The following is a 268,738-nucleotide window of genomic DNA, read 5'->3' as shown; positions in this document are numbered from 1 at the left end:
TCCACTCAACCCACCCACTAATTTGAGAAGTTGGATTGGATAAGTTGGGTTTTGGGTTAATTTTGGGTTGGGTAATAAAAACCCATATATATTTTGGGTGGTTTGGATATTTGTGTTGGGCACCCATTACCCAACTTAAGTTAAAAAAATAAATTAACAAATTAAAATCAAGAAACAAAAAAAAAATGACCAGCCTTGTTGAATCAAGCAAAACCCATATATGTACTGGTATGTATAATTATCATATATACTACTACTACACACTGAGAAGGATGATCAACGAGTAATGCTTAAAAAGAACAAAAATTGAGAAATGAACGGTGCAGCACAAATGTCAGTAGGATTTTTTTTGAAAAAAAAAAAGAAAAGAAAAAAGAAAATCCTTGTACTCTTCGCTCTTCACATCCATCCTTTTGCCGAGTTCCGGAAAAATGCATCCTACTGTTCTTCTATTTCTTTTTCTTTCTTTCATTCAAAATGAAAAAACAAGTCCCCCCCCCCCATTTATTGATCACTTCATCGATATCTCTTAGTTTTGTTCCACCCAAAATTGTTGCTTCGATCTCTTAGTTTGGACCAAAACTATACCCAATTTGAAAATCCTTACTTGTATAAAAAATAGTGAGTTCATCCAAGTAGTTTAAATAATTAGTATGTGTGTATATTTGTGAAAGTATATTAGTGTGTATTGTAATTTGTATGTGTAAAAATAACGTATTTCAAAAGAGTTTAAGAAGTGAGTGTGTGTGTCTACGAGTGTTTTAGTATATAAAAATATGTCTATCTACGTGAAAATGTGTTTATGTGCATGAAAATTTTTTTTTGTATGTGAAAATGTATTTGAGAGAGTTTATGTATCAAAATCTATTAATTAATATATTGGGTCATATTTGGGTCATGGGTTTGAAATGACCCAATATGACCCAACCCAAAATTAACCCAATCTAAAGTTGGGCGGATTGGGTGTCACCCATTTAAATGAAAACCCAATATCAATCCGCCCAAAAACCGCCCAACCCACTCAATTGCCAGGTATAGGATCAGCTAAAAGCCTAAAACTCGTCAATGTGGTTCTCTACTCGCAAAAGTTACCTTGAAAGGCAGCCAGAGATGGATCTTAAGGCACTAAGTTGGAGCAATCCCTAGGGGAAGGCCGAAGACCATAATTTCAAATTGGCTAAAGTTCTAATAAGATCATCCAATTCTTCTAACTTACAAGAAATCCCAAACAGAAATGAACAAGAAAAGGCAACAACCTGTTGTTCGCCAAGGTTCATCAATTTAGATTGCTAGAAAACCAGCTATAAGTCGATGCCTCTTTAGCTGAAGCAGAATATGGAACTGAATGTGATCCATCACCAAAAAGTGATCCAAATTAAACTCGGCATGAACATTTGGCATACAATTCTTGTATAATTATACGGATTGATTGCTTTATAGATAAAATAAAAGTTTGACAACACATCAAATATACAAAAACTACCTAAAAGTGACTGTCAAGTCTTATCTTTCAGCTGCTAAAGAGAACTTTTATAAAGTACAGAGCCATTTTGTACACGCACCAGTAACTGTGTTAAGTGAACCTGTAACTTGGGAATTTAATGATGTCCTCTTATTTCAACTTTAACCTTAACTAGTTTCAAGGAAACTTCACATCCCAATCTTTAACCCTCGTCTTTTGGGAAGAAAAAATGAAGGAAACTTCACCAGAGAGCATGAAGATTGGAGATAAAGAAGTATGTAGGGCCAGGAAGGAAAAGCAAAGGAGCACCTACTTCAAATCAATTTGCCCAAGGGAAAAAGGAGAGGCTTTAGGAATACTTGCACCCACAAAAAGGATCATTATTTACCACCTGTTGCAAGACAAAAACAAAAAGAAAAGAGATAAAGATATTGGTGAGTCCATTGCACATTTACCTATGTTGCATGGTGTAGCAATCCACAACCATGAAAAGAGAAAGCCCGGAAGACAAACCTTTCTTTTCAAATAGTTTATTCAAAGCAGACAAGAGCACGATGATCAGTGCCACACCAGCTATGAGTCCAACTATAATTGCAAGGGTCTTCTCCATATCATTGCTATTGTCTGCAATTTACAATTGACAAAAAATTTGTTAAGTGTTATTTCATCCTTTTTCAAGAATGTGAGCATAGTGGAACCACTTTTCCTGAAGGATCAACAATGATTTAAAACTTACAATAAGGTGTGCTACTTTTATGCAAAATCATCTAGAATGCTTTATAATGCAATGATGCGGTACAAAAGTTGCCTAATGTTTTGTGAATTAACAAACAGCATGCCATAAATATTTTGCAAAAGAATTGGATTCAGTACTATTCTACTGTTTGGAAACGCAAGAGCATTCATGAACAAGACCACCAAACGTGCAAAGACAGATTAAGTTCCCACTAATGGATTCACTAATTAAATTCTTGTTATCACTCTTTTTTATTCATGAGCTTCTTTATCTTTTCTTCCTTCATTATTACCATTTGCATGTTTATCATTTGTGATCTCTATAAAAAGGGTCTAGGTAAATCCTGTGATCATCATTTCCCTTTCTCCTATTCTTTTTGTTTGGCGGGGTTATAAGATGGTAAAAACACATTTTTATTTGGACATATCGAGATAAATTGTGGAAAAACTCCTATGTAATTGGACATGAATCAACATATAGCTAGATTAGAGTTCTTGTGCTAGTGAACCTTGAAATATAGACTTTTACTTTTAGGAGCTTAGCCAAGTCAATTTCAATCTTGGAGTTCATCACTCATGCTTGAGCCCTCTTTATGTTTATGTGTCTATTAATGACAACTGTGTTTAGCTCAAATAAGAGCCCTCTTCATGTTATGTGTCTATTGACTAGTACAATTTTGTTACCTACTACATGCCTATTTGGAAAGCTTCAATGAGGAATGTGTTCTGAAATATTCCAACTACCTTGGGTACGTGATAATTAAATACATTGTTAGCTATCCAACCAGAGCCTTAAGCATAATTAACCTGCTCGAATAACTTATTAGTTAGCATGCGCCCTTCACTTTCTTTTTTAATATTAGTTATGATACAAAATTGGATGATTTGAAAGAGAATCCAGGAAACTTTATACTTTATGAATGATTTGAGGCCTATCAATCAGAGACGTGTACATCAGTTGGTATCCGATAAAAAAAAATGTGTTTTTTTTCCTCGTTATAGATGAAGTAGGATCGAGATTAAGGTACTAACTTTTGTTTTAAAAAAATGTTTAGGTACTAACCAAATCTTAATCAAATATGTACTTAGCAAGATAAACCCCATACACATGATGAGCAACTTATACTGTAGGCTGCATTAAGATTTGCGAACTATTGAACTAATAAAAAGTGGTCCATTCCATTGCTACTCGTTGAAGTCTCAAGTCAACCATGAAAAGCGAGTAAATGGGATTTGGAGACTGTAAATCACCCCTACTACTACTACTACTTTTTTCTCTTTGCTTTGTTAAAAAAAAAAGACGCAAAAGAGGGTCAGAAGAGGAATTAAAGAACTACCCTTTTCATCCTCCCTCTTTTTTCCTCTCTTTATTCTCAGAACAAATTGAATACGATGCAAGACTTATTAAATCCTAGGTCTTATGTGCCTTTATATTAATATACTTTTGATTTCTAGTGGTCAAACAAATAAATATTCTCAATCAACCTTCATTTTCTTTTCTACATAATCTTAAAGCAGATTGTTTTGTTGATTTTAATCAGAGTAAAGTATAGCACTCAAAAATTACTTTAGCAATTCATAAAGTACATCACCGCAGCCTCCAAAATAAAGTCTATGTGCTGATTCCTGAAATCCCCCAAATAATTCCAAAATAAAGAATAATTATCCCAATCAAAAACACAAATATAAACACAAAATAAAATACACAAACACTATTTATATTTTATATTTATACATTCTACATTTCAAGAAAACCATGCAAGTAAATACTACGAGATTGCATTTACTTAATTACCAAGCTACTGATCAACCCAAAAAAAGGGCAACAATAAAGGTGCTACTTAGAAAAGTTAATTCATTTGCTTTAAATAATATTAGAAAAAGAAACGAAAAAGAAAGACATAACCAAAAACCATGAACCACCAAGCACGGTGGTGGAACAGCTTACCACTGCCCGAGTGATACCCACTCTCCGAGTACCGCGCGTAGCACTTGGCCAAAAACATATCACCCCAAGGTGACGTCCCACACTCGTTCTTCAACCGTCCGATCGCCTCCGAAACGCAATCCTGGCACTGACCCATACTCAGGTCCTGCACACACTGAACAATTCCCTGCACATTCCCGGACCCACCAACTCTAAAATACTGCCCACCAGCCGTCAGATATCCCAATACCGCATCGCGCCGAGTCAACGAATCAGAATTATACCCGATCGACGGTCCACATTTCTTCATCACGACCGTCTTATCTTCCACCCCCAGAAACGAAATATTATCGTACTTCACGAAACATCCGTCTAGCTGCAACGCGCCGCCAGATGTGTCGGCGCAGATGCCTCCGAGTTGACTCACTGCATGGACGATGCAGTCGTGGCAGTCATCGTTGCTGAGGTCGCCGCGACACTGGTAAAGGCCGTAAACGACGTCGCTTTGCGTCGAACCCGGGAGGGAGATTTTGAAGTTGTTGAAGTTTGCGGTGGCAGCCGAGTTGACTACGGAGGTGAGGACCGAGTCGACGTTCGACTCGTACGGTGTTCCAGGGGTGAACTTGAGCTGCGTGCATCCGCCGTAGACGAAGTTAGTGGTGGAGGAAGTTGATGGGTGTATAAGAAGTGAGGAAATTAGGAGGAAAGTGAAGGAAGAAGATTGAACGAAGGCTTCAATGGAGTTGTTCATTGTTCTTTAGTTCTTTTGGGAGGAAAAGGAGAGGGACAGGAGTGTATGCTTTGTGTGTGTGTGTGTGTGTGTGTGTGTGTGATATGGCTTTATGGGATGTGACTCAAATTTTGAGACGTTGGCCATAGTTTTATGTTATAGTAGTAGCAACTAGTAATAAGTACAATGATAGGAAATTATTTTTCCCAGTGATCATATTTCTAAGATAAATAATGCATCTTTTGTTATATTAATTTCGTTTCACTATTATTATCGTTTGGATCTTCAGAAATGGCATAGCATAGGATAATGAATTGGTGAAAGTATCATTTCTAACTTTATCTTTTTGATAAAAAGAAGAAAACTTTTTTATTATGGATTAAAGAAAAAAAAAAGAGAAATCGTAAAGAAAAAAAAAAGCAGATAAAGGGAATATAAGATGGCTACCATAGATGAGAGAACTTTCATTTTAAGATGCAATAAATAGCCCTAAACAGTGTACATCCGACTTGCATGTTCTGCATGCATTATTAGAGTGATTAGAACTCAAAAATAATCTACCACTGTGATACGTTGATAGTTGAGAAAATAAAGGATTATGGTTTAATTGTCTCTATTATGTATACAATCTTATTGTGCTAATTACATGATTAATTGAGTTTATATTCATCATACAAAGAAAGAAAATCTTGAAAGGTTACCACCCCTTAAAAGTTCAATCTGTCGGCAACTTTTGCAAATACAGTACGTTGGGAGGTGTGAAGTCAGTATGGGATGTCAAAAGGGGGAAGATGGCTATTAAAACTATTTGATTTACTACTAATCAACCTTTTGATTTCTGAGTTTAGAAACAGTCCTTTATAGCTTCAATTTTGTTTTCTTTTGGCGCATAGGCGCGGTTGTAGTTGAGATAAACCTTGGATGTGAATGAAACAAGTTAATTTTCCTTGGATGTGAAAATTATGACCAGGTCTAACTATGTTTAGACCCTTCCTGATTTTAGACAGTTGTCAAGCAAGATATTACCCCACGTATAAATATTTTGTCTGCAAACTTTTTACGTGTACATGACCAATTGTAGCTTCTGAGAATGGTGAATTATGTGACAGACTTTGTGTTTCTTGGCGTGGAATTTACGTGATGTGATCAATAATATCTAGCTATGGCAAATGCACCATCTATAGTCGAGCATCTGATAGAGTTTATATGTATATATGAGCATGGACCATGGTGAAATTGGAGCACAAAAACACAGAAGAAGCCTAGTGGTTTGGTGGGGTCTCTCTAAGTACATACGTCTGACTTTGTGGATGCTTGTTCAAGCAAGCTAGTAGAAGCAAAAGGACTCTATGCAACCAGTGATCCTCCTTTGGCTGTAGGTGTAGGTGGGGATCCGAACTCCATCAGCAGTAAAAAAAATATTTAAAGAAGGTATCAAAATAATGAAATATTCTTTGATTTAATTAGATTTATATATTTGTTAGTTTCTTACATAATTTCTTTAACTTCTCCCTCTCTATAGAATGTGATAAGTTAGGTTATAGGAATATTATCTTTACTGTTAAAAAAAAAAGGCAAAAGGACTATATACATTTTTTTATTGGGTATTAAAAATGAAAATTCTAACTAAACATGAAGTAATCTAGACAAATCAAAATCAATTTAGCAAGGAGTTAAGTGTTTACAATCTTCATTACCCAGTTAGAAAACTTTTCTAATTTGAGTAGAAATGGGATCCATTCTCATGATTAAAAGTGCATCTTGAGCGAGCATCAGAACCATCAAGAGAAATACACAAGGATGGCTTGAACTTTTAAGGATACAAGGCATCAAGTTGTGTGAGGATGAATTAAATTCTTCAGCCACATAAGATCAATGGTAATTGAGAATTTAGTTTCCTATACAGTAAGAATGATTGCAAGTCCGGCAAAAGTAGATGTGTTGCTTTTGTTCATTGTATTTGCATCCAAACTCTCGAAAATATCATGGATAAATCACATTTGATTGGCTTTCAACATTTAAGCTCTTGGCTGCTTTTTCTGCTTCAAGTGACTCAATCATCCAGAATGGTCCAAGATCATTAGCATCATAAGCGAAGTCTGATTATGCCTCCACCCCGGTACCTAGGAAACACCTTAGCCTACTTTATAATTTAGCTTGAACTCAATCATGCATGTCAACCATCTATTAGTAGAATAATTCACAAGTACAGAGTAGTTGAACAACTGAGATTGCTCGAAGAAAAGAATTCAAATGATGACTAAGTAGCAGGTAAGGACTCTATTGAAAAAAAAAAAAAAAAAAGGGGAAAGATGTCTATTAGGTTTAATAAGTAAAGGTTATTCACCAATATTAATTCGAGAGAAGAAGAAAGAGTGCTTAATATAAGTATGTGTCCAAAATTTACTAACTTAAACATTTGATTTAAAGTTAGATTTTTACTTATATTCAAAAAAAAAAGTTAGATTTTTACTTATATATTAAATTTCTTTGATAGGTTCTCTCAAATTGGTTAGAGGAGGATTTTTAGCGTCTTTTTCGATATCAGATTCAGGGTTCGAATGTTATCAGATTTAGAATTCAAAATTTTCACTTGACAAATCGGAGGTGAAAAGGGTACATTAAGAGGTGGAAGTTAGCATCAGCGTGCAATAAATACAAAACTAGAACATTAGGGGGACCTTCCACATTTTTCTTGACTACTTGACTTACTAGTGCACCATTCTAACCCTAACATTAAGAGGTGGAAGTTAGCATCAGCGTGCAATAAATACAAAACTAGAACATTAGGGGGACCTTCCACATTTTTCTTTACTACTTGACCTACCAGTGCATACCATTCTAACCCTAATGATTTTAGAGTAGACGAATAGCAAATTAAAGTGCTTTTGACTTGGCTGTAACTATCAGGGCGGCCACAAGAGTTGTATATAGGGATAATTTCACAAACCTCCCTGAGGTTTCTCACAATTACAAACTCCTCAAGTTTTAAAAATTACATATACCTCCCCTACTTAATTTTACTGTTTAGTAACAATGTAAGTCCAAGAACTTAGACTTTCTTTCAAAAATCCTAAATTGCCCTTTTATACAAAACTAAGAAAGAAAAATATAGTATACTCAATCATTTTCTTCCACACTTTGCACCAACAACCCAAATCCCTAATAACCATCCAAGTATAAATTCTAAAATCAAGTAACCATTCAAAAGATTCCAAATTGCATATACAATATCAATACTTGTCACGCTAAAAAAAACACACAAAACCCCATTGATAACCAATTTTATACCCCCAAATTAAATATCAATACTCAAATACCTTTTCAATATAAGCTAATTTGACGTAGAACCATCATTACAATTCTCATATGGCCTTAAAAATATTAATATCTCAAAGTTGAGAATAAATTCTTACCTCCACAATAAAATCATAATAAAAAATTTCTAATCCAATGAAAGAAATCATTATGTAATTAGTGGCATTTTATAAAAGTTTTTCTTAACAATAAATAAAATATGACAAATTCCACATCTTAGTTCTTCTTTCTATTTCAATCATCAATTTTATTATTCATTTCTCTATCACTGCGAGTCTCTTCATTTCCTTTTAATTTGACACAATAATCTACTCCCTTTATAGATTTTGTAATTTCAATTTGCTAGTATCCACAAAACTGAATATAATAAAAAGAGGTTAGATTAACTAGAAAATAGACAAGAAATAGAAAAATAGATTTTTTTCAGGTTTAAGTGGAGGGCATTATAGGTATTTTACTATGTTAAGGGAGGTAAGTATAATTTCTTAAACTTGAGGGAAGCCGAGTGCAATTGTCAGAAACCTCAAGGGAGGTTTCTGAAATTATCCCTTGTATATATCCATACAATCATCCACAACATATCATAGTCTAACTAGATGTGACTAATCGTCCCATTACATTTGGATTGATTTGGCTGTATTGAAAATTCAATGTGCATACTATATTCGAACAGGTAGCTAAAATATTTCAGTGTCTGGAAATGTTACAATACCGAGGAGACAACGGTCTGTCCTGGCTTCTTCGTTCAATCGATTTAACGTCCCGGTCGGGTTACAAATAGCATGAGTGTAAGATAATAGATTCTCTAACAAGGTTGAACCATTCAACTTTTCATGATAAGTTCATCAGTTTTGACAAATGATTTTGATCGACTTACAATATCTTGTGTCAGTTTGATCGACGTGAATAATCCCTTCTGGTTTGTGGGTTTTTAGGATGGCTTTAGAAATTTTTTACTGTTACTCTTCTTCTTTCTCAACTGGAATCTATCCCAGTGCTCTCTAACTATGAAACCTTAAAAATGATTAAAAAACGTGTTTAAAAATTTTCAAAAGCGTATCTATTAGAAACATGCCAAAGAAATTTTTCGATATGTTACTAAATGACTATGTAACAAAATAAATCACATGTCATTTTTAATTTTTGGTGTACAAACACAAATTAAATATTTTTTTTTGGTGGTATACAAACACTATATTGTTTGCTGGTATTTTAGATTCTTGGTTTAAGCCAAAAATTTAATACTACTATCTCAAAAAGTCAATCATAAGATTGCTACCGGATAAATTGTAGATTAACAGGTATGACCGGGACTGAGTGAAGACAGGTAAAGTGACTCGAAAATCTAATTCAATATTCTAGTATCATCTGGCAGCCGCTAAATTGGTCTCCACAAAATGTCAACGTTCTAATTATTAATCTTCTTGTCTGATTCACTAGTTCCTGACCATTAATGGAACAATTAAGCCTTAATCATTTCGTTTTGATCCTAAAACTGAAAGATTCAACCAAAACCCCTTATCAGCTACCACGTAACTCTATCGTGGGAAATTCTTAAGTGCCCATGTAAGAGATAATGCTGTCTTAGATTCTAAACTTTTGTCCTGGCTTATCCTGTTCGAGATTTTGAAACGATATACATTTGTCCATTGTCCTTATAGTTCATTTGAAGATGTACGTCAAGCATATCCCTAGATAATTTTCAGTAAAAACTATGCAACTTTTTTTTTAAATTTTTTGGGTAAAGTAGGTTTTAGCCCTCTATACTTCAGCATGCAGTCAAGTAAAATTTTCAGTAAAAAATCAACAAATCAACTCTTTTAGACCGAAAGAAAATGGCAACTAAACTCTTTACACAATACATTTTCATCTACCTTGAAACATTTTCTTCGAAGTCTTAATTATACAATTTCCATTTTCTTTTCTTCATTATCTTCTTGACCTGCCATCAATCTGAGGAACTACAGAATATCCTCCGATTCCTCTCATCCAAAAGAAATGTACAGAAGCGCTACATGGCAAGTTCCTACTCAAATTTACAGAGCTGTTTTGCTTTAAATCTTTAATCAAATTGATGCAAATTGATTCATTTACTTAATTAAAAACTCAAGCATTGTAGTGTCAAAAAGATAATGATTCATGCAAATACTGAAGGAACTATATTAGATGATTCATGCAAATCAATAATCATTTTCCTTGGTAAAAAGAAAGGGAGCTGAAGGAGGAATGAAGTTCCTATCTTATTATTAGTTGATCATTCTGCTGAACCAGCCAAAAGCATTACAAGACAAGTAACAGCAAAAGGTGCTCAAAAAGATTGATCTTACGCCCATTATACGGTGATCTCCTTCCACCTATGTCCGGTGGTTGTTGGTCCAAAGCTCCACTTAAATAGTTTTATGACATATTACTTACCTCCTGATTATGATTGCTACATTATTACACCACTAGGGCAAAAAAAAAACAATGTCATATTGATCAAGAACTCAATTCTAGTTCGACCCTAATCTATGACCAAACGATAAGCAGAACAATATCATACGTCCATTCAATTACTAAGCTTTGGGTCCTCTATTACACTTATTGGTCTTTCATTATGCTTTACAATGACCTTTATCCTCGTTGGCCCTATAAATTTAAATAAAGAAATAAGTACCACCCTAGCATATGGTATTATTTAGTGTAATGCAAAAAGATTAATAGAAAATCCAAAGCCGTTACGGGTTCCTAAGTTTCTTTGCCTGGTATAATTTTTTGCCTGGTTTCAAGAATTTGAATTGAACCTAGAAGTGGTTCTCGATCAATTGTAAATATGCTCGAAAGGACCGGAATGTCCCAATTCAATGGCTTCTGAAGTTTTTTTTTTTTTTTTTTATTATAAGTGGAATGTCTTAAATTTTGAATCTTTCACTTATATCCTCCATCATATCATCCAATCCATCTCTCATCCAATTGCTTCTGAAGTTAGTTGATAACAATTTCTTAACATTACAGTCATTGTCAATTTGCATTGGGTTGGAGATATTAGGTTGCACTTATAACTATTTTATAATGAATGTGCAACTTTTAGATTAGATAGATTGAATTATACGCACGTTAGTCTCGAGAACTGTATATTGTCTTGACCTCACATAAAAAAGGGAATCTCCTAAAAACATGTAACCTTTGCTTCTTTTGTCTTTGCTTGCATTTGTGGTTGGAGAGCATGGGAGAATGTTGTGGACAGCAAATTATCGATGTGAAATCATCAAAATCAGAATTTTAAAGGGACAAAGATTGAGGGAAAAGGGGAAAGTCGCATTCAACTAATCACCTTATTTTATGTTTTTAAGTAGTGCGAGTTTGTTTTCTTGTTTGATTGTGCCCACAATAGTTTGTTGATGACCCTCCGACCAAATAATTGTCATCTTTTCTCTTAGATAAGGTCTCTCACGAGCAACCCATGGCACATGTTTGATGTTTATGCAGCTCCTTACTAGTTTCCTGGAAGATTATTTTATTTGATTGGATGAAAGAAAGAAGAAGCTTCAAAAATCAGTTGTTATTACTATATTAAAAATGATGGATTTCAAAGTATGATAACTTTTTGAGGAATTGGTTTTAAACCCTTTTTTTTATGAACATTTTGAACCCAAACCTATTAGTACTAATGAATAATAACCCTTCAGAGTTTTTATTTTTTTCTGGTCATAAAAGACTCGGGTCAAGATTTAAAACAAAAATATCATAGTTAAAAGCCAAATGTGGCTACTAGCTGAACTATGTCTTGGCACTAATTAAAATGCTATCATATTAGCGTAGATCATATGGTCATAGATTCATAGAATATATGTTGCAATGAGTTTTTTAAGAATATTACCCTGATTATCCCCCCCAAAAAATGAACTTTTTGCCAAAAAACTTCGCAAACTTTTTCAAGTTATGGATTAGCATATATACCATTAATAATCTCACCTGGTGTAATATATGCTTATGCATGCGTTTTGTACGACTTGCTAAACTATTTGTCCATTGTTAGCCAAAATAGCAAGAGGAAAGAAAAAAGAATTCATACATTTTCATAGAAAATATGAAGGAATTTGAGTGCTTAATTTACAAACAGAAGAGCTTATAAAAATATGCATGTTCAGATGCAATTAACAAAAGAACATAGAGGACATCGCCGGTTGCCTCGACCAAGGTCTTGTTTCTGTAATATCAACAAATGATAGAACCCCGGATGATGCACCAGTTAGCATGTTAATTGATTCAGATATGAGAACATGGAAACATCAACTGATTGATGAGGTTTTTTTTTTGACAGAAGCATACAGATATGAACTTGCTAAAGCGTAAAGAATTTGGTAAATCTACTGTGGGCGTTAATAGAGTCTAGCGCAAGTTTTGGAAGCTAACCCGTAGCAATTTGACGTATCTGAGGTGAAAGAGTACTGATTGGAAAATATGTAGACAAAAAAATGTAAATTTTTTTTTTTTGAGAAAAATAGCAATCCAAATGTAAAAAGTTTGCTTATGGAGAATCTGCTGAAATGCTCTTCCTTCTAAGATAAATCGAGGAGTCCCAGTTGATGATCATTGTGTTTCTTGCTTCTCAGTTCATGAGGACCTTGCTCATATCCTTTTTCACATGTCCTGTAGCTCAAAAATGTTGGGAGTTAAGCTCTCTTTTGCCTTTTGGGCTCTCTTTTGGACATACTTGTGGCTTCAGGATATTTTATCAGATGTTCCAGGACCTGAATTTGAACGAAATAGTTAATTTCGCTTCGGATGCTTTGGAACAATTGAAACTCTACCTTCTTTGAAGGCGAGCAAACTTATCCAGCAGCCATCCTAGCTACCTCAAGAAATCGAGTCCTCAAACTGCAAATTCCACCCCCGTTGTGATGTTAACATCATCTTCTTGGAGTCAACCGCTTGCTAACTTCAAGAAGATTAATTTTGATGGGGAGATTTTCCATGACCTAAAGGCTGCTGGAATTGGAGGAGTTGTATGAAACCATGAGGGCAGATTTTTATGTGCCCTGGCCTTTCCAAATTGGTTATTGGCTTTACAGACCTGGATGAAACTTTGGCTTTGAAGGAAGCTACTGGCCTGACACAGTCTTTTTTTTTGGTCCCATTATAGATTATTAGATGGTGTGCAACAATATTTAAAGGACCTAGATGCGTATAGATTAGAATGAATTGGTAGGATTGGCGATTGTGTTGCTCATTCTCTTTTCGAAATATGCAAAATTTGCTAATTCTCAAATTGTATGGGAGCTTAATTTCCTCCAGCCCCATCTGGAGGCTGATTTATTGAGTTTTCCATTATTGGGGTATCTTAATTAATAAAATTACAAATATCCCATGATTATCTATTAATATTTTCGGTTACAAATTAATTCTATTCATTATTAATTATGTAACACATGTAACGACTGTAATAGTTAGATGGCCCTAATGGATATAACGGTTATATAAATTATGAATTGACCGTTATGTAGTTAATTTATATTATTATGTTTTGTAACCACATCTTAATTACCTACAGATAAAGGTTGAAACAATAATAAATTGTGTTTTGAGATCCTTTGTACTTCTAACCATAGTTATAAAACCCGGCCCGGTCCGGCGGTCGAACCGGTCAACCCGGTGTACCCGTCAGTAGACCGGGCCGGGTTCCTAATTAGATCGGTTAAGCACTAGAACCGTTGACTAGTCAACGATCCAGTGGTTCAACCGGATTAAACCGGAAACCCGGCCGGTTTTGTGAAGAAACCGGTTTTGAGGAAAAAATTTTACAAAGTTGATGGCTGGATTCGAACCTATGACCTTGAACAAGGTTTATGACAAGCTCCCTACCAGACTACTTCGTTGCATGTTAATTAATTATCATTCTTATGCTATATGAATGTTTTATCAATTTTATCTTTATTCTTTTTTATTTCTCCAAAACAAATTTATTTGGAATCATTTAATACAAACTTATGACCACCAAATTCTATAAATTATAAAATAGATTTCAAAAATAACATATTACATAATTTATTTTAAAGACAAATATTGTTTTTAATAATTTTTTGCACTTAAAATTTGTAAGTAACCTAGATAATTACACTAAACATAGATAAAATTTTACACTTAAAATTTGGTGGATCACTAATTAAATTTATGTTTTGATGATTCTTATATAAATTAATTATTCTATAGCAAATTAAATCAAATGAGCATTTGTTATGACATTATTTATTAAAATTTATATCATATATCCTATATAAAAAATTATAAGATATAATATTTAAATATATTTAGTGACCCACTGGTTCAACCACTCACCCACCGGTTGAACCAGTAACCCGTTGACCCACCTCCTTCGCCGGTCTCCTTTCCGGGCCGGGTTTAATAACTATGCTTCTAACACATTTTATATTTATCTCCATCCAACAAGCAATAAAATTAACCAGAAGAACGCATTTTGCTCGAATTGGGCTTGTTTCGGTCTGAGTTTTACCCTTTATCTATGAGAGTCCAACAATCCGCCCCGCGAGCCAGGGAAGGAAATTACCGAAGGGCAGAAACTTGGGCCTCTCCCACCAAGAGGCGAGAGCCTCTGGGAATTGGGATAAAAAACAACCACATAGACTTCTCCAGCACAACATGTCCAGCGGGCTTCATCATTTTTTTTTTATTCAGCGGGCTTCAAGTTGGTTATTACGCAACCCAACTACACAAAAATTTCTATATAATGTATATATAATGTATAATGTCTGAGCAATGAATGACAGTGTAAATACTTTATATCATTTTTTGAACTTTCAATTTCATTCTTATAAAAATTAACTTTTACCTTTATCATCTAATCACATTTTGCCAATATAACTATTTATAGTCATCCTAAATGTTGTAACTACCAAATTATTATAATCATATAAACCAAAGTTTTTTCATGAAAGTTTTATATAAATGTTTTTTATGTAATGAACAAAATTTATACAAAATTGGTTCAATTCAATTGTTCTCTAATTACACACACATTGGGTGTACCTTTAACACTAGTATTATATAACACGTAGATAGGATTTCAATCTTTTGGAGTTTGTGATATTCGTAGTAAGCATCTATTGAAGCTAAAGGGAGTTCCTTCAAAAAATAAAAAATAAAAAGGGAGTTAGAGCTAGTATTTGATGAATTATCCAACTCACTATTTCCTAAAAGTCTAGAGTCATGGGCAATATCGATCTTTGATAGGACTGATAGACGAATCAAGTTATTTTATATTCAAATTGTGTTTAGTTCAGTAGAAACGCTGTTGAATTTGATTCACTAACTAATCAAATAAAAAATGAACAATATTTTGTATTCAATAAACTTAAAATTTTAGCTTGAATTTGGTACGATGGGCATACAATTAAAATTTGCTTGTAAAAATTTCAAGTTATTCGAGCTCGATTCGATAAAAGTTTCTCTGAATTTGGCTCGTTAAATAATCAAACCAAATTTGGACACAAATTCAAGTTCATTAAATTAATGAAACAGACTTGAACATTAGAGTGTTCAACTTGATAATGTTCGTTTACACTCCATTATATCTTCATTCATAGAGCTGAACTTCCTAGGGGATTAGAGGGTCTAGCGTTTGGAGGATGATCTCTAAACTACGAGTTCTGAGGTCTTCAGTTTTTTTTTTTTTTTTTTAAATGAGCTCTTCATATGGTAATTCGTACATCTTTTTGTTTATTGATATCATGTAGCTCTCTTTATGGCAGTTCTTGTGATCACTTTATTTATTGTTTCTAATGGTTCATGTTCGTGGACTGATATCCCTCAAAAAGTAGTTTCAAGTTGATTATGAGCCAAAGTTTTGGAATGAACAAGTTACCTGTAAAAAAAAAAAAAAAAAAGACTCAATATTTTTTCGGCACAAAATAATATAAATAGATAGAATTATGCATTAAGTGTTAAATTTCCTACACCATTATTGCAAATATTTTTACACGCAAACCTTCCCTTAAAAAGTAGAAAAAGCACTGAGGAGATAACACAATCTCGTACATGAAGATGCACAACATCCATTGCACGCAATTAATAACAGGAAAAGCTAAAATAAAAAATATACACTAAACATATGATAGTGCAGATTTTATTACATCTTTTCTTTAAAAAAAAATCTATGGTTTTTTTTTCCGGCCTTCTCCTTTGCCATTCGATCAAATAAGGTTCCATCATAAACAGCTCTAACAGTATCTTTGTGCAACAAGCCTTGCTTATCCTTACAAAGAATGTACAAAATCTTCCATTCTGAGTAAGCTGCAATCCTGCCATTGACCCAAAACAAATATGTATAGATACGGATAAATGGAGATGGCAAAAGAAAAAAGAAATTTAAGTATCCTTTTATCTTTCGATTTTTAATCTTGACATACCATCCTTTATAGTCCTTCGGTTCCCTGTTTGCCTTTAGCAGATTCTTCAGTTCATCTGATGTTAAAGCATTTGCATTTGTCTTTGCATGCTTTCTAAAAAGCTCCTCAAACTTTGATGGGACAAACCTTCATATAGGAAAAGCATGCAAAAGTGTAAACATCTTGCAAAATAATGGAGTATGGAATGACAATCTTCCTAATTTTCACATTTCTCACACATTTGTTACTTGTTTTTTTATTCTGACGAAAATCATCATTTCATTTATGAGATTTCCACTGATAGAAATTTGTGATTTTTCTGAACAGGAGATTTTCAGGAAGGGAATTTTATTGCAAGTGCCCATTACAACTTAAATATACATATTCACATCTATTAATTACCCAATTTTCAGTTAAGGCATCCACCATTTTGGGGTTTGCCTTCATATTCTTATGTTTATGCCCATTGGGAAAAAAAAAAAAAAAAGACGATAAATGCATGAAAAGAGGAAAGTAAGGAAAAAGGAAATCTATTAATTACACAACATCACTAGCAAAGAACTTCCTATTTTGATGTTTAGAGTCTGAAAAAACAGCGATGAATCTTTGGCTGACAAAGGTAGAAAAATAAAATGTATAAAATTGAGAAAAAGCACCTCGTGAAGGGAGCAAAGACCAAGGAAAGCTATTAAATAAAAAAACATCACAAGCGAAGAACTTCCAATTCTCTTTTTTTAGTATCTGAAAAATGAATTCTCTAGAATTTTGAAAAAAAAAAACTTGTGGAAATGTGTTTTTGTTCTATTTAGTATGAAATTTCTAATCTGCTGATGCTGATGAATGAAAGTATTTTTTTTTTAAAAAAAAATTACTACTTTTTACCCAAAATACAAAACATAGGTTTTCACTTGTTAGAAATTGTAAAATTTTTTTCTTAAAAAGTCATCTTTAAAATCAAGAATACATTTGCCTCCATTAAGCAACGAGTTTCGTGCAAATGTTGACAAAACCAATTAAAATTTATGAGGTCATCCATGGTAAAAATTTTGCAAAAAATATAAACCCCAAAAAAAAATCAAATATATGACGAGCTAAACAAGAAAAGTTCGATATTTTTGCGTGATCATTAGAAGACGTACGTAGAAGGATTCAGCGTTCACTGATTCTTGAAGACGTGATCTAATGAGTCACGCATTCTTTAAACTAACTGAACAGAAAAGAAAACCACAAGATATTATTATACCCTCCTTCCGTGTCATAGACGCCACTGTCACTTCCATGCTTTGCTCTTTTGATGTTTTTTATCTCAATGGGGAACTTAGGAGAAAACCCTTTTCCCTGAAATAAACCAATATGGATCAGCAATTTCATTTTCTTGGAAATGCTTGCAAAACTTTACAACACCTTGGGTAGTTAAAAGATTATGGGAATTGAATCGAACCACATATCAATTAGACCAACTAAACAAAATTTGAACCATTCAATCATGCATTGGATCATAATGGTGATGGTGAAGATTATGGGAGATCTAACAAAGGAGAAGAACGTCTAGTAGTTGATAGACCATCTTATGTCTTACTTAACTTACAAGTTGAAAATTTTCTATTTCTGTTTGCCATTTTGTTATTAAGGAAAAATGACCAATTTAGTCCCTAAACTTTTTGTTACTGTCAATTTAGTCCCTACTTAATTTTTTTTGGCCAATTTAATCTCTGTACTTATTTATTGGTTCCAATTGAGGAACGTTGCCGCGGCGCCACCTTGTAATTTCGATCAACCTTCTAATTGAGCACTTAAACAAAGGTATTTCGGGTACTTCACTGATGGAGCCGTAAGATAAAAAGTAAAATCGAACGAAAAACACAAAACCAGTGAGAAAAGCTGGGCTAGGAAAAACACAAAAGTATGTGTATACCACATAATTGTGCTCCTATTTCATATATTGTAGTTATTTAGTAGCACAAATTACTGAAATTTTGCATTTTCATATCATAAACATGATCTTCAATGAAGCTCAAGAAGTTGAAGATTGCACCCCTGGTTATGGAAGCTATACACATTAACAAATCGTAAAGCTATGAAATATTACCTAGACACTAATCATTTCGAAAGCAATGTGAGCAAACATCATATGTACTAGCTTCTTCAACTGAAAGCTCATCAACCAATCACAAGCCATAACCCCTTTAAATAAAAACTTCTTTCTTTTCCTGTTTCCTTTTGTTTTTTTTTTTTGTTTTTTGGCTGTTTATCCCTGGTCTTAGATGGACAGTAACCATGTAAGATATCTTATCATCTTACTCTGCCTGTTTTGATAGGAGGGTCCTTGTCTTGAATTGTAAAGACGAAAGACATAGTCAATACAGGAGACAAGGGCCCTATGTCAGTGTGCACCTACGGAAAAAGAAAATCATCATCCAAACCAGTGGGAAGCCTGTGGCTATGGTTAATCTGCATGTTGCTCATAAAAAATATCCATGGTTATTTTGTTATTTGATTTTGCAAAATATTACAATGATCAAAGGCTGAAAGGCAAGCATGTGAATTGAATGCATTCGAGCATAGGAAATGAAGTCAAGCTAAAGTTTCACAGCATAAATACTAAAAACAGTAAACATGTAAAACATATAATGAAAAATAAACAAAAGATTCTCCCTGAATTAATGTGTGTATGTAAGAGAGAAAGAAGGAGAATTACAGGTCTAGTTTTTCTGCTTAAACCGACGTTGATAAAAACGGAAGCAAAAGTCGACAAGAGAATGCCGCATCCAATTGCTCGAAAACCTATATACCAATTATCTTCATTGAATTAGTGAAAAAAGCACCAGAAAGTGCAAGAACTTGTCTTGGAAAGAAGAAAAACTCCAATGGTATTTCAGGATAAAAAAAGATACCTTGAAAAGTTTCCCAAGGATAAACTACACCATCTTTGTTGGTATCAAAGAACATGACATGCTTCTGTAGAGCGCTTGGCTCATGTCCTTCTACTCCTGCATGCGAAAATATAGTGCCAAAAAAGAATTAGAAAGAAGTTGGAAAAGAAAATTTCACCAAAAAAAAAGAGGAAAACGGACTTCAAAAAGATGGATGAATTTGAGAAAGAAATAAAACAAATAATTATGTGCATGGTATAGGCATGCCCTCACCAGTTCCATTGGTGATTGAATGATCCTCATAATTTGCAGCCATGGATGTTTCTTGAACGACCAAAAAGGGAAGGAGAAAAAGAGGCTAGCTATAGAATCTAGAAGAAGGGTTGTAATGTTTTATACTGTGAAGCAATATAGGGATTGATGATGAAGGTTTTGGTTAGGAATAAATGAGGGGAAAGAATTTGGAAGAATGGAATGGAGGAAAGTTGAAAGCTTGATGATGATGCTCTCTTGTTTATGGGAATAGATTCGCAATGCTTCATGTCTATATATACGGTTTATGCTACGCTAAGAATCGAGGGAGGGTCCCTTTAATTTTAAATGTTGACATGGTACAAAATTAATTATACAATAAAAAGTCACGTTTTTGCAGGAATGTTTTATTATTCTTTTTCAGGCAATTTGTTGCTGAACTCGGTGTGCTAACTCGGTAAGCATCTTTTCTATTGGGAATCAGACAGAAACGGCTAGGCATATATTGTTTGTACACATTAACCTTCAATTAAGGCATGCTAACACACATTAACCTTCAATTAAGGCATGCTAACTATCTATTTTAGGAGAGAGGTAGGAACATTTGTAAGTGTAATCGCTTTTGAGGTTGGTTTTCACAATTCTATAAGATTAACTTCATTTAAGAATAAAAAATTTCGAAAGTCCCATCTTTTTGTCGAAGAAATTAGTTCAAACTCAGAATTTCTAGACCCTAAAAAGGACCTTATGGTAACAAGCTAACTATAAATTTAACAAAGACGACTACAAGATTAATGAAGAAGAAAGATAATAAATCGAAAATCAATAATATCTTTTGTAGTTTAAGATTCGTTAGTTTCCTATAAGGTGAACTACATAACTTCCTTCTTTTATATACCAATCTAATCTGCTAAAGATTTGATTAGGTATTAATTGAGGTTGATGCCGCTTATCATTAAGTATTTTCTTTTTCACGCTAGAGTTCAACAAATGCTTTCCTGTGTTTAAATCTTTTGCTATAGAAAAGAATTTATTCATCCCAATTATTATGAGCTAAAAACATAGGCCATTATGTTACGGTATACATGATCTATATACATTATGATTTTTTTTCCCTTTCTCCAACTATAATTTCAACAATCTCACAAAAAAGGAAGGAAAAAAAAAGTAAAGCCAAAAGAAAAGAAGGGAGAATTCTATCTCTTGACTTGATTTGAACTTTGGGGAGACAAAAACTGATGCCTGATTCCACATTAACACTTCAATGCACCAACAAACGCGGAAGCAACACGAATGTGAAAAAGCAAAGCCTTGCCGTAAAGCTTTGAGCAAGGAAAAAGGGACATAAACTGTCATCTTCGCACTCATTGGCCTAAAAATTGTTCGAATTTATACATTAACAAGTGCCCGTTACATATCCGTTAGACAGATTCATATATCTTTTCATAGATAAAATTGTAACTTGCACATTATGGTGAAATAAAAACTATTCTTGTAGGTCGCAATTTCATCATTTATTTTATAATTAATTCTTTCCTATTATCTTATCAATTGTGCATTAATGCGCGGATTCTACTCGCTTTTAAATATTTGTACTGATAACAGGGAGTTGGAGCAAAATGTAATAAAAAGGTATAAATTTCGCACTACAAATGCTGTTTGGCGTGAAAATTATTGCTGTACAAATGCAGTACAAAATTTTTGCTGTCCCATTTAAGATGTGAAGCCAATGATGGTAATTGCGGCCAGGGAAATGACTGAAAAGTGGGCACAACAACCCCCCTTGAAGCTATGGCTGCCCAATTATAATGCCATTTGTTCTTTTGCTTTACACAACAGAATTTGATGGAAAAAAAAAAAGCCCTCAAAGCTTGATTACTTGGGTGGAAATGTGTTTGGACAAGTGCACACTGCTTTTACGTCACTTTAATATGTGGTATGGATTCCAAAGCTTTATTCATTTCTGTTGCAACAATCCCTACTTTTCCCATTGGATTGCTCTTCTTCATTCCCTGTTCTTGATTTCTTTATATACACACATTCTGGACTTTGTAACATGCAAGTAATCTCACAAAGTTGAGATTTGATTTTCTTTATCTATCACATGTTCTTTTAGGATATGGATATGAGAATGGTTTAATTACTCTTCCATCTTTATTTCCCTTGAAATTAATTTTTAAAAAAAAAACCAAATAAAACCACACAACGCACAAAGGAGTAGACAAGATTCTTGATATTATTTTATCAAATCATCCGGCCCTTTGCTACAGCTCATCTGGACCATGTTAAACTAAACCAGTACAACCAAAATGTTATCAACTGGAGAAGATATAAGAAGTTTATCAACGTGTAATTTTTTCCTTCTTTCCTCTCCAATGCACTCGGCTTGGGAATTTATCTGAAAAGACTACCCCTCCTATCCCTTACTTTTGTTGTGAATTTGATTAGAGATCTCAAACTTGTCTTTGATTCTTTTGTACTCGAACTCGAACGATGATTAGTCGAGCTGAGCCCTAATCAGATTTCATAATTTTGTACCTGGATGAATCTGATTATTACACCAAGTTTTAGATTAGAAGCTATGAACATGTAATCTTGATGCTAATTAGATTCTGTGGGAGGCAAATAGGGTTGCAAATGAGCAACTTTGTTGAGTATGTGCAATTCACTCCTAAGCATTTTTCTTCTTTTATAAATGCAAATTCTTGTAGTAGGGGCAAAGCAAATGACAAAACTTGGCCATCAACAGAGGCCCTACGAAGTCAAGCAAAAAGCAGTGAATGCTTATGAAATTCCAAATACATTTCTTTGAAGTCACTGCAAGGCATAGTTATAATGCCACAGCTACTTTAGGGGAATAAATAAGAACAGGGATGGTGAAATATACTCAAAAGAAAGAATGGGGAGTAAGTGTACCAGCTAGAGAATCCCAATAATCTAGAATTCATAAGAGATCATCAACTGGACATTGAAATCTAATGACATCATAGGATAGGATTCATTAAAGAATTCAATTTTCAATCACCAATTTAATATGTCAAGAAGGAAGGACAAAATATTAATCCGTTAGATAAATGACAACTCATCTGATTGAGTTTATTCAGAAAATTAAGACATAAGGGATTAATCATAAAACTGCCACCATGTTCAAGATGGGATAGTTGATAGGATCATGCTTATAGAAGTACAAATATATAGATTGACATGCTTCATGTTGCAGTTGGATACCTAATTCTACTAATATATATACATCATTGTGCTCATTCTAATTAGAGAATACAACACCTCAGCACTAGCCCCTTTTGTTCCACTCTTCCTTCCTCATTGCCTGAAAAACGAACATTCTCTCAGTTAAAGTTAAGCCTATCAGAACACAAAAAAGAACACTATAATATAATCTTCTCGAGCAGCAAAAACGAGAGTGACTTCACTGCACGAAATTAGAGAATTTGTAACATAAAGTATGGCATGAGCATAATTACTCTAAGAGGCATTTGATGTTTTTGTAACAAGGCCTAAAATGATAGACTGAAGTTGATCGACCGACATAAAGAGATGAGAAATTAATGGGAGGAAAAACCTTCAGGAGGCTGAGCCAGTTTTCGATTCTGAGGGGACATCATTTCTTTCTTTAATTGAATTAGTATATCCTCCATTGTGTACTCCCTTTTCCAATCAGCAAGCATGGGAAACAGACTTGGTTCAACCTGATAATTACATCAACCATAAAGTCAATCCTGGCATGTGATTACAAAGCAAAGAACCAGACTTGACCTCAAGAATAAGACCTACCACCCCACTTTCCTGATTAACACAGTTCATGTTTATCCGGGTCTGGAACCTCACACTAGGTGGCTCATCTGGATACTCCTTCCCACAGAATAACTTCAACTGGTAGATACGCCCTTCATGTACAGACTGGCAACAGGCACATCATGTCAGTAAAAACACATTCTCTTCCCTTTCATATGCTAGAGGTCGTCATGCATCCTTTCTTAGAAAGGGACAGAGAGGATGTACAAAGTGCGAATGGAAGGAGAAAGAGCAACAGTATGGATTGAAAATCCCATGTTGGGAGGAAATAATAACTAGACCCAAAGTCCTTTTGCATGGAAAGACAAATTGCTGATTTCGTTCACTTTTCCAAAAAAAAAAAAAAAAAGCCACACTAATATGCTCACATTGATTGTGTTTAGAATTAATTATTTACATGAAATGGCTAAAGTAAACTCAAAAGCAGTACCATGTAGTTCATAGCCTTAGCACTACAAGCATCTCTATTTTTTCTCGTGTTTTTCTAGATACGTGCATGTGCAAATAAGAAAGAGAGAGTGACAAGAAGGAGAGAGCGAGAGGAACAGATTGGAAAGAAGGAAGAAAAACACAAGCCTAGACATAACTGACAAAAGTCCTAGTCCTACCAAGAACTAAACTTCTCATAATATACCCAACAAAGGGTCCTCTCCAGAAGGAAGGATTATCCTTTTCGCATACTTTATCTTGACATGTAACACTCCAGGCTCTAGGATGGGAGTTTCTATTAGTTTCTTGTCAGCAAAAAGAAACTTTTAAAGACCTAATCTGTTAATAATGTTCTAAAACACTGGAAAACAAAGAATTTCCTTCTTTACTAGGACAAACTGGATAACAAAATTTTGTAGAGTAATAAATTTTTGTTCAAATAACAAGCAACATCCTATTCCTACTTCTTTGTCAATTATGTCCTTGTTTTTATCAAAGAAACAAATCCAGCAACTAATGATTTATTTGTTGTGTGTGTGCGAGTGTTTGTATAGACACACACACACAGTTCAGTAGATTTTATTTATCAATAACCAAACAGGAAAGATCAAAATTAGAAACACGTGAGTTACAGGTTGAGATAATAGCTTCAACTCTTTTAGCATCAAGGAAATTGAGACACGAAAATCATCAAATGTAATTACATTAACTTTTATGCATAAACTTTTCATGCTTAAACTGACCCAAGCTCATATTTGTAGGAAAACATAAGCCTACGCTTTTTAGACAATTAATATCTTACCTCACACGAGATACCAGAGTTTCTTTTCAAACCAAGTAATTACATAATTATAGCTGAATTGCATGATGTAACATGTAAAAGATCCTCTGTGTTTCAAGTAAACAGTTCTGAGTGATTATGCTAAAAAGGCAAATATCGTATGGAATCCAACAGACAGACGAGCTGTTAAGACTATGCCAACAAGAAAAGTGACACAAAAGAATAAAGCTTGGTCATTTAGAATTATAGTCTACTGATTTACAAGAGCAGAATTAGGTCTACTATGGAGAAAAATCAGCAAGATGTACCCATATATGCTAGATTGAAGTAAAAAATATCTAAGATTCTTTAATCATTCACAACATAACATTTATGCAGTAGCATACTCTTTGAGTTCAAAATAAGATGTTCAATAACTTCATCTCATCAGGAAAACATGGTTATTTTGCTAGTAAGCCGATTATTTCCCAGCCTAAATATTTAATTCATCCGGCTTCTATATTTATCTCTTTAAATGAACACATTCTACATGAATTGTACCTTTTTCTCTTCCATTTCATTGTTGAGGCATAAGAATCTTCTTCTCAGTCTAAGGCTTAAATCTTCAAAGTTATTGAAGTTATACATGTAAAAGCTAACGCAATTCATGTATATCTTCTTGTTCTCATTTGCAATACAAGTTCAATTTCAATTTCACTAGTCAAAAGAAACTTAGTTCTATCATTTCACTGAAAAAAAGAGACTAAACATATATTTAGATCTCCAATTGTGATCCAGAAATGACTACTGCTATCGAAAAAGAAGCCAACAACAACAAAGCAATAATACAAGGAGATGAAATTCCAAGTAATTGACTTATTGTAAATGCATCCATAGTATATAAACATTTCAGAAAAATGCACAAAGTCAACCACATGAGAGGTAAAAGGAAAACCCACATTAGGAGGACCAATGATAGTTCCAGTCCATGACTGCATGTACACATCATCAGCGTCGTCCATTCCATAGCTGACAGTTCCATCTCCTATTCCCTTTTCACCTCTCTCTAGCTCTTCTAATAATCTAAAGTTTCTCGGGACTGGAAATTAAAGCAAATTCAGTTTAGATATCCATGAAAATTTTGAGCAATATATAGAAAACCAAACCCTGCATAAACTTGCTAAAATAAATTTCGCAAATAGTGAGAGCAATATGTTTCAGGTGAATTTTGATCTATATAAGCATATAGTAGCACAGAAATACAAGGAGACATCGGCCTTGTTCTCATTTGCTGTAGATTTTACAAAATCTGATTATGAAAAGTAATTATAGAGAATAATTAGAACTAGGAAAAGCTACTCTTTGGTTGAATATAGATTTTTGCTTTTTCGGTTATTAAAAAATCTATAATCTGAATACAAAAGCTAATGAGGACATCATAAAAACTGATTATCCAAAATCAAAGTCTATAATCAGCTAAAATAATCAACCAAGAACAAGCCCATCTTCATATGCAAAGAAGGCGCAAGCAAATCATTTTCACTGCAAAAGGCAGCTTCCATTTTTCCAGCATTTGTCAGAGAGCTGTTCAGACATTTTAACTTATTCTACATCAAAAGTCCAATAAAGAAAGGCACTGTCTCAATCCTTTTCCTGTTAGAGGAGAGAGAAAATTTTCTAGTCTAACGGTATACAAGTGATACTCAAAGCTTAACAGTTTTTTCTCTTAAATGGAAAAGAATTATGATCTTTCTAGTTTAACAGCTTATAAATGAACTTTGCAGGTTAACAGTCTCGTCTGTTAAAATGCAATTGAATCATGACATTATATGAACTACCCACCGAGAACAATAAAGTTTTAAGCGTGAGAATCAAGATAAGATTACTCAGTAATATACAAGTCCATTTAAATACAAATAATGGGAAACAAAATGTCAAAGTGTCAGATATCCATAAGTAAAAAAGGCATACTAAAGGTGATCCAACACTTGTGCTAAGAAGATACAAACACAGTTAAACAACTTTATCCTGACAACTTCACTTTTCTCACAACTTTTGATAGGAAGAGTTCCAATCCAAATATAAGAGTTTATTGTCACCTGCGTGTCATAATGTAAAGAAGTCAACAACACAAGGACATGCAAATTCAGAAGAAAGACCAGGTGGTTTGCAGGAAGTAAAAGGATGTAAACCAAGGTTGAAACCAAAACACAGGAAAAGAAGGAGGAGGATGAGGATTAGTATCTAACAAAATTACTATGATTACTTATCCAAAGTAGAACACTCCCATAAATCCCATTGTATCATCAAAATTAACACCTCTCACATTAATATTAACTGAATCTCTACAACCAACCTAACTATTACACTAAAACGTTAAAAGAGGATAGTGTGGTATCTCAGCTCTCCTACTTATATCCAAAGTATTATGCCATGGTTTTTTCCCATTAAATATCTGACATAAACATAGGTAATAAAATCCCAAAAGATAAGAATAACTTCAAGTCTATTCCACTTCAATTACACGAAAGCCTTTTTTTGAAGTTAACAACATCTGCCAACCTTGAAGCTGAGAGAAATTTCAAAATGTTTACTGGTTAAACAACATATACTCCATCAAAACGTACAACATACTTATTATCGCATCCTTCCATCATAACATTTCTTCCACTTTGACAATGCCAAGAAATTTGCACAATTAGTGATAATCTTATGGATACTAGAAAATAGTTAATCTGAAGTGCATAGGTTTTCCATACAATTCACACCTAAGTTCCAGGGTGGAACTATTTTCTCACTAGCACATACAATTGTATGAGAGCAAAATCGACTATCAGGTGGAGTTAGAGAAATAACTCTTCTCAAGCTGAGACCTATCTTAACTACAAGACATACAAGTTTAAGCAATTTCCAAGATTTTAAACAATCGAGAAGATAATTTTAAGAACACAGTTATAACATAGCACTTTCACTTGAAACAAATTGTATCACATTTGTTCTAGTACCTCCTGTCCATCCATAAATCACCAACCTAAGTGTAAGTACTTTCATAACACAATAACCTTCAAAAGCTATAGCTACCTAAATCCATTATGAGCTCTGACATGTCAATCTTGACCCCCAATCAAATGCGCCCCCAGGCCATAACCCAAAAACAAAAAAACAATAATTGAACAAAAAATGTGCTTAATTTAGCTTACCTCCCAGTCTAGTAGTAGTTATAGTTGAAATTATTGCAATGCAGAAAATAGGGAGACCAAAAGGTGGGACAAAATACGTGCCAACACAACCACAAAACTGATTTCATTTTGTCCAAGTTACCCTAACAAGGAAAAGATTGTCCTTTTTTGCTTTCACTCTTACCATTTCTCACCACATCTAGTTTGTATCCTCACTCTTTAATGCTAAAGTTCAAATAATTGTCAACCGTTTCTGTTCAATAGAAAGTCATTCATAACTTAGAAATCCAAAAATCTAGAGCATAGTTGAACTACTAACGATATAAATCAACCAATTCGAAAGTGATTGGAGAATCATTTTCCTGTCTTACATAAGCGACAAAATGAAACCTTGAACAAGGACTTCGATAGGTAAAGACTTCAACTTTAACACTAATTCCGGCATATCAAATGAATCAATTCCCCAAACTCAAAAAAATAGGCAAAACCACAAAAAAAAAAAGATCTTAACTCCAGGAACCCGAAGTGCAAGGACATTAACACAAAATGCAGAAGTTAGAATACAACATCAAAGTACCTCAAAAAAAAATACCAAGAATTACCAAAAATCTACACTTTTCCACAAGCCCAGAAGACAAATTTTAACTTTATCAAGAAATAAAGGAGTAAATTACAAAAACATTGAGGGTTTTAAAGCTCACCAACAACTTTTGATGATCCTTCTGGCCCCATTTCGTGCTGCATTGAGAAGGCAAAACCAGGTGGGTTCTTTAGTCCCAAAGCAAAATTTTCTAGATTTGACCAAAAATGCAGGGTTAACCCCTGCAGAGAAGGGAGGAATTTAATATTAGGTGGTGGGTTTGGAAAGTGGGGAAGGTTTGTACTTTGGAGAGAGAGATGAGGGAGGCTGGGCAAAGGAAGATATTTGGAAAGTGATAATGACTGAATTTAATGTTGCTGTTGTTGTTTGTTTAAAAGGGTTCATCACGAGAAGTCGTGAGGTACAGTGTGCGTTTTGCAACAGTTCAGCTCCTAATATTTTACTTTTCGCATTTTATCCCCCCGTCTGCTAGTCAAAGCAAATATGTAGCAATGGTTCTGATAGTTATCCTCAAAAGGACAATAATATCCCCAAAAACTAATGGACAAACATAAAACCATAAATATACAGAGGTTCAGGTTGAATATAGCACATAAACATTTGGCAACCTGCTGATAATTAATACCAAAAGGACAATGATATCCCTGAAAAAAATGAACAAATATAAATGCACCGATGTTCGGGCCGGATATAGCACTTTTCTCTCTACCTTTGCTTAAAGTTTTGAGTCTATTCATTTGAAATAATTACGTACATGATGATTCTAAATTAAAAAAAATTATATTTTAAATTATTTTTCTAAAAAGTATAAAAAATAATTAGTTTATCATAAAAGTCAAACCTTATAATTTGAATATCCAAGAAATCTATTTCCAAAGCTTTTCAATGTCTAAAATCTTTTCAATTGTGCTATTTTACCATATTCACAGGTTTCTTGGACTGGTTCTTCTATATGATGTGATGGACAACATCTAGAGCAAGAGCAAGGGAATGGGTTTGAAAAAGCTTGGGACATTTTTTTTTTGTTTTGGTTACAAATGTTGCAGATGAGGGAGAGAAAATTTTTTATGTGATGAATGTTGAAAACATATTAGAAAACTCATGGGGATCATTTCTTTATAGAACATGAAGAGTGCCATTTCCATCAAAAATTTTAACTACTAAAATGGGTGTTATTTTCGTCTACTTACTGAGGTGGATTGATGGATTGATGGAGGGGATAAAGTAAGAAAAATAATATGTTAGAGGTAAAATGCAAAATATACCAAACCTCAAGGGGACTTCTTATGATTAACCCTTTGTTTAAAAGTGAGCTAAGTCAAGTAATGGAAACATGAATGAGTCATAAAATGCTTAACTCTACATTGCCCCGTTTGATAAATAAGTTTTTTTTGATATTTGTTTAAAATTTTATTGTACTTATGGTAGAAGTTGTAGGAAAATTTTTAAGATGGAAAACTTTTTTTTTTTCTTTCTTTCTCTTTCTCTTTCTTTTTCTTTTTTCTTTTCTTTCCTCTCTTCTTCTTCTTCTCCCTTCCCCCTCCCCCGAGCTAGAAGTTGTAGCAGCAAAAACTTTTTTTTTTTTGCTTTCTTTTCTCTTTCTTTCTCTTCTCCCTCTCCCTCTCCTCCTTTCCCCTCCCCTCCCTTCTCCCCCGCCATTTCTCTTCCCCCCTCCCTCTTCCCCCGATCGAGCGGGGGGAGGGGAAAAGAGGTGGCAGAGTAAGGAAAAAGGGGGAAAAAAAGGTGGCGGGAAGGAGGAGAGGAGAGGGAAGAGGGAGATGCCGGCCAGTGGTTGCTGGCGGCGGAGGTGGTGATGGGTTGAAGTGGGGGAAAAAGAAGAAGAAAAGAATAAAGGAAAATGTTTTTGTGTGTTTTTTAGTATTTTAAAGTGTGTAGTTTAAAAATTTTAAAAATTTTTTAAAATTATCGTTGATAAAGTTGTTATAAAATTGGTAGGAAACAAATTTGGACAAAAACTCATTTGCCAAACAAGCCCAAATGTCGGCTTCAATTCTTCATAGAGTTTATCTTTGTATGTAACCATACGTAACCGAAAAAAGAGTTTATCTTTATCATGTCAAAAATTTTGGTCATATGCCACATGGAAATATATAGAGAAAATAATACACGTATCATTAATAAGTTTAGAATAGCTCATGTAAGCTTTTTTCACTTTATTTGGATAGTAATTTTTTTTCAAAAAATGTTTACATTTTTTGGGAACACATTTTTCAGTCACTATTTTTACTTTATGTATATTAAATCACTACAATATATTTTTCAATAAAAAAACTTCAGAAAATAGCAATTCAAACGGGCATAATAGTGAAACACATAGAGAAGATTTATTACACTAAAAAAATAGAGATATTTGCAGATTATCTTTTTCTTTACTTATTTGCACAGTTTGGGATGACGGGGAATAACACAAGAAAACAAATATCCCATTCGAATGCTTTTGCTTTGCTTCTTGGTTTTCCTTCCCATCCATCAATAGTATAGAAATTCAAGATTGTAGCATTTGATATGACATCTTAGCTTTTCATTGTGAGGTTATCTGTCAAATTCTTTCCTAATAGGCCAATAGTTCACGATTTGAATTAGAACAATAGTCATAGCAAAATTTGGCAGGTGTTGCATTTAGACCACAAGATGAATGTACCATTAGTAAAGTAGAGGTTCCTTGCTGAATGCTTGATATACAGCAAACTAACTACTGCTAAGGGGAAAAGGGATAAGGATATTGATGTTCAAACAAGAAGCATAAAGAAGACAAGTTTGTTACTATTCCATCCACTGTAATAAGATCAAGTTGGAACTTGGAAAGAGGGAAAAAAAAGGGCAGCAAGTTCAAATACTTCAAAGAATAAAAGTAATGCTATAAAGCCAATTGTGGAGTGTAGATGCAAGCAAGTTACATAAGATTAGACTAGCGAGTGTTAAATAAATCTCCTAAAGGATTTAAACTAGGAGTATAATCGAGTCAGAGTCGATCCTAATTAACGTATTGCTTAAACTCGACTCGAGATAAAGAAAAACTTTAGAATAGACTAGATTAGAACCACATATTGTTTATCTATTGCCAATATGAATCTTAGTGCTTGAAACCAAATTGTGGAGTGTAGATGCAAGCAACTTACATAAGATTGATTAGAAGTGTTGAACAAACCTCCTAAAAGCAAAGGACCTAAACAAGTGGCTTCTGTTTCTTGTTAGAGACAGAAAATACAAATGCCACACCTTTGCTGGCAATACAATTGTGATAAGAGACAAAAGAGTTGACTGACAGACAAGAATATTCTTAGAATTTTTTACCCAATTCAACTGCTCCACGCAATTCAACTGCTCCATTCCCTATATTTTTAAAATTTTCCGGTCCACCTTGTCTACAATGTTTCCTCTCTCTTACCATTTTCATTTTCCAAATTACACCTCCTCCAAGTCCCCACTCTAATTTCCATATCTAAAGCAAAGGGCCCTCAAACCCCTATCCATACCCGTATCCGAATCTAAACGGCTAAAAACCCGCCACCATCTCAAAGTCATGGCAACCACAACCGCCAACCCTCCACCGCCTCAACCCGACCCGACCACCCAAAGTACGCGTCTCCAAGAAATCAAGCAATTCGATGAATCCAAAATCGGAGTCAAAGGCCTGGTTGACCGCGGCCTACCCGCCATTCCCTCCTTCTTCATCCACCCCAAGCCAGCCGAACTAAACCCGAAAGACCCGAATAACAGACCCGGCACGAAGCCCACCATCCCCGTCATAGACTTCTCCTCTTCCAGGTCGACGATCGTTGACGAAATCCGGCGAGCATCTTCTACACTGGGGTTCTTCCAAATCATCAACCACTCCGTCCCAGTTGCCTCAATCAAGAAAATCTTGGGTTCAATTCAAGAGTTTTACGAGCTGCCGGAAGATGAAAAAATGGAGTATTATACCCGGGATATGTCACGTGGGGCGGCTTATTCCACAAATTTCGATCTCTACCAATCAAAGGCCGCCAGCTGGAGGGACACCTTCCAGATGGGCTTGGCCCCAAACCCGCCGAAATGGGAGAACGTGCCGTTCAGCTGCCGGGAGGCAGTGGCGGGATGGGACAAAGAGGTGGTGAAAATATCCGAGGAAGTTTTGGAAATCTTATCTGAAGGGTTGGGACTGGACAAGAAGGATAAATTGAAGGAATTGTCAGATGGGAGAGTTATGGCTGCCCATTACTACCCGTACTGCCCTCAGGCGGAATTGACGGCTGGGCTGACGTCACATACTGATCCGGGGCTGCTGACCGTGCTGGTGCAGAATGAAGTGCCCGGGTTGCAGGTCAAAGTGGGAGAAGATTGGGTGGACGTGGTGCCTGTAGATGGCGCAATTGTGTTTAACATTGGGGATAATCTTCAGGTATAAACTTTAAAGTTTAAGCTTGCATTTTTGTGCTTTTTCTTTCTTAATTTTTGTTCGTTTAGATAGCTTTTTTTTGAAGGGCGCTAAGAGATAAAAAAGTAGGTGAGAAATGTGTTCATAGAAAAATTAAAAATTTTTTGATAAGAAATGACAATATGAACAAGAGTATAGCATCTCACAAATATGTGCACATTATAAAGTAGCTTTATGTGTTGTTTGAGAATAAATTATTAAACAAATAAAATAGTTGAAGCATTATTATATTTGCTCCATGTTCAATTCAACCACTCTAGATTTTTTTTTTTTTTTTTTTTTTTGGGGCTCCTGTTCTGCCTGATTTCTTCGTCTACCTTATGTACAATGCTTCCCCTCCCCTACCATTTTTATTCTCCAGACCACCAAATACCTCTATTCTTCTCCTTCTGATCTCTGTGATAACACACTCAAACCCCTACCTGTACCCTTGCTTGAATGTAAAAGGAGAAAAATCCACTGCCCTGATTCCTAAACGCTCAAAACCCGAATGGAGACCACAGCTGCCAACCCTCCTCCTCAATCTGACATGACTAACCGAAACACCCGTCTTCAAGAAATCAAACACTTTGATGAGTCTAAAATCGGAGTCAAAGGCCTTGTTGATCGTGGCCTAGAAAGCATCCCTTCCTTCTTCATTCATCCCTACCCACCCAAACCAAACCAGAAACCTTCCCCAACCAGAAAGGCTGATCCAAATTGCACACCTGGCCTGATACCTACCATCCCCGTTATAGATTTCTTCTCACCCCGCTCAACCCTTGTTGACCAAGTCCGCCGAGCCTCTTCTTCACTAGGCTTCTTCCAAATCATCAACCACTCAGTCTCATTGTCATCAATCACCAAAATCTTGAGCTCAATGCAAGATTTTTTTGAGCTGCCAGAAAATGTAAAAAAGGGGTATTATTCGAGGGATATGTCACGTGGGGCAGCCTACTTGACAAACTTTGATCTCTATCGATCAGAAGCCGCCAGCTGGCGCGACACCTTCCAGATGAACTTATCTCCTAGACCACCAAAATGGGAAAATGTCCCAGTCATGTGCCGGGAGGTGGTGGTGGAGTGGGATAAAGAAGTGGTGAAAATATCTGAGGAAATTATGGGAATTTTGTTTGAAGGTTTGGGATTGGAAAAGAGTAATAATAAGTTGTGGGAGATTTCAGGTGGGAGGGTTATGGCTGCCCATTACTATCCATATTGCCCACAGCCGGAATTGACTGATGGGTTGACATCACATACTGACCTGAGGCTGCTGACTATGCTGGTGCAAAATGAGGTGCCGGGGTTGCAAGTCAAAATTGGGGAGGGGTGGGTTGATGTGGAGCCTGTGAAGGGTGCTATTTTGTTCAATATTGGGGATCTTTTCCAGGTATAAGTAGAAGTTAAGTTAGCTATATTGCCTGTCCAAAATTTTATGCATCAGCGAGATTCTTTTAGCCCAAGTACTGATTCACACTGCGAAATCTCAAACCTACATACTTTGGACTTTGAAACTTGAGTACCTCTATTATCAAAAGTTCATGTAATACAGCACAATTATACAATTTTATTATTAAGTGCGAGACTTTCGACCAAAAATCCCTGCTTATTGAAATCTTCGTTTGTGAAACAAAGTTCCTGGAAACGCTTCTAGGATGAAATATCTCTCTTACATGAGTTAGGGTTGTAATAAAATATTTGCACGAATTATTAGTAGCCGAGTGAAGAAAGTAGGATTGCAATTGATCAATGGAGCAAATATACTGCATGAGGCTTACTATTGCATAGTCTAAGAACGTGACATGTACACTGGATATTACGAATTAAGCAGATAGTTTGATGATATCCATGGTTGAGATACACCCAACAAATTTAACAAATTTTTACTTTTCCTATTTTGAGAAGTTATTACCACAACTGAAGCCTTAAATGTTCCTATTTGAATATTTGCATGAGATCTATAAGCAATTTAAAGGTGGAAATATCAGGCATCTTTTTGGAATGCTTGGTATGCTGAGGGAGGAAAAGCAGTGTTCGGTGGGGTATCTTGAACTCTCCATCACATATTTCACATATTTTTTGAATTGGGGCTGGCAATTTGACCTTTGGGAGCCTCAGTTCAAGATTGAAGTCAACAAAGAAACTAGATGTATGTTATGTTTTAGTCTCCTTTGCGCTCTATTTCTTTAGGTAATGCAATTTTGGCCATTTGTTCAGTTTTGATTTGTGATGTCCCTGCTAAGAAACTTCTTGAATTGATCTGGATCCTCATTTATGGCACTGATAATGCTTTTCTTTTCATGCCCGAACATGATCTGGAAATGATGCGTTTCGTGCTTAACCAGTGACTTGGGAAGGATTTGTTTCATTTTTAACTCAGGCCTCACGTTTAAGGGAACCACATTATGAAAGCCTCCACACGTTTTTCTGTTTGCGATACATGAAAATTCTGTTTTGCAGATAATGTCGAATGATCAATACATAAGCGTGGAGCACAGAGTGTTGGCAAACCCTCTCCGAGATGCTCGTGTATCTGTTGCTGTTTTTCTGAAGCCAAGCATTAGTGATCAGCTGTGTGGACCTTTTCCTGAACTTGTATCTGCTGAAAAACCAGCTGTTTACAGGCAGTTCACACTGTCTGATTACATGGGAAGATTTTTCTCCAAGGAGTTGGATGGCAAGACGCTGACAAACTACTACAGAATTTGAAACACAAGAATCAGCTGTACATTGAGAAAATAATCCATTTGTATACCACATATTCCGAGGAGCAAAATTAAGTAGATTAAGAAAATAATCCATCTGTCATACGATGGTGTAAATTTCTGTCTTACAAGGTATACATGAATAGAAAGATGTCCCAAGACTTGGATGAGATACAATTGTCTTTAACATTCTTGTTTAATTAATGTGATCTCCAATTACAACTACTTGGTGTATTGTCTTGTCACAGGCTATATCTTCAATGATCCCTTTTCCGGAATCAACTGTTAAATACTCCTCAAACACAGCCAATGAAATTTCAAGTTCAATTTACAGATCCAGGTGGTGATTCAAAATGGCTATTGCCACTTACTTTGTAGGTTCATCAAAGATAATTTCCTATGAAGATCTTGCAAAAACTATGTAACCATAAATATCATTCTAGAATTAAATCTGCAGACGTTGGCTAAGATAAGTTCATATGTAGAATATCCAGCTGAATCCAAGAAGACTTTAATTAGAATGACGAAATTAAAGTTATACATCACCTGATGAATCCATTGTCTTCTTCACCAGCTTATAAGAGTGAATATCGATTGACATTTCCATACCAAAACGAAACATTGGAACCTTCATGACCAGCAACAAGTCTCCGTTTGTGGCTTCCACCAGATACAACGAAACATTCCAAAAGTCTCTATAGAAATACTCGGTTTCCAGTTCAACTTTAAAAGTAGTAACAAATTCATCTTGATAGTATTTGTAGTTACTATAGTCAATAACAGTAATTAAGGAGGAAATTTTCACGCAGCAGATATAGCATCCCTTTGTGAAAAATTATGTCCTTAACATGACGTACAATAACTTCTTCAGTCCAATACATGGTTCTTCATTGAGGATTGCGGTTGCGTCGTGATCGCAGTTGTTTCACATCCATTGCGATATATCAGATGATATGCACATTATAGCATCTCTCACAGTTGCGTCGCAGTCGCAGTTATTCACATCCGTCGCGGTATATTGGTGAACATTGGATGATATGCCCATTATAGCATCCCTTTGTGAAAAATTATGTCCAACAGGACTTTTCGTTTGGTCTTGCAAAAGCAACTTTTTCATTGTAATCTGCAGCAACAACAAAATCAACCCCCTGACATGTTGAACAAGGATCACAAGACAAAATCAGTTTACGGACCCCACCTCCGAAGATGGGAGATTGCGAACTAATCCCAGGTAAATCTATAGTCTTTCTAGTAAAGAGATTCACGAGCGCGATTGACGAATCCTCACCTTCAATAGCTAGCCAGCCATAAGATGAACGTACGATGCGAGATTTAATAGGAATTTGGAAACCATAATTGTAAACTTTACGCTCGCAAGTACTGTATAGTATGAACGTCTTGTTGCGTTGGATAGGATATGTGTTGGAGGAATTTTCTGAATCGGAAATCAAGAGCAAAGGGTGCTGCTTATTGATACTGGCGACTCTTAGTTGTTTTTGATCAAGTGCAACGGAATTCCAGGACTTGCAAACAGCCCCAAAGCGGATGTAATCAGGGAGGTGGACTAAGTTATCCAATATCGCACCAAGGAGTTCCTTTGGAAGATTAGTACTCCAGTCTCCATCTTCTTCCATGAAAGCTATAAATCTAAGGGGAACCCTGATATTGAATATGCTCAGGAAGACCTCCAGAAGGTTGAATGAATGCAAAAGAGATGGACTACCTACAATATACAGAGGATCCAAGGATTGTAAAACCAGGCTAAAGAAGGAAGTCACCGCCTCAGCTGGCCATGTTTGAAGGTTGGCTTAAACGAGTTTCCTTCTACCAGCGGGATTTTTTTCCTCTTAAATAAACTTTGGAAACAACAACTAAATTTTACTGAATGTAACTAAAATTATACAAAAGCAATGAGGATTTGGTTTACGCCATCACCTGCTAAGTTTTTGAATGGGTACTTGATTCTTTTGTTTCTTTTGGGCAGATTTGATGCTTGACATGAGACTTGGGAGAGCTTACTGCAGAAATTGGCTGATGAGTTAGGAAAGCCCGAAGTGTTATATTCTCTACACAACCAGAGTACCACAGAAATTAGCTAATGAGTTCGGAAAGTCACTCCACTCGATAGAAATTGGTTAATTATGCCCAGTTATTTAACATGATATATTAGACTTAAGCCCTGTTTGATAATTCAATTTAGCACTTAATGGATTCAAATCTTAATATATTCGGACCATTTGATAATAAAAAATTGAACATTTGAATCAATTAAATAGCAATGAATTTTCTAGACAAAACTTACTCCCAAAATTAAATGATAAATTATTCAAATGTGATATACATTCTAATGTATTAGATTTAATACTTAATAATTAAGTAAGTTAATAGATTCAGATTTTAGATTTCAATTTAATCAAACGTACCCGTAGACTACAGATTATCACCAATCCACACATGATAGAGTCAATGGCCCCGGGGAGGGAGGGTAGTATGTGGTGGTGGTGGATGATGGGTAAACGAAGAAAGAGGGGGTAGAACTTTTTTTTTTTTTAATTAGGTATATTGAAAATTTTGGAGTGTTTTAGGAGTTATCTTTATTTGTATTTGTAAAAAACAGTCAAATCCAAATGGGGTCTTAGACTCCCTTTGAATTAGCTGTTTTTTAGGGTGTTTTTAAAAAATTTTGCTGTAGCAGAATTTTTAGATTATATTTTAGAATATTTTGGGATATTTAAGAGTAGAAGAGTTTCTAGAATATATTTTGAGATATTTGTTAAAATTTTAAAAAAATTTAAACTAATTTTTAGATTACCTTTTAGAGTACTTTTTAAAAATTTTTATTGTATTTGAAAAACTAGTTTTTGAAAAACACTCCCATCCAATATTATATACTAGCTAAACAAAGCTATATCAGCTATACCAACTAATAAAACTTGTATTTTAAGGTCAAAACCTTACTCGAAAGCATAGTTGTTAAATTCTAAATCCCGTCGTTACAATCCTACAATTCTACTATATAAATTTATAAATTCATTTCTGAATCCTATTAGGACCACTAGGGTTTGTGCAATTATGGTACATTTTGTGGATTGAAGTCCATAATATGGAAGCCACTTGCAAATTGTTGGTCATTACTCGCTAGGCAAGAAACTTGAGCATTTTAGATACTCTGGCAATTTTCATATTGCAAGCGACTACTCAGAACAATGCGATATAGCTATAAGACAAGTGAAAATTAGGGGTTCATTCAACCAAGTTGCTTGCAAGCTATTGGCTAATAACAAAAAGATTTACTTGCAATCTTTTATAATTAGTAGCTCCGTCAAATTCTCAAATTCTCAGCTCAGGTCGACATTGTCAGAGTCTAAGTTCAGCTCCAGCTGCACGATTAGCTGAGTATGACTCTTTACACTGTTCTTCTGCGATATACATTTCGAATTCAGCACCAAGTGTAAAACTGTAACTGCTGATCCAAGTTACTGAGATGGAAAAAAGTTAACAGGTATAATGTTCTTTTTCTTGTGCATGCTCACAGGTCGCTATGTTTCTTTTCTCAAGGCATTTATCAATGCCACATGAAGTTTCTTGCACTCCACATACATCCAATGAAGATTGATCCAACCCAATCATGTTAGATTGTCCCATTTTTGTGAGTAATGAGACATCAGCTAATAGAGTGCAAGGTAATAATACACCTCCAACCACCTCTACATAAAGGATCATGCATATAGGCATTTGTTGATTGCGTGCTCTAGATTCACTTTCTTATATAGACTAGATCACTCAAACCAACAGTAGGAAATGTCTAGGCCAAGTGTACGTTGTAGTTGTCAGTTATGTCTTTGGTTGATCCCTGTCCGCGCATATGATTTCAGACCGAAATCTCTTTCACTTTCCAGTACAAAGTCTTCATTGTTTTGCTCAGTTGTCTCTTCTGCGTCCAAACCACTCAGCCATCTCTTCATCGTCATCCAACTGAAGCAACTCTCTACTGTCCCGGGTGATGGAAGATTTGAAAACACCAGCATTTTCCTTTGCCTTTGCAGCACTTCTGCTCTGCTCAGCCATTTCCTTTCTCCATCTCTCTTGCTTCTGAACATTCTGGGACAAGTCACTCTTACCACACACCAAAGGAAAGTCAACAAATCCTGGAGCCTCATCTAGTGAGTTTGATCTATGTTGGCCTTCAGTTTCAACAAATTTTATTACATCACTTTTTTCATCTCCACATTGCTTCTCTTGCCCAAAATAAGGGCGTGTACGACGATATGGCATATGGTCACTGGCAGATGGAGATGGTAAGGATGAAGAATTCGAAGCTTTCGGTCTTTTATGATCGCATTTTAAGCATACCATATTTCTTCTAAAATTTATGTAGTTACACCTGGAAAGTAACGAAATCCAATTATAAGAACAACAGTAAATCAAAATTATAAAACTTCATTAAACTATCTGGAAATAAATAACTTACGATTCACATTCCCACTCCCCAGGAATGAGTTGTCGACCTGATGGCTTCTCTTTACATTGTAAACACCTTGTATTTTTTGCAAAATTCAAAAAATTGCACCTGTAAAAATATTGAGCCACATAAGAAGGAGAAAGTACAAAGAAAAGCATATGGTTAAACAAAGTATAAAGTACTTTGACCAGAAGCAGGCTTGTAAAATAGTTCCTTACTTCTCACATATCCAGTCTCCTTTCTTTAGTGGAAGATGATCTTCGTTCTCGCCAAGTTTCTGTAGTCTTTCTTGGAATAATCCCTCACAACGCAAGCACTTAACATTTCTAGAAAAGTTTAGGAAGTTGCATCTGAGAAGAGAAGAAGGGAATTTTGCGCATCATTTATCAAGTGCAGAAGATGCTGGACTATGTTTTTAATAAGATACTATTTGCTAGGGACTTACTTGGGGCATTTCCAATCGCCGGGTTTCATTATTACATTAACTTGATCTTGCCCCTGGTGAGCTGAGATTCCTTGAGTAGATGAAATCCATCCAGAGGTTGAAGCTGTAGACTGCTCAGTATCAGTTTCCTCAGAGCTGAACTCTGTGATTTCTTTCAGCAATTTTCTGACCGACTCCTTGACCTTCTTGTTTAGGCAAGGCTTATTCTCTACAGTACCAATTATAGCATCGAGTCCGTATGTCAACAAGAAGCGCATGACGTCGACAGTCCTGCCCCCTTCATCCTCACGTGCCTTTACAAAAGCCCTCTCACAATTTCCCCTCAAAACACAGGAGCTGCAAACCTACAAAGCTGTCCACATTAGACAGGTGAATGCATGCAACTTCATGCAGCAGGCTGATTTTATCATGGAAACGCAGGAGGCTGATTTTATTTTGAGTGCATACATTTCCTTCATCAGTTCCCGCATGTGCTCTTAGTCGCTTTCCTGAGTTCACAACTTTTCTGTCCAAGGTAGGACATCCAGATCCAGCAACAATCTGAATATCTTTCTGGGACAAAAACCTGGTACAAATTGCATAGTGATAAACATATGGAATGAAACTTGTTTTGTGGAACATAAAACATACCCTCATGTCCTTGCACAACGAAGTAAAAGCTTTTAGCTTTTATTTTGCATGCTGGTATGATCCTTTAATTAGTGCGCAGATGATGTAAGATCTTAAGCAGCCACTAACTTTAGATGAACTAACATGACTGCGTACAATTTTTCAAAGGGTTTACATAAAAAATGGTACTGGTTTCATACTAGAAGAGATTTTTGCAGACAATTCATTATATCATGCTAACCCATGTTTGAATTATCAATGGCATGATGACTCTAATTACATGAAGTCTTCAACTAATTCTAGCCCCACCCAGACCCTTGACCTTGCCTGTATAACTACCAATGAAATTTTGATGAGTTTGATGGCTAAGCTAAGTTTCTGCTTGCCATGACGAATGCCATAAGTTCAGCTCTAGTATGTTGAAAGGTCACAATCAGGTTAAAAAAGTAGCACTTTCCCTTAAGTGTGTTAAATCTTTATGTCCATCACAATAACAAAGTGTTTATTCTCTTTAAATAATACCAAACTTTCACCTTGAGAAAAACATTAAAGTGATCAGGAAAAATTTGAGGACAGCACTTAACAAGATTCAAAGAGCAAGAAATTCTGCTATTAAGATGATGCATACAAGTGATGCAAAAGTTGCATCAAATACAGGCCAAAGACTTTTAGTGGTTTTAAGAGATATGTCCAAGGATGAAATACTACTCTGTTTTTGCAGGCTTATAACCTGGATGTTGGTGTGAACTAAACTAACTAGTCTTAACCACCAGAATTCCATTTTAAATTGTTATGTATAAAAGAAAGAAAAAGTATTGCATGTTTTTGTACAAATCCACAGTATATTTAATCAACCTTCCTTCCATTAGAAGAAATTTAAGGCGATAAAATATTGCACATAATTTACGACATGATACGTAAGAATTAGACATTCGCAGAGCATAATAAGCATATAACTAGCCAAACCATTTAGGTTCCAAACAGATGATCCATATAGTTACAAAAACAAACAATCATCCCAAATAACCACAATAAAATTCACTGAACCATCAGTGCCAATAATTAGTGAACATCAGAAACGGCAAATAACACTTTCCAGAAAACAACACAAAGATTCAATTAAGCATTTCATCAAACACCAAAGCTACCTTATAAGATCAAACCGGTCGCGGGCATAATTCAAGCAAGCAGTCCTAATCTGATTAAAAAACTTCGAGCCCATTTCATTTCTATCAAAAGGGTGTCCAATTTGATCAAAATATCCACCTTTCAGCAACTTATCCATCAGCTCCACCCATTCAGGCCAGGGATGAGATATTTGAACCCTACTATTAAAAGGGGCCTTTTTTTCTTCATTTTCTACTAGAGTTTTTTGTGGGTTTGGAGGGTTTGGACAGGAGGGTTTTGAGGGTTTAATGTCTTGAGTTGCTTCATTTAGGATGAAATCAATTGCTGGGTTGGAAAGTGGGGTGTATTTTGAGGTGGTTTTGCTGTGAACATGGGAAATGGGAATGTAAAGTTTGGGATTTTGGAGATGGATTTTACTTCTCAAGAATTTCAACATTTATGCAACTAGTTGATTACTATTGATTAGTAAGTTATATTTACAGATTTCCCTGCATTTTGGCTCGAAAAGTAAAGAAAAGAAAAAGTGTTTGCGGTTGACAGGATGTTTTTTCCCATGTTTGATTGTTTTCAGCTCAAGTCACCCTAACAATTAGCTTTAGCGATTTTACACATATGCCCATAGAAAGAAAAAGAAAAAGAAAAAGTTTAGAACCTTTAACTTCCTCTCACCCCTTGTCATTCCTAGTTAAACCTTAACTATCTTTATATGTTCCATTGAAAAAATTTTCACAATAAAATATGTTTGTTTGGTTGGATAATTTTTTGCAATACAATATTTGAATGCTCAATCAAACATTAATAAGGTGATGATATCCCTTTTAACAATAAAATTTTCCAAATAGGTGATGAGTTACAAATAGAAGGGGATTAGTACTTGGACTTGTGCAAAGTATTGACCTACACAGGCAATCAATCAAACTATTAGATATGGTATGAAAGTAGTTATTCAGGCAAAAATATATAATTTGTACCATTGAGGTTTGTCGATTAAAGATTGTTATGTAGGAATGCAATTCCTTTCAATTGAAAGTTGCAAGAGGCTAAACCAATGTCAAGGTGTGTCAAGTGCCTGGTTTGTTGTGATTGTTTTTCTGTGCAAATGGATGGCGCATATAGATGGACTGACCCAAAAATTACGCTTTGGGAGGGTACTAATCATGGAAAAAAAGGGATCAAAATGAGATTTAGAATGCCAAGATTCAACGACAACCCTACAGAAAATCATAGGTAACCTTTCAAGATTTATAAACGATGCAGTCAAAATTTAACATCAATCAACATGCAATATCATAGAATTATTCATGGATGTTTGGGAAACTGAAACACCAATCAAATGATAGCTCTACCTTTGGCATTCTTGAGGGCCAATGAAACCTGTAACTAAAAGTCTAGAACAAACTATAGCTCTACCTTTAGCATTTTTTAAGGGCCAAGAAATTACGCTTTCAGTTCACGTACCAATACCGCAATTGATAACAATCTTTTTTAAAAGAAGGATCCAACTAAGAGGTGATGCTGCATGGAGAAGAAGAGAAGGGAATATGAAGCCACTGGATAAAAACTGAACAGAACATGTAGTATTGTTCAAGGGAAATAAAGAATGCAATGCCATTGGACTAACAATACGTAGGATACAATGAAAACCCTATTAGGACGCATCAATGGAGTTGACTTTCTGTTTCTTGTTCCTTTTAGCTCAAACTAGTACAAAATTCATTCTCAAATTTAAAGCAGTCTGCCAGAAAACTTTTATACTAAGTTACAGATATATGATAATTGTTGTGCCATATCCCATAAATAATATGTACAGAATAGCGATGAAAAGTCAATCATTTAACGTAGTAACAGACTTAGCCAGATATAACTTTCATGAACCGTGCGCTGGAGAACGAGAACAATGTCCACATATTCACGCTAGGAACAATTAATTACTTCAATTGCATGCAATTCGGCTGCAGTAGACGCCTATATATATATTGTTTCCCAATCTTGCAACTCAAAAACATTTCCGTTCTGATTTTGCATTTCCAAGAGGAGAGACTGCATGGAGAATAAGATGAAAGCCAGTGCTTTCTTGCTACTTCTGTGTGTAATTCTGGGAAGTTTTGGAATTTGCAAAGCTGGCGGCCAAATAAAGGAGGTCGTTGAAAAACTCTGTCAAAATCTTGGAATTGTTGGAAAACTTGGAATTGGCAATGAAGATCATGCCAAGGGCCTAAAGATGGATTACTATGAAGAAAGCTGCCCTCAAGTTGAAGGCATCGTGAGGAACATCACATGGAGCAAAGTTGCTAATAACTCCACCTTGGCTGCAAAGTTACTAAGAATTCACTACCATGATTGCTTCGTTAGGGTGTGAATTAAATGTCTACATTTTCTATTTTTCTACCTTCTTTTTTTTTTTTTAATTCATGACCTAACTTTGAACTTTTGATATCTCTTTCAAAAGTTATTAATTTTCTATTTTCACCGTTTTTTTGTTGTTTTATGACTTAACTTTCGTGTTTTGATCACTCCTTCAACTTACCTAGTCTTATCTTCGCAAGCCGAATTAATCCAAACTTTAGAAATTTCAATGTCAAGCATTTTTAAGCTCTAAATCTATATTGTGTCACTCAACTACTCAAGCATTTTTTGGAAAACATTCATCATGCAGCAGAGTTCTATTTGTAATTTTCGGAATTTTCCCGGTAGGTTTTCCCCCCTCCCTATTCCTTGGAGTTATTTCATGAATTCGGTAACTTTTTTTGTTCGAGAAAATCATATAAAGTTGGATGTATTTATTCAATTATCTTGATTATTGAAACCAAATATATCTCATGCAATATTAATTCCACTCGCAGGGCTGTGATGCATCACTTCTTCTTGATTCGACCAGTAATAATACAGCTGAAAAAGAGGCAAGCCCAAACCGGGCTCTAACTGGATACGAGGTTATTGACGAGATAAAATCTAAACTTGAAAAAGAATGCCCCAATACAGTATCATGTGCTGATATTGTTGCTTTGGTTGCTCGAGATGCAGTGTCATATCAAGTAAGATTACATTACTTACATCCTTCTAACCTCAATTAGCTAACACAATCATTCAAGATCAGATTCAATAGTCAGTACTATATCCTACTAACCTCAATTAGCTAAGGCAATTGTTTGAACTGTGACTTGAGATGCAAATCACTTTTCTTTACCTAAAGAGTAGGTTTTATTCACTAATTATGTGTTAAAAATCGACACATTCGTCATGCATTATGTGCGCAAGGCTATTTGCTACAAACCTGAAAATCGCTTTTTTACTTTACATGTAGTATATTGCTACAATATATTTTTCTGCAAAAATTCTAAGAACTTGCAATCCAAACGGGAAGGAAAGAGATTTACGGATGGACATTCAAAAATTTACAGTTTCAGCGGCCAATTTGGAAGGTTCCCACGGGAAGGAAAGATGGAAGGGTGTCACTTGCCTCTGAAGTATTGCCAAGCTTACCCTCACCATTTGCAGACTTCCCAACTCTGCTTCAAAATTTTGAAAATCATAGTTTAGGCATCAATGATCTTGTCACCCTATCAGGTATGTTTTTTTTTTTTCTCCTTTTTTGCAATGTAACCAATAATCAATGAGATCTTCCACTTTCCCGTGGGATATGTTCAATTTTTTTATTCTTGTATCAATTTATCATTGCATTATTCTTCCCAAAATATTTGGGTTGTGAATTTATATTAATATTAACCTTGTTTCCTTTAATTTTAAGATTGAAGAGTTGTAATTTGTAACACAAGCCGTTGACTGATTTCAATTTCAGGAGCACATACCCTTGGAAGAACTCACTGCACTTTGATTGCAAAAAGGCTCTACAACTTCACAGGGAAAGGTGACACAGATCCCTCTCTAGATTCAGATTATGCTGAAACTTTGAAGACCATCTGCCCGGTTCCAATTAATCCAGCAACTACCCTGGAGATGGATCCTGGAAGCTCATTGTCTTTTGACAGCCATTATTATATGGCTTTGAACCAAAACAAGACTCTTTTCTTATCAGATTCAGCCTTATTGACCAATCCTCAAGCAGCTGCTCTAGCAAAGGATCTCCAGAATTTTGATGACTTCCTTGAGCACTTTAAGGTATCTATCAATAAAATGGGTGCCATTGGAGTTCTTACAGATGGAAAGGGTGGTGAAATCAGGAGAACTGCAGAGTTATCAATCCTTAAATCTTCTTGGTTTTGAAGACTATATCAATTAATCTTGGTTATTATTTCTTATTCTATGAAATATCAATCACAATTTAATTGCTGCTTTTTTGGAAAAACCAAAACATGCTATGTATATCAATGTATGAACATATTTAAAGAATGGTTGTATCAATATTGTGTGGCCGCACTTGAAATTATTAATGCTAGTAGTGAGAAACGAAAGCCTGCTTGTAATTAACAAATAATTCATTTCTTATCCCTTTAAACCACTACTACCATTTATATATATATATATATATATATATATATATATATCAAACTCTAAATCTTTTACTTACATTCTCTCCCCGAACTTACCAACCCATCCCTCTCCCTTTTAAACCACTACTACGTTAAACTCTTCTTCCGTTCAAAAAAAAAAAGAAAAAGAAAGAAAATTTATCTTTGTGTTGTTTTAGTTAATCAAGTTAGAGAATTCCTGTCAAGCTTGGGACATTTTCCCAAAAAAAATAAAAAAAAAAAAACAAAGTTTGAGACTCTAAAGATGTGCTTCATAGTATGTATATGTGATATATGTTGAATTATTAGAGTCATATAAGTTGAAACTAAATATGTGGACTTAATTGACAAAACATTTTCAAACAAAGAGATACTACAGGATTCAAATAATGGGCCTGTCTGTCGGTCGAAACACTAATAAATGGGCCAGACATTAGAAACCATGCAAGCCCAGCTCTCAGCATCGGAGACCCTCCCAAAATATTGGAATAATGTCAGATTTGCAATAAATATTCGAGGGGCCCTATTTTGTGTCCCCACAGTCAAGTCAAGATAAAAGGGATTTGGGGCAGTCCCTGCACGGATCTTGGCCCTCAAAATTTTGTGCGATTGAGATTACATCATGTAACTCGATTTTCGCGCCAAGTGTGGGATCCATCACTATCTGTTGTGAAAATACATCATGTGAAAAAAAAGTTACACGATGTACAAAGAAAGTTACATGGTCTTGACAATGACCAAAATTGGCAGGGACGGTTGCACCTGCAACCGTCCGTGCCCCGCGTCCAAATAAAAGGGGTTTTCGTGTCACCTCCTTTTTCTTTCTTTTTTGTTTACGTTCCCTAAAAGTGAAATTTTCAATATACATTTCAGCTTGAGTGATAGTTTTAGATATGGATGCAAATGAGAGTTTGGAGACTGAAGGATGGAGCCCTCAAATGCTCAAATTTGATTTAATTTCTGCTATATTAAATTCTTTTCGTGATAAGAATAAGTATTTATCAAGTCAAAAGTACGAGTCAAACTTAAATAATTCGTGCTATATATTTTTCTTTTCGTTAAAATTTTAACACGATAATATCAAGCTAAATACGAAAAGTGATAAACCCTGTTGCCTTAAGTTGATTGTCGTAGTTGATAAACTAATGAGTAAATTCCATTTTACCTCCTTGTGGTTTAGCATTTTTTTCACATAACCCCTCAGTGGTTTCACAAGCTATACATAACCCCCTTATGGTTTGGATTAAAGTGTCAAAGTGACGGAAATGATCATTCGTAACGGCGTCACCTAAAATGTCAAAATTACCCTTATATAAAGTTGAAAATTATTTATTAACCAAAGGAGGTTATGTGTATATTTTGAAAATCATAAGGGGGTTATATGGTAAAGTACTAAACTATAAGGGGGTTATATAGTAAAATATAAAAATCATACGGGGTTAATGTGTCATGTATTTATAAGGGTAATTTCGATATTTTTAGAAGTTCCGTTACGAATGACTATTTTCGTCACTTTGACACTTTAATCCAAACCATGAGGGGGTTATGTATAGCTTTTGAAACCATATGAGGGTTATGTAAAAAAAGGATAAACCACAAGGGGGTAAAATGTAATTTGCCCTAAACTAATCTTATAGGAGCTCTTATTGAGCATCTTGTGGCATTATATTAAGCTCAAAAAATTTATCTATGCTCACTACTTCTTATATTCTAGACTAGAGACTAGAATCTAAATATTTGTTGGGTGTATCGGTCTGGTAACATACTGTATCTTGGTTGATAGTGTCTCAATATATCAAGTTTTTATGGAGTCAAGTTCGATTTAAAAATAAAAAAAAAGTTTAATTTGCTATGCTCATACTTCATATTATGACCTATTAAAAAAAATAAATTCTTGTTCAATTCTGATTGACATCATTTGTAACAATCAATTTCATATGCCTCATATCCAACCACGTTCAATTTCATTCTCAAGAAACCTTTTTTCATGTTTGAACCCTAATTGTAAGACTGGTTTACTAGTAAACAGAGAACTCAGAGAATGGTTTAGTAGATTTTTTTCTAGCAACTCTGCCAGGCACTATCATGGCCAAGTCTTCGTCTTTATTGAAGGAAAAAAAAATCCCACACTGGACTGCAGCCAAACTTTGTTTTAAGTTGTCCTTTCAACTTCTAGCTACTATAATACTACCAATAGTCATTCCTTACAGTTATATATGCATTTTCCTATACCAGTATATATATATGGGATAATTTCACTGACTATGAGATTTAAAAAATTACACATACCTCCCTTATCATTTAAAATGATAATTTTACCCTTAAATATTTTAATGAAATTCTCTTATTTGGTATGCTTATACTTAGAATGAGTTTCAAAATTATTTTTTCATTTTTTTCCTTCTTATTCCTTTTTTTTTTTTTAAATTTTTCACTAATAAAACTGTAGAACTACTACTATTGCCTCTAGGTTTCTATTATAACCAAATAGCGAACTAGTGATTTTTTTTGACGAGTTAATTTTATATATAATCAAATGTTTTTGCTGATCTTTTTTTTTTATTTTTTGGTATTAAAATTAACAATAAATAAAAAAAAATGGCCCAAAAGCACTACTAAATTATGATAATCCCATTAGTCCAAAAATTTATAAACTCTAAATGAATTATTTCAACATTTTCTTTTCTATCTTATAAATCTAAATCCATAATAAACTACCATAAAAAATATCATATCATAGCAAAAAAAATTATTATTATAGTTGTTTATCAAATAGATATGGACATGAAAAATTTGGTACCTTTTCCTCGTAATTATACTAAATAATCTTATAATTGTATAGGAAAATAAATTAAAACTCATTCCATAAGGGCATTTTGGGGTATTCATTTAAAAAATTGTCTAAGTCAATATTATTTTAAGGTTTTGCTCCTCAAACTATTAAATCAAGGGAGGTAAGTGTAATTTTTTAAATCTTATGGGGGCTCAATGAAATTGTCAGAAACCTTAGGGGAGATTTCTGAAATTATCCCTTTATATATGTTGTGTCACATTAACTTGGTTCAACAGAACAAGTCAAAAAGTATCTTTTCTCCCTCCTTTAGTCTTTCTCTACCTATTGATATAATCTCCTTGCTTTTAGCAAATAGGTCTAAGATTCTCATGCTCTGCTCCTCTTTGATCTAATATCAGCCTTAAGTATTGGTTCACCTCGAAGAAAAGCAATAGATGCTTCTCATCCGCACGGCTGATACATTACTACCTGTGTTATAGGGAAATCTCAACTAAAATATTACATTAGCAATGATGAGTGGTAATCTACTCTTTAATTTAACAAGAGTACTCATCATTAACATTAATACCTAATCCCTATTTAAATGTGAATTTGTCTAGAGTAAATAATATATATATTGACAGTATATACACTATCACAATTGGATACATGACATATATGCAAAATTTGGATTTCAAATTCAAATTTGGATTACGTGTCATGCATCCAATAATAAATGTGTATATTTTGTCAATGCATAGAAAATTAATCCATTTTTCTATCCTTGTTGTCACAACTAACAAAAATGAAGTTTCTTGAACGTTACCGTGTAAAAGAGGTCGATGCTAAGTCATTAATTACTACAAAATTATGTTAGACCACAACACAAAGTTGTATGCTTTTCAAGCTTTATATATACCCTTACTTTTCTTCAGATGAGGCCAGTGAATTTCCCAGAAGGATCCTTTGTCTATTTTAACAACCTTTCTCTGTATGACCTAACCTTTATAAATGCGCTTTCACCAAAGGTTTCATGTTTAAGGCATGAATCTTATCTCGTTGCACAGATCAACTTTCATGTCTCAGTCTTGTGTAGAATTTTGGATGTACAAGAACCAATTATTTGCATGTGGATTACAAGTGCTTGTATATTATGCAGATACGTACACACAAGGACTGGCTAGCTCTGGTTGTTCCTTTATTCCAAGTTCAGTCGATTTCCCATACTTGGAATCAGTTGCCATTATGGCAATCTTTCTTGGAAATTGCTTGTAATATGGTCGATGCATGACATCAGAGGAATACATGATCATCAGAATATTTTCCTCTCTTGGAGGTGGAGCGTGTTAGAAGAATACCGTAACTGTAATGCTGAATTTTAACCTTAGTAAGCTGATACCTAATATCTAGAAGAAAATCTTGATCAAATATGAAAAATGAAGAAAAAGGAAAGGCAGTAATTAGTGTATTTGGAGTGAAAACTGTGCTCCGCTTGGATTAGCTGTTTTGAGAGTGTTTTTGAAATATTTTACTGTATCAGTGTATATGAAAAAACTTTTACTATAAATATTTTCTGAAATATTTGATATATTGTATAAATGAGATATTTTTGAATTATTTTTATTTGTGTATTGATGTAACATCGTATTTGAAAAACATGTTTTTAAAAAATAGGCGAATTCAAACAGAGCCTGAGATTTTGAATGGCTTTGTACTAATTTGGAGGGGTTATTGAAGACAACGACTAACATTTTGCTGTACATGGAAGGCGGGCAAGAACGAATAGGTCTTCGTATAAATTGAGGAGACTGATGGTCCATATCCATATTGGAAGATCAAAATGCTGCAAATTAAGTTGCGGATGTGCACGATCTCTCACATGGGGTGGGGGGGACCGGGCAAAAGATTTGCTAAATTTTCATGTTGTTAGCCCTTTTTTCCAGTTATGTGTACAGCTGTTGCACGAACATATGCTTGACCACAACCATTGCTACCCCTTTTCAGTTTTCACTTGACCAGATGAGATTCAAGAAATGTGCTGCCTACCGAAGTAAGAGATTTTGAATTAGGCAGAATTCAGGTTTTCATTGGATTCAACTTCAGAACCAATTACATAAAGCATATAACTTTCCATTTGCAAGGAAAAGACGAAGTTTGATAAGGAAAACTTTACAGGTTAACAGAAAATAAAGGGGAGACCCCAAAAAAACAAAAAACAAAAAAAACCCCTGAATTCTAGCTTAGAGAACTGGGTAGAACGTCTTGTTCCTCTTCAATATTTGCTTGTATAGCAGGGACAAATCTTTGCTCCACGGGAGTAGCTAAGGCTATTTCTTGCTCATCTGCAGGGCGAGCTGGAGAAAGCTCATCTGGCGATGGAAGCCTATTTATTAATCTATCTAAAGCTTCCTTCATCCACCATTGCTTGCATGCATCTCGTGCTTCTACCACAGTCATCTGCATAAAGAGTTAGCATCTAAGAATTTTCAAAGTTCAAGAGAAAATTCAGCAGAAATGAACTTCTTCTGGTCATATCTGTCACATAAGCATATACTAGCTAGCATACATAAGAGAAGATCAGGAGTTGAGTGTTAAGAGTTAACATTTAGCTTTAAAGTCAAATCTAAAAATATTTTTGCAACCTTTACAGACCAAACTCTAGTTGCACCATGAATTACCGCAGTTGAGATGCACATATCATAAGCAAAACAAAATCAGGCTGTAGCAGTTGCTTTACTTTTGAAATTCGTCTAGTCTTTACAAAATTTTCCCACAGTTAACATTGTGAAATATGCCGTACACGGCTATTCTTAGGATTTAATTTCTTTCAAAAAATTTAAGAAATCAATCTGTTAAATTATGTAAAATGAAAATTTAATGATCGTTAGATATATGGATGTGCAACATACCCATGCTCTTTTCCTGACATTTTTTTCAGGCCATGGATCAAGTTCTTCTGTTACAAGCAAAGGGAACATGTAACCTTCATGGTAGATTTCTTGGCTTTTGCTCTTGAATCTCCATATACCTAGTTCATCCTGCAATTTACACCATCCGATCAGATCAAACATCTTATTCAAGAAAACCTGTACTGACAATTTTTATCTTAGAACTTTTTGTTAGTACAAAAATCTTAACATTTTTTTGCTAGTTCAAAGATAACTAAACATGGACAAGCTGTATGAAATCCTCATCCAAAATCTTGCTCACCTCAACATTGCCAAGAACTCCAGCTTCTTCAAGTGTTTCACGACGAGCAGCTTCTTTAATAGATTCACCAAATTCCCAACCTCCCTGGTTTTCAAAATTGTTAAGCATCATTCATTTATCAATGCATCAATTAGTACCAAATGATCGATCAAGAAATGTTGTTATGCAACTAATTACCTTCGGGAACATAACCTCTTGACTTTTTGGTGAACTGACAAGAAGGACTTCCACTTCGTTATTGGTCCTCTCACTTCCTTCCGACTTAAATCTATACGGGATACACCTGAATAATACAGAAGCCAATGAGCCAAGTTTAAAACATGAAAATCAAAAACCTATTGATGATCCAAAACAAAACCAAGTAGTTGGATTCTAGGACATGATCCCAGAACCAAATTAAGTTAACAATAGAGAAACAAGTGTCTAGATAAATTTTAGTATGTATTGTTCCCTTTTGTTTCGTTTGGTATTCCAAAAGTTAAAAAGTTCTGAAGGATCAGAAAGATGTTGCAAAACCATACCCTACAACAAGACGACAACCTTGATCATTGTATCTCTGTAAGTGCCTTCCCTTTCCAGGAATCGGAAAAACCATCTGCCTCTATGGCTACCACGAAGCCTTGGATGGAATTTGAAGATGGGGCCGAACGACTTTGTCCTGATCACACGGATTATATAGCCACGGAACTCCCAAAAAAAACAAAAAATGTGAGCAGCTGTATTTTGTAGTTCTGTATGTATGCTATTGTAGTTTGCAGTGAAATGAGCTGAACATAAAAGCCTGATGAGGGTGTTTGGTGTTCAAATTTTGTGTTATTTTGTGTTATTTTTTAATTTTATCCTATAAAAAGTAAAGATTTATTAAAAATAAATGCTTAATTTAATAACTTTTAATAACTTCCATACCTATAACTTCTATTTATTTTTTGAGTAATTTTTTTTATACACTTTAAGTGTACAACTTTTTTTACACTAGCAGGTTTCAATTATACCACCTAACATGAATTTAAATTTAAAATTTAAATCATTGACATATGGTATACATCTTTTGCTGTTAGTGTAAAAAAGTAACTATACTGTCAGTACATAAATAATTAATCCTTTTTTTTATTTGTTTATAAAATAAACTCATAACTTGTTTTTTTTTTGTTAAATAATAATAACATCTATGGATTTTAATAAACATAACTTAATTTTTTTCTTCTTAATTTGCACATCCTCTTTTCCCACTAGTATTTATAATACGTGCCCCACATGCTTTGTTGATTAAGATAACGTCAAACAGCTCCGCTAAAATTTCTAGAAATGTTACTTACTTTGCATACCTCCATTACAGTGTGATGGGACCGGTAGTCCCCATCAAAAGTAGCAAATCGACAACATTACCGTCGCAATCAAAATAATTGGTTTATGCAAAGAAAAAACAAAAAATGAAGATAAAAAGAATTATTTTTGCAGAAAGAAAAAGAAAAAGAAAAAGGAAAAAACTGAATTGAAAATCACCAAAATTCCATCACAAGATTGTACCATATTTGGCGCCATCAACTGTAGAAGTTAGAATTTGCACCAGCAATGCCTCAAAAATTTTGTGAACGGTGCAGAGTCCGGTCATTTTTGTATAGTGAAGAGCGATTTCAATTATTTTGATACTTTTTTCCCCTTTGTGTTGTACAATTGCCTTCTTATCGTTTGCTATTTGCCTCATCGCCTTCATGCTCTTTGAAGAAATAGCATCTAACACAACTAAAATACAGCTTATATGGCTTCATTTCTCTTTCGAAAGTTCTTTCTATCACTTTGCATTTTGCATCCAAAATATCAATTGTTCATGCTGAATGATATGTTGTTTTGATTTATAAGATGGCCTCGAATGCTTGAACTTGCCATATTCAGCTACGCTACTTTACCTTAGTTTGCTCTTACGTACTTTGCATAGTTTGCTACAGCTTTTTGGCCTTCTATTGCTACCTTTCTCAGTGTCATGTTGCAAAAGAAGCCATTGCGATAATGATCTTCTAATTGGTCCAATGTTGCACATTTACATTTTATTGCACTTACACCCTCTCAAATATTTTCCTTTAGCTTCCAGCCGTTTTTTTCAATATAATTGATGTTGAAAATTTATAAATTGGACAACATAAGTGCGATTATGCAAAATAAGCCTTCATCTCTCGTCTCATTTACATTTTTTTATTAATGTTACTATTTGTAAAGAATTAATCTTCTATACAATGATAGCTTATACACTATCACTATTGAATTGATGACAAGCAATCTAAATTCGAATTTGAATTTCAAAATTTTGCATATGAGTCGTGCATGTAACTGTGATAGTGTATATGCTATCAATGTGTATAAGATTAATTCTCTTTTAAAAGGGATTGGCAATGCTATGAAAACGTGCTTTCAAGAGAGATAAGTGAGATTGTTGAAATCTCAAAATACTCTATGTATATTTAGAAACCGCAGGAGAAGCTTCTAAAATTGTCCGTTGTTGATTTTCCCTGTTTAACTTTTTTTTTTTTTGTTGCAAAAATAGGATTCCTATAATCTAATTTAGCCTAATCTAGGAGGAGGGGGACTCAATGTGAATAGAGACTCTATTGAAGAAAGTCAATTAAAACCGCCACATATAATGACAAATTGGTGTGAGATAAAGATTAAATTCTTGATTTCACACGTCATCAAGTTAGTCTTGGATGATGACCACCAGGCCAAAGGCCTAGTGGCCCCCTGTTTAACTAAGTATGATCAAAGAAATAGCATATGGGCTTGATTGACAAGGGTCCATCGGTCAAGTACTGGACAAACCTATTAAAATATATATATTTGATTTTCATGTTCCATAAATGTAAAACGCGTACAGTATTAATTAATTGCCTCGGGCCACATCTACTACAAGGACGTTCCAAAGCTATACGTCTAAATTCTATGTCCTTTGTTATTCAAGAATTATACTACCAAATGTTTTTAACTGTTGATTTATTTTTTTTTATATGTAAATAGGAATTTTTGAATTCAAGATCTTTTACCGCCCATTTACAATCTTTTCTATCTTATTGTCCAATCCAACTCCCAAATGTATAATGACGTTCTTAGAGCAAATTGTAGTAGGACAAAATGGTTGAGGCTATAAGGATGTTTTGACACATTTTCATAATGTTGTTGCAATTATGGCCTTGTTCTCATATGCTCTAGATTTTGCAAAAGTTAATCATCAAAAGTGATATCAAAGAATAATCAGAATCAATTAAAACTATTCTTTGGTACATTTAGATTTTAACTTCTTTTTGTTAATAATAAAATTAAATTCCAGACACAAAGCAAATGAGAATATCAAAAAAATTAATTATTCAAAATCATAATGTATAATCAGTAGAAATTATCAAATGAAAACAAGTCCTATATATGCCCTTTGTAAGACTTTTGTGACTTTACAAACCTAAATTCCGAGTAAACCTAAAAAGCCGGCAACTCTTGAGATTTCTCAGGAGACTTATAAACCCACCCAAATCCCCCCCCAGCCCCGATTTGAGATAACCATCTAAGGGGGGCAGCTGCTACTAAGACCTAAAGAGACCCCACTAACCCCGGTCCAGGCGATTGTCTTTTTTGCCAAAGCCTTTCGTAAGACTTTTATGACTTTACAAACCTAAACCCCTATATATGAAAAAGGGAAAAAATATTAGCTATACATTTAAAGTCTGATATTAAAAGAAGGGAAATGTTTATTTACATTCCATTTTTGTTATTTGCACTCTCACTATCATTCTAATTATATAATTTTTATTTATTAGATTATATAGTAAAATAAATGATGAGAGTGCAAATAATAAAAAATGAAATGCAAATAACATTTTTCAAAAAAAAAAAAAAAGGTACCTATCAAAACAATTGTTGATAACCTATAGTACACTTTGGACTTGTCAAAAGTTGACCATGTAGTCTTCATCCAGAACCAGACTGTACTGGATGCGGGGCCCCCTATCCTAATACTGAGCTTCCTATTTAATTGTGGGCCTCAACAGCTCACAATCAACGACAATTTCTTATTTATTTGAGGTGTTGGACTTTTCCAAGATGGATAGTTAGTCTAATAAGTACACATGAGACTTGAATTTTATCTGATCATTTTTACCAAGCATTCAAATAGATCAAAATCTTGTCCTTTTGTATAGATCAGTATACAAGTTGCTGTTGTCTTGCATGGAATTTAGCCAGCAGCAAGCGTAAAAAAGAAACAACCACTTGCGTGTTCTTGGAAGTTCTTGCCTACGCAGAAACACGCACACACGCACTAGGGTGGCTGGCTTCCATTGTTCCTTTATTCCAAAATGAGCTAGTGCCCTCTTGACTTTTTAATACTTTGCCTAAGATGCTCTTGGCAAATTGTTAAGGCCCTCTTTGAAATTGCAGTGCGTTTGATAAAAAAAAAGTATTTTTGAAAGATAAAATCACTTTTAATGTGTTTGACCACGAGTTCGATCCCTCTCATTTTTATTTAAAAAAAAAATAACACGTTCGGTGAGTATCATATCTAAAATTTTGGAGTAGAGTTTTTTATCATTGAAGCGCTTTTGGCATTAATACCAAATTACTGCTTTTAGAGCAACTTATCTGTTTCAAAAAATAAAAATAAAATTAACTTTAGCAATTTTATTATAAAATTTGAACTAAATGAAAAGATAAATATGCTTTATAATTTCAAAATTACATATTATCAAATAAATAAAATATTTTGACAAAAACAATAATACTAATTAAAGTGCTTCCCGTAAGCCATCGCATCTCTAAATGGGCTCTAAGTAAATTGGGACAATGCATTTTGCCAAAAGGAAGATTAGCGAGAAATTTGGGCTTAATTTCTATGCCCTCCACCCCGGATTATCTTGTTTCAAGTAACTAAGTTTTTAAAAAACTTGGCCATTCAACTTAACAAAATTGATTTTTGTTAAAAAAAAAAAAAAAATTGGGCATTCTATACCTGTCACTCGGATTGTAGAGGATCTATGATACGTAAGCATAATTACTCCGTGTCGGAATTTTTGCCCCACCGCCTATCATAAATGACCCAGACTTGTAATTGGGCTTGTCGGCCATTGGCACCGGCAAGGGCTAGAGAGCCTATCAAACTTGGTAGCGGCTGCCCAGGACCGACAGAGGTAAGATTCATGGTTTACCAAAATACTACTAATAGAAAGCCAAGACCTGGCCATAATAGAATGTTATAGGTCAACCGATGTAAGATGTGTTTTCTAGGTTCCCTTCTCATAATCATTATGGGATATCCCAGAATGCTGTAAAGGATTTAGCTCATAAACCGGATCAGAGAGTGACTTTAACAAATTAAAATTAAATTTTTAACGTAAAATATTAAAGATTTAATAAGCATGAAAATTTAAATTTATATAGCATGGTTTTTTTTTTTTTAACAGACGGCAACAGTTAGTCTAACTTAGACCTACTCTTACTCTAACCTACACTAGAGGAGGAGAGGTCCAACGGGATTTGGAGAAACTGACGAGAATGGATTTAGAAGATGCCATACGTGACATATTGATGGAAGGTAAGATTTGAATTCTTGATCTTTCACTCTACCAAAACTTAAAGTTTTTTATGGTGGCCAACAGTCTAAAGTGACCAATGGGTACACTACGATTTTTAGATATACAATTTTTTAAGGGAGAAAAACTTTTTTTTTTTTTTTTGGAAACATGGGGGCGGTGGACCCTCCCCATCCTGCATAATTCCGTCTATGATTTTGGCTTCAAGTTCAAGAAACAACCTTTTATTTTGCTGAAATGTTGAACTCTCTGCACTCGAGTGGGACCAATGAGGAGCAGGAGTAGGAGTAGGGTAGTGATGAACAAATTAAATTTCACCTTAATCGAAAACAGTTTTGCATTTTAGCTCTGAACTCTGAAGTCTGATAGATATTAGAGAGACTCTGAAATTAAGAATTGGTTGATTGATCATGTCAATTTCGAAGAAGGTTCTGAAAAGGAATAATCTAAATCTCCATCCTGTCCATTCTGCCTGCTGTGTTTTCATCAATTGAATTCAAAATGAATACAGGGAGTCCAAATACAGCAATTGCAATGAATGGAGCAGAAACATGCAGGCACAATTTGAGTAAATTTCGAACCAATTCATCATCATTTCTAATTACGTACATCGTTGACCAAAAACAGAAAAGACGAAGAAGAAACTTCAAAAATTAGAAATTGAGTGCATTGGTCATCCTCCTTTGGGGATTCCATGGGCTAACTGATCATGTTCCTCAGGGATCCTATATACAAAAAAAAAAGCTAAATTAATTAACCAAATAAAAACTAATTTCTAGAGTAGGGATTTAGCTGGAAGGTCTTGCTGCTGATCTTCAAGCTCCTCCAACGGAAGCCTATTAACAAATTTATCTAATGCTTCTTTCATCCACCAATGCTTACAAACTTCTCTAGCTTCAGCCACTGTCATCTGCATTCATCAGAACAAACTCTGTAAGTACTGAAACTGTTTAGCACTAAGTATTTACATGACTATTTCAAGAAATATATGCAGGTGTATATGACTAGTGTTTTGTAGTTCGATTATAGCAATTATAAGTGGCCAAAATCTTGTATATACTTGAACAATTACGAGAATTATATATAAAAAAATGCCATAGCAAGACAGATTTTAATTATTTTTCAACTATTTTATCTATAAATCATGCTGGAAAATGGCATGAATGAGGTAGAGGTTTCTGAGCAGTTGCTTTTCAAGATTTTGTAATTGCCAAAAGAAGAAGTCTAAAGAGTGGTCAATGAGGTGCTGCTTACCCATACTCTTTTCCGGACATTTTGTTCAGGCCATAGGTCAAGTTGTTCTGTGACCAGCAAAGGAAACATGTAACCTTCATGGTAGGTTCCTTGGCTTTTGCTCTTGAATCTCCATATACCTAATTCATCCTGCAATATTGAATATCATCGATTTAATATCTATTCAAGAAATAATCCAGTCCAGATAATCTTTTATTTTCGTTTTTTTGCAGATTAATTAAGATGTACTTAATTAATACTAAACCAGGCCAAAGTGACTTATGGAATGAAGTTTATAATATATCGTCATGAAGGCTTTACTAGGTACTAACCTCAACATTTCCAAGAACACCAGCTTCTTCGAGTGATTCCCGACAGGCAGCTTCAATTAGGGATTCATCAAGTTCCCAACCTCCCTGGTTTTTCACATTGTCAAATACATTAGTTCAATAATCATCATGTCAAAAATACTCATCTACAAGATTTTATGATCAGATTATAGTTCTTCGATATACCAACTTAAATTAATGAAATCAACAAGGTCTTGCATTTATTTCTTGTTATTACCTTGGGAAACATCATCCCTTGACCATTTTGTGAACTGATAACAAGGACCTCTACTTGATTGTTCACCTTATCTTTTTCTTGCCCCTTAAATCTATACGGGATACACCTGCAAATAGAAATCATGTCAACAAACTAGTTCCAGTCATGAGCCACACAGCAATTTGTAACAAATAATGATTTTTTTTTTAGAGAAAAGAAGCTGCACATAAACACAGCTAGAAGATTTTTCTTCGATATTATTTACTTCTGTTTTCCCATTTACAAGCCCTTTAGAACGTGAAAAGTTACAACCATTGAAAAACATCGACAAATAAGAGAGGCCAAATGATCATACCCAACAACGAGACGACGACCTTTGTCGTTGTACCTCTGCAAATGCCTTCCCGTTCGAGAAACCAAACAAACCATCTGATCAATTTTTCCGAGTTACCGTAAATCTTGCAATCAAATATGAGCAAAGAACTAAGGAAAATATGCTACCCAATTGCTCGAGAAATGTGGGCTAAAGAGATTCTGAAAACATGCACGTTACAAAATATTATTGACAATACGCAAGAAAGCCACCAGCAAAATCATCTGTATGTACATATAAGTGGGGAGATAAAAAGGGATGGAAATTGGATAAGAAAGAAGACCAAGTTGGGTATTTATTCCCTTCGATGCTAAGAAATGTTCAAGAAGAAGAAAGACTGGATCAAAATGGTGGGCGTTTCAGCTGTGCCTAGGGTTATTAAGAAGGGGAAAGAAAGTGTTTTGTTTTGGTTGAAGAAAGAATGGATCAAAATGGTGGGCGTTTCAGCTGTGCCTAGGATTATTAAGAAGAGGAAAGAAAGCGTCTGTTTTGGTTATTGGTGTGGTCTAAGATACACGGTGGAAGCGTGGACATAAAGGAACCCAAGAGGAACCCTTCCATTTATAAACACAGACCGCGTCATGACTCGCGTCTCCATCCCCAAACAGGATCCGATCCGTTCAAGTCGCATTCTCTATGCTTCTTTGTTGTTTCTCCTAACAACTATTTATTAGTTGTTTTTTAGCTTGCCTCAACCGACGACAGAAGGTTTTGCAGTAGTTTCGCGTTCTTTTTCTCTTCTTGAATGCTGACTCCAAACTCTTACAAGAGAGAACAGCAAAAGGTAAAAAGGAATATCGAAAAGATAATCACCCAACTAATCTTTGTAATAAGTCTACGGTAAAAAGTAAAAAGGAAGATCGAAAAGACAATCACCCAACTAATCATCATAACAGCTAGACCTACAATCGTGTTAGTATACCATTTTTTTTTATACAATTATAATTTTTGTTAGTATTGAATCAATACCATTGATCCACAATATTTATTCAATGTGTATTATTGAGTAACTTATTTATACCTATATGCAAATACTTAAAATACTCATACTCATCTATTCATGAACGGATATATGTAAATTTAGTTAAATGAATTTATTTGCCACCTATAGTATTGATCTGCAATATTCACCTAACAACTTATACCAACGAACAATATGGAACCCTATTTTGGATTGTGGACTACATACGCTCCAACTTAATTATGCATCTAATTTTGTCCTTTTGTTTCATAGAGTTTGCGAATTCTCTATTTTGGTTCTTTAATTCCCTAGTTATTTCTCATCCCAAAATGCCAACAAACATAATTTCAAAAAAGTTTACACAAAGCCAAATGCATATATAAAGTATGATATGGATGCCTGTTATTTTGAACTTACATGCAGGTGTTAGTATATAGCCATAATATTTTATTCCGAGCTATTATTCTAGTTAATTGGTGTGATCCAAAATTAAAAAAAAAAATTGATCAAATTTTATTAGTTCACATTCGTAAACCCTTGGATTCAATGTCATGAAGGTAATGTTTTTGGAACAATGTGATAGATTCAATGGATACCTCAGACACTCTTGCTTCCGCGGTTGTCCTTTTACGATGGCAGCTGTTGTATTGTTTATTCATTGGGTCAATATCGTATTGTTATTGTAATCGCATTAAATGGTGTTCTCGTTTCAATTAAACTGTTCATATTCCCATATGGTCAATTTAAGAATAACGTGTGGTACTTAACTAAGTATTTGTTATCCAACAGCAAAAAATGCCTAGATCTTGATTAGACAGTATGTAGTTCATACATGCAGGTTCCTAGGATGCTGCGTGTACGAATATGAAAACAGAATATAACACGAACAACGTATAATCTCTTACTAACCTCTTTTATGCTTTTTTTTTTTTTTGCATTGGCACCTGCTATTAATAAAAAAAAAAGAATTTTTTTTAGACGGTTGAAAAAGCCCATGATGAATAAAACTCATTATTGCAAATTAGTTTTGATTAACAGCTAATTTTTTCAAGAAAACATTTGATATTTCAGTTTCCAATTATTCGTGGATAAGCAGCTAGCCAAGAATAATTATCCACGAAGAATAATGCACTCGAATAATATCTGTTAAATATACTTAAATAGATTAATAATGCAATTTCGTATGAATTTCGTCAGTTTAAGCTGAAATTCATTTTTGCTCATTTTTTAGAGGTAATGAGTTAATTCAGGCTAAAATGGTTTGTATTGTGATCCAAGGATATTATTGTTTAACACTAAAATTAGGAAGACTTCAGTGTAGAAGAATATCATGACTTTGAAAGTAGAAAAATAAGTCCTAGTACATTTATTACTTGTATCTCGGTTATTTTTCCAACCGTGAGCATTTTTTAATTTGGACTCTTTCACTCTGCAGAAGAATTTGAATTTCCTCAAAATAGAAACATAGACTGAAAAGTTTTTTTTTTTTTTCCTATCATGATTGGAATTTTCACAGAACAAAAGTACAAAATTTTTTTATAAGCAGATTGTTCACGGCAAAATCAAGTCTTGAGTCTTGAATATACACCAAGGGTTGTTTCAAACACGTTATTAAAAAACAAAGAAAAGAAAAAGAAAATGAAGTTTACTAGAAGAAAGATCTCATCCTATTAAAAGTAGGAAGGATTCTGAAGATTTAAGTGAAAATATTGTAGCATCTTCGTTTCAGTTTTTCCATGTAAACACAATGAATTGGTAAAAGAAATACAGATCATAAAGAAAATGTTTCGTAGACTATTTCTCAAATATACAAGTTGGCAAAAACTAATTTCCTCTAAAATCTCCATTTACCTTTTCCTTTTAGTGGCAAGTCAAGCAGACATTAATTGTTACTTGTTAGATATAAAGATAATCTAATTAATATATGAAAGCTGTGGAAAAATGAGCATGCTTGGCACTTATTAAATTTTTAAGAATGTGAAGTTAAATTGTACTGAAAGTGGTTGAATCAAAGGAAGGCGATAAACAGCTGTTTAGTAAAAATTCATAAATCATAATTATTATGATTATGATTAACACATTAACGATAATCAATTTTTGTTAAAACCCATAGAGTGGTAGGGTAACTAATATTCAAGCATGGGTTTTGAATTTTTTTCCTTTTTCCTCCCACTTTTTCTTCTATTTTTTTCCGTACTCTCTCTGTTTCTTCTAGTATTTTTTTTAACTTCTTATTTTTTAACTTAAAATATGATATTTATGATAAGTAAACATTAATTCTGAACTAAAATATAATTATACACAACCTATAAAATGGGCTTATTATACCTATTATCTCATTATTCTGAATAAAATATAGAAATGCCCTTTGAGATTAAGCGAGCATACAAAAAAAAACCCCTATAATTTTAAAACGTATACTTCGATACTTTGTGATTTGAACTCGTCTAAATTAATGGGTTTGAAATACATACGATTCTTTTGAGAGTATTTGTATTGGAAACAAACAAATTTTTAATTAATATACCTGTTATACCCTTAGAGTTATAATACAGAAAAACCTCAGGTGGTTAAGCAAACCTGTAGAAAAATCTCTTATGATTTCAAATCATACAATTCAATACCTTGTAGTTTGAACTAATGTGAAAATTTGACAAAAATCATTTAAATTAAAGAGTTTGAGGTTGATTGACATGGAAATAATTTTTTAAATCAAATTTTTAGCTTATATATCTATTAAACCCCTCAGTACTCATAAAATTTTCAAAAACAACCCAAAACTCCCAAATAAAACCCTCCTTATTTCTATACATAAAATAAATAAATAAAAATTTCAAATAAAACTCACCTTATTTCTATTTGCAAAATAAATAAATAAAAACTTCCAAATTCAACTTACCTTATTCCTATGCACAAAACAAAATAAATAAAAGCAACATGTAATCATAGGGTGCTTTTCCGTAGGCTGGCTTATCGTAAGTTTGCTTAATAGAATCGTTGTTAGAAGGTCATTTATTGCTTATATATATTAGGGTACTTGTGTCATTTCGTTTGCCTTCATTAGTTTTCATGATTTTCGTCGCTATTTCAAATTAGTTCAAAGTATGAGGAGTCGAAATGTATTATTTGAAACCATATATAATGGGTTTTTCCATAAATTAGTTTAATCACAAGGGACTTTTTTGTATTTTATCCGATTATTCTTAACCAAACTATAAGAATCACTATGATTAACTTTAAAAGTCATTCCTTGGTATGAAACTCACTTACCAAACACGAATACTACATTTAGATAGCAAATTAAATGTACATTCCAATTTCCACAGGACGGCCGGTAGGAAGAAAGGAAGGAAAAATTCCATCTATGACAAAATTAGAACTGCTCGATCTAAGACAGTGACGATTGGAATCAAGACCTAAACTTTTCTCACAAGTCATTCTTTTCAACCTTATGTGAAAGAGAAGATTCAATAAGGGTTCTTCTGATGGCATCAAATCGAGGGAAAAGGGACATGGACTTCGCCATGTGCTTTGAATATAGTAAACACAACTCTTACCAATTCGTCTAGACATTATCCGTCTCCACTTGTCTACCAATTAGAAAATTTGGCAAGTCATAGAACCAATAATTTCTAGTAAAAACTGGCCGAAAAAACAAAATATTTCAAGAAAAAAATCACATCGGATGCTAATTCAACCACATGCCAGAAGGAGACACTTATTTGTACAGACTTCTGTATTTTCTTTCCTTTTTCTTAATTCACACCTGCAAGATTATGCTTTCAAGTGGAATCTAGATTAAATTCCAATTCCACATGTTGAAAACATTTTGTACTACAATATTCAGCAAGATACACGATTATCTTCTAGGTAGTCTAAAATAGTCCACTTGGGATGCCCTAACTTAGAGAACTCAATATCGTTTGTTACATAGATCCTTTCTTAGTTTTAATAGTTGTATCTTTGAACCTTGTAATATATACCATCATTAAAAAAAAAAAAAAAAAACACACACACACACACACAAAACACGTACTCATCCTAATTTTTCTTAAAAGCTCCGGATTTCTGATTAAAAAAAATTCTTCAGATACCCATCTTTATTTTTCTTTCTAATTCAAAAAATATGTAAGAAAATTGTTACTCACGCCTACAGAAGTTGGAGTAGTTTCGAGTAGTTTAATGTTTTATGCAAATGTAATCCTTATGTCAAGATGATGTAATTTTGAATAAGTGCCAACCAAATTAAATCCTAGAGTTAAAATTCTACTCACAAAAAAGTGTATAATTTCTTTCGTAGAAAAATGTAATTTTAAATGTGCAAATTAAGTTTGACCTGTTAAGATTGCTTTCAAAAAATTAATCTTATTTTAAGACATCTAAAAAGATAAGGTATGATATTGACATTGGAATGAAGAAAACTAAGTTACAGCGTGGTTTTGGAATCCAAACTTATTTTCCCCCCTCTGTATGTAGAGGAAAAGATGTCATAGCACCCTTAAAAGTAAAATTATGCCTTTGTAATTTAAAAGCAAACATCAATGATGCCCACAGAAAAAGCAAACAGTATATGTTGTTTTATATAGACTACAATTCAGTAGCCCAAAACAAAGAAGAATCCAGCCCTGCATACTTTTATATCCAAGAGATGGTGCTGGACGGTGACTTCTTCTATCTTGCAACTTTTTTTTTTTTTTTTTTTTTGAGGAAATTCCAACTTGCAACTTGATAACAACCACCAAAATGAAACATTAATCATTAACTCCTACGAATTGCAAGCCAAATACTACGTTGGATTAACCCAAAAAAGAAGAAAGGAAATAGAGCAGCTATTGGACCATAGACTTGATATCAGCCACATAATACCCAAAGGAAGGGAAAAGTACTGCAAGCAAGAATAGCTGCCCCTCCCCCCATCTCCAAGTTTTAGAAAGTTAAAAAATTTCAAATATATTGTTTATAGTTTATACTTTTGCCTCTGAAAAGCAAAAAATATTTTAAGTCATATGATTAAGTTTAGATATACTAAACTTCACCCTCTCAAATTAAAATTCTTTTACGATTATGTATGATTTCTTCAAAATAACAAAGTTTGAATTATGACCAATAACATTTTGAGTCTTGAAAATACCTCAAATAAGTTTCTAAATATATTGTTAATAATTTATCTTTCTCTTGTTTTCAAGCCATTGATTTAGACACAAAGTTATCACATTAGAAAAGTTCTAAACAATCTATAAAATTCTAAATTTATCCGAAAATATTTTGTTATAAAGAAAGTTACTTTTACGTTTTCGAAAACAGCTCAAATGAGTTTGTAAACATACGTTTAGATATTGTGTCTGTTTCTGATATTCAAGTCTTTGGCCTATACAAATAAATTTAGAAAGTTCAAAATTCTTGAAATTAATGAAAACACCTTACATTTAGAATACCTTAAAAATACTCTTAGATTGTAATATTTTGTACCTTAAAAAAACCTATTGATATAATTTTTTCTCTTAGAACTATATTTTCACACTATATGTCTTTATTTTCAGCCTTTTAGTAATATAAGTTCACTTTTGGAACAATATATAATAGGATAATACAAGGACAATTTTCTCAATATATTTTTTTGAATTGAGTTACTAATGTTACAATGAGTTGAAAATAAGGGATGTAAGTGAGAGTTCTCAAAGTTCAAGAGTATTAAATGATAATGTCACAAACCATAGGGGAGGTTTCTGAAATTATCCAAAACAAAATTCCATCCATGATTATGTAAGATTTCTTCAAAAGAACAAATTTTGAATTATGACCAATAATTCCTTCCTTTCTTTTCAAATTCTAATCCTTTACTTGAACATGTTAAGTTTGCACGAGCACACAGTTCAATGTACGAAGAAATATTTCTCCACTGCAAAATTAGTGATTGGGAATTGTCTTTCACTCCCGACCTTGAAGACGGTCAACCCACGTGTGGCAGAAAAGTTGTCCAGCTCCGCCCACAACCTGAGAAATTTTGAGTCACTAATTTGTCCATACATTGTCTATCTTCCAATAAATCCAAATCCAAAAGACTGTTCTATGTAAACAATAATAGAGCAGTTGAAGATTAAGCTTTTCCAGTATTCTTTATTGGTCTGTGGGTTTGTTGGTTTCCCTCCTCAAAGAATACATTGCATATGACTGCTTGAAAATTATGAAGAATGTGTGTGGCTGATCATGATTCACAATGCAATCAGATCTGGAAGTTCCGTGGGGATCTCTTAAGCATCTCAAAATTGAAAATAGTAACATATCACTAGTATTTTACACATAATTCAGGCGGAGAAAGAACGTTCTCGTTGACGTATGAAAATCAAAAGGTTTTGGATTCAACATATTCTCTTCTAGTCATTTAGTGCGTTGCATTCATGATATAAGAATTGAGGGATTCAAGGCCTCACGAGCTGAATTCTATCCAGTTGTGTAATTCTTACTACATTTGGTGTAAATTGGTACAATTTCAATGTAATCGTGAACTTAGTCATATGAGTCCACAAATTTAAATTTACATCTAAGATATACGAGTTTATATAAAAAGTTGTAAGAACTACACGAATAAATTTGAACTGAATAGAATTCAACTTGTGTGCCTCCGTTTCCGAAACTGAGAGGCAAATGTAAGCATGTTTAGAAGTTTTGGAGTGGATTTGCTGACTAGGTGGATAATGTCATGACATGGGGAAATTGCTAATTGTTCAATCGTATTTAAAAAAAAAAAAAAAAGGAAAAGGCAAATGGACTTCTACCTTTCATTCCCATGACAACCTGGGTGAAAATAATTTTATTTTCATTGCAATAGAAGATAGGGACGCCCTTGTCTTTTTATGCGATAAAGGACATCGAGGTGTGTAACAATAGCAAATTATGGATATTGGATTGAATGAATATTCTTCTATTGTATTTTCATGCAAAAAGGAGGCAAGAGAAGTCTATGATCCTTTTAGGCAACTTTTGGTTTTCTTAAAGTTCTAGATGGTAATAAATATATTCCTCCCTGAAAAAATAAATCAATTTTGGCCCGACTTGTGTAATTCTTAAAGTTTTATTTTGATAGATGAAAATTAAAAGCCTGAAATAAAAATCACATTTGCAGGAAGTTTTCAATTTTTGTGAATATAACTCTCCTTTTCTTCCTTTTAGGAAAGAATAAAAACTCTTTTTTTCCATATAATTTTGTAATCAAGAGGGGAGATCCCCAAATGTTGCAGAAAACAGAGGAGAGATTTATTTAATTTTTCCTTTTTTTATTTTGTTTAATTACATGAAACAAAGGCCTCCAAGGATGGGCCAATACACCTCGTCTAAGTTGATGAAACCCAATGACTAAGACCCATTGCAAGAAGTCTTAAAATAGTGCTCAAACCCAACAGAAGAGAACTCGGCCAACTATGTGTTTATTGGGAATGAATCCCACCTACTTCTTGCTTCCCTCTGGTTGTTTTGTGGCAGATGGCGAACTCCTTTGTTCGTTTAATTTCTCTTTTTTATTTCATTTTTTTCCCTCACAAAGACGAGTTCGTCCCATTATACTAAATAATTTTAGCTACTTTGCAAGTAGTATGTATCGTATCTTATTTTGATTGATGTTTTTCCATTTTATTTTGATAATGTCATTACTTTTTGATTCAATTTAAAATGTCAAATTAAATGTCTACAATTTAAAACTTTTTCAAAAAAAAAAAAATGTATATTTACACTTGCTACCTTCAAACAATGAGTGTTACAAAACCAGACCAGTACTTAACGACACACTTTATTTGGGGGAGGAATGAGTTGAGCTGTTCGGCGAGAAAGAGTGTAAATAAGAGACCCCGTGTTCTACTTGCACTGTAATAAAAAAAAATGACACGCTTTATAATGTTCACATGTATATGTTTATACGTGAAAATGAAAATAATTAATGCAGATAAAATTAATTTAGTCAACTAATCAACGTAGGCATAGGTGGATTTGTATATAAAATATTAAATGGCAAATAATATTTGTTCGAACAACTAATATAGGAAACCAGATTCCTCTCAAGTCAGAAATACTTGGGCCGGGTCATATCATATATCAATAACGCTACAAGAATCACGACACAAGAATTGAACTGGCTTGCTTCATTGTCCTTAATACTAGATCTGGTTCTTTGACCACATACATTATTGACCAAAATCTTGCACGAGTCACGTTGCCTAATGTCTTTCAATTGGTTCACTCACGCTGGAAAAAAATAGTAACTATTGACGTGCTTAGAGTTGGTTACCTGAAAAAGTTCACAATTTGTCATACATTTTGAGTCTTATTGTGTTTGAAATATAGTGAATTTATTTGTTATTGGTGCTTGAACCTCATTGCCTTCTCATTTTTTTTTCTGTCCTTTTTTTGATGGCAAATCGCATAATCGGAGGGAGAGATGTAAATTTTAAATTTTATCAAATAAAATAATAAAGAATAAGGGATATATACCAAGCCTTCGATACAAGAATGATGCATCATTACAAGATAAATAAGGAATACTTCTTCCTTACAGAAGTTGAACCTTGTTGCCTTCTTATAAAGATAAAGGTGGAAGTTGGCATCTCCGGACCAAGAAATTGAACGAATACATGATGCTGGCTTGCGAATTCTAATTGAACCGCCTGAATATGTTAGGGAGGTTTGGAATTTTGATGTAATGGGGATATCTTGTAATGAGCCTTTGGCCATCTAACGTATTAAAAAAAATGGAGAAATAGATGATTTTGTTTAATTACAAAGTCAAATGAAGAAATTCTAGACGAAGCTTCAAAATTTCAAACATAAAACTCAAAAAAATGGTGATTGGATTATGTAAAAGTATAATAGCGCTTTACAACTTGGCCAATTAATTACCTCCTTTTGTCTAAAAAAGAAACATAAAATGGACTATTCTTTGCTCCGTACATGACTTGTCAATTGTCATTTTGTACTTATCATATGCAACTATGGCTAATTGGAGCCAACTTTATCCAAAATTTTTTATTATAAAAAAAATCCGATCATAGTTAATATTCTTCAATCAAAATTTTTTTTTTTGTTTTCTCACTGTCTCAAATTCTACAAAGCAATCACCCAACCCTTCATCAGAGGAAATCCAATTTTCACAAAGATCAATATATCAAATGGAAAGGAGCACGAAAAACCATTTTGTTCTTGTTCATGGGATTTGCCATGGTGGTTGGAGCTGGTGCAAACTTGTTACATTGTTAAAATTGGCAGGTCATCAAGTCACTGCATTGGACCTTGGTGCATGTGGAGTTCATCCCAAAAGGATTGAAGAGATTGCTTCAATGTCTGATTATGTGAAGCCATTGATGGATTTCATGGCCTCCCTACCTGATGAAGAAAGGTTTGCGTTGGTTGGCCACAGTTATGGTTGCCTATGCATTTCTCTCGCCATGCAGAGTTTTCCTCAAAAGATTTCAGCGGCTGTTTTTGCTTCAGCATCTTTGGCCCATTTCAAAGAACCGCCTGTAGTTTTCATTCAAGAGGTGGTCAATGAGAACGTAACAAAATTTGCATTTTCTTTTGTGTTACTGCCATCTACTGAGCAGGAGTTTTTCTTTTTTTTGGTGGTTTTGACGTTTGAATAATTTGGATTGCAGTATTTCAAGAGAATACCAATGGAGGCTGTTATGGACGGCTAGTTTACATTTGATCAGGGTGATGGAAATCTGCCATAGTCAGTTGTCCCTGTACCACTCTCTGTCCGTTGCGTATTAATCCCTTATCATTAATTTTAACTATCGTCTGAATTAATTCCAATAAAAGCCCTCTAAATCATGTGAAATGCATGAATCGACGCTTCCAAAATTCATTTTCTTTTTAATTTCTCCGTCCATATTTTATCGTCCAATCACCTTAAACATTAATTAATCCGTCACCGGTTTATTTGAATCAACTTTATTTTTATCCCTCTTACAAACTTTGTTAAGAGGATGGTCTTGCAAATTTGTGGTGCAACTGTGAAAATGATCATTTCTCAATAGGAGATTTTAGGGTCAATTTACAGAATGTGTATTTTGAAGCATAAAGGGTTTATAATTTAAGTTGAAGGGCTCAATCAAAATATTTGCATGTTATGGTGAATCGAAGAAAATATTTGTCCTTGCACTATGGTCAAATTATAATTTACTTTTTGTAAAGTCCCTACTAATTGATTGAAATTGATCAGTTGCACAGATAAATGACACGACCAATTAAACTTAACTACTGAACCAAATAACTTTTTGCACACTAACTGTTGAAAAGTATACAAAGTACTAAAATTCTGACCATTAAGCTGGTCGACTAATAGGTGGATGTCCAACCCACATAGTGCTACTGCCATAGGGCTAGAAATTTGACTCTCACCCGCCAATCCAATCAACTAAGGATCAAGAAAAAGTAATAGAATCTTGTGTGCCATCATAATACATTAATACAAACCATTTAAACTTTGGTCAACTAAGTCATGATTAATTACTTTTAGAATGGTAATTACAGATAGAAAAGGACTATGCAATTTGATAGAATGGTCACCTATATCGGCGTACAATGTATGTGAAAATAGAAAATCCTGTCTAAAGAGATTGTACTATTCAAATATGTCAATCTTTAATCCAGAACGTAAAGTTAATACAACAAATGTAGACATAAAATACAATAAAGACAGATATTGATACGATGAATGCGGAAACAACATAGATGTTCATGATTTTATCTGTCTTAACATGCCTTTGGTCACATCAGACTAATATGCTTGTATATACATTTTGCACACTAGACTGAACTTTGATTTTATTGGTCGCGTTTCACTGATTAATTTACTATTGCATGCATGACATAGAATTAGCAAAGATGTTGGTCAGACCACATCCTTTCTTTATAGAGGACATGGCAAAGATTCAGAATCTTTGCCAACAGATGAAAAGTATGGTTCAATTAAAAGGGACTTTGTGCTGTGCGAAGATGACCAAGTTGTTGGGGAAAGAATTTCAGAGGTTTATGATCGAACATAGCCCTCCTGAAGAGGTGAAGTCCACAGCTGGATCCGGTCGTATGATCATGCTGTCAGAGCTCAGGAACTTTATCAGTATCTACAAGAAGTTGCTCAGAAATATGGTTGAACTTGTTTTTTTTTTTTTTTTTGTCCAAAAAAGTACCTGAACCCACTTCAGGCTCCGACCCTTATTTGAATTGTTAGATTTTTTTTCATTTTTGTGACAAAGTCGAACTCTGGTGAATGCTCTAACTAGAGGCTACATCACCAAATCGACTACCTGGAGGTCAGATTGAACTTGTCAGTCGAACAAAAAATGATGCTAATGAATCTAGCGGAAAACCAATTCTTTGTACTACTATACAACCACACTAGTGGTCAGGATGAACTAGTGATCAATATTGGACTGTGTTGTCATGTTAGAGCAAACTTCAAGAAATGGTAAAAAGCAGAAAATTAACTTCGATATGTGTGACCTTTTTTTTTCCCCCTTCAAAATAACCAATGCCCCACCCAAAAAGAAGGGATAGTATCTATCGAGCCAGTTAATTAAATGGATTGGACCTTCACAAATTAGAGATTCTGCGCATCAAATCATCTGTCTGGAATTTTGTCTCTAATCTGTCTTTATTTAACTATCACGTATATTGTACCGTTGGACTTATTTCCAATAGAATTCTAAGAGTCATTGATTGTTGGACTTATCATAATAAAATTCTTAGAATTATTAATCAATGCACGTGACAATTAAGCAGGGACAAAACAAACATGACAAAAATGAAATTCAAGACAGACGATTTCAAGGGAAAGTTCTAGATTCAAATTCCCTGTCCCTTCCCCGTTTTTTAAGTCCCACCCTTCTAAAAAATTAAAAAGCCTGTCAGTCCCGGATTGAATCGTCATTAAGCATGCGTAGTCTAATTAACATTTGGGCATCTGAAAAAAAAAGGGATATGGGTCAGTCCGCTATTAAGCATGTGTAGTCTAATTATCATTGGGCATCAATCTGCACCCGGGCTTGAAAGTTAAAACTGGGCTCTCTTGTCGAGCATCCTTTTTCTTCTTGCTAGATTATCCAACAGTTAGAGACTATTCAGGGGAAAGGGAAAATAATTCATTTTATTTGCAGGAATTTATGATGCGTAAGGTTCTGGCGTAATTTCTTGTCATCACCTAATAAAAAAATTTCTCATGGATAGATCATAGAAGTTGATATACAATGGATTTTAATCTTCAAAAATATCCATAAGGCCTTGAATATTTTGCTAGTAGCTGTCATATTTCTTCTGCATTATTAATTCTGTAAAATCTGTCGATTCAATCAGATGGTATGTGTTGAATAAAAATATTTTGAAATTAAAACTATCCCTTACAGATTTTGAATTATCAATTGGATTCATTTATTCACATGATTTCCGAAATGGTAAGTCCCTTCATTGAATGTACTCAGAAAATAAGAATAATGTGATTGAAGCTCCGCTCCTAGCTCCACATCCAGGCGAAAGAGCATCAATTTTTAAAGATGGCTTCGCCTCTAGCATTCACTAGATAATGGACTTTTTTTTTTTCTTATCTTTCCATTCCTCGCTACGTGCTCTCTATCCCTAACTGTTAGGCATAAGATTTGAATTTTGAACTTGACGGTGGAAAAGATTCTAAGAGCCCTCCCTGATCACCGGGACGATCCAATGGTGTTAGATAATGGATTATTTAATATTAATGAATATGATAGAAGAGAAATAGCAATTATAATAAATAAATGCATTGGTGGTACAACTCTGAGTCTCATTCCCTGTTTGGTTGAACAATTAAGACAATTCATTAGCAACGTTATTAAGGATAATTACAGTCAAATGAATGAGTCAAAGTGGAGAAGAAATCTTTTGAGATTTGACACGGTCACTTATTGTTAGATAATCTACCAGGCGCAAAAGATAAGAGCAAGAATGGAATTAAGTTGCCAAACATCTTGGATGTCAATATCCTACCTTATATGGATTAGGATTTCATTGCTTGCATTTTCTGTCACAGAACAAAGTAGGGATTAGACTACATGCCAAATAGAAAACTGTAAGAAGTTAAAGTTAATTATATGTTATTTTAACTTTTAAGCATTACTTAGTGGTTGCAACCTCTGATTTCTTAGGTAAACATTACTACTTCAATACGGCACTACTTTTTGGTCCTTGATATTTTCAAGGACACCAATGGCTTTGTAGCCTTTAGACTCTGCTTTTAATCGTTTTTTTTTTTTTTTTTGCCGTACTTCGCTCCAATCATTGAAGTAATTATTGGAAAAGACAGAGAACTTTTTTTTTCAAGGACTCAAATTTGTAAAGTTATGGAGTACTACGTAAATTGTCCCTTTTCATGTTTATACTTACAACTGAAGAAACGAAATGATTTTCAATAAACTTAGTGCGTAAGCATCTAAAAGATGTATTCGAGAAACGGCCAACTATTATGCCAATTGTTCATTTTCAAAGTTCACACACTTTAGAAAAGCAAGGTGGAATCTATCACAGAAAATAATGCTCAATTATTGTCTAGGGTTAACTGTAGTAAAAGACCCGAAAAAATTATATATCTGTAGAATTCAACTCCAAAATTGAAATGATTTCGCATAAATTTATCGATTATCAAATATTATATAAATTCTCAAAAAAAAAAAATATATGAAGGTATATGAACGACTGATCTTACAAAATTTAGAAATTCTTCTTTTAAGAAGTTCTTGACTACAACTTTCTAATTTCTATATGTTTTACACCTTGTGATGAATATTTTATGGGTATTTCAAGGAGAAAACATTATTCAAAACCCGCATAATAGAAGAAAGGCGTTGTTGTAGGAAGGCTTTTTAGGAAGCTCTAGCTTAGTTGTAGTAATTCCCAAGCATATTGCATAAGTTATGATTCCCAATTTGCTGGGATTAGAAGCAATATACAATTGTAAGACTACATGGTAATGAAAATTACCCTAAACGTATATATAAAGAATTCTCAAATCTCCATAACCAAGTAGTATGATTGGATTCAGCTGGAAGGCATCATTATGAATCTCCCTTGGACTCACAAGCAAAAGGACAGATCTAGCAGAAAGTGATGTTTTAGCAAATCTTAGGTGACACATGTCAAAATAATCATGATTGCTTATCCAAAAAAATTATGAAACAATCAAGAACCGAGAATAATGCCTTTCAATGCAACTGAACTTGTGAATCTTGTGTATGTGATGTCTCACATGGGTCTCAGCACAATTTTACAGTATGTTTGGTTGAAATTTTTGGCATTGGTCTTGTTCCATTATTAATTGTTTGGTAGCAAGATGCTTTTCCAAAGTAAATTGCTCAATTTCTAGCTTACGGGCTTCTTTTTTTCATTATTTCCACAATAGCCCTTTTTCTCAAGTGACACAATTGTTTTACTCAACAACATACAAAATTTTCTTGAGTTAAATTATGACAGTTGATAGGCTTTTTCGAGGGATAGATGACTGATAGAAACTTTTTCTAAAGTCTAGCATATGCTACCCTTATACTTATTATATATGTTGTAGTGCTATTTTGATCATCAACACCGTCTGTAAAAGAAACAAAGAAGTGTAACGAAATATATAAGAGAATAATCAAAACTAGATCTCTAAGCTACCCAAAAGAGAAAAAAGAAAAAAAAAACCAAGAGAAATCAACCTAGACTAATTAACGATATGTTATTCATGTTTGATTTCAATATTAGACGATTTATAATTCTAGAACCCAGAGTTAAACATTTAAGTAACTCGAACAGATGGTCACAAAGACAAATTTAAGTAACTCGATTAATCTTATGTTTTCTTACCTTTGATTGATCAATTGTTTAGCTAGCAAAATTTGATCAAGTTATACATTATTAATTTTGAACTAGCTATTAACCCTAAAACCCATGTACCTTGAAATGAATTTTTGTGAAATTCAAGTACTTGTAACCAAAAAAAAAAAAAGATAAAACTCCCAACAAATGATCAAGCGTGTGGATAAAATCTAAACGTGAATATGCTTAGGTCGACTACCCAATGGAAAAAGCACAAGTTGGTCGGAGGAGAAATAAAATCATGGCCACGTGGCACGCAATCTGAGTCTTCACGCATAAGCCGCCGTCAGCCGACCGTCAACAACCGTAACCGCCTGAACTAAAAGGTTTGTAACCTCTGCCGTTTGGCCACGTTATCATCCTTCATCGCAATCGTATAATTTTCCATCTTGGACACAATTAAATTGTCACCCCAAGTAATGGTCAGATTATCCAAAATGCCATTATCATATAATGTTGCCAAACGCGTTGCGCGTGTCGGTATTTGGGGGATTTCTGGTCTGGTCAACCTGAATTCTCCATTATTAGAATGAATTAAAAAATAAAAAAAAATCAAATGTTGACCTCTTAAGATAAGATTCTCCATTTTTTGTGTCTTCCCTTTTGTAATCGAAATTAATGAAATTAAAGACGACTGTTCTAGAAATCTTTTTTGAATTAGAGAAATTTCTTGTTACCTTCTAGTTTTTGAGAAGTGAAAAAGGATCAAATTGGATAATGTTGGCTAGTTTTTTCATTCTTTGGCCATCTTGGCCTACCACATTTGACCAACACAAGCAGTGAGGAGGCGAACATGAACACCAGATTTTTGTAATATTACCACAGATCACGTACTACTTCTGATGATTATCTAAGAAATATGTTCTTAGTTAAAAAAAAATTTAAACTGGATTATGGCTTTAATTGTTTTTAGAAAGAATCGAATTAAGGGTTTGGTATAGGATTGATGTTTCGTAGGGTACCAGTGCAAACAGTTAGTAAGATTTTGAATAAATCTTATACGTGCTGACATGTATATATACTTTCATGGTCGAATATATAATACATTAATAAAATTTGAATTTTAAATTTAAATTCAGATGAGTTGTCATGTGTCCAATAGTGATAATGTATATATTGTCAGTGTATAAAAGATTAATTCATAAATTTAAGAGTAAATCTTATATACAGTATATACACTATCACTGTTAGATCCATGACATATGTGTAAAAATTGAATTTTAAATTTAAATTTTGCACATTTATCATTCATCAAACACTATTAGTGTATATACACCGTCCGTTTAAGAAAAATTAATCCTAAATTGAATGCATGCTACATCTACAATGAGAAAAATTTTAATATTTAAATTCGTTTAGTGTAAATATAAAAAATTTACACTAATGGTAAGGAAAAAATTTTTATTCATATATAAGAGAAGTCAGACTAGAGACCATGGCCCCGTTTGGCAAGTGAGTTTTTTGAGTGTTTGTCTAAAACTTTACTGTAACTTACTGTAGAAGTTTTTTAAAAATTTTTTGAAGTGTGTTTTTTTTTTGAATATTTTGAAGTGTATAATTTAAAATTTTTGAAAATTTTTTTGAGATTACTGTAGCTAAAGTTTTTAAAAAAACTTGACGAAAAACTTGTCTCATGTCTGCTAAGTATTAGGTGAAGAATCCTTCTTCTTTCAAAAAAAAAAAATGGTGGAGAATCCTTCTTGCATTTATTTTCACGTACATAGACATGAGTAAAGAATCTAGCACTTTGAAGAATGGTCAATTGGCTACACGAGACGCCGGCCAAAAAGCTTTTTGATTAATTCGAATAAAGGAAACCTTATACTCAATGACAATACGATTTAACAACAGTGATAAAAATAAATTAAAAAATAGTCCACTTTCTTTATTTTAGAAATTTTATATTTGTGTTCATCACTTAAAAATATTTTCAACACTTTTTAGGAGTTGACTCTTCGATAAATTTATTAAAACTTGATCTTGTTTGATCCTTCCACACGGCTCTGAAAATTGAACTTCAAATTCCCTGCTAAACCAATTTGCCCAAAAACGCGTGTTTACATTTCACACTCATCCAGAAACAAAGAGTCATAATTGACTTTGCACAATGAAATGGACAGTTAGGCTGCATGGTTGGGCAAACCTTTGTGAAAAATAAAATCTGTTACTTCTGAAAAAAATCTTCATTTGACACCTTTTTTTGTATTAAAAATGATCATGCAACCTTGTTTGGATTACTGTTTTTCGTCGAAAAATTATATCGTTTTCTGTAATTATATTTTCTCATTATATTTTTCTCTCACATACATCAAATCATTATAGTAATTTTTTCATGAAAAATCATGAAAAATACAATTCAAACACAAACGTTAACATCAAATAGTGTGCATTTTGAAGACTTTCACATGCCTTTCTAACACTACTTAATGTGATTGTAGAATTCATTGTGTACTTGCCGTGTAATCATGATGCCTTGATGCTCTGTCCCTTCAAGAAAAGATATGGTAGCGATGGAGAGAAAGGGCATCTAAAAATCATTACTCTCAAAATTAAAATAACAACAGTGCTAAAATTATAGGTTAAATTCAAACTACTCTATCATAAATCTAGTGATTAAGGTTGAAACGGTTTAAATAATAGTGTGATCCCGAGTTCAAATCCTATCTCTTTCCCCTCCCTGTTTTTTGAATTCCACCCGTCCCTGACAGCAAAAAAAAAAATCAGTAAAAAAAAATCTGTACCTCATAAATTATTGTGGTATTTTACAAGTCTACAAAGAATTGAAGGGTGTACATGTATTCATTTTCTAATTAAAGAGAGATAATAACAAGTAGATTTCATGCTCTTTACCAAGTTTATTTTTAGTTATCTACCTACCTACCTACATCTTTCACTATACATTTTCTCCATTTTGGAAGGTGTGGCATGTGGATTGCGGACTCGACAGTCAGAATCAATTCATGTAGTGCAGCAGAAATATGCACGAACCTTATCTAGGACAATCAGAAGAAGATTCATGGGTGGGGATGGTGATAGATTAATGCTGAATACACATTAGTTTATTAAGATTGCAAGAACTTTGACATCGTGCCCATTTATGGAACTGACACATAACACATAAATCCAAGGTCAAAGAAGTGCGAAAGCACAACTCTGGTATGGCCTGTATTTTACACGAAAACTTGGCATCTCATCCGGATTAACACATGTGGGGTGTCATTTTACACATGGTCTGAGGTTTTCTCTTGTTTTTTGGCTAAGGTTTTTGGCTTGGTTGTGGGGAAGTTTCTCCATGAATAATCATATGGGTTTAAAAGATAGGGATGAGTGGATATACAAATGGGGTCAAGTACACTACTGCAGAACAAATATCTTGTTGGTATTTGGATTCTACAATACATGGTATCAAATTACTGCTTGGATTTTGATTATACAGATAAAATAAATCAAACCCATGTTTGACAAATCAAAAATAATAAAAAGATTATTCAAGTTTCTTGTACTAAAAAGTTATGTTGAACAAAATTAGGTCCCCCACTTTTGAATTCAACAAAGAATAATTATGTTCAACAATAATATTCCTTCTTGAGTTGAGGTATGGAGGGAGGGAATTTTGACTTTTGAATTTGGTTTCATGAATGGTCAGAGTGGAAAACTGACCATCCGCATGGTGGTACATGATATATATATATATATATATATAGAATCACGGAGCATTTACTTAAAGTCTTAAAAAAAAAACACTAACTGGAAGTTTGCTGTGAAGGAGTAGTCACAACTAGCTTATGAATCACCAACCTGATAAGCTATTAATTTCAGGAGCATAATTCAATTTGGTTAGCTTTTGAATATATATGTATATATATATATGTATGTATGTATGTATATATATGTATGTATATATACTGACTTGGAATGCACATTATTTACACTTTATTTATATACACTGACTTGCTTGCATCATCAACACATCTTTCAATCACCTTTTTATCTCACATACATAAAAAAAGTGTTACAGTATTTTTATCACAAAATTATCTCAAATAACTTACTATCCAAACACACTCACTGTTATTTTGTCAATTATCAGATGATTCATTAAAAGAATGTATTGGAGAATTCTTATGGATTTGTGATCACCAAAAAGTAAATGGAAATAAGACTCAAAAGAACTGTTCAATTTGGCTTTGTGGTATTCCATAAATCGAAATAGTGGTATTCTTAGTCCAAACGGTTAATTCAGTTGTTCAGTCTATAAATAAGAAGCTTCTTCTAATTAGGAAGGAGGCTAGTAGCAAATGATAATATGTTCGGTCATTGGATTCTCTACTTTTTAATTGTAAAGAATGGCACAATTCAAGAGTCCCAACTATAATCCTTTTCAATACCATTCAAAAAATCCCAACTTTTCTTGTTTCTATTAATAGGGCATGACCTCAATTGAAACCAACTCTCTACTTGTTGTATATAAGACATAAAAAGAAAAGAAATTTTCTATTTACTGAAACAACCCTCAATACTATAATAGAATTTAAACACTTTCATATTATACAACTCGCTAGTCATCCTTGGTCAAGGCTTCTTATCCTCATTATCAAACACTCCCTAATTACTTGTATGAAAATGTATGCTAACAAGTTTTAATGCTGAGATCAGACCTTGATCATGACTTAACCAATCCTAGCCAAAAGAGCCAAAGAGTTTTTTTTTTTTTTTCCTCTTTTTTCAAGTATTGATTTTTCCTCTGCCAATTGGCTATTAACGCTAATCAGTCAAGTGAAGGAATTGCTAGGACTCCGCCACCGAGTTTACAAATGGCTGGCCATCTACTCAGCTTCCTCTTGTCTTGCAAAGTGCGAACCCCAGACAGAGAAGGGTCATTTTCCATACCATTCAAGAACCCAATAGCCAACAAGCACAAATACAAAAAGCCATCCCAACTCACCAAACTTTGGTCAACCTGCCTTCACAAAAATCGTGTTCTTGATCAAAATATGAAATATCCTTTACTTAATCAAACTTGGCCACGCAAACAAATGTCAATCTAGAGGTTCTAGACGCCCCCAAAGGTTACACTTGGCAAATCACAAATCCATAAATTCTTCCTCAAAGACAAAAGCTAAAGAAAAATCCAATTTTTCAAATCCTCCCAACCAGGACACCTTTCCCCTGTTGAAGTCATTATTTGCTGCCTTCTCATCTCAGCTCCTCCTATTCTACCAATTCATGAACTACTCGTGTGTCCTTTTCAGAATGTCCATTCCCCATAATATAAATACGGCAATCCCTCTACCATTTCACATCTCCCTCAAGAGAAACAAGAGTTAGTTTTGTTCTAGTTTTGGAGCAAGAAGCTTGTGGTTCTGTTATTTTTCTCCATCCATCTTCTTTCCTTCCTTTCTTTTCTTCTTGTCTATCTTATATAACCATGGTTAAGCAAGCAGAGATGGAGCAGCAGCCAAGAAAGACTACCATGTCCAACAACTTCAGCAGCAACAACAACAGCAACAGTAAAGAAGATAAAGATAGATATCTTGGGATGGCAGTTCACAGCCAAGTCAAGAAAATCAAGCAAGAAATGGAGAAATTCAAGCATCCTGCTCTTCAGCAGCCAGAGATGAGACCCGTTCTTAAAGAAATCACCCTCATGAGTCGACAACAGCGCTCAAGATCACCCTTGGGATTGGCTGAAAATAGACCTATTTCTGTTGGACACTAAATAATCATATTAGGGACAGTGATTTCATCTTCCTTGTACCTGCTTTCTTCCTCTTCTTCTTCTTCTTCTGTTTTTCCCCCCTTTTGTCTTATGGGTTTTTCTAGCTTTTTTTTTTTTCTTTTTGGGGTTAATCAGATGTACATATTTAGATGAGAAGCACTAATACCCTCTTTCCAGTCTTCTTTGTGGTGATGGGATGAGTGCAGCTTCATCAGTTTCTTATAATATAACTTGAAATTTTGCAGAGAGGGATAAGATATTAATATACCTCCTTCAATTTTGCATAAAGGGATGTTTTCCTATCTTCTTTTTTTCTTGATTCTGCTTTTTTTTTTTCCTTTAATTTCTGGTGTTCCAAAATTTTTTTTGAAGCTTTAAGTTCTTGAATCTAAGGTTGTGATTTTGCTGCCTTCTGATTCTTCCTCCAACCGACAAAACAGAGGTCCTTGCTGTTTTCTTTGTTTTTTTTATTTTTTTGTCCTTTATTGTTGTGGCTGTTTTGCAAAACGTGGAAGCTAAGGCCCCCTCAAGGGTCGGTTTGGCCGGTGCAATTCAATACGAAGAAATGAAAACCAGTAGAAATGACTTGTAGACAATGACTATCCATTTTCTGGAAAACGGTCTTGTCCTTTTTCTATGGATATTTTTTGATCTTTCATTTTTTTATTCCCACTTGAAAAATGAAACACATTAATTGTTAGCTATCGTTGTCTCTGGCTGGTGCTTAAATTTTAAAAATTAGAAGTCATAAATCAAACTTTGATTTTCCTTTTTCATTAATTTCCGATATGTATAAAAATTACCGCAATTATTTTCTATTAAAATATGCATAAGTATCCGTTAACATCTTTGATGAATGAATTCTGTGCTTATTTCCGGTTTTCCTCTCAATTTAAATATTTTAATCCAATCTCAAGGCTTTAAAACTATAAAAGACAAAGAATTAATCTTTACTATGCTGAAACGTTGGATGATGATAATTATGTAAAATTTGAATTTGAAATTTAATTTTTGTATACATGTTATAAATTTAACGATAATAATGTATATATTGTCAGTATATATAAAATTTACTGAAATACAAAATAGATAAAATCGTGGTTTGTTTTCACATATTTAGGGAGTTTCATCGTTTTCAAACACAAAATGGACTGACAATAAGCCACGGCTCAGAAAAAAAATACTAGAAAATTTATGATATGTACTGCATTCATGAAAAGTGAAGTTAGTTAATATTCGCCTAGATACACTTTTACAAAGTGAGAACAACTTCATTACCACGAATTTGGTAGCCTAATTGGTTAAGGCTCACCTAATGGAGATTTTTTTAAGCTAATAAGGCTCCGTTTGGTAAGTAAGTTTTTTGGGTGTTTATCTAAAATTTTACTGTAATTTATTATAGAAGTTTTTAAAAAAAATTTTAAAATTTTTTTTGAAATTACTGTAGCTAAGATTTTTAAAAAATTTGTAGCAGACAAATTTGACAAAAAATTTATCTACCAAACAAGGCCATATTGCCTAGACAGACTTTTGCAAGGTGAGAACAACTTTATTACAGCGAATTTGGTAGCCTAATTGGTTAAGGCTCCCCTAATAGTTTGTTTGGATTGTGAATTATTAGAAATTTTTTTACTGTAGCACTTTTTGTGATGTGATGTATGTGAGATAAAAAGGTAATTGAAAAGATAAAAGGGTGTGTTGGAAATTGTAATGATGATGTAAGCAAATATATTTTGACAAATAAACAGCAATCCAAACAAATAGAGAGTTTAGTTTAGTTTAGTTTTTTTCTTTTTAAAAACAATTGCATGTTTTAATTCATTCGGGGCATAATTGCGTGTATTGGATGCGTTTGTGGGGAGAGTCTTTCAACAGCAAAATTGGTGGGAGACTGTGATGACGGACTTACTTTCTTGGGCAAGAGAAGTTAGTTACCGTGCTTCTCATTTCGATTGTAACGTGTAACCAAAAGATCATTATTAAGAGGGATAATTTCATAAACCTCCCCTGAGGTTTTATAAAATATCACCTAGCTCTCTTGAGATTTTCAAAATCTCACTTAGCACTCCTTAAATTGACATTTTGGTAACATTGGAAGCCCTTCTAACTAAAAGTAATATTAAAAAATTCATGTTTGAGGAGAGAGATTATTTTAGTGCCTTTAGTACCCTTAGGCTATAAAAAAATGAACATTTTACAAACCAAGAAAAAAAGTACTAAATTGGAACTATTTTAAAAGTGAAGAGATGAAAATTGGTAAGATTTTATGTTACAACTAATAGTCATTTTTACAATAGGAAGAGATAATAAAAGTAAATACTATTTTTTAAATCATTTTTACAAATAGAACCCTTTATAGCGTTCAAGGTAATTAGCATGTAAAATCATACATTTGAGCAAAAAGACTTAGTAATAGATGAAATTCAACTTCAATATTATACAAAAAATTTACTCAAAATAGACAGACTTTTTTTATGGGTGTGAAATATGAAAATTTTATTATATAAAAAGTCAGAATTTGAAAAATTGTCGGAGTTTCAATTACTTTATTTCTCTTGCACTTTACATGAATAGGAATAAATAAATAAATAAATAAAGTTGTGAAACACCAAAAAAGGGAAAAAATAAAAAAAAAATGTAACTATTCTTCTTCAAATGCATTGAATATTTCATTGATTAAATGCTATATTTGCAATTCAATTATACATATATATATGTATATATGTATGTATGTTTGTATAGACATTGTTAAAGAAAAGTAGAAATTTAGAGAAAGAAAAACAAGTTTAGAAAATTTAAATATGAGGGTATTATTGACAATTAATCACTTTTGATATTAGTATATGGCCTTACTATCACTTTAAACGTGCTAAATGAGATTTTGAAAAGTTTAGGAGAACTAGATGATATTTCATGAAACCTCAAGGGAGGTTTCTGAAATTATCCCTTATTAAGATAGCTGCCTCTTGCCTTTGTCATCAGCAAGAACAAGTTTCAATTGGACTCGAAGATGAAATTCATACGTGGGAGTCTAGGGTTGTACGTCTTGACTCTCGATGATCCAAAAAGCCCCGCTGATGTGATCTGGATTCGATCCAAATTAGCGGATATCCGATCTGGAGGATTATATGCCGATCAGGTCATATTGAATCAAAGAATAATACGGATCGGGTTCAGATATTATTATTTTTTTTGTGATATGTAGATATCCGATTTTTTTAGAATTTTTGATACAATAAATTCACTAATTTACAATAATATACAATAAATTTACTAATTTACAATAGTTCCATCTCTTGTTTCTTATTTTATTTTTATGTCTTCTTTCAAAATAGGCTTTCTTTGTATATGGTGTTAAGTTTTTAAACATATTGTCATATAATTTGGGGATAGAAAAATTGTAGATGAAATATTAAACCTTATTTGTTTGAATCAAAATAAGAAAAAAAATGGAAGTTACTTTATATTGTAACAAAAAAAAGGATTAATTTTGACTAAAACAATTTTTTTATGACTAAAAATGTATATGTAAGTACAACATATCATGTATATGATATCTTCAAAACTATAATACATTTTATCTTTGAAATTTATATATTTTTTTAAAAATTGTAAAAATCAGATACGAATCGGATATTTAGTTGATCCAATCCACATTTATTTATTAAATGTCATTTTTATTAAATGTCATTTTTATTTATTAAATGTCATTTTTATTTTTCAACCACGCAGTCTATTGAAAAATTTCATTTCTTTTGAACACTCCAAAATTTGCCTGTCCAAAAGACGAAAATCGATATTTGCTAATGCTATGGTGCTCCCATTAGTGAATGATAAGTTTTACCTAATTCGGTACTGTAATAATTAAAAGTCTCATAATTGCAAGTTCTAAAACTCGAAAACCCCATAAAAACGCACGTGACATAATTCACGCTTAAACCCTTAGCCGGCTTTCCTCTGTTTCCGCCGCCTCACACAACCGGCCCGATCCTCCCGTCCCCCCCTCGCTTCCACTGTTAGAATCTAACGGAAACTTCTCAAATCTTTGTCTGAAATCCAATCAGTTGGGTATGCCCTCTTCTTCACAACTCACTGCTCTGCTCAAGAGGATTCTTCTTCCTTCAAGCCCTTGGAAACTTCCAATCAAGAACCCTCTTGGAGTTGGAATTCGATCCTTCTCCTCCCTACCTTCGTCGAGTGCAAGTCAAAAAAGATGGAGCTATTTCTCAGAAGACGATTCTGAGACTGAAACAAGTCTAGTGTACAACCATGCCCTCAAGTTCCAACGCCCATCCACCATTATTTACGGCGAGCATTCTGTCAACAATCGTCCCCTGAATCTGCAACGGCCAGTCCCCAGTGTATACAAAAAGCAACCCACTAATTCCGTTAGCTTGATTGGAACAATTTTGTATAAAGCAAAGAGAATGAATACTCATGATCGATTTGGGGTTTGCACATTGCTCACAGTCAAGACCTCTCCTCAATCTAAAAACACATATAGGTAGGTTTTCCTCAACTTTGGATGATTTTACTAAGTGATTTTAGTGAATAATCGCTTCCTGTCTTTTGGAAAATTTTCCCTGCTGAGTAGTTTTTTCTTTTTTTTTTCTCCTCGGTATGTGTTGTTAAGTATTCAGTTTGGATGATGAACAGGATTTTGTTGAAGATGTGGGAAGAAATGGCGGAGATGGCTATGCATCATCTGAAACCAAATGATTTTGTGTATGTTTCGGGCAATTTAAGATCGTATATTAAGGCTGACCGAAATGGTAATCCCAGGATTTGGTACGAGGTAGAGAACGGTACTTTTTATGATTCCTATTTTTCATTCCCTGCAGTAGAGTTTGGGTGTTTGTATATAGCCGATTGCGTTGGCTTAAGTGAATAACAATGTTATTGAATTTTTGTGTAATAGTTGTTTACTTTACAACTTTATGGAGAGAAAATCAGAATTGCCCTGGTAAATCATTAATGGTATATCAGAACCGGCTAATTTGATATAAGTTTTTTGCAGTGTAAGTTTGTGGTTGATCGCTTGGCCGAATGGGTTAACTGAGACTGAAATTATTTGCCAGCCATGATAAGTCATTGGCAGATATCTTTTGCTAATGGACTTTCTCTGAGATTTTGTCTGGATGGCCTAAAGTTTTATTAGTTCTTCATAGTTTATGTTATGTTCAACTTGTATTTCCCTTTCTATGCTTTTTGGACACTCTTTCAAGTATGTGTCTGCAAGTAGCATGATATCCCCTTCTCAGCTAGAATTTGCATCAACATTCAATTTTGATCTCCCATGTTGCTTAATATCTGCTTCTTGACTAGAATCTGTGTCAACTTTAGAAGTTTGATTTCATGCATTTTAATTCTTCTGTATTGTCCATCACTGTGGTAGAGCATCAGTTAAGATTTTAATTGGTCTGGAGTCAAATGGAGCATCACTATGTTTTTCTTTTTGTGTATCTGTGTGTCCCCTTTTTTAATGGGCTTATATTAATTTTTTTGATGTAACCTTATTTATTGATTTATCTATGAACTGTTTCTGAATAGGTTATTGTTAGGGAATTAAATTATGTTGCACAGCATGGAGAAAAGCCAATTCATCAAGAAGCTCAGAAGTTAGATTTACAAGGTATGCTCTCTAGTTTTATTCTTCCACATCCCGTGATGCATGTTAGATTCTTAGCTTATTTTGAGAAAAGTAGTATGGAGTTTGATTTTCTTTAATATCTATGTTGTTAGGATTGACCGAACTAATCCTTCTTTAGTTGCCATTGACATTGTTCCAATCTTCCCAGAATTTTGACCGAGTTGTATGACCTTTAATACTTTTTTGTGTATATCAAAGAGACAACCTCTTCTGTTGATAATTCTTGTAGACAAAACTTTTTCCAGTATCCCTGAATGCTAATTATGTTTTTCCTGTAAAATATATTTGTACACAGCTTCAGGTGAAGATTATTCAGAGAAACAAAGAAACCGGTTACATTTATGGCAAGTGTTCTTTGCTAATCCTTATGAGTGGATGGATTTCCGGAAGAGCAAGCCAAACAATAAACATCCAGATTTCAAACACGTTAGTACTGGTGAAGCTCTTTGGCTTAATCCCGATGATCCACCATGGATCAGAAAGCAACTCCAGTTTGTTGATTCTGTATCTGCAGGATGCAGTCCAAGGGACTCAAGTTCCACATCTTTCAGGCCCCTTCTTACTAATGATGTCACTGAGTAACTTATAGAAGCTAGTAGAGGAGAAAAAATCAAGTATGTCGCTTATGTGGAAAAGAAGCTAGTAGATGAGAGTTACCTAGAAACAATTTGCAATCATTCTGCTTTCTGACATGACTAGTAGATTTTTTTCATATAGAGGAATGGGTTCATGGATGTTGGAAGCATAAGCGTATGTATTTCTGTGCTGAATCTGGACCTAACAAGGTCTTGCAGCGTTGAGCTACAAAGATTTGTTGGCAAGTTCTTTGAGCCTGCTTCTTGTGTATTAAATTGTATAGACATGAGGTTCAATAGCTTACATTGTTTTGTTAGGCTGTGCCAGTTTTGGTGATACGCTACACTTGTCTTCTTTGCTTGACCTGGACTACAATCAGTATATTACAGACGCTCCTTTCAGGAAATTCCTGCAAAATTCCTCTATATGTGTACGTATATTGACATTTTGTGTACTTCATTTTGTTAATTGCTGTTATTTTTGTGATAAATAAACCCCGCTGGCTATGTTATTTTTATGCCTGAATGGGGTGGTAAATATTTTTTTTCACAATTATAACGTTTTGGGTCTTGGAAAACTAATGTGGCTGATCTAATATTCTCATTATTGAAGTGAGGCGCAGGTAGATTTGGCAGTAGTATGTTTTCTGGGAGCATGTTTCTTCATGGAGGTCCTCTGTATTGTTAATCCTCGAGTTTGTAAGGTGAAAAGGCTTACCGTCTAGGAGCAATGTCCGCCTGCTTTTGACTGCAGTTTTCTAATATGAAAGCGAAGACGTGCTTGAAGGAGATGAGAACTAAATGATCTTGTATGTCAAGTGTTGGTTCACTTCGAAAAGCTGATCTTGCTTGGAGTTTCTGCATACACTATATTGCTTTTTTTTTAAAAAAAAATAAAATTTTGAGGCCACAGGAAAGACTGCAAAAGCAAGTTCTTTTTAACTTCTTCATTTGTTTGATTTCAGAAAACAAGCTCGTAATTGACCATGAACATAAAAAGAGGACTTTCTCAATTGTAACCCTTCAGATCTTTGACCAACGCGTTAAGTGTGGCTCAATATTTCTCAAGTTTTCTTGGTTACCATTGTTTAAATTTTAATGCCTATATTGAGTGAGGCAACCAGTTCTCTTTGTGCCCTGCATATATCACAGTACAAACTTGCCCTGTTGCTAACTGCCTCGACAAGTTTAAAAAACCTCATCAAGTAGTTTAATCTCATTCATATTCTGACAAAATACAGTCGGATTCTTCTTCTGATTGATATCTGACTAAATTCTTTTGACAATCCAAAGAGCTCATCAATTCATCGTCCATCTTATCCTTCTTGTATGATCCCCTGCTCCGCTCCAAAAATCCTTCCTTCAACATGCTAAGATATCTGCCCCTTGTATCAACAAGAGGATGTTTCTCAATTAGCTTATCGCGATCGTAAGACTCCCTAAGAACAGCAGTCTGTGTATCACCCTTTCTTGAAATGTAGAATATCCCTGGATGCCGCTCAAACACCTTAGTAAACTTCTGAGGCAATCCCAGTGGCTTTCGCAAATTACTAACATTCCTTCTCTCAGTTTTCTTCTGCAGGGTTAGGTGCAGAAGCTCATGGAACACTCCGACAATCCTCTTCTCAGATACATCTGTACGAGGATCCAAATGGGAGGCGTCAACATACGGAGAAGTATATGGCAGCTTCTGCCACTCTTCTAACCATTTCATACATTTCCTGTTTAAACCAAAACCCCTCGTGAATCCAATTGGAAACGCCAACACCCTATTGTTTGCCAAAGAAGAACCGGAATTCCTTTCCAAGTGGGACGACGCCAAGCTCTGATCCCACTTTTCGAGCTTCAGGGCCTCACGCCCATCATCCAGCTGAACCATTTTGAAAACTTCTGAATGCCTCCTAATCCATGATTTCTCATAATCATACGGCAAACCCAAATCCCATTTCAACTGATCAATCGTCTGCAGTGGAAGCGTTCTTTTTCTACACAACATCATGAATTTCTTAAACCGATCAAGAATATCCACCTCACATTTCTGAAACGCGACCACCTCATCTTGGTAAACATCTAAGGCTTCAGAAGATAACTTGAACCAAGGCACTCGAGTCCCTCCACTATCAGGAACATGCAACTCCTCAAACACGTTCGGGTATCTTCTCATAAATGTTGACACTTTTAGGCCATCTGGGAGGCCAAGTTGGCCGCGATTACGAGACAGGCGGTAAATGGGAATACAACCATCTGGGTCCGAGGCAATGAGGGAGATGAGCACACACGCAGCTTTGAGCTCTCTCCCTCCAGCTACTGCCTTGTCCAAGACACGGTCTTTTACCCATTTCAGCTTCACATTTACCAGTGTACGCCTTTGACAATAGATAAACGCGGTTCTCTTGAACATTTTCTCAAACACCTCGAAGGCGTGATTCTTGTTACCCTAAAAAATGCTGGACTTTGGCCTACATGGAGCTGATAACATACACTTCTATGACTCTCGGGATTTTAGACTTTTCAAGGTTTAGAAGCACAGCCGTAAGCGTGAGTTTAACTGCTCATAGAAGTGGGCGCCTTCAAAATTTGGGCATTTTAGTTTTTGCAAAGCAATACGTACAGTTGCACCAATGAATTGCGCCCTATGCTCCAAGCAAAAACATGTCCCCATAGGATGTCTTATACTTGGTCTATTTCACCCCAAAGAATATTCCTAATGGGTCTTATGATTTTATTTTTCATAACAAGTATGGTCTTGTGAGTACACTAGAATTACACGTAATAAGTTTTTATTAATAAGAGATTTCACACTATAATGCAGGTTAAAATTGTGCACGCCTTCACAGATGGGATATCTTAGAACTTAATACTATTTGGAATGGTAATATTCTAGTGTTTGTTATCAGAGAATTGATCGCAGTAAAACATTTTATCATTGTAATCTAGACAACTAAAAGCATGAAAAAAATTTACTAACTAGATGAAATCGTACTTTCACTTTTCAATGAATCAATAATTTAAATCGTAAGAAATACTAGGATATACATCTTACTATGTCTGAATTCTAATTCATTATTAAAGAAAAAGTCTGAATTCTAATTCATTATTAAAGAAAAAGTCTGAATTCTAATGATAAAAGTCTTTACTAGCAACATGCAAAGTGTTTAAAAAAGTCTTCCCTAATTAGTATTTCAATTCAACCATTGCTCGGTGGCCACCACCTCTCCTGGTGGGGTGGGAGGTCAGGGATTCAACCCTTGCCTCCCACCAAATTGTTTGCCCCTCATAGGCAACTCGGTTGGTCTTAGCAAGCCTCTTTAAGAGTTGGTATCTAGTGTTCACAAGGGTCCGACTCCTGTGATTATCGTGTTCGGGGGGATGGGGTCTCTCCTCCCGGGCTGGAATGGAATTAGTCAGACCTCGTAAGGATTGATCCGGACACCCACTCCGTCAGAAAAAAAAAAAAATTAGTATTTCAATTCTGAATATCTTTTATTTCTAGGGTTTATATGTAAATTGGTTCGTAAAGAAGATTTGATTTTGGGCTGTATGATAAGCCGTACTGAGAAGGGATATGGAGCAATTATTTTGGCGTTCTAAGGCGTGATATTATATGCATTATGAACTGACCACGCCTTGAAGAGCTTGGCTGTTTCGTGCCCAAATTTAAACACTTGTTGTTTGTTAACGTCTCAAAACAGAAATATGGGTTGGCGCCTGGCGGCGGCCACCACATGCGATGCCCTTCCTCTCCGCCAATGCCCTCGGCGATTTACTCACCTCCGCCGTGTCAACTCACTCCTCAATCCGACTCGGCCGAGCCATCCACGCCAAAATCTTTAGAACCTTATACCAAAACCAGCTTCCTTCATTTCTTGTTAACCACCTCATCAACATGTACTCCAAACTCGACCGGCTCGACTCAGCCCAACTCGTCCTCTCGCTCACTCCCCCGGCCTTTCGCTCCGTCGTCACCTGGACATCCCTAATCTCCGGCTCCGTCCAAAATGGTCATTTCACATCTGCCCTGTCACAGTTCTCTTCAATGCGCCGCGTTGACAATATCCTCCCTAATGACTTCACTTTCCCCTGCCTCTTCAAAGCCTCTACTGCCCTCAACTCCCCTTTCCTCGGGCAACAGTTTCATGCGTTAGCAGAGAAACTAAAATTGACCTCCGACGTTTATGTCGGATGCAGCGCTTTCGACATGTATTATAAAGCTGGCTTAAACGCTGATGCATGTAAAATGTTTGATAAAATGCCTCACAGAAATATCGCAATGTGGAATGCTTATATTTGCAATGCAGTGGTTAATGGCAAGCCTAAAGATGCTATCATTAAATTTATTGAGCTATTATATGTAGGAGTGGAGGGTCTGCGAGAGGATGGTCCAAATTCGATTACTTTTTGTGCTGTGTTAAATGCTTGCGCAGACTCTTTGAATTTAAAGCTAGGAAAACAATTACATGGTTATGTTATTCGATATGGTTATGAAGGGGATCTGGCGGTATTAAATGGGTTGATAGATTTTTATGGGAAATGTAAGGAGGTGATGTTTTCCGAGATGGTTTTTGATGGGATGATGGATAGGAATGTTGTGTCTTGGTGTAGCATGGTGGCTGTGTATGAGCAGAATTATATGGGGGAGAAGGCTTGTGAAACATTTGTGGAAGCGAGGAGAGGGAATTTTGAACCAACAGATTTCTTGTTATCGAGTGTGCTTAGTGCTTGTGCTGGGCTGGCAGACCTTGAATTTGGCAGGGCTGTACATGGGATTGCAGTGAAGGCATGTATTGAAAGGGATGTTTTTGTTGGGAGTGCTTTAGTAGACATGTATGGGAAGTGTGGAAGTATAGATGATTGCGAGCAAGCATTTTATGAGATGCCAGACAGGAATTTGATCACCTGGAATGCGTTGATTGGTGGGTATGCTCATCAAGGACGGGCTGATATGGCATTGGAATTGTTTGAGGAGATGACGAGTGGAAGTTCTGTGGTGATGCCTAATTATGTGACGTTCGTGTGTGTGTTGACAGCATGTAGTAGGGGTGGAATGGTGAACAAAGGGATGGATATCTTTGAATCAATGAGATGGAAATATGGCATCGAACCAGGGGCTGAGCACTATGCTTGCGTTGTGGACATGTTGGGACGTGCTGGGTTTGTTGAGCATGCGTATGAGTATATAAAGAGCATGCCTATTCGTCCGACAATTTCAGTCTGGGGTGCTCTTTTAGGGGCTTGCAAAGTGTACAAAAAGCCAGAACTGGGGACAATTGCGGCTGAAAATTTATTTGAACTTGATCCTATGGACTCTGGCAATCACGTAATCCTTTCAAACATGTTTGCAGCTGCTGGCAGGTAGTTGATGTACCTTGTTCAACCTAAGATTAATGTGTGTTTAGGAAAGCCCCATAGTTGTTCATACAGGATGTTGCCTGAAAATGCCAGAGTATAAATGGTTTCTTTTTGGGTCTAAACTTGGTTATAGGCAGAGTTAATTGAAGAATCACTTTTTGGAAAGTAAAAAATAAAGTCTTTTATGGACATCTGTGTTTGTCTCCATGACATGGGCGTTCTATTACAACTGTGCTTTAAATTTATTATTGATGCCCTTTCATAGGAGATTGGCATTATTATTCCTGTTCTGGAGTTGTCAGAAAATAACTGAAACTTTTTGAGATATCAAAGATATATTTATACTTATTTGTTGCTAGTGTGGTGGTTTTTCATCTATCTGTTAGTCTCATTTAAACCTAATTGTTGTTGACAATAAATGCAGGTGGGAAGAGGCCAACCATGTAAGGGAAGAGATGAAGGATGTGGGGATCAAGAAGGGTGTTGGATATAGCTGGATGTCCATTAAGAATTCTCTCCATGTATTCCAAGCAAAGGATACATCTCATGAGAGAAATTTTGAGATTCAGGCAATGTTAGATAAATTAAAAAAAGATATGAAAGCTGCTGGTTATGTTCCTGATACGGAGGTTTCGCTTTATGATTTAGAAGAGGAAGAGAAAGAATCGGAAGTATGGTCTCACAGTGAAAAAATTGCACTTGCATTTGCCCTTATTGCTCTCCCGCCTGGTGTCCCAATAAGGATAACGAAGAACCTAAGGGTCTGTGTTGATTGCCACAGTGCGATGAAATTCTTCTCTGGGATACTTGGCAGGGAAATCATTGTGAGGGACAACAGCCGGTTTCATTGTTTCAAGGACAATCAATGCTCCTGCAGTGATTATTGGTGACCTTTTGGACTATTTTTCAGTAATTTCTATTTGAAGGACGTTCCCACCAAAAACATGCTCGCTGGCTACAAAGTATTGAGGTTGGTGATCAAAGAGTTTTTGTTTCTTCGAGCTATAAAGGATTTGATTTGCAGAATTTCGGAGTTGAACCTGATTAATGGGGTTTATACCATCAGATGGATTTCTTGGCAACAGCTTTGAGCCTACAGGAATATTTATTGTATGAGAGATGGAAATTGCTACAAAGAATTCCAGCCTCTACTATTTACATCTAGGAGCATGTTGAAGGTGCTACTGGAGTTGAGGGAGATACTCATGTTCTTGCATTTCATATGATTATGGAAGAAGTTTTTAGAGGCAAGCTGCTTGACTTCAACCAGCTCAGATTTTATACTCATGCTTCAAGCAACCAGTTGATGTTGCAAGGTACAGATATATTTCATATACTTGGGCCAGAAAACTTCAAGGGAGGCTGTGAATCAGGCAAAAGTTGATGTTGCCGAGGGTAAGAAGAAGGGTGAGATGGGAAAAAATAAGGAAAGACAGGGACTGAACCTTAAAAATGCTGCCAAAGTTGATGCTGAAAGAGAGATAATGTGCGGGGGATCTAGCAGTGAGCTAAGGGCAATATAAACAAAGGAGCATACATTGGAGAGAGGTAAAGAAGAGATATTTTTCCCTCCCTCTATTGTTGCTTCTTTCAGATACACTTGAATGGTGGAATTGTATTTTACCTCTCGTGCAAACGACCCCCATGGATTCGTTATTAAGAAGACCATGTAAAACAACAAGAGAAGGTTTGACGTTTCTGCTAGATTTGGAGAAGAGACTGCAGTTGATCCTCCACTGAAGAGAACCTGCTCTCATATGAGGCCTTTCATTTGCTTCAGATTCTTGAAGTTATTGTTATCAAATGAATTGGGGGTGACCAAATGAAATGGTGCTAGATTACAATCAGCATTTCCAACTGCTCTTGGGCACTGGAGCCTCTGGGTGCTTGCAAAGCCGGCATCAATTGATGGAAATTTGATATTGACGGAGAATGTTATGCAAATCTAAGATGTTTCTTGTTTCATTTGCCTTTACTCATAAACCATTAAATTTCAATATGAGAAAGTACATATTTAAATCTTCTTTATTTGTCCATTATGCTTCATAGCTATCTCAAAATATCTATCATGAAAGAAACAAAGGAATTGGGAAGCCAGCTATTAATTTCAAGTCTTGTACTTAGTACTGGTAATATTACATTTAACTTCGCTTACTTTTGCTTAATGGTCTTCAGGTTTGATTTCTCTCTTTATTTTCTACTTATTCATTTTGAATTGAAGCAAAAGAGAACCAATCACTGGAGGGTTGCTTCTTCAAAGAAGAAATTTCAGAAACACTCGAATAGTGAAATTCTCAATTTTTTGTACCGCTGATGCTAAACACCAACATGGCTTTTTAATTCGGAAAAGTAGAAAACCATGTAAAACAACGTGATTGACATTTCTAAGAGTTCCAGTAATATGGGGAACAGAAGTACATATGTAAAGGAAATATGTGTTTAAATAGGGAATTATTTGAAATAATTACTGTATCACTTTATATGATGTGATATAAAAAAAATGATTGGAAACACAAGATGTTGATCGAAAATTGTAATTGTATTGCAAGCAAAATAATATATATTTGGGAAAAAAGTTTATTTGTGTGAGATATTACAATCTTGAGGTTTACAAATTATTATAACCAGCCATAACTACAGGGCAATGGAAGGAAGGTAGATATACACTTGCAAAATCAATGAATAAATGAATCAAAGAATGAACTCAGGACTAACAAATAAAACTTTCTTGTACGGGAAGTGTTCGATGTTGACGATGCAATAAATCTGCACTTGCAATACTTTAGCTCACAGCACTGCAAACTTTCCTTATGATTCCACTTGCACCTGTGAGTGGTTCAAGGTCTCCCATCTTAACCATGGCAGAAGCAAAATCCGACAGGAAGGTTCTAGGATTTCGGCTATATTCGGAGACAATACTGTCAGTTGATCCTCCACTGAAGAGAGCCTGGTCTGATATGAGGAGGCCTTTCTTTCGCATTAGATTCTTGAAGTAATTGTTGTCAAACGAATTCGGAGTGACCAAATCAAGTGGTGCTAGGTTACTGTCACCATTTCCAACGGTTTGTGGGCACTGGCGCCTACGGGTGCTTGCAAAGCCCGCATCAATGTCTGTCCCGTTACTATAAACTCTGTTGCGAAAAACAAAGCATTGAGCTTGTCCTAATGTATGCGATCCTGTACATTGGAATTCAAAGTGCAAATTATCGATCACATTCATGAACTATACGTAAAAAATGGTACGCGAATATTATAAACAAGAAAGGATATTAATTGTAAGTAAAAGAAGAAGAACAAACAAAATGTTTGATTCGTAATCCTCACCCGACAATGCAACCATATCCCTTGCACTAAGTCCTTTGTTTTTGAAATTGGAAATAAGATCTCTTAGGTTAGCAAAAGGGCTTGGCAGATTGCTTTCTGCAGCAGAACGGCTTGCAGTGATTGAATCTCTTCTTCCAAGCTTTACTTGCCATGTCGGACCGCCAACCTGATTACATTCATAAAAATGATATTAATCAGCTGCTAATTGTGAATTAGATCATGGAAGCATAAGCTTGGAGGTCCATGTTTTGCGCTCAATAGTTACTTCTAAGATGGGTAAAGAAAGAATGCATAATCCAAGGCTTAGCACTTACAGCAACTGATGCATCTCTTGCTGCAACTGAAAGTATGTCTGCACAAGAAACAACTCCAGGGCATATCTTCTCAACTTCGCGTTTTGCAGCTTCTATGACTTCAAATCCTCTTGTTGAATTATTGTTTGGCCGTGCAGTCTTTTCGCTTTGAATAGTAGGTGTCTCATCAAGCAATATTGATCCATCACAACCCTGAAAGTGTAGAAAAATAAAACATCCTTGAAAACATAGCCCATTATTCCCTTAGGATATATACAATACATAAATCGGTGTATTTGTACCAACAAAACGGAATTATGAAAATGTCGCGTGAGCGACCAAAACACATGGTACCAGATATATTAAAAACCTCGGATACTTTGTAGAGATTATTCTAACTTTAGTTATACGTGTTTATGTTGATTTGTAATTGCTAACCTGAACGAAACAATCGTGAAAATGGAGGCGAATGAGAGAGGCAGCCATGCGACGCTCACGAGACACTGCTCTTCGGATGGAAGTACGAATTGTATCAAGTGCTTGTGGACATGTAGCATCATAGAATGTTGGAGAAAGCTGTGCCTCAGTTTGAATATTGTTAGCAAGAAATAGTACTAGAATTGAAATAACAGCAATTGTTGGAAAAGAATCCATTAAAATTTACGTGGGATTTGTGTAGATATGATGCCAAGAAATGAAGGGATCGCTCTCAATGAAGATGATCAGAATGATTTGTGTTGTGTCTTAGGAAGGCAAAGGAGCAAAGTATTTATAGGGCTCCAAAGTTGGAACGTAGAAGAATGAGAAATCATGAAGTTGGTTTACGTCGCTGTTGGCTGCTCCGCGTTAGCACTACTACTACTTTTCATGCAGCCAACTAATACGATGTTGTTAAAGAGCTTGCATGGTGACTTGTTCATGGAACAGTGGTTGGATATTTCCTTACTTGTATATTTGGTCATAATTGACTTTGACAATTGTTTTTTATTTTTTTATCATGCAGCCAACTAACTCAAGTTTTTGCTTTTTGTTTATTTCTAACTTCATCCAAAATGTTAATAACATTATTTGAAAAATCACACTTGAACTCCTGTTTATCTAAAATTTGACTTTTCAAACCACAATAATAAAAATAGACTTCAAGTTATTTAAAGAACTATAGGCCAAAAAAAAGATTTTTCTTAAAAGTTTAAGTGGACAAGATCAAAGTGGCGTAATTGTACTCATTATAAAATGGATTAATCTTTCTACACTGACGGTTTATACGGTATCAGTTTTGGATGAATGACAACTATACATATGATCAAATATTGACAACATGATTGAGGTCGAAAACAAGTTTTCCAAAAGATTCACACAGTTTTTTGGAAAATATTTATTGTATGAATTTTTTTTTTGTGTATATGACATGGTTAGCATTAGAGATGTTAATAACGTCCCAATTATGTTGACCTACCCAAACTCATTTAGCAATAACTTGCCTAAACCCATCCATTAATTTTAAATGGGTCTAAATGGGTACCCAACAAATTCATTATATTGATCGGTAGTGGGTTGATTTGGCTCGCCCATTTATAGCTATTCAAAAATAATAATACATTTAAATTTAATTTTTTGTGAGTGTTAAGCAAATAAATTTGAATTTCTTACCAATTTAATAATAATAAAATACCGTTATTTCTTGTCAAATAAAATGAAAAAAGTAGGAAAAAAGTAAAATTTTAAGTGACTTATAAATGGGTATGGGTAATTAGATATATCCATACCCATTTCTTAAATAGGTATAAATGGGTACCCATTTATACTCATCTATTTAAATGGGTATAAATGAGTTGACCAAATTATATATACCTATTTATACCTATCTATTTAAATGGATATGAATAAGTTTACCAGATTACATCCATTACCCAATTATGACCCGTTCAAACCTATCTAAATCACCCATTTTGACATCTTTAGTTAGCATTAACAAAGCAAATTAGGTTGTAAATACATATACAACAGTCTAAGTAACATGGTTCACAATAACAAAGTGGATTTGGTATTAAAGACATACATACATACATACATATTCATATACATAGATATATATATATATATATATATATATATAATTAATCTTTCCTATACTAACTATGTATATATTGTCAACGTTGGATGAATGGCAACTATGTAAAATTTGAATTTGAAATTCATTTTTTGCATATGTGTCATGGATTCAACGGTGATAGTGTATGCACTATTAGTGTATATAAAATTTACTCGTATATATATAGTATTTTGGACGTGTGGCTAATTGGGAAGAGTATTTAGTTAAATTACTTTCCCTGGTAGAATAATTAGCTTTAGCTATGGTTCCCACCGATTATTTTTTTAATAATAGATAAATTCTTAAACCGTTAAAAATAGGCTAAGAAGTTTCTTATAATAACATGTCTTGTTGACATATCTAAAATTTAGCTAGTCAAATAAGCAATGCCAAACATATTATACGAAAAAAAAAATAGAACCTTTGAACCATAAAGAATTTTCCAAAATACATGAAAGTGTTCTCGCTTAAGTACTGTATCTACAAATTATTTGCTTACTAGGAGTGAAGATTTATATGGTGTGTTTTACAGTCTAAATGACACGGTTCGCCATAAAAAAAAAACTGCAATTTGTCATTGGTTGACTGCTGGCTGTTTCCCCTTTTTTGACATGGTGAAATGTACTTGCTTCATAGCTTTGCTGTTGTCCTAAATCAATTGAATCGTTCTTGTACATTTTATGGGTCAAACTACCAAACCAGCTCTAAAGATGAACGGCTCAAATTGGATGTACTATTGGACTTTTTTCTTCTTTCTTTTTTCCTTTTTTGATTCTCAAATTTTGAATTTGTGGTCCATATGGAGCCATATTATGAGCTTCTTTTTGCATTTTTCGAATACTTTGAACTCACAATCTAAATCAGACTACATCTTGGATAGCTTAATTTGGACCATAAATTGTTTCTAATAATTATATTTTCCAATAATTTGAACTTATTATCTAAATAAAACGATGATCCTTGTGGCTCCATCTGAACCGGCAATTGCGTGGCATAATTCGAGAAATGCTACCCAATCTGGAATTTTGAATTTACTATTCTTGGATCTGCAATGCCAAGAAACTCAATGCATATTTGGGTTTCATAAATGTTATTTTTCTATTCACTTGAAATAGCGAACAGAATTTTATAACTATTAGATTCATTTGGTTTAGTGTTTCTTAACTTTTGTTCTTTTTTTTGGGAGAATTGGAGTTTTGGATCCCCAATTATAACCAATGCTCGAAATTAGCCCCCAATCTATTTTGAAAAACAAATATGGTCTTCAATCAATACAATTTTGCTCGAAAGTGGACAATTGATGGGTTTTCTTCAATTTTTGCCGGAAATAAGTCACGTAAAAACATGTGTCGGCACTTAAGATCCCTTTTTCAAATTTTTTAAACTGAAAACTCATATAAAATTATTTCCAGCTTTCTAGTCCCCCTTTTTCTTGTTAACAAAGACAAAATCACAATTACTAAAGGTGTACCCAAAAAAAGGCAAAAAAAATAAAAAAAACACCCTTTTCTTCTCTTACTTCGGTCTCCAGCAACAAGAACGGAAAACCGTAATGCCCTAAGTTCTATGCATAAAACCATCAAATCGAAAGAAAAATCTTGAAGAACTTGGTGATAATGGAGTTGTTCATGGATCTACGAGGAAGAAATGGCACTAAGACCAAAAGAATTGAATGGAGCACTGCCACCTCATTATGGTATGTGATTTTGACCTCATGTAGCATTATGCATGCTTAATTCATCCTTATATTGTAAGAAAGTGATGATGAATGGTGATATTTAGGAAAATTTCAGAAACCTCCCTTGAGGTTTTTAACAATTTCATTTAGCTCTCTCAAGATTTTAAAAATTATACATACCTCCCTTATCATTTAAATTGACAATACTACGCTTAAATATTTTAATAAAATTCCCTTGTTTGGTATGCTTATACTTAGAATGACTTTTAAAATTATTTTTCATTATTTTCCTTCTTATTCTTTTTTTTTTTTAAAAAAATTTTTGCCAATAAAATTGTTGAACTAGCACTATTACCTCTAGTTTCTATTGTGACCAAATGTCGAAGTAGTGATTTTTTTTATGAGTTAACTTATATGTATTCAAATGTTTTTACTGATCTTTATTTTCTACTTTTTTGGTATTAAAATTAACAATAAATAAAAAGAATGGCCCTAAGCCACTACTAAATTATGATAATCCCACTACTCAAAAAATTCATAAATTCTAAATGAATTATTTCACATTTCTTTTCTATCTTATAAATCTAATTCATAATAAAATACCATCAAAAGTATTCTATCATAGTGATAAAATTATTATTATAGTTATTTATCAAATAGTAGGTATGGACATGAAAATTTTGGCACCTTTTCTTTATAATTACTAGAGGAAGATAGCCCACGCAATGCGCGGGAGTTTGGTGCATATGGTATAAAATAGTGTTTAATTTTTTATTTGATGTAACAGCATGGAAAACTAATTTTTAATAATAGAAAGATAACCATGAAAAGATTAAGGATAATTATATATTAAACTTCGTAAGAATGGAAGATTGATTAAAAACGGAATCCATAAATTTCATTCCCTAACGGGCACTCATATTTACATGAAAGTAAAGTAGTAGGCTGTTGCATTTAACTTCTATCGAACATGGTAGTTGTCTGTTGCAGTAGTAGTAGCTTTCCTTGCATTGTCTTTGTTAACTTGTAGATAGGTTGAGAACAACAAAATTGCTAGATATATTTTTAGATTAAAATCTCAGTTTTAATTTGCCCAAATCATTATTTGCCTTCTCCCAGAGCGAAACGTTCACTTTCGCTCTTATGAATCAGACAATGAACAATGAAACTTGACTATTGCAACTTCCTGCAAACTCTGAGCAAATAGAAGAGGAATATCCCCAGCTTAGAAATGAGAAGCATAAGACTATCTAGACAGGGAAAAAAATGTATTTTAACGGGAAGAAATGATACATAGAAGTGCTTGTGCTTAACAATAGATGACATTGGATAGTACTACCTGATTCTTGTACACAACAAAATGATACTAAGAATAGAATCAAATCATACCGGTGAAAATCAAGGTTCGAAAGTTACTACTACCAACTAACAAATAATAGTACATTTTAATAAGAAATAATCATCAAATACGACAAAGAAAGTTTGGAATTCATTGTTCAGCACTAAAGAAGCTAGAATTTGAAACCTTATGTAAAACATGTTTAGCACCAGCATAAAGCATGAGTATTCATATTTTATCATCTTCAGGAAACTCTTTTCCTGGACAAATGTTACATAAAAAATGCACTTATGAAGTCATAAAGGTAAAAGAATAAATTATATTGTTGTTTAAATGTCTATAGGAACTTTCATCTCCAAACAGGAAACTAAGAAAAAGAACTGAACAGGAAAATAATCATGAGAAAATTGTGTGCATGGTAATGATTTAACAGTCTAAACAGACAATCTAAAATAATAGGAGCTCCACCAAGTTCCCAAAAGTTAGGAGCATTCCAAATGTACTTAATGGTCTATGGGACAACATGATCACAACGTTCCGAATTTGATCATCAATGTGAAAATTGCAACTAAGAGGGAGAGGATTTTAGCCAACTACTTGTTTGATTATTAGAGGTAGATTTACTTGGGATTTCAATTCTTATTGGTAGTTATTATTTATTGGTTTCAACCTTCTAATCATCCACATTCAAGTCAAGTACTTTGATGAATTGCTTAAGCAAATATACAAAAGAATACATGAAAGAATAAACTTTGACACAAACTCAAATCAGTAGGACAAAGTATTAACTACCAATTCAAAATGACTCGGAATCTAACTATCACCAAAATCAATTGCATAAGAATCACCTTATTACCAAAGCAAACAATTAGATAAGAAATCACACCATTCAAAAAATTCAATTGCAGTAGAAAAATCAATTGCAGTATAAACCACACCATAATGCATCAATTGCAGTAGTTTTTTGGCTTACCTTGTTCCAAATACTCCCTGCACAAACTTTTTTCTCATAGTTGCTCCAAACCTATTCCAACAAAATCACACCGTTTAAATTGTACACAGCAACCAAATTTGTGGGAAGCAATAATATTAACACTAAATTACGCTAACAGAGTATCTAATTTCAGAATAGAAACATTTAGCTCACAATAGAAACTATGATTTTACAAGCAAATCATACCATAAAAAAAATAATAAAAGCTCACCTCAAGCTAAACCACCAAGAATAGTTTCAGCATAAAACCATATTGAAATCTAGAATATAATGGCAGTACAAATAAGTATTTACTGGAAGATGAAAGGAACATAACGGAAGAATGTGAAGGAGAGCACATTTGAAGAAATGAAGATGAAACTGATGCTTAGTTATAAATTCCATAATAAACGCTTTAATTGAGATGAAAATGGCATTTGAATGTCTTCAAGTTATAATAGTAAAGCAATGGTAATAATTGATACTATTTATAATTTATAACACAAGCCAATTAATGCCTCTATAAGGATATTTAAGTAATTATACCAATAAAGAAGCTATCATGGGTTATACCCATTGTAGAAAAGACAACCACATAATCACACATTCCCAAAATACCCAAACCTTTGAACAAATCACAAGAACATTTCAGTAAATATAAAAATACACATGCTATCTTAAGTAGTACCCAACGTTATAACTACACTCAAAACAACCTTACAATTCTAAAATGCCCCTACTCTTACGGTTGAAATTCAAAGCCATTCTTTGACCCAAACTCATTCTTATATAGTATAAGGATATTAGATAATCTTATAATTGTATAGAAAAATAAATTAAAATTCATTACACAAGGGTATTTTTGGGTATTTATTTAAAAATTCGACCAAGTCAATATTATTTTAAGGTTTTGTTAATAAAACTATCAAATCAAGGGAGGTAGGTGTAATTTTCAAAACTTGAGGGGAGCTCAGTGAAATTGTCAGAAACCTTAGGGGAGGTTTCTGAAATTATCCCGTGATATTTTCACTTGGAAGACAAAGAATGTGTTAAAATTTGGATTTTTAACTAATTTGAGAAAAACCCTATAAACAAACTAGTTTACTGTTGTATCAAATTTAATACTTAACAATTTGGTGATTTAATGAATTCGGATTTTGTTAGAACATCGACCGGAAGCAATCAAGGGAAATGACATGGACTTGAAATTCAACTTCAACCTAGTTATATCTCCCGAACTTCAAATTGGTTAGGATTCTTGATGACAATATCATACATGTGCATGCTCCTGAATTGTTTGAAGTCCTTGGGAAGACAGATGAGGTCAACAGGTGATGATCTCCTATGGAACTGAAGGAGGTCAGGATCATCATAGAATCTCTCCCATCCGAGAGATAACAACTTACTCTCGAGAACACCATAGGATGCCATGACTTCATTACTTTCGACATGGACAAGTACTCTCGACGGCCATTCGAGCCTTCCTGCTGGCCATTCGAGCCTTCACGCTCTCCAGCAGGATTCTCTTCAAGACGGACAACACCGTTATTGAAAACCCACACTCCCGACATTTTCTGAAGGAGAAAGTTATGCAATAGCTTGGATACGAACTGTAGAAAGAGATGATTGGGGTTTATATAAAGGTTCCTAATTAAAAGGAATGATGTGCTATGCGCAGCTAACTACATAGTATTATGGTGAAATAATGTACATGTCACAGGAAAGTTCACTTCAATATAGTCATAAGTCTGTAAAGAATCTTTTGAAAAATTAATTTTGCTTTCAAAGAAAGCTGATTAGAATCCAACTATACACGACAAAAGATGAACCTCGACATTTTTTGAGTTGACAACATCTCCTTGCTAACCGATTCTAGATGATTAAAGTGCCAAACTGTTTTTCTTCACATATATACATATATGTATATGTGATTAAAGTGCCGATTTTAGATGGGTAGTAATTTACCCATCTTAGAATGAATGTTTGATAGAATTAGCCTCTCAAAGAGCTGAAACTAGGTAAAATTTGAGAGAAAATTGAAAAGACATGAAATTGACTTATTAGTTAGTTAAATTTGAAAAGAAATTGCTACATATGTTACACATTTTTTTTTCTTCTAAATTTGAGGTTAGAAAAGGTTAGGGAAGGTTAATACCCTATTTTGCCAGTGTAATTTAACCATGGAGCTAACAGTTTGTGTAAAATAGAAACCCATTACTTTTTTTTTCATGGTATAAACCTGCTGTGTCTGATGATCGCATATAGTCTAACTAATTTGAAGTCGAGCATTGTGGGATCCTTTTGGAGGTTGGCTCTCCTAATATTATTTTATTCCATCTACAAGATTCAAATATGAGATCTTGGCCAAGAGATATCAATTTTTTTACCACTTGATCCAATGAACCTTTGGTAATTTAAACATGGAACTAGCAGCATCCATGTACAAAATGGTGTCTAACGTCAATATTCAATTCACGTATGATGGAGGATGATGTTGGATGTGGCGTTTGTCCCACATCGGACAAAGCCAGAAGAAGACGGCTCATCGAGGCCTCTAAATATATGGCCTTGGTGGCGAAGATAAGTGCACCACTCAAGAGAGTTATATGGGTTATTAGTTTCTTGAGTCATCTAACCCATTTATAGTCAAATATTTTAGCCTCTTTTGTTTTGTGTTTAGAAATATTTCCTAAACCTTTTATAAGTGTCTTTTGGCCTAGGAACCATTTTCCTACGCTTTTGTATTTTTTCTTCATAATAGAAATAATGTTCCTCCTCCGCCCGTGGACGTAGGTTAATTTGACCGAACCACGTAAATCTTCTGTGTCTTTTATTTGTTTGTTATTTTGTCTTTATTGGGTTGACACAACCCTTTTATATGGTCAGTTTTACCGCCTAATTATTATATGGCTGGTATCTACCGGCTAACCATTATATGGTCGATTATACCGCCTATTTTGTTCTAACTTTAGTTTGTTTATTCCTGAGCCAGACCTAACAGATGAGTTGATAGTTCGTTCTCTAATGAGTTCAAATAGGATTTGGATTAAAAAAGAAAGGATAATTGGCAAAACCACAGCCAATGTAATCAACAAAATTCTATTATTCGATTTAAAAAAAATGTAATGAACAAAATTCTTGCCTATCAGCTACATGTCGAAAACTATCTGTATTCATGTCTTTTAAAGCCAAATCCACCATGTGACATAGATTGTTGTTTATGTCTTTAATACCTAGTCTTGTGCGCTTTGTCAGTGGGCACCATGTCATACGTACACTGTAAAGCAATTGATGCAACAAGAATGTTCCAAGAAATTGGTGTGTAAATTTCTGGAATACTTTTTTGGGGCTCAACCTTGTTTTCAACGTTTCTTTATAAGGCGTTCAAATCTGCTATTTTGACCATGTACCCTTATACAGTGGCGGAGCCACATGCAAGCAACTTTGAAAAATTAGTTTTTAGGCTTAGAAAATTTTAAAAAATTTTAAAATTACATCTTATTTGACCCCCATTAAATTTTACCAAATTCTCTTTTCTATATACATTGACTCTAAACATTTGAAATTTCATAATTCTTACCATCACAATTAGTTTGAATTTATTTCAAGTTATTTATGGAAGTTCAAGAATAATTTCATCCATAATTTCCAAAAACAAGGGGTGAACTTTCTTGAGTGGAGTAAGAAACCAATTCTTCAAACTTCAAAGTTTCCAAAAACAAGAATTTTCAAGTGAATGGTAAATTTTTTTATTTATAATATGAAATTAAGTTATTATGATTTTTATTTATAATATAGTGAATATAAATTTCTTTAAAAAAAACTCGTAGAAGATCACGTTGATGGTAATTCACAAATCATTTTTAAAAAAATCAAGAGGTTCATTTAGTTACATTGAAAAAGTTGTATTTAACAAAATTGATAATCAATGATTTTGCAGCGTTTTACAAAAAAATAGTACTCATATGGTACAATTTTAACCTGTATGTAATGTTAGTATTTTTTTTTAAAAAAAGTTTTACTGTATTAAAATTTGACCCCACTTAATGTGGGGTCTTGCCTCCGCCCGTGGCCTTATAATTTGTTAAGACAATGTTTAAAGCTTCAGAAAACTTTTTCTTTTTAACCAAAGAGATGGAAAGCAAGTAGCCATAGTTACTTACATGATTTAACTGGAATTTTTGTTATTTTGGCATGAGAAATCAATAGTTGGATAAACAGAATTCTAGTCCTGATTTTTCGAAATAAATATTAAAAAATTGGTTGGAATGCACTTAAAATTGTACAAAATGCAGAAGCTTAATGGGAAAAAAAAAAAGGGATTAATCCCTTCCCTCCTAAGCCCCAATCTAGATTTCGTACCCTTGACCTGATAGCGGTAGAGACTTTTAAAAAAAAAAAGAAAAAGAAATACTAATATGAACTAACTATGATAAGATGATGGGAACAAGCATAATGATAATTAATCTTTTGTCCGCAGTCTAATAAACTATCTTGTTAGCTGATTACTACTCTTTATTTTTCCTTAGTCTAAAATGTTAAGCTAGTTATTCACTAAATCATCAAGAGAAAAGACACAGGGTTTATCAATTCTTATTCGTGAAATGTTTGTATAGGAATTATTTATCACAAAATTATTTGTTTACATTACAAACATATTTTTCAATATACATTTTATTTTTTTAATCACCTTTTTATCTTATATACATCACATTATAAAAATATTACAATAATTATTTCAAATAATATTTCAAAACACCTCCTATCCTAACACAATAGATTTTTGACATACTATCCTATTACCTATTCCTCGAAGAACAGGAACAGACGAAGCTTCGTGAGTTCCACAATGCCAGCATAGACTGTGAAAAAATATACATTGATTCGTAACGCTCTGTTTACATTTTTTTTTTAATAAAAACCATAATAAAAAGAAAAAGAAGGGGGTTTGGACAAGGACGAGCATCTTCGAAGCATGCAGGAAGTAGGATATTACCCACGCAAGGACATAAAAAATAGGGCAAATTATCCAATTGGCTCTTGAACTCTTTGTCTAAGTAAAAATAAGCCCCTCATCTATTTTTTGCTGACTTTAAACCCTTGAACTTGTAAAATTGGACACCCGTGACCCTTTTAGCCAGTTTCTCCGGTTTTGCAACCGGAAAGTGAATTCACACGAATGCCAGTATGCTTTTAAGAAGGGCATTTTTGTCAAAAGATTCAAAACTCGCGCGACGCTAGGGTTTCAGTACCCCTTCTTGCGATCTCTTCCACACACAGTAGAACACGGTAGCTAATATTCTGGGTGAAGAATTGGGGGCTGATGCCGGGCTTGGCCTTCTCCAACAAGCTGATCTCGCGGGACGACGGGTTTCACTGTGACTTCGCATGCCTGTTGTACGGGCTGCTGAGGGGGAAGCTGAGCGAGGAGATTTTGATCTCAGAGATGGAGGGCTTCACTGTGACTTCGCCAATGGAGGCCATGGTCATATAAATAGCTGGCTTTTCTACCAGAGACACCGACTTGCTTGAGCTGCTGAGCAGATAGACCCAGCACATTGTCGGGAAGAACTGCAGTCTCGCCACCGCAGAATGCTACAAAGCGATTGTAGATTGAGGTGCTTGCTTTGTAGGCGAGTTGCTGATAGAGAATGCTCTTGGTGAGGGCAAGGAATGGGGAGTGGTGAGACTCAAATGCCGGAGGCTGGTGGGTATCGATCAGGGTAGCAAGTAAAGGGTCAACAACGCGGAGGTGGTGGAGAGCGGCGTTGATTTCACCCTCGGCCGACAGGGGTTTGATGATCTGGGGCAGAACCCTAGCTGATTGGACAGCACTACGCCTCCGATTCTTGGGCGTAGATGCCGTGGGTGTGGAAACTGTGGTGGAAGTAACAGCAGTGCTGGTCGACGCGGAGGTGGAGGTGATGGTAGTGGTGGTGGTAGAGGAGGAGGAAGCAGTGGTCGGAATAGGTATGGCAGAAGGGGAGGAGGAAGAATCAGTAATTTGTTGGGCTTTGGCCTCGGAAGTCTGCAAGGTGGGCATGGAGGAGGAGTTAACGGCGGTGAGAACAACGGGGGTGGTGGCAATGGTGGAAGTAGGGTTAGATGACAGCTTTCGGATTTTTTGAGGTCGAATAGGTATTTTGGAAGGATTGGAGGGCTTCTGGGAAACGTCGGCATTGATGGTGTCCATGGGGGAGGAGACGAATAGGAGGGAGAGGGAGAGGTTGCGGGAGAGAGGAGAGGAGAGGGGACGGCATCGGTGGAGAAGTCAATGAGGAAAGAGGAAAGAGGAGTTGTTCCTTTTTTGCTTGACAAAAATGCCCTTCTTAAAAGCATATTGGCATTCGTGTGAATTCACTTTCCGGTTGCAAAACCGAAGAAACTGGCTAAAAGGGTCACGGGTGTCCAATTTTACAAGTTCGAGGGCTTAAAGTCAGCAAAAAATAGATGAGGGACTTATTTTTACTTAGACAAAGAGTTCAAGGGCCAATTGGATAATTTGCCCTAAAAAATATAGTGTGAAGTTGGTGAAGCTACAGTGAAATGGTCAAAATCGGTCGCTTTATCCCAAAAATAGAAAAACAAAAAATAATTGTCAAAGTCAACTTTGACCAAGTATACAAATCAGAGAAAGTCCAACCACTATTACGTACAATAACAAGTCACCGAGCTTTTCATGAACAACAGACTGCATTAGCTGGCTGCATGAAATTGAAAAGTAGTAGCGCTAACGCGTAAACAAATTTCAAGAAGTTTTCATTCTTCTAACCTTTGAGCCCTATAAATACAGTACTTCTTTGCCCACTAAACTCACAAACACAATCATCATTTCAATCATTTTGATTGAAAGAGATCTCTTCATTTCTTGGCATCATATTATCTATATACATCCCAAAAATCCTTGCATACTTTGCGTAAATCCCACGTGAATTCCAATGGATTCTTTTCCAACAATTGCTGTTGTTTCAATTCTGGTGATATTTCTTGCTAACAATATTCAAACTGAAGCACAACTTTCTCCAACATTTTATGATGCTACATGCCCAAGAGCACTTGATACAATTCGTACTTCCATTCGACGAGCAGTGTCTCGTGAGCGTCGTATGGCTGCTTCTCTCATTCGCCTCCATTTTCATGATTGCTTTGTTCAGGTTAGCAACTGCTGATACTATAATTCACAACTAAACACTGAAATAATCTCTGCCAAGTATACTAGGTTTTACATATATTTGGTGCTTGAGTTCGAAGAGTTCAGAGTGTACTGCATCACCGTTGTTTCATGAAAAACATAAATAATATGTTGATTTATGCCTTGTATATATCCTAAAGGAGTAATGGACTATATTTACGAGGATATTTTGTTTTTCTACACACTTTTCAGGGTTGTGATGGATCAGTATTGCTTGACCAAACCTCTACTATTCAAAGTGAAAAGACTGCATTGGCAAACAATAATTCAGCAAGAGGATTTGAAGTTATAGAAGCTGCGAAACTTGAAGTTGAGAAGATATGTCCTGGGGTTGTTTCTTGTGCAGACATACTTTCTGTTGCAGCAAGAGATGCTTCAGTTGCTGTAAGTACTAAGACATGGATCATAGGTTCTTTCTTTATCTATCTTGGAAGTTAGAAGTAAATTACTTGAGAGCAAAAGTGGACCACCAAGCTTAAGACTTCCATGATGTAATTTACAATCAGCAGCTGATTGAAAACATTTCTATCTAAATCAGGTTGGCGGTCCAACATGGCAAGTAAAGCTTGGAAGAAGAGATTCAACCACTGCAAGCCGTTCTGCCGCGGATAGCAATCTGCCAAGTCCTTTTGCTAACCTGGGGGATCTTATTACCAAGTTCCAAAACAAGGGTCTTAGTCCAAGGGATATGGTTGCATTGTCAGGTGAGGATATGAATCAACATCCTGATTTTTCTTCTTTTTTTGACTTGCACTTGATTAATATTATTTTCTCCAAACATTTTCTACGATTAAGACATAAAACTCACCAATGTTTTTTCACTTCAAATTTAAATGTACAGGATCACACACAATAGGACAAGCTCAATGCTTCGTTTTCCGCAATAGGGTCTACAGTAATGGGACAGACATTGATGCCGGCTTTGCAAGCACCCGTAGGCGCCAGTGCCCAAGTGCCATCGGAAATGGTGATAGTAACCTAGCACCTCTTGATTTGGTCACTCCCAACTCATTTGATAACAATTACTTCAAGAATCTGATGCGAAAGAAAGGCCTTCTTATATCAGACCAGGTTCTCTTCAGTGGAGGATCAACCGACAGTATTGTCGCTGAATACAGCAGAAATCCTGGAACCTTCCTGGCGGATTTTGCTTCTGCAATGGTTAAAATGGGAGACATTGAACCCCTTGCAGGTACAAGTGGAATAATAAGGAAGGTTTGCAGTGCTGTGAACTGAAAGTATGACAAATGCAGATGCATCGCATACTCAACATCGAAAACTGCCTGTGGAAGAGAGTCCATATTGTTCGTCCTGAGTTCATTCTTTGATTCATCGATTCAATGATTTAGCAAGTGTATATCTACTTCCCTTCCTGTGCCTTGTACTTATAATTCGTTTAATCATTCTTGTGACTTTCAGATTGTAATAATATTTCATTACAAATGAATTAGCTTTTTCTTTACAGATGAGAAACTATCTCAAGAAAACTCATTAGCGCGTTAAATTTGAGAATCTCACATCCAAGCCAGTCCACCCCATATGCTTTGTTTCGTGATCAGGCTATGCTCGATAATTAGTTTCTGAAAAATAATAAGCATCTTACTATTAATGAATTTTTATCAAAATAAATTTCAATCCTGGAGGAGTTATCGTTCGCTCAGGCACCATCTCTACGTAACGTGAAGGTTGTTGCTGAGCTGCTGGTCATGATTTCAAGTTGAGGCACTTGGAGATCAGATGCTGTGACGAGTAGCTGCATTTCGATGTCTCAATGGCCACCAATCTTGTATGTTGGAAAGATTGATGCTATAATGCCAGTCCATTATCTGCTAGACCAAACACCTCCTCTTCCAAACATGCGCTTCCAAGATGTTCCCCAACTTTCTGCCGTTTCTCTTGGATTAGGTGATTTTACACGGCATTTGGTAGCTATTGGGTTCAGAGAACTCCCTTTTCCTATGGCACAGCTACACACGTTGATGGTGTGTACTTCGTCATGCTACAGGCTTCCCCATCAAGAATTTGCCGCTCAATCTACGAACCTTTGTCAATTGGAATTATCATTCTGGGTAGTAGATGAGCAGAGCAGGCTTTTTGTGGGATTGTTTCTCCACGCATCTCCTGCTCTTTCAAAGTGGGTTCTCAAGTATGATATTAATAAGAGCGGGTAGTTCCTTTCTGAATCTCAAAGGATTGAGTTTAATGATAGGTATACGCAGCTGGTCCAGGGGTGCAAGTATGAATGCCTCAAGGATGTGGAATTTTTGGGCTGGATTGGCCTCAATGGCGATCTTGAGCTTGCTACACATCTCCTTGAGGCTGCCGCAGGCTCACTTGAGGGTGTAAAGGTTGACCCTCGCAATCCATTTCTCCTTGAACTCGGATTTGATTGCGGGGTACTGTCTCCCGACGAAAGGACACCCCTGGATGATGCAAAGGAATCGTGCTAGGGAATTATTAGAACCAAAACTATCTCCTATCACCAAACTGGTGGTTTTATAAACTCTAAATTATCTCCAGCCACAGACATTGTGTCTGGTTGTGAACGTGGATGTTTGAGATGATTTGCTTCCATTTTTGAGCATTCTGTTAAGATTATTGTTGGACTCGGCTGCTCAAGTATAATGTGATGTGCTATAGTTGATTCATGTCTCTGTAATTCTCTCCTGCCTTCTCTGCAACCAAGATTTGATTCAGTTATCAAAATTTAGAGTTCTTATCCTCCCTTTTCTTCCGGATTTCTTTTACCTAAACCAGTCTCACTTATAATTAGCAATTTTTTTATTCACTTATCAATTCTGCGGCTTGTGCTTGTGACCATGGTACCTGAAAGATGCAAGGCAGGAGATACCAAAAATGGGGCCAGCAATCTTGACCTTTTCCCTTCAAATAAATTGTCAAATCTTACTTGGTTCTCCACTTCTCCAAGAGAAATCCATCAAATTGGCTTATTCTTCCAGAACTAGTTAGGGAATGCTGCCCAATGAATTAGTAGTATTACTGTATTAGTTATCTACCTGTGTCTATTTGAAAATTTGGAGCTATGGGTCGTACATATAATAGTTTTACTAACAGCTTTACTCTTTAGTTTCAATATGAAATATAGAATGTATGCAAAAGACTTTGATGTAAGTAAACTATCTGTTACTTATAGAGTGATTAGAGATAAAACGAACAATGAAGCAAACATGCAATTATGCGCATTAGGAAGATGTTATGTTCTAGGCAGAGCTAAAAATTGATCCTTTCCATAGATGTTTACTATGACCGTATCATTAACATTGTGAAGATTAGCTACAGAGTTTCTGGACTTCATTAATGATGAGGATGAAACCTAGTGAATTCCCAATTCAGAACTGAAATATTAGTGCAGAAATCAGTTTTATGCTGTTGTCGATTTCAATTCGGAGGTTTATTGGCCAGTCATGAAATGGGGTGAAATCTCCGGGGAGACCCGTAAATGGTCCAGAGAAAGCTCTGGATGTCATGTACAATGATCTGGCAAGATCAACAAGAAGGATTACAGATACTAATGCTACAGGATTTACATGTTGCGTGCTGCCTAGTGCAGTATTTTTTGAGTCCAAAGATTTGGAGGAAAAGTGAAGGACAGAATTTCAGTTGGAGTATTTCTCTTTCAGAGAGATGCCAGTTGCTTAATTGTATGTCAAACAAATATGTCAATTCTGAAACATCAAAAGTGGAGAGCCCAAGAGGGAAGCATCAAAATAGGTAGTGTGTTTGCTCAATTGCTCTGGACATTATGGGAGATGCTCACCCAGGCTCAGTGGAAACTCTCGTTCTATACTAGAAAAAAATGATTAATAATATACTCAAAGATGCTGATGCAACAAATTGTTGCCATAATGGTGGCCTTAATAGGTCATCCCATCTACTTGCGTGCAGAAGCAGACTTAAAATAGCTAGAAATTGGCATTTCTTTTAGATTTCTGCTCCGAGCATTGGAAAATTTCATTTTTCCTCTGTTAATTTCTGCCTAATTAATGCTTTTGGAATGACAGTTGTTTGTGGATAGAACTTTCTCCTTTCATGCATAAAAACTCAAGAATTTCAAGGTGCCTATCTGATACCAGATACTTATTCTAATATTCTGAACAGGGAGAAATTGCCAGGGAGACTCCCCATTTGGATGACCGGTTGGCTATCATGAATTAGATTAGGCCCACATGGTAAATTCCAGAGCAGGGAAGATCTTGGCCTTGTTTGGATTGCTATTTTCTGTTGAAAAATTACGTCGTTTTCCGTAATCACATTTCCCTATTATCTTTTTTCCTCACATACATCAAATCGCTACAGTAATTTTTCCATAAAAAATCATGAAAAATGCAATCCAAACACAACCTTAGTTTTGGTTGAATTGCACATCAAGGCTCAAAGCACAGTGCAACAGCAATTTTCTCTGTATCCATACCACTTCAAAATGATCCTCACTTCAGGGTTTTTGTTCACATTGGAAAGATACAGCTAAAGCATAGAGCATATTTTGAAATGCAAACCATATCTAAAACTTTTAAAGCCAGAAGTGAATACTGCTATGCCTAAAAAGTAACTGATTCCTTTGAAGAGATTGACTTCACCCTCCTTGTAAGATTCCTCATTGCATCAATTATAAGAGCCTTTTTTTGGATTCTGAATTGGATGGCCAATGCAGTTGAAGCAGACACGCTCTGTTTCAATAGGGATTCATCTTCCATGAGTTTGGTGGGGAAGTGTCCAAGAGCAATGACGCACAGGGCAATAATGGTGCGAAGTGCAGCCACTTCATTTGATATTCCAAGGGGGGCTTCGGCAGATAATGATTTAAGTGTGGTCAAATCATGTTTCTGAACTGCTTCTTTGTCATTTGATAGGATAACTCGCAGTGCAGCCAACAGACGGCCATCGACTAACTCCGATCCTCCTAAGCTTATCTTTTAACAGTGAGAAAACAAGCTAATTTCAGTTCGCTGCCAAGGATGGAGGAGAATAGGAAGTAATCAAATACAAACAGAAGCAATCAACTCTCAGGCTTAATAGTGAAGGTCAAGCTTGAAAAAGCTGTTAGGTAATTAGTGCATGTAGTTGAACAAAATACATTACTGTATTCTAAATCTAAATGGACTTCAGAAGTTTATGTGAAGCATCAAAGATGTTTCTTCAAATGAAAAGCAGCTTTTGCAAATATTTCAGACAATTTGTGGAATATCATTACAATGGCACAAGTAACTCTTTTGCAACATAGTTCTAATCTGTGCAACAAATATGAAGTGGTTAGATGCATATGATAATATGGACTTAAGAACTATGTATCCCCAGGATATACATATATATCCAATTAAAGATGGAATCTGGCTTCTAGTTCATCCAAAAATAGGATAATGAAAGATAACCAGCATCACAAACCTTAAGTTGAGCATCTTCTCCACGTAGATTCAGCTGAGATAAAATTTGCTGCTGCCATGGTAATGGCGAAGAGAAGATAGGAGATGATATGCCGGCAGCCATACCAGCAGCATCCAGAAGAGCTGAGTCAAACTTAAGCTCCACACAGTCGTAAGGGTTTGAAGGTATCACAAACCCATAATCTAGAAGAAATAGATCATTATTTAAATTTCCATAGTTAAGTAGTAACAGGTCATCTCGTTTTATTTGGATTCCTGCTGTAACCTGAGGAGCACGGAGCACATAAAACCAAGTGAATAATTTATCTTTCCCATCTTACGATTTCAGCAGAAAAAGCAATTGTTTGCACAAAGTAGAACAGAATTACGTGCCTTCACAAGCATCCTCCCATTAGCTGTATCTTGTTCCTGCACAATTTCAGCATTTGGGTTGAAGCTGTGGTTGCACATGTCAATGAGTGGAAGCATCATTGGGACATTGATATGGCTCCCGTCTGGTCGTTTATTACCATGCAAGCGGAATGCTCGAGAAGAAACTGCTGACATGGCCCAACCAAGTGCAGATGCATCCACATCTTGGCCTCCAAATGGGTGATCTTCTGATCTCAGATTTTCAATTTCGTTTTTCACTGCTTTATCAAAGTCAAGAAGAAACCGACATCTTTTGTTCACCTGGAACAAAAAAGGATAACTTCTTTCAACCAATATGATATATCCAGAAATCAGAGCATGGAAAAATTAAGCTTTCACTATACTTTTAAGTTCAAGCATTTAACATTTGGCTACTTTGGATATTCCGAAAGACTGCAACACATCCAAAAGAATTAGTTGCTCTTAATGGCTTTTACAGATTCAAGGTGGTACTAAAGAAGATTCAACAACAGAAAATCCTAAAAATGCTATCTCACTTGCTACTAGCTGACCAAATTTCCCCATTTTATATGCCCATGGTATTCAATTCCAATTAAATCAAAATGCACACTGAGCCCAAGCCTAAGAAGGTACCTGAGAAAGGAGCGGAGCATACTGCAAGTTCTTTATATCTTCTCCTTGAAAGAAAATTGGCACACTATAAGTTTCGGGGAGGTTGCTGATGTATGGCCACCAGAAGGAACCCTTTTTTGCTCTTTCTTGCAAGAGCTTCAAACCCAGTTTCATAGCCCAAAGCTCCTCTGTCAAATTCTCCAAGAGTCCAGTTTACTCCTTATATTCAAAATTCAATAGCCTAATTTATGAAGAATAGAGTCACCAAACTATGCTTAGAGAAAGTGGTATCTAAATGCTAAAATACAGGAAAAATGAGTTCAAGACTTGAAAATTCAGCACATAGAATAGAAACACTAACAGTGGCAAAAGACAGCACCAGTATGATGCAACTCACTTGCAATAACAGAAGCTAGAAATCATTAATTTTAGGATTACACAACTATCATCACTAACATTTTGTACCCTGGAAATACAAGAACTGGTTCTGCAGTGCTATGCAACAAGAAACCCAGAAAAAGCATTCTCTTCTCCACTTTTCCCCAAAAATTACATTAAATGCAACGAAAAGGTTTCACATTGTAAAGAAAGTTGACCGTAAAACAGCATTTCCTGTAATCAAAAGAAGGCCTAGCCAGGTTATCCTCTGTATATTCATCATTTATCTTCATGCTCTATTCTCTTCCTTGTTTTTATTTTTCTCTATAGTTTTCTTAGATGTTAGCATTTTCTCTTAAATGTTCAATTCTTTTCCAACCACCACACATTAACCGAAAGTATGTGCATCCATGAATGTATCTGTCAGTGAAATTCAATGACAAACAAAAGAAATTTGTCAATTTATTCCCATGTGACAAAATTTTAAAAATATCACCGAGTTTAATATATCTTAGGGTAAAAAACAAAAAAGTCCCATGTGATAAACCTAATACACAGAAAAGCCCCCCATGGTTTCAAAATATACAACACGACCCCTCATGCTTTGAACTAAATTGTAAAGGTGACAGAATCCGTTAAATTTAACGGAAATGGTCAAAATGACCAAAATATCCTGATATAATTAAATAAAAGACAGTTTAAAAAAATCATTTATTTTATTTTCTAAATAGAGAGAATTGAGAGTTAAGGGGTAAAATAGATATATTTGATAAAAATTAGGTATAAAAATTTTTTTTAGGTTCCAAAAAGTCATTTCCGTTAAGTTTAACGGATTCCGTCACCTTTACAATTTAATTCAAAGCATAGGGGTCATGTTGTATATTTTAAAATCATGAAGGGCTTTTCTGTGTATTAGATTTATCACATGAAGTTTTTTTGTTTTTAACCCTATATCTTATTTGCAATACGAGAAATTATGCCCAGAAAAAGGGAAAAAAAACACTAAAATCCTATACTTAACAGTTCCATTAAACCATTAGTCCATACAACCTACAAATTTTAGAGTACAAACATAATCACATCCAAGAACAAAGGAAAAACAGTAAAAATCCAATCTTGACTAAGGCAAAAAGAAAGGAAAAAAGGGAGGGAAAAAAATTCATACCAGGAATATGCTGAGCAAGTTTAATCAAAGAAGAGTAGGACCCCTTCTCAGAATCAGCTTCAGAAGCCTCAAACCTCAACGGGATATGTTCTGGAAGAACAATCAGGTCAGACCCTTTTGGGATTTCTGCAGTTGCAATCAGGCCAAGTCCATCTAGTTGTTGTGCTACCTTCACCGCCTGGTGGACAAACCCACCTTCTCTTTTCACCCATTTGATTAAGTCTGGTGGCTGCGGGACCAACCGGCCGGAGGAGAGGCCACCGGCGGCCGCGCAGGTCAGTGGCCGGACCTGGGATAGTGAAGAGGCCATGAACATAATTTTGGTGGACATTTTGGGTTTCCTCTCTAATCGGAAATCATCTCAATTCAAGTGTTCTGGTGCTTGGACTTGGATTATCAAAAGGGCCAAATCCTCATGGGAGATTAGCCCACTGGGTTCTAACCAGAAAATAGAGTCAAGCCCAAGCTTACAAAAAGTACAAAGGTTATCAAAATCAAACCTCACACATTAGGTAAAATCAAGGTAATGGTGTAGGTAAAATCTGATGTTCAAATTTGAATGCTTCCAACCTGTCAGTGTCTACGTTGATAATGTAGAAAAAATTAATCTTAAGTAAATAGTAAATTCGAGAATTTTTTTTTTTTGGGTTTTGAATCTCCTTCGAATGTTAAAAAATTAGTTTGGTAGTTTTGGGTAGTCAACAACTTGATTTGATTATGCACTGACACTGCTATCAGATCGAGACCCTTAGCTCATTCATTAAGTTGGTAATTTTTGTGAATTGATTTGGTTTGTTATCATGTCAATGTATCATGAATTTGGATTTGGTAACTTCTCAAGAGGAGGCCAAACCGAAAACCAAGCGTAGTTTATTTAGTAAAACGTTCCATTCATGACTTAAGTCATAGGGTCGAGTCATCAAGTAAATGAAAAATTACTGTTGATCCTCTTAAAAAATAAAGCAAAAAAAAATGAGGAGGCCAGACCAAAATATGTAAATAGGCTAGCAAATTAAGTTGGTTCACATATATGTAGTCAATTTAAGTTGGGTGTGTATCTAAAATCTGGCAAAGGACCTAAAGTTGGCATGATGTAAATCAACAGTATTTTTAGTTCAATCAGGTGGAAAAGGAAAAAGAGTTCATTACAAGTGTTGGGCAGATTTCTAATAACTGAAGAGATTTTCTTTAATGTTCGGTAGGACAGAGACATATTCCAAAAGACCGTTACCAAGAATTGAACCCTTTTCAGCTTTTGAATACAGGCTTGACATTCTCATTCTCACACCTTTCCTTTTGCATTCTTATTTTTTGTGGTTATTTATTTATTTATATATATATTTTTTGGTTTTGGTCTCTGAATGTTTTGATTTTGCTTGTTTGATCCCTGATTGTTGCAGACAATCAGGTTAAATGTGGTACAGGAATTACAGGTGAAGCAAAAGTCAAATTTTCATAAATGCATGTCCCGGTAATGGTCAAGATGTCATCACCTAAAATTCCAAAAGACAGGAAGTTAAAGATGTGGCATTATAAAGGAAACAGCAGAAGCAGATATGTTTTATAGTCTCAGACAACAACATGCAAAACAAAGGACATTTCAGAAATTGCAGTTTTTTCTTTCAAGAGAGTAACATCAAATTGGAAGTCAAAGAAGTCGGTAGAATCTAGTCCTTTCTTTCACTGGTGAATGCTGCCAAATGGAATGGTCAAGATTCTGCAGTAATAATTGCAGAAAATTCTGCAATGGTCAAGATTCTGCAGTACACCCCTGAATCAGCCAATTCATAAGTCTGTAGTTTTACACCAACTGGCTCTGTACAACAACATACATTAAAAACTTCCATAAATTGTTGCGTCATTCATGTCAACTTTGGGGATTCCAGTCCAAATGCTGTCTTTCAAGTTTCAAACAGTATAGAAATCTTCAAAGTGAAGATATCAGAATCACCGTAATGTAGATTTCTTTAATAAGGAATGATTAGTATAGCCATATTAGAATGCTGTAAAACCCTGTGCTGCTGCTCTATATCCCTGACACAAGGAATCCTGAGATTGGCAGTTGAATAATTGGCCTAAAGAGCCTGAGAATTGAAAACCAAATAGTTATAGCACAGATTCAACCGGTCAACAGCATACGACAGGATCAGGATAATTGTGTTACTTGTTTACTCATACCATCCTCCAAGAATTAATAGATCCCTTTTACTTTATTCTTTATTTTATTCAGGGATGCAGCCATATAATTCCAAGTAAACCGACCAGGGAGAGGAGATTAGAGCATTCAAACTTAATTTTCACATAAAATTAATGGATTGCAGGCTGCAGAAAACCTACTAAAAAAAAGGGATTAGCAAACATAACATCCAACAACAATCTTATGTCATACAAGATCAACACCATATTCAACCTAGAAACCTCCAAAACACGCGCATATGACATCTCGAAGAATCTGGATGAAAAGAATATTGAAAATTCAAAAGGGAAATCAGATTTAGAAACAAGAATCCGAATCACAAAAGGGGGAAAGGATAATTGCATATCTGATAATATGTGATATACATCTTTGGAGAAAAAGAAAAGAGCAATCTTGAAGACTTGCATTCCCAATTTTGGATCCCAAAACATCCACACGTCAAAAGACTAGACTAAATGTTCTTTGCATCAGAATTCCTAATGTAGTTAACCAAATAGCATCGGAATGAACAAAAGGGGAAAATACATAAAAAAGATGGGGAAATTCTAATCACCAAATGATGATTGTTTTTCCTTAAGCCTTAGGCTCAGAAGAATCAAAACGTGATCCCATCATCATCATAACCTTAAACTCCTCAAAACAGATCATCCCATCACCATCTGCATCAACCCCACAAATCATCTTTCTGCATTCAGCCAATGAACATTCTTCACCAAGACTCTTCAATACATTCTGCAATTCATCAGCAGAGATTGAGCCATTCTTGTCTATATCGAAAACAGAGAATGCATCCTTGAGATTCTCCATGACTTCATCCGAATCGATATCTTTCGTATTGAGTTCGATAAATTCTTGCAAATCAATGAACCCATCTCCATCTGAATCCGCCTCATTCATCAACTTATGCAACTCTTCATCTGTCGTAGGATAGCCAAGGCTCCCCATTATTTGGCCAAGTTCAGATGCAGAGATCTTTCCATCACCATTGACGTCAAATTTCTTGAAAACCTGCTCGAGTTCCTCCTCAATTCTCGCTCTGGATTGAACTGATGACGATCTTGACTGCATTGGTGATGGATTTGCTGCTGAAGGTGGTTGTTGCAATCTCTTTTTCTTTCGATTGAACAATGATTTTAATCCCATTCTTTTTCAAATGATTAAACCAAGAATGAAACCAAAACCAGAAATCAAGAACAACCACTGGTGAAGGATTGGTTTTGGTTATCTGCGATGTTTCTAAATGGAGGAAAAGATTGGAAAATGAGGGAAAAAAAGGACTCTTTGGGTTGGAGGGGATAGATTTGGAATCTCTGGATTCTTGAAATTCTGTTGTTTGTTAGAAGACTGCGTGAAAGCACGACGAGATGAGGATCGTAGTAGTAGGGGTTGGGGGCAGAGGGAGAATGACCGTCCGTACACTTCGGTGATGGATCATGGGATGTATATGGTCTATTATATAGAGTATTGATTCTCTTTTCAAAGAAAAAAGGGTGAAATATGATATTTTCCTAAAAAAGTGGAAAAGATGATATACAAAATATAAAATGATAAATTACCTTGGGAGCTCCTAAAACTAAGCCAATCATGAACTTTTAACCCCTAATCTATTTCAAATCTCAAATTGGTTCTTCAATAATAAAGAGCATTGAAATTTGCTTCTTCAGTCCAGTTTCACCATTGGATTCATGAAACTTTATTGTTAAATTTATCACTTTTAATGATGAAAATGAATTAAAGAATTAAAATTTGATGCCTTTTTTTTTTATAACTATTAAAAGGTCAATCAAGACTTGAAATAGATAAGAGGCCAGAAACTAATTAATGATTGAAATAATTTGGGAGTTGCCTTGATAATTTACCCAATTAAAATTGTTTGGGGAGTTTGGTTTAGGAGAGGGAAAATGACTAGAACCCAACCAATTATGTGAGATGGAGTTTACAGACGTTAGTGTTCTAGCGTGAGCCATAAGACATTAAGACCCTTAAATGGGTCTAAAATTAACAATAGATTGTAGCTTTAAGTTTATGGACACGAGTGAAGTAATGCAATAATATGACCAACAAGCATGTGGTCCACGCACAATCATGATCACACATATATTACTATTCTAAAGTAATATTAGACTAGTATCGTAAAGTTAGGAATCTTTTTTGAATGTGTTTGGATTGTAAATTATTTGAGATAATTTTGTAGAAAAAGTATTGTAGCACTTTTTTTTGCTATACTGTATGTGAGATAAAAAAGTGATTGGAAAATGTGTTGATAATGCAAGCAAATCAGTGTGTGTAAATAAGGTGTAAATAAAGTGTAATTTTTTACAATCCAAACATACTTAATTTATGAATTAAACAAACTTGCACCATTTAGTCCAACTCAAACTTCTAGTTCTAGGAATAGGAGGTCTTAATTTGCAAATATGATCCCAAATGATCCTAACACTTTTTCGGAGGTGAGCATTTCCTTTTCCATTTTTTTTTTGCCACAAAGAATAATTATTTCTTGTTGGGCCTCTAATAGGTTGCAATTTTGTTATAAATTTTATAATTATGTCCCTCTTTTATTTTACCAAATATTGTTTTAATTAGTAGATTCTATTCATATTTGATATTTGGTACTAATTATAGGGAGGTGGAGCAAAAAGTGATAAAAAGTGGTGATTTTACAAGAATTGATATCAAGTCCAAATGATTTAGGATTCACGTGTAGAAGTTTCTTAATACAAATCGGATTCCGAGTGGGCATAAGGTTGAAGACTAAGAAAATTTCTTTCTTTATCAATTAGATTTTTATTTATTTAGTAAACGATTGACATTATCTATGAAGGGTTCCTTTTTTCAAGGAGGAAGTTTATTTTGTGTCAAAAAGCTAAAAATTAGGAAAAGGATAGGACAGTTAGGGCGCTTGTGATTAACACTCGAAGGAGCCAACAATTGCTGTCACTATTCCGGGGCCAATTGGAACTTGGTTTCGTTTTAGTAGTAGTAGGAGACTAGTTAGTAGAATTCTTCTTTAGTCGTTTCCTTATATCTTCGTTGGAAGGCGCGGCAGACTAGTAGTCATATTCTTTCTTTCGGTCGCAGTAGACAATTAGAAGCGTTCTCTTCTTTTTCCATGGAGACGAGCTAAACTTCTATTTTAGTCAAGAAAAATGGAGGATTTGATTCATCTAAAATTATAAGATCGAATTGATTGTGTTTATTTCTTTTATTTACTGGTATTCGTATGTTCTCCGATTTAATTTCTTATTGTTATTATTTTATTTGAATATCAAGGGCGTATGATATTTAATTTAATCTAATAACTTAAAACCAATTAAAGCAGTTAAATCTGTAATTGTTTGATTACTTTAAATTAATGATAACTGGCATGATTGGATTTGTGTCAGGGAAACATATGAACTAATTTAAAATAACCCCCGTAGCGTGTTATTTGGTTAGAACAGGACTTCTCTAATTCTTAAGGTAATTGGGGAATTAAACTCTATGGTAAGAGAAGTGATTAATGGTCGTACTTTGATAATCGATGCAGTAAGGAGAAATTAATTGTCATCGCTTGTTTGGCAGTTATAACTTATTTATCAGTGAGTGAATGAAATTATTATTACATCAATGATCAATTGAGTGAACCATCTCCGAAGTTATTGCTTGGCTAGAGTTTATTTATTATTGTTTTATTAATTAGGTCTTTTTATTTGATTTGTTTAGTTATTCATATTTCTATAAAAATTCATCCATATTTTGAGCTCTAGAAGAAACAAAATTATTCCCAATCCCTGTGGATTCGATCCTACTCACAGCTATATACAGAAATTGTATTTTTCTCGAGTAGGTATTTATTATTGCACATGCTCGACACCTATCAGCGTCTAAATTGCTAGTTTGCTATTTTTGACTTAGATTGACACTTTTGGTGTTACACTAATGATTGGTAAATAATAGATTACGAGTGTTATTTTAATACATTATGCTAAGAAGCAATGTGACCCAATTTATATCAAGGAAAGAATTCCATCAAAATATTAGATACCAAAGCTCATTATTTTTCCTCAGTTCTTTCATATTCATTTTTTTTTCGTTTTTAATTAGCTTTGAAACATACTCTTTCTTAGAATTGCCCACCGTCAACTGTATTTAATGTTTTATTCTTTAATTAAGACCAACCTGATCTCACTTCATGCCAAATCCTTGATAAAATGAAGGTTTCTTACAAAAGAAAAAAAGAAAAAATAATTTAGGCCTTATTTGATAATTCAATTCGGCACTTGAATTTAATGGTTTTAGATATTAACATGTTCAGACTTGTTTGATAACAAAAAATAGAATATCTAAATTTAATTAAGTGGCACTGATATGATATGCACTAAAATGTATCACATTTAGTATGTAATAATTCAGTAATTTAATAATTTCAAATTTCAAATTTTAGATTTCAAGATTTAATTTTATCAAACGCACCTTTACTCGTTAGTTGTCTTGAAGTTGAAGGGTTCATGACAGATAAGAAAACACATCCAGTTGAGAGTAAAATCCTTATATAACTCAAGTTCAGCCATGCAGAGATATTATATGGGAACATATATAACCCCTCATTTTGAGCCTGTGGATTTAATTGGAGAAGTTCTTTGTTGTTGAAACGACAAAACATCTCAACAATCCACATTATAAGTTAATTCAAGGCTCATCCCTCGGAACATTACCCGAATTGCGAAGCCCAATTCTTTAAATGCTTGACTTCCTTCAGTTGGAAAGGTGAATAACATACTGAAATTGAGCTCACAGTATTTCCCATTCAAAAAATTGGAATTTTGTGATCACCAATCTAAAAAATAACTTTCTTTTTCGTTTACATTAGTTCTAGTGTCAAGACCTAAGAGTTCTAACCTATTAAGTTATGGATTAATCTTGTGTAAAAAGGAAAGAAATAGAAGAAAACGATTGCTAAGTTAATAGTAAGTGCTAGCACGTAAGATAAATTCCAACCTAACTCTATATTTTTTTTCCTTTACAGTAAAGGAAAGGAAAGAAACACCGCCATGACCTCAAGTCGTGTATATATAGATATCGCAACCTTCACATCAACATTAATATTTAACAAAACATTAAAATTAAGCTCTTGACAAGATGAAACGGATTAAGGGGAATCTTGACACCCCAATTTCAATTTCAAAAGAAATCCTTCTACAAGTGCTCCAAGAAATTCCAGCAAAATCACTCATGAAATTCAAGTCTGTTTCAAGGCATTGGTGCAGCATGATCGAAGGTCAAGAATTCGTTGACGCTTTTCGGGTTGGCTCCCATAAGCGTGGCACCAAACTCTTGGTTCGCAAGTCTTGTTCGCAAGATATAATCATTGATGGTAGAAGGAAAAATTATGATTTCTTCCTAGTAAATTTACAAGACAAATCCGTTGTTCCTCTTGCTGCACCGGTTATTCTCCAAACAAATCAATTTATCTTAGGGCAACCCGTTGAAGGTTTAGCATGTTGTAACAACATTATATGGAATCCTACTACGAATGAAACCATTACTCTTCCCCAACGAAATCCCAGTTCGGACTTGAAGAAGGTTATTGAAAATATGACAATCCAAGCGGGAAAACACAGTTGGTCTATCTCGAGTGATTACCGTCTGGATGTTTCAATCAAGAAATACAAGGTGTTAAGCATCACTCATGTGGATATGGGGATGGGATTGAGTACTGTTAGTACCGAAAACCTTAGTTATGCAGAAGTTTTGACTTCGGGATCAAATAATTTCTCGAAAAATATTAAATGTTCTCTCCCACAAGAGCTTTGCAAAATCTTCGGCTTCGTTAACAACTGCTGTAGCATCAATGGCATCATCTACATGATCATCAGGTTAAGAATGTCTTCTTCCGTCCTGGAATACCGAATACTGGCTTTTGATTTAAGTCGTCAAGTTTTTCAACTTTTGCCTCTTCCCGGAGGAGGAGGAGGAGCTGGCACTTATATACATTTTGCGGGTGAGCTTGGAGGACGCTTTGCTCTGATTCATGGCGCTGAAGGAGAAAAGATTTGGCTATTGGAAGAATGTTTTCAGGGTGGAAAGTGGATTGTTGTGGATACGCCGTGGCGAGAATGTTGGAAGTTGAATGCAGAGATGATTGTCTACCGAAGACGGGCAAGACCTATCGGTTCAAAGTTCAAACCAAGGTGGTGAGATTTTATTCGAAGTTTGGGAGAATTCTGCTTCGGTGAATGTACAGGAATCCTCTCACTCAACGATTTATGTCTACAAGATGGAGCGCAAAGATGCAAGGATAATCCCAGAGCTAACCGGATTTATGGGGTTGGAGGATGATATTTTCCCCAATTTTTTGGAAACAATACAACCACTCATGTAGAAGTTGTAGTTTTGTCATTATTTTGAAAATCATAAGGGGTTATATGGTAAAATACTAAATCATAAGGAGGTTATATGGTAAAATATAAAATCATACGGGATTAGAATACCATGCATATTATATTTATATATTTTGATCATTTCATCTATTTTAGTTTTTAAACAAAGGTAATTTAAATATTTTCATTTGTTCCGTTATAAATGATAATTTTTATCATTTTGACACTTTCATCCAAGTTATGAGGGGGTTACATATAGCTTTTGAAACTATACGAAATTATGTGAAAAATTGCTAAACTACGGGAGATAAAGTGTATTTTGCCCTTTTTTTGGTTGCAGGTTTACTATTTGATTTTTTTTTTAATTTATTGACATTTTCACATTAAAAAGAAAGCCTAGATCTCGATTTTAGTGGTGTTCATTGTGCATTAGTTAGACAAGTCCAAATGAAAAATGTTAGGAGGACTTAAGGTTTTTCTATTTATTTTGTTTAGAATTCATAAAAATAGACACTTTATGGATACCTTACTGCATGATCAGCCGTGAACCTATTCTCAAAGGGCAGAAATCAGCAATAACATGATTTGTTGATAGTTGCATTTTCTTATTTGTACGTCTTGATTCTTGTGTATACTTTTTTTGTTTAGACAGCCTAATAGATTAGATAGGCAGTACATTGCTTGGATTGACTTGTAACTCTTTGTTAGCGTTTTTGGTCTTCTTCAATAGAAAGGTTATTCACCTAAAAAAGAAAAAAAAACTATTCAAGAACGCAAAATAAAGACAGATGATTTCTTCCTAATGGATCGAGAGGGCAAATGCCAAGAAAAACCCTTCTGCATTGGGCAACCTGTTGAAGGTTGTAATTTATACCAACATTTTATGGAGCCTACTACAAGAAAAATCAGCAATCTTCCGCCACGTGATCCTATTCCCAGGACGTGATTAACGTGAATGAGAACACAGGAATAGTCATGTGATATTTCAATTGTAGTGGCTCAATCAAGAAACACAAGGTGTCAAGTATGAATTTCGACCTTTGACAGTTTGAAAATTCATGAAAGGCATGTGGATGTATAAGTTTTGACTACGAGAACAAATGCTGGCAAAATACCGAATATTCTCTTCCACCAGAACTTTGCTAGGGAAAATCCTATAGCATCAATGGCATAATATACACCAATAACCATCACCTGCAGCAGGATCTGGTGGGCTGGGGGGGGACGCTTTGCTCTGTTTCATGTCAATTTTTGGATATTAGAAGAAGAAGCATTTATTTTGAGGGTGGAAAGTGGAGAGTTATGAATTTATTGTGGCCTCTAAAGTTGTACTTAATTTATAGTAATAGTAAGCTTAATTTACACTTAATTCATCATTTAAATCCATAAACTCACATTTATTTACCTCCTTATAGTTAATACTTTTCTGATTTCCAATAATCAAAATCATCGAACCTGCCTTAACCTTAACGGATGTTCAATGGGCTGCAATTGGATAGCATCAAAAGAGATTTACAACATGAATTCTCACAAAAAATGTATTCAAAGAATTCACTATACATCCATTTTTCCTCTTCCTATTCATTTTCCTTTTTGATTGCTTTGGTTCATAATACCGAGATTTCCAAAACATATTTTTTGGATAATAACTTCTTTCACCTATTGACAGGATGCAATCTCTCATCATTTTGCCTTTTTTAAAAAATATATATTTTGTGCATTTTATTTGTTTTCTTCTGTAACATATAGACTGCATTTTGAGGGTCCGGTTTAAACCTCGCATTCTGTAAGGTACATTTCTACCCTTTGCAAGTACTTCCAGAAATATCATTTGTTGGGAAGTTCATTCAAAAAATAAACTTTTTCTTTTTTGAGAAAGCAAACCCTGTACATGGGGAGAGAGATGTCGATCCAAATTTTATCAAGTAAAAATAGGTGTGGAGTGGGCTATAGACCAAGCCTCCAACACAAGATATGAAAAGCAAATAATAAAGAGTACTATTCCCTTGCAATTAATACCTACAACAGATATGAGGAAATTGCACTTTGTCAAAAGATTGACCCTTTTTTGACCTTTTTATTATGATATTAGGCAAACAAAAGCAACCATCTTAGTGTCTGCATTTTAGAGGCTTAAATTTTGTTTAATCTATGATTAGATTAGTCTTTGTCAAGGAGCATTTAACAAAAAAAAGATTCTTTATTTACAATCAAGGTAAACTTTTACATGAAACTCTAGATTTTCAAATTCTTCATATTTAGTTCTACAAATATCTTGTAGGATTGGTAAGTTCTAATTTGCCAATATCATTCCGGAAACTTCTAACATCTTTTTTGAAACTTGGAGGTGGCAGTTCCTTTCCAATTTTTCCCTTGTGGATCAGAAAACAATTCTTTCTTTATTATACATCTACTTTGCAATTTGTCAATTAGCTACATCTTCGTAGTGGGCACACCTTAACATAGGCTTTAGATATTCAGTTTTTCTGAAAGGTGAACTTCAATGAGAAAGTTTAAAGTGTGATGTCAAAGAAAGTTTAAAGTTAATTATTGAAGAAACTGATTTTAGTTTGCGATTAAAAAAAAATCCTTAACAATTTCAATGTGAAATTTTTTTTTTCCAAAGAACGCTTGGGCCTTAAATGTCTTGGGCGGTCACACATATCCGAAAAGCAAAATCCTCATACAACTCAACTCAAGCCATATTGGGGGGGGGGGGGGGGGGTCCGTACCTTCTCAATTTATTAGGCCAATCTAAACTCTTTGATCCAAAAAAAATGTTGGCATAATTTATTACTACCAATCTAGAAAATGCTTGCCAGTTTTTTTTTAAAATTTTGAAGCCCAAGTTTCTTTTAGTTTGTGAACCCACACCGATTCCTAAAATGATGCTTATTTGTTATGCATACGAATTTTAACATAATTTTATACGGAGGGAAAAAAAAGAAAGGAAAGGATTACGAGGCGGCCATGAATTTCCCAATCCCTATATAGCCTGAAATCAACTCAGCCAAGTTCTTGGCAAGATGAGGAGGACTGAAGGAAATCATGTCGTTCCAAATCCAGCAGACCTCCTTTTATATCACAGCGATACTTGAGAATGTTTTATATCACAGCGATACACCGTTGCCGGAGCGTGCATTGCACGAAGTCAGAAAGTCTTAACCAAGAGAAGAGGAGGACAAATATAAACCCACAATTAATTAGCTTACACAGGACAAAAATGCCAATCTCACAATTCCAACATTCAACTCTCCTTTTTCATGCATTCTCTTATTTCTTTTCATGTTTCTTGACTTTGAACTAATTTTTAACTATTTGGTCTCCGTTAGACTTCCCCGGAACTGATTAAAGTAGGATATTACTCAATGCCGAAAGCCCTTGTTAGTAGTTTGATCCTGTTGGCAACAAAAAAGATGGGCTCAATTAATGCTGATGCATGACTGTGTCTGTCTGATGTGTGTGTGTGTATATATATATAATTATATATATATATATATATATATATATATATATATATATATATATATATATATACAGCACTAACGGAGCACAAAATTCCTTAATAAGAATCAAAGATGAGGAATACTGCTGTCAATAGAACAGCTCCTTGGGTCATTATTTTGATTTTTTACTTGGTTCAGACAGCCCAGGTTTATGCTTGGTTTGATCAGTATAAAATAGTTATATGCAATGCTATGAGTCATGAGAACTTAGAACTTCATTGCCAATCTAAAGATACTGATTTTGGATGGAAAACTTTACGACCTCGACAAAACTTCAGCTGGACGTTCAAGGAAAATATTCTTCGAAGTACTCTATATTTTTGCAGGTTTCGTGCTTGTGGAGACGAAACGGCGTTCGATGTTTTTAACAAGCAAATAGCTGTCAGATACCGTCATACTCACGAGTGCGTCTACAGCATCTCAGGACAAAGTATCCTAAAATGCAGAAGGGAAAAAAAACCTATGTTTTCATTATCGCCAAATTACTTCAATATATAATTATGGCATCTTTGTATGAAAAATCTGTTATACAAGAACAAGATTAATAAAGCTTTCACCTCATATACAAGATTAATATAGACATTTTGGTTTTCCACCACAGTAGCAAAAATAATAATAAGAATTTGAAGCAAATTGCTTCATGCAATCTTTATTTACCTTTGCCTTCGTCAACATTAATCGAAGAATTATTAAAAATCTTAATATCGTATCAACATTCGCATCTTTTTTTTTTCTTTTTTCTTGATAATCATATTCGTGTCTTCTCTTTTTTTTTTTTTTTTGGCTTTCCATGTCTTCAGAACCTTTTGCTTTAGCATCACCTGGATTATTGAAAGTTTATGTTGAGAAAGTAAATTATGAAGCAAGTGGTTGCATGTGATCTTCAACTAGTTCTCTTCTTTTCCTACGAGTTCTGACCTTGAATTTCTAATTGCAATTGTCAAAAATCTGGACATATTAATGGTTGCGTTAGGGAAAAGTCATTTCGGATAAAGTTTTCCGCACACTCCATTACTTTAGCATGTGTTGTATTTAATTCAACCAAATTAAACTACTATTCTTTAAGTAAATACTGGTGCTAATTGTACCAGTTATTGATCGTTGTCGAACTGTGTTGCATTCTTGTTTCAATTCCTTCTAACCAAACGAGAAATGAAGAGTCAAAATTTTGAGAAGATTGAGAATTTGAGATTGACTGCATTAGAAATGATCATGAACCCAAGTAATTTAACTGGCAAGATAATAAGGAAGAACTTGCTACCTTGAACAATGGATTAAAAAAGTTCTGCCAAGAATTTCTAATCACCAATTATCAAAAAGATAATAAGAGTTTTATAACGTATACCTTTGTTTATGACCAAAAATTACTAAGAGTTTTAGAACGTATTATCAACTAAAATTCTTGGTTAAAACTTGTAGAGTTAATCTTGGTTGCCAGCCAAGATTAACGGTGTATTTGTTCAGATTTTGCCAAGATTAAAAGTAACTTTGAAATTAGTTCGTAAACTTGCTTTATAATCCTAACTGACAAAAAAGTTACGAAGTTCCTTCTTGTTTTAATATTATTGAGTTCCGAACAAAAGGAAAGGAAGACATTGGAGATTAAAAAAATTTAAAAAAAAAAATCACTCAGCTGGGGGGTTTTGGCAACAATTTTCGAGCAATCGAAATCTCAAATAAAAAGAAAATAATGGCAGTCCACAGCAGATTGAATGCCATAGCTAATGCTGCTTTCCTCCCCATCCCTTGTGCTTCCCCCTGTAATAAAGCTGTGTAAAATTAATGCTTAATATTTTTTGGGACTTAATTTCTCTCCCCTTTTGTAATTGTACATATGTCAAATATGCATGCTTATACAAGGGGCAGCATGATTCATTAATGCTGACGAAGTTTAAACCAGAAATGTGAAATTTTCAGGTCAATTATTTTTGGCAGTGCAGATCTAACTTCAAACTCTTGGGTAAATTAAGCCATCTTTCAAACCTTCCAATTTCTACTTTCAATCTGCACGAGAAGTTCACTCCTTAGATAGAGTTCAGTGCTCTTTGACATTCATTCATTCATTCATTAACTGTACAGATTAATTTTTACTACTAGACTGATAGTGTAGGCACGTCATGTGTATACATAAGAGAATTGTAAAAATTTACACTAATAGCGCAAAAAAAAATTAATTTGAATTCCTTTTTTGAAATTAATTTAGCAGGATTATTCATAACCCGGAAGGAATTCAAGTTTATCAAAAATTTAATTGCTTTAGTGTGTAGAAACGGCCGAAAATTGAAACTCAGCCAATCCATCCATGGTTATCTATTACCAAACCAAAAAACAATTAATATTGCTAAGATGGGCTTAATTAATGTTGACCCATGACTGTGGCGGGTGTGTATATATACAGCACTAATGAAGCACAAAATTCCTTGACAAGAGTCAAAGATGAGTTATAGTGCCGCATATAGGACTGCACCTTCGGTCATAATTCTGATTCTTTCCTTGGTTCAGACCGTACTGCAGGTTGATGCCTGGCTTTCTCAATGTAATTTTCAATTTTAGAGAGTATTTAAGTACAATTGTCATAAACATTGAGAGAGGTATCTGAATTATCCCTTCTTTTTTCTACAAGTTCTAACCAAGAATTTCTATTTCTAATTGCCAATTATCAAAAAGATTTGGATATGTTAATGGTTGCATTAAGCACGAATCATTTCGGATGAAGTATTCCTTATTAGTTTAATTAGCACGTATTATATTTAATCCACCCAAATTAAACTATTTGTTACGCAAATATTAGTGTGCCGGATGCTTAATTTTAACAATTAATAATCGTTGTCGACACCGAGTTGCACTCTCCTTTCAATTCCCTCTAATCAAACGAGAAACTAATGATTCAAAATTCTAAGAAGATTGAGATTGTGTTTTTCACAAGAAAAGATCAAGAACCCCCCACAAAAAATATTAAATTCGAACTTAGCAATAACAAAAGGAAAAAGCTAATTGATGAACTTGCAACTCTTGTACAATGGATTACAAAATAAAAAAAAGAAAAAAAATTCACAATCCTAACTTGCTATGACGCAGCCCATTCTGATTGTTCTACTTTCTCCTTCCGGCGATCGTTTTGCCTTCATCGAAAATTTGGAATTCAAAAATAGCATTTGGACCTAACGATGAGGCCCCTGAGGGGAGCCACCTATCGGTACTCTGCAGTTTGAAAAATGAAAACAAGAAGAAGAAAAACAATAAATAAAGAACTCTTTATAAAAAAGAAAAAAAGAAAAGAAAAGCATAGTGCGGTATCAACAATTTGATAGCTTTTAGATATTTGAATTTGTAATTTTAATGAGTAGTGACTACTGAGTAGTTAGATGGTGGTGGATTCTTTTTGTGGTTCTCAGAAGGATTTCTACAAACTACTATCTGTTTTCGTGTTTTCGTCAATGAGAAGATTCTTTGTTTTTTTGGGCTTAAAAAAAAAAAAAAAGATTTCAAAATCATTCTTAAACTTTGCTTCATAATCGTAACTGAAAAATACAAGTTATAAAGTTCACTTTTTTTTTAATCTTTTCATTTCTGATCAAAAGAAAAGGAAGACATCGGAGATTCAAAAAGAAAGGCAATTAAAAAAAAAAAAGAAATTTACTCACTTGCCGGGAAGTTTTGACAACAATTTTCGAGCAGTTGAAATCTCAATTAAATAGAAAATAATGACAATCCACAGCAGATTGAACGCCATAGCTAATGCTGCTTTCCTCCCCATGCCTTGTGCTTCTCCCCTGTGTAAAAGCTGTTTACAATCAATGCTTAATAATTTTGGGCCTTAATTCCTCTCCCATTTTGTGCTTATATACGGATGGCAGCATGACTTAGTAATACTGCTGAAGTCTTCACCAGAAATGCGACTGTTCAAGTCAAATATTTTTGGTAGTGCTGATCTAACTTCAAACACTTATTAGGGAATTTAAGCTATCTTTCAACGCTTTAAACATTCACACCCAATCTGCACAAGGAGTTGACTCCTTAGATGGAGTTCTGAACTCTATGACACCGAATGATTAATTTTTATTACGCTGATACTGTACATGAACGTATAAAAGATAATTATAAATATTTACACTAATAATGTAAGTAAAATTATAAATATTTACCCTAATAATGTAACTAAAATTAACTAGCAATTGAGACATCAAAGTAATTGTGAAGGGCAAGCAATGGTTTAAATTATATGAAATTGAGAAGGCTCATATTGACTTTGTCACATGTTCCAATAGGGGATACTTGAGAACATTTTATTTCACAACCATACCCTCTTTTTATTAAACGTAGTTGCTGGAGAGTGCGTCGCATAAACTCAGAAACTCTTAATCTAAAGGCGTATATAACCCCATAATTTAGCTTATAAATGAAACAAAAAAATGTCAATTTCACTATTCCAATTCATTTTCCCTTTTCGACTATCCATTTCATCCTCTTATTTCTTTTCCGTGTTTCCTGTCATTGAACTAATTGTCAACTCTTTGGTTTGTAATTCGTATTAGAGTACCCCTGAACTGATTAAAGTCCCTCTTAAATAGGAGTATAGGAGATTATTCAATGCTAAAACCACTTATCAGCGATCTAATCACAATTGACAGCATAAAAGATATAGATACTACGTAATTCAATCAGTGATGATATATAGTTATGTACTTATGTCTCAAATCCTTGTGTGTCTAAACTCTAAAGCTTCATTTTCATAGATAGTCATTTATCCTTACTTTATACCACCATTAGTTTAAAAACAAATGACCGATCATTTTGACTGTTAAAAAAACGACTTCGTATCCATTGATCCAGTCCATTTCCCACTGGAGTATTTGCAAGTCAAATAGTGAAAAACTTGTACTTTTGGTATTAACATCAAAAGATAAGTTCATAACAAGGACTTAACACGTAACGAAATTTATTAGTAGAGGAATTAAAGAGTTAACTCCTAAATTAAGTTTAGTACTAAAGTGTAGCAAACCGTGAAAATTGAAACTGATCAGCCAGTCTTTCCCATGGTATTTATTAGCAACACGGAAACAATTAATATTGCTAAGATTAAAATGTCAACAGTATATAATTGGTGGTGGCAGCTGATATATATATTTACAACTAGTGGGGGAGTGCCCACGCATCACACGAGTGTTTGGTATCAGGATTTTTCATTGGACAAATAATAATACATTTTGAAAAAAAAATTTATCAAATATGATAAAGCTAATTTTGTTGAATATGGAGGTGATCCTAATAGGTATTCACCATCTGCTGTTATCTTATGTGTTGGGGAGAAAACACCTTCGAGAGAGTCCATAAAAAAAAATAATTTTTCCCCTCTTAGCACAAGTTCTTCACTATTAACATGAACCATATTGCACGTGTGAAATCCCTGGGGGAAAATTTTCTCAGTCAATGAAGTCTCTTTTTTCTTTAACGTGCATGCATTAATCTCAACATAATTTCTATCCCCGTACATTACGAAAATTTTCCATCATTGACCTGTTCTGTTTGAATGAAAGAGAGGGATGAAGTCGAACGAGTAAGTTGGAATGGAATCCACAGTTTCATTCAAGTACTAACATTTTCTTCATTTGAATGGAATTGTCAAATTCAGTGGAAATTTCACATTTGTCTGGTACCAATACGTTAATTTCAAACTTCAAAATTCAATTACACACACTCTAATACGTTAGTTATTTTTAGGGTTGTTTTTGAAATATTTTACCGTAGCAGAGTTTTTCAAAAAATTTTACCGTAGATTTTTTTTTTATCGTGTTTTTGAAGAGATTTTTGGAATATATTTTAGGACATCTTTTAAAATTAAAAAATTAAAATATTTTTTAGAGTACTTTTTAAAAATTTTTACAATATTTAAAAAATTAGTTTTTGAAAAACAGACGAATCTAAATCGATGGAACCATAGTGGGTCATGTCTCCAGAGCCAATAAAATGCTGTCATAATTAGTTAGCGTCCAGTTTGAGTTACGAAGGGAAACTCACTTGTCACTCAAGACTCGGGTGGGGGTCAAGGTAGCAGCAGCCCGAAAAGACCGTGAAGTCTTTAAAAGTTTTTCCCACGGTCGGTCCACGTAGCTTCTCCTTTTAAATCTTTCTCCGAGTAGAATCACAAACCAATACTTTTGCTTGTAGAACAAGTTTTCAGACAGCCACACAGAGATGAGCAAGAAGACTTTTGCTTCTCCTATTTTCATCTTTTATTGGCTTTTGATGATTTCCATGATTTTAGTCCAACCCGCTCTCTGCACTAGTAAGTATAGTATACATCTTTTTGTTTACATTTTCTGTTTATTGCTTAACCGCGATCGAGTATATTTTAATCGAAAACATTCACATCTAAATTTGACACACTTCCTATAGACTTTTAAGGATATATAGCGGGAAATTGAAGTGCATGGATTTAGCCCTTTTGATATTAATATCTAATTTTATTGTAATACTAGTGATTTTTTGTATTTGGCAGGTGGGGGTAGTAAGATTGCAGTGCATCCAAGACCTTCGCCCTCTGCTTCCAGAGCAACTGGCGGAAGTTCGCCTAGGCCAACCTGCGAAAGTGCGCGCTACGCGAATTGCATCCCGGGCGGTCCCGGACGAACCTGTAGTGATTTTAACCGTTGCCGTCGGCAGAACCCTAACCAGTAATTGGGCATTAGAAAAACGAGGTTTTTAATTTTATGTTAGGAGGAGTGGCTGTTTATTTTTTTTTTCAAAAATAATTTTCCCCTTTTAGCACAAGCTTTTCACGTGGGTTTTTTTTTTTTTTTTGGATATGAGATAGTAGCAAGGTTTGTTTCTCGAGCACCACAATAAGTGTTGAGGACAACATCCCGTACTTTTTGTAATAGTAGCGTATCTTTGGAAAAACTGTAACCATACTTTAGACTTTTGTTTTTTGAAATTTTTTCAGGGACCATACCGTAGACTTTAAGAACTTAAAAGATCATTCTCTAGAAGTGCTTTAAATATCTTCGAGGCACCACAACATTCTCTGATCTTTTTAGGTAATATAAATTATCTGACGATTATTAGTCAAAGAGATGATGACGCAATTGTGGTATGGTCACGTCTGAACGGGGCTAAGAAAACCGGACTTGACATGTTCCCGTAGAAATTAAACTTGAACCGAGAGCGATCCAATCGAAGCTAAGCCCAACTAAAACCGAGCCCATGCAATGGAAATAAATGTAATTGCGCACAAGTGTGTATAGAAAATTAAATTTATGAAGAGGTTGTGTATCTATCGATCATAATTCTGTAAATTCGTATAATGCAGAAACCGTCAGACTAATTATTTTCCTAAATTATCGGTCATGATAATTTTTGGCCTTCACAATTATCTATCCTTTTTTTTTTCCCCGAAACGTTAGATGACATGTATTGATTATGAAAAACTTTATAGTAACGAGTAAAGATTTGATCAAAATTATAATTATACAAGGAGTGTTTAATGGCACTGAGGATATATCCATCTCTCATCTTGACATATGTTTAACGCATAAGAGCAAATTCTTTTGCTAGTAACATTTCCATCTTCTCGAACTAAATAAAATGAACACACTTGAAACAACAGCCTCGTGCGTTTTGACAAGATTTGTTGCAGTTTGGTCAGTCATAGCTACACCTAAACAGTGGTGATGAATCAAAGATGATGGATGATAAGTTCCTTTTCAGTGGAGCTGGCCGGCGTTCAGTTTGGTTCCAATAAATACAGCCACAAAAGACGTTCGTTTACTTCAGTCAAGTCAATAACTGAAATTGACAGCATTAACTATGGCAACCAAATCTGCCAACTAATTTGAGTATTTGTGTTTCAAGCACTGGGGTGGGGAGTAGAAGATCAGATCTTGTATGAGTTTCGCAGAGACAATCTACCCTAGCAACCCAAAAAAAAAAGTGCAATTCTTTCTTTAAATTTCGCATATATTCATCGTTTTTTTTTTTGGGTTGGTTGGTTGCCTATAGATGATGATTTCGCTGACAGTACTTCAGCCCGCTTTCTGTTTGTCACATGGTTGTCACAGATTCTACGTCACAAATGGATCCATGTGACAACCTTTCGAAAGTCATCACAAAATCTTGTTATTCAATGACGAGGGAAAAGTCATCATTAAAAAATATCATTTTGTGATGACTTTTCTTGTCACTATTTCGTCTATATTTTTGTCATAAATGAAGCAAAAGTCATCACAAATTTTAAGTTTACAGTGACGACCTAAGTTTGTCACTATCAGTCCCATTATTCAGTGACAAGAATAATCATCACTTAGTGAACTTATAAATTAGCTTTGTTTTGAAGAGCTGAAATTGATCATTACGAATATAGCATTCCAATAAATTAAAGCGGAACATTCAATTTGACAAAAGGCAAAATTAATGTAGAATGAAGTCACAAATTAATATATATAGGGCCACAAACATCTATAAATTCATCGAACTAGAAGTCAACCAAAAATATTGGGTCCCAAAGCCCACAGTTCAAGCATCAATGGCTAATACATATCCTTCCCAAAAAAATAGAGTACTAGATTTCTAAGCTAAAGCATAGATTGCACCACTAATGTCAGACTTCAACCATCTTTATCATCATATCCAACGGCCTCCTCATGATCAATATCAAATTGGACTGCATTGAAAATAAAGTATTATATGCATAAGAATAGACTTTAGTCAAAAAATATGCTATTACAACATTTTACGACTAAATTTGAATGAATAGTCATACACAACAAGACTCCAACTACTGGCAACTTGATAAGAAGTAAAAGAATCAGTCAAAATAGAGTTTCAACCAAAATAAAGAGAACATCATTAATTATTTCCAATAGCTTATTTATTAGACATATTTGCATAGCCAGCAAATTCAAAACATAAGCAAGTGACAGCTAAGCTCCCTTAAGCGACAGCATAAACTGTCTTAAGTGACTCTTTCATTTGGGCAATCAAATTCTCATATAGCCCTCTTATTTCAAGTTGCTGCTCCTGCAAGTTCTTAATCAGCTTGGAGGAAAACTGGTTGCCTGGATAGAGCTCTTGTTTTGCATTTTCCAACAATCATATGAAGGTATCAATTTTACTTTCATTCATATTCAACCTCTCTCCACTATGTTCTTCCCGATTGAACCAATTCCCTCCCCCCTCCATTGTGCAGTGCCTATGTCATTGAACATATCATTTAAATTTTCAATATCACTACCCCTTTTTTCATCCCCATCTTGATTAATATCCTTCTCAATTTCATGTCAGAATTTCATGTTTTGCCTTCTAAGAATATGCAAATTTAAGGAAAGTAGCCACTGCAAGTTTCTAAGACTCATCCTTTCTATTATCAAGTGTCATCCAATTTTTGTCCATGTCATAGAGTTACAAATCCAGAACATAAGAATAGAGTGTGGTGCTCTAGTACTTAACTACACAACCATTTTATGGATAAGCAGAATAATATTAGGTTGGAAAATTTTAAACACAACATCATAGACCAAAATAGCGAACAACTGAGCTTATTTTGTTCATTACATGCTATCAAGCAGAAGGTCAAATCATACAAGCCTATTCAAGCTTATCTAAGCATTAACAAAAATTGAAGAAGCCAAAAATATGCATACTTCACAATTATAGCCCACTGCATAGCATAAAAGTACGGAAAAAATTGAAATACTAACCTTGAATCTAGATGCTAATGAGGTTGCTACTATTTTTTATGCTACTACTGCCATTGTCAAACTAAAAAATGTTAGAAAATAGTAGACATCATTGCAAAGTAGAGAGTTTCTTCAACAAAATTAATCAAGTGCAAGAACATTCAACCATTGATTACTTAGACTATAAAAAAAAAAAAAAAAAAAAAACCCTAACAAGCACAAATGTTTGACAAATCCAGTTATTAAAATTTTCACATCATTTGCTGCAATTAAAACTAGGTACTGCTTTAATACTATTATAACTATTTAGTGCCCCGAGTTAGTCTAAAAATGTCCAACATTATTTGGAAATGCACTTTGTGGACAAAATCTGACTCGTTTAGGCACTAAAGCAGTAGACAATAGTCTAGCAAGTTTGAGTTTAATTTGGATTTAGCTATTCTTCAATATATTATCATGTCTAACTTCTAAAATTAAGATGTTTGGCATGAAGTTATGTGTTTGACCAACTATGCTACAAGAAAAGTATGAATAATGCTAGCAAGCCCTGTGTTCCCAACATTATTTGCATCTACACTAACGCAATTCCAATATCATCCCTCTAATATCTTTCAATTGGTAGAACACAAAATTATTTTACATAGATACTTCGAATTAGTTTGGGTATCTTAGTTTGGTTTTTTGTACACATACTTTCTAATATTCTTTGTGGAAGAAACATATGAAAGAGAGTAAGCGTCACCTTCTGACGAAGTGAAATAGCCTTAAGTCATGTTCCTGCTCTTCAGTTAATCTTCTCTCAAGCTCTCTAACCTGAAAATGGAGAAAAGAACTGGTTATTTAAGCTTCTCTGACCACCAGTTTAAGCATGAAATGGTGCTGATGTTGCTAGTTGGATGAACAACCTTTTGCTGAGAATCAAAGGGAGGCTGATGTTGCTGAAGCCAATGCTCTTCTAGCTACCAGAAAGGCTGGATGGGCTTAGCAGGCAAAGATGGCTGAAGTGGAGGCTGAAAAAGCTGCAGCTTTTAGGGAGGCAGAGTTACAAAAAGAAGTTGAGAGGAAAAATGCATTGGCCAAGACTGAGCAACTAAAGGCTAAACAACTTAGCAAGGCTACTGTTGATTATGAGATTAAGGTTCAAGAGGCAAATTCAGTTCTCTACAAGAAGCAAAAAATTACCTTTTGAATCACATAAGGTTATCCTTTATCAGAGAAACATCTTGCAAACATGTCAAGATGGAAAACCATCACAGCGAAGTGCACAAAACAACACCAGATTTTGAAGATAGCGAAATCAGCCACAATATATATATACAAAACTGTAGACAAATTTTCATAGCTTAGATAGAACACAATACAAGATTCACAGCACTCTAGCCAAAGGTCACTAACAAATAACCAATTCATGAAAATCCAACAAATCTATAAAGCCAGAACAAAAAGGGATTCAAGAACCTAAAAACTAAATCTGACAAGAAACAGAGAAGGTGCAACTAGCCATAGCCACAAACATGTATACCATGCAATGCAAGATTAGATACAAATATTGAAATTACCTCAAACTATGCCTTCAATCCCTAACTTCTCGTTTTCCCCAAGCTTCAAACTCTAAACTCCAGCTTTCACCCAAATTGTTTTTTCAAGAAAAAACTACTAGTACTATTTATATATTGCTGAAACACACTAGAGTAGACTACAGAAATCAGCAAAGCATATTCCTCCATCAGTAGGAAAGACCAAAGCTTTACTTTTAATGATCAAAGACCTTATTGCAGCCATTTACTTGGTTTTGATGCCATGCTTAATCTGAGGAAGTATCAAGTCATCAGCAAAACGCCTGCCCATAAACTCCTTCATCATGAAAATGCGAAGCACATCTTCTGGTATCTGATTTGCAGTTGATTCTGCAAAGTTTCCCTTGTCAGCTGACCCCATTTCCAAACCTCTGCTTTGCATTTCTACTCGGTCAAGCAAATTCTTGCCAGCGGAGACTTTCCCTCCACCACCACCTCCTGTAACTTGGGTCACTGCCATCATCTTTTGTTTGCTGAGATTCTCAGATTTCACATCAGTCATTGTCTCAGAAATAATTTCAGCCATTGTTTTTCCACCAGGGATCAATTCCCGGAGAGCATGACGAGCAGCATTTTGGGTGAACTTGGAAGCGAAAAGGCTGATCCTTGACCGGGTTCCTTGCTGGGCATGTAGTCATTGAGCGCCTGCATCCCGTTGACTTTGACGGCGTTATCGATGTTGCCAATGACGGCAGAGCTATAACCATAGGAGGCTTTGCATGGATCTATGATGGCCGTTGGAGCGGGTGCGTTTCGCTTCACGGCTTCAGTTGTTGAGTTGATCAAGTCCCAGAATCCCATCTGCTCTGCTTTTGTTAAAAACTTTCAAGCCCTAATTTCTAATTTATTGCCACCAAGCCAATGCATCAGCCGAATTAGGATGTTGGTGGTGCGAGCTCAACAAAGTTACCCAAATTGAAAGTGCTTGCACTGATTGGTTATGGAAGACAATTGAAAACTCTAGTTCACGGATGGATTTGGTACTGCGAGCTTGATACAGAGTAGTACATTCGGTGAAGTGAAGAGGATAAAGAGAGAGGGAAAAGATGTCTGAAATTTTGGCTAGGTGTTTTGGACATAGAGTGCATACTAATGAAGCAACGATGTCGTTTCCTTAAAATTCTTTTAGCGCGCCATGCCTCTTGAATTTTTCAATTTGCCGCTCTTAGTTCCGAATGAATAAATAACACGCGTTCTTCCTATTTAGATGCAAGAAATTCACGCTTTCTTCGTTCTTTCTCCTATCTCTCTATTTTTTTCTTTTTCCCAACTTTATGTTATGTAATTAAGTTTTTCTATTGTTTTGAGTTTTATTTTTTTTACTCTCAGATTGTATTAAAATAATAGAATATGACAATTTAGTGCGTTTGGGCAAAAATTTTTAGCATTTTTAACTAAATATAGGACTTTTTCTAATTTATTATATAATAAAATAGTACAAAAACTAAAAATTTTGTTAAAAATATATTTATGATTCAAAAAAAAAATAAACATTCTTTTAATCAAAATCTTTTTGATACTCAGTTTTTGGTGCTATCAATTGTGTATGACTTATAGCCTAACAAAACCTGACGATCGAATTAGTTGATCGAACAAGCAAAATAGTTTGCAAATACATGTACGAAACGCTAAATGTATTTGGTATATGTACCATTTCATAAATGATAAATTTGACTATTATAATTAATAACAACTTTTTGATCATGCAAATGTTAGGATTAGACTTAATTTCGTATTCAGTTATTGTTAAATTCTACTATCAACGACCTCTATTTTTAGATTGTCCTATATATTAATTTTCCACCATGTTGTCATCAGGATAAATAAGGAATGTATGAAATTTTTTTAGATTTAGAACAAATTATTACCTAAATTTGGAAAAATTATAAAATATGTATACATAGTTTATTAAGATACCTTCTGTATTTTGCTAATAGAAAAAAGGGCTAAATTGCAACACCATAGGGTGCCCTAGTAGAATTAATAAAATTTGTGTATTACATATGGGGATAAATTGTAAAAGTTAGAGTGCCATAGTTGACTTAATGAAATTGGTGAATTAAATATAGGGCTAAATTGCAAAAGTTAGGGTGTAATATTAGAATTAAAGAAATTGGTGTACTACATATGGGACTAAATTACAAAAGTTAAGGTTACATAATAGAATTAATGAAACTTTTTTTTAATCACAATTGGGACTAAATCGCAAAAGTTAGGCTGGCATAGTAGAATGAATGAAAGTGATTTAGGAAGAAGTACTTTAGACAGTAACGACTAATTGTTGTCACTACCTCTAAATCGATAGAGTGACAATGACAATGTTGAAAGTTGTCACTAAATGGACCATTTTAGTGACAACATTTTTCCAAATTGTCACAAAGATAATTTCCCGTGCCACCCATGTTGTGACGACTAATCCCATGTTGTCACTGATGATAAGTCTATATGAGGTCATCTGTGACAACATCAAAAGTCATCACTGAATTGGGTCAACTATGACAAGTTTTTCATCGTCACTGATAATATTGTCACAAAAGACCAAATTTCTTGTAGTGCTGCAATTAGCCAAAGATTACCACCAAAGTATCTAAAATGTATCCCGTTTTTGTGGACAACCATCTTCTAGTTGGAACTTCAAACTTCAATTTTTATTTTATTTTCGTAACGTAGCCAATGAAAAATTGAATGATCCCAGCCCCAGCTTAGAAATTATTGGTACCTTCCATTTAACAGAGACCACACAAGTTTCGTTTAATTGAAAACTCCACATTCGTCTTACCATCAATTGCCATTCTATACGACTTCTTCAAATTCAATGGGTTCCAAAGAATACCCGTCTGATTTATGATTTAAAGGTGGTTTAGTCCCTTCTAATTTCCAATGATCTAGTTAGATCTATCCTTTTTCTCATAATATAGAAATAAGAGTAGATATAGATGTAGATTGTTGACATTTGACCCAAAAAAACCCAGAAAGATATTTAATAAAGTCAGCATCCATATAGGCCACGAAAGTCATCGGAGTCTCTCACTTAATGGACTGCTTCATGTATCATCCTTGGAAATTAGGCCGAAATCTGAGCTAGTGAATTTGAATCCAAGTGTCTTTTTGGGTGAAATGTCAAAGTTTTGTCAACTGAGGAATTACATTAGATAATACTTCTAAAAGAATAGGTTGAAGATATTTAGTAGATCTCATACCTCAATACTATCACCAATAGATCCCACATCTCCCAATTATCATGAACACGTACCGGTTGATGGAGCATTTTTTTTTCAACCCCATGCATTTACATTTAATAGCCAAATATATACGTCTTTGGCTTTCACATAAATGTGCCTTGTTGATCACCACCACCACAAAGTTCACGAGGCAAATTTATTTACAGCTACGATTGGAAATTTGATTGAGCCCCAAGTGTTAATTTTTTGTTTTCTTTGAAAGAAAAGAGTAAGATCAATAAAAAGTAACGAAGTGCAACGATGGGAGCATTATTACTCACATAGACATTTAGTTGATATAAGTTGAGTGTATTAATGAGTATATAGACACTGATTCAATAGATCCTTTAGGACATTAAATAAGCAACATACAGCTAAGATTTCAACTTAGTACCATTTAAAATGTAGGATTTCTACATGATGCCTAAGAGGCATTTGTTTAACACACATAAATTGTAGTACAAATGTACTTGTTAACTGAGAGTAATTTTCAAAACCTCTATTGAGATTGATGACAATTTCACCAAACAATCCTAAGGTTTGGAATATTACAAAAAAAAAAAAGTATAATTGAGCACTCCTAAACTTTATTCACCTAAAAAGCGTGAAACTTTTTTTTTCCTTTATTCAATGAATCCATACTGATTTCTAAATTATTGCAAATTATAGTCCAGCTCTCTAAGGGGCTAGAAAAGGAGAGAAAAGAAATAAAAAAAAGGGAATTTTTTAACTAGTGTCGAAATCACACCTAACCTACTACATACACGCACACTGACAATTACACTTTTCCTAAGGAAAAGTTTGAAGTGATGAGGAGTGGCACGATTTATTAATGAAGTCAGAATTTTTTATTGAAAAATTAGTAATTTTTCCGTGAACAATGATAAATTTTGCTCGAAACTTAGTAAGATTTGCCAATGGTGTAGTAAATTTTATTTTAAAAAAGTAAGATTTCTTAGTATGAAATCACAAGTTTAGGTTTCAAAAGTAGTAAGTTTTATATAAAAAAAAATTGTAACTTTTGTACAAATATTGGTATATTAGCTAATAATTTAGTAAGATTTGTCATTCAAAGAGTAAGTTAAATAAATTGTGAAAAGTTCTATTAAATTTACAATCACAATTCTGTTTCTGGTGAAAATAGTAATATATAGTCGGTTAAAACCTACACATGGTATCATGTCAGATATTCATTTGTGAGTTATGAACTTATGATGACTCCTTGTCTCCACAACTTCGTTCCTACTTAACTAATTAGCTTTACTTGTTTTTCGTTAGACAGGCCAAAGGGAAAAAGGGTAACACGGATAACTTGGACTCTCCCATATATGTGTACACACACACATATATATATAGAGAGAGAGAGAGAGAGAGAGAGAGTTTCCTTTGGTCATCAACATCAATTTTCGAAAACCTAAACAAGTCCTTAGACAAGATGAAACCGATTAAGAGAAAAAATACTGTTCCTATTCCGAAAGACATCTTTTTAGAAATATTCGTAAAACTTCCACCGAAACCATTATTGAGATTCAAGTGTGTATCAAAGCATTGGTGTTCGATTATTGAAGATTCTGAACTTGTTGATGCTTTTCGCAATCGCCCCTGTAATCGTGGCACCAACCTTCTCGTTAGGAGGAAGTGTACACAGGAAGAGGAAACTATTGAAGGCAGAAGGAAGTTCAATGATTTTTTTTCTACTAGATTCAGAAGGTAAATTTGCTCACCTTGAAGTCCCCATTATTCTCCAAGAAAAATTCTTTTCCAACGACGATGGCGAATGGCAACACGTTGAAGGCTTAGTACATCGTAAAAACATTATTTGGAACCCTACAACCAGAAAAGTTGTTCACCTTCCTCCTCGTAATCCCTTTTGGGACGCAAGCAAGGTGATTGAGAATATGGGAATCGTTGCAGGATGTGACAATTGGAGTGTCTCCAGTAAATACTTTTTGGGGTTCGATGTTTCGATCAAGAAACACAAGGTCTTATGCATTTGTCGGATGGATTTCCGTATGAATACCATATCGGATGGCTACATTGAAAATTCCGATATTCATAAAAGCCAAGTATCTATAGAAGTATTGACTTTGGGAGCCAATTGTTGGAAGAAAACGACAAGCGATTATCCTCTTCCAAAAGAGCTTTTCGAGGACTTCCATGTCAAGACATACTGTAGCATCAACGGCGTAATATATATGATCATTTGTCCCCCTTGCAAAAGATTTCAACTTCCACGGCGGCGTTCAGATCAGAATGACACCATACTGGCCTACGATATAACTCATGAGAAGTTTCAACTATTGCCTCTTCCCCGCGGGATTGGTGGTATTGTACATTTTGTAGGCGACCTGAGGGGACGCTTGACTCTGATGCAACAAAAACACAAGCAGATTTGGATACTAGAAGAAGATTACGGAGGTCCAAGGTGGACTGTTGTGGATTTATTGTTGCCGGAACTTTGGTACACAAGGGAAATTTCATTGCGAGAAAAGATAGTCAAGCCCATCGGTTTAAACCCGAGTGGAGAGATTTTCTTTGAAGTTAAGGAATTTTCTCTTAATATCAAGGAATCCCCGCTGTCAACTATTTATGTCTATAATATGGAGAGCAAAGATACAAGGAAAGTCCGGTTTCTGACAAGGATGAAGAATTTCTTCGGCAGCATCTTCCCCAATCTTGTGGCAACTATACAACCACTTAAGTAGGCAGGTGCAGTTTGCCATTCAAAAGAAAAAATATATATATCTGCAACAGATAGCCCTTTTTAATGGTTGTCCGACGGATATTGGTTAGTTGCTCTATTTACGATTGAATAATGTACTAGGAAGCCTAGAGATTGTTATTTAGCAGTGGAATACAGATTTCTTTGTTTCTGTTTTATTTAGGGTTTTCTAATTCTTGCATTATGCTATTTTGCTTTTGGAATCAGTCGTGCAAAGTTTGTAGGTTGATTAATTCATAACTGTGTGTTTTTGCTTTGGCATCATTCATGTGAAGTTTGTAATCCTTTTTCTTTATTTTTTGTGTTAAACAGGACTTCTGGGGAGGACATGAGAACTCCTTCCGGAAATTGATTGTTTTTTTTTTTTTCCCTTCTTTCTTTTTCCTTGGTTTTTTTTTTTAATTTATTTTTGTTTCCGAATTAGCTGGTTAGCTTAGATTCCTTTTGGGAAGATAAAGAGATATTACCCCTTAACAGAAATTCTTGTATGATTATCTATTAGTCATCCATCACTAACGAAGACATCCTGTAGCATCAATGGCGTAATATATGGTATCATTTTTCCGTATAATAAATTGTCTATAATGTCCTCGCACAAGTTGAAGTGCATATTAGCCTTTGATATATATGTCATGAGAAATTTCAATTTTGGCCTATTCCTAGAGATTAGGGTCAAATGTTTTCAGCTACAATATATAGAACGAAGATGTAAGGATAATTCTTAGAGTTGGAAAATTAAATCCAAATCCAACAACCCTAATCTGAAAGGTCAGGTTGGGTTTCTTCGGTTATGGGTAAGTTTTGGGTTGAGTGTCAGAAACCGAAATAAATTTTAGGCGAGTTGAGTTTGTCATTGGACACCCAAATAACTCAAACACAAAATCCAACTTTATCTACAAGATTACACATAAATTGCCAATAGATTCCAACATCAACAGCTCTTACGAAGTAGCAGTTTTTTTTTTTTAAATTCCATTCTTTTATAATTTTGGTCAAGTTCTGAATTAACACCAAACATTACCCAATTTTATTAATTTTATACTATTATATGTGCCACAATAGTTTAAAAATCTAAATTTTCTATGTTTCTCAATGCTATTATTCCCAAAATTTTTTATATTTAATTTTATTTTTATAACATTTTTGTATTTTATATATTATTAAATACTTATAAAAAAAATCAAAATTTGCTGAATTTACGCCCACCGCCTCAGGCTTTCGCGCCACCTGGGTAGAGACCAAATGTCCCACCCAATACCTTCACTTTTTAAAGCAATGGCTGCATTTCATGTTTTCTACCGCTGTCTGTCTGTGAGATTGTTTGCTTTTAAACATTCTCTTGTGTTTTAGATTGGTGTTTTGGCTTTGATCTGAGGTGATACGGAGAAGGAGGCGGCAATGAATTCAAGCTTATTTGGGTGAAGTTTCCTTTTTCATTTTCATTGTTTAAAGATTTGAAATCATGTTATACAATTAAATTTCAAATTCAAAGGTATATCTTTTTGTCAAAACCCTCCACAAACGGATTTTGCTTGGAAAAAAAAAATACATATCCAGAAATACCAGTAGTAATTTCAGGGCAGCAACACTATTCTATTATATTTCTCTTCATAATAGCAGCCCCTGGTGCCATCTGCAATACTCCAGAACCACCAGCAATAGGGATCTAATTAAAAGGATATATTATGGTTTTAATTGATTTTTAGTTGATTGAAAGAGATGATATTTATGGTTTTAAACTTTTTCTTTTTCTTTTTAAACGAGTGGACTTCTGTTTCCTAAATTAATGCCAAGTTCTAACTATTACTCTCCAAGAAAGAAAAAAAAAACCCATTTCACTACTGTGCTCAATTTGACTAGGGGTGTGCATCGAATTCGAAATCGGTAATTCGAAAGTTTGAATCGAGAATTTTTCGAAATTTTGGTATCTGATAATTTGACCGAATTCGATTTCGAATTCACCAATTCCGAATTCGAATTCGGTAAATTCCGATTTCACCGAATTCGGAAAAATTTATATATTATTATATAATATAAAATTTATAATATAATATAATATTATATTATATTATATAAATTTTATATAATATTATATAGTATAAATTTTATATTACATGTATAAAAAATATATTTATATATTAAAAACGAATTTGAAATCGAAATCGGAATTCGAATTTCGATTTTGAATTGTGAATTCGAAATCGAAAATTCCGATTTGAAAAACTCCATTACCGAATTCGAATCAAATTCGAAATATATGAATTCGGAAAACCCGAATTCCATTCCGATTTCCGATTTACCGATTTCGAAAATTTCAAATTCAATTCGAATTCGGTCGGTAAATCGGAATTTTTTGATTTTGCACACCCCTAAATTTGACAAACACAAGCGCATGTTGCAACACGTTGAAGGCTAGGTTTATTAGAAAAACATGTATTCAACCCTACTTGGTTCCTTTTAAAATCTATGACACTTTCTCGATCCAACTGCTCCAATTTTGGACCCTCTTAAACAATAAGCATGAAATTGGTCATAAATCAGATGGCTTTGAATCCTCTATATAAACTTCACTCTGTCTCACTCTTTAATTTGAGACTGGTACAAGAGGTTGAACAGAGGATTTAGAGCTCCCCCCTAAATCTAGGTTGAACAGAAGATGAGACACGAATAACTATGAATTTGAGTCCTGATATCAAAATAAACAAAATACATTTAAACCATCAATTTCGAATTAGTTCATTTTACAATCTTGGATTTTTCCAACAGATGTATATACGAGGCAATATTTGGGCCCCCGATCAAACAAGAAATAAAGGATTTCAATGACAGGTAAGAACACAGGCGCCCTGCTTAGTAAATAAATACGTAAAGAACCTTGCTATTGTCATGGTTACTGAACTGACTTAGCAGAGACGAATAACAGAACAAGATTTCTCAATACATGTCCAAGCGGAACTGACTTAGTACAGACGAATAACACACAAATGCCAAATGCAGACTTGCAAGGTTACTGCCGCTTGCATCTATAACACTTTCTTGATCCAACATTAACAATTGTAGACTTCGGACGCTCTTGAACAATAAGCACTACCAACTGGGCATATATTATATGGCTTTGAAACCTGTATTTAAACTTAACTCTATCTCACTTACTCTTAATTTGGGATTAGAGCAAAAGATGGGATGGGGGACATGGAAGCTCTTTGTACGACCCTATTTCTGGGTAACATATCTATTTTTTCGTTATTTTCATTATTTAAATTCCGAAAATATTGATTCCAATGGATTGTATAATTTAATGTCGCTTATAAAAAATATTTAGCAATTCTTTCTTTACTATGAAACCCTAAAGGTTTTTTCTCTCTTTTTTTTTTTGAGAGTGAATAGGCTTCTAATATCTAAAATCAATGCTAAGTCGTAATGCATAAGGATCCTGACCTGAGACTTTAAGAAGCAAAACATGGAAAGATAAGGAAGCAGGGCGGCCAACTCTCACCGCCGTGACTAGATTTCCCTATTCATATATCCTTCCCTTCGATTTTATCGCCATCAAATCAGCCAATTGTCAAAACCCTAAACTTGTAGAATTATTAAACCAAGTCTTTTTAGGATTTAATTTATTATTTAGTTGTGATTTCCTATTCTAAGTATGACTTGGTAGTTTGAATCCCAATTGGATTTTGGTATTTGATAGTCTATATAAGAATTATAGGTCTTGGTCTATCGATATAAGAGAGCAAAAAAAAAAAAAAAAAAAGATTCAGAGATAATAACAGCTTCAAGTTGGCCTTGGGACTTATTTTGTTTTCTTGTGATTTCACCTTGTGGCTTATATTGATTATTTTGTAGGCCTACAAAACTAGCTCGCCGGAAATCTTGACAAAGATGATACAAATTAAGAGAACTCTTGTCCCCGCAATTCCTGATGACATCCTTGTTCAAATACTCGAAAAACTTCCAGCAAAACCACTATTGAGGTTCAAGAGTGTTTCGAAAAGTTGGTACAGCATAATTGAAGATCAAGAATTTGTTGATGGTTTTCGCCTTCGATCCCATAATCGTGGCACCAACATCCTCGTACGCAAGATCCGTTTCGGAAAGAGAACTGTTGAAGGGCAAAATACAAGGGTATATGATTTCTCCGTAATAGATTCAGAAGGCCAATCGGTTCCTGTCGCTGTTCCAAATATTCTCAAAAATACCTTCTTTCACCTAGATCAACCTGTTGAAGGCTTAGTGCTCTGTAACAACCTCATATGGAACCCTACTACAGGAAAAATCATTGATCTTCCCCCACGTAATCCGAATCCTTACGCGAAGGAGATCAGTGAGAAAATGGGAAACATGAGAGAATGTTACCACTCGGGTGCCTGGAGTAAATACTTTCTGGGATTCGATGTTTCATCCAAGAAATACAAGGTATTAAGTATTTGTCTTACGTGGTTTGAAAGAAAACCCATTCGGGCCAATAACGATGATATTTTTTACAAGGAGTTTGATATTAATGAAAACCAAGTCCATGTCCATGCAGAAGTTTTGACTCTGGGAACCAATTCTTGGAAATTTTTAAGTATTGATTATTCTGTGCAACAAGACCTTAGCAAGGGCTTCACTGTCAAGACATCATGCAGCATCAACGGGGTAATATATAGCATCATCACTCCCCATAGTAAATTGCCTGTGATGTCCTCGTCCGAGAGTGAATGCATACTGGCCTTTGATTTAAGTCATGAGAAATTTCAACTTCTGCTCCTTCCCAGGCGAGTTTATGTAGATTTTGCAGGTGAGATTGGAGGACGGTTTGCTATAATTGATGTTTATGGAGAAAGGATTTGGATACTAGAAGAAGCTTTCGAGGGTGGAAGGTGGACTGCTGTGGATTTATTTTGGGCAAAAAGTTGGGTACGAATGAAATTATCTGAGAGCCGATTGATTGAGGTCTACCCTATTGGTTCATGCCAAAATGGTGAGATTTTGTTTCGAGTTTCTGAGATTGTTTCATCGAGTGGCCAAGATTTAGGATCAACCATTTTCGGCTACAACATGGAGAGCAAAGATGTAAGGATGGTCACGAAACTAGATGACTTTGTAGATGACAGGGATAGCATTGTCTCGGGGCTTGTCGAAACGATTCATCCACTTAATTAGTACAATAATGTCTTCACATTATTCTGTAACTGTTTTTGGCTCAAAACTGTCTGGTGGGGTTTATAAGTTTTTTTTTTTTTGAATGTCAACACCAAATAGGCGAAGACAGAAATTACAGAAGTCTTTTGCTAAACGTTTTGTCTTTATTACACTACAACAAAAATGGTCTTTCCTGACATACCTATAAAGACACTTGATGGTTTGTTATTATAGCATTTCTATTATGACACTTGTTATCAAATCAATAATTTATACTCTTTTTTATTTTATTTATCTGATATAAGAATAATAATGTGCCTTTAAACTACCTATCATGACACTTGAAAAGAATGTCAGATGCACCAAAAAAATTAGAACACAAAATGGCGTCGTTTGATTTTGGGGGAAGATTGCTTTGCCGAAACACAGTGAAATTTCAAAACCGCATTTTGCCTGCTGAAATTTTGCTTCTCTTACCTCTCTCACAAACTCTCTCTCTCTCTCTCTCTCGGAAACTTTTGGCCAAAATTTTGCTTTTCCTGAAGAGTTTTGTCTATTGAATCTCTCCGCAATCAAACTACCCATGCTTTCCCATTGAAGGTATGTAATTACATGATAAATTTTTGCCCTAAATTGATTTTTCTTGGTTGTCTGCCTGAATCTGAAATACCAATTTTTGCCCTCCTTCTCTCTCGGCCAATTTCCTCTCCTCTGCTCCCTATCTCTGCCGTCCCGTCATTGGGTTGTCGATATTTTTGCTGCTGACTAACAACAATTGGGGATTTTTGCTGCATGTCCTTCAAGGTGTTCGACAAATGTACTTGTGTTTGAGCTTGAGAAAAGCTCTTTTCTTCCTTTGCCGGCGGTTCTGTTCTTCAACGGTCGGATCCGGTAGCCGGGGTGCCGAAGTGGAGGAAGGAAGGTCGACACGGGGACATTTCCTGCGTTTGTAGACGAAACTGTCATCGTTGATGAGTTCCCACTCATTGTCAGGTTCCCAGCTCACTGGGGTGGTGGCCATTGGGCTTCTCCCCATTGTTTTTTTAGGGATCAAATGCAACATGGGTCCGCCTTGTGGCTATAATACTTCTGGTGATAATAATCAAGTATGATTTTCCTACTCCTCAGTCGTGGTCACTCTAAGTATGATTGTTCCTTCTTGGAGTGCTATCCAAGTCTCAAGGCTTGAAACACTACTACAAAAATAGTCTTTAGTGACACACATATTATGACACTTTTAGCAAAATGTCATAATACAATCTTAATATGACATGCAATAGGAATGGTCATTAAAAAGAAAAAGAAGACACCGTAACGACATCGTAATGCTAGAAACAGATTGAAAAAAAAATCAGAAAATGCTGAAACAAAATGGTGCTCCACTAAGGCGCTTTTTTTTTTTTTTTCAGGAAAATTTGTAAGCTCCTTTCCAGAACTTACCTGACCTCAAGATCTACTCTTTCCTCCCCCAATTTTTTCTCTCCGGACATAACCAATCATCCCAATTGAACCAGAGAACCAATCATGCATCATCATACACAACATCCATTCTCATGCTTTTGCACCTTGTCTCATCGCACCGTTTTTCACCTCTCTAAATAACTCTTGGATCCGTGGTTTGATTGCGAAGAGGAATTAGGGCATTCGAACCTAGTGATAATTAGGACATTTGAAGATAGAGGAAGGCAAGATTGTGGTGGCAGACAAACGGTTAGTCTGCATTTGATTTTTGAAAGTTATTTGCTTTTTGTGCCTAATTTTTCCATCTCTTGATTCAATTTTCTGTTGAGTTTTCCTTGCAAAATTAGGTTAGAAATTTAGGTTTGTAAGGCTAACACCCTGATATTAAGTGGGTTATTCTGTTTTTCATGAGTTTGGACTGATTTCAAGCATTTAGTGTTATATTTTTCCGGCCAAAAACGTGAAGTCTAATAATATTTGCTATGTGTTTGCTGTTTTGCCAGAAAGAAACTTTCAAAATATAGCTGCCCCATTTGAATAGTTGTTTAACCAGTTTTAATGCTTCTGGTTGAACTTGAAGATGCTTAAATTATGTGCTCCTAAACAGGGCAACATTGGGCGATACTTGAGTTGTTGGTAGTTACCAAGTTCTTGGATTCGGATTCAGATGGTGATAAGAAACCAAATAGAGTTTAAAAAACTTTATTAGTCTAGTTTAAGCATCTTATTTTCAGCTTTGTTCATTCTTCATTTGATGGCTCTTGGAATTTGGTTTATTTGTTCTTCTTTGTAATTGGATTTTGGGGTTTTGTTAGGAAGATAGAGAGTCATCAAGAGACTAATAAAGTGCAGTAACATACTTAAGAAAGAGAAAGAATTATTCTGCAAAATTCTGAAAAAAAAATTAAAGTTCCTAATGGTTATTCAACCACAATTTCAAAGTCTATGCACTTGAAACCTCTTAAACTATCTAGACTTAAGAGCCATGACAATCACATTTTAATTCAACAACTGTTACCATAATGCTATAGAAAACTTCTTCCAAAATCGGTGCAGTCTCCCTTGATAAAGTTGTCTAACTACTTTAGAGATTTGTGTTCTAAAACATTTTGTCCTAGAGAACTTCTTCAAATGAAAAGTGAAATTACTATTGTGCTATGCCAGTTGGAGCGTGTGTTTCTACCATCTTTATTTGTTGTAATGGTTCATTCGACCATTCGTTTAGCAACTGAGACAAGAATAATTGGTCCAGTATACTATCATTGGATGTATCCAATTGAAAGGTAATTATCATAAGTTTAAAATTTCATCTTTTTTTTTCTTACTGTGATTAGTCTTATTATAACATATTATTTTGTAATTATCTCATGTACCTATGCACCTTGAAGAATTATGTTTGAAATAGAAGTCAGACTGATAGTTAGAATGCAAAAGAGTACCTAATTAATGAGTGAAAATCACTGAAATTTGGGTTGGTTTGTAGTATTATGTAATGAATTTCTGTTTAGGAGTTGCTCTCTTGTGTATGATTTTCACAAACTTTATAAAATTGATACTTTCAAGGTTGGGGATGAAGTTACAGTAAGGAGCATGATTGATCCAAACAGAATTTTAGCTGTTGGAGAGGTTACAAGTTTGGATACTACGGCTAAAGTTGGTGACACACCTTTGGGATCACGTTGGTGGGAAGTTCATGTGAATGTGCCTGTGGAGAGTAATGAGGAGTTGATGAGGCCATACCGTAATTTTTGAAAGATTAGAGATGCAATTGGAGTGGCTATTGTTTGGCCAATAAATTTGGTACTCTTTTGTCATACCTTTACCATTGTCTAATGTAGTTATTATTTGTTTTCTAATGTTAAAACTGTAAAACAAGACCTATGTGAATTGTAATTTGTCTTGTTTGGTTTACAACACATGTAGATGAGTATTGAAGAAAATTAAAGCAACATTGGGTCAAGTGGCAGTTTTTTGAAGGCATCTTCCTTGCTTGGTAGTTGAATTGCTATCCTGTGCATTCTTTATATGTACACGACTGATTTAAAACCATCTAAATTAGTATGTAATTTGTAGACACTTTTGGTGTGGATTGTTTAAATGATGTACTTTTGCTCAAGTTTGGATGATTGTATTGCTTCTGTTATATTATTGTACTAGCTATGTTGCAATCCTTCAAAATTTAGAATCTGAGATGCTTGTGCAGCAGGATGAAATGTGGTTTCTAACGTTAGATGATATGCAACAGGAAGTTGAAGCACTTTAATTTGGATGCTATACTGACAAGTAGAAAATATCATAAAAGCCTGATCTAGTTACTCTTCGAAAGTGTCATAATATTTCTATCTACTTATACTAAAAAAGCGTCGTGATATGTTATTGTACTCTAGCATTTCTTGTCATTTGAAAGTGTCATAATAGGCATAGATAATGACATTTAATAATGTCATAATAATGATAAATTGGGACACTTAAAACTGTCATAAATCTATTGTGACGCTAGAATGGATGACGCTTTCAGTATAGCGTCATTATAGCCTAAACGTCAAGATATAGATCTATAATGACGCTTTTGAATGTCATAAAAGGACATTTTTCTAGTAGTGAAACAAGTAGCTGCGGATTACTTCCAAACCGTACATGAACTAAAGCTTTCTGCTCCTGTTCAAGACTTTGCTTAACAACGCATTGAGCACCAAGGTTCCAGAGATAAAGGGACTTCTATTTGGGACTTTAAATGTTGGTTTTGGCTGTTATATACTGTCAGTGTAGATAATTAGTTACATTAGCTGGTGTTGGTTTTGGCTTTTGATTAGCTATGTTAGCACTTGTTGTTGATTTTAGTTCAACAAATGATATTTAAGCATTGACTTTTGCTTTTAAATTACTACATGCATTCTGTTTTTTGGGATAATTTTACAAGTCCTTTGGGTATCTAATTGACGGAATGTATAGCAGGAAGCACAACCAGGTTGCTTCTTTATTAAAGAAAAAAAAGAAAAAAAACTCCTAGTAGTTAAAAGTGTCAGCATAACTCAACAACTTCGACAATATTCTAACACTTTCGATTGTCAAGAAAAGAGATTTTGGTTGGCAGATGGGATGCTATAATAGCATAGTTTTCCCGACACATTGAATAGTACGAGCCTATCCCCACATTGGAAGGGACAACACTCGTCTGACGTGTGAGGAAAGGTAAAGTGTCAGTTTATATTATCTATACTGACACCTTTAAACGTCGTTAAAGGTGATTTTTGTTGTAGTGTTACTTCAGATTATGGGTTGATTTATATTCTAATCCACAGAATTGACTAGTGTTCTCGCGATTTGATACGCGAAGCTAAATACAAATACCTATGATATGAGTTGTGGATGAAACTTTTGCCAAATTAAATTTGCAAATTTCACACATCACCTTATATACAGGAGATATATATATAGTTGGCATCTCCTTGGCAAGGACAAAGAATTTTGGTCCTTCAAAGTTGTAAAAATTTTCATGGAGCTTCTGATAGAGAAATGCTTCCAAGTTGGTTCTCCAGACAAGGCTTTGAATTTGGGTGTGGTTGAGGCTGTGCTACCGTTGTGCACTTATGGGTCAAGATCTTTTGTTGCCCTACTAAATCAAATGGAAAGCTAGCAAAATTCCATACAATATTTTGGAAAATTGGTTAACCAAAAATGGGCATGGTTAACGGAATTCTATTGAATACTCATAAATTTTTTAAAATTAAAATTAATTAAGAAAGGGGCAATGATATTGAAATAAATATCTCAATTATTATGCTCAGTAAAATAAATAAATAAATCAAGCGTAGAGTTTGCTCAATAACTGTAGTCATGACTTGATATACGAAAAGGAAATTGTGAATGTTTATGAATTTGGGTCCTATTAAGATATCAAAATAAGCAACATAGAACTAAACTTTCAACACCCAACTTAGTTTAGTTTGAAATTTAAAAAATTTTCTAATTGTTAACTAAAAGGCAATGATTTTGCACTAATAAATAATACAGACACAGACATTCAAAGGTACTACCTCTTTGTTAGGTTTGGATTTTATCGCACAAACCGCTCATTTTGTTGGGTTTGGATTGTGAACCCAACCCCAACAAATAAATGGTTGGTAGGATAAAATTCAAATCCAACAAAATAAGTGGTTGGTGGAATAAACCCCAACCCAACACTCTTATACCAATGACTTTTCTTCATCCAACTTCAGCAATTCCAAACTTAATTTTGCCCTCTAAACAATAAACATTACGAATTGAGCATACATTAGAGTGCTTTGAATCCTCTATTTAAGCTCAACCATATCTCACCCTTTATTAGAGCACCTTATACTAATTGAGGATTCAAAGCACTCTAATGGTAAGCTGGAAGAACAAGCTGCTCAGCCAAGGTGGGAAGGAGGTATTACTGAAGGCAGTGTCTATGGCAATGCCAGTCTATACAATGTCCTGCTTTAAGCTGCCAAACAAACTCTGCAAAGAGGTGTCTTCCATGTTTGCTAACTACTGGTGGGGTGAAACTGAAGGGAAAAATAAGATGCATTGGTGCTCATGGGGGAGATTGTCTAAGGAGAAAAAAGTGGGAGGATTGGGATTCAAGGACCTGCAGAACTTTAACAAAGCCTTGCTAGCTAAACAGGTATGGAGACTGATTTCTAAACCAAACCTATTGGTTAGCAAGGTCTTGAGAGCAAAGTACTACCATAAGGACTCAATTTTTAGGTGCAAAGTTCCTAAATGTGCATCGTGGATTTGGCAAAGCCTGAGGAATGCTAGAGATTTGGTGCAGAATGGAACTAGGAAAAAGATAGGCAATGGCAAGGCAACCAACATTTGGAGGGACAACTGGATTCCCGGAAATAGGGATGGCAAAGTCACCTCTGTGAGGCCTCTGAATTGCAAAATCAAAAGAGTAGAGGAGTTGATCTGTGGCTTTCGATGGAGGATACCACTTGTATTTAGGATCTTTAACAGGAAGGAGGCAGAGGAAATTCTGGAGATTCCTATTAGTATATCAGGAAAGGATGATAGCAATTACTGGATACATAGCGGCAATGGCATCTACACTGTCAACTCAGGTTACAAGGCATTGTGCAGAGGAACTGTTCAATACAAAGAAAGAAGAGAGAAGGAGGCGGAAACTAGTATAGCAAGTTCTTATGAAAAGCAGTGGAAGTGGATGTGGAGGCTGAACGTTAAGAGCAAGATCAAACATTTCCTTTGGAAGTGCCTACATGGTTTATTACCAGTCAACAGCCTGGTTTTTAAAAGAACACACAAAGGTGATCCAATTTGTGGTGGCTGTGGTGAACAAGAAGAGTCAATTGAACACATGTTTTTCCAATGCAGCAAAGCACAAGAGGTGTGGAAAATGGCTCCATTACAATGGGATGGGTTAAGGGAACAGACAGGGAATTTTCAAGCGTGGTGGACTGCTCTTCTGGAAGCTACATGCAGGACAGAAGGAAAGGAGCATATAGAGCTCACTGTGAACATCCTCTGGCAACTCTGGAAAAGGAGAAATGAATGGCAATTCAATGCCAAACACAGGCACCCTTGGAAAATAATCCAAAAGGCTCTACAGGAATGGCAAGAACAAAAAGATGTCCAGAGCAAGCAGGAAATAGTCTCTGAAGATGCGGTAAGAGCAGATGAGGAAGTTGATCAGGAGGAGGCAGGATGGAATGAAATTCAGATCAGAATATCAACTAAGGAGCAAGACCAATCCAACCGAGTTGGCATGGGGATTTTTGCATCTACCTTCAACAATCATTGGGTGGCTGCATGGGCACTTTTTGACAGAAAAACAGTGAATCAGTTGCAGTCTACTGCAGAAGCTGTGAAAATGGCCATCATAAAGGCTAGACACCAGCAATGGAAGGAAATTGTTGTCCACATCACCAGCCCCCAGCTACTGAAGATGATAAAGGAAAGGAAGGCAAAGGACATCAAAATGGCTACTTTGATAGATGATATTAACGATCTCAGGTCCTTATTTCAGAAATGCTCCTTTTGTTTAGATAGGAGCTTAGACTCTAGATGTGAAGCGATTAGTGATTATGCTTTAGGCATATTTCAAGATGAGGAATGGATTAATCCTCAGTGTGTCTAACACTCTTGTATAGAATTCCTTGAGCCTTTGCTCATATAAGTTTTTTGCCAATCAATACAAATATCTAACGTTGCAGAAAAAAAAAAAAATACTACCCCAAATCTAGCTAACAATTATTTTTCTTTTGTCATTTTAACTATTAAATTCCTAAAGGCAATTGATTCCAATAGATTGTGTAATTTATCATCATCTATGTAAAACTCTTAGAAATTTTTTCTTTAATATGAAGCCATATATATTTCATTAGGAAGAAATGCAGCTTTAATCCTCAATATTTAGTCTGTGTGCCAAACTAGTTCCTAATATTTTGACCAAAACAAATCTAGTCCTTAAAGTAATTGATATTAGACACAATTAGGATAATTGATGAAATTCAATAATGACTCACGGTTAGAATCAAGTTGTCGTTAGTCAACAGTTTTAATATTGCACTTCTGGTCCATATTTTTTAGAATTTGAATCATTATAGCCTCCAAATTTTTGAATAACGCTATTGAGGGTTTTAGCCTTTTAGGATGAAATAAGATGTGAATTAGAAAGCAATTGTTTTCAATAAGGAATGAAATGTGAGTTAGAATGATAATTGGCGGTGACCCTGTGGTAAAAGAAGAGGTGTAGGAGTTACAATGAGTTCAAGGAACCCCTGCAACGTTTAAGCCTCTTTCTTGATTACAACGGTTAAGCCTAGCTAGTGGTCACAATTCAGATTATCGGTTATGGCTACCTCATAAATTGGGTAAATTTATACCAGATTCTGGCTCAGCCTTTTCCTGCTGTCACCTAGTCAAATGTGATGTGCTTCAACAATTATGGGCCTCGTTTTCCTTTCATAATGTGGCTATTGTGTAAACGTAGGCTCAGCACTTTGGATAGACTAAATAGGTGGGGCTGAGCGCAAAGTGCTACTTGTTTGTTGCGCGGAAGCGAGGATGAATCTGTTGAGCACCTGTCCTTTCTCTGTTCCTATGCTTATGATACTTGGAAGCAAATTCAAAGCTTGAATTTCACGTACAGAGGAGCTGTGGGTGGTCTACCGAACTAGTTTTGGTGGAGCCATCATGCCAATTCTAACTCTTTTCCTCATCAGATTGGTGAGCTCGTAACTTGGTGTTAGTAAAACATAAGCATAGGCCTACTCACTCCATTATCCAATGGATCATCCAAGATTGTGCCATGTTGTTCATGGCTGAGAAGTTTAGCAAAGGAGAGAAGAAATTGGGAACTGAGTATGAGTTGGGCTTTTGATCTGTCAATTTTTCTGTGAACAATTGTATAACTAGACTATTTTCTTTTGATTGTATCTATTATAGCTTTTGTTGCTCATAGTTCACTATACACGTTTGGGGGTTTTATCCCTTGTACACTCTCTTTTGCCTATTAATAAAATTGGAGACAAAGAAAAAGTTCTAATTTAACTTTCTTTTTTTTTTTATGTTTATTTCATTTATGCATTCCACTAATTTCTAATGTACTTCTTCACTTTTGCATAATTGATATCAAATTTGATATAATATGTGTATGTATTACTTTTCGCCATTGATAATTAACTGGTAATGGGTTCTATCATTTTTTTTTTACTTTTGTTGATAATTAAACAACTTTATTAAATATTTCTTTAAAATATAAAGAATATATACTATAAAGAAACTTCCCTGATCTCTTTTTTTTTTTTTTTTTTTTTTTTGCATTTCAATAGGCTATCAGCTGAGTTTGAAATAAAACTAATGTCTTGTAAAATTCTTATATTATACAATAACTAACAAGGGTATGCGAATATTAAAATAAATACTTTTGAAATTTAGGATTGAAATGTTTAATTTTTATAGGTTAGAAAGATGATAAAAAAAAACTAGTATTTTCATAATTACAATCCCAAACTACAACTTTCGATGCCTATGTAAACGAATTATGCAAGAACTTATGTAGTAGTATTGATAGTAAATTTTTATATCAAACTAGAATTCTCCTTTTCTTCTAGTAATTTTTTATTTTATTTATTATCTGTTTCTCCCTTTTTTTTGGAATCAATCAGCTTCTAATTCCTAAATCAACGCTAAGTTGCAACGCTTATAACCCTAGTTTTAAGAAGCAAAAAAGGGTATAACAAACGAGGGAAGAAAACAACACAAGGCGGCCGTCCCTCACCTATCATTCCCTTCATTTTCATCAACAGTATCAATTATCAAACCCTAGACTAACTTCTTGACAAGATGATACCTAAAGACATCCTTATACAAATATTCGAAAAACTTCCGGTAGAATCTCTATTGAGATTCAAGTGTGTTTCAAAGGTTTGGTACAACATGATTGAAGATCGAGAATTTGTTGATGGTTTTCGCGTTCGTGCCCATAATCGTGGAACCAACCTCCTTGTTCGCAAGTCCCGTTTCCAAAAGAATACCGATGAAGAAAATAATACAGGGGTAAATCATTCACAAGTATATACTTTCTTCCTAGTAGATTCAGAAGGCAAATCTGTTCCTCTTGCCTTTCCAGATATTCTTCGGGAAACATCCTTTCGCTTATATCAACCTGTTGAAGGCTTACTATGTTGCAACAACATCATATGGAACCCTACTACAAGAAAGTTCATTGATCTTCCCCCTCGTAATCAGATGCCCGATGCTTGGAAGATCAGCGAGAAGATGGGAACTACAAGAGGGTATTACGGTTGGAATATCTGCAGTGAATACTTTTTGGGGTTCGATGTTTCAACCAAGAAACACAAGGTGTTGAGCATTTGTCATGTGAGGCTCGTAAAACCACCCATTGCCTGCAAAAAGGGTGATTACGATGCCCATGTCTATGCAGAAGTTTTGACATTGGGAACAAATTGTTGGAAAAAGATTAGTATAGATATTTCTCTCGAACAAGACCTTTGCGAGAGCTTCGAGGTGAAGTCGTCGTGCAGCATCAATGGCGTGATATATAGCATCATCACTGTCCCTTGCAAATTGTCTATAATGTCCACGTACATGGGTGGGTGTATACTAGCCTTTGATATAAGTCGTGAGAAACTTCGACTTTTGCCTTTCCCCGAAGAAAACGTTTATGTTGAGACTGTGGCTTATCCAGGTGAGCTTGGGGGACGCTTTGCTCTGATGGAAGTTTTGGACCAAAAGATTTGGATACTAGAGGAAGTTTTTGAAGGTGGAAGGTGGACTAGTGTGGATTTATCGTTGCCAAAACGTTGGTGTGATCCTCATGAATATGAACGAGGATTCAATGTCTATCCTATGGGTATGGGATCATACCAAGACGGTGAGATTTTATTTCGAGTTTCTGAGATTTGTCTAAAGACTCGTAGGGATTTTGGGGCGACAATCTTCAGCTACAATATGGAGAGCAAAGATATGAGGAAAATCACAGAACTAGATGACTTTCTCGATTCCTATGACGACATTGTTTTCGGGCTCGTGGAAACGATACACCCACTTAAGCAGGTCTCTTCATTTTAGTACTTCTTAATTTTTTGCTTTGTTGACCATTCATGCGAAATTATGTTTCTTTTTGGTTTTTTTTTGAGAAAATCTTAGATTTTATAGATCAAGCTTGAAGCATATACAAGAGAATAGAGAAACTCCAAAATGCATATCAAAACCACACCTTAACCACCAATAGACAAGAACATGTACAACTAAAAACACTGATGGGGTAATCCAATTTCCATTTATGCTATAACAATGTCTTCAGTGTTTTTCTTAAATTTCATCGTTGAAAACTAGCTCGTGGGAATTAAAAGAGATTGATTTTTGTTTGAGGTGTCTATATTATAGGCAGATTGATTAGTAGCACTCTCAAAACAAATGGGTTGCTGAATATAAGCCAAAAAACCACCAAAACGGAAATTAAAGAAGTCTTTTACAAAATGTTTTTTTTTTTTTTTGATAATGAAAAAGCCTTTCATTGCAAATCAGCAATAGCAGCCTGAGTAACCGACATGGGAAAGTTTACAAACCAGACCCTACTTCCCTCAACAGATAACGATAACTGAGACATGATGTGAGCGGGGACATTATTGGTCCTCCTCACATGGCTAACCTTAACAAAATCAAAAGAATGCAGCATGGTCCTGATGCCATGGATTAAATTGCCGATCAATGACAGATCGGGTTCCTTGCTATTAATCTTTTGAACAATAGTTAATGCATCCCCTTCAAGCAAGAAGTGCGAGATACCAAAATCTCTTGCAAACTCCAAAGCAGTGAGAAAAGCCAAGCATTCCACATGCTCTGCATTGTAAGCTCCTTCAACCCTTGCAGCCATTGCAGCCTCCACTTGGCCTAAGTAATTCCTCACCACTAAACCAACACCAGCTGCTTGTTCGGAAAAGGCTCCATCAACATTAATTTTCAGATAGCTCTGATCCGGTGCTACCCATTTGGTAAGCTCCTTATACTGCAGTGCTCCTTGTCTCCTGTGCAGGTTCCAAAACTCTTGCAAGAATGCCTTAGCATATACGCCCACCTGTGCTGCACTCTCCGTCTTGGCCGCAAATAATGACTTGTTCCTACTTTTCCACATCAACCACATCGTCACCACCGTGAGCTCTGCTAACTCATTTCCTTCAAATTTCATAAAACAGTCCAGCCAGTCCTTAAAGTTTGATGCAGCAGGCTTGTAAATTGCTTTCAGCATCCCCATACTCGCCCACACCTCCTGAGCAAAAGCACACTCCAAAAATATGTGCTTATCAGTCTCTTGAACACACCCACACCAGGTGCACCCCATTACTTTGCTCCTAAGCCTTCTCGATAAATTCTGTCCTGTAGGTAAGATACCAGAGCATGCACGCCAAACAAAGGTTTTGACCTTCGGAGGAATGTGCATATTCCAGATTTTGGACCAAAAGGACTTCTCCTTACTACTTGATGATGCCTCCTCCCCACCTTCATCCAACCTCTGCAAGGTTTTTGCCAATTGGTACGCTGACCGAACCTCAAACATCCCATTTTTACTGTAGTACCATACAAGCTCATCCTCCGCCCTCCACGGGGTACGAGGAATTTTTTGGATAATTTGTACCTCGTACTTCAAGAAAAGAATATGAAGCAAATCCAACCTCCAATCCCCAGAACGGGGGTCAATCAAATCAGCTACTCTAGCATCTGGCCACAGAGTCCTCGAGCATTGTGACACCAGGAAGGATGGAGGACAGGGTAGCCAAGGGTCATCCCAAACCCGGATGTGTGAACCATCACCGACTCGCCACACGACCCCTCTTTGCAGTAAACTTCTGCCTACTAGTAAGCTCCTCCAAAGATAGGACGGATTGCTCCCTAGTTTGGCATTCCAAAAATCAGTCCTGGCATAATACTTGGCCTTCAAAACTTTGGCTGCCAGAGAATCAGGATTTTTAACTATCCTCCATCAGGGTTGGGTTTTAGAGATTTGGAGGCCTTTAATCTCGCTTTATTAGCAAAACAAAATGTTTGTTATACATTACTTTAGATTCTAGGTTGTTTTGTATTGTGATAAAGAGGCTGAAAAAGTGTTGTCCTGATTTGATATACGAAAAGGCAAATGTGAATAGCTATGAACGGCGGATAAAATTTTTTTGCTAAACCAAATCTGCACAATTCACGCACGCACTTCTGCTCATACAATAGAGATAGTGGAAAGTGTTGAATAGCCTTTGACATAGCTTATGCAAGAGACACATACGTTTGATGTTTAAATCGATTTTGGCCCTTTAAAGTGGTGAAAATTTTCCATGGACCTTTTGACAGCGAACAGTGTTGGTTACTGAAACAAGAGGTTTGTCCAACTTGGCCTCCCTTTTCTAGCTAGTTTTCTTTTTGTACTGTCTCAACTTATACGGTCATATGCCTGCCAAACTCCCATCTCCCCCCCCCCCCCCTCCCAAAACAAAACATAAAAAATGCCCAACACAAGAAAAAAGAAGAATAACGATTGAGATTGAGGATTTAATGAATGCCCAAGTGTTAATTTTCGAATAAATTACACCATAACTCCCTTGCAATTTTTTCACATGAATATTTTGAAATGCTAAAGGAGTAGTATCGTTCTCTGTGATGGCATTGTGAGTACCCGTTATTCGACAAGGCTTGTCCAATTTCGACCTAGAATTTGAAGTGTGGTTGAGGCTGTGCTGCTACAGATGTGCACTTAAGAGTCAAGATCTTTTGATGCCCTGATAAATCAAATGGAAAGCTAGCAAAAGTCCACACAATATTTGAAAAATGGGTTAACCAAAAATGGGCATGGCGTCTATTGAGGATAATAAATTTTTAAAAATTAAAATTAATTAAGAAAAGTGTATAAGTACAAGAAAGGGCAATGATTGTAATTAGAAAAATTATATAAATATATTTCAAGTATCATATTTTTAGAAATGTAAGATTAATTAGGAAAGGAAAATAAATATTAATTTTGACGTTTAGAAGGAAAAAAAGATGCTATCCAATGGGTGTTCATTGTTCAGCATGTATTGCTTAGTACGAACATATAATTAAGCTCAAATTTTCTTTTTCTTTTGCCAGGGAATTTAGATAATTGACTTGAGATGGTAATCTCCATGGGTTGTTTTGCTTAGTACAAATTATATACGCTTACATTTCCAGTCCCCAGTAGATCTAGGTAATGACCAATTTATTCAATCTTGTGAAGAAAAATTACCATCTAAGTTGTCCCTTTTACTAATGACCAATTGCACATGTTGACTTGAAACTTGGGAGTGGCAGCTCTGGCAAGGGTATTGAGATGCATTACTCTGTTTATTGCAATGATTTCAAACTCTTTTATATATTGTTATTCTGTTTTGGAGCCCTACTGTCAATCAGTATTGGAGTTCAAAGAAGCCAGTTCAATCAACGGCAACAGTCGTGCTTTCTATACAAGAAATTGAAAACATGAATAGCTATGAATTGCGCCTAAATATTTGATAAGAATAAAGCATTTTATTCTGCAAGCTTCAGCAGAGTCTCCCTCCGACCAGCAATAACTCGTTAACTTCTGGCTGGAAGCCCTGGAGAGATCTCTGCCTCTGCCAACGTTGGACCCATATCTGAAGGGGAAATTAAGGAATTAGAAAAGTTTTGTACGCTTTTCATTTGGAAACAGCTTCAAAAAAAATTATCGGAAATCATAATTCGGTCTTCTATTTTTTGGGATTAGTTCGAGTTCTTGCAATCATCATTAACCTGGACATGTTTCGAAATATTTGTATTGAAAAGTTATTTGTTCTTGAGGAAATTTGATAAACTTGATCCCTTGCATTTATGTGACTTGTAATGCTAATGTTTAGTCATCTCAATGAAATTGGTCAAAGACATGTTTTCTGTAACATTTATTCTTATTATTGTGTTTTACCATGAGGAGAATCTAAATCATATAGGACTCAAATAGGATCAATTAAAAAGATTTACTATACCGGTGAAAATATTGAGATGAGTATGTGATTGAGAAACTTCAATTTTCCACTAAATTATTGTGTATCAATCATAAAAATGCAGGGCATTGAGAAACTTTTTAATTTCCATAAGATCACATTAGATTTGTTATGTAGAAAGAGAGCCTAATACCCTTCAATGTCAGGCTAAGGGGATAATCATGGATGCCCAAAGTAGTAGAGGAGGGGAGTACATTGAGCAAACAAATCACTCAAATCCTTCAGTAAACCGGCAACCACCAAGCAAAGGAGTGGTTCTGATCAACACGGGTGCTGCATTCTCAAAAGGAATGAAGAAGTGTAGACTAGGAGGGATAGCAAGGAACTGGAAGGAAAGGATACAGAAAGCATGGGCAAAATCTGCAGAGAAATCCAGTGAACCATTGGTGGAAGAAGCTGCAGCCATCAGAATAGGAATGATGATGGCACAAGAAGCTCAGTGAAAAGCAGTAGAATTTCAATCTGACTGCAAAGACATAGTAGACATGATTAGAGGTGAGAACGCAAAGGAATCCAGAGTTACAGTCTTACTAGAGCACATCCAAAAAATGAAAGGCTTGTTCAATCAATGTACTTTTTCTTTTGTTAATAGACTAGAAAATAGTTGTGCACACAATCTAGCAAGGTTTGCTTTCAAACCTGTTAGAGATGTAGATTGGGAAGGAAATTTTCCCATGTGGCTCGCACAAAATGATCTGTTGGATAGTAACCCTTTTGTAATTGACCTTGTGTTATCAAGTTAGTAATGAAATATAAACTACTTTTGACCAAAAAAAAAAATTAACATTGGTCAACTCAGAAATGCCGCTTGGAATGCTCATACAAAGCATCTTATAGCATAAATCAAGAAAGTTCAGTGAGCTCAATTGTCCAAGATTTGAAGGAAGGGACCCATTCAAATTGTTAATGTCTTGAAAGGTTCAACCCAAGCAGGCCTATTAAGCTTGTAATTGCTGCTGGAATTTCTCCACTCAAGAAATTGCTCGAAACATCAATGATATACTAGTCCAAGTGTATTTCTGTGTTTAGATGCTACTCCTTTTCATCTTGACCTAGGGATTTAAAATTGAAGTATCATGAATTAGAAATTTTAGATTCAAATCCCCTACCTCCTTTTCTTTTCTTTAAGCTTTCGGCGTCACAAGGAAGGGGCTACCCCCAAATTTTGAAAATCCCTTTTGATCCATGAATAGTTTTAAGATTTTGCATTTAAAACTATATACTTCATCGAGAAAATGATATCGAGTGTAAACGTGATTGTAGTAGACTAATTTAAAAAAGCCATAATTTGGGCATAATTGATCTTCGTCAAGTGTAATAAGAAATTAAGATGAAATCCTTAAGAGAAAACGATATCAAGTGGGTTAAGAGTTTGCCGGTTTTTATCATAATGCGCTTAAACTCTGATAATGGGATTATTGAATGCATATGGCCTTTTTTTTTTTTTTTTTTTTTCCAAACGATAAAAATTGCATTACTTGAAAACAGAAGAAACAAGGTTTGGAGCAAAGGCCCCTACATCCATTTTGGCTATACTACTCAGCCAACTTGGAAAAGACTCCTTCCAAGCAATCTCAGAAACTAATTTTAAGGCAAACTTTGCCAATTGATGGGAAACATTATTCCCTTCTCTTTTGACAAACGAAAACAGGCAAGAACTGAAGTCCTTGCTGAGTGCCATAATATCAAAAAGGACAGAACCTGCTAAATGGTCATTCAACTTTCCGTCTCTAATCTGATCCACAATTCTCTTGCAATCAGTTTGAATAATAATGTTTCTCCAACCATTCTGCTTGGCCAACACAAGCGCATGCCGGATAGCTCTTGCCTCCTCAACAATTGGAATACCCCTCCTGTCTTCACACCCAGCCCAAGCTCCTCTTAACTTCCCTTCCATGCATCTAGCCACAACTCCCCAACTGGCCTATGCACCAATTTGTTTGATAGCTGCATCAGTATTTAAACATATAACATTTTCTGGAGGTGGCTCCCATTTCACAGGTCCTCTTTCAATTCCCCTACCCTTTTCGTCATCCTCCATCTTTACTATAGAAACATTCTGGAATTCTAACCATTCCTGAACAGCCTTATTACTTGTCAAGCCTGGACATCTCCCTTCCCTATTAAATTGAATCAAATTCCTGGACTTCCAAATCTGCCAAAGCACATTAATGGTCAGCTCAATGTGTTCCCTTCCCTCCTTTCTAACCTGTGCTTCCATCAGACTGCCCCACCAATGCCAAAAACTATATCTGTATTCATTCAACCCCTCCCAATTAATTGGAGCAACCTTCCAAATCAGTTCCGCAGAATGCATATGGCCTTATTAGGATAGTTCAAAATTTAAAAGTACTTGGGAGAAATAGATCCTAGGGGACGAAATTATCGCAAGATGTATTAATTAGAATGCAGGTAACAAGTTGGAGACTAGTATTGATTTTAGAAATCAATTTTCCCGAAAACTACAACGCATAGATGGTTGAATAGCAAGCGATGGCCAATTTTTGGATTTTTCCTATAATCAATTTGGATAAACTCCAGTCCGCACTCCCAAACTTGTATCACTTTTTCACTTTATATCCTAAATTTCAATTTTGGATACTTTGCATACTAAACTCTCAATTTTAGACATTTGACGCCCTAAACTTCCAAGTTGGTCCTATTCAAATCCAATTAATGACAACTTTTGTAAAACTAAGAGGACCCAAAGAATTAATGATAATGTGCCAAAGGTAATCAAAAGGTTCCAATGTATCATAAAAAAAGTAAAACAATACATTATCATTAATTTGCATCATTTTTTCTCTCATTGATTTTGCTAATAATATTAATAATTAAGACTATATAAATAAATGATAATGTGCCCATTAAAAATGGTCAAAAAAGTTAAGGGATTGCAGTTGGAACAAAATGGTACACTATGCCCCGTTGATCTTGTGCATGAGTAAGTAAATAAATCACAATGTGCTAATTAAATAAAACAAGAACTTTGTGCATGAGTTACAGTATGCCCCATTGATCTTGGTCTAGTGTTAGTAAAAAATTACTAAGATGAAATCCCTAAGAGTAAATGATATGAATGAATTTTCTTGATCTATGATAATAGCCAAGTCTTTTGATACCTGTACAGTCAAATTATGTGTGATGTGTTAAAAGGGGATAAAAAAAAAACCTTATAATCTTCAAAGTTGGGCTGGTAAGGGTATCTGATATATTGCTGTCAAGAACTTGGCGTATACAAGGGTTACCATCCAGGTGAAAAGCCCAAGTGATCATGCTGATAGATGCGCACAGATCTTCATCTTTGGTAAAAAAAAAATTGATCCAGAAGGAAGAGATGGGTGAAAACATCAACTCCTAGACCTGTAACTGTAAGGTTCCTTTATAAGGTTTGTTCCCACCCTAATTAATCAATGCACAAGTCTGAACTTTCCACTGAGAATTATGAGAGCAAAAGGATCCTTTGGGCTTTGTAAGGTGTGTTAGCAGTCCATGTAACCAATTCTTTGGAATAGAACGACGATAATCGTTCTTGTCAATCTTCATTGATCCAAAGAAATCAGATTTTGCAGGTTATCAACTAGCATATCCCAGTTAAAACCACAAGCAGCAGAAAGCAAATGCCACTAACTAGGCTGATATATAGTAGTCACATATTAAATTAAACACACTGAATAAACAAGTGCTTACAACTCAAATCACCAGCATCCAACTGCCAGAAAACAAAGTGCTCTCATCTCTTTTTTTTTTTTTTTTGTTTCTTTTATTCATATTTTTATTGAAGCACCAGTGGCGGCGCGACAGCGCACACGCACGCACATGTGGAAGGAAAAACCAGGCTAAACAAAAAGCTCCAACGAGGAGAAACACAGCTTTCTGGTTTCAAATGATCGTTTTAGCAATGTTTAGTGCAGAAACATCTGCGACGGAAGCCCCTGCAACGGCCACCATGGAACCCTTCAGTCTGGCAAACAGCAGCACAGTTGTCCTTCCTGATACACGGTCCCTTGAATCGATGGCTCTGTGACTCGCAAATCCTAGCCTCGGCCACCCCGATTGGTCCCATATCTGCAACAATAGATCAAGATATAAGAGATCGATGACAAAAACTTTTCATGGATTTTTATCAAGCAACCATGTCTAGTATAAAATTATCTGAATTTACAACCAGCAGAAAATAGTTACCTTTAACCTGCATATTTAGCTAATTAACTTCGACTTTGGACATTACTAATATTTTAGCTATATTATCAGTATCCATACTTCAGATCTTCTTTTGATATCATTATATGCTTGATGAAGTAACTTATAATGTTTTATGAAAAAAAATAAGTAATGGAATCTTCACCTTGTCCAGAGTATGACAAGTTCCGTGTTCATCACATGTCTAATTAACTATCGCACCAGAAAATCCGAAAGCTAAAGGTTGTAGGGATTTTATTTACTTTGTCTTGTGAAAAATGGATTTCTACTCGTTATACTCGAACAAAGTTAGCAAATATTGTTGAAGCAATATTTACTCATAGTTCAAAGGGTTATCAAGAAAAATCTATCTACCTGTGATAACGGTCAGATAAATTGCATGGTGTTATTCTATCAATGTTGATTTAAAACAATATATTGTAGGGAAAAGAAATTCAAGAACATGAAGGAAGGAGGATGATGATTACCAGAGGCCATGAAAAGCGCCAAGAGGAGAAGAACTGTTGCAGACAAGCGCATGAAACTCCTCATCTTGTGAATTATCCAACACTACACACAACAGAGAAAGTGGTGGACTGCAATTTGCAAGGGGTACATTTGTTAGGCAGCCCTATGCCTATTTATAAGGATTGTGAGCATTTTGCTGCAAAATCTGCTACTTTATTTTGAACGAACGATCGAGAAAAAAGGTGATCAAAACGATAATGCAGTGAGTCATCACTACTCACTGCCCGCTGTTGGTTTGCCTGTTTACCTTTTTCCGTATAAATTAGTTCTAATTGATATGACATATAATTTGGCTGTATGCCTTTTTCCATATAAATTATTTAATACGTACTGATCAGATAGACACATTCGGTGGATCTTCTTCAGAAAAAAATTTTAATTTTTAATTATTTTTTCTTTACGTGTGAACATTGAAAGCCTCCACTGCCTTTTGGATAAAGGGTGTTTATATGCTGATTGGGCTTGAATAATTTAAAATGATCACATTGTTGTGCATTTAACTTAGAATAATTTTTTTATGTGGTTGAGATTAGTTTTATTTACTTAAAGATTTATTATGTATTAGGGTTAAAGGTATGAATATTATTACAAAGTGTAAATTTTAATTATTTTGAGTATGTGTCACAAAAACATTCCAAATAATATTAACCTGTTCGGGGGGCAGTAATGAGATATTGGTCTATTAGTGAATAAAATTATTGAGGTCCTAATAGGCTTACAAAGTGTTAGCACTTCTTGTGGGCAACTTTCAAAATCAATCAATTTGAATGTTCACACAGATTTGGTAATATAGTAGTAGTTCAAGTACTTTTTCTTTTCTAAAAGGATGTAGGCAACCTTTCCCCTTTTCGAATAAAAAAGGGACACAACTTATAGCCTTCAATTTGCAGAATGACAAGGTCCTTCAAATGGGAGAAGCCACAAGTTTGTCACAGTTCCATAATCCAACCAAGGACATAAAATTGTGCACTTAAAAAAAAATGAATAATATATCTTCCAGTATGGTCAATAAAAATGATTATTGCACTTTCTTAAACTTCTTTTCCATCTTTTCAACTTTTTAATTTAGATTGGAAAGCTCAAGAAGCAAGATAAAGAATTTTTATACCCAGAAAAGAGATAACAAATAAACAATATATAAAAAAACATGGACTTGTGTATTTGAAAGGGGAATTTATTTTGTACAACATACTAGAATTCTGTATTCATGGCTACGGTGTGAAACCCAGCTTTTGAAAAGGATAGCAGGACAGGCAATAAAGTGTAAAAGCAATTCTAAAATGATCAGTATATTTGACTCATGCATTGCTTATAATTGCATCATGCTCTTTCCAGCAGTCCACCATGTACAGTAGGTCGAAGTCTGGAATTTAGCTTTATAGTGGGTCCATAGTCATGCTGGTATTTTTATGTAAATGCTGTACATATAAAAGCTTACTTAGATGAATCTGGTGGCCATCCAAACTAATCAAGGATGCATTCGTGAGCAAGTGATAGCTCCAATTCGTCTAATTGTGAGTACTCATGCTAAGCAGCTGTCGGTCTTGAGCTGTCCAAATTTGATTTAGATTTTCGTTGCAAATTTTGATACCATTCAATTCTAGATTCGGAACTTGTCATGTTACAGGCTGCATAGTTTGTCGAACACAGATTCATTGTCGAACACAGATCATATCACTTAAAAAGTGATAGTTCCAATTCAAGTTTAGTGATATGAATTCAGCCATGCTAGTATTTTTATGTAAATGTTGTATATATAAAAGCTTAGTGATATGAATTTGGTCGTCATTCAAACTAGCCAAGGATGCATTCATAAGCAAGTGATAGTTCCCATTCATCTAATTGTGAGTACTCATGCTAAGGAGCTGTCGTTCTTGAGCTGTCCAAATTTGATTTAAATTTCCATTGCAAATCTTAATAGAAGTAATCTAATACTTGCCTTTGTATATGAGATTGAAGCCTCTAGTAATTATTCCTATGTCCTTCAAAATTTTTTTTTTATTTCTATGTGGACTTCTGAAATAAAAGTTTTTCCCAATTATGTAAAAATTATAAAAAAAAAAAAAAACAAACGAGTTTGTAGAGTTTAGAATTTCTTATCAGAGATAAGACAGAAAACTAGTATCATACGTGCTATCATAGAATAATTGACCATGATTGTGACGTCTCTTATAAATTATATGTTATTTTTTATTTGGTGCATTAAGGACACACGATAAATAAACTAAAAACTGAAGATAGATCCATTGTTAATGCTTTGAAATTACTACCAATTCTGAATTCCAATACTTTCGAAGAAGAAATTTATCATTTTACTAAAAAAAAAAAGGAAAAAGAGCATTGGACCTGTTTTTGACTTGAGACTTCAAATAGACTAACACTTTTACCCAAAAAAATAAAAAATAAAAGTAGCACTAAACCCTTTTTTTTCCCCTTCAAGGCACCAGATAGATGAACACAAACAGATTTTATTAATCAAGCAATTGAATGCGACTGTACAATTACAGAAAGAAATTGCTTTCAATTGTACAAAAGGGAAATAAATTTTGTGCTTCGATACATGATACCCTCCCTATATACCAAAAGAATTGGCTACCTGTGGACTTCTAGCTCCAAACAGTGGTATGCTTTCATGGTTGGTCCGAAAACAACAAAGGATCATTTCGTACCATAACAAAAAAGGATCATTAGGTTATACATGATTACTTGTACATAACTGTAATTGAAGTCAAGAGATCGAATTAATCTACTTGAAGAATACACTTTGGACACAATAAAAAGGGGAACTTCTGTATAGGAAGAATGATTGCTGATGAGTGTTAAGAGATTTGGATACATCAAATGATCCTTCAAAATTATTGGCATGTTCTTAGAAATCATAGAAAGACTAGTGTTTCTCCAAGAAGTCTCTTATTAAAACTGGAAATTTACTATTGTGCATTGACAATTGATAATTAAGGTCAATGTTGAGCTATTTTTAAGTTATATTTTTACTTTTTTTTTCTTTAAAGGGGAAAGATATGAAAAGAGGGAAAAGAGGATTCGAATCCAAAACTCCTTATTTCTAAAGTGTCAACATTACTCACTAGAACACTCGAAAAATTATATTTTTACTTCTATATTTCCTGTATATTAATTTCATATATTTCGTAATTTATTTTCACCTGGTCAACACTAGAACTATAAAAGTTACTAGTGCAAATTATAAAAAGAAATTCTTAAGAAAAAATAAGTTATTGGTAGTTTATTAGGCCTGGGAATGTGTTTTTTCGGGATTGTTAATAAGATTGTATCATTTTGCCCTTGAGAGTAAAAGAGGAAATGCAAAACGTTACAACAATTAATTTATACTAAATTTATTATTCTCACTTATATTTATTATACTATTTATCTCCCTATCTACTGATACAAGTCTAAAATTCAACTTAATCTGCATCCTTTTGTCTTTCAATTTCAACTTAAAATTCCAAAGGAGCGAGAAAAAAAAAAAAATTTCCCCTCTCTTGTTTGACCCGGAATTATGTGGCAATCCAACCGGTTGTATCCCCAAAATTGCTTGGTTAAGTCGATACTCCTAAAAATCCACCAAAACAAAAAAACCGGTAATTAAACCGGGGACTTTTTCGGTTTTTTCTTCCCAAATTTTTGATATTTCCTCCGAATGTGTGGGGTCGATGTATAAACTCGTTTGCTAGGGCATAGGAGTACTTAAACACGCTTCGTGTAAAGTACCGTCAGATCAAAACTCTAATTTCTCTTTCCACTCGCCGCCGCCCCACGGCCCTCCCTTCCGTCAATTGTCGCCGTAGATTGAAGACGAAAGAGGTATATAACGCTACGTTTTGGGTTTTTATGCTTTTAGATCTTTGTTTAGCTTTAACTTCTGGTGAGAGAGTTGATGTTGTATATTTCAGATAATTTTCGTGTTGCAGCTTTTTCTTTTTCTTTTTTTTTTTTTACTTCACTGGAAAGACCGAAATTGTCGCTTAATTTAGATTGTGTTAAGCTCATGGCCAGGATTGGGGAGATGGGTCTTGTGATATTCATCTTTTTGGGTGTAGAAACGGGTAGAAGATAACTTGCATGCTAGCTGCTGTTTGTGGAAATGTATGAGTGAAGAAAATTTGTTGTAAAGACCCGAGCTTGATTACGATGCTTCATGAACAAAGTTTTTGTTAGTTTTTCCTTTTGTGTTTTGTTATAAAGATGCCAATTTTAAAAATTAGTGAATTTCTTCAGTTTTGAGTGGTTAATTAGGCTTAAGGGATATACGGGGTTGAGACGATACAATTCGATATCTGGGATTCAGAATTGGTGGCTATATATAAATGAGTGCAATAATTCTGCCACGACATTGGACCTTCGCTAGGATATGATTATGCGTGAAACATTGAAAACTGGGATGTTGATTGAAATGGAGAATTTTAAATTGTTGTACTGACAATTTTTTTCTATATTACGTCCTTGTATGATGGAAAATTATAACTTGAATGAGATCCTGGAGAAGAAATGACTCATATTTAAATCTTACTGATATGTAAACTGTTACATGTGTGTCTGCCTGTATATTCTGCTTTGTGGTAAATGTTATACCAAGTTCCCTTGGACTTTGGAGTGTGAAACTACTACTATTTGGTTATATTGAATACTAGTCCAAACTGTTATGTAGCTGTGACTGGGTTACTTTCTAATTTTAAACAAACAGCTTATCATATTTATACTTGAATATGATCACGCTTTGCATGGCTATAGTGCTTGATTAGCTAGATGACATGTTAGTTAACAGATTTTTCTTGCTCAGAAGAAGAAGAAATGGTTGAAGAAAAAGAGAACAAAAGACCAGTGATATTTAGGGACATAAGAAGATACTATTGTGAATATTGTGGAATATGCCGTTCCAAGAAGTCCCTCATCTCCTCTCACATCCTCTCGCATCATCAGGTTTTTTATCCTTCCACTCCTGTATGCTATGGATTTTATGATTACACAAAGGAGATAGACATGATTTCTTTACTTTTTTTTTTGGTTTCTAAAACATTGATTTCAAAAAGGTGTTTAGAGTTTCATTTTTAATGTGGAATAGGAGGAATTGAAGCAGAAAGAAGAGGAAAATGGGCAAGCAAAAGATGAGCCAAAAATGAATACATGTGAACATTGCGGTGTTAGTTTCAGAAAGCCTGCATACTTAAGACAGCATATGCAAAGCCATTCATTTGAGGTAATTATCCTTGCTTGTCTGTCTTTTCGTTATATTGTTTCTTAAATCTGGTGTAGGCTCAATTTTGATGACAATCAATTCTTAACTAGAATAGTCTAATTTAGTTTCATAACAAAATTGAGTTCAAGAGAAATAGCACAGTCATTGTTGTTAGAATCCTGACCTGGATTGTTGGATCTTTATACATGTTTGTGCAGTCATCATGATCAATCAGGCCATTGGGTTTAAGTTATATTTTGACCTGGTTATGTCAACTTTTTTTGCCATGCTTGCATATGGAAGTATTTAGTTGGACTAATATATTGTATTATGATCTGGATTTGTTATTAGGCGTGACAAGCATTGGATCCCACATAAAGAACTCCAAAATGCAAGAGGCACTTCGTTGACTTGTATGGATTAGTACCAGGTTGGGGGACCACCTGAGAAGATCCTTCAAGCAAGCCTCTTTCACGCTGTATTCAGCTATGAGGTTTGAGGATGTTATTTCATTTTTTATTTCTCATTTGATTCAATTGGTTTGTAGTGATTCTTATACTTGGAATTTACTTAATTATTTTCTTCAATACAGAGACCTTTTAAATGTCTAGTGGCTGACTGTCATGCAAGTTATCGAAGAAAAGATCACTTGACCAGACACCTACTTCAGCATCAAGGGAAACTCTTTGAGTGTCCTCTTGATAGTTGCAAATGTGGGTTTGCTTACCAAGGAAACATGAAGCGGCATGTGAAAGAATTTCACTATGATTCTTCCTCAAATGATGTTACGAGTCCAAAGCAGTATGTGTGTACTGAAGTTGGGTGTGGAAAGGTGTTCAAATTTGCCTCCAAATTGCGAAGGCATGAGGAGTCTCATGGTAAGCTGTTTCATTTTAGAGGAAAAGTTTAGTCAGGCATAAAGCATTCAGTTGCAAATGATGTTGCTTTTTTTTTTTAATTCACTCGGACAAAAATCAATGGTAATATTAGCAATACATGCATTGGAGTGAATAGTTCTTGTTTTTTAACTTCTCCTAAAACTCTTTCCTAAATGCAGTTAAGTTGGACACAGTGGAGGCATTTTGTGCTGAACCAGGATGTATGAAGTATTTTACAAATGGTGAATGCCTCAAGGAACATGTTCGCTCATGTCATCAGTATGTTATCTGTGAGACATGCGGGACAAGGCAGCTGAAGAAGAACTTCAAGCGGCACCTCTGCTCACATGAAGCAGGATGTTCTCAATCTAAAGTAAAATGCAGCTTTGAGGGGTGTCTTCTCTCATTCTCAAATGTAGGTGGCTGCTACCTTTTCGAAGTGTTATTTCTGCTCTTGACTGCATAACAAAGTCTCTGATAAACAGAGAATTTCCAGAATGAACTCATATTTATGATCCCGTGGTTGAACTTTTGCCTCTTACTTATAGCAGTCTGATACCATGTCTTGCTTTCTGGTTTTGCTACTATACTTGTCCCATTTTCCTGATGCACCTATTATCAAATTCAATAAATCTGCAGAAGTCGAACCTTAATCAGCATGTTAAAGCTGTGCACTTGGGGCTGCAGCCATTTTCCTGCAGATTTCCATCATGCGGCATGACATTTTCATTTAAGCATGTGAGAGATAACCATGAGAAATCCGGGCGCCATGTTTTCACTCGAGTAAGTTTCTTTGGATGAAACTGGGCGTTCCTGTATCAGATCCCATCAAGTTAATATTAAAGCATACCTGCTAAGGAGATTATTGATCATCTTTGTATTGTTCCTTTGGTTTTCAGGGGGATTTTGAAGAGTCTGATGAACAATTTAGATCGAGACCAAGGGGTGGCAGAAAAAGGCAGTATCCAGTTATAGAAACATTGATGAGGAAGCGCATTGTTCCACCTTGTGAATCTGATCCAATCTTGAATGAGGCGTCTGATTACCTATCGCGGTTCTTCTCAACGGAATCTGAGGATGAGCTTTGAGTCATGATCAAGTTCCTGTTTTGTTAAATCTACGCTGAATGTATATTGTCTCGGTTATTCTAGTGCCATGAAATCTCATCAAAGATTACCTTTTTGTAAGTATAAGCAGAGGGGGCTAAAAAGACCAAAAAGATGTGGATGACCGAATGTATTAATCTGTAATGGTTATGTTTTTGTCATTCGTGCTTCAGTTCAATGTATTAATCGAGATAGATTACCAGTTGAAGCTGTATAAATTAAACGCTTACGTTACAGCAACTTGAAGATTAACCTCTCATGAATGTGGAAATCAATAAAGGGAAAATAAATTCTAGTGGTTTTGGCAAAAAAAAAAAAAAAAAAAAAAAGACTAGTCTTCCTAAATCAAGTGCGTAGAAAGATTTGTATTAGTAGTTTCCAAATGAAAATCAACTAGCCAAGCGCAAGGCCGACCTGATTTTTACAAATCACTTTTATTCTCCTAAGAAGAGTCGTTGTTATTAATCAACAGGAGAATGCTTTATCTAGTTACCTGAATATTAATAATCAATAATCAGTCTTCTGTCGGTTCCCAGCTTATAAAATCTTCTATAATTATTTTTGCTGTATTTTTTGTCCTTATTGTTAATTTTGGGTCCATCCTGGTTCTACTCCCTTTTTCATCTTGCATTATATAAGTGTGTGTGGCCTGACTGTGGTCCGTGTGGACCCATGTTCTGGAAAACTAATTGGTCCAACGTATTGTTCTACTTCCTAGGTACTTCTATATTTTAGTGCAGAAAATCTGTCTCCTTTGTTACTCCAAATGTCTTATCAAGATTTCGTACGTAGTGAATTAATTTCTCTAGCAATAAAAATTCAGAACCTAGAACAAGAAATGAACTTCACGCAACTAGTTTTTTCAGGGGAAAAAAGCAAAGTGAGTGAAAGACCATTTATGAAATGGTTAATACAGAGAGTGGATACAGCACGGTTGAAGACTCAAAAGTCAACCTGATATATAACTTTTCCAAGCTCCAAATAATCTGTAATTTTTCACAAGAGATAAGCCGCTAAGTGGCCATCAAGAAGGGGATCCAATAAGGGACGGGAGTAGGTGGAGGTTTAAATTTTATTTATAGTGAAAAAAATTTTAAAAAAATGTCATAATATTTCTTTAATTTAGTAAAATCTGTGTGATTTTTTTAGTTTAGTAAAATATATGTACATGCTAACTCTTAACTTAAGTTTTTTTAGATTTTTCTTTTCTTGTAATTTAGAATAAAATAATTATATAATTATTATTATCTCCGGAAAAAAAAAAGGACGAATCCCTTTTACCAAGGTGTACAGCTGGTGCATTTGTGTGTACATGTCACCAATCAATCCCAAATTCAACTTTTCATAGCCCACCACCACTTTCTACAGTAAGAGGGAACATAAGAAGTAAGGATTTTTGTATTCTTTGGGGACTCAAGTCAAGGGATATATTCATGGTAGAAAAATTAAAATTTCACTTATTCGTAAATTGTATGTTTACTTTTACAGGAAAAATTTTGATACAGTACAAACTATAGCACTCGCAACCAAGTCTGAGGTATCTTTTCCATCAGGTCTTCCATCCATTGAATTTCACTCGCACACACAATCCTATAGAGAAAAAAGATACTACTGCGGAAAGAGAAGACTTTCTAGCTCTCTTCTTCACTCTAAAGAAACTGAAAAAACACACGAGAAACAGAGTACAACCAGGAACAAGGGGAAAAAAAGATTGAAACTTTTTCAGTTTGATGGACTCGAAGTCCTTTAGGTTCATAACCCACCAATCATTTTTCACTGCCGTGAGGGAAGAGGACCTTGAGGCCCTCAAGAACATCATATCAGATGATGGGCCGGATCCATCTTCCTTAATTGCCTTGCAAAATGATGCAGGGGAGACTGCTGTATACATAGCTGCGGAGAATAATTTTGTGGAGGTTTTTAACTATTTGATCAGCTTTTGTGATCTGCAGACTGTTCTGATCAAGTCTAAAGCTGATATGAATGCTTTCCATGTTGCTGCTGCTCGTGGACACTCAGGTACTTATCTAAACTTGGTTGCCTATTTTAGTGGGATTAGTTCAAAATTCATAATCTTTCCTTTGTTTTGTGTAATTTTGTTTGATGGTTCAAGATATGTTTGTATTTTGTGTTATTATGTGTGTACTTGGAAGAATTTGATTTGATTTGTGAAGTTTTTACGAATGATTCATCATAGTGAGGAAGGGGAGATAGGTAAAGGATTTAGTAAGAACGGTTATAAGGGCCTACAATACGATTATTTCTTGTGCTTCTGAATCTTCTGGTTTTCTGCTGTTGCTATTGACACTGGAGGATGAGATAATAAATCGAAGCATTCCAAAATTGAAAATTGTTGCTTATCAAGAGAATTGTCATGAATTGGTCCTCCAAAATAAGAGAAACTGAATGGATTATCATATTTGTAGTTTTTTTTTTTTTAAATCAAGAACAAGTTTTTGTGGCTTTGTATTTTATTTATTTGTTGAGAAGTGGGAATAAAAGAAAGAAAAATGAAATTGGAAGTATAAGATCACAATCTGATAATTAGAAATTGGAGCTTGCCAGAGCCCATGTGATTTCTTTATGTTCTGATGATTGCCAAATTACAAGTTATGCACACTCTTTTATTCAATTTCCAGTAATTTGACTGAAAATTTTAAAATATTGCTACTGTTGTGACAATAGCATAAGATGGATGAATGTGGTGGCTAGTATACAGGATGAGAAAGATATCTAGATGTTAAATCATTTCTTACCACATTTTGTGTCGAATACTTGTGATCGCTTCAGCATGTTACGTTACTGTGCAGTATAAGGTTCTGCATGCAAAACTTAATAAAATAATATTTACAATGTTGCCCATTAGCAATCTTAGGGTCTCAGCAATTTTACAGGCCTTTGGTTTTAATTTTGTATGCTTTGCCATTGAGATTGCTGTTTTCCTTTCTACTTCAATATTTCTTGCAGAAGTTCTCCTTATAGATTATGAACCTAGTTGACTTAAATAAAATCAAAAGTCTCCTGGAGTATTCTATCTGGAGCTGCATGATTTCATATATTTTTTTTCATATTTCTATTATATGCAGTTGATGTGGTGTTGTATGTTTCTTATGCAGGAATTGTCCAGAAATTTTTGAGCTTGTGGCCTGAGCTTTGTAGAGCTTGTAATTCTTCAAACACAAGCCCTCTTTACTCAGCTGCTACCCATGGCCATCTAGATGTAGTTAATGCTATATTAGATGCAGATGTGAGCTCCATGCTTATTGTGCGGAAGAATGGCAAAACAGCATTACACACCGTTGCACGATATGGCCTTCTCCCTATTGTGAAAGTTCTAATAGAAAGAGATCCAGGGATTGTGTCCATAAAGGACAAGAAGGGCCAAACTGCACTGCATATGGCTGCAAAAGGTCAGGATACTTCAGTTTTGGAGGATCTATTGGATGCTGATCATTCTATACTGAATGAACGTGATAAAAAGGGCAATACAGCTGTGCATATAGCTACTCGGAAAGTCCGTTCTCAGGTATCCTCAGCTGGTACTCTTGGTTGTTTGATTTTTTTTTTTTGGGTGGGGGGGGGGGTTGGGGGTGTGTGTGTGTGTGTGGAATTGGTTAATGTTTCTTCTTGTTGAAATTCCTGTGTCTCCTTCCATGTTTCTTGATCAGTTAATTCTCTTTTTTTTTTTTTTTATTTGAACCTCTAAAGGATGCAAAAATGATTTAAAGCATTTTCTGGTTGGAATATTTTCTAGTTGGATCTTGGCATGTTTGTTATTGTCTTTCTTCTTTGTTCTGAAAATCAGAATTGAAGTGTTGACAGTGGCTTATAGTGAGGTCATTTCCAATTTAAGAAACCAAAAATAGTTGGTATCAAGTTTAAAGCAGTGAGCAGGTTTCAGCTTTTTGTTTAGGATGCATTTGCCCCATTGAAGGTGTTCTGAATATATGCAGTGAGGAGAGGATTTTTGCTACTTGCAATTAGCTATTATGGCAGGAAGGAAAGGGATGAGTGATGGTATCCCACTTTACCCAATATACTAGTTGAGGAAGTGATCAGAACCTCAAAGGTGACTTTGCACAACACCATCTGTTTGTAACATAATAATCCTTGGGAATTTAATATAGACATTAGCGTCTGAAGAGGTGCCCCTGAGTGATGGATGGAAGATTTTATGGCTTCTATTGGTGTGAATATGCTATGGGTAATTAGCAGGTGATGCTGATTGATCCTATAGAAGTTATAGAAATGGAGGCTGAACACAATGGATTTTTGTGGAGGGAAGATTCTAAGAGCCTTTTAGGGTAAGGAAGGACGTTTCAGCTACTTGAGACTGAACTCTGGGATACATTATACCTGTCAATACATGAAAACTAAAGTTTACTCTATATATCTCCTGTCAAGTTCCTGGGTAGTCTTGCATAATTTACTGAGTAGACTGCCTTTTTACTTGCATTTGGGTCATGCCCTCTACTTGCTTCTTTCTTTCTAATTGTTAAAATGTGCAAGGAACTAGTCTAATTTAAAATGGTGAATTAATTGTGGTACCATACCGTTTCTATTTAGCTATCTGGAATTTCAGCCATTGAAACCTCTTTCTTTTTTTTTTTTTTTTTTTTTTCTAAACCATAGTCATTACAGGAGTTTCGCTTGCTTAAAAGAGAGCAAAATGGCGAGAAGAATCCTTGGTTTAAATTTTTTTTTGGGGGGGGGGGGGGGGGGTGGGATGTGGAGGAGGGTGGGAAGTAGAGGGGTTTGCATAGAGAAGAAAATAAGCCAACATTTGCTGGTTGGGGTGATCAGGGTTTCTTTAGTGTCAATCATGAAACCAGTCAATATTAGACCAAATTGTATACCTTTTTGCCAAAAGCTAATTCTTAGTGTTCTTTGTTCTGGTTTTGTAATTTCATAAGGTACGGCCATTGTTCGCTTCATGAAGTGTGTTTCCTGATTCTGCCTACCCTGCTGCTTCATTTTAGGTGGTAGGCTTCTTGCTGACATACACATCCATTGAAGTCAATGTGATCAACAATCAACAAGAAACTGCGATGGACATTGCTGACAAACTCCAATACGGAGAATCAGCATTGGAGATCAAAGAAGCTCTGTTAGAGGCTGGTGCCAAACATGCAAGGCATGTTGGTCAAGTTGATGTAACAATAGAACTCAAAAGGGCTGTGAGTGATATTAAGCATGAGGTGCACTCTCAGTTAATACAGAATGAGAAGACTCAGAGGCGAGTTTCAGGCATCGCCAAAGAACTCAAGAAAATTCATAGAGAGGCTGTTCAAAATACCATCAACTCTGTAACAGTGGCTGCTGTTCTTTTCGCCTCCATAGCTTTCTTGGCTATATTCAACTTGCCTGGCCAATATATGACAGATGGACCAGAAGCAGGAAAGGCATTGATCTCTGGTACTGTTGGCTTCCGGGTGTTTTGCCTCCTGAATGCCACCTCTCTCTTCATTTCTCTAGCAGTAGTTGTTGTTCAGATCACTTTGGTTGCCTGGGATACTAGATCTCAGAAACTAATAGTCTCGATTGTAAATAAGCTGATGTGGGCTGCCTGTATGAGCACCTGTGGAGCATATTTAGCTATAGCTTTTGTGGTAGTGGGAAGGAAGAGCTCTTGGATGGCTATAACAATCACAGTGGTGGGTTTACCCATTCTGGGTGGGACGCTGGTTAGCATGAGCTACTTTGTTTTTCGACAGCATTTTGGAGTTTTTGGTAATGATTCTCAGAGACGGATCAGAAGGGCAAGTGGAAGCAAATCATTTTCTTGGTCCTATTCGGCAAACATTTCTGATCTGGATGACTATAATTCTGATGAGAGAATCTATGCCTTGTGAAAATATCAGACATGTCCAAGCATTTCAAGAGTAACTCATCACGACTTCGATGTTTGCCCGGAAAGCAAGAGGGCTTGAACGCCCAAGTCTGGTATGTTAAGCCTCGGCTTCTTATTGACAGTGCTTCCCTTCTCATCTTGTTCGGAGTAAAAGCTTAGTTGTGCAACTTAAGCAGTAGATGTTCATGCAATTTTCCAAGGAAGATTAGAGTTGATAATGCTACAGTTTGTCGAGATGATGCTGTAGATTTTGTAAATGCATATAGAGCTTCTTAAACATGTTGTATATTTTTGTAGTACTGTAGTTTCTCTCTCTCTCTCACCTGTTTAATTGTGTCCCTTGTTGACTGATCTTTGCCTAGCCTCGTCACAAAAGTTCCTCCATAGGCCGTTCAGATTGGGCGGGCAATGTTGATATATGGCACAAGAACAAAACGATGGAATGTGCTCTCTTCTTCCCTTTCAACCTTGTGGCCGCCTTTTTTTTTTCATGCTATATTTGTGCAACTCGATCTCAGTTCAGATTATGATACCGATGAAATGTTCCCTCAAATGACCAAATCTAGACATTTATTTAATTTATACTCCTGTGCACGACTAAGATGAAAGAAATATAGATTATTTGAACACTGATCTTTACTATCGTTAATGATGACCTTAATAACCAAAGAAATTATCCGTTAAGGCAATTTCAGCTCTAGTTTCTTCATCTAATATCACCCCTTGAACCTCTGATATCTCTACCAAGAGAAAGATTAAAAGTTGTACTTAAAGACCTTGGATTTGCTAAATTTGGCAAAAGCATGGCTCCGATGGCTCTCTTGGGGTCAACATGCAGGTTTGTTAAGTCCTCCTGGTGAAAGAAATTAACCAAGTGGTAGAATGGATAGGGTTTAATCTCCTTGTACTGAACTTAATTTGGTATAAAATTGATAGTCCGGTTTCTATAAAAGCAGTTGTGTAAAATAGATTGTGGCATGCAAGGAATGGAAGTATCCATTAGTAGTCACACAAATTTTGCACTTTTTAGGTGCCATTCTCCTCACGTCATGCCTCGGGTCACTAACCACACAGCTAAACGATCAACCTTCCTCCCACTTCCTCGGCAAGAAAACGAAAGTGGAGTCAAGTCTTCCCACGAAAGTGGAAGTAAACTCAAAATTTTTCCAAGAAACTGAAGTCTTCTGAACCCGCGTAGTCACAAGTCAATTCATGGTTATGTTCATATTTTTTATGGGCTGCCAGTCAAATTATTCAACCATTCATAGCACAAGGTTTTCTACGATATACACCAGAAAAGAAACCATGGTGTCAATTAAATATTTACAAGTCATAAACCAGAAACTTCGATGAAAAATTCTAACTATAGTATGTGTCTGGCATGTCCCACTGTAGTATTTAGACAATGAGTTACAGAAACAAATGGATCCTGAATTGTATACAGCAGCGCATTTAGGTGATTGGGTTCTAATGAAAAGGTTTTCTGGGAACTTCTATTCTCAGAAGACTTCGACTGGAAACACAGTCCTCCACGTATTAGCCCAGTTTTGTGACTCTGCAGAGGTAGCGCGACATATCCTTGCAGGACATTGCTGTCTGCTAATGAAAAAGAATGTTCATGGCGAAACAGCACTTCATTTGGCAGCTAGAAAGGGGCACCTGGGCATTGTTCGAGCACTTATTGCATCTGCAAGACATCAATATCCTCATTCAGGATTTCGATTTCCGGGTTTTGACGGATGCAAGAGGATGCTGAGGATGGCTAATGTGGATGGCAACACAGCTTTACATGAGGCAGTTAGGAACAACTTCTATGAGGTTGCCAAATTGTTGGTTCAAGAAGATCCTGAGTTTCATTATCGCCCCAATTATGCTATGGAGACTCCTCTGTATCTAGCAGTAGAGAAGGGATATCATGATATCGCTGTTCTGATTTTGGTGACTTGCAAGTCTTCATCTTATCTCGGCCCCGGTAACAGAACTGCCCTGCACGCTGCAGCTATACGGAATTCGCCAGGTAGCCTTAAATGTCACTCACCATCTCTGAAAAAGCAACAAATTTTGGATGTTTATCCATTCTGATACATTAACAGAGAAGACGCGGGGGAAAGCAGGGTAACCATTTTTACTCCTGGATTAAGGATCATGGCCTGAAATTATCTATTGAACAATTACATATCTTGAGTTTTAAATATTTCTGACTCCATCTTAGTCTGTTTAAGCGTCGTTTATGCTTTATAGAGCCTTTGATCTATGAAGTGTCGAAATTCAACTTGCATATCATCGCCTTTTATTGATAAACAAATCAATTTGGTTTATGATATCAATTTATTCCTTTAAACCAATTTGCAAAAAGTGCAATTTAGCTGGGATAATATCCAAGTTGTGAGTTCTTGCGGTTTATTTTTAATGAACTATAATATCTTAAAAAAACATTGGCTGCTGTGCAGAAGTGGAACTGGTTTTACAGAAGCTGCCAAATCTTACAAAGAAAGTCGACAAATTTGGATGGAATGCACTTCATTATGCTGCTAAATTTAATCATCAAGGAGTAGTAAGACAATTATTGTCTAAATACAAGTTCATGGCCTATGTTACTGCCAATAATGACGACTCAATGACTGCTTTACATATTGCGGTGACTCAAGGACATGTAGCTGTCATAAAAGAGCTTTTATTGCATTGCCCAGATTGTTGGGAGAGGATCACATATAAACGCCAGAACATCCTTCATCTTGCTGTAAAATATGAACAAAGAGAAGTGTTGGAATTTTTCTTACAGTATTCTTGGGCTTCTGAACTCATCAACCAAAAGGATTCTAAAGGAAACACTCCTCTCCACCTGTATGTTGCCACCAAAAACTTAGATGGTAATAGCCTTGTAAATCACCCTTGTGTTGATATCAGTGCTTTCGACAATTCCAATTCCACTGTTCTTGACAACATACTTCACAGCCGTGAGCTTACTGGAAGACAGGTACCCGTTTTACTCTCTCCCCCTTTGCATGGTCGCAATGATGAGCTTATTAATTAAAGTAGGATACTAAAACTTAGCCAAGGAAATCAAGAGCAAAAATAAAAGAATGATCCCTTTGAATTGCCTTTTAAGAAAGTTCATTTTTGGAAAAGTCTCAATACTTCCTTCTATTACCTTTTCATCTCCAGTATACAATAAGAAAGAAAATGTGACAAATTTGAAAGTTCATCGCTACGGTTCTATGTCTAATAGATTCACTTGCCTAGGTTTTGATCAAGGAAGAGTTGGAGCGAGCAGGTGCTAGTCCAGGTTATCGAAATGTTGGTACTGTGAAGAAGAATTTAGGAGCACCAAAAACCGAAGAACCAGAAAAACTGGAAAGTTTGGCTGGGACTTACTTGATTGTGGCTACACTGATTGCAACAGTCACTTTCACGGCAGGTTTTACCATCCCAGGTGGATACAATGATAGTGAGAGTCCAAACAAAGGGCTGGCGGTTCTAGGAAACAAAGCAATTTTTATAACATTTGTTATTTCAGATTCCTTGGCAATAATGATCTCCGTTCATGCAGTCCTCCATCTAATTTTGCTCTTGCAAAGCAACAACCACAAGTTCAAGTTAGCTATGCTCCACGGAGGTAGGGCTTCAATTTTCATGGCCATGATCCTGATGATGATAGCATTTCTGACGGGCTTGTCTTCTGTGTTACCAATGCTGCATATCAAGATTCTGTTGTGCGTCCTTGCTGCTATATATTGCTATCATATACCTTTGGACCTCGTTCAGTTTTTAAGGAACACTAGGTGTAGTAGATATGTAACTATGTTTAGACATACCGAGGCTGATTATTCTTGGTATATAGGTCCATTCAGAGTTTGGGTTCAAGATTTGACTGAAGAGGATGAGTTTTGGTAGCATTTTGTCACCAAAAAACTGCAATAATATCTTTCCTTTTCCGCATACATTGGAGGCTATGAGCTATGTAAACCATTATGGCATTCTTTTACTATTTTCAATATCTTTTCTATTACCTCTGTCAAATATCTTTCTTAGTTTTTTTGTTTGGGGAGATTTGGTGTCAATTGATTGATTTGGTATTTAGCTATAGTTCAAGAATGATTGAATTTTCAGATGCTTCTCACGCATCTTGAGAGAGCAAAATTTGTATCAGTGCAAACCTATAGATACAAAATAAATAGCTGGGCTTTCTTTTTGTTCTACTATAGATGCTAATTTAAGCAAGTAATGAACCCAAATGCTATACTAAAAATTCAGTGCTACCAGAGTGTTTAAAGATAGGGTTAATTGCATTGACCTCTGCCCAGATTTGATTAGATAAGCAAATGGACCTTCTATTGGTACTGAAGTACTTTTATCTTCCTTAGAGATGTCCAAATTATAAAAAAGACCCTGTAGTTTAACCAACATGCAATCTAGCCTTTTGAAAGCCAACTACTAACAAGAAAATCTCTTAATGTTATCCAAGAAACACTTAAACCCAAATAAAATGAAAACAATCACGTGCTAACAACTGAAAAATGACATAAAAGGTAGTGCAAAATTTCTTCCTCTCTCTCTTTTTTGCCTATGACTCATCTCACCTATAAGGTTAATGCTATTAAACCTTAATGGTATGTCCCCCCCCCCCCCCCCCCCCCCCTCCCCAAACAAAAAAAAACCAATATGGTAGTTGAACTTTGATTGAAGAGACCTTTTGTCTAATGATTGAAGTCAGTACCTAGAATTTAGAGATTTTGGTTCAAATCTTCCTTGTCACTTCTTAAATTCCATTTGTTTTCTATTGAATAGAAATAAAAAAAAAAAAAAAAAAACCTTGAACAAAAAATGGTAACTGAAGTTTGACTAAAGAAATATAAGATGTAAATACATGGGCATAGAGCTATAAATTTTTTGACAGTAAAAAAAAGATTAATAGATAGAAATAGTACATGTAATTTATTAACAAAGACCAAGAAAAATAATAAGAGAAACAGAAATATATTTTACTTGATTGTTATGCACCATACAGCATTGGTCATGGACTTTTTTAGATTATAAAAGTGGTAGGAAATGGGATGTAGGATTAAATTGCTGCATGTTAAATTTTGTTGAGGACTAAATGCATCATTTTATGTGTGAAACAATAAAAGAACTTATAACTAAATGCTTAATAAGTTAAATTTGACAATTTTGCCCTTATATCTTTTCATCCAAAAAAGAAATAAAACCTATGATTTAATTAGCTAAAAATGTTAGGTATGAAAATGACAATATTTATTTTTAAATCAAATTAATATAAAAGATGAATTATATTATATGAGGAATATGAAGAATAAGTGAAAGTCATTCAAAAGGGAGAAAAGAGAAATAGAAAATCATTAGATAGAGAATATTAGGTTATTTAATTATATAAGAATTTTGAACATAATTAATAAACAAGAGTAGATTTGGTAGATAAGATAAAGTTGTTGAAGTAATTCTATTGATTCTTATCAGAATTAAGCATTCAGTTAGGATTTTTGTGCTGAAAAAAATACACACAAGTTCAGCACTACTTAACAAGTTCAGCAAATGGATTTTCATTTATCAAACACTCAAAACATTTGAATGTCTGAAAAAGTTCAGATTCAACACTTTTTTATGTTATCAAACAGACCCTTAGTAGGCATTGATAGGAAGTAACCACTAATCGCCCATGGGCTAGCTTATAGGCCTAGAAGTGCATGGGCAAAGCCGACCTTATGGGCCAACACACCTAAGCCAACAAAAACATTGGTAGTGTCCACAGAAGAACCTCTTCTGGATATTGAATTGAGTGATGAAAGATGATCTTACAACTGTTACTGGCAGTATGAGATTTATGGTAGCCCAGTTTGATTGAATTAGCAAATGAGCCTTCTGTTTGTAATAAATTACTTTTACTACAGTCTCCAAACCCCAAAGAAAACATCCTTGTAGAAAAGTGCAATTATCTACAATTATCTCCCTTGAGAGTTGTCCAAATCGTAAAAAAGACCTTGTAGTTTAAACAACATGCGATCTAGCCCTTTGAAAGCCAGCTGTGAAGAAGAAAATCTCTTAATGTTGTCCAGGAAACGATAAAACACCGAATAAAAGAAAACAATCACGTATTAACAACTGAAAAACGATATAGAAAGAAGTGAAAAACATCAAGAAAATCTCTTCTCTCTTCTATTTTTCTTTGCTTATGACTCATCTCAGCCACCACCATATTCTAACTTTCTTTATACAACAATCATCTATTACATTTGGGTGTACAATTAGGTGTTGGTCAATAAAATTTAATAAGATGATATGAATAGTGAAACCTGGACCTCGTTTTGAAGTTGTCTTTTCTCGCCTATGACTGAATGTACCGACACTCAAAGAAGTGTTTGTTTTGTATTTAAAGTTAATATGTTCTTTGTGTAAAATTGGGATTTGATTATCTACACACATACATGGAAAAACTTCTTCATATTCTTTTTTTCAAAATTATTTTTCAATATGAGAGGAGTAAAATTTAAGAAGTGGAGAGAAGGCAGGAAATTAGAATTCAGAACCTCTAATTCTTAAGGTAGCCACTAGATTAAGACTTCCTCGACAAACAGGGATTATGTTTTGTAATTTCGCCAAACCTCAAAGAAGGTAATTGTAATTAACCCTTACAGACACGATAGTTTTGTGCAGTGATTAAGGTCTAAACCCCAAAAATTAGAGGTTTTGGTTCAAATCTCCTTCCCTCTTCTCTACATTTTAAATCCCAACCCTCTCCTAGTAAAAAAAAAATGAAAAAAGAAAGAGACCTTGAATAAAAATGGTAGCTGAACTTTGACTAAAGAAATATAAAACGTATATACTTGTGGATGCAACTAAAAATTTTTACACTAAACAAAAGATTAATAGATGGAAATAGTACATGCACTTTATTAACACAGGCCAATAAAAATAAGAAGAGAAACAATTATATTTTACTTGATTGTGATGCATTATACAGTCTTGTTGCCATGAACAGTAATAGCTAAATAGGCACTTTATTTGGAGAATTAGGCTTAAAGACTAATAGGAAGTATTTTTAATTTATTTTTTTCATGTAAATGAAGCAATAAAATTTTCTTAATGGGCAATAGATCTTCACAGAGTAGCAGCATGCAACTGAGATTGTGCATAAGTCGTAATCATCCTTTTTCAAAACCATGTCATGCCAAATAACGATACTCAACTTGAGATCAAAGTACACAGCATAAGTAGATGACAATCAGCTAAGGAAAGCACATCAAATGAAAGAAAAAAGGTTACAACAATTGCTGACACTAAGAAATGACAAGGAAAAGGGCAGACAAGAATCGCATGCAAGGAGGACTAGAAAGATCTTCAATTTGGAGTCCAGATTCCAATTCTGACAACTTTCTTTACATATTAGTTGAGCATCAACCTGCAAGAGTTTGATACTTTTCTTTATACCTTACCGCAGCATCGTCTCAGTTCAGTCCTGATTACTACTTCGACATGGTTTCACTCTAATTAGATAGTCACCGTGATACGTAATTATAGAATATACATTTTCAAAAAATTTGTTCCAAATTTGATACGTTTGTCTACAGATTACTTCCGCATCAATCTGCATAAATTTAATACTTTTCTTTACATCTTAGTTCAGCATTATATGATTAGTGCAGTCCTGATTACTCTTCGATTATGGCTTCATCCTCAACTAGCTTGTCAGTGTGATGTCAATTCCAGAATATCCATTTTCAAAGCATTAATCATCAAGTTGGCATATTTTATTGCTCCTGAACAGTCAAGACTTCAGTACGTTGCAGCTGCAAGAAAATGGATCTTGAATTGTGTGCCGTGCACTATTACAAAAGAATTAGGGGTGTACATAAATTTAAAGAAGTTAAACATCATAATATTCAATTTTGTTTGATTATTTTAACGAGTAAAAAACATAGCTTATGACATTCTAGCATTTGTGCAGTCAAATTTTCTAGGATAAAATGAGTTCTATTACATTCTACCACCTCAGACGATTCTGTCATAGTTTCAAGTGTAGTAGGTCTAAATCAGACTAGTATTTTGAACATCTCTACTCTGGTACCATGTAAGAGAGAGGGGAAGATTTGGAAAAATATTTTTGTATTTCTCAAGAATGTACAATGACACAACAAATATACTTATACCCTTCCAGTAATGTAGGTTACATTGGATCTGGACATTATTTTAACTTAAGAAACTAACCTAATCAACAAATTGCTACAAATTTGAGAGTTCCTTGTTACGATTCTGTGTCAAACTAAAGCAATTGTGTAGATTTTAATCAAGAAAGAGTTGGAGGAAGTGGGTGCTACTGCAGGATATCAGAATGTTGCCACCGTACAGAAGAGAAAACTGAAGAAACATAAAAAAAATGGAATAAAAGACAGGCAGGGACTTATTTGACTGTGGCTACACTGGTTGCATCAATGGCAGCTCTAGAGAAGAAAGTAGTATTTATTAGGTTTGTTATTTCGGATTCACTAGCAGTCATGCTCTCCATTGATGCAGTGCTTCAAACAAATGAAGCTATTGCAGGGCAGTAACTATATGTACAGGTTGGCTACGCTCCACGCGAGTAGTTCAACAATTTTCACGGCTATGATAGGAATGATGATAGCGTTTCTGACGGGCTATCTTGAGAATTTCATCAAAAATTTTGTGGCTATCAATTTAATTAGTTTACTAATGGAGGGTATGATTTGATATGTGTTTGGTTATTAAAGGGTTGAACTGTGATTTGAACAAATCTCATGGAGTTTGAATTCATAAACATAAACTTATAGTATATGCATTACTGGATGGAGCTAGATATTTTGTACAGTGAGCAAAGATTAATATATTGTAATAATACATGTGCTTTATAAACAAAGGCAAATATATATATATATATAGCAATAGCTACGTAGCCACTTTATTTGGAGAATTAGATTCAAAGACTAATAGGAAGAATTTATTATTAATTTTTTCAGGTAAATTAACTAATAAAATTTTTATAATATGCAAGAGATGGTAACAAGCAGCAGACCTAGATAGTAGATAAGTCGTATTTGTCCTCTATAGAAAGAATTAGCCCTTTTCAAAACCGTATCATGTCCAAAAAACGATGCTAAACTTGAGCTCGGAGTAAACGGACAAGTACATGACAATCACCTAAAGAAAACGTATAATGGTTTGTTATTTGTGTGCTACTATGTTACTTGTGTGAAAGAATTTTAAGGGGTCAAATTGGTGATAGATCCATGAAAGGAAGTTTACAGGTAACAAAGTTGTTGGTGTTTTCATTTTCAGTTATGGTAGAATAATCAATATGAAAGATATCTTGAATGTCCAATTATGTGAAATCCATGTTGGATTTTCAATTGCTGTTATATAATTGATGTAAAGTTCATATTATGAAATGATGACATCTTGAATGCTAGAATGATATCATCTAAACTTTGCTTTTTATTGAACTTTTTAAAATATCCGGGCAATTTGCACACGGATCCGCTTTAAATCCGCTCCACAGGTTGGATTTTTGCAACAGAGGAGTTTTCTCCTTTAAAGATCAGCCAGCGGATCATGTTAGATCTGCCGGCCGGATGCATAATCTGGTCATGGATCAGGCCTAGTTTGTACCAGATCAAAGAGCCAGGCTCTGGTGAGAAAGTTTATGTAATTATGTCAAAGTCGATCCGTGGACAGATCCAACAGGATCCACGGGCACAATTCATGAAAAAGGTCAGGAATCATTTGAAAAATGTTAAAACTTTTTGTAAGTAGCGTATTTGAACAGTTGCTGGCACAAGGAAATAACAAAGAATGGGGCAGACAAAATTCGTAGAGGAGATGTATTACAAGATCTTCAATTTGGTGTCGGCATTCCAATTTGGATACCTTTCTCCACATATTAGTTCAGCATCAATCTGCAAAAATTTGATAATTTCCTCTGCATCTCATTTCAGTCCTGAATACTGCTTCGACGTGACTTCATCCACAATGAGACAGTCATGTGACACACGATTGGCAGAATATACATTTTCAGAGCATTATTCCCACTTTGTTACGCTTCTCTACAGATTACTTCAGCATCAATCCGCATAAATTTGATACTTTACTCTCCATCTGAGTTCAGCATCAGCTGATCAGTTCAGTCCTGATTACTGCTTCGATTATGGCTTCATTCTCAATTAGCTAGTCAGTGGGATATATAAATTGCAGAATATCCATTTTCACAGCATTAATCATCAGGTTGGCATTTTTCATTGCACCTGTTAAGAATTTAGTGCGTAGCGGCTGCAAGAAAATGGACCCCGAATTGTATGCAGCTGCACAGTCAGGTAATTGGGTTGTAATGGAAAGCTTTTCAGACGACTTCTACACTCAACATACTCCAGTAGAAGACACAGTCCTTCACGTATTAGCCCAGTCTTGTGACTCTGCAAATGTAGTCCAGCTTATCCTTGCTGGACATGGCCGTTTGCTTATGAAATTGAACAAACGGGGCGAGACTGCACTTCATTTGGCGGCAAGAAAGGGGCATTCAGGCGTCGTTCGAGCACTAATTGACTATGCAAAATCGGAAGCAGGACGCTGGTTCCCCCCATGTTTTGACAGGCGCAAGAGGATGCTGAGGATGGCTAGTAAGGCTGGAAACACAGCTTTACACGAGGCAGTTAGGAACAACTTCTATGACATCGCCAAATTGTTAGTTCAAGAAGATCCTGAGGTTCGTTATCCCCACAATTATGCTGTGGAGACACCTCTGTATCTGGCAGTTGAGAAGGGACGCCATAATATTATGGTTCTAATTTTGGAGTCTTGCAAGACACCATCTTATCTTGTCCCCGGACACAAAACTGCCTTGCATGCTGCCGCAATTCGGAATTCGCCAGGTTACTTCATGGATAAGCATGTTTTATATTAACATGAGCTCCTGAGCTCCTGTTCCTTCTTTTTATATATATATATTTTCATATTTTGATACAGGGGAATTAATTTTTTACCTTGTATGAAATTTGGACTTTGATGGCACAAGCGATTAATGCATCAAAAGGGATTTATGAAAAATTAATTAATCTGATAAAATACCATTTAATAATGGGTAAATTACTTATTACACCTCTCTATAGTTTTATATAATGTAGATGATCTCCTAAGGTTTTAAAATAGTCACATAACCCCTTTGTGATTTTATGTAAAGTGAAAAATGAACGGAATGCATAATTAGTTATAGCGTTTATACCAAACACGCTTTCAAAGCGTGTCTAATAAAATTTTAATATCCCTGTAACCACCTTATGGTTTCTATAAATATCCACTTTACCTCATATGATTTTTGCATTTATCCACGTAATCTCCTTATACTTTATTCAAAATGGTTAAACTATCGATTGATTTAGCATTTAAATAAAGATACTATTGATATTTCAACTAATGATATGTAGGCTATTTTTTGCCAAGTTTTCACATTACATAAAAACCATAGGGGGTGAAGTGGACATTTTGAAACGTTAGGGAGTCATGTGGCAATAGATGAAATCACAGGGAGGTTATATATAATTTACCCTTCAATAATGTATTCTGTATTGTTTGTACATATTTATCCATTAATCATAACACTTGTTTAATTCACACAGTATATGTAAGTTGTTGTAGTGTAATTGATCTTAATGATGTAGTGAATAACAATATCTTCATATGTTGTGCTAAAATATTAGCTACTTACAGAATCCATGAAGCTGATTTTGGAAAAGCTGCCTAATGTTATAAAGAATGGCGATGAATTTTGGTGGACTGCACTTCATTATGCTGCCAAATTTAATTATCAAGAAATTGCAAGACTATTACTGTCTGCTGATAGGTCTACTGCCTATGTTGCTGCCAAGACTGATGACTCCAAGACTGCTCTACATATTGCGGTAATTCATGGACATGTAGTTTTGGTGCAAGAGATTTTATCCCACTGCCCAGATTGTTGGGTTCAGATTACGGGTAAAAGTCAGAATATGCTTCACCTAGCTGTAAAGCATGAAAAAAGAGAAGTCTTGGAGTTTGTTTTACAGAATTCCTGGGCTTCTGATCTCATTAACCAAAAGGATAACGAAGGAAACACTCCTCTCCACCTGTATGTTGCTACCAAAAACTTAGATGGGAATTGCCTTGTGAATTATCCTTTTGTGGATGTCAATTCTTTTGACAATTCCAACTCCACGCCTCTAGACAAGATAGTACGGGATGATCAACTTTCAGAAAGACAGGTATAAGATGTTTTTTCCCCCTCCCCTTTGACTGATCATAGTGATTATTAAAAGTTTTTTTCAAATTTTCTTATATGAACTTGAAAATTTTAAATTATTATAAAATTTTATTTTTAGAAAATAGGAAAGTTAGATTTTGTAAGTTTTAGAATATTCTTAACTACTAATCCTCCCAAGTCTATCGTTGCTATATTTGCGTATCCTTAAATTTTAGGTATCTTCATTCCTATTTTTTAAAACACTCATGGTATTTAAAATCTCAGGCCATCGTGTCTGTGACGCTACTACAATTCTCTTCATTTATGTGGAAAATATTGTGTTTGTTGCAGTGCTGTACAATTGTTGTGCTTGTCATATATTTGAAGTACACTTAATCATATTATAGAAGTCTTAATTTTAGTTTTTTTTTAAATAGTGTTAATTTTGTTCGTAAATACAGTAGATATTTAAAGAAGTACACTATTTTATGTAAGTGTACCAAACAATTTTGTAAGAAATACAATAACCTCACCAAAAGTGTAAACACAATTGCCACGCGGCTCTTTATAAATCAAGAAGAACACGGTGTGGTTTATGAAAAACGCAAAAAGAAGAAGAAGAAAAAGATGGTCCTGTTTTCATTTTATATTTTTTTCAAAACTATTTTTCTTAAACTCATGTTTCCCGTTTTCTTCTTGAACTGTTTTTTTTTCTCTTTCCTCCCATTATGTCTGCTTTAAATGTAAGCTTTCTACTTTGATTTATAACCATTATTATCTAACCAACCTTATTCAAGGTGAGCATTAATTTGTCTGTCTAAAAATAAAAAACATGACACTTCTAATTGGAAGGATCAATGATAGTTTTGCATATTATCTAATATCCTTATCTATCACATGTGCAAGTGGTGTTGGAAGAGTACACCAGGACTGGCTTCATATTTTAGCGGTCCATTGCAATCAGCGACCTCGCTGTTACAATTTTGTTGTTACAATTTTGTTTGTGACAGATTTTAATCAAGTATCAGTTGGAGCAAGCAGGTGGCACTCGAGGGTATCGAAATGTTGCAACCGTAGAGAAGATCTTACGAGCATTCTCTAGTCCTGATGAAGTAAAAAGAGTCGAAAAATTGTCTAAGAATTATTCGATTGTGGCTACACTGATCGCAACAGTCACTTTTGCAGCTGTTTTTCAAGTTCCAGGTGGATACAACAGTGACGGTCCACACAAAGGCATGGCAGTTCTAGGCAAGAAAGCAGCTTTTATTGCATTTGTTATTTCAGATTGCTTGGCAATGTTTGCCTCCATAGTTGCAGTGGTTGGACATATCAAGCTCGTGCGGTCAAAAGAGTACAGGTTTAAGTTGGCTGCTGTCCGGGCAATTGTGGTAGAAGTTGGTTTGGCTCTGGGATTCATGACGGCGGCATTTCTCTACGGCTTGTACGCAGTGCTACCACATTTGACCGCCACGATTTTGGTGTGTGCTTTGCTTGCTTGGCTTGGCCTTGACATATTCATACATAGTCGGCTTCTACGCAGTCCTACCAAATTTGTGTCCTCGCTGCTTGGCATGGCGTTACATATGCTTCACTTTTTTGATAGAAAACGAGGACAAGAAATGCATAGCGAAGCTGATGATGTCGACACTTTCGCTCTAGGTCTACATAAACGATATCGTCAGGATTTGACCGAAGCCGAGGATTAGTTGCGTTACAATTCAATGGTAACTTAATAAAAAATTTGATTCTTTCTTACTCTCTGAACTTTTTGCAGCTCCCTCCCACTTTCGTCCAACAAATTGGGTTGGGTTTTTTGTTATTCTTTGGATTGGACTTGAAAATGTACAATGTGACGCTTTCTTTCTTTTTTGTGTATATATAAATAGGCTGCATTTTAGTATGGACTCGTAGTGTTCGATTGCAAAAAATAATAAAAAGTCAAGGTTGTGGGGCGCAGAAATTTAGTAGGTAAGGTCCCCAAAAAGAAAGAAAAAAAAGTGTTTTTTGCAATTTGCATCGGAATGGCAGTTTAAATTTAATCCTTCCGACTTGGTGTCTAAAAGATTGGCTAGAAGAACTGCTGCATAATTTAGGTTATATCCAGATTAACAAAAAAAAAAAAAAAATCAAGAATACAGAAGTGTATGAACTTTTGTATTTTTGCAGCGGAACCTTACAAAAAAAATTGCATTTGCACCCGGGGGTGGGGTTTATTTGTATTGCAGGGAACAAAAAAAAGCATAATGGTATTGGAGGAGTTGGTTTTTCAAAAAATCAATAAATTAGTTGATGAGCTCTACAACACAACATCGAAGGGAAGTATTCAAGGATTCGAGATCTCACAAGTTGAGTTGCTATCAAATTCAAATCAGTCGTGAAATTCTGACATCTCGTGTAAAATTAGCATAAATTTGACGTAAAACTTGAATTTGTAATTTAGACAACAGAATTTGTACAAAAATCTCGATTACACCCAAATTATATTTATTTACACTCACCCAAATTCACACAACCAATTTGAATTAGAACTTATAAGGCCCAAATCCGGTGTCCAGGAAGCACGACTACCACAATAGATTTAGATGAGGATGTCGTGGGGATGACCTGGGGGAACAAGGAAGGAGTGTACAATTTGAAAAACGGAGAGGAGACAGAAAAATTTATTGGCACCAACACTGTTTATAAGTAACATTTCTTTCTCTTTATCTCAAGATGCAAAAAAAATAAATAAAAATAAAAAATCTTTTTTTTCGTTTTTTATTTAGGTTGCATGAGAGCACCTTCTGAACACGATTGACTCAAAATAGATAAATGCCCAATTGATCAATCAAGATTATTTCTCCCAAAAAAAAAAAAGAAGAATTGAATAGGGTGAATAAAAAGATGAACTGAGATGGTGCCCAAATGGATTTCCTAGCTCAAACGCTCAAAGCCTCCAAGTACGTGGATTATTTCTCCGTTTAGGACGTTATTTTACCCAAAAAAAATAAAAAACACAAGTACTAGTTCAGGTGAAATTTACTACCACCACGAATCCTTTTTTTTTTTTTTTTTTTTTAACCACAACAAATCTACTTGGGTCAAATCCTGAATCCAGAATTTGAATGGACCTATATACCAAAAACAGCCAGCTTCCGGTATTTCAAAGTGTAGTCATGCCTACCCAAGAGAAAGTACATTAATGTGGCTACGACATATTAAATGAAAAATAAATAAATAAATAAAGGGCAAAGGCCATTAATGAGACTACGGATATTTCTAATGAGACTACAGATATTTCTAATTGGCCACGCTACAATGCACTCTCTGAATTTTTTTAACTTTTTAAAAACAAGAAACACCATGTTTTTTGTGTAATGCATTGGACGGGTTTTGAACTCCCGACCTAGTGCACTAGAAAACTTTAAGGGGCTCTTTTCAGTTATTGGATAAAGGTTTAATGGTTCACCCCCAAACTCGTATACAAGTTTATTTAAACTCCTCCCGTAAAAATAAGAGTGGGAATAGGTTAGATAGCTATCATTGCAGACAAAAAAAAGGGCCGGGTAATTTCCAATTAGGCAAAGGAACCAAAGTGCATAATATCCAACAGGATGTACTATATCCTAAATCAATTCAAATTTCGTATGGATCGGTGGTTTCTTCTCTTCTTGTTCCGGTAGTATAATAATTTTTGAGTAAAATTTCCAACAAAAAGCAACAAGTTAAGAACTGAACAAAAGTGGTAATCATCTAGATTCTTTGCAACGTGGGAGCTTCGGAGGAGTTGAGGTACCTTGTCTAGTGGCGTATTAACCTACTAGAGTGTTTCGTAGTATATGGACATTGACATACTGCATCAATTTAAAAAAAAAAAAGCTGGTTTAATTTGATGGAAACAGACAAAGAAAAGAAATTGAGTTTCTCTGTTAATCTGGCTTCTTTCTTTTGGCTGAAATGATTAAAAAAAAAAAAGTTTTGACTAGCTATATATTGTCCTCCCGAGCTGAATTTCCGCTCTGCCATTATGAAGACGCTTGACCAAAACAAAGAAAAAGATTAGGTGTGACTACGAAGACACTTCCACCAATCAATTGTACACCCTCCTCCCCGAATCATCCAATCCATTTCTCCCCCGCTCCTCCCATGCAAATAAATGACTTGATTGCTATTAATGATAAAATATAATACATTAACATGTTGATATACAATTCATATCCGTTATCTCAGTTGTCTATGCTTAAACAAAATTAGTAATTAATGAATATAAATTCACATATTTTATATGTACTTTTAGCATATGCTTGCAAGTTTAAGTTATATATTCAAATATTTAATAATTCAAATATGAATGATGAACCAATATCTAATTACTAATCATGTTTAATATTTAATATTATACTTATATTTATTATCTAATTCCAACCTGCCAATTTCATTATATTTTTCCTTTCAGCATTTATTGATGCATATTTATTTGCTGGACCACTTTTTCTAATCATCTATCCATGGTTGGTGTAATTAATTGTACATTTCAATTGTATTCGTTAATTGATTCAACTACAGTAACACATTCACCTTCACATTTGCACGTTTTTCTCTCTCTCAATCATCTTTACATCCTTTCACTCTGGTCTTCACATTTGGTCGAATTTACATTTACTCTTAAGCGTCTTCGTGTCGTCCGTTTGCTTCATCCGTACTGCTTACCGCTCCATTGGTAGAAACAGCTGTACCATTTTGTAGAATTTTGAAAAGATCCTACATCCTATTTCATAAATAGGAGACAACTTGGGTCCAGCCCCCAACTATTTGAAAATTTGTGGAGCTACCAGTTCTGACATTCAACTTTCGCATGGATTGAGAAGTCTTGCTCCACAAATGAGCATCATTTCATCTTGTTTCTCCATCATAACTGCAGTTGCGATTCAAATGTTAACCTTTTCAGAGTTGGTATCTAAAGGATTGGCCGGAGGAATTGCAACCTAATTCAGATGAAATATACCCAAATTAACAAAACAGGAAAAGAGTAATTTCTTTTATATTATGTGGTTGCAGCAGATTTTGTTTGTATGGCGAGGAACAGGCAACGTATGAAGGTATTGGAGGAGCAAGAAAATCATTAACTCGGTTGATGAGCACTGGAACGTCAAAGGAAGTTGTCCAAGACTATTACAAAAGATATGGACATTCACCGAAACCTCCACTCATAATCATAAATTCACCACAAGCATCTGTTGATACAGGTGTATGAGATGATGCATTGACGGCAGTTGTATTCAGGAAGGACAAGGGGGCCATTAAGGTCCCCTGCACTGCACTGAGCTAGTCATGTGACACACAATTAGCCGAATGATAATACACCGTGCACGTAAGTTCTGTCTAGGAGACTGGGTTTTAAGTGGGACCGCTTGTGACCCCTCCAGCCTTTCCTGGGAATTTACTTGGAATGGTAATTCTGTCTAAGGAGATCATTTGACGATCTTTCCTGGGAATTACTGAATCGGTTTAATCACTAGTTGTAATTTTGAGTGGGAAAATACCCGGTTTCCCCAACAAGTGGTATCAGAGCCGAAGGTTCATCCTTTGGCTTGTTTGTAATTTGTTATATTGAATACTATCATTTGAGTCTGTAATGGCATCTGACAATTCCACGTCAAGAATTATATCTGGGGCATCGGCTTCCTCGTCCACATGGTCGAGGATTCCAATGTCAAGTTTGAAAGTGGCGGTGGACACATTTGACGGTACTGGCCATTTCGGCATGTGGCAAGGCGAAGTCATGGACTCCCTTTTCCAACAGGGTCTTGACATTGCCATTGAAGAAAAGAAACCAGATGACATAGAAGAGAAGGAGTGGAGTACCATAAATCGGTTGGCATGCGGAACTATTCGATCGTGTTTGTCCAAAGAGCAAAAATATGCTTTCAAAAACGAGACTTCTGCATGGAAATTGTGGAGGGCATTGGAGGAGAAATTTCTGAAGAAAAGTGGTCAGAATAAACTCCTAATGAAGAAAAGATTGTTCCGTTTCGATTACCAACCAGGTACTACTATGAATGAACACATCACTATGTTTAATCAATTAGTAGCAGACCTGTTTAATTTAGATGTAAATTTTGAAAATGAAGATTTGGCTTTGATGTTGTTATCATCCCTTCCTGATGAATTTGAACATTTGGAAACTACGTTACTTCATGGGAAGGAGAATGTGTCTTTAGATGCTGTATGTTCTGCTTTGTATAGTCGTGAATTGAGAAAGCAGGATAAAATGAAAAAGAAAGTAGCTGCAGCAGATGAAGCGTTAGTGGCAAGAGGTCGTCAACAAAGCCAATCAAAGGGGAGAAGAGGAAGGTCCAAATCGAAAAGCAGAGTTGCCAAAGATGAGTGTGCTTTCTGTCGTGAGAAAGGGCACTGGAAGAAAGACTGTCCAAAGTTGAAGAAGAAAGGGAAAGCTCCGCAAGACGTAAATATTGCAGAATGCAAAAGTGATGCGGAATCAGATTTCTCTTTGGCTGTATCACCTCTAACATCCCATCCAGATGAGTGGATTTTGGATTCAGCTTGTACCTACCATATGACTCCCATGCGGGAGTGGTTCTTTGAATTTGAAGAACTTGATGGTGGAGTTGTGTACATGGGAAATGACAATCCATGTAAAACACGTGGGATAGGTTCAATCAAGCTGCGTAATCATGATGGATCCACCAGAATCCTGAAGGATATTCGGTACGTGCCGAATTTGAAGAGGAATCTCATCTCCTTGGGACTCTTGGAGTCAAAAGGCCTGGAAGTGAAGATGCGAGATGGAATTCTTAAAGTAACTTCGGGAGCACTTGTGATGTTGAAAGGTGTGAGGAAGAATAATCTGTATTACTACCAAAGTAGTACAGTTGTTGGGACAGTAGTAGCAGCAACATCTTCCAGCAGCAAGAAAGATGCAGAGGCAACAAAGTTGTGGCACATGCGATTGGGACATGCTGGTGAAAAATCCTTGCAAAATCTTGCCAAACAAGGATTATTGAAAGGTACGAAAGTTTGCAAATTAGAATTTTGTGAGCATTGTGTTCTGGGAAAACAAAGAAAAGTGAAATTTGGCACTGGTATCCATAATACCAAAGGTATTTTGGATTATGTGCACTCAGATGTGTGGGGACCTGCCAAGACTCCATCCCTTGGTGGCAGGTATTATTTTGTCACTTTTATTGATGATTTTTCCAGAAGAGTTTGGGTGTTTACTATGAAGAGCAAGGATGAGGTGCTAGAGATTTTCCTTAAATGGAAAGCTCAGGTTGAAAACCAGACGGGAAGAAAGATCAAGATTCTCCGAACAGACAACGGCGGAGAATACAAGAGTGATCCCTTCCAGAAGATATGCCAAGAATGTGGCATAGTTCGACACTTCACAGTTAGAAAAACACCGCAGCAGAATGGGGTGTCAGAACGTATGAACAAGACACTAGTGGAGAAAGTACGTTGCATGCTGTCTAATGCTGGGTTAGGCAGAAAGTTTTGGGCTGAGGCTGTGACATACGCTCAACATCTCGTCAATCGCTTGCCATCATCTGCAATCGGTGGCAAGACTCCATTAGAGGTATGGTCTGGAAAACTTGCAACAGATTATGATTCTTTGCGTATTTTTGGTTCTACTGCATATTATCATGTAAATGAATCAAAATTGGATCCACGTGCAAAGAAGGCTCTCTTTATGGGCTTTAGTGCTGGAGTTAAGGGATACCGGTTGTGGTGTCTAGAAGCAAAGAAAACCATTATCAGCAGGGATGTTACCTTTGATGAATCTGCCATGTTGAATAAGGTAACACAAGATGGAACCAGTGGTACTCCGCAACAGGTGGAGTGTACGCCGAAACAGGTGGAGTTTGAGCAAATAATGGTGAGTCCAGCAAATAGCACCATCAGTGACTCTCCCATGGCAGAAGAGGAGTCAGATGAGGAAGAGGTTTCAACCCAAGAACCTCAACAGCAGCAAGAGTCAATTGCCGTCAATAGGGCAAGACGAGAAATTCATAAACCTGCTCGTTTTGTTGACATGGTGGCTTATGCACTTCCAGTTATTGATGATGTTCCATCCACATTTTCTGAAGCAGTTCAAAGTACAGAAAATAATAGATGGAAAGATGCTATGGAAGAAGAGATGCAATCTCTTCAGAAGAACAAGACGTGGAAGTTGACACAACTACCGAAGGGCAAGAAGGCAATTGGATGCAAATGGATATTTGCAAAGAAAGAAGGATTTCCTGACAAGATTGATGTTCGCTACAAGGCAAGATTGGTGGCTAAAGGCTACGCTCAGAAGGAGGGAGTTGATTATAATGAGGTATTTTCTCCAGTTGTTAAACATTCCTCGATTAGAATTTTGTTGGCCTTGGTAGTGCAGTTGAATTTGGAGCTAGCTCAACTTGATGTGAAGACCGCATTCCTTCACGGTGACTTGAAGGAGGAAATCTATATGTCTCAACCAGATGGATTCAAAGTTGCTGGTAAAGAAAATTGGGTTTGTAAACTGAGCAAATCGTTGTACGGATTGAAGCAATCACCGAGGCAATGGTACAAACGATTTGACCAGTTCATGATGGGCCAGAAGTACACAAGAAGCAAATATGATCACTGTGTGTATTTGCGCAATCTACAAGATGATTCCTACATCTATTTACTCTTGTACGTTGATGATATGCTGATAGCATCAAAGAGCCAAGTTGAAATTGATAAATTGAAGGCTCAGTTGAGTAAAGAGTTCGAGATGAAGGATTTGGGAGAAGCCAAGAAGATTCTCGGCATGGAGATAAGCAGGGATAGAACGAGAGGCAAGCTTTGTCTGACACAGAAGCAGTATTTGAAGAAGGTACTACAACGTTTTGGCATGAATGAAGATTCAAAACCTGTAAGTACTCCGCTTGCTCCTCATTTGAAACTTAGTAGCCTATTATCTCCAAAGACGGATGAAGAGCGAGCATACATGGCGAAAGTCCCGTATGCTAATGCAGTTGGTAGCTTGATGTATGCAATGGTGTGTACGAGACCCGACATTTCACAGGCAGTTAGTGTGGTAAGCAGGTTTATGCATGATCCAGGCAAGGGTCATTGGCAAGCTGTGAAATGGATTTTACGGTATATCCAAAATACCGTAGATGTTGGATTAGTATTTGAGCAGGATAAATCACTTGGTCAATGTGTAGTTGGATATTGTGATTCTGATTATGCAGGTGATTTGGATAAGCGACGTTCTACAACTGGCTACTTGTTCACATTTGCCAAGGCGCCAGTCAGTTGGAAGTCTACTTTGCAATCAACGGTGGCTTTGTCAACAACGGAGGCAGAGTACATGGCGATTACAGAAGCTGTGAAGGAGGCAATTTGGCTTCAAGGATTGCTTGAAGACTTGGGAGTTGGTCAAAAACACATTGACGTGTTTTGTGACAGTCAGAGTGCTATTCACTTAGCAAAGAACCAAGTCTTTCACGCAAGAACGAAGCACATTGATGTTCGCTATCACTTTGTGCGGGAAATTCTCGAAGAAGAGGAGATTTTTCTTCAGAAGATTTGGACTACGGAGAATCCTGCAGATATGCTGACCAAGGTGGTTACAAGGTCCAAGTTAGAACATTGTTTAGACTTGGTCAATATCCTGCATATTTGAGTTGGCGCCTGAGGGCGCAAATTTGAAAGCACCGCAAGGACCATTGGTTATTTTTTGGGTAAGAAGGTTTGTATTTTTTGGGTGGGATTAGAAATTATGCCAAGGTGGAGATTTGTTGAATTCAAATCTTTGAATTCAAGCCACATTTGTTGACTTTTTTTAAGCCCACAAATGTTGAAGTTTTTGGCAAACATTTCATCCCACATCGGAAGCTTTAGGAATTGAGGAATTGAGAGATTGCTATAAATAGCTATCAATCCTTCAAATTAATGTGTACCAAGAACAACAAAGAATTACCCATAAGGATTTTGTAATTCTTTGTATTCTTTCTTCTCCCAAAAATTTATAAAAGCGGGCTGCTTGAGTGGTGCTCGGAGAGTAGGCAAAATTGGCCGAACTCCGTTATCAATTTTCGGGTGCGTTCTTTCCTTATCTCTTTTATTTTGTTCCGCATTTATTTAGCAGTTTCTTTTCAATTATAGTATAGTATTCAATATATTTGTCGGGTTTATTTGTAGTGTATTATACGATTCTTTTGGGTGTATTTTCTTATTCGTGTTTACGTTTTATTTATGTATACACGGGTATAGTTGTGATAATACACCGTGCACGTAAGTTCTGTCTAGGAGACTGGGTTTTAAGTGGGACCGCTTGTGACCCCTCCAGCCTTTCCTGGGAATTTACTTGGAATGGTAATTCTGTCTAAGGAGATCATTTGACGATCTTTCCTGGGAATTACTGAATCGGTTTAATCACTAGTTGTAATTTTGAGTGGGAAAATACCCGGTTTCCCCAACACCGAATACACATTTTCAAAGCATTATTCCAACTGTGATACGGTTCTCTACAGATCATTGCAGCATCAATCTGCATAAATTTGATACTTTTCTCTACATCTGAGCTCAACGTCATCTCAGTTCAGTCCTAATCATGGTTCAAAGTCATGGTTGCAATTGCAGTCGCGGTCCGGACCGTTCCACATCGGTCTCGGCATATCAGTCGCGACTTCGGTGAGACGCAAATTTTTGAAATATTTAATATTCTAAAAATTATTAAAAAAATATGATAAAAAAATTAAAAATTAACAAAAATAATGAAAATTCGAGTTAACTCGGGATGACTCGGGACGAGTCGGGGCAACTTGGCCTTTTCTATTCGTCTCGGAGACGTCTCAACCGAGTTCTTTGCGATTTATTATCTCGAAGTCATCTTGTTCCGATATCGGATCGAAAAATCCCGTTCCAGTGACAACTCGGCCGAGTTGTCTCGGTCTCGGCCGAGTCTTTGAACTCCTGATTGGTGTTTCGATTACGGCCTCATCCTCAGCTAGCTAGTCAGTGGGATATATAAATTGCAGAATATCCATTTTCACAGCATTAATCATCAGGTTGGCATTCTTCGTTGCTCCTGAACAGGTAAGACTTTAGTACGTAGTGGCGGCTGCAAGAAAATGGACCCCGAATTGTATGCAGCTGCACAGTCAGGTAATTGGGTTGTAATCATGGTTCGAAGTCTCGGCCGAGACCGAGACGACTCGGCCGAGTCGTCACCGTCTCGGTCCCTATCGATACGATACCGTGACGAAACGATACCGAAATACTTGACTCGCCGAGAAATCGGCCGAGTCCTCACCGCGACGGATTGACTCGGCCGAGTCACACCGAGTTACTCCGAATTATCCCGAGTCAAGACGAGAAATCAGCCGAGTCACACCGCGACGGATTGACTTGGTCATTTCTTTTGCTATTTTTTAATTATTTTTATTTAACCTACTTTTTTATATTATTAACAATTTTTAGAATATTAAATACTTTAAAATTTGCGTCTCACCGAGACCGCGACCGATATGCCGAGACCGATGTGGAACGTTTCGGGCCGCGCCCGCGCCCGCGACCGCGACCGTGACTTTAAACCATGGTTGTAATGGAAAGCTTTTCAGACGACTTCTACACTCAACATACTCCAGTAGAAGAGACAGTCCTTCACGTATTAGCCGAGTCTTGTGACTCTGCAAATGTAGTCCAACTTATCCTTGCTGGGCATGGCCGTTTGCTTATGAAATTGAACAAACGGGGCGAGACTGCACTTCATTTGGCAGCAAGAAATGGGCATTTGGGCATCGTTCGAGTCCTAATTGACTATGCAAAATCGGAAGCAGGACACTGGTATACCCCATGTTCTGACAGGCGCAAGAGGATGCTGAGGATGGCTAGTGTGGCTGGAAATACAGCTTTACACGAGGCAATTAGGAACAACTTCTATTACATCGCCAAATTGTTAGTTCAAGAAGATCCTGAGTTTCGTTATCCCCACAATTATGCTGTGGAGACACCTCTGTATCTGGCAGTTGAGAAGGGACGCCATAATATTATGGTTCTAATTTTGGAGTCTTGCAAGACACCATCTTATCTTGGCCCCGGACACAAAACTGCCTTGCATGCTGCCGCAATTTGGAATTTTCCAGGTGACTTCATGGATAAGCATTTTTTATATTAACATTGTCTACACAACCGAAAATAAAGGGACAAACCTGAGCTCCCTTTCCTTCTTTTTTTTTTTTCATATTTTGATACAGGGGAATTAATTTTTTACCTTGTACGAAATTTCGACTTTGATGGCACAAGCGATTAATGCATTAAAAGGATTTATGGAAAATTAATCTGATAAAATACCATTTAATAATGGGTAAATTACTTATCACCTCTCTATAATTTTATATAATGCAGATGATCCCCTAAGGTTTTAAAATAGCCACATAATCCCCTTGTGATTTTATGTAAAGTGAAAAATGAACGGAATGCATATTAGTTATGACGTTTATACTGAATACGCTTTCAAAGCATGTCTAATAAAATTTTAATATCCCTGTAACCACCTTATGGTTTGTATAAATATCCACTTTAACTTATGTGATTTTTGCATTTATTCACATAATCTCCTTATACTTTATTCAAAATGGTTAAACTATCGATTGATTTAGCATTTAAATAAATGTACTATTGATATTTCAAATAATGATATTATGTAGGCTATTTTTCGTCAAGTTTTCACTTTACATAAAACCATAGGGGTGAAGTGGACATTTTAAAACGTTAGGGAGTCATGTGGCAATAGATGAAATCACAGGGAGGTTATATATAATTTGTCCTTCAATAATGTATTCTGTATTGTTTGTACATATTTATCCATTAATCATAACACTTGTTTAATTTACACAGTATATGTAAGTTGTTGTAGTGTAATTGATCTTAATGGTCTAGTGAATAACAATATCTTCACCTGTTGTACTAAAATATTAGCTACTTACAGATTCCATGAAGCTGATTTTGGAAAAGCTGCCTAATCTTATAAAAAATGTCGATAAATTTGGGTGGACTGCACTTCATTATGCTGCCAAATTTAATCATCAGGATATTGCAAGACTATTACTGTCTGCTAAGTGCTCTGCTGCCTATGTTGTTGCCAAGAATGATGACTCCAAGACTGCTCTACATATTGCGGTAATTCATGGACATGTAGTTTTGGTGCAAGAGATTTTATCCCATTGCCCAGATTGTTGGGTACAGATTACGGGTAAAAGTCGGAATATCCTTCATCTAAGCATGAAAAAAGAGAAGTCTTGGAGTTTGTTTTGCAAAATTCCTGGGCTTCTAAGCTCATTAACCAACAGGATAATGAAGGAAACACTCCTCTCCACCTGTATGTTGCTACCAAAAACTTGGATGGGAATTGCCTTGTGAATCATCCTTTTGTGGATGATCAACTTTCAGAAAGACAGGTATAAGATGTTTTTTTCCCCCTCCCCTTTGCGTGATCATAGTGATTATTAAAAGTTTTTTCAAATTTTCTTATATGAACTTGAAAATTTTAAATTATTATAAAATTTTATTTTTAGAAAATAGGAAAGTTAGATTGTATGTTATAGAATATTCTTAACTACTAATCCTCCCAAGTCAATCTTTGCTATATTTGCGTATCCTTAAATTTTAGGTATCTTCATCCCTATTTTTTAAGACACTCATGGTATTTAAAATCTCAGGCCATCGTGTCTGTGACGCTACTACAATTCTTTTCATTTATGTGGAAAATATTGTGTTTGTTGCAGTGTTGTACAATTGTTGTGCTTGTCACATATTTTAAAGTACACTTAATCATATTATTGCAAGTCTTAATTTTAGTTTATTTTTAAATAGTGTTAATTTTGTTCGTAAATACAGTAGATATTTAAAGAAGTACACTATTTTATGTAAGTGTACCAAACAATTTTGTAAGAAATACAATAACCTCACCAAAGTGTAAACACAATTGCCATGCGGCTCTTTATAAATCAAGAAGAATACGGTACCGTTTATGAAAAACGCAAAAAGAAGAAGAAGAAAAAGATGGTCCTGTTTTCGTTTTGTATTTTTTTCAAAACTATTTTTCTTAAACTGATGTTTCCCGTTTTCTTCTTGAACTGTTTTTTTCCTTTCCTCACATTATATCTGCTTTAAATGTAAGCTATCTACTTTGATTTATAACCAGTATTTCTACTTTCAAGGTGAACATTAATTAGTCTGTCAAAAAATAAAAAACATGACACTTCTAATTGGAAGGATCAATAATAGTTTTGCATGTTATCTAAGATCCTTATCTATCACATGTGCGAGTAGAGTTGGAAGAGTACACCAAGAGTCGCTTCATATTGCAATCAGCGACCTCGTTGTTACAATTTTGTTTTTGACAGATTTTAATCAAGGACGAGTTGGAGCAAGCAGGTGGCACTCGAGGGTACCGAAATGTTGCTACCGTAAAGAAGAACTTACGAGTATTGGCTAGAAGAACCGCTACATAAGGCCCCAAATCCGGTATCCAGGAACCGCGACAACCACGGTAGATTTAGATGAGGATGTCGTCGGATTTCTCAACTCACAAATTGGGTAACAGGAAACGTTGATGCAGCTGCAAGAGATGAGGCATTTCGTACCAATAAAAAATAAAAGACGGGGCATTCATATCAGTCGGACACAATTAGGACGAATACCCGATTAAAATTTTAAGTCCATAAAAACTCTGAATGGAAATTTTATAGGAGTGAGGCCTCATAGGGGCTCCAAAAGCGGGTGGATCTAATGCTTCGAAAAATGCAAAAAAATAGTGGGTGCATCTAAAACCGCATCTGGACCTCTCAATATCGCTTCATCAGTAGCCTTCTATCACAACTTCAAATTCGTCTTTGTGTCCAAAGGCCATGAAGTATCAATAATTGGGGGAACAAGGAAGAAGTGTAAAATTTGAAAACGGAGAGGAGACGGGGAATTTATTAGTTAACTTATATATACCATCATGAACACTGAACGCCATGAAATATCAAATTTGTGTTTTGTCTAATGATTGAAGTCAGTACCTAGATTTAGAAGTTTTGGTTCAAATCTTCCTTATGACTCCTTAAATCCCATCCATTCTCTATTAAATAGAAAAAAAAAAAAAAGAAACCTTGAACAAAAAATGGTAACTGAAGTTTGACTTAAGAAATATAAGATATAAATACATGGGGATGGAGCTATAAATTTTTTGACAGTAAACAAAAGATCAATAGATAGAAATAGTGCATGTACTTTATTAACAAAGATCAAGAAAACTAATAAGAGAAAAAGAAATATATTTTACTTGATCGTTATGCACTAGACAGCATTGATAATGGACTTTTCTAGGTTATAAAAGTGGTAGGAAATGGGATGTAGGATTAAATTGCTGCACGTTAAATTTTGTTGAGGACTAAATGCATCATTTTATGATTGAAACAATAAAATCACAATAACAGGGGAAGGGTTGGATTGGATGGTAAGGTAGGAAAGATTGTAAGTAGAACATTTTAACTTCAAAATCTATCACTTACACCAAAAAAAAAAACTAAAAGGAACAATAATGTCCAATTGAAAATTTTCCATTCCATTAATTGGTAGTAGTATTTGTAGATAGTGAGAGGAAGAAACTACTAATCGTCAATGGGCTAGCTTCTGGGCTTAGAGGTGCATATCAATGCCAACCTTATGGGCCAAAACACCTGAGCCGAGCAAATACATTAACAATGCCCACAGAAGAACCTCTTTTGGATCTTCAAATAATTCTGATGAAGGTGATGGTGAGCAGGAGTTTGTGTAACACTTGCCACAGAGTTGGTTTTCTGATAAGATTTGTGTTTCTTGTGTAGGCTTCAAAGGCATTCTCCTGCAGTCTTGCCAATTCAAATGCTTTGGACAACGTCTCAGAATTGTGAGTCTTCACCATTGATCTCAACTCTTCTGGCAAACCACTCAAAAAACAGGAAATGTAATAAGTTTCAGATAGGTGCGGAGCTCTAATCATTACCTCTGATAGTAGTTCTTCAAATTTCTCTTGATAGGCTAACACTATGGAGAACAGCTGTAGCTTGTTAAACTCCTCCATTGGATCCATTTGCCCTAAGGCACCAAATCTCTTGCACAATTCCCCAGAGAACTCCACCCAATCTACCTTATTACCCCTAGTCGATCTAAAACCTTGATGCCACACATCTGCTTTGTCTTCCATGTAAAATTCTGCTATCTCCATCCACTGATCCATGGAAATCTGTAAAAGGTGGAAATACTTCTGAATTTTCCTGATCTATTCTCTAGGATTTTCTCCCCTAAATGCTGGAATTTCCAGTTTGGGCACACCAGTATAGAAGGCGCTCCTGCAATTCCTTTCACCCTGCTTTCGATTCACCATATCTGAGTTCCTTGAGTTACTCACCTCTAGGGATCCCAATATTCCTTTTTCATTGTTACCACGGCTCAAATTGGCAAATTGCTGAGAGATGGCCGCCATGAATGCTTCTAGCTTATTACTCAGCTCAACATTCACTGCATCAATCCTTTCTTCCAAGCTTTTCTTGTCGGTCGCCATGGAATCCACGATTCCTTGAATTCTGGTTTCTTGTCTGCGAAGTTATTCCTCCTTTGTTTTCATCCGTGTTCCTTCTGCCATTATGATATGTTGGTTCCAGCTTCCTAGTCCAAGGACCAGAAGCTCTGATACCACATGTAGTGACCTGATCAGTAGGAGAATTGAAGAGGGAGGATAACATCAGAAGAAGAAGATGAAGAAGAATAGAGAAAAGGAAACGTGGGAAGGAAGAAAGAGCGAGAGAATGAAGGAAAAGAAGGAATCTGTAATTTTTTATATCTGTTATGCCTTCATCACGCCATTTGCAGGCTCTTTATACAAATTTCTTTCTGGATCCTTCTATGCTCAACTAATTACACAACAAAATAGACATATATGACAAGCTAGTAACTAACTTGCTAACTAACTATATGAAAAGAAAGCCACGTCAACAACAATAATCTTCATGCTTCTGATGAGCAATATCTAGGGTCATAACATTTGTATTCGAGCAAAGCTCCATTTTTTTCTTTTTTTTTTCTTCACCAGAGATCCAAGGAATAGCACGATGTATATAGTGCATAACTTGTTTAGTATGACATTAGGCCTGTCATCGGGTTGGTTGGATCGGAATTGAAAATTTTGGACTTGGACCCATTTTAATGTACTAGACTCGGATCCGACCAGTATACTCGATAGGTCTTGTACTTAAGATTCCGAAATCAGGTCCGACAGGTCCGAGTCAAGTCTGAGTCCACCTTAAAACAAAAGATCTAACATGCATCATTCATTTTCTTTTATCCATACTAGCAAAAAGGTTCAACATGATCCCAGAATATTTAGCAAAAAGCACTTATATGCAACTTGTGATGAATACATTTTGGGTCAAACAAGCTTGTCTCTTCCAAATCCTAATTTCTTAGATACTTCATCTGGAATATGGGTAATTTGGTAAAAGAATACTTTGTTAATATAGTAAGAGAATGTATTTAGAAATATTTATATTTTATAATTATTAATATATTGTTCGAGTCCGAGTCGGAATCCTATAGTCCATATCCGACCTACTTTTTTGTTAAAGTAAACGAGTACGAGTTTGAGTCCGGAACCGGGTACCGGAATTATTTCTCAACCCATACCTGGAAAAAATTACCGAACTTGGGTCGGGTCCGGGTTCAAACCCGATCCATTGATAGCCCTATATGACATCAATGGGTGACCGAAAAAGTTGACTTTCATCAAATACGACTTAGAGTGCCGCTTAATATTGACGCTAAATGGACTGATCAATTGACATTCAATCTTAAGACTGCAATAGAAATACCGGTTCTTGGATCCCATTTAACTAGGTTTTTTGGCCACAGTTCTGTTTAAAATAAATTAAACAGTTTGCTGAAAGTTTCAATGGATTATTCTCCAGAGTTTGAGCGTGATAAGTCCAACCATGTAAGAAGCTATGGTTTCTTACCATACCCTCAGTTTCGCCGGAATATTGTAAAGATTCATGTCTGATGGGAAATTTTGTGTTGCTTTTTTTTTAAAAAAAAAAACCAAAAAAAAAAACGAAGTATAGAGGCCAAATTCTGATTTCAAAAGGTACTATTCAAACAATATATCGTTATGAAAGAAAGAAATACTGAGTGATGCTACTTTGAAGGCTTGAAAAAAGTGTTGATATCGATACAAGTAGTTATGGCATGCTCTTCCTGGAAATTAAGGAAGTGTTGAGTTAATTGAACTGGCTAAAGAAAAATTCCTAGTACTTCAATTTAAATACACATTATTTAGCACGTTTTGATATTTGTAATACAAACCAATATATAAGGGGTTTGTGAATTGGGGATCAGAAGTGTTTGTGTTTAGTATGAACATCTTGTCTTCTTTGCTGTGAATTGTGAAGAAGTTCAACGGGAATATTATTAGTATTTAGTAAAGGGCAACAAAGTTGTAGAATTTCCATATTGGATGTCCCTAGTAAGAGTGAAGATGCTTTGTTTGATGAATTTTTTAAATTTTTTGTAAATTCCTAATCTTTCATTGATTCAGAGAAGAAATTTGATGCTTCCGTGTACCAACTTCTAATTCTTTAATCATGTATTGGTGCCAAGCAAAATTCAATGGACTAGATCCGACAAAAAAAAAAATCAATTAGATGTTTTCTAAGGTAGACATAATATCTTCATTTAATAAAAAATTTTGCTCATTCGAGGCATTTTTCCATGCTCTTTTTCTGCTTTCATGAGCACAGAGACATAGTAATTGGCGTGTTGGCGTGTGTGTCTATATATATATATATATATTTTTTTTTTTAACCTAACAGGACAACGACCCAATTGCAAATGGTACTTGTTCAGGTCCGAACTAGGCGGCTCGATCACATGAATGGGAGTAAGTAAGATGTGAACTTGACCCGGACGGATCCATTATTTTGTAGAGAAAGACCCTTAGTCAAGTCCACGCAAACAAATGTCAAGTAAGTGGACTAATTTAATTACCCAAAAACAAAAATGTAATAAAAACAAGGATTGGGAGTATATTGTACCCTTTTATAGTGATCCATTCCCGAGTCTTTATCAGCGAGTAGTTGGATGTGAAGACAACGGACGAAAGCATGAAATGATCAAGCTGATAGCAATTTGTACAATAAAAGATTCCAAGTAATCAGACACCAGCTGATTGCAATCTGTGATGTTAGTTTAATTTCCACACTTTAAGATTCTAAGTTACTTTCTAATTCTTGGATGCAAGTTTTGGGATACATCCTTTGCATAATTGGAGAAATAAAGTTAAATTCATAGCTCTCCGTTCTATAAGAGACATTTTAAAGAAGTTATGATGTTTATGATACTAATTACTAGTCTATGATGCTAATTGGGAGGGGAAGTTGTAAATTCCTTTGCCTGTTCTTTTTTCTTTTTTCTTTTCATCATTCCTTCCCTTTCATTATTCACCAAAAATTCCTCTATTGAGGTTTCTGGCTATTTCAATGGCCTCCTTCTAGATTTCAAAAATTACACTAACCTCCCTTGAAGTTAATTATCTTGTAAGATTAAGGCTCAATCAATAATTAAAAAGTGATATTAAGAGAGAAAAGATAATATGATTCCACTATTGCCCTCATCTCCTACATTATTTAGTTAATTAATACCAACATATTTATTAAAGAAAAATACTAAAATTTACTATTTATCATTAGTGATTAAACCACATATAGTATCAAAAGAATAGTATATTATTCTATATTTTTCACTTAATTCAAGATACAAATTACTCTTTTCAGTTACATACCCATTGTTAAACATGAAATGACCAACAATACATAATAAAAAAAATTGCAATCAGAGCATTATAGAAAGCAAACTCTAACATCATAAATATCCTTGTCAACATATTAAGATTAGTTGCTGAAATTTTTATGGTACTAAAGTTTGCTCTTTGTAATGTTTAGGTTGCAGGTTTTTTTATTATTTATTGTCGATCATGTTTGTCAATGAATTAGTAATTGAAAGCAGTAATTTAGATCTTACATTAAATGAAATATATATAATGATATACTATTTTTTAATGCTATATATAATTCGATCTCTGATAATAAATAGCAAATTCCAATATTTTTCTTTAATGTGTGGGTTGGTATTATGTTCACTAAATAATGTAATAGATGAAGGGCAACGGTTGAATCATGTTATTTTCTCTCTCCTAGTATCACTTTGTAATTACTTATTGGACCTATATATTGCAAGGTAATAAACCTCAAGAGAGGTTAGTGTAATTTTTAAAACTTAAAAAGTGATCAATGGAATGGTTAGAAACCTTAGAGGAGGTTTCTGAAATTGTCCCTAAAAAATAATTAAACTTAACAGGGCAGAAGCTCCACCTCCCGTAAATAAAGTCTTTCTTGAATCATGTCATGAACTGATGAAAGTAGTTTTAAAAAAAAAAAAAACTTATCCTTAACAAGGAACAAATAGCCAACAACGTAATTATTTATGGAAATTGTCTTGTCATTAATTATAACCCTTTGACATCATCGCCCAATGTGAACAGATAGGCTAAATGTGAACGGACTTGTACCATTAATACGAACACCATTGACTGGTGATTTGTATCATAAACATCAGAAGAACTTCTTACAACGAGGGAGGGAGGGAGGCTGGGCGGGAATAAAAGGATCCAATTGGCAAATGCGAATTGTTCCAGTCCAGAACTAGGCAGCAGGATGCCAAGGGTGCTAGTCAGACTCAGATATGACCTCTAGGGAATTTGCATTAGCAGGTTCGAATGAGAAAACACCTTCTTAATTTGCACTAAAACACAAACCTTGACTTACTGTATCCACACTTTTTCAAGTCGTCCAAGTTGTAGAAGTTCGTAATTATTTTTTCGAATTAGAATTTGGCCTTAATACTTTTTATTTTTTGTGGAAAAAGAAGAATCACAAGTTTTCCCATCAAACATGAATCTTTAACAGCACTTCAAGCAGTATCTAATGGAAGTCGACTTCTTTAAGTCACCCCCTAATATCAAACTATATAAGTTATTTATATTATTGTTCTGTCTGCTTTCACATTCAACAACCTTACGATACAGACATATCCAATTGTAAGATAGAAAATAGATAGAACCCCCCCCCCCCCCCCCCCCCCCCCCCCAAAAAAAAACCCCCACAAAAACAAAAATAACAAAACATGATTAAAAAAAAATACAAGCTGATTAAGTTGGTTCAACAGAACCTTATTCATTTTATATAAAAAACTTTTTTTTTTAATTTCTGTGTAGAATGGAGAGTTATGGATTTAAATTTGGCTTTCCAATAATGCAAGGGTATATGCTAAAACTTGCATCTAAAAGACTTTCGTGGTGCTTAGAATCTGAGGTGTAGAATATCACAGGTCGTTGCAGTCTACTTGGAATCGTTTATTTGTACAAATTGCAATCAGCTTGATCACTTAATTAATGCATTCGGCTAGCTTGTTTTCACATTCTCCGATAAAGGCGCGGGAATAGATGCATAGAAAATAGATAGAACCCAACCCATTGCATTTTGTTTAGGGCAAATTATCCATTTGGCCCTTGAACTTTTAGTTTAAGTAAAATTAAGCCCTCTAACTATTTATAGTCAACTTTCAACCCTTAAACTTGTAAAATTGGGAATCTGTGGCCCTTTTACCTAGTTTATCCGGTTTTGCAACCGAAAAATCAAATCACACGAATGACAATATGCTTTAAAGGAGGGCATTTTTGTCCATATATTCTAAGCAAAAATTGAACAGCTTTATCTTCTTCCCTTTCCCTAACCCAACCTGCCATCGACGGAAGATCAGCCTCCAAGAACCCCAAGACTTACAAATACTACAGTAATGCCATCATTCAGAGATTCAGGGACAACCCCTCCTCCTCCCCCCCCCTCCCCCAACAAAAAAAATCACTTTTTCCGAAGTCCGCAAGCCCATCGTTGGAGACGTCGGCTCCATTCCCAGGGTTTTTGATTTCTTGGAAGTCTGGGGCTTGATTAATTACTCTCCCTATTCTTCTTCTTCCTCTTCTAATAAGGCTGCCGCTGCTTCCCCAACAACTCTCCCACAATGACAGCAAGGACTCCTCCTCCTCCGCCACCAAATCTGCTAAATTCAAGGAGGAAGCATACTCCTCAATTCCAGCTGTGAACACCACAATCTCAAATTTATTACTCATGAACTCCAAAAATTCTTCCACAAATGGCCTCTTTAACACGACGAAATCCACTCTTTCTCCATCTATCACCGGCCTAACTATGAAATCATACTTTTCTAGAGCAGGGCCCGGCTGGGAATGCACCAGAGTCTTGTCCAAATCAAGAAAGACTGTGTTTTTCTCTGGCGAAACCAGTGGTGGAAGTGCAGAACTTTTTTCGTCATGAAACAGAGCTCTTCTGATGCTACTTTTGGGATCTTCAGAACCCTTTTGAAGTAACTGATACCCCCGTTTTCTTAGGCTCTTCTTCTTAATTGGATTTGAAATGCGCGCTAATTTGGAGAAAATCTTGATGAGGCGGTGGTGGCAAGTGTAAATGGACTTGTTAATCGACGCAAGCACCACTAAAGCAGCGGCGGAGGCATTCTTTACGGGGGATTTTTTCGGTGTTGGTGGCTGTGGTGATGGTGGCGCGAATTTTTTATGGACTTTGTTGGGGTTTTCTTCACAATCTTGGACACCATTTTTGTTGGATTTCGAGGAGAAGATCGACAAATCAAGACGAAAGGGGAAAGGAAGAGTGGTTAATTGATGCGATTTTTAGTGGGGGAAAGGAGTATGTGGGGAAACCAGGAGAGAATAGAGTGGGCAGTTTTAAAAATTTTGCTTAGAGTCGGACTTAGTTATCCCCAATTTGCAGAAGCTTAAGAACTCTACAAATCTGTGCCTATTTGGTTGGGTTAGGGAAAGGGAAGAAGATGGAGTTGTTCATTTTTGTTTAGAAGATGCGGACAAAAATGCCCTTCTTTCCGGTTGTAAAACCGGATAAACTAGGTAAAAGGGCCACGGGTTTTCAATTTTACAAGTTCAAGGGCTAAAAGTTGACTATAAATAGTTAGAGGGCTTAATTTTACTTAAACTAAAAGTTCAAGAACCAAATGGATAATTTGCCCTTTTGTTTATGGGTATATTATTCCACCTGAATTTCTTATCATCGACTAAGGGTCTTTCTCGACAAAATGATGGAACTTTACAGGTCAAGTTCACATGTTGCCTCACTTACTTTACTAGTCTTTCTCTGCCTGGTTCCGGACTTAAACAAGTCCCATTTCCAATTGGGTTGATCTCTTGGTTAAAAAGAATAATATATATTAGCGGTCAGAAGTTCCACTAAAACTATATATTGAAAAAAGCATATCCATTTGATCCAAATCTTGCAACGGATAGACCCAAAAAAAAAAAAAAAAAGAAGAAGAGAGAGAGAGCAAAAGAAAGCCTATGAAGATGTTGGAAAATTATATTGTGACTTTGACATTTGAAAATAATAAAAAATAAAAAATAAAAAAAACCACACCGGCCACTATACTTTTATTGAGACTAATAATGTGAACATTTTACAAAAGAAAAAAAAATTGTAAGAGATATCAATATTGAAGTTAAATAAGCGGGGGGGGGGGGGGGGGGGGAGAGAGAGAGAGATGAATGTTGGAGCAGCAAATAATTGTTTTTCTCTTTGAAAATTCCAATGGTTGAAAACAAGGAAAGTTTTTGAATTATGTAGCAACATCTAAAATGGACTAAGGGAAGAACTTAAATGGCACAAAAATAATGCTAAGAACTATACTACAAAAAGCCCTAAATCATTAACCAACGAAAACAGCCAAAACGAATATCTCAACTCTCGAGATACTTATAAAATAATTTAAATATTCATGATTTGTAGAACATGTAAAATAATTTTAAAAAAATATGCATTAATCGATTCCAAACAACCTCTACGCTCTTTTTTAGCAAACGAAGCATGACAAGTAAATGCACTTAATTATTTTACGTGCACATATATGATTTATAAATTACTGATCTCTATACAAAAAAATTGACACCAAAACTCGAATTTGCATCTGGATTCAATAAGATCCGAGGGATTCTGATATAAATCTGCTCGTACAAGCCTATGCCCATTATCCAGATCCAAATCTAGTATGTCAATCGGATCCCAGTCTGGGTCTCCTTGTTTCAGCTAAAACCGACCCACTTAGACCAGAAATGTGAAGGTCAATAATGTCGGCATAATTTTTGTCCCTCGTCAAAAATATTAGCAACGGTTGCAATACAAAAGACGGGCACCAATGCGCAATGGTTCTTAGAATTTTAAACTGCTGGATGCTCAGCTTTGCCTTATTCGTTCTTGTCAACTGCTGGATCCTTCCTCTCCTATCTCCTTTCATCCGTCAAAACCGCTTCTTCTGGTAATAATTTCGAAGCACATAACAAATCAATGGCTTCCGTATTTAATAGCTCAACAAATTAAATAAACCGCAGAATCTATCACTGCTATGGTTCTCATGCATATTTGAGCTCCAAAACAGACAGTAGCTTCAACCAGTTCCGATACTGACTATATAATTAGTTGCAGAAAGCAATGGATCCTGAATTGCGTAAACTTGCACAAAAAGGGATGAATCCTGATTTGTACGCAGCTGCACAGTTAGGTAATTGGGCTGTAATTGGAAGATTTTCGGGCAAGTTCCTGGCTCAGAGGACTCCAAAAAGAAACACTGTCCTTCACGTATTAGCCCAGTCCCGCGACTCTGCAAATGTAGTCCAAAGCATCCTAGCGCGAAATTGCTGTTTGCTAATGGCAAAGAATGCTCGTGGTGAGACTGCACTTCATCTGGCCGCAAGAAAGGGGCATTCTGGCGTTGTTCGAGCACTTATTGATTATAGTAAACAGAACAAAAGATGTTGGTTTTGTGCCTGTTTTGTCGACAGATGCAAGAGGATGCTGAGGATGACTAATGTGGATGGAAACACAGCTTTACACGAGGCAGTTAAGAACAACTTCTATGAGGTTGCTAAGTTGTTGGTTCAACAAGATCCTGAGTTCAGATATCGGCCCAATCATGCTATGGAGACTCCTCTATATCTCGCAGTTGAGAAGGGATATCGGGATTTTGCGGTTCTGATTTTGACGACTTCCAAGTCACCAGCTTATCTTGGCCCCGGTCACAAAACCGCCCTTCATGCAGCAGCAATATGGAATTTGCCAGGTACATTACATTACTAATTTGCATCAAGCAATGAATATAATCACCAAAAGAAAGGAAATTTTTTGAGCTTTTTTTTTTCTTTGATGTTTTTCTTTCTTCACACGTTGGAGAGGTATTATCAGGGTCCTCAAGAATTTTCAAGGACAACAATCGACCAACCAATGACTAGAGGAAACCAAAAAAAAAAAAAAAAAAGGGTTGCTCAAGATGGTGCTTTTAATTTTCAACTCAAATGGGACAGGCTGATACAGCCAGCTCTGAATGAGACGAGTCATAAATGAGAAGTCTCTGTCATAAAAATTAGAGTAAAATACACTTTATCCCACTGTCATTCAATGATTTTTCACATAACTCTCTTTAGTTTCAAAAACAATATACAACCCGATCATAATTTAAATTAAATTATCAAAATGACGAAAATGATGCTTTGCAATTGAACCTACGGATATGTCGAGATTACTCTTATTTAAAAACTAAAATGGTTTAAGTGATCAAAATATATAAACATAATCTGCATGACACTTTAACCTCTTATGGTTCTATATTTTATTATATAACTCTTTTATGATTTATTATTTTACCACGTAACCTCCTTATGGTTTTCAAAATATATACATAATTTCTCCGTTGTTAATAAATAATTTTTAATATTATATAGGGTACTTTTGACATTTTAGTTAACTCTATTATAGAATACAAATTTCATTACTTTAACATTTTAGTTCAACTCATGAAAGAATTATGTATAGCTTTTGAAGTTACAGGGTATTATATGAAAAAGTGCTAAATCACAAGGGATAAAGCATATTATACCTGAAAGATTAACATCCAACTTTAGCTTTTCTTTTTTTAGACCAATTAAAAGAAAGCAACACATTCAACATTAACAAAAGGTACTTTTTCCAAGTCCATTTGAGAATGACTTACAAGGAAAAAATAACAAGGAAAACAACAAGGAAAAAGTGACTTACATGCCTTCGAAGTGCATTTCAAATTGAAAAAAGTTATTCACATCCAAAAACATTAAAAAAGATTGTATTGTAATCAATGAAACCTCCTTGTAATATAGACAACTAGGAAATTTCCCGCCGAGATTTGTAAATGTCTTCAATTTTACATAGGGATGCTATTCTACCACATCCACCATCATGGAACCAGAAATTGAGTATTGAGGAAAGATGTATGCTTGATGGTGTATTTTTTAGATTTCCGTAAAAATCTTGGGATCAGAACTCTGATATTTACGAGGAAAAATGTTAATTTACTAGAGTTTAAGACATGAGCTTTTTTTAAAAGTGAATTTATTGAAAATTGAGATTTAGACTAAAAAGTAATTATGAGTTGCTGAAGTTAAGAGAAGAATAACAGGGACAAATGGATTTTGGAGCAGTTTGTGAGGAAAAAAAAAATAAAAGTTGTAGCCTTGCAGAAAAAAAAATGTGCTCGGTTTTGTAAATTATTGGCACATGCTGTTTTGAATTAAAAATTCCTACTACTTCAATGCAATAGCAAATTTGGTCTTTCGATAATCTCAAACGATCAAATGATGAGTTGACTTAGTGAACATACTAAAATGGCATAATGACTTAGGTGGCATTTGGTTCGTTACTTGGAATCGGATTCGGATTTGGGATCATCCATTTGGGTTTGGAATGGAGTCAGTTATTCCAATACATCTATTTAGTTCAGTAGTAGAAATGCATATCATTACTGTAATTGATATTTTGTTCGTTGACTCTTTCGAAATATGAGAAATTTCCACTAATTAAACGTATTAGTAAATTTAGTATAACTAATTAATAATTTCTATTAGTAAACATATATAATTAATAGTATAATTGATAATATCAATTATATTACATATACAAATATACATTATATAATACATATAACTAATAATATCATTATTATAAGTTTGTCGCTAATTAAATTAAATATTATATATAAAATTAAATATAATTATATAAATATATATAATTATGATTATATAATATATATAAATATTAATTATACTAATATATTATATAATTAAAATGTATATTATATATTAAATATAATTATAATTATAATGTATTATTATATACACATATACTATAATTATAATAATTATTATATATTAATATATTTATAATAATAAATGTAAATATAATTATATTTATTATAAATATATTATATAATTATAATATATAATATATATAATTATATGTATGTATATAATTATCTATTAATTTTTTTAATGGGTGGAGGGTCGGGCCCTATTTATAAACTGGAAAACAAATTGCTCCCCCCCTTCCCCTTGCGGCCTATTAACCCCCCGCGAGGTAGATGCCTTAATTGCCATCCCTGGTTTTCCATAAATTAGATAAGAATCAATCTTGGGTTTTGTCCAAAACCCATCAAGTTGTTAGGTAATTGGGGAACTCCAAATTTTTAAATATGATTACAAAATCCCAATTCCAATAGTAGTAATCCAAACAACATTTATGGAGTTTATTCCAATTCTCCATTCTAAAACCCTCTTGTCAAACGCCACCATAGTATATGATTTATCTATTGGAGGGAATGGTAGCGGATACGATATCCTCTGAAATCTTTTTTACTAAACTCTTACCCATTTAGATAAGTCCGTTACCGAACTATATTAAGTAACTCTACTACCCATTTAGGTAAGTCCCTTACTAAACTATATTAAGTAACTCTACTAGCTTAATTCCTGTTACTAAAAACTGCTTGCTCATGGGATTGGATTAAACCATGGGGTAGCATTTAGCACTCCTTAAACTCGTCAAATCAATCATGAAAATACATGCATCTAAATAGTTGAAAAATCTAGAAACTGATTTTGTTAATTTAAAATTTGAATACATCAAAATCTAAACACCCCATCAGAGTAACAATAGGGGATAAACTCAAAGTTTAACAATCCTATCACATATATTTTTTTTAGCCACTTGAAGTGGCCTGTCAAATTTAGTAGCAAATGGTGGAAGGTAGGGTTTGAACCCCCGATCAAGTCTTAAGACTTTGGTGGTGGCCACTGAGCTTGTGGTTAACAATCCCATCACATATAATATCCCATCACATATAATATAGCAAAAAGAAATATCACTCCAAAGGTCATGCTCAAATGGTCAAAATGAAATAGGAACTAAATGCTACAAGAATCCCTTTTTATAAGATAAATTGGTACATTCTTTCTTCTGACTCCCGGTCATGAAATCGTATATTCTTTCTTATGATTTAATCCGTCATCTTCAATGGAAATAAACTTCAGTCATTTCACTTTTGACTCCTCTTAAGCATTAGACATGAGAATAAGAAATATGAAGTGAAAAGAATAGTTTTCTAATCAAACGCTTGAATAAGTAAAAACAAAAATAAGGAAAGTAGAAGGTATGAATGTACTTTACCTCCAATTGGATTCCACAATTGGTTTGCTGATCACATTAAACCTTTCAATGTGTTTGGTTGAAATCAAATTCCTTATAAGCTGACCACACTTTCCCTGGTACTAAAAGCAGAGTCAGGTGCAACCAAAGAAATAGGAACGGTAATGAAATCTCTAAAAATCAATAGCAAAGTAGGACATTTCATGGAAGGTTATGATTTGTGTTAGTGTTATGTGCTAATGGCTTGTAAGATTGAAACTTGATAGAATATATATGTATACACACATATACACACACTATTTTATAATCTGGTTTTTTCCTATCCGTTGCCATTCCTATCTATTAATCATAAATAACTAATCCTAAAATGACAATTTGAAGTTTCACTTGAGTACATCTCAGTTATTGTAATTGATTCTTATGGTTTAATGAACTACAGTATCTTTAACTAAATATCTGCTGATTGCAGAACTCGTGGAGCTGATTTTGGAAAAGCTGCCTAATCTTATCAAAAAGGTGGATAAATTTGGATGGACTGCACTTCACTATGCTGCTAAACTCAATCATCCGGCTAAACTCAATCATGAAGATGTGGTAAAGCTATTATTATCTGCTAAGAGGTCTACGGCTTATGTTGCTGCCCGCAATGACGACTCCAGGACTGCTCTACATATAGCGGTCATTCATGGACATGTTGCTGTGGTGCAAGAGCTGTTATCCCATTGCCCAGATTGTTGGGAGAAATATACTCACAGACGTCAGAATATCCTTCACCTTGCAGTAAAATATGAACAAAGAGAAATGCTCGAATTCGTCCTGAAAAAATCTTGGGCTTCTGAACTTATCAATCAAAGGGATAATACAGGAAATACTCCTCTCCACCTCTACGTTGCTACCAAAAACTTAGATGGGAGTAGCCTTGTAAAACACCCTTCTGTCGATGTCAATTCTTTTGACAATTCGAACTCCACGCCTTTAGACAGAATATTACGGGCAGATGAACTTTCACAAAGACAGGTATAAGATAAAAAAAATTTTTCCGCTCCTTTGCATGGTCACATTGATTATTAGAAAGTTCTGTCAATTTTTCATATATGATACTTGACTTACAAGATTTTACTTTTAGAAAAATAAGAAACTTGATTTTGTAAGTTATGAATATTCTTAGCCACTAATTCTCTCAAGTCCATCGTTACTATATTTGCTTATACTTAAATTTGAGGTATTTTTACCCCTATTTTTCAGACACTCATTTTTAATATCTTAGGCCGTGCGTCTGCGATGCTACTGGAATTCTTTCAATTTGTGTAGAAAATATTGTGATGTACACTTACATCATATTATTGTTAAGTCTTAAGTTTAGTTTTTTTTAAAAAAAAGGTGTTAATTTCATTCATAAATACACTAGACATTTTTAAAAAATACTACACCAAATCCTATAGAAAATACAACAATTGAACTCAACCTCACCAATGTATAAACGCAGTTGCTGCATGGCTCTTTATAAACCAAGAAGAACATAGTATGTTTTATGAAAAAGCAAAAAGAAGAAGAAGAAGAAAGAAAAGAAGCGCTGTTTTCGCTTTAAATTTCAAAGCTAATTTAAGGAAAAGTAGTGCTGTTTTCGTTTTAAATTTCAAAACTAATTTCTTAAACTCGTGTTTCTCTATTCTCTTCTTAGACTGTCCCCCCCCCCCCCCCCCCCCCCCCCCCCTCTCACATCATGTCTGCTTTGAATGTAAATTTTCTATTTTGATTTCTAATCAATATTATCTAACTTACTTGTTTAACTTTCCTCGTCTAACTTACCTCTCAAAATTCTCCCCACTATTAAGTTTACTGTTTAACATGAACATTTTAGTCCATACAAAATTTGAAAACATGATGCTTTCAACCGGGCAAATCAATGATGGTTTTGCATATTATCTAACATCCTTATCTATCACGTGCAAGTAGTGTTGGAAGAGTCGCTTCATATTTTAGCGGTCCAATGCAATCAGCGACCTCATTGTTACAATTTTGTTTCTCAATTCGTGTTTGACAGATTTTAATCAAGGATGAGTTGGAGCAAGCGGGTGGCACTCGAGGGTATCGAAATGTTGCTACCGTAAAGAAGAACTTACGAGTATCTAATCCTGATGAAGTAAAAAGAGTGGAAAAATTGGCAGCGAATTATTCGATTGTGGCTACACTGATCGCAACTGTCACTTTTGCAGCTGGTTTTACAGTTCCAGGTGGGAACTACAGTGACGGTCCGCACAAAGGCATGGCAGTTCTAAGCAAGAAAGCAGCTTTTATTACATTTGTTATTTCAGATTCCTTGGCAATGTTCGCCTCCATAGGTGCAGTGCTTGGACTTACCGTGCTCTTTCAGACAAAAAATTACCGGCTTAAGTTGGCCATTGTCCGGATAAATCGGAAGCGAATTTTTGGGGCTGTGATGTTAATGATGATAGCATTTCTCGCTGGCTTGTGCGCAGTGCTACCAAATTTGGCTGTCATGATCGTGCCGTATGTCCTCGCTGCTTGGCTTGGCGGTCTCATATGCTTCACCTTTTCCCGAAAATTCGAGGGCAGGGAATGTAACTATACAACTAGATTTAATCATAGCGAAGCTGAGTATGGAATATTTTACCCTCTACGTCTATACACGAGATGGTATCAGGATTTGACCGAAGCCGAGGACTAGTTGTGTTATAATTCAATGGAACTTAATCAAAAAATTTGATTCTTTTTTTGCTATCAGAACTTGCAGCTCCCTCCCACTTTCGTCCAACAACTTGGGTTTTTATTATGCTTTGGATTGGACTTGAAAATGTACAGTGTGATGTTTACTTTTTGTATATATAAATAGACTCCATTTTAAGGGTGAAAAAATAACAGTGTGGTTAGGCTATCCAGCCCAGCAACTGTAGAAAGGAACGGAATCACGGAAGCTTCCTTGACAATTGGTCTTGACAGAGGATTAAGCGGGTAATGCTGTTTGTCCTCCCTCCTCCTCATAATTATTATCCTGATGTTCTTCTTGCAGAGCGCTTGGCGTTCTTTCGTTTTCCGCGCTTAAGACTTGCTGAGTTTTTAGGTTATGCTCTGCAGGAGTGATCTCTTTTTTATTATCCCTGTTGTCATAGTCCAGGACTTTTGTAATAAGGAAGGAAGGGAAGAAAAGGGAGCAATGGCGGTGAAAATAGACCTTGAGAAGACCTATGACAGAATCAGATGGGAGTCTTCTCCCACGGCTAGAATCTCTTCTTCTTAAAAGGACCGGGGATGCGGCTTCGATCTTGCTTTAGTTTGAGTTCGATCGAGCTAGAGTTTTTCTTATTACAGGTGTAACCTAAAAAAGAGCGAAGTTACTGGAGGCGATCAGCTCAAAGGCATAGTTCCCTATTCCCCTTACCCCATCGTTCACTGCGGGATAGGTATAGCTTTTACACGGGAAGAAAAGTACTCATCAAAGCCATGCTCCAATGCATTCCCACCTTCACCATGGCCTGCTTGAAACTACCCAAGTTTGCCAAAGGCCTCCTTCCTTTCCAGAGTGAGTTTTCATCTCTTACTACTCTAAAAAGTATTCAAAACAAGTTCCATTCGCTTCCCCTCGCCCTCTCCAACCAGTCGAGTACTTAGCCCCGATTGAGTGCTCTGCTCTCAATGGCAGGCACTCACTTTCACCCACCTTTATATTGGTGGAGTCGAATGGATAAGGTCTTTGGGTCTAATCCCCAGCTATATGTTTGAAAACTTGAGGAGCTCCTAGTTTCCCCGTTATTCATTGCAGTGTTTTTTATTTGTTTGCAATTTGCATCGGAATGGCAGTTAATTAAATTTAATCCTTTCGATTCGGTATCTGAAAAATTGGCTGGAAGAACTGCTACATAATTTACATTATATCTGTATTGCAAAAAATAATTGCAACGGAAGAAAATAAAAGTGGAGGAACTTTTGTATTTTTGCAACGGAACCTTAAAAAAATAATTGTGTTTGCAGGGGGTTTTATCTGTATTGCAAGGAACCAAAAAAAAAAAAAAGCATAAAGGTATTGGAGCAGTTGGTTTTTCAAAAAATCAATAAATTAGTTGATAAGCACTGCAAAAGGGAAGTATATTTCAAGGATTCAAAACCTCACGAGTTGAGTTATCATTCAATTCAAACTGATTATGAAATTCTCACATCTGGTGTAAATTAGCATGAATTTGATGTAAACAAACCCAAAATTTGTACAAAAATCTTGATGTGGTTCGATTAATTTACACCCAAATTATATTAATTTACACTCGATGTGGTTCGATTCACACAATTAATTTGAATCAGAACTTATAAGGCCCCAAATCCGGTGTCCAGGAACCGCGACAATCACGGTAGATTTAGATGAGGATGTCGTCGGATTTCTCAACTCACAAATTGGGTAACAGGAAACGTTGATGCAGCTGCAAGAGATGAGGCATTTCGTACCAATGAAAAATAAAAAATAAAAGACGGGGCATTCATATCAGGGAGGACAATGGGGCCATTGTCGGGCGGACGCAATTAGGACGAAGACCCAATTCAAATTTTAAGTCCATAAAAAGTCTGAACGGAAATTTTATAGGAGTGAGGCCTCATGGGGGCTGCAAAAGTGAGTGGATCTAATGCTTAAAAAAAAAAAAAAAAAAATAGTGGCTGGATCTAAAACAGCATCTGGACCTCTCAATATCGCTTCATCAGCAGCCTTCGACCACAACTTCAAATTCGTCTTTGTTCCAAAGGCCATGAAGTATCAATAATTGGGGGAACAAGGAAGAATCATGTAAAATTTAAAAACGGAGAGGAGACGAGGGAATTTATTAGTTAAATTATATACCATCATAAACACCGAAGGCCATGAAATTGTCGAATGATTGAAGTCAGTACCTAGATTTAGAAGTCAAATCTTCCTTATGACTCCTTAAATCCCATCCATTCTCTATTAAATAGAAAAAAAAAAAAAAGAAACCTTGAACAAAAAATGGTAACTGAAGTTTGACTAAAGAAATATAAGATGTAAATACATGGGGATGGAGCTATAAATTTTTTGACAGTAAACAAAAGATCTATAGATAGAAATAGTGCATGTACTTTATTAACAAAGATCAAGAAAACTAATAAGAGAAAAAGAAATATATTTTACTTGATCAAGAAATGAGATGTAGGATTAAATTGCTGCATGTTAAATTTTGTTGAGGACTAAATGCATCATTTTATGATTGAAACAATAAAATAACAATAACAGGGGAAGGGTTGGATTGGATGGTAAGGTAGGAAAGATTGTAAGTAGGACGTTTTAACTTCAAAACCTATCACTTACACACAAAAAAAAACTAAAAGGAACAATAATATCCAATTGAAAATTTTCCTTTCCATTAATTGGTAGTAGTATTAGTAGGTAGTGAGAGGAAGAAACTACTAATCGTCAATGGGCTAGCTTCTAGGCTTAGAGGTGCATAGACAATGCCAACCTTATGGGCCAAAACAGCTGAGCCGAGCAAATACACTAACAATGCCCACAAAAGGACCTCTTTTGGATCTTCAAATAATCCTGATGAAGGTGATAGTGAGCAAGAGTTTGTGTAACACTTGCCACAGAGTTGGTTTTCTGATAAGATTTGTACTTCTTGTGGTAGGCTTCAAAGGCACTCTCCTGCAGTCTTGCCAATTCAAATGCTTTGGACAACGTCTCAGAATTGTGAGTCTTCACCATTGATCTTAACTCTTCTGGCAAGCCACTCAAAAAACCGAAAATGTAATAAGTTTTAGATAGGTGTGGGGCTCTAATCATTACCTCTTGTAGTAGTTCTTCAAATTTCTCTTGATAGGCTAACACTGTGGAGAAGAGCTGTAACTTGTTAAACTCCTCCATTGGATCTATTTGCCCTAAGGCACCAAATCTCTTGCACAATTCCCCAGAGTACTCCACCCAATCTACCTTATTACCCCTAGTCGATCTAAAACCTTGATGCCACACATCTGCTTTGTCTTCCATGTAAAATTCTGCTATCTCCATCCACTGATCCATGGAAATCTGTAAAAGCTGGAAATACTTCTGAATTTTCTTGATCTATTCTCTAGGGTTTTCTCCCCTAAATGCTGGAATTTCCAGTTTGGGCACACTAGTATAGAAGGCGCTCCTGCCATTCCTTTCACCCTGCTTTCGATTTGCCATATCTAAGTTCCTTGAGTTACTCACCACTAGGGATCCCAATATTCCTTTTTTATTGTTACCAGGGCTCAAATTGGCAAATTGCTGAGAGATGGCCGCCATGAATGCGTCCAGCTTATTACTCAGCTCAACATTCACTGCATCAATCCTTTCTTCCAAGCTTTTCTTGTCGATCGCCATGGAATCCACGATTCCTTGAATTCTGGTTTCTTGTCTGCGAAGTTATTCCTCCATTGTTTTCATCCGTGTTCCTTTTGCCATTATGATATGTTGGTTCCAGCTTCCTAGTCCAAGGACCGGAAGCTCTGATACCACATATAGTGACCTGATCAGTAGGAGAATTGAAGAGGGAGGATAACATCAGAAGAAGAAGAATAGAGAAAAGGAAACGTGGGAAGGAAGAAAGAGCAAGAGAATGAAGGAGAAGAAGGAATCTGTAATTTGTTATATCTGTTATGCCTTCATCACGCCATTTGCAGGCTCTTTATACAAATTTCTTTCTGGATCCTTCTATGCTCAACTAACTACACAACAGAATAGACATATATGACAAGCTAGTAACTAACTTGCTAACTAACTATATGAAAAGAAAGCCACGTCAACAACAATAATCTTCATGCTTCTGATGAGCAATATCTAGGGTCATAACATTTGTATTCGAGCAAAGCTCCATTTTTTTCTTTTTTTTTTCCTCACCAGAGATCTAAGGAATAGCACGACATATATAGTGCATAACTTGTTTAGTATGACATTAGGCCTGTTATCGAGTTGGGTCGGATCGAAATTGAAAATTTTGGACTTGGACCCATTTCAATGTATTAGACTCGGATCCGACCAGTATACTCGATAGGTCTTGTACTTAAGATTCCGAAATCAAGTTCGACGGGTCCGAGTCAAGTCTGAGTCTACCCGAAAACAAAAGATCTAACATGCATCATTCATTTTCTTTTATCCATACTAGCAAAAAGGTTCAACATGATCCCAAAATATTTAGCAAAAAACACTTATATGCAACTTGTGATGAATACATTTTGGGTCAAACAAGCTTGTCTCTTCCAAATCCTAATTTCTTAGATACTTCATCTGGAATACGGGTAATTTGGTTAATTTGGTAAAAGAATACTTTGTTAATATAGTAAGAGAATGTATTTAGAAATATTTATATTTTATAATTATTAATATATTGTTCGAGTTCGAGTCGGAATCCTATATTCCACATCCAATCCATTTTTTTGTTAAAGTAAACGGGTACGAGTTTGAGTCCGGTACCGGGTACCGGAATTATTTCTCAACCCATACCTAAAAAAAATTACCGAACTTGGGCCGGGTCCGGGTTCAAACCCGACCCATTGATAGCCCTATATGACATCAATGGGTGACCGAAAAAGTTGACTTTCATCAAATACGACTTAGAGTGCCGCTTAATATTGACGCTAAATGGACTGATCAATTGGCATTCAATCTTAAGACTGCAACAGAAATACCGGTTCTTGGATCCCATTTAAATAGGTTTTTTGGCCACAGTTTTATTTAAAATAAATTAAACAGTTTGCTGAAAGTTTCAACTGGATTATTCTCCAGAGTTTGAGCGTGATAATACCCACCATGTAAGAAGCTATGGTTTCTTACCATACCCTCAGTTTCGCCGGAAGTAAAGATTCATGTCTGATGGGAAATTTTGTGTTGCTTTTTATTAAAAAAAAAACGATGTATAGAAGGCCAAATTCTGATTTCAAAAGGTACTATTCAAACATTATACCGTTATGAAAGAAAGAAATACGGAGTGATGCTACTTTGAAGGCTTGAAAAAAGTGTTGATATCGATACAAGTAGTTATGGCATGCTCTTCCTGGAAATTAAGGAAGTGTTGAGTTAATTGAACTGGCTAAAGAAAAATTCCTTGTACTCCAATTTAAATACACATATTTTGATATTTGTAATACAAACCAATATATCAGGGGCTTGCTTCAAAGACTAATGCGCTTAGGACTGGCCCCTTCTCTTATAGCCACCGAACGGTCAATCTACTCTGACTCTTGCAGCGGATACAGCCGCTATTGAAGCAGGGACAGTTACCCGACCGCCGCCGACCTAGGCACTCCTCGTCTCGGTCTTTTCGAAAGGTCATTCTTTGACCCGCGGGTGTGAATCGGTAGCTGTTAAACTAGCTACTGCTTTACTTTAAGCTTTTTCGTGGGGAAAGGCAATGAAATTGTCGAGGTAAATGGATTGAGCCCTGTTCCAGGGAAAAAGGCTAGGTACGGCGACCGATAGGGAGAGGTTCTGCAAGAAGCAACAGGCATGGGATGAGAGGAAAGAGACCAGTCTTAGGCCTCTTCAGCTAATAGACGTGTCAAATCAAAGGCCATTGCCAGCTACTGCTAGTCGCAAACAAGCCCTTCTCTTCTGGGCTAGGAGTGAAATGCCCTAGATCGACTCGGGGCTGTTTGTGCATTGGGGATCAGAAGTGTAATCAACAACTTCTCTTCTTTGCTGTGAATTGTGAAGAAGTTCAACGGGAATATTTTATTAGTATTTAGTAAAGGGCAACAAAGTTTGTAGAATTTCTCCTTTCATGTTAACTAAAAATTACCCTCGAGGATATTTCCATATTGGATGTCCCTAGTAAGAGTGAAGATGCTTTGTTTGATGAATTTTTTAAATTTTTTGTAAATTCCTAATCATTCATTGATTTAGAGAAGAAATTTGATGCTTCCGTGTACCAACTTGTAATTCTTTAATCATGAATTGGTGCCAAGTAAAATTCAATGGACTAGGGGTCTGTTTGGTTGGAAGTAAAATGTTTTCCTTGGGAAAATATTTTCCCAAGAAGTAATTTTCCATGAAAATCATTTCCCTTTCATCATTTTCAGGTGTTTGGCTAGTTTATTGAAAATATTTTCTTACTTCATTTTTCTGGTGTTTGTTTAACTTTTGAAATATTTTCACTTTTATCTCTATATTTATTTTCTACACATTATAACTACATACTTCTTCCCATGCAAAATAAGAAAATTTATCTCATTGTTTAACTTTAAAAAATCTTGGAGAAATGTATATATAAATAAAAAATATCTCCTTAAGCAATAAACAAATTGCTGGCCATTTAGTGTCAAATATCAATCACATGCAATGTTTATTGTGACATATATCTTGCACTCTCACTGCTGAAAGTTTTTTTAGAAAAGAATGTCCCTATTATACATAATTAATTACTAGCATAGGATGAGCAGGATGAGATTTCTTTTTTATTTTGAATATACTAGGGGGGTTGGGTTGGGTGGTACGGGGGAGGGAGTGTAAGGAAGAGGTATTGGGTTCGAGTCCTCCTGTTTACACTAAAAAAAAAAGGAACATACTACAAGATGTTTTCAGTAAGTTTGGAACATACTACAAGCGAGATGCATGCATTTCGGAAAACAACTTCAGTAAGTTTGGAAGGGAAGTTGTTTTCCATAAGATGAGTGAAAATATTTTACATAGGAAAATGTTTTCAGTAACTTTTGTGCATCCAAACACAGGAAATTAGGAAAATATTTTCCTGGAAAACATTTTCACCCGAAACAAACGGACCCTAGATCCGACAAAAAAAAAATTCAATTAGATGTTTTCTAAGGTAGACATAACATCTTCATTTAATAAAAAATTTTGCTCATTCGAGGTATTTTTCCATGCTCTTTTTCTGCTTTCATGAGCACAGAGACATAGTAATTGGCGTGTTGGCGCGTGTGTGTATCTATATATATATATATATATATATATATATATATATATATATATATATATTAACCTAACAGGACAACGACCCAATTGCAAATGGGACTTGTTCAAGTCCGGAACTAGGCGGCTGGATCAAATGGATGGGAGAAAGTAAGATGTGAACTTGATCCATTATTCTGTAGAGAAAGACCCTTAGTCAAGTCCACGTAAATAAATGTAATGTAAGTGGACTAATTTAATTATCCAAAAACAAAAATGTAATAAAAACAAGGATTGGGAGTATATTGTATTTTAGGCCGATCCATTCCCAAGTCTTTATCAGCGAGTGGATGGATGTGAAGACAACGGACGAAAGCATGAAATGATCAAGCTGATTGCAAATTGTACAATAAAAGATTCCAAGTAACCTGACACCAGCTGATTGCAATCTGTGATGTTAGTTTAATTTCTACATTTTAAGATTCTAAGTTACTTTCTAATTCTTGGATGCAAGTTTTGGCATACATCCTTTGCATCATTGGAGAAATAAAGTTAAATTCATAGCTCCCCGTTCTATAAAAGATATTTTAGAGAAGTTTTGATGTTTATGATACTAATTACTAGTCTATGATGCTAATTGGGGGGGGGGGAGGGGGAAGTTGTAAATTTCTTTGCCTGTTCTTGTTTCTTTTTCTTTTCATTATTCACCAAAAATTCCTCTCTTGATGTTTTTGACTATTTCAATGGCTTCCCTCTAGATTTCAAAAATTACACTAATCTTCTTTGAAGTTAGTTATCTTATAACATTACGGTCAATCAATAATTAAAAAGTGATATTAAGAGAGAAAAGATAATATGATTCCACTAGTGCCCTCATCTACTACATTATTTAGTAATTAACACCAGCTTACTTATTAAAGAAAAATACTAAAATTTGTTATTTATCATTAGGAATCAAACCATATATGGCATCAAAAAAATAGTATATTATTCTATATTTTTTACTTAATTTAAAATCCAAATTACTCTTTTTAATTACATACCCATTGTTAAACATGACCAATAATAGATAATCAAAAAATTGCAATCGGAGCATTATAGAAATCAAACTCTAACATCATAAATATCCTTGTCAAGATATTAAGATTGGTTGCTGAAATTTTTATGGTACTAAAGTTTGCTCTTTGTAATGTTTTGGTTGCAGTTTTTTTATTATTTATTAATAATCATGTTTGCCAATGGATCAGTAATTGAAAGCAGTAATTTAGATCTTACATTAAATGAAATATATATAATGATATACTTTTTTTGATGCTATATATAATTCAATCTCTGATAATAATAGCAAATTTTAATATTTTTTTTAATGTGTGGATTGGTATTATATTTACTAAATAATATAATAGATGAAGGGCAACAGTGGAATCATGTTATTTTTTCTCTCCTAATGTCACTTTTTAATTGCTTATTGGAACTATATGTTGCAAGTTTATAATCCTCAGGAGAGGTAATGTTAGTGTAATTTTTGAAACTTAAAAGGTGGCCAATGAAATAGTCAGAAGCCCAGGGAGGTTTCTGAAATTGTCCCTAAAAAAGAACTTAACTTAACCGAGCGGCAAGTCCACCTCCCTTAAATAAAGGTATTTCTTGAATCATGTCATGAACCGATGAAAATAGTTTAAAAGAAAAACCTTATCCTTAACAAGGAACAAATAACCAACAACCTAATTATTTATGGAAATTGTCTTGCCATTAATTATAACCCTTTGATATCATTGCCGAATGTGAACGAATAGGCTAAATGTGAACGGACTTGTACCATCAGTACGAATACCATTGACTGGTGATTTGTATCATAAACAGCAGTCCAGAACTAGGGATAGTGGGCAGGAGTAAAAGGATCCAATTGGAAATGCGAATACTTCAAGTCGAGAACTAGGCAACTGATCCCAATTCCCAATGTTGCGTGTCAGACTAAGATGTGACCACTAGGGAATTTGCAGTAGCAGGTTCCGATGAGAAAACACTTCTTAATTTGCAGTCAAAAACAAGAGATAATTTCACAAACCTCCCTTGAGATTTCTGACACTTGCACTAAGGCCCTTTCAAGTTTTAAAAATTTCACCTAGCTCCCCTGGCAGATTATTGGGGTCCAAATCTGACATGCAGAGCACTGAAATGACCTATTTGTCCTCAGAGGATACATTAGATGATTGACATTGACTACCTAGACAAACGCATCTGAAGGTTGGTAATTACGTTTAACTAGAATAATAGAAATTTAATGTTTAATGAAGGTGATTAAAAAATTATTACTTCTAGGCGCCAATAGAAGAAGTAATTTGACGCCAATTTCTGATGATGAGTGATGTGACAAGGCTGATTGAACTGATGTATCTTGCTTTGTATCTACAAACCTCAGATAACATGTCTTATATCTAATTGCTAAGAAACGGGACAATGAAGAAGGTAATGGAACTCATGTGAAGCTGTCTTCATCTGGTGGAAGTTAAGCGTCTTAGAAGCAGAAATTAAGGTACCAATTTTCATTTTCAGATATGCAGTACTATAATCTTGTCTGTTGTAATGAATCAGTTTGTTAAAAAAGTGCATGTTGTGGAGAAGTACTAATCTTGATCAGTTGATGTGTCAAGAAACAAAAGATGTTTGTTGCTTCTTGCAGTACTGTAACTAAAGATGTTTCTTGAAATTTCATATGCGATGGATGCATGGAAGATGTTTTCAGGAAATTTCATTAACTTCTATTAAAAATGTGCATGAATGTATTAGCAAATATGGACTGTTTTGCTTGATCAGTAGTTTCTGTAATGCTGCAGTATGTTGATATGTAGTGGACATCTAAGCTGATGTGTTTCTGGAAATTATATGTGTTTCTGTAAGAATGTAAAGGCATGAAGCATGCACTTTTATTTAATCACTACTTTGCATCCAAATTTGAAAATGTAGGACGGGGACTGTTGCTGCTGCATATGACATTGTTGTTCACTGTAATGCAAACAAAATCAGGATTCCAAATGTTGATTCAAGTGGCTACTCATACATTAACTTGTTGTTTGATGTAACTGAAAAGGCACTGAGCAAAATAAGTGGAAATGTTAACATGATTTTGTAGATGAGATGTGAAATTCCTGGAAAAATTGCTCAATGGATGTTAATGATGACTATTCTGTTAGTGAGATGTTCAAAATACATCAATTTAAGCCAGTGATAAACTTGCATGTCTCTGATATGGAAATTATCCCCGCTGATGAAGAGAATAACTTAGTAAATCCAACTACTGTGAACATGCAAGATATTCTGGTTATTAGTAAACAGAATAACAAGACTAGAGCTATAGAGGTTGATATCTCAGATGATCAGTATGGAGACTCTAACTCTAATTCTTCATGGAGACACAATCTGTATAGTGACAATGAGGATGAATTAGTTCTGGATAGGGTCTCAAATGATGATAGTGAGGACAATGATACTAACTTTTCTAATTTTGAAGACAATGAAGCAGAAATTGTGGTTCCTAATTCTGAACGTGAGGAAGGGGATAATTCTATGAGACAGTTAATGAGATCAAAGATGTGGATTTATAATCCTAAAGACGACATAGAATTTGAGAAGGGTCAATTATTCACCAATGTGGATATATTTAGAGCTGTCTTGAAAGATTATGTTATTCAAAAAGGCTTTCCACTTCTGAGATTGAAAAATGAGAGATCTAGAGTGACTGCTATATGCAATGCTGAGGGATGCCAGTGGAGAATACATGCATCACCAGTGGCTGATAATATAACATTTCAGATTAAAAGTTACAAATCACAGCACACTTGTGTGATGGATAAACATTGTGCTGAAGCCACTTCTAATTGGATGGCCAAGAAGCTGGTTGGTGTCATGAGAGATCATCCTAATATGACCAACAAAGGTGTAGAGGCAGAGTTGAGAAAGTATGGTGTGGAGCCAAGTAAAATGCAGATTTTCAGAGCTAAGAACAAAGCATTTAATGAAATAGAAGGCACACATGCTGAATCTTATTCTAAACTCCCAAAATATGCTGAACTGTTAAGGAACAATAATCCCAATAGCATTTGTAAAATACATTATGATAGGCCAAATCTGTTAGTTGAGTCTAAATTTCTGAGAATATTCATTAGCTTTAGAGCTCAAAAGTTGGGATTCCTAGAAAGTTGTAAGTTTTTTGTGAAATTTGATAGATGTTTCTTGAAGGGTCCATTTGGAGATATGCTTCTCTTAGCAGTTACTTTGGATGCAAATAACAACATTTTTCTAATAGCATTTGCTGTAACTAAATGCGAGAACAAAGATACTTGGAGGTGATTTTTCTACTATTTTGAAGAGTTCTTTGGATCATTTGACAACAACATCCCTTTAACTTTCATGAGTGATAAGCAGAAGGGATTGAATCTTGCTTATGAGGAGATATTTCCTGATGCAATTGGTAGGCATTGTTGTAGGTATATATGTAGCAATTTCAAGTCTCAATTTTCAGGAATATTACTTAGAAGTTTCTTTTGGAAGACAACAAAAAGTTATGATATTGTTGGTTATAATGAAGCAATGGCAAGTATTAAAGATATTAACATTGCTGCTTGGAGATATCTGGATAAAATTTCAAGAAGTTCCTGGTGTAGGCATGTCTTCTCATCTTAACTTAAGTGTGTTCATGTGACAAATAATTTCACTGAATCCTTTAATAATTGGGTTGGTGATCTTAGAGGAAAGTCTATACTGACATTAGTGGATGGCTTGAGGAGAAAATTCATGAAAAAATTGCACAAGAGGTACCAGAAAGGTTGCACTTTGACTGCTAATACCACTCCTAGGATTGCTGAGAAACTCACACAAATTAGCCAAGCGTCAAGAAAATGTGAGACACATATGGCTAGTGAAGACACATTCGAGATTGATGATTTGGACAGAAGCTACATAGTTAATCTCAGCAAAAGAATCTGTGATTGTGGTACTTTTCAGATATCTGGAATTCCATGTAAACATGCAGCATTAGGAATTATGTACAGGAGAGAAAAATTGGAACATTACTGTGAAGCCTGGTGCATAAAGGACATGTATTTGAAGGCATACTAAAAAATGATTCATCCTATTCCTGATGTGAAAAAATGGCCTGCTATGCCTGATTTAGTCCCAAAAACTGTGTTGCCACCTCCTTTGCGAAGAGCTCCTGGTAGACCAAGAGTAAATCGAAGAAGGGAAGCTGATGAGAAAGCTTCCTCTTCACAACCAAAAAAGAGCAGTACTCTCAAGTGTGGACATTGTGGAACTTTTGGTCATAATAAAAGGACCTGCAAAGGACAACCTGTGTGCAAAACGACTGCAAACAAAACCCCTGTTGAACTGGTAGTTTCTCATTTCATCACTGAACTGCATCATCTTACATTGATTTTTGTTATGTGCTACTCATTTGAAGTTGTTATCACATATGACAAATAGAAGAGGTAGACCAAGCAGAGGAATGACCAGCACAGGCTTATTAGGAGCTGTTCTTTGGGTATTTTGCTGCCAGTTTTATGTTTCATTCCTTATATGTAGCAATTATATATGTGAAAAGGTTTCCAGAGACTCACAAGTGCTCTCATTTCACAGGATCATGCAGAAGGAGCAGTACCTATAGTTCACTCCAGTCCAGGGCGCAATTCTAGTCCTACTGGTCATAATGGAGGTGTTAACGTGCAGAACAATTGTCAAACTACTGCTGCAGGTTCTAACAGAAAGGTAAAAACTTGTATACTATAGTTTGTCTAAGAGAATAATAAGTTCTGTAATCTGATTTTTGCTTATTTGAACTTGACTTTCATGCTATTATGTTTACAGAGAGGAAGGCCTGCTTCAAACAATCCTTCTACTTCAACAATCAGAAGTGCTGGTAGGACCAAAAATACTAGAATGTACTCCAATCCTCAGGTGCCAGTTCAATTGACTTCTAAATCTGCAAATGCTACATCTGTCAGCATGAATGCACCATTAAATGTAAACTCTAATAGCATTAGCAGTACCAGCACTTTCAGTAACTGGTTTTGAGTTGCCAGTTCAGACTAGTTAGCATGTAATGATTAGTTTAGCTTCTTTTGAATTCGGTGCTGCCATATGGAAATGTACCAGAAGTTAGGACTGCTGAAATATTTTGTTAATGGGAGTTCACACTCTTTTACCATATTAGTGGTGCAATCCTCACCATCTGTTCTAGAAACTGTCCTAGTAGATGGTGTTTTGTAATTCTGGATTGCATTGATGGAAATGTTATATGTTCTTTTGGCCGGAAAAGTTGCATTTTAGCATGTGTAATGTCACTGCTGCTATTGTTCAGCTACTATTGATCAAATTAGCATACTGGTGCTATTCATTACCACATACAATGACTGTAAACTATTGCATACATGGATTTTACATTAGTTTATGTAGCATTCTAACTGACATAGCTGGATAACTTTCATTTGGCTTTCACCATAAAAGGCATACTACAGCTGCTACAATGTTGCAGCAGATTTACATGAATTCAGAAGCTGATTGATTTTACTATTTGAATGAAAATAAATATAGCTAACAGTAGCATATTGGTGATGAGCAGCACATTTCCTAAGACACTTGGAGTTGAAAATTGTCTTTGCAGTTCCACGGCAACATCAGATTACCTTTCTGAAATGCCAAGCACTCTAGCTCTACTAATATCCCTTTTCCTGTTTGTGTCTTGGTTGCTTCTTCTGCTATTAATTTCTTCTTCTCTTCCTCCATCATACCATTTGAAATATGTGCATTTTGAGCAGCAGAAATACAATTTGTCCGGATTCTGTTCGCTCTCTGATATCTTCACTGTGGGCTTGCGATTGTAGTAGCAATATCTGTTCTTAATAGTGATAGTTGTTGGTGAATTCTAGGATTCTGTTGGTTGGCTTGAAGAGGCCATGGAATCTGCTAAATGTTTTCAGCTTAGCCTTCTGTGAATGCTCCTCACAATCTTTTGGCTATTAAGGATAAAATGTGCTTTCCAGATGTTTATATGCACTTAATCTTTTCCAAATTTTTGGCCGTTGGAAGATTGCATCAGACCATTGCCTATTCCTGTCACCTACTGAAGATGTCTCAGTGTAACAGAAGAAATATTCCTAAATTGCATTTATACCCCTTCAACTTTGATAATCATGTCTACCTTGTTATTAACAAGCAATCTTGTACTAATATAGTTCCATTAAGGGTATTCATGGAATATAATTAACAACTCTGTCATGACAGGAATATTTTAATCCTACTTGGACTGAATTGTTACCAAAATGTGAAAAACAAGTGAGCTAGGTGAAAATTTTAAAATATGGAGGGGTCTCAGTGCAAGTGTTAGAAACCTCAAGGGAGGTTTGTGAAATTATCCCCAAAAACAAACCTTGACTTACTGTATCCATACCTTTTGAAGTCTTCCAAGTTGTGGAAGCTCGTAATTATTTTTTCATAAATGAGTAATGTTTCAACCACTGACCCAAGGCCATCAGGGAAGGTTTTAAGTTCTTTCTTGAGCTGTAGGTAAGGGTTTAACTTTTACCTGTAATAAAAAAAATTTAAAGGTTGTGTCAAAACACTTTCTTGATCTAATAAAGTCTGTGTACCTGCTAGCCTCAAACATAGCCTCTTTAGGCTGCCCCTCCCCTCTAGTCTAAAATAGATAGATTATACAATAGTTGTGGTCTCCGAAAAAAAAAAGAGTAATGATTCAATCATATCTTTTGAAATTAGAGTTTGGCCTTAATACTTTTTATTTTTTTGAGGAAAAAAAAAGGATCACAAGTTTTCCCATCAACATGAATCTTTTAAAGTACTTGAAGCAGTATTTAATGGATGGCATCGGTCTTGATCTTTGGCTTCATGGTCTTCAATCGTGTAAACATTTTTGTTTACTGTTTATGCAGCTTACTATAATTCATGCATTTTTTTTTTGTAAACTTTGATTGGCTTTTTTTCCCCAACAAATAGTCAAAGAATCATTCTTAATACTCGATTCTCTCAATATGTAAGTTTTTACTGTTCAAGAATTTCAAACATAAAACACTCAATATGTTTCTATAGTTAGTTTTTGACAAAAAAGATATTTTCATAGCATTATAACCTCATTTTTCAATCTTCATTTTTATTTTTGCAACCAATTTTTTATTTTGCATACATCAACTCACAAAAGTGCTACAATATTATTCTAAAATAATATTTTTTTATTCATCTTCAATTTAAACAGAATTGTGTTCCATTCTAACATTACCTGACCAAAAATGATTAGCTTTTTGGGCATCATAATCATTGAGTTAGAGATATTTCTTGTTTGCTGAGTAGTATAGAGGGAAAACTCCCTTTAGAGCTCAATTTCCAATTTCCGATGATATTTTCTATGCAGAGGCCCTTTTCGCAATTAATATATCACCACTAGTCGTAGTATAATAAACAAAGCTACTCGTATAGATGAACTTATACAAAAGGTTAGTTTAAGCATTCTTTTGTGGAATTGTCTAATGAGTATCTTTTTGCCACTAGTTAAGTGAATCAAGTATTAAATTTTTGAAAAATTAATATTAGATTAGAGGAATGCTAAAATGTAATGAAGTGATAAGTGCATGAAATAAAAGTCATTTGTTTATTTGCTATATAATTTATCAAAGAAATGAGATGCTATTTTTTGACCTTAAAAAAATGAAATGTTATGAAATTAATGAAACAATATCTTCTCGTACCTCACTAATTTGTGGAACAACTCAATTCATATATTTGTATTAATGTTGGTATATATATATATATATATATCTTTGATATTGTATCACCTATAAGTAGAGGGATTGTAGGTCTCATTTAGAACCTTTGATAATAGAAGTGAATGATAGAAATAACTCTTACTATTTCTCGGTCTCTACTCTACTTTCTTTGTTCTCTACTTTTAATAGTTTATATAATTAGTTTTGCAACATTATCAACACGAGTATCTACTTTTGAGCAATCAAGTACCTTTTTCAACAATCTAATGGAGAGAAACTTATTTTGCTAGTGTCAACTTGTTTATTTAGTATGGTTGGATTGGAAATTATTTGGGATAGTTTTTTTAAAAAATATTGTATTACCTTTTGGTAATATAATGTATGTGAGATTTAAAAGGTAATTAAAAGTAAAAAAAATAATCAAAAAATATTTTTATGATGCAATCAATAATTTTTTTTGTAAATAATAAGCTATCCAAACGACTCTTTAAGTCACAAAAGTCAACCTATTCAGTCACACTTTAATATTACTGTAATCGTGACGTGCTATCCTCAGGAGCTTACTCTTTTTTTTTAAATTTTTTTTTTTTGTGGGGCGCATTAGATGTACTCGACTAAAAATTGCAAACAACTTGATCATTTGATGATAATTGTATATTTTGTGCACATTCAACGAATCTGTGATAAGGATAGGGAAATGGATTTACATAAAGTACCCCAATGTTTTCTACACTTCATATGATCCTTTCTTCCTTATTCTTTTTTGTAAATTGTTGCACTTCATTTTGTCAGCATTAACTAAGGTTATTTTTTCATAATGAAATTAAGGATGCTTTCGGTTTCAGAGGTCACATCTTACTTACTTTCCTCCACCAATCCGGCTGTGCAATTAGGAATTCAAACAAGTTTTGGGTAATTGTCTTGACTAGGAATGGCAATTAGGCAGGGTGAGGGCGTGAGCCGCCCGTTGCCCAAACATTCCCTCACCCCCCACCCTTGCTCCTCCTACCCCACCTCATACTCACAAGAAAAATGTGTATAATTAGTAAAAAGTGTAATTAGTAATTTAATATAAATATATTGGTATAACTAATCAATAATTTGTATTAGTATAAATATATAATTATTAGCATAACTAAAAATATTAATTATATTTCATAAACATAATATGATATTTATAACAAATAATATTAAATATGATATATATATATGTATGTATATATTAAACGGGTGACGGAACGGGGGTATACTCCCCCATCCCTCATCCCATTTTTTAATGGGGGAAGAAAATGACCCTATGCCCTACCCTACCCCGCCTTCCATCCTCCACCCCATCAATTCCCTGTAGGCACTCATCCCAATTGGCATCCATAGTCTCAGTTAGAATATATGGAATAGTACGCAGTATAGCACCAAGAATAATAAGATTAAAAAATGCATTGGAATAGTGCCTCGAATGTGGAGCCAAAATGTAAATTTAAAGAATTGTAAGTTTTAAGGATCTAACAATTTCATCGACCAATTAACAAGAAAAATCATATACAGGGGAAATGAGGTAAAAAAAAGTAGTATAATCGAGGAAATATGTAAGATAAAATGATTGAGATTGGAAAATTTTTGTGAAGAAAGAAAAGCAAGGAACAAAAGAATAAGAATAGGCAAGCAAAATGAACAAAGAATATTAGATGGAAAAATGATAGGGGGAGGGAAAATGTAATGAATCTTCTGTCTCACTCTATTTGTCATTTTCTATCCCACTTTTTATTATTTGCTATTTTTCCTTCATAAATATCATATTTGAGTTTTTTTGTTTCATTAATATCCAATAACTATTAATTGAATAATATGCAAAATTTAACAGACTCAAAAAATCAAAATACACAAAAATGAGATTTTTTAATGAATTTTTTGGTCAATTTTTAAAATTTTCTATTATATATTATTTTTTGTGGCTGTTGTATTTAGTTTTTACTTAACTAATAGTTATTGAATTTTAAGAAAATAAAAAAAACTAAAATATGATATTTATGAAAAATAAATGATAATATAATAAAAACTGGGATAGAAAAATGACACTCGGAATGGGAATGAGATAGAGGACTCATTGCAGAAAAAGACCACATCTTGATGGCATTTTTATCCAAAATAATTAATATGCGACAAAGTACCTATTTTATAATTTGGAGGGGACAAAATGCAACCTCCCCGAAAATCCTCATGAGTGTCAGTATTCTGTCTTGGTAGGAATCGTCAGTGAAAAAAATATCTCAACTGTGGCGTACCAGTTGATTTAGCTGATATCAGTCCACTTCCCCCAAATAAAACCTTCCCTAAAACCTTCTTGAATCGTGTCATCAACTGATGTTCATGGAATTTATATTGTCATTGCTTGTACTATTTAAAATCGTCGGCACTGTTCATGGAATTTATATTCTCATTAATTTGATGAATAAAATCGTTATCGTTTCTGGAAAAAAAAAAAGTGAAAGGATAGGCCGAATTTACACCCTTCATCCACAATTCATAGAAACAATCTATGGTTCCTATTGGATATCATTTTTTTAACTTATATCTCTCATTAAAGATAAATAGTTTAAATTTTAAATATTTAATTTAAAAATTAATAATATTTTTTTTCACTATTTAACGGTGAATTTCATTTGTAAGTATAATATCCAAAAGAAACGTAGAAAATTCAACTACTCTCCGATAAAGGCGCGGGAATAAATGAATAGAAAATAGCTAGGCCCCCAACCCTCTTACATTTTGTTTATGGGTAAATTATTCCACTTGAATTTCTTAGCATCGACTTAAGGGTCTTTCTCCACAAAATGATGGAACTTTACAGGTCAAGTCAATATGTTACCCTTTTTTTTTTTTCTCAAGTGAGAAGATTCCTCTCAAGTACTTTACTGGTCTTTCTCTGCCTGGTTCCGGACTTGAACAAGACCCATTTCCGATTGGGTTGATCTCTTGGTTAAACAGATATGACTGAAACATGGCTCTCATTTATGAAAAAATGATTTCGAACTTCTACCAGTCTACAACTCGGAGGACTTGAAAAAGTGTGGATACAAGGTTTGTTTTTTACTGCAATTAAGTCAAGGACTAGAAAAAGGTGTTTTCTCATCCGAAGCTGCTACTGCAAATTCCCTGGAGGTCACATCTTAGTCTGACTCCCATCCTTCGGATCCAGCGGCCTGGTTCTGGACTTGAACAATTCGCATTTCCAATTGGATCCTTTTATTCCCGCCCACCCTCCCTCCGTCCGTCGTTGTAAGAACTACTTCCGGACTTACTAGTCTTTCCCTGCCTAGTTCCGGACTTGAACATATAATTTTCACGTTCAAGTCTAATATCTGTATCTTTGTCCTGTGTTTTCCTGTCAGAAGTTCCACTAAAACTATATATTGAAAAAAGCATATCCATTTGATCCAAATCTTGCAACGGATAGACCCAATAAAAAAAAAAAAAAAAGAAGAGAGAGAGATAATAATATTGGAGATGCTGGAAAATAATAATATTGTGACTCTGACATTTGAAAATAATAAAATATGAAAAATAAAAATAACCACACCGGCCACTATACTTTTATTGAGACTAATAATGTGAACATTTTACAAAAGAAAAACAAATTGTAAGAGATATCAATATTGAAGTTAAATAAGGGGGGAGGGAGAGAGAGAGAGAGAACGAGATGAATGTTGGAGCAGCAAATAATTGTTTTTCTCTTTGAAAATTCCAATGGTTGAAAACAAGGAAAATTTTTGAATTATTTAGCAACAACTAAAATGGACTAAGGGAAGAACTTAAATGGCACAAAAATAATGCTAAGAACGATACTACAAAAAGCCCTAAATCATTAACCAACGAAAACAGCCAAAACGCCTATCCTTACTGATTACAAAGAAATTATTTTGCGGGTGACATCTAATACTAATATTTTGTCATGCCCCAAACAAACGAACATCTGAACTCTTGAGTTAGCATGTAAAACATTCAAATAAAGAAATTTAAATATTCAAGTTTTGTAGAACATGTAAAATAATTAAAAATATGCATTAATCGATTCCAAACAACCTCTACTACCCTCTTTTGTTAGCAAACGAAGCATGACAAGTAAATGTACGTTAAACATTTTGTGTGCACATATATGATTTATAAATTACTGATAATACAACTACTGCAAAGATCTCTATACAACAAAATTGACTCCAAAACTCGAATTTGCACCTGGATTCAACAAGATCCGAGGGATTCTGACATAAATCTTCTCGTACATGCCTATGCCTATTATCCAGATCCAAATCTGGATCACCTTGTTTCAGCTAAAATCGACCCACTTAGGCCAGACATGTAAAGGTCAATAATGTCGGCATAATTTTTGTCCCTTGTCCAAAATATTAGCAACGAAATCTTGAAATACAAAAGACGGGCGCCAATGCGCAATGGTTCTTAGAATTTTAAACGGTGGACGCTCAGCTTGGCCTCATTTTTGCATTCGAATTATTTAAGGTTTGATAACAGTTTGTACGTTATTTATAATACCGATATTTCCATGACCTTTTTCTACTCTTATTCGTTCTTGTCAACTGCTGGATACTTCCTCTCCTTCCTCTCCTATCTCCTTTCGTCCGTCAAAACAGCCCTCAAACCCGCTTCTTCTGGTTATCATTTCGAAGCACATAACAAATCAATGGCTTCCGTATTTGAGCTGTCTCAACTGTTGTAGCTCAACAAATTACATAAACCCCACAATCTATAACTGCTATGGTTCTCATGCATATTTGAGCTCCAAAACAGACAGTAGGTTCAACCAGTTCTGATACTGACTAGATAATCAGTTGCAGAAAGCAATGGATCCTGAATTGCGTAAACTTGCACAAAAAGGAATGAATCCTGAATTGTACGCAGCTGCACAGTTAGGTGATTGGGCTGTAATTAGAAGATTCTCAGGCAAGTTCCTGGCTCTGAAGACTCCAAAAGGAAACACTGTCCTTCACGTATTAGCCCAGTCCTGTGATTCTGCAGATGCTGTCCGACATATCCTTGCACGAAATTGCTGTTTGCTAATGGCAAAGAGTGCTTGTGGTGAGACTGCACTTCATTTGGCCGCAAGAAAAGGGCATTCTGGCATTGTTCGAGCACTTATTGATTACAGTAAACAGAACAAAGGATGTTGGTTTTGCGCCTGTTTTGTCGACAGATGCAAGAGGATGCTGAGGATGGCTAATGTGGAAGGAAACACAGCTTTACACGAGGCAGTTAAGAACAACTTCTATGAGGTTGCTAAGTTTTTGGTTCAAGAAGATCCTGAGTTCCGATATCGCCCGAATCATGCTGTGGAGACTCCTCTATATCTCGCTGTTGAGAAGGGATATCGGGATATTGCGGATCTGATTTTGACGACTTGCAAGTCACCAGCTTATCTTGGCCCCGGTCACAAAACCGCCCTTCACGCTGCAGCAATATGGAATTTACCAGGTACATTACATTACTAATTTGCATCAAGCAATGAATTTAATCACCAAAAGAAAGGAAATCTTTTGAGCCTTTTTTTTTTATTTGATGTTTTTCTTTCTTCACACGTTGGAGAGTGTATTATCAGGGTTCTTCAATAATTTTCAAGGACAACAATCGACCAACCAATGACTAGAGGAAATCCAAAATAGGAAAAAAAGGGTGGCTCAAGACTAGGGATGGCAATGGGGGCGGGTGCCCGCGGAGGGCTAATGGGAAGGGGGTTGGGGCGGAAGCGGGGGGAATTTTTTTCCTCCCGCTTAGAAACGGGGCGGGGGGCGGGGGAGTGTACCCCCGCCCCATCCCTCCCTGCCACCCACTTTAAAAAAATAAATATATAAAATATATATGTATATAATTATATATATAATATATAATTTAATTAGTTACAAATTTATGATAATGATATTATTAGTTATATGTATTATATAATGTCTATTAGTATATATAATATAATTGATATTATTAATTATCCTAATAATTACATATGTGTACTAACACAAATTATTAATTGATTATACTAAATTTACTAATACATTTATACTAAATTCCTAATTACACTTAATACAATAACATTTTTTTCTTAAAAAAAGCACAAGCACAATAATGAATTAGTGATTGTATTTGTGCCAAAAGTGAAAACTTGACTACTTTAGTTATATTTATTTCATCATGTTGGATTGTATTTAAATAATTTTTATTTGATTGTTTTTATAAGTTTCAATTGTAAAATTATAATGAATAATAATTTGATGATGTGTTGATATTTTAGTACTTGATTATTTGTTAAAATTTAATCATAATAAAATTATATAACAAATTTTTATTAGTCCCGCGGGGAAATAAAAAATTGACAGGTGCCGAACCTGTGCAATAATAATTACCTACTCAAGAAAAATACAGATTTTGTATATAGCGGTGAGTAGGGTCGAATCCACAGGGACTGGGGATAATTCGTTTCTTTTAGAATCCAAAGTATGGGGGGTTTTGGATTGAATGCTAACTAAATAAATTAACTGCAGAAAATAATTAATTAAAAGAAATAATTGGAGAAACTCTAGCCAAGGGTACACTTCAAAAATGGTTCAGGCACTGATCATTGATTCACAGATAATTTCACATTTATTAATAGATTAGTTATAGTTGCCATGCACGCGATAAACAACCAACCTTTTCTTACTTTCTCGATAGTTAAGGTACGACCGTTAACTATTTCTCTAACACAAAAACAACCCTAGGTACGACCGTAGGATTTAATTTCTAGATTGCATTAAGAATTAGAAAGACCCAATCCTAACTAACAAACACGCTACGAGGGTTTGTTTAAGTTAGATCGTATGTTCCCCTGACATAAACCCAATTACGCCAGTTGCTACTGAGATAAAGATAACGAACAATTACGGATTCAATTATCCCTATTTAGCAAAATAGCCTATGTGAATAATTAAATATTGCGCATCTATTCAATCACTCACACGAGCTATAACAGTTAAAAGCAGGAAACATATGAATACCAATAAATGGAGGAAACAATTAAAATAAATTCGATCTCACAGTAATTGTTGAACCAAGTCTTCAGTTGTTCCCTTGACTAGAATTAAGAGGTTAGTCCTCCATTAATGGAGAACAACCATGCGAAAGAGCTAAAAAAAGAAAACTAAAACTATGCTAAAATCCTAAACTAAAACTATTGATTCATAAACCTCGTACGTTTCTCCCTTTTTAAAGCCAAAAGGAAGTCTAATGCTATCTCTAGTGGTCCCCACACCAAATTCAAAGTGTTGTACGTTTCTTTTCCTAGAGTCCAAATGACTCATGCTTCTTATCCGTGGTCCCCGCACATGTGGACAAAGCCTCCAAAGTACTTGTTGTTCCAAGTCTCTCTACGTTGCTTTCTTTGAAAAGCCCAAATGACTAAATGCCTTGCACTAGCTTGTGGTCCCCACCAATTCAAGGACCCAAAGGTTGAAGCCCTTAGAAGTCTGCATTTTTCCATACAAGTCCCTCCTTTTTGGTAATTTTCTGCTTCACTCCTGAAATTGATTCCAAATACCAAATATGAGTAAATATCAGCAATTAACACAATATTTGTCAGGGATAGAAGGGGAAATCAATAATAAATTTACTAACAAATTATACCCTATGAATTCCCCCCACACCTGAATCATGCTTGCCCTCAAGCATGGGGAAAGTATACAGACATCAAAATTTGATAATGGTCATTGCTCTATCTACCAAATTGCCAAGATATTCAAGAGAGAACCATATATCGGGCATTAGTAATTAAAATCCAAGAAGCATCCCCCCAGTTAGCTTCCCAACCACCAACTTTCCAATTTAAAGCAAACTAATCTAAGAAAAAGGAATGGTTGCTCACATTTATCAGTAAATGGTCCAACTATTAACCAAAATCTCAACACTAAGATCACAAACCGGCAAGCTGACTTATTCACATACTAACACAATCTTTAATTCACTTTTTTTTTTATACCAATAACAAAAGACTTAGTCTATAACCCTTAGAGCCTTTTGACGCGAACTCCAACATTTGCCAGATGGAAGAGCCCGGTTACTCAGCTCCAATTGCTACGGGACCACGCACTCATAGCAACTACTACCTTTTGACGCGAAAATCAACACTTTAGGTGAAGATCCCCGGTTACTCAGTAGTAACCATTAGCGGAGTACAGTCAACTCTTATTTACAACCATATAGCACGATGCCTAAAAGCAACACAATAATAACAGCAGCCAGCCTCAAATTTCCAGACATGGAGAACTAAAATTAATAACTGGACCAATTCACAAGAAAAATGCCAACAATCATTCCCTATGCCTAGAAAAGTTAACTAAAAATTAGAAAAGTCAAGCAATTATTGATATTCACCAAAGAGATGTTCCTGAACTCAACCGCATCAACTCGATACCTTTTTTTAGTAAACTTGGCAATAGCAGAATTAGAGACAACAATCCAGCATCAAACTTGGTATTCATATGAAGACTGACCACTAAAAAAAAAGAAAAGAAGATAAACGAAAAAGGAGATAAATATCAAACTAGAAATAAAGGAAAAACCTTTAGAAACTAAAAATAAAAATACTAGCAGCCAAAACTGACCCCCCCACACCTAAATCACACATTGCCCCCAATGTGATAAACTAACAGCAAAAGAAAGGAGAAGGGCAACGGTACTTCCCTGAAGTTGTCAAAACAGGGGTGGGTCGGGCGGGGTACTGCCAAATTCCGCACCATGTTATGCAAGTCGACGTCAATGTAGGTCACTCGAGTCTCCAGTCTCTCAACTTGCATTCGGAGTTGGACCTAGTCGTTAGCCCTGGGTGGTCCCCTGCTTAGCCAAATGCAATAACAATGCATCCCAAAACCGCAACAAGTGCTCCAATGAATTTAGTACTTGAAATCAATAGATAGAGTACTCCCAGCAAGTCAATTAGACGCCACCAACAGCAATAAGTAATGGACGTGGCACAGTAGCCCTCCAATTCAACAAACAAATGCAGAAAATACCCAACCAAAGGCACTTCAAAGGACGCAAGACAGAAACTAGCAAAATAGAACTCAAGTGATACCAACAGGGATACCAACAGAGCAAATGAATTCAATTGATTGAAGCGAGTGAAACGCAACAAATGTCACCAGTTGGACAGTCAAATACCCAAGTCAAACGCTCAAAATTAGCAATTTGGCCAAGAAACCAGCAATTCCAGCAACTAATGGTAAGAATCGAGAGACAGTTCAGGCACCAAAACTCAAGAATCGAATAGGCAGTCCAGCACAGAGGATTAAGAAATGGAAAGCAACACTGCAACCAGTACCACTGGTGCACACGGAAGGTCAGACGGCCAACAATTCAACAAATATCAGAAAATATCCCCACATATGGTAGCAATTAGACCCAAATCTGTCCAAAATGAACCCCAGAAATTGCCGAATCATCACATTCTTTACTCCATCAAGAAGCCCATACACAGAGTTCAGTGAGTTAAACTAACTGGGGGAGAAATGGCAATACCTCCACCTGTCAGAAATTGACAGGTGGTGACGGCGGGGCTGGACAATTGATGGTCGTAAAAAGGAGGAGGAGCTGCGGGTGAAGTGGGAGGTTGACCGCTGGTGGAGATGGCCGACAGCAGTGGCGGCGGAGGACAGCGGTGGTGCTGGGCGTGCGGCAATGGCGAAGCTGCGGCGCTCAGCTGTTGGAGGTGGAGGTCCATGAATTGGGTGGAATGGCCGGCGGCCGAAAGAAGAAAAGAAGGAAAAAGGAAATAGGGGCAGCGGGGAAGAAGGAGGAAAGAAAAGAAAGAAAGAAAATTTTTTTTTATTTTTATATTTTTTTTTTGGGAGGGACTCCTGTCTTAGGCGTGGGCACGCTCAACTGCTATAGAGTCCGCAGATCCTGAACGAGAATTTCTTTCCCTCAGGCGTGACCACCTGGCGTGGGCACGTCTAACTGCTATAGAGTCTGCAGATCCTGAACGAGAATTTCTTTCCCTCAGGCGTGACCACCTGGCGTGGGCACGTCTAGCTGCCAATTTCCTGCCACAAAAGCAACAAATCACTAAATGCAACTAACACTTAACAAAAATTCCAAAAACATAAGAAAATTAAAACGAAAACCTTGGGTTGCCTCCCAAGCAGCGCCTTTTTTTAATGTCTTCGGCTAGACATTGTCCTGTTTATTCATGGAGGATAAAATCGCGTAGCTCGCTTCAGTGCTTCATCTTCTATGTAATCCTGATAGCCCTCGTAAATAGAGTAATTCTTGACCACACGAGCTACGGTCTTCCATGGACTAGTAAATGGCACCAAACAAACAAGTGATGATCTTAAATCTTCACTCACTCCTCCATCAAGAGCACTTATTAGTTCGAGATATTTTGCCATCATGACTCTTAATTTATTCCTGGCATGAAATTCAAAATCGTCTGGTATAATAAAATCAATCTCACTAACAGGAATTAAAGAATAAGAGTCAGGAAAATATTGATCAAGGAATGGAGGAGATGTCACCGCATTTGGAGATTGTTCACTGGATTCATTCACTTGAACCATTTGATGTTAGGGTCTCAATTTTTGCTCTTCAACTTTCTTTTCAATTCTTCTTGAGACTCTTGCAGTACCATGTCATTTGTCAGAATAATTGCACTCTCATCTTTCTCATGGTCGATAATAGTCGGTGATGGCAATTCCTCATAAACTGGAGAAATCAATTCGCTCGTTTTAAATGCCCATTCAAGCCTTGCTTCTTTCATCTCTTTACTCATCCTTTGTGTCTTCTGTTGAAGTTGATGTACCTCCTGTTGAATTTGATATGTGTTAGTAGCTATTAATTCAACCATTTCTTCAAGAGACATACCTGACATGGATGACGGTTCTTGAGACTCTAGCTGTTGAAAATCTATTGGCCCTGTTGTATAATTATAACTGGAGTTATCCCACCATCCTTGATCATACCCGTTTGAATTAGGATTATACCACGTTTGAGACCAGGGTGAAAAATCTCCATAATTATTGAATGGGACACCCAGATCATCTTGATATTCGGGGCACATACCGGTTGAATGATCCCTGGCATAACAAATTTCACAGGTTGCAGCAGCCATTCTTTTTTTAATAGAGTTTATTGCCTCTAAATATGCAAACTTAGAAAAACAATCAGTCTCATTGCCTTCCCCGAAAACAAAATCCAGTATATCACCAAAATACGGAGTGTTAGAAGCCATAAACTATATAAAAAAAAATAAGAGAAAAATAAATAAATAAAAATAAAAACAAGATGAACTCAAAAAGAAACAAATTAATCTGGCACCAGTCCCCGGCAGCGGCGCCAAAAATTGACAGGTGCCGAACCTGTGCAATAATAATTACCTACTCAAGAAAAATACAGATTTTGTATATAGCGGTGAGTAGGGTCGAATCCACAGGGACTGGGGATAATTCGTTTCTTTTAGAATCCAAAGTATGGGGGGTTTTGGATTGAATGCTAACTAAATAAATTAACTGCAGAAAATAATTAATTAAAAGAAATAATTGGAGAAACTCTAGCCAAGGGTACACTTCAAAAATGGTTCAGGCACTGATCATTGATTCACAGATAATTTCACAGTTATTAATAGATTAGTTATAGTTGCCATGCACGCGATAAACAACCAACCTTTCCTTACTTTCTCGATAGTTAAGGTACGACCGTTAACTATTTCTCTAACACAAAAACAACCCTAGGTACGACCGTAGGATTTAATTTCTAGATTGCATTAAGAATTAGAAAGACCCAATCCTAACTAACAAACACGCTACGAGGGTTTGTTTAAGTTAGATCGTATGTTCCCCTGACACAAACCCAATTACGCCAGTTGCTACTGAGATAAAGATAACGAACAATTACGAATTCAATTATCCCTATTTAGCAAAATAGCCTATGTGAATAATTAAATATTGCGCATCTATTCAATCACTCACACGAGCTATAACAGTTAAAAGTAGGAAACATATGAATACCAATAAATGGAGGAAACAATTAAAATAAATTCGATCTCACAGTAATTGTTGAACCAAGTCTTCAGTTGTCCCCTTGACTAGAATTAAGAGGTTAGTCCTCCATTAATGGAGAACAACCATGCGAAAGAGCTAAGAAAAGAAATCTAAAACTATGCTAAAATCCTAAACTAAAACTATTGATTCATAAACCTCTCGTACGTTTCTCCCTTTTTAAAGCCAAAAGGAAGTCTAATGCTATCTCTAGTGGTCCCCACACCAAATTCAAAGTGTTGTACGTTTCTTTTCCTAGAGTCCAAATGACTCATGCTTCTTATCCGTGGTCCCCGCACATGTGGACAAAGCCTCCAAAGTACTTGTTGTTCCAAGTCTCTCTACGTTGCTTTCTTTGAAAAGCCCAAATGACTAAATGCCTTGCACTAGCTTGTGGTCCCCACCAATTCAAGGACCCAAAGGTTGAAGCCCTTAGAAGTCTGCATTTTTCCATACAAGTCCCTCCTTTTTGGTAATTTTCTGCTTCACTCCTGAAATTGATTCCAAATACCAAATATGAGTAAATATCAGCAATTAACACAATATTTGTTAGGGATAGAAGGGGAAATCAATAATAAATTTACTAACAAATTATACCCTATCAGCGGGGCGGGGTGGGGACGGGGCGGGGGGAGTGGGGGACGGGGGATGGGGGGGGCGGGGGGAGTTTGTACCCGTTGCCAACTATTTTTCACATAACTCTCTTTAGTTTCAAAAACAATAGATAACTCAATCATGATTTGGATCAATGTACCAAAATGACGGAAAATGATCCTTTGTAATTGAACCTACAGATACGTCGAGATTACTCTTATTTAAAAAGTAAAATGGTTAAAATAATCAAAATATATAAACATAATATGCATAACACTTTAACCTCTTATGATCCCACATTTTACCATATACTCTTTTATGATTTATTATTTTACTACGTAACCTCCTTATGATTTTTAAAATATATACATAATTTCTCTGTTGTTAATAAATAATTTTCAATATTACATAGGGGTGCTCTTGACATTTTAGTTAACTCTATTATAGAATTCAAATTCCGTTACTTTAACATTTTAGTCCAACTCATGAAAGAGTTACGTATAGCTTTTGAAACTATAGGGTATTATATGAAAAAGTGCTAAATCACAGGGGGATAAAGCATATTTTACTTGAAAGATTAACATCCAACTTTAGCTTTTCTTTTTTTAGACCAATTAAAAGAAAGCAACACATTCAACATTAACAAAAGGTACTTTTCCCAAGTCCATTTGAGAATGACTTACAAGGAAAAAATAACAAGGAAAACAACAAGGAACAAATGACTTACATGCCTTCGAAGTGCATTTGAAATTGAAAAAAGTTATTCACATCCAAAAACATTCAAAAATTGAGACAACTAGGAAATTTCCCGCCGAGATTTGCAAATGTCTTCAATTTTACATATGGATGCTATTCTACCACATCCACCATCATGGAACCAGAAATTGAGTATTGAGGAAAGATGTATGCTTGATGGTGTACTTTTTAGATTTCCGTAAAAATCTTGGGGCCAGAACTCTGATATTTACGAGGAAAAATGTTAATTTACTAGAGTTTAAGACATGAGCTCTTTTTTTTTTTAAAAAAAAAAGACCTGAGCTTTTTTTTAAGGTGAATTTATTGAAAATTGAGATTTAGACTAAAAAGTAAATATGAGTTGCTGAAGTTAAGAGAAGAATAACAGAGACAAATGGATTTTGGAGCAGTTTGTGAGGAAAAAAAATTAAAAGTTGTAGCCTTGCAGGAAAAAAAAATGTGCTCGGTTTTGTAAATTATTGGCACATGCTCTTTTGAATTAAAAATTCCAACTACTTCAATGCAATAGTAAATTTGGTCTTTCGATAATCTCAAACGATCAAATTTAGTGAACATACTAAAATGGCATAATGACTTAGTATATGATTTATCTATTGGAAGGAATAGTAGCTAGGGATGGCAATGGGGGCGGGTGCCCGCGGGCAACCGCCCCGCGGGGGGCTCTCGGGGCGGGGGTTGGGGCGGGGGGTGGGGCGGGGGCGGGGGGGACTTTTTTCCCCCCGTTTAGAAACGGGGCGGGGGGCGGGGGAGTATACCCCCGCCCCGCCACCCGCAAAAAAAAATTATATATATAATTATATATAATATGTAATTTAATTAGTTATAAACTTATGATAATGATATTATTAGTTAGATGTATTATATAATGTATATTAGTGTATGTAATATAATTGATATTATCAATTATACGAATAATTAGACATGTCTACTAATAGAATTTATTAATTAGTTATACTAAATTTACTAATACATTTATACTAAATTTCTAATTACACTTAATAGAATAACACTTTTTTCTAAAAAAAAAAGCACAAACACAATAATGAATTAGTGATTGTATTTGTACCAAAAGTTAAAATTTAACTATTTTAGTTGTATTTATTTCATCATGTTGGATCGTATTCAAATAACTTTTGTTTGATTGTTTTTATGAGTTGCAATTGTAAAATTAAAATAAATAATAACTTGATGATGTGTTGATATTTTAGTACTTGATTATTTATTAAAATTTAATTATAATAAAATTTTATTAGCCCCGCGGGGAAAATTTTATTAACCCCGCGGGTGCCCCCGCGGGGGAAGCGGGGCGGGGCGGGGGGAGTGGGAGGCGGGGGACGGGGCGGGGGCGGGGGGAGTTTGTAGGTAGCGGGGCGGGGGATGGGGGAGGGGTCCCCCGCCCCAACCCCGCCCCGTTGCCATCCCTAATGGTAGCGGATACGATATCCTCTGATTTCTTTTTTACTAAACTCTTACCCATTTAGATAAGTCCCTTACCGAACTATATTAACTCTACTAAACTATATTAAGTAACTCTACTGCCCATTTAGGTAAGTCCCTTGCTAAACTATATTAAGTAACTCTACGAGCTTAATTCCTGTTACTAAAAACTACTTGCTCATGGGATTGGATTAAACCATGGGGTAGCATTTAGCACTACTTAAACTCGTCAAATCAATCATGAAAATACATGCATCTAAATAGTTGAAAAATCTAGAAACTGATTTTGTTAATTTAAAATTTTAATACATCAAAATCAAAACACCCCATCAGAGTAACAACAGGGGATAAACTCAAAGTTTAACAATCCTATCACATATTTTTTGGCAAATGGTAGAAAGCAGCGTTGAACGTCTGACCAAGCCTTAAAGCTTTGGTGATGGCCACTGAGCTTGTGGTTAACAATCCTATCACATATAATATAGCAAAAAGAAATATCACTCCAAAGATCATGCTCAAATGGTCAAAATGAAATAGGAACTAAATGCTACAAGAATCCCTTTTATAAGATAAATTGGTACATTCTTTCTTTTGACTCCCGATCATGAAATGGTATATTCTTTCTTATGATTTAATCTATCATCTTCAATGGAAATAAACTTCAATCATTTCACTTTTGACTCCTCTTAAGCATTAGATATGAGAATAAGAAATATGAAGAGAAAAGAATAATTATCTAATCAAACACTTGAATAAGTAAAACTAAAAATAAGGAAAGTAGAAGGTATGAATGTACTCTACCTCCAATTGGATTCCACAATTGGTTTGCTGATCACATTAAAGCTTTCAATGTGTTTGGTTGAATCCTAATTCCTTATAAGCTGACCACACTTTCCCTGGTACTAAAAGCAGAGTCAGGTGCAACCAAAGAAATAGGAACAGTAATGAAATCTCTAAATTCAATAGCAAAGTAGGACATTTCATGGAAGGTTATTATTTGTGTTAGTGTTATGTGCTAATGGCTTTTAAGATTGAAACTTGATAGAATATATATGTATACACACACATATACACACACTATTTTATAATCTGGTTTTTTCCTATCCCTTGCCATTCCTATCTACTAATCATTAATAACTAATCCTAAAATGACAATTTGAAGTTTCACTCGAGTATATCTCAGTTGTTGTAATTGATTCTTATGGTTTAATGAACTACAGTATCTTTAACTAAATATCTGCTGATTGCAGAACTCGTGGAGCTGATTTTGGAAAAGCTGCCTAATCTTATCAAAAAGGTGGATAAATTTGGATGGACTGCACTTCACTATGCTGCTAAACTCAATCATCCTGCTAAACTCAATCATGAAGATGTGGTAAGGCTATTATTATCTGCTGAGAGGTCTACGGCTTATGTTGCTGCCCGCAATGACGACTCCAAGACTGCTCTACATATAGCGGTCATTCATGGACATGTTGCTGTGGTGCAAGAGCTGTTATCCCATTGCCCAGATTGTTGGGAGATATATACTAATAGACGTCAGAATATCCTTCACCTTGCAGTAAAATATGAACAAAGAGAAGTGCTTGAATTCGTCCTGAAAAATTCTTGGGCTTCTGAACTCATCAATCAAAGGGATAATACAGGAAATACCCCTCTCCACCTCTATGTTGCTACCAAAAACTTAGATGGGAGTAGCCTTGTCAAACACCATTCTGTCGATGTCAATTCTTTTGACTATTCGAACTCCACGCCTTTAGACAGAATATTACGGGCAGATGAACTTTCACAAAGACAGGTATAAGATGAATTTTTTTTTCCGCTCCTTTGCATGGTCACATTGACTATTAAAAAGTTCTGTCAAATTTTCATGTATGGATACTTGACTTACAAGATTTTACTTTTGGAAAAATAAGAAACTTGATTTTGTGAGTTATGAATATTCTTAGCCACTAATTCTCTCAAGTCCATCGTTACTATATTTGCTTATACTTAAATTTGAGGGATCTTTACCCCCATTTTTCAGACACTCATTTTTAATTTCTTAGGCCGTGTGTCTGTGATGCTCCTAGAATTCTTTCAATTTATGTAGAAAATATTGTGATGCACACTTACATCATATTATTGTTAAGTCTTAATTTTAGTTTTTCTTTAAAAAGTGTTAATTCCATTCATAAATACACTAGACATTTTTAAAAAATATACTACATTAAATCCTATAGAAAATACAACAATTGAACACGAACTCACCAATGTATAAATGCAGTTGCTGCATGGCTCTTTATAAACCAAGAAGAACACAGTATGGTTTATGAAAAAGAAAAGAAGAAGAAAAATAAGTGCTGTTTTCGTTTTAAATTTCAAAACTAATTCAAGGAAAAGTAGTGCTGTTTTCGTTTTAAATTTCAAAACTAATTTCTCTATTCTCTTCTTGAACTGTCCCCTCCCACCCCCCCCCCCCCCCCCCCCCCCCCAACACACACACACATCATGTCTGCTTTGAATGCAAACTTTCTATTTTGATTTATGATCAATATTATCTACTTACTTTGTTTAACTTTCCTCGTCTAACCTTTAAAAATTCTTCCCACTATTAGATTCACTGTTTAACACGAACATTTTAGTCCATACAAAATTTGAAAACATGATGCTTTCAACCGGACAAATCAATGATGGTTTTGCATATTATCTAACATCCTTATCTATCACGTGCAAGTAGTGTTGGAAGAGTCGCTTCATATTTTAGCGGTCCAATAAAATCAGCAGCGACCTCATTGTTACAATTTTGTTTCTCAATTCGTTTTTGGAGCAAGCGGGTGGCACTCGAGGGTACCGAAATGTTGCCACCGTAAAGAAGAACTTACGAGTATCTAATCCTGATGAAGTAAAAAAAGTGGAAAAACTAGCTGCGAATTATTCGATTGTGGCTACACTGATCGCAACAGTCACTTTTGCAGCTGGTTTTACAATTCCAGGTGGGTACTACAGTGACGGTCCGCACAAAGGCATGGCAGTTCTAAGCAAGAAAGCAGCTTTTATTACATTTGTTATTTCAGATTCCTTGGCAATGTTTACCTCCATAGATGCAGTGCTTGGACTTATCAGGCTCTTTCAGACAAAAAACTACCGGCTTAAGTTGTTTATTGTCCGGGTAACTCGGGAACGAATTTTTGCGGCTGTGATGTCAATGATGATAGCATTTCTCACTGGCTTGTACGCAGTGCTACCAAATTTGGCTGTCATGATCGTGCCGTTTGCCCTCGCTGCTTGGCTTGGCCATGTCATATGGTTCACCTTTTTGCGAAAATACGAGGACAGGAAATGTTTCTATACAACTAGATTTAAGCATAGCGAAGCTGACTATTTCGTAACTCACCCTCTACGTCTATATAAACGATATCGTCAGGATTTGACCGAAGCCGAGGACTAGTTGTGTTATAATTCAATGGTAACTTAATAAAAAATTTGATTCTTTTCTTACTATAAGAACTTGCTGCTCTCTCCCACTTTCATCCAACAACTTGGGTTTTTATTATGCTTTGGATTGGACTTGAAAATATACAGTCTGATGTTTTCTTTTTGTATATATAAATAGACTCCATTTTAGGGGTGAAAAAATAACAGTGTGGTTGGCCGGTCTTTGGGTCTAATTCCCAGCTATATGTTTGAAAACTTGAGGAGCTCCTAGTTTCCCCGTTATTCGTTGCAGTGGTTTTTTTGTAATTTGCATCGGAATGGCAGTTAAATTTAATCCTTTCGACTTGGCATCTAAAAGATTGGCTTGAAGAACTGCTACATAATTTACATTATATCCAGATTAACAAAATAATGAAGAAAATAAAAGTGGAGGAACTTTTGTATTTTTGCAGCGGAACATTAAAAAAAATTGCGTTTGTAGGGGGGTTTTATTTGTATTGCAAGGAACCAAAAAAAAAGGACAAATTACATTTTACCCCCTGTGGTTTAGCATTTTTCACATAACCTCCCTATGGTTTCAAAAGCTATACATAACCCCTTCATGGTTTGGATTAAAGTGTCAAAGTGACGGAAATAGTTATTTGTAACGAAACTTCTAAAAATGTCGAAATTACCCTTATAAACACATGACACACTAATCCCGTATGATTTGTATATTTTACCATATAACCCCCTTATGGTTTAATACTTTATCATATAACCCCCTTATGATTTTCAAAATATACACATAACCCCCCTTGGTTAATAAATAATTTTCAACTTTACATAAGGGTATTTTTGATATTTTAGATGGCTCCGTTACAAATGATCATTCCCGTCACTTTGACACTTTAATCTAAACTATAAGGGGGTTATATATAGATTTTGAAACCATAGGGGGGGTTATGTAAAACAATGCTAAATCACAGGGGGGTAACGTGAAATTTGCCCCAAAAAAAAAAGCACAAAGATATTGGAGGAGTTGGTTTTTCAAACAATCAATAAATTAGTTGATAAGCACTACAAAAGGGAAGTATTCAAGGATTCGAGACCTCAAAAGTTGAGTTTTATTCAATTCAAATTGTTTTTGAAATTCTCACATTTGATGTAAATTAGCATAAATTTGATCTAAAACTTGAATTTGTAGTTTAGACAACAAAATTTGTACAAAAATCTCGATTGCACCCAAATTATATTAATTTGCACTCGATGTGGTTAGATTCACACAACCAATTTGAGTTAGAACTTATAAGGCCCCAAATCCAGTGTCCAGGAACCACGACTACCACAATAGATTTAGATGAGGATGTCGTCAGAATTCTCAACTCACAAATTGGGTAACAGGAAATGTTGATGTAGCTGCAAGAGATGAGGCATTTTGTACCAAAAAAAATAAAAAATAAAAGATGAGGCATTCACAGCAGAAGGACAATGGGGCCACTGTTGGGCAGACACAATTAGGACTCAGACCCAATTAAGATTTTTAGTCCATAAAAACTGAATGAAAATTTTGCAAGAGTAAGGCCTCATGGGGGCTCCAAATGTGGAGTAGCCTCTTTGTGCCCAAAGGCTATGAAGTATCAATAATTGGGGATGACCCGGGGGAACAAGGAAGAAGTGTAAATTTTAAAAACGGAGAGGAGATAGGGAAGTTTATTAGTTGACTTATACACCATCATGAACACCAGAGGCCATGAAGTATCAATAATTGGAGACAATCTCATTAGTTCCCCTCTCCCCGAAACAAGGAAGAAGTGTAAAATTTAAAAAACGGATAGGAGATGGGAGAATTTATTATTTAACTTATATACCATCATGAACAACAATTAAGTTACGAATAACACATTGTGGACGAACTTGAGGAACATTGGTCTTTCCATGCATACATAGGTTATTGCCTTTTTATTACCAAATAAGGTTGTGATCACATTGATGGAAGTTTGACAATTTCATTCACAACACATTTTAGGTAACATCGGTATCGACAACTTGACAATTTTTTAAACTCACATTCAAATTTTGGAACTCCCATAAAAAATTAATTGACTTTCACCTATAAGTGTATGTATTGATGGATGATTTCATCAGTGGCACCAACACTATTGCAGTAGCATTTCTTTCTCTTTATCTCAAGATGCAAAAAAAAAAAAATTATTTAGGTTGCATGAGAGCACCTTCTGAACACGATTGACTCAAAATAGATAAATGCCCAATTGATCAATCAAGATTATTTCTCCAGAAAAAAAAAAAAGAATCGAATAGGGTGAATAAAAGGATGAACTGAGATGGTGCCCAAATGGATTTCATAGCTCAAACGCTCAAAGCCTCCAAGTACGTGGATTATTTCTCCGTTTAGGAGGCTTTTTTACCAAAAAAAAAAAAAAATACAAGTGCTAGTTCAGGTGAAATTTACTACCACCACGAATCCTCTTTTTTTTTTTTTTTTTTAACCACAACAAATCTACTTGGGTCAAATCTTGAATCCAGAATTTAAATGGACCTATATACCAAAAACAGCCAGCTTCCCGTATTTCAAAATGTAGTTATACAGGTAGGGGTGAGCAATTACGGTAATTACCGAATTACCGACCAAATTCGATTTGAATTTGGTAATTCGAATTCGGTAATTAGGTAATTCGATCGGTAAATCGGTGATATCGAATTAATTAGAATCGAATTAGGGTCGAAAATGGTTTTATAGTTTTTGAATTCGGATTTACCGAATTCGAATTTATTTCGGTAAAATGGTAAATTATTACCGTTTTCAATTTCGAAATTCCGAATTAAGTTAAATAGGAAATAATATCCTTATGTCCAGATGTTCCAATTTCAGACTTTTGCCCTAAATTAGTATTCGTTCCCATCAGGTAAAATCGTTCCCATTGGCTCAAATCCATCTGCTCAGACAGTGCAGTCTGTGCATAACCTATGGTGTCTCCACAATCCAAATGCATCTTGGTTAAGCGAGGATACTACACCGGAGTGCTCAACCCAAAGGGGTACTGTGCATGTTTTGACCATTCCCTGCAATCTCCTTCAACCTTGATTTGGATCTCCTCCAGTTTGGGACAATCCTCAAGACCAGCAGGGAATGGTCTCTGAATTGCTCTGCAATCTCCTGCAACCCAAAGGGGTACGCCAATCCAGAGTGAAAAACATTGCAGTCTGTCCCATGAGTTGCTACAAAATCCATTGCCGCTGCTGTTAAATTGCAGAGCAGAGCAATTCAGATCATAGGAGTGTCTGCACCTCTTCTTCTTGCTGCACATGATATCACAGTCATAATCTCCAAAGTAGTTAACAGATCCATCCAACTGGTTCGATGCCCTAAGAAGCAGTTTTCACGAATTCGATTAAATCGGTAAATTTTCGTTTACCGAATTCAATTCGGATTGAATTCGAATTCGATATTTCCTATTTCGAATGCGAATTAGGTCGAATATTTCCAGAACCACTTACCGAAAATTACCGATTTCAACCTACCGAATTACCGACTTCGAATTCGATGCTCACCCCTATATACAGGTGCTGTTTCTTGGGCTACTCAAGAGAAAGTTCACGGTGATATAAGAGTAACAATAATATCAAGATTTGCAGCACAATGCACAATCCAGTGACAAAAGCTATCATCATTAGTATCATAGCCCCAACAATTTTTACTTTTGTAGTTTTAGTACAAGGCGTTAGGGGTGAGCAATTACGGTAATTACCGAATTACCGACCAAATTCGATTTGAATTTGGTAATTCGAATTCGGTAATTAGGTAATTCGATCGGTAAATCGGTGATATCGAATTAATTAGAATCGAATTAGGGTCGAAAATGGTTTTATAGTTTTTGAATTCGGATTTACCGAATTCGAATTTATTTCGGTAAAATGGTAAATTATTACCGTTTTCAATTTCGAAATTCCGAATTAAGTTAAATAGGAAATAATATCCTTATGTCCAGATGTTCCAATTTCAGACTTTTGCCCTAAATTAGTATTCGTTCCCATCAGGTAAAATCGTTCCCATTGGCTCAAATCCATCTGCCCAGACAGTGCAGTCTGTGCATAACCTATGGTGTCTCCACAATCCAAATGCATCTTGGTTAAGCGAGGATACTACACCGGAGTGCTCAACCCAAAGGGGTACTGTGCATGTTTTGACCATTCCCTGCAATCTCCTTCAACCTTGATTTGGATCTCCTCCAGTTTGGGACAATCCTCAAGACCAGCAGGGAATGGTCTCTGAATTGCTCTGCAATCTCCTGCAACCCAAAGGGGTACGCCAATCCAGAGTGAAAAACATTGCAGTCTGTCCCATGAGTTGCTACAAAATCCATTGCCGCTGCTGTTAAATTGCAGAGCAGAGCAATTCAGATCATAGGAGTGTCTGCACCTCTTCTTCTTGCTGCACATGATATCACAGTCATAATCTCCAAAGTAGTTAACAGATCCATCCAACTGGTTCGATGCCCTAAGAAGCAGTTTTCACGAATTCGATTAAATCGGTAAATTTTCGTTTACCGAATTCAATTCGGATTGAATTCGAATTCGATATTTCCTATTTCGAATGCGAATTAGGTCGAATATTTCCAGAACCACTTACCGAAAATTACCGATTTCAACCTACCGAATTACCGACTTCGAATTCGATGCTCACCCCTATATACAGGTGCTGTTTCTTGGGCTACTCAAGAGAAAGTTCACGGTGATATAAGAGTAACAATAATATCAAGATTTGCAGCACAATGCACAATCCAGTGACAAAAGCTATCATCATTAGTATCATAGCCCCAACAATTTTTACTTTTGTAGTTTTAGTACAAGGCGTTAGGGGTGAGCAATTACGGTAATTACCGAATTACCGACCAAATTCGATTTGAATTTGGTAATTCGAATTCGGTAATTAGGTAATTCGATCGGTAAATCGGTGATATCGAATTAATTAGAATCGAATTAGGGTCGAAAATGGTTTTATAGTTTTTGAATTCGGATTTACCGAATTCGAATTTATTTCGGTAAAATGGTAAATTATTACCGTTTTCAATTTCGAAATTCCGAATTAAGTTAAATAGGAAATAATATCCTTATGTCCAGATGTTCCAATTTCAGACTTTTGCCCTAAATTAGTATTCGTTCCCATCAGGTAAAATCGTTCCCATTGGCTCAAATCCATCTGCCCAGACAGTGCAGTCTGTGCATAACCTATGGTGTCTCCACAATCCAAATGCATCTTGGTTAAGCGAGGATACTACACCGGAGTGCTCAACCCAAAGGGGTACTGTGCATGTTTTGACCATTCCCTGCAATCTCCTTCAACCTTGATTTGGATCTCCTCCAGTTTGGGACAATCCTCAAGACCAGCAGGGAATGGTCTCTGAATTGCTCTGCAATCTCCTGCAACCCAAAGGGGTACGCCAATCCAGAGTGAAAAACATTGCAGTCTGTCCCATGAGTTGCTACAAAAT

At 35.2% G+C, this 268,738-nt stretch overlaps 29 protein-coding genes, 1 long non-coding RNA gene and 2 pseudogenes across 33 annotated transcripts; 16 read left to right on the top strand and 16 right to left on the bottom strand.

Annotated features, from left to right (window-relative positions):
- Positions 1–1,400: 1,400 nt before the first annotated feature.
- On the bottom strand, positions 1,401–4,992 carry LOC113717186 (plasmodesmata-located protein 6-like). The gene is made up of 3 exons (XM_027241886.2): positions 4,146–4,992; positions 1,976–2,086; positions 1,401–1,853 (listed from the first exon to the last, which is right to left on the bottom strand). Exons 1-3 carry the CDS (start codon positions 4,873–4,875, stop codon positions 1,843–1,845), a joined length of 852 nt encoding a protein of 283 aa, XP_027097687.1. The 5' UTR covers positions 4,876–4,992; the 3' UTR covers positions 1,401–1,842.
- Positions 4,993–16,080: 11,088 nt separating this feature from the next.
- Positions 16,081–19,958, bottom strand: LOC113716436 (probable peroxygenase 4). The gene is made up of 6 exons (XM_027240763.2): positions 19,703–19,958; positions 19,451–19,546; positions 19,255–19,340; positions 17,800–17,894; positions 16,578–16,703; positions 16,081–16,469 (listed from the first exon to the last, which is right to left on the bottom strand). The coding sequence occupies exons 1-6, from the start codon at positions 19,743–19,745 to the stop codon at positions 16,298–16,300; spliced, it is 618 nt and encodes a 205-aa protein (XP_027096564.1). The 5' UTR covers positions 19,746–19,958; the 3' UTR covers positions 16,081–16,297.
- A 2,794-nt stretch (positions 19,959–22,752) lies between these two features.
- On the bottom strand, positions 22,753–28,800 carry LOC113716510 (ubiquitin-conjugating enzyme E2 variant 1A-like). Its single transcript, XM_027240879.2, has 5 exons — positions 28,564–28,800; positions 25,643–25,782; positions 23,474–23,599; positions 23,262–23,388; positions 22,753–23,009 (listed from the first exon to the last, which is right to left on the bottom strand). The coding sequence occupies exons 1-5, from the start codon at positions 28,604–28,606 to the stop codon at positions 22,951–22,953; spliced, it is 495 nt and encodes a 164-aa protein (XP_027096680.1). The 5' UTR covers positions 28,607–28,800; the 3' UTR covers positions 22,753–22,950.
- A 3,055-nt stretch (positions 28,801–31,855) lies between these two features.
- On the top strand, positions 31,856–35,810 carry LOC113716508 (1-aminocyclopropane-1-carboxylate oxidase homolog 3-like). 2 transcript variants are annotated; one of them, XM_027240877.2, is made up of 2 exons: positions 31,856–32,865; positions 35,341–35,810. In XM_027240877.2, the coding sequence occupies exons 1-2, from the start codon at positions 32,008–32,010 to the stop codon at positions 35,587–35,589; spliced, it is 1,107 nt and encodes a 368-aa protein (XP_027096678.1). In that variant the 5' UTR covers positions 31,856–32,007; the 3' UTR covers positions 35,590–35,810. The 2 variants fall into 2 exon arrangements, with proteins under 2 accessions (XP_027096678.1, XP_027096677.1); XM_027240876.2 differs by lacking the exon at positions 31,856–32,865 and adding an exon at positions 33,260–34,270.
- Positions 35,811–39,016: 3,206 nt separating this feature from the next.
- On the bottom strand, positions 39,017–42,806 carry LOC113716507 (uncharacterized). Its single transcript, XM_027240875.2, has 6 exons — positions 42,250–42,806; positions 40,940–41,057; positions 40,493–40,836; positions 40,266–40,397; positions 40,057–40,155; positions 39,017–39,969 (listed from the first exon to the last, which is right to left on the bottom strand). The coding sequence occupies exons 1-6, from the start codon at positions 42,663–42,665 to the stop codon at positions 39,507–39,509; spliced, it is 1,572 nt and encodes a 523-aa protein (XP_027096676.1). The 5' UTR covers positions 42,666–42,806; the 3' UTR covers positions 39,017–39,506.
- A 1,467-nt stretch (positions 42,807–44,273) lies between these two features.
- Positions 44,274–46,453, top strand: LOC113716163 (peroxidase 24-like). The gene is made up of 4 exons (XM_072070136.1): positions 44,274–44,582; positions 45,073–45,264; positions 45,631–45,796; positions 46,029–46,453. The coding sequence occupies exons 1-4, from the start codon at positions 44,274–44,276 to the stop codon at positions 46,451–46,453; spliced, it is 1,092 nt and encodes a 363-aa protein (XP_071926237.1).
- A 5,052-nt stretch (positions 46,454–51,505) lies between these two features.
- Positions 51,506–53,424, bottom strand: LOC113716551 (nudix hydrolase 17, mitochondrial-like). Its single transcript, XM_027240936.2, has 5 exons — positions 53,203–53,424; positions 52,859–52,964; positions 52,682–52,765; positions 52,381–52,509; positions 51,506–51,928 (listed from the first exon to the last, which is right to left on the bottom strand). The coding sequence occupies exons 1-5, from the start codon at positions 53,274–53,276 to the stop codon at positions 51,707–51,709; spliced, it is 615 nt and encodes a 204-aa protein (XP_027096737.1). The 5' UTR covers positions 53,277–53,424; the 3' UTR covers positions 51,506–51,706.
- A 5,390-nt stretch (positions 53,425–58,814) lies between these two features.
- LOC113717401 (nudix hydrolase 17, mitochondrial-like) lies at positions 58,815–60,972 on the bottom strand. The gene is made up of 5 exons (XM_027242232.2): positions 60,380–60,972; positions 60,046–60,151; positions 59,811–59,894; positions 59,500–59,628; positions 58,815–59,155 (listed from the first exon to the last, which is right to left on the bottom strand). Exons 1-5 carry the CDS (start codon positions 60,451–60,453, stop codon positions 59,021–59,023), a joined length of 528 nt encoding a protein of 175 aa, XP_027098033.1. The 5' UTR covers positions 60,454–60,972; the 3' UTR covers positions 58,815–59,020.
- Positions 60,973–70,513: 9,541 nt separating this feature from the next.
- On the top strand, positions 70,514–71,038 carry LOC113716162 (methylesterase 10-like). The gene is made up of 2 exons (XM_027240455.1): positions 70,514–70,897; positions 70,997–71,038. Exons 1-2 carry the CDS (start codon positions 70,514–70,516, stop codon positions 71,036–71,038), a joined length of 426 nt encoding a protein of 141 aa, XP_027096256.1.
- Positions 71,039–85,844: 14,806 nt separating this feature from the next.
- Positions 85,845–88,585, top strand: LOC113716408 (protein OSB1, mitochondrial). The gene is made up of 4 exons (XM_027240739.2): positions 85,845–86,446; positions 86,599–86,737; positions 87,493–87,574; positions 87,888–88,585. The coding sequence occupies exons 1-4, from the start codon at positions 86,013–86,015 to the stop codon at positions 88,172–88,174; spliced, it is 942 nt and encodes a 313-aa protein (XP_027096540.1). The 5' UTR covers positions 85,845–86,012; the 3' UTR covers positions 88,175–88,585.
- Positions 88,586–89,227: 642 nt separating this feature from the next.
- LOC113716625 (protein WHAT'S THIS FACTOR 9, mitochondrial) lies at positions 89,228–90,879 on the bottom strand. Its single transcript, XM_027241021.2, has one exon. It carries the CDS (start codon positions 90,566–90,568, stop codon positions 89,384–89,386), a length of 1,185 nt encoding a protein of 394 aa, XP_027096822.1. The 5' UTR covers positions 90,569–90,879; the 3' UTR covers positions 89,228–89,383.
- A 937-nt stretch (positions 90,880–91,816) lies between these two features.
- LOC113716415 (pentatricopeptide repeat-containing protein At4g14850) lies at positions 91,817–95,540 on the top strand. Its single transcript, XM_027240743.2, has 2 exons — positions 91,817–93,519; positions 93,941–95,540. Exons 1-2 carry the CDS (start codon positions 91,898–91,900, stop codon positions 94,404–94,406), a joined length of 2,088 nt encoding a protein of 695 aa, XP_027096544.1. The 5' UTR covers positions 91,817–91,897; the 3' UTR covers positions 94,407–95,540.
- Positions 95,541–96,036: 496 nt separating this feature from the next.
- On the bottom strand, positions 96,037–97,859 carry LOC113715343 (lignin-forming anionic peroxidase-like). The gene is made up of 4 exons (XM_027239529.2): positions 97,572–97,859; positions 97,155–97,346; positions 96,841–97,006; positions 96,037–96,693 (listed from the first exon to the last, which is right to left on the bottom strand). Exons 1-4 carry the CDS (start codon positions 97,785–97,787, stop codon positions 96,299–96,301), a joined length of 969 nt encoding a protein of 322 aa, XP_027095330.2. The 5' UTR covers positions 97,788–97,859; the 3' UTR covers positions 96,037–96,298.
- A 6,580-nt stretch (positions 97,860–104,439) lies between these two features.
- LOC113716580 (flowering-promoting factor 1-like protein 2) lies at positions 104,440–104,786 on the bottom strand (annotated as a pseudogene).
- A 5,261-nt stretch (positions 104,787–110,047) lies between these two features.
- On the top strand, positions 110,048–111,819 carry LOC113715358 (lignin-forming anionic peroxidase). The gene is made up of 4 exons (XM_027239544.2): positions 110,048–110,369; positions 110,600–110,791; positions 110,946–111,111; positions 111,249–111,819. Exons 1-4 carry the CDS (start codon positions 110,154–110,156, stop codon positions 111,641–111,643), a joined length of 969 nt encoding a protein of 322 aa, XP_027095345.1. The 5' UTR covers positions 110,048–110,153; the 3' UTR covers positions 111,644–111,819.
- Positions 111,820–114,810: 2,991 nt separating this feature from the next.
- LOC113716357 (uncharacterized) lies at positions 114,811–118,757 on the bottom strand. Its single transcript, XM_027240654.2, has 5 exons — positions 118,337–118,757; positions 116,815–116,981; positions 116,182–116,481; positions 115,811–116,074; positions 114,811–115,338 (listed from the first exon to the last, which is right to left on the bottom strand). The coding sequence occupies exons 1-5, from the start codon at positions 118,665–118,667 to the stop codon at positions 114,967–114,969; spliced, it is 1,434 nt and encodes a 477-aa protein (XP_027096455.1). The 5' UTR covers positions 118,668–118,757; the 3' UTR covers positions 114,811–114,966.
- A 2,092-nt stretch (positions 118,758–120,849) lies between these two features.
- LOC113716571 (probable calcium-binding protein CML25) lies at positions 120,850–121,973 on the bottom strand. Its single transcript, XM_027240958.2, has one exon. The coding sequence runs from the start codon at positions 121,674–121,676 to the stop codon at positions 121,107–121,109; it is 570 nt and encodes a 189-aa protein (XP_027096759.1). The 5' UTR covers positions 121,677–121,973; the 3' UTR covers positions 120,850–121,106.
- A 3,681-nt stretch (positions 121,974–125,654) lies between these two features.
- On the top strand, positions 125,655–126,713 carry LOC113716160 (putative F-box protein At3g23960). The gene has a single exon (XM_027240453.1). It carries the CDS (start codon positions 125,655–125,657, stop codon positions 126,711–126,713), a length of 1,059 nt encoding a protein of 352 aa, XP_027096254.1.
- Positions 126,714–138,807: 12,094 nt separating this feature from the next.
- On the bottom strand, positions 138,808–142,679 carry LOC113716575 (uncharacterized). Of its 2 annotated transcripts, none has more exons than XR_011822925.1 (5): positions 141,635–142,679; positions 140,981–141,094; positions 140,818–140,888; positions 140,097–140,143; positions 138,808–139,060 (listed from the first exon to the last, which is right to left on the bottom strand). It is a non-coding gene; the product is annotated as an uncharacterized lncRNA (long non-coding RNA). The 2 variants fall into 2 exon arrangements; XR_011822926.1 differs by having other exon boundaries at positions 140,981–141,085.
- An 8,801-nt stretch (positions 142,680–151,480) lies between these two features.
- LOC113716159 (putative F-box protein At1g32420) lies at positions 151,481–152,743 on the top strand. Its single transcript, XM_027240452.1, has one exon. It carries the CDS (start codon positions 151,481–151,483, stop codon positions 152,741–152,743), a length of 1,263 nt encoding a protein of 420 aa, XP_027096253.1.
- A 9,771-nt stretch (positions 152,744–162,514) lies between these two features.
- On the top strand, positions 162,515–163,762 carry LOC113716158 (putative F-box protein At1g32420). Its single transcript, XM_027240451.1, has one exon. It carries the CDS (start codon positions 162,515–162,517, stop codon positions 163,760–163,762), a length of 1,248 nt encoding a protein of 415 aa, XP_027096252.1.
- A 5,427-nt stretch (positions 163,763–169,189) lies between these two features.
- LOC113716147 (uncharacterized) lies at positions 169,190–169,612 on the bottom strand. Its single transcript, XM_027240441.1, has one exon. It carries the CDS (start codon positions 169,610–169,612, stop codon positions 169,190–169,192), a length of 423 nt encoding a protein of 140 aa, XP_027096242.1.
- Positions 169,613–169,639: 27 nt separating this feature from the next.
- LOC140016573 (uncharacterized) lies at positions 169,640–170,032 on the bottom strand. The gene has a single exon (XM_072070135.1). It carries the CDS (start codon positions 170,030–170,032, stop codon positions 169,640–169,642), a length of 393 nt encoding a protein of 130 aa, XP_071926236.1.
- Positions 170,033–171,327: 1,295 nt separating this feature from the next.
- Positions 171,328–172,546, bottom strand: LOC113716522 (defensin Ec-AMP-D2-like). The gene is made up of 2 exons (XM_072070878.1): positions 172,386–172,546; positions 171,328–171,783 (listed from the first exon to the last, which is right to left on the bottom strand). Exons 1-2 carry the CDS (start codon positions 172,447–172,449, stop codon positions 171,611–171,613), a joined length of 237 nt encoding a protein of 78 aa, XP_071926979.1. The 5' UTR covers positions 172,450–172,546; the 3' UTR covers positions 171,328–171,610.
- A 3,552-nt stretch (positions 172,547–176,098) lies between these two features.
- LOC113715765 (transcription factor IIIA-like) lies at positions 176,099–179,846 on the top strand. Of its 2 annotated transcripts, none has more exons than XM_027240060.2 (7): positions 176,099–176,250; positions 177,227–177,366; positions 177,509–177,643; positions 178,215–178,500; positions 178,680–178,915; positions 179,140–179,283; positions 179,400–179,846. In XM_027240060.2, exons 2-7 carry the CDS (start codon positions 177,238–177,240, stop codon positions 179,586–179,588), a joined length of 1,119 nt encoding a protein of 372 aa, XP_027095861.1. In that variant the 5' UTR covers positions 176,099–176,250; positions 177,227–177,237; the 3' UTR covers positions 179,589–179,846. The 2 variants fall into 2 exon arrangements, with proteins under 2 accessions (XP_027095861.1, XP_027095862.1); XM_027240061.2 differs by having other exon boundaries at positions 176,146–176,250; positions 177,212–177,366.
- A 1,288-nt stretch (positions 179,847–181,134) lies between these two features.
- On the top strand, positions 181,135–185,923 carry LOC113715422 (ankyrin repeat-containing protein At2g01680-like). Its single transcript, XM_027239611.2, has 3 exons — positions 181,135–181,625; positions 182,723–183,132; positions 184,586–185,923. The coding sequence occupies exons 1-3, from the start codon at positions 181,337–181,339 to the stop codon at positions 185,456–185,458; spliced, it is 1,572 nt and encodes a 523-aa protein (XP_027095412.2). The 5' UTR covers positions 181,135–181,336; the 3' UTR covers positions 185,459–185,923.
- Positions 185,924–186,748: 825 nt separating this feature from the next.
- On the top strand, positions 186,749–189,477 carry LOC113715425 (protein ACCELERATED CELL DEATH 6-like). The gene is made up of 3 exons (XM_027239615.2): positions 186,749–187,474; positions 187,908–188,434; positions 188,701–189,477. The coding sequence occupies exons 1-3, from the start codon at positions 186,880–186,882 to the stop codon at positions 189,349–189,351; spliced, it is 1,773 nt and encodes a 590-aa protein (XP_027095416.1). The 5' UTR covers positions 186,749–186,879; the 3' UTR covers positions 189,352–189,477.
- Positions 189,478–195,687: 6,210 nt separating this feature from the next.
- On the top strand, positions 195,688–199,602 carry LOC113716661 (protein ACCELERATED CELL DEATH 6-like). Its single transcript, XM_027241055.2, has 3 exons — positions 195,688–196,349; positions 197,185–197,714; positions 198,703–199,602. The coding sequence occupies exons 1-3, from the start codon at positions 195,761–195,763 to the stop codon at positions 199,396–199,398; spliced, it is 1,815 nt and encodes a 604-aa protein (XP_027096856.1). The 5' UTR covers positions 195,688–195,760; the 3' UTR covers positions 199,399–199,602.
- A 9,641-nt stretch (positions 199,603–209,243) lies between these two features.
- Positions 209,244–212,163, top strand: LOC113716156 (uncharacterized). The gene is made up of 4 exons (XM_027240448.1): positions 209,244–209,793; positions 210,639–210,829; positions 211,000–211,107; positions 212,056–212,163. Exons 1-4 carry the CDS (start codon positions 209,244–209,246, stop codon positions 212,161–212,163), a joined length of 957 nt encoding a protein of 318 aa, XP_027096249.1.
- A 7,253-nt stretch (positions 212,164–219,416) lies between these two features.
- On the bottom strand, positions 219,417–220,604 carry LOC113716153 (uncharacterized; annotated as a pseudogene).
- A 1,708-nt stretch (positions 220,605–222,312) lies between these two features.
- On the top strand, positions 222,313–229,018 carry LOC113716142 (protein ACCELERATED CELL DEATH 6-like). Its single transcript, XM_072070134.1, has 3 exons — positions 222,313–222,940; positions 226,799–227,346; positions 228,374–229,018. Exons 1-3 carry the CDS (start codon positions 222,313–222,315, stop codon positions 229,016–229,018), a joined length of 1,821 nt encoding a protein of 606 aa, XP_071926235.1.
- Positions 229,019–249,535: 20,517 nt separating this feature from the next.
- Positions 249,536–263,259, top strand: LOC113716150 (protein ACCELERATED CELL DEATH 6-like). Its single transcript, XM_072070133.1, has 3 exons — positions 249,536–250,461; positions 261,080–261,627; positions 262,639–263,259. Exons 1-3 carry the CDS (start codon positions 249,834–249,836, stop codon positions 263,257–263,259), a joined length of 1,797 nt encoding a protein of 598 aa, XP_071926234.1. The 5' UTR covers positions 249,536–249,833.
- Positions 263,260–268,738: the final 5,479 nt, after the last annotated feature.

This window comes from Coffea arabica, chromosome 11c (assembly GCF_036785885.1).
Source record: "Coffea arabica cultivar ET-39 chromosome 11c, Coffea Arabica ET-39 HiFi, whole genome shotgun sequence".
Taxonomy (NCBI): domain Eukaryota; kingdom Viridiplantae; phylum Streptophyta; class Magnoliopsida; order Gentianales; family Rubiaceae; genus Coffea; species Coffea arabica.
The sequence above is the reverse complement of the archived record's forward strand: the minus strand, read 5'-3'. Positions and strand labels throughout refer to the sequence as shown.

Excerpts from the sequence above, each read along its gene's own strand:
- LOC113715422 (XM_027239611.2), top strand. The coding sequence starts at position 181,337 with ATGGACTCGAAGTCCTTTAGGTTCATAACCCACCAATCATTTTTCACT. Across the intron at positions 181,626-182,722 it reads TGCTGCTCGTGGACACTCAG|GAATTGTCCAGAAATTTTTG; the intron begins GTACTTATCTAA and ends TTTCTTATGCAG. Across the intron at positions 183,133-184,585 it reads CTCGGAAAGTCCGTTCTCAG|GTGGTAGGCTTCTTGCTGAC; the intron begins GTATCCTCAGCT and ends GCTTCATTTTAG.
- LOC113716142 (XM_072070134.1), top strand. The coding sequence starts at position 222,313 with ATGGATCCTGAATTGCGTAAACTTGCACAAAAAGGGATGAATCCTGAT. Across the intron at positions 222,941-226,798 it reads AGCAATATGGAATTTGCCAG|AACTCGTGGAGCTGATTTTG; the intron begins GTACATTACATT and ends TGCTGATTGCAG. Across the intron at positions 227,347-228,373 it reads ATGAACTTTCACAAAGACAG|ATTTTAATCAAGGATGAGTT; the intron begins GTATAAGATAAA and ends CGTGTTTGACAG.
- LOC113716162 (XM_027240455.1), top strand. The coding sequence starts at position 70,514 with ATGGAAAGGAGCACGAAAAACCATTTTGTTCTTGTTCATGGGATTTGC. Across the intron at positions 70,898-70,996 it reads AAGAGGTGGTCAATGAGAAC|TATTTCAAGAGAATACCAAT; the intron begins GTAACAAAATTT and ends TTTGGATTGCAG.
- LOC113715358 (XM_027239544.2), top strand. The coding sequence starts at position 110,154 with ATGGATTCTTTTCCAACAATTGCTGTTGTTTCAATTCTGGTGATATTT. Across the intron at positions 110,370-110,599 it reads TTCATGATTGCTTTGTTCAG|GGTTGTGATGGATCAGTATT; the intron begins GTTAGCAACTGC and ends CACACTTTTCAG. Across the intron at positions 110,792-110,945 it reads CAAGAGATGCTTCAGTTGCT|GTTGGCGGTCCAACATGGCA; the intron begins GTAAGTACTAAG and ends TATCTAAATCAG.
- LOC113716436 (XM_027240763.2), bottom strand. The coding sequence starts at position 19,745 with ATGGCTGCAAATTATGAGGATCATTCAATCACCAATGGAACTG. Across the intron at positions 19,547-19,702 it reads TTCAATCACCAATGGAACTG|GAGTAGAAGGACATGAGCCA; the intron begins GTGAGGGCATGC and ends TTTCGCATGCAG. Across the intron at positions 16,470-16,577 it reads CCGAAGGACTATAAAGGATG|GATTGCAGCTTACTCAGAAT; the intron begins GTATGTCAAGAT and ends GGTCAATGGCAG.
- LOC113716625 (XM_027241021.2), bottom strand. The coding sequence starts at position 90,568 with ATGTTCAAGAGAACCGCGTTTATCTATTGTCAAAGGCGTACACTGGTA.
- LOC113716163 (XM_072070136.1), top strand. The coding sequence starts at position 44,274 with ATGGAGAATAAGATGAAAGCCAGTGCTTTCTTGCTACTTCTGTGTGTA. Across the intron at positions 45,265-45,630 it reads GAGATGCAGTGTCATATCAA|TTTCAGCGGCCAATTTGGAA; the intron begins GTAAGATTACAT and ends AAAAATTTACAG. Across the intron at positions 45,797-46,028 it reads TGATCTTGTCACCCTATCAG|GAGCACATACCCTTGGAAGA; the intron begins GTATGTTTTTTT and ends TTTCAATTTCAG.
- LOC113715425 (XM_027239615.2), top strand. The coding sequence starts at position 186,880 with ATGGATCCTGAATTGTATACAGCAGCGCATTTAGGTGATTGGGTTCTA. Across the intron at positions 187,475-187,907 it reads AGCTATACGGAATTCGCCAG|AAGTGGAACTGGTTTTACAG; the intron begins GTAGCCTTAAAT and ends GCTGCTGTGCAG. Across the intron at positions 188,435-188,700 it reads GTGAGCTTACTGGAAGACAG|GTTTTGATCAAGGAAGAGTT; the intron begins GTACCCGTTTTA and ends TCACTTGCCTAG.
- LOC113716661 (XM_027241055.2), top strand. The coding sequence starts at position 195,761 with ATGGACCCCGAATTGTATGCAGCTGCACAGTCAGGTAATTGGGTTGTA. Across the intron at positions 196,350-197,184 it reads CGCAATTCGGAATTCGCCAG|AATCCATGAAGCTGATTTTG; the intron begins GTTACTTCATGG and ends AGCTACTTACAG. Across the intron at positions 197,715-198,702 it reads ATCAACTTTCAGAAAGACAG|ATTTTAATCAAGTATCAGTT; the intron begins GTATAAGATGTT and ends TGTTTGTGACAG.
- LOC113715343 (XM_027239529.2), bottom strand. The coding sequence starts at position 97,787 with ATGGATTCTTTTCCAACAATTGCTGTTATTTCAATTCTAGTACTATTT. Across the intron at positions 97,347-97,571 it reads TTCACGATTGTTTCGTTCAG|GGTTGTGATGGATCAATATT; the intron begins GTTAGCAATTAC and ends CTACACTTTCAG. Across the intron at positions 96,694-96,840 it reads GGATATGGTTGCATTGTCGG|GATCGCATACATTAGGACAA; the intron begins GTGAGGATTACG and ends TCCAATGTACAG.
- LOC113716415 (XM_027240743.2), top strand. The coding sequence starts at position 91,898 with ATGCCCTTCCTCTCCGCCAATGCCCTCGGCGATTTACTCACCTCCGCC. Across the intron at positions 93,520-93,940 it reads ATGTTTGCAGCTGCTGGCAG|GTGGGAAGAGGCCAACCATG; the intron begins GTAGTTGATGTA and ends CAATAAATGCAG.
- LOC113716159 (XM_027240452.1), top strand. The coding sequence starts at position 151,481 with ATGATACAAATTAAGAGAACTCTTGTCCCCGCAATTCCTGATGACATC.
- LOC113717186 (XM_027241886.2), bottom strand. The coding sequence starts at position 4,875 with ATGAACAACTCCATTGAAGCCTTCGTTCAATCTTCTTCCTTCACTTTC. Across the intron at positions 2,087-4,145 it reads TGGGTATCACTCGGGCAGTG|ACAATAGCAATGATATGGAG; the intron begins GTAAGCTGTTCC and ends TGTAAATTGCAG.
- LOC113716408 (XM_027240739.2), top strand. The coding sequence starts at position 86,013 with ATGCCCTCTTCTTCACAACTCACTGCTCTGCTCAAGAGGATTCTTCTT. Across the intron at positions 86,738-87,492 it reads ATCCCAGGATTTGGTACGAG|GTTATTGTTAGGGAATTAAA; the intron begins GTAGAGAACGGT and ends GTTTCTGAATAG. Across the intron at positions 87,575-87,887 it reads TCAGAAGTTAGATTTACAAG|CTTCAGGTGAAGATTATTCA; the intron begins GTATGCTCTCTA and ends ATTTGTACACAG.
- LOC113716551 (XM_027240936.2), bottom strand. The coding sequence starts at position 53,276 with ATGGTTTTTCCGATTCCTGGAAAGGGAAGGCACTTACAGAGATACAAT. Across the intron at positions 52,965-53,202 it reads GGTTGTCGTCTTGTTGTAGG|GTGTATCCCGTATAGATTTA; the intron begins GTATGGTTTTGC and ends TGTATTATTCAG. Across the intron at positions 52,510-52,681 it reads GAGTTCTTGGCAATGTTGAG|GATGAACTAGGTATATGGAG; the intron begins GTGAGCAAGATT and ends TGTAAATTGCAG.
- LOC113715765 (XM_027240060.2), top strand. The coding sequence starts at position 177,238 with ATGGTTGAAGAAAAAGAGAACAAAAGACCAGTGATATTTAGGGACATA. Across the intron at positions 177,644-178,214 it reads TGCAAAGCCATTCATTTGAG|AGACCTTTTAAATGTCTAGT; the intron begins GTAATTATCCTT and ends TCTTCAATACAG. Across the intron at positions 178,916-179,139 it reads GTCTTCTCTCATTCTCAAAT|AAGTCGAACCTTAATCAGCA; the intron begins GTAGGTGGCTGC and ends ATAAATCTGCAG.
- LOC113716160 (XM_027240453.1), top strand. The coding sequence starts at position 125,655 with ATGAAACGGATTAAGGGGAATCTTGACACCCCAATTTCAATTTCAAAA.
- LOC113716357 (XM_027240654.2), bottom strand. The coding sequence starts at position 118,667 with ATGTCCACCAAAATTATGTTCATGGCCTCTTCACTATCCCAGGTCCGG. Across the intron at positions 116,482-116,814 it reads ATGCTCCGCTCCTTTCTCAG|GTGAACAAAAGATGTCGGTT; the intron begins GTACCTTCTTAG and ends TTTTTGTTCCAG. Across the intron at positions 115,339-115,810 it reads GAGAAGATGCTCAACTTAAG|ATAAGCTTAGGAGGATCGGA; the intron begins GTTTGTGATGCT and ends CACTGTTAAAAG.
- LOC140016573 (XM_072070135.1), bottom strand. The coding sequence starts at position 170,032 with ATGCATTCTGCGGAACTGATTTGGAAGGTTGCTCCAATTAATTGGGAG.
- LOC113716150 (XM_072070133.1), top strand. The coding sequence starts at position 249,834 with ATGGATCCTGAATTGCGTAAACTTGCACAAAAAGGAATGAATCCTGAA. Across the intron at positions 250,462-261,079 it reads AGCAATATGGAATTTACCAG|AACTCGTGGAGCTGATTTTG; the intron begins GTACATTACATT and ends TGCTGATTGCAG. Across the intron at positions 261,628-262,638 it reads ATGAACTTTCACAAAGACAG|CAAGCGGGTGGCACTCGAGG; the intron begins GTATAAGATGAA and ends TCGTTTTTGGAG.
- LOC113716571 (XM_027240958.2), bottom strand. The coding sequence starts at position 121,676 with ATGGGATTAAAATCATTGTTCAATCGAAAGAAAAAGAGATTGCAACAA.
- LOC113716510 (XM_027240879.2), bottom strand. The coding sequence starts at position 28,606 with ATGCAGCACGAAATGGGGCCAGAAGGATCATCAAAAGTTGTTG. Across the intron at positions 25,783-28,563 it reads AGGATCATCAAAAGTTGTTG|TCCCGAGAAACTTTAGATTA; the intron begins GTGAGCTTTAAA and ends TTTAATTTCCAG. Across the intron at positions 23,389-23,473 it reads TTAATCAGGAAAGTGGGGTG|GTTGAACCAAGTCTGTTTCC; the intron begins GTAGGTCTTATT and ends TGTAATTATCAG.
- LOC113716147 (XM_027240441.1), bottom strand. The coding sequence starts at position 169,612 with ATGGAAGGGAAGTTAAGAGGAGCTTGGGCTGGGTGTGAAGACAGGAGG.
- LOC113717401 (XM_027242232.2), bottom strand. The coding sequence starts at position 60,453 with ATGGTTTGTTTGGTTTCTCGAACGGGAAGGCATTTGCAGAGGTACAAC. Across the intron at positions 60,152-60,379 it reads GGTCGTCGTCTCGTTGTTGG|GTGTATCCCGTATAGATTTA; the intron begins GTATGATCATTT and ends TTCTATTTGCAG. Across the intron at positions 59,156-59,499 it reads ATGTCCGGAAAAGAGTATGG|ATGACAGTGGCTGAAGCTAG; the intron begins GTAAGCAGCACC and ends TGATGAATGCAG.
- LOC113716156 (XM_027240448.1), top strand. The coding sequence starts at position 209,244 with ATGGTTGTAATGGAAAGCTTTTCAGACGACTTCTACACTCAACATACT. Across the intron at positions 210,830-210,999 it reads AGACTGCTCTACATATTGCG|GATAATGAAGGAAACACTCC; the intron begins GTAATTCATGGA and ends ATTAACCAACAG. Across the intron at positions 211,108-212,055 it reads ATCAACTTTCAGAAAGACAG|ATTTTAATCAAGGACGAGTT; the intron begins GTATAAGATGTT and ends TGTTTTTGACAG.
- LOC113716158 (XM_027240451.1), top strand. The coding sequence starts at position 162,515 with ATGATACCTAAAGACATCCTTATACAAATATTCGAAAAACTTCCGGTA.
- LOC113716522 (XM_072070878.1), bottom strand. The coding sequence starts at position 172,449 with ATGAGGAGTTTCATGCGCTTGTCTGCAACAGTTCTTCTCCTCTTGGCG. Across the intron at positions 171,784-172,385 it reads GGCGCTTTTCATGGCCTCTG|ATATGGGACCAATCGGGGTG; the intron begins GTAATCATCATC and ends CTATTGTTGCAG.
- LOC113716508 (XM_027240876.2), top strand. The coding sequence starts at position 33,392 with ATGGAGACCACAGCTGCCAACCCTCCTCCTCAATCTGACATGACTAAC. Across the intron at positions 34,271-35,340 it reads ATATTGGGGATCTTTTCCAG|ATAATGTCGAATGATCAATA; the intron begins GTATAAGTAGAA and ends TCTGTTTTGCAG.
- LOC113716507 (XM_027240875.2), bottom strand. The coding sequence starts at position 42,665 with ATGTTGAAATTCTTGAGAAGTAAAATCCATCTCCAAAATCCCAAACTT. Across the intron at positions 41,058-42,249 it reads GACCGGTTTGATCTTATAAG|GTTTTTGTCCCAGAAAGATA; the intron begins GTAGCTTTGGTG and ends AATTTGTACCAG. Across the intron at positions 39,970-40,056 it reads GGGGAGTGGGAATGTGAATC|GTGTAACTACATAAATTTTA; the intron begins GTAAGTTATTTA and ends GTTACTTTCCAG.